This window comes from Agelaius phoeniceus, chromosome 1 (assembly GCF_051311805.1).
Source record: "Agelaius phoeniceus isolate bAgePho1 chromosome 1, bAgePho1.hap1, whole genome shotgun sequence".
Taxonomy (NCBI): Eukaryota; Metazoa; Chordata; class Aves; order Passeriformes; family Icteridae; genus Agelaius; species Agelaius phoeniceus.
Genome location: NC_135265.1, coordinates 54845816 through 55134173, shown reverse-complemented (window position 1 = coordinate 55134173; position 288358 = coordinate 54845816). Strand labels below are relative to the sequence as shown.

The following is a 288358-nucleotide window of genomic DNA, read 5'->3' as shown; positions in this document are numbered from 1 at the left end:
CCATTGTCTTTTTATTTTTTCTTTTTCTTATTCCAGTTTATGGCTCACTGATTTCATAAGTTGCACCAAGACCTCAGGTTCAGCCTCAGGCCATGGACATCTAGAAAGCTGAAATAGGGATGTCGGCATGAAAAGAAAGTGGAGATGATGTGGCTTAATCTGCCAGTCCACAAATAACTTGGTCAACAGAGTTTCTGGCCATGAAATCTGAGGGCCATTTTAAAAATAAGAAATTTAATTCATTCCCAATTTACTTTTGCTTCTCTGGATAGAAATTAGAATACAGGGTGGTGCTGGCAAAGCAATATACGGAGCAAAAAATATCATAATGACCTTGCAAGCTGTTTTTCTTGGGATCTTATAGCTAACTAATTCAACCCTTAAGATGTTGATTAACATCTCTATGTCTGGAGACCGAGGTGATTTATTCAGGGCATAATCCCAGAAAGCATCAGTCTTCTGTGATGCTCTTGATGCAACTTAAAGCTGTTCTTCCTTAGTGACATCCCTATGACACACTTCCTGTCTTCCTTAATTTAATGAATGTCCTAGTCAATTTGAAAGTGTCTCTGGGAAATAAAGTTTGCCCTTTGTGCTAGCAGGTTGATGTGAGCCATGCACTTCCAAACATCACGTTTGAAGCATATGCTAGCAAAACACAACAGATCTTAACTATCAGGAGTAAGTGAGCAGTGCAAGTTACAAGAAGGAATTTATAACTTTTAGATGTGAATTATAAGAAACAGTTCTTATTTCAGAGAGACACACATTTTATTATGTATTTTTTGCTCCCTAGGCATCGCACAAGAAATTTTGCAGCTGAATGTTTTATTTCCTGATACCTACTGCATAATAACATGTCAAAGTTCTTTGCAAAGTACCCTTTATTTTATGACTATGGCTTTCTCCTCCTTTACATAACAGCACTGGTTCACGTTATGAGTTCTTGCTATACTTACAAGTACAGTGACAATCTGTTCCTCTCTTCTATAGGTAGAGAATATTCCCATTGGCTTCACTGGTAAGCTTATCTGAGCCTCTCTTGGTCAGCTCTGAGCCCCATCCTGTGGCAGTTCTCTATCCCTTTCAAAGGTTTGCTTTCATTGCCCCCAGGGAAGTCTGGCTCTTTACCACAGAATTACACAGGCAGAACCACAGACTATTATTGGTGGGAATAATTTCTTCCCACATCCTGAAGTCTAGGGCCAGCTGTCCTCTAAGCTGTATGCCCCTCAAAGTAACAGAACCAGAATTTTATCCAGAATACTTTTAAAGCAGTAGGTATTTACTGAAACTTGTATAACTTCATTCCCTCTCTTCAATTCACAGCTACCTCATCCCTGAACTCCCAGCTTCAACAGCTTCAGCATCTTCAGCAGCTCCAGCATCAACAGCAGCAGCAGCAGCAAAGCCAGCAGCAGCAGCAAGCTCAGCAGGCACAGACTCCACAGCCAACCCAGCAGAGCCAGCAATCACAGCCACAGCCATCAGCACCACCACAGCAGAACCAAACACAGTCCCAGAGCCAGAGCCAGCCACCTCCAGCCTCACAGTCCTCCAGCTCCCCTCAGAAACCCAGCCAGTCACCAGGGCATGGCCTTCCATCTCCTCTTACTTCACCAAATCCATTGCAGGTAGGATGCCACATACAAATCCCTAGAGGTCTTAAAACAGCATGTGCATTCTCTCTCGCTGCAATGGGAAATGAAGCAAAGGCTACACCTTCTGACCACACAGGCTGAGAAATTCCACTTTGTATTACTCAATCCTTATGGGCATTCAGTTTATAACAGCTAAAATGCCTGATGAACCGTAAAACATACCTAATGATGGTTCTAGGATGCTGCTTCCTGAAGAGTGTCTTTTGCTTTTAAAGTCTCCTGTCGAAAAACCCATAGAAAACTTTTTAATTTTTTTCCACAGATTCATCATGTGACATTCACAAAAGACATTTGCCCAGCAGTCACCCTTTAGGATAGCTTAAGAGGGTAACAATATTAGCAGTTCATTAAGAGATAATCCTGAGTGTCAGCTTCTGCAGATGGACAAGTGCAAGGGGTGGATGCATCCTCTTGAAATCACAGTCCTAATTTTTATCCTGCTAATAATCAAATACTTCTGTTAAGGTTCTTAGTATAGGTTCCAAAGCTAAGAATGCCACTTAATGCCATTCATTGATACTCACTCCAATGACATGGTTATTTTTTAACAGATCAGCAGCTACCATATCCATACTGATGCACAGCTCTGCCCATCTTAGAAGTTCTGGGCAGAAACAGGAGAGCTCTGGTCCAGTGGTCCCATTTTCTTAGAGCTGGGTGTTCTTGCACTACATGTGTCATGCTACATTCACACTGTGCAAGAACAGCTTTGACTGTACCCATAAGTAGTGTGATTCTGAGCACCAGGGTAGTCTGTGAAGTGAATGAAGTCTTATTCACTAGGCAGTGAAACTGCACTTAGAAACCAGATAAGTCTCTATCAACTTTAGTCTTTAAATTTTGAGAAACCACTTAAAATATTTTATCCACACTGATGGATTTGGATCCATTTCCTGCAGAAATAAAATTGCATTAGCTTAATAATTAAGCAATCCTTTTTTAGACAATTAAGGGAAGTGGTTTACCAGAAGCTTTTCTTGCATGTGGCCAGTTAAACCTGCATTAATCTGAGCTTGAACTAAATTGCATCAAATCTGATTTTTTAAAATTGTTTAGATAATAGACTTAAAAGTCTGCAAGAGATGTGTCCTTGCTTGCTGAACTTTTTCTTAGAGTAGAGAATAATGCTTCTAAAGCTTCTTCTCTGTATTGTCGTAAGGACTACATATGCATCACTTAATGCCCCATCTATCATGTTAGTGAGTGCTTTGGGGCTTTTTTGTATGCAGATTATTGACATTCAGAGACACATATATTTTCAGGGGAGCTTCTGTTACATTTTATTGCCTTGGTACAGCTGTAATGTATGCACACTAACTGTACACATGATATTTTGCTAAAACTACCTGCTAAATATTGTGTTTCAAAAGTCATTAAGTTCTACAAACAAAGCAAATGCACACATAAATTAGAGTTGGGAAGAAGTTGGATTATCTCAGACAACATACCTCGAGAGGGTTGTACTGAATCTGAGGTCTTAAGGCTTATATAGCCTTTGATCCCAATGGAAATCTCAGATGAATGTTAGTATTTTCAGTCCCATCTGTGATCTTCCAGGTGCTTTCAACTGTTAGCTTCCCTGGGTCACTTCTCAATTTCAGAAGTACAATAAAAGTAAGTAAAAGCTTTCCTGTTAGATGCTAATGACAATACTTCCACATAGATACCTTGGCATATCTCTCTCTTTAGCATCCTCATGCTCACAACTACCTATCTGAGGGCAGTTTGGAAGTGGCAGACAACAGAAGTGAAAGAAGGGAACCAAGTACTCTGAGGTGTTTTTAGTTCAAATACTATCCCTTGAATGTTTCAGGAATTGGGATTAAACTTAATTAAATACACCAGTGTGAGATCTGGCATTTCCCCTGGGGTGAGCTCAGCCAGTGCTGCCAAGCCAGTTGCATGTCTGGTTCACTTTCAGAACAGTAATGAAGGAATTAGAAGTCATTAGGTGTTAGTTCTGGCTCAGCATTAAAAACTTGCTAATAAATTGTTGGATAAGTAGTTCTAATGGTCTTTCCTCTCTGATCCTCACCATTTAAATAGCCATGAAATCCCAAAGTTTGTTTGCAGATACAAATATGTTGTGTACTGACAATCACAAGAGAAGCCAGAATTGAGCACACTACTTTAGCCCTCACCTTGAGCCATGTGTGTAGGGTCATTACTTTGGTTTTCTAGCCATCTCTACAGCATTTCTACAGCAAGTTCAATACAGCTTAAGCTTCCCTAGAAGTAATTAAAACTTGAAGCATGCTCTGTCATATTACCAGGCATTCTGAGACACTTTTATATGCAAACAAGTGACCCTGAGAAATATTTCCAGAGGAACTGATGTTTTATTTTGTATATGGTTGTTTGGGTACTTTTCTAAATCAGAGCAGTGGTGACATCTCCTCTATGAAATTTGTCTTTCCATTCAAAATCCTGCAGAGAATGGCTGCCTTACCTTTGTACATCCATCTTGAGGATTGGATCTGAAATTATTTTCCTTCACATAGGCAGTTTAAAAAAAAGCAAACAAATGGAGGGAGCACATATTTGGCAGCAGTTCCACATAATAACTGCTTAGAATATGGATTTTTTTAATGTTCAATGCTCCAACGTAAAAATCAACCTGAAACAAAAGTCAGAGGTAGTATGTCCTCTAGGGTAATGTTCTTTATGAACTAGAGTGAGATGGATTTTGTTTGAAGAATATTAAGGGAATAAAGAACAACTAAGTTAAAGTTTGACAGCTAAAATTTCATTTCTGAATTCTTGACTTTTTTCATGTGGGCTTTATCCTCTTACATTATTCAGGACCTGTCTGAAAGATATTAGTTTAAAAAAATGCAACCTCAAAAAATTGTCATGGAAAGTCAGTAATTCAGGATGATTGTGTTTGTTTCAAAAAACTGAAGGATAACAGCAATTACATCTCAAAATGTACAGATGCTGTCATGTCCTTCAGAAGGTAAATTAAATGAAAGTGACTTGCTTAGGTATACTTGGGTGAGGTACTTTGCTAGGTGATCAGAAATTATTAATGCCAGCGCAGTGTATACCAGCTAAAAGTCTCGGAATTATTCTTGTCAGATTATTCTGTAATAATTTTATCACTATTCTTTAAAGGATTCAGTGGGCTGGACTGTAGTTACAAAACTACTTTTCATGGGGTCTTTTAATGATTGTGTAGAAAGATGTAAAATCTCCCTTTAGGTTCCAGGATATTAATTTTTTGCTAACAATTATGAAGATGCTCCAGATTTACACTGATAAAAGCCAAACACTGCAGAACCAGGGTGATTGTTGATTTGCAAGAGACAACCACCAGAGAAGAATTTTTAAAAGCTGAGCTCCCTTTCAGGAAGTGGTGGGTTAGGCAGCTGACATAAGACTTTCATACCTCCCTTCTAAAAATGGTGAAATCCCTCATAAAGATAATTACAGTCTGATGTTTATTTTCATTGTGTCAATTGATTGAGACAAAGGAATCCAGAGGCAAAAGACAACCTATCTCACATTGTAAGTTGAGGACTTCAAAACCTTTACTTCTGGGAAAATATACCTCTCCAAATATGCTTATCATGTGAATGTTTAGTGTTATTACATGAAAAACATATGGGTTCTTGGATGGTCAGCATGTTGCAACATCAAAGGATAGATATCACTTTAAGACAGAACATCTTACAGAGTTTCCATGCAATTAAAATTTTGGAGTCATAAGAACTTGATTATATGCAGTATAAAATCAGATGAGCTTAGTACTAAGTAACTAATTATTCTGCTTGACTACCAGAATAAGGCAGTTTCTACCAGCAAAATATATTTAGGTGGCTCCAAAAAAAATTGTTAGCTTCTGGTGCTGACTCTCACTGTATATTTTTGAGATATGGATAAGATGAATGTACACATAGCCAGACCTGCAAAGGGAGTGCTGCACTATAGGAATAGATGAATTCTCAATGATTTCTACTGTTCTGTTTGTGTGTGAATAGGAACAGACAAGCAGGAAATCCCCCAGAGATTTTCTTACTGTAAAATTATTCTGACCATTTTCAGAACTCTTTCCTGAAGAGTCTCTTTTGTCACAGAAGTCTACCTACAATAACGGCAGCTGATGGAAGATGATGAGTGAGAAAAAATAACAATAAAAATAAGGAAGAAGGGAAGTGAGGAGATGACAACAGCACAAAAATCTTCCAAGTAATAGCAAACTTTAGGATCCCAAAACCAGAACCTCCTTCAGATTAAATTTTCATACTAATCTTAAATAATGTATTTGGAAACTCAACACTTTTATAACAAAGGAACAAAGAAAAGCAAAAGGCTGAAATACTCAGCTGCAAATGAGGGAGAATATATACACAGATGTCTTAGGCTCCAATAGTCACACAAAAAAACTCCCCCTTCCCTTTCCACCTACCCTCATTCACTGGTTAGCTTCTCATTAAGGCAAAATCAGCTTTGAAGAAATCTCAATATTTTCTGAGACTTTGACATATATACATATCTTTAAGATACAGAAGTCACAAACAAGTCTGTCAGCTTGATAAAGGCCAGTTTTTCAAGGATTATGCTCATGGTCTGTCTTTATGACAGTGTTTGCATCCAAGACTTATTATATTTTTCTCAGATTTTTTGACTCCTGAGATTAGGAAAATTTGATTGAGATTATGACACCAGTAATCCCACTGAGTCTGGTGGGTTTCTTTGTTTTGCTAAAATTGTTCAACTTCCTCTGCATAAGATACTGTGCAATGTATGACTGATTGAATCTGTTCCCAAGTTGCTTAGTAATCAATTTGACAAAAAAGTATTTTATAAATGAGTAAATTCAGTGCTTCACATCCATCACCCAAAATCCCCTAATTTTTGGTATCAATAGGGAGTGAGATAACCCACATCACAAGGTGATACGTGACATAGACAAGAAGACATTTATTTGAGAAGGTTCATATCCATCACCTGATGAGAGTGGGCCAGTTGAAGTGCTGATCTTGGGTGGATCTCCAGGAGATACTGACAAGACCTAGGTCTCAGCTCTAAACTGATGGCGTGGAAAGTCCCCTGCAGTCAGCTAAATTGAGTTAAACTTGGTGATCTGTCGAAAATACTTTGCTTATTTCATCCGCTGTTCATTTCAAACTGAAAGATTTGAACACTTTGTTCTACTGACAGTTTTGGATTTCTGTGTAATCCTATAGTATTGTAAAGACTTTTGTGGGTTGATAAATGTGATTTCATGGGCAGAACAAGCAAGTACCTGTGTAAAAATTTCCACTAGCAAGGAAGTCATGGTACTCAGGTACCACACACACACATAGTTATTACCCACTGCAAATGCTGCTGTGATTCAGGCACTCTCCTTTTGATTTGGTGCTCCTCTTTTTGCCAGTGCACACAAACATTACTGTTAAGAAATTGAGCTTTTCTTGAGAAATTGTTTGGCTTGAGTTTCAGTGCCACCAGGGCCTCTTTCCTTCTTTCCTCTTACCTCTTCTGGTACTTCCATGGCCATACTCATCCTTTCTGCATCTTCCACCAGCTGGGCTGCTCTGATATGACAACATGGCACTTTATCCTGGCTGGACACTCAGGAGCCTCTGCACTGTGCTCTATCCTGGACCTAGGGCACAGTAAAGAGACATGCCAGCTGGTTTCCTGCTATAGCTAGATTGTTTGATGGCTTGTACTCATTCCAGATCTCTTTCTCCTCAACAGTCTTCCTTCTCCCAGTAGTTCAGTGCTTTTTGGGGTCTTTAAGGCATTGGGAGTTCCCCCTGTAAAGCTGTTTAGTACTGCATTTAAACAGACCAGAGATGTTTAAAAATCTCAAACAGACTTTATAAGCACATCTTCTCATTTCCTGAGGAAACTTTCTCTGAGATAGAGCACTGGCTGGCTGGTCCATCCAAATATATTCTGCAGCTGTTGCTATTTCAAAAGCACAAGGAGGATTGGTGTCTGACTCACATTCAAAGCCAAGGAAATTAATCTTTGAGCAAAACAACTGGCATTATTAGCACCCAAGGGGCAGATGCTGAGGCTAATAATGGAAACCATTTGCTAGAGAATTCTCTGAAGCAGAGGAGAGTGGAGCTGTTTGCCCAGCAAACAACTTGCTCTGGCTTCTGAAATGGGAGCATTTAATAAACTCCCTAAAGCAACTGAAGTATTTAATACATGGGAAAATAAATAAATAACATCCTCACAGAACAAATTTGGGAAAGGATACATATCCCATAAGGTCTTCTATTTACAAAGCCTTTCTAGGTAGAGAGCAGGACCCTTGGGGATCTTAAGGACAGAAAAAGTTGACACAGCCTCTCAGATACTCTTATAAATCAAGTTGATAGCATTGTTTAACTGTTAGCATTGATTTCTCTTTATTTTTTCAGTCATATTTCTAAAAATTTTTAAAGAAAGTAGAGAATGTTCTAAAGCATTACTTTATTTTCCCCTATTTTTCATATCCCCATCTTTGTATTAAAAAAATGCAAGTCATCACAGGTTTCTAGTCTTGCAGGAAAGTAATTTTTCTACTTGGAAGCAAGTGGACTGAGTGAACACTGAGAACCTGGTGGGCTTGGGTCTTATTGCATCTGAGGAGTAATATTTTGTAAGTGGTATAGCCCTGATGTTATATTATTAAGGCTCATTGTGCAAAAAAGCACCTAAAAGAGGTTGCTCAGCTCCTACATACTGCTAGGGAGAAAAAAAAAGCCACTCTAGACTGTGTTTTAAATTTTAATATTAAGCCTTTTTTTGGCAGTACTGTTGAGACCTATCCGAGTGTCCACTTCTGGATACTGTTGGTGGTTTTAGCAGATGCAGGTGTTTAAGAAGAGTAATACTTTTTCCCTTTTTATTGGTAGCCAGAATGTTTTGAGAGAGTAACTAAGCACAGGCCTGGAGATTATGAAATTTGCTTAAGTGTTAATGGGTTGATTGCTGAGTTACAGTCTGCCGTCTTTACTGGAAATTGATTGACTAGTGCTGCAGGTCTTCACACTTGACGCTCGGATTTGACTCGAAAATTCTGCCAAGTCTTTTACTCTGAAATTTATCTTAATTAGATCTGAAAGACCTGCCACAGCAGAATAGTCACACCGATTAAAATGAAAAACAGGAGAAATTACTGATCAAATTAATCATAATGTCGGGTTACAGCTGTAGGTCTGATGTAATTTGCCACTCCAGTGAGTTACATCGGCCCAGGCAGAGGAAAGAGAGCTGGTTTTATGCTGATCCGTAACACCAGGCAGCTTCAGGCAGCCCATCAGGATGCTTGTTCCTTTCATTCTCTTGGCTTATTCTGACCTTAGAGGTGCAACTAGAAACAATTTAGGCAAAAGAAAAAATAGCCTTTTATCGAAGGGGTTAGACTGGAAACATGAGCTTTCCAGTCCTTCATTTTTTGCCCTTCTCCACCAACCTTCTACTTTTGTTTGAAGTAATTAACAATTATGTGAAAACTGGAAAACTAATAAGTCAGAGGTCACCACCTCAGCCACAGTCAGAAAATGTGTCTAAGAAATCCTTGTGGGTTAGGACATGAGGAAATTAGGATCATTTAAACAAATGGGCATTTAGCCGTACATGTCCTTCTGTCATGGTTTGACACTGGCCAAACTCCAGACACCCACGAAAGCCACTCATTCACCCTACCCTGCCACAGATGGACAGAGGAGAAAAAAAAGTTCAACAAAGGGTTCATGAGATAAGGACTGGGAGGAAACACTGCATGGGCAAAGCAGGTTCAACTTAAAAGTACAAAGTGAATTTGTTACTAACAAAGTCAGAGATGGATAATAAAAAGTAAAATAAATCCTTAAAAACACCTTTTTCCACAGCCTCTCCCTCCTTCCCACCAACAGCACAGGGAGACAAGGGTGTGACAGTTTTGGTTAGTTTGTCACCTGAAGTTTTGTTCTGCTGCTCACGGAAAGGTGTAATTTCCCTGCTATGCCATGGGGTCTCTTCCCACAGGAGACAGCTCTCCATTCTCTTCTCCAATGTGGTTCCAATCTCGTGAGCAGCAGTCCTTCCAAAACTGCTGCAATGTGAGTGCCTCCCACAGGGAACAGTCCTCCCAAAACTGGTGCAGTATGGGTCACTCTTCCACGGGTTGCCGTCCTCCAAGGACAGGCTGCTCCAGCCTGGATGCAGGGGCCAACTCTCTCCACCGGGTCTCCCACTGGATCACAGCCTCCTTCAGGGCATCTACCCACTCCAGTGTGAGCACCTCCCCCATGGGGTGCAGGTGGATCTCTACACCCCCTATGGACCCCCATGGGCTGCAGGGGCACAGCTGCTTCACCATGGTCTTTACCACAGCCTGCAGAGGAATCTCAGCTCTGGTGCTTGGAGCACCTCCTGCCCCTCCTTCTCCACTGACCTTGGTGTCTCCATGTTGTTTCCCTCACATGTCCTCACCTCCCCCTCTTCTCTGGCTAGAAAAAATCTGCGCCCACTTTGTTTTGGTTTTCTTTTTAAATGTGTTATCACAGAGGCATTACCATCACCTGTCATTGGCCCAGCTTTGGCCAGCAGCATGTCCATCCTCAGAGCCACCAGGGATTGGCTCTGCTGGACATGGTGGAAGCTTCCAGCATCTTCTCACAGAAGCCACCTCCATGGCCCCTCACTACCAAAAGCTGGGCCATGCAAAACCAACACACCTTCTTAGCAAGTAGGAAATCAATAATGAGACTTGATAATTTGTAGATACAATGATCCTAAAATTTATTTTTAAACTTCATACTTATCATATTCTACTATGTATTATATTTTTTCTTTTTCGTATACAAATTACTAATTGAATGCATGTTGATAGGTGATGGGCTGTGGGTCGTAAGGGGCCAGCATAATATTTTCATATGGAAGAGATGCCTTCTACAATTCCTGCTGTTCCACCAGCAATGTTTGAAAGATTTTTAGGACAACTTTTCTTGTAGCACCACCGTATTTTTTTGCTGCTGATCCGGGACAAAGCCAAGAATTAAAAAATTTGCCACCAGCTGAGAAAGGAAATGAAGCAAAGGAAAGAGAGCAAGGAAGCATAGATGGGCACTATGAGTCTCAAGAAAAAAAAGAAGTCTAACCTCTGAAATACAAACCATTTTTGTTATGATACTGTAATATCTTAGACTACTCATGAAATTTCTAAGTGTTTTTTCTTTCCAACAATGATGCAATTCTATAAAGTTGGTTTCTCCCTTGCCCAAAATTTCCTTTTAATTTTCTATTTTAGGCCTTGTAAATTTGAAATAACTAAGTATACCTATTGTTTAAAATCAGCTTAATGGATTTATAAAAAAATATTATACTGAAGAGTCTAAAAAATATTGGCTTAGGAAAATAAGTTGAAAATAATTTAAATTCATAGTGATGATTTGAAATCTGCTAGAATACTTAATCATTTTCAAATGCAAGGGTTTTTTCATATATTCAATTTTCCCTCTTCATTTGCATCAGAAATTGCATGATAAATTAGGATAATTTCAGATAATTTCCCACAGGACAGAACTTGACTTATTTTGGATAGCTTAGACATGACCTAATATCCTGTGGGGATTCCAGTTGGAGAACCAAGTTAGGTTTTGTTTGTGAAAGAGACTGGAAGACAAAGCTGAACTCAGCTCCAGAAGACAAAAACTGACATATGGAAACAGCACTTCATATGTTGCTAGGATTCTCCTTTTACTAAAGGAATCATGATGGTGCATTCTGGTCTTAAAGGAGATGAGATTTTTTTAAAGCAGCAATCACCCCTGCAATGTCTTTGTCTAACTATTAAGAAATATTTACTGATTGTAAAAAGCATTGGGGAAGCACTCAGATTTGGGAGGATCCTAGTCTTTGAGCAAAAATACTGATGCTACAAAGAAAACCCTAAAATATAGGTATAGTCACATTACAGAAGGGTGCTCTTTACTAGAGATGGCCAGTAAATTGGTATCAAAAGATGAAGCTGAATTAATATGATAGTAAGTGATATAAAAATTGTTAGTTTTTAATACACTCATGATTTTCACCATAGTAACCCTGTAAATCTCTTTTCAGCCTTCTAGAGAGCCAAATCCAGCTGGAGTGCTGTCTTTTTCTCTTAATGCTCTTGTCCCACTTTGGGTATCCTTGTGGATTGGTGGCTCCAGCTGGAACAGGACTGAAAATGGTAGAGGGATGATCTCCTCTTGGTCTCTTCCCAGGAACTTGGGGACACCTCACAGAGTGACAAGTAGAGCTGCCTGTGAGGGTGCTCCATGGGCCATGGGGCAGATGATGAGAACTAGGGCTGTACTGGGATCATTATCTAGGAAGGGGCAAGTAAGGTGAAGTCAGTCTCATTCCCAGGATTCATCTGAAGGTGCAGTTTCCATCAGTGTATTCCTCAAGGACTGGGTCTGATCTCAGGGAAGAAAAGGAAAATGCTGGGAGGAGGAGAAGGGAGGGAAAAAAAGTCTTTGTTACTCACAGTGCCTTTATTCCTACTGGCCTATTATAGTGAGAAAGAGAGAGGAAAAAAAACATTGGTATTGGTATTGGTATTGGTATTGGTATTGGTATTGGTATTGGTATTGGTATTGTAAAAGACTGAAATTTTATCACTGATCACCATTCTGGAATAAGATGCTGTGTGCATTTTTTCCATCCTACCTCTGTGTCTGCAACTTTTTACTTTATAACAAGACGTAACTCCGCTATGAGGGAAGTAGGCAGAAGGTTTCTCACAGCACTCAAATGAGACAGGAGCAAGCTCAGCATGCTGTTATGGAGGTCTCCTACTCTTCTCCCTCCCCAGCTCTATAGAAATGCAGCTGCCTTGTTTGGGTTTTTTTAGCTGTCTTCTGACTCTGAAACATGTTCTCCATGCAATCAAAATGTGTTTGACAGAATTTTCAGTTCATGTGAAACAAATATAAAAATAAACAGATCTTGAGAAAACCAAGCCATTCTAAAAATCCTTGATGTTTTCCCCATAGACATTCAAAGACTATGTCTAGGGGGAAATCACTGGCACTTCAAATGTAAAAGCAGGTATAGAGATAACATGTCAGTCCTGTAGACCCAAACATGGCATTCCATGCTCTCATGAGTGAAAACTGCAGGAAAAGAAGAGCGAATTCTTTTACTGCCATATTAAATCTGCATATTTAGCTCTAATCTCATTATCAAATTATGCCTTTGCTTACTGAATTAATTTTTGACAAATAATTTGCATCAGGAAACAAAGTGATATAGTAAATAGTTGTTGGAGTCAGGAGCATGAAACTGCAATCCCAGGTCTGCCACTGTCTGGGATGTCACTTTGCTTTTCTGTTCCTTTGTTGATTCTCCCACCATTGTTTGATCACCACTTTATACTGGAAGCCTTTACAATTTTTGGTATAATGCAATGAGGCCTTGATCTTGCATTGGGCTTCTAAGTACTGCTGGAACACTGATCCCGCAAAAGCAAGGCATATTCAAGGGAAGAATAGCACAGCCCCCATCACTCTCTTGCTGAGTGGTGAATTCAGAGTAACATTGCTGTTCACTTCAAAGTACATAGAATTGGTATCCATTTTGTTTTCAAGTATATTGAATATTTTGAAGTTTCTGTCATCTGCTCAGTGTGCTGTCAAATGCACTAATGAAAGGTTTTCCTCAGGTTAATTTTCCTACTCGTAATACAATACCCAAATTTGCTTTAACACTTGAAAAAATCCATCCATACTAAAGAGAATCAGTTGCTTAATCCTAAAATTAAAGGTTATTGCATGCAAGAGAAAATAATTACATGCTCAAAGTATGGAAAAAAGAAAACTTTTTTAATATGTAGGTATTTGTATAATTAAAGACTAATCAAGCATGAAGGCTGCTGACTAAACCAGAAAATGAGATTGTTGGCAAGCAATATTGTAATGTAAATGCCATTTTTGTTTAAGTACTAAGGAGCTGGAGGAATGATATCCTGAACAGATTAAAAGCAAACAGCATTGATAATAAATATTTATCAGATTTCAAATGAAACACACAGAGATTTTTATATTTTACATGCAAAATATATTGGCATTGAAGTATTCAGTCACTTTTCAAAGGTTTGTTCACATCTTCTCTTTAAAATGTTGATAACAAGCACTCACTAGAGATAGAAACAGCTTTAAAACTCAGTCTTAATCTGTAGCAACATCACTAATGTGTAGGCAATGGAAAACAGCTAAGAGGTTCTTACACAGTTAACTACAGATGTATAAGGACAGCTCTTGGGGCTGGATAGTGAGAATTTGAGTAGCCTAGATGTGTTTTATTTGCTTTTTCTTTTTTCCAAAATGTTCACATTAATTTTTCAAAAAGAGAGGGAAGCTTCTGAAGCTTAAATCCATGTCATGAAACAAATATTTAGTAAAGTATTTATGGAGGGCTTTTGTATGTACATAAATTAACCCAATATAACCACCATTTTGTTGTAGAGGACTTATTTAATTAAAGATCTGTATCATCTTGAGGCAGTGTTTTGAGTTTGTGGTAAACTATTGCACTAGTTAAATATGCTCATCATACACCTTTGTGTTATGTCCTTGCAGCCTTAATCTTGTTTAGAAGTGGATATAAAAATGTTTGGATACAACGGGGTTCAGAAGAATGAGGAAATGCTAGGACACCGAATGTGTTCCTATTCCCATTAATTTTCTTTTCATTACAGTGTTCCCAAAGTCGGCACTACTCAGCATGCTGATTTCCAGCAGAAACCACCTCTTAATAAAGTCTGATCATACAACAGTTTAAGCTAATTTAAAAAATCCTTTGAAATCTGTGAAAAGAGGCTAAACCCAGTGGTTATGATAGCGAGCCAATGAATACCTTTGCTTTAGTACATGCGTTGTGGGCCATTGCGTCCTTTGTACTGATGTGTACCTCCTGTTGTTTCCTCACGAATTTACTTTTTGGAATTATCTTCATCTCACTTAATTATGACTGAGACATACAATAGTATGTCACTGACAGAGTTATTGAGGGAAAGTGACAAAAGGGATTTTTGAATGTAAGGCTGCCTACAACCTTATCTAATTTTTTGTATCCTGGTGTAATTATATTCTATTTGCCTTTGGACTAAAGGAGTGTAGACAAGTTAAAATTAAATAATACTGTCAAAAAGTCTAATGCTAGTCTCTTGAATAAGCATTGATCAAATTTTCAGAAGGGCTGTGTCACTACCACTGAGATGAACTGTGGAAATTATTATTTAGCTTTCAAAAGAATAAAGATACAGATTTCAACCTCTGCATTTCTTAGAAAGGCCTTGCTTGTGTCTATAGGTTTTATCACAGGAAACTGACAGTTTGCAAATGCCAAAATTCAGACTGAGATCAGCCCAAGCCAGCCTGGCTCATACAATATCCTGTGTTTATCTGAATTACTCATCTCTTAAATATATAACTTCACAGATAGGCATATTAATATATTGACATTAAGGAACTTTATAATAAGTACTTTGTAAGCCCTCTAAGCAATTCATATTTACATTAGTTTAATGATACAAAGGATTATGTTGGTAAAACCACACTAAGGAAAATAGTAGGAAAAGTACAAAACTTTGTGTGTAGACAGTCAGTCAACAGTGGTCCAACAAGAGGAAAGTAGCAGAGACAGTAAAGCACATTTAGATCAAAGCTACGCAACTGATGGTCTAGAAGCCAGGTCTGACCCATAGGAAGTTTCTATCAAGATACCAGGTGAGCAACTAAAAGAAAACTAAAATACTTTGAAGGCAATTGCACGTTTGCTTTACCCTGGTGTGTATCATTGCTTGTGGGTCATGAGAGCAGCCCAAATACCTGAGAGAGCTGGGCAGGTGAAAAATCTGCCTTTTGGTATTTGTTTGTTTGTTTGTTTTTCATAAATAGATGACTGAACAATAGTAGTAAATTTTAGCGTGCCTGTTAGCAAAAAGAGGCTGATTTTTTTCTTCTACAGAGGTATCTGTGTCTCCCAAAGATTAGTGATCCTGTCAAGCAGGTGGTAATTCCTTTTTTGTTTGTTTATTTTTAAATGTAGTATAGTATAAAGTGTAAGTTACAAGAACAGTTTACCTGTTGTTTCTAGAAGGGACATTTACCACAGTTTTCTGATGAAAACACAGAATGGTGTAAATTATTTAAAGGCTGAAACAGACACTTTCACAAATCATTAAACTACCTTGTGTCTTGGAACATGGAGAGGATATTCCTGGGATATTTATCTGAGGGCTCTTCAGGTTGAAAGGGGAATGCAGTTAGCAGGAAAAAAAAACAGTCCCATACAGAAAGAGCAATAATTCACAAAATAAAAATGAGGATAATGGTTAGAAATGTCAGCATATATATATTTGAAATGCCTTTGGTGTGGCTATTACTTATGAAAAAGTTATTACTGCCATTTTGCACTAAGTAGTTATTTCATTGTAACCACGACTCGTATAGCATTCATATATAGGGAAAACCTACAAAGAAACCTCAAACCACCTAGGGAAACGTAGCACGTCTCCCAGCTCTCTGGTTTTATATTCCTTGACAACCATCAACCTAAACAGGGCTTAAAAATGCTCAACACTAGTGTACATCATCTCCACTTACCTTCATGAAACTATAAGGACATGCAAGCCTCATCTTCAGTGTGTGGTTTTGAAAATCTTAATCTGATTCTGTAGACTAACAATATCTTTTACTCCAAGACGTAAAATGTAAGATCACAGTCCGGGGTACAGCCACACATGGAGGTCTGAAGGTCAACCAGATGCTGCTCTGGTTTCAAGGGCTGTCCGAAAAAGTTGCCTTCTTTTCAAAGAGAATCCGCATCTGAGCAACAGATACTGAAATTTTTGGATGTTTTTCTGGACATGCTTAATTTGATTTTGCAATTTTGTCCCAGGAGTAAGTCTTATTACAAAGATTAGGCAAAAAATCAGACCCAAGGATATTCCATCATCTCTATAAACACTTGACTTCAAACCAGAAAAAGAAAACAATAAAAACAGGGCAACTGAGAAAACTGCATGGATAAAATAAAACTGTTAAATCTGATTTCTTTCATTTTACTTTATCATATGCACATGAATCCCATGCGATTTGAGAAATTTGATTCAAAATGAAGCTCTTAAAACTGGGAAATTTCAGTCCTACCAAAACACTTTATTTGGGAACTTATGGAAGGATTCAGTTAATAACACAATCAAAGTACCTAAAAAGTTCCAATGGAAAGAATAATAGTGCAATAAATTTTTCCACCACATATTTTAAAGCCTGTTTGAAAAAAAAAAAAAAAAGTTGTAAGAAAATATTGGAAATTAATGCAAGTATCGATTATAAACTTCCCATTAGGGTGCTCTTTTTAAATTTCCATGGGGTGCTTCAGCACTTCAAGAAATGGCATAGTGTCCTGAGGAGGAGAAAGAAAAGATCAGTACACTTCCCACTTCTGACAGATAAGGGTTTTCACTATGAAATAAAGTCAGTCATACCAGTAAAATGGCCCAGAACTGAGGAAATGCAATTTACCTAAAGAACTGAGGTTTATAATTATCAAGAAAATAAGCACTCTAATTTTCCTATAACTTGTTCCTTTGCAAAATTCCTAGCCTTCTTTTAGTAGCTGGACAACTCAAGACCTCTTTTCATTATTTTTTGTTCAGAACTGTAGATTCACTGAAAAGCAAATCTATTCATGGCATCTAGTTAAATCATCTCATAAAATAGTATCTTAGCCTCAGGTTCCAGCTTTTCACCGCACCTCATTCAGATATGAGGATTCAACCAGGGTCTCCACATGCTTGTGAATGCCCTGATTTGGCAGAAAAATACATGCTTGAGGGCTTTTACTTTTCCATCTTGAAATATAAATAGTTCACTGTTCATCAGGCCAGAAAGAGAACTTATCCTCCTGTTTGTCCCAGTGTACATGGTAACTTTTACTAAGGAAACAATTCTAATGAATGGCAGAGAAATGTTACAAGACTGTAACTTACTATGTATAAGCACATCTTTTCTGTTTGAGAATTGTCTGCTGCAAATTTTAATGAAAAATTTCTCAAAGTGCTAGGCAAGCTCTAGAAGCTGTGTGAATACTCCAGATGAAAACTAATACTGGTTTGCCTTTGTTCTCTCTTGGGAGAAGTGGGACTGATTGTACAGGTTACAGGATATTTCATCAGCTCCTTGGATGGGAGAGTTGCCACTTTAGTATAAGATGAGCATTACTTTTCCTGTGATGACTGCCTGGTGTTTGGACTGTATCTGGCTGGTTTTCATTCTATAATCATGAAAACTGAAAAGATATTTCCTAAGCTACTTTAAAGGGGAAAGATGATTGATTCAGAAAAATAAGGTACATAGGAAGCATATGTATGATTCAGATTGATCAGATTTTTAGAAAAATAAATGGTATCACCCAAGCAAAAGAAATAATCTTCAATGTAAGTAATAAGTGACTTTCTATCACTCAACACTAATTCATATATAAGGAAATGTTGAAATTCTTCCAGAAAGTACAGCTAAAATAAATCGCTAAATAACAAAATGTTAGCTCCAGTAGGATTAAAAATTTATGAGCAAAATTTGACTTTTAATGATATTGGGTCAATACAGACCTTAAAATAAGAGGAATTACAGGTTCTGAAAATAAAGTTTTAGCTTATTGTTGGGATAAAGCTCTGTGACCCCTGGCCCTTTAAAAATTGAACTTAGGCTGTAAAAATATCACTTCTTATTGATCACATGGTTATTAAAGTCAGTCAGATGCTCAATTTATATGTCAAATACTTGTCAAATTTCCTGTAAATATTAGAACAAAAGAAGACCGTGATAATATTTTGTTCAGTTACATTAGATTTATTCACCTTTTCATCAGTAAGAAATAATAAAAGTGGCACTAAATAATGCATTAATATGCCAAGCATTAATCAAAGCTAAATTAATTTCCATCTGCATCATGTATGTGGTGTTTGCATGCAATACTTCATGTATATGAAGGCTGGAGCATACCCATCCATGTAACTGAGTGTGACTGTATAAACAGACCATGGGTTCTCACTCTCTCCTTTCAGTACACCTTCCTACTCCCTGCCACATCCTTGCAACCTTTGGAAGGTGTGGCTTACTTGTTGAACCTCAAGGAGAATGAGGAAACATGGTAAGTCAACAGATATTAATTAAATGTTCAAGGCAGGTTTTAAATTACCTTTAATATATGTTGCTTCTAATGACACTCAAGTGTGCTTAAAAGGGAGGTCAAGGGAGAGATCTTTAGATCCCCAAGGCTCTCCAAAGATACCTTTCCATAACCAAATGCTTTCATATGGGTAATCGAAAGAAACCTTTACTCAACCACTGGGGAGTCTTTACAGCCTGGCTTCGATTGGAGTCTGAGTGGAGGCCTGTGAGCAGGACGTGTTTGTAAGCATTTCTAATGGCATTTTGATGTACATGTACAAAATTGATGTCGGAAGGATCATTGTAAACTCCCAAACAGTGGAATATTGAGGACATTTTCAGGTGGCAGTCAGATTCTGGCTGGGTGAGCCCAGTATATTTTCTCATGTCACAGTTGATTAGGTTCACAGGGAAGTGGAAAGAGTAAAAAATTCTCTTATTACTGCCGCAATGCCATATCAGCCTCTTTTCCCTTTGAATGCAACATTAGTTTTTGTCCAGAACTCTAACTGCTTTCTACAGTTTGGGGAATTGTAAAGCAGAAACAATTTTCCCAGCTAGGCTGACCTTCACAGTAATGAGAAATGACTGGAATTTCTCTCTATTTCTCTAACATTTGGTGAGGGGGGATAGGAGGTATGTGTTTGTTTTACCTGATATTATGTTGTGGGCATCTATTTGGCACTTTGAGCCTAATTTTTTTCCATTCAGGAGATTACATGGACTGCTGCACCATCTGACCCAGTAGCCAGCTCTCAAGTGTATAGAGAAGTGACAGTAATGCACTTTAAACCTTCTGTTATCACAGCAGTGATGGCATTTTGTTTCAGACATTAAATGATTTTCTTTTTTCAATGGATGGCTATTTTCATTTACTCTTCACTACTTGTTCAGGTGATGAGCAATGATCTCAAGAAAATTTAAGATTCATTACCAGCCAGGTAGATAGGGAATTCTCAAAGTGAACCTACATCTGCTGAGTATTTTCATTGTGAGTCTGGTACTATAGCACTACAATGCTGATCATCTCTTGGGTATGGGATAAGAAAATTCTGCAGTTATGTGCAAAGTAAGTATATCTGAAGAGTTTTTAACAGCAGCACAATTTTCAAGAAATATGAGTTGCTTGTTGCTTCCTTGTTCTCTCCAGGTGTTTCAGAATAAACCTCTTTTCCCTGCAGAATCTGAGACCTCTAGCAATGCATGGTGGTCCAAGCTAGATCTGCCCTGCAGATGCAGAAGTAGAACTGCAGAGGTGTCAATATAACGAGGCAGGGATTCGTGAAGCAAGATTCATAGGCAGGAAGAGTGAAGGCACTGTGACAGGGCATTTAAAGCAATGAACAACTCAAGTAAACATGCAGGATCCCAGGCGCAGCTTACATTGAAGTCCATAATGCTGTATCCTCATGGTGGCATCAGCATGAACTAGATGGGCTTGGATAGGACTACACCTGCTCCTGATTACAGTGTAGACCTCTCCACCACTGGTATCTGTGCTAGTAAAATATCTAGAATTCCTGGAAATGGGCAGAGTGAGAGCATTTCAAGCAGAAGAAAAATTGAATCAAATCTCTGGCTGCAAATCATTCACATATGAAAGCTGAGTGGTAGTTTTGGGGAATTCATAAGTTTCAAGTGTTTTACCTTAATTCTGGCTTTATTATAGCTACAACAGGCTATGGAAATGTCAAAATGTCATGGAGGAGGCAGGTTTTCACCCCCTTTTACTGTGGAAGAATAAATGATTACATGGTGTTTCTAGAAGAATAAGATTGCATAATACTCTGTAAACTTTCAAGAGTTTGACTGTATTCTTCCACTCTTACTGTATCTGAAAGGCCTGAAATGTTGAACATATTCCATTAGGTTGGAGTGTCATGTTCCTAGGTAATATTTGTGTGTTATGGCCATGATGTTAGGACATTGCTTTGATTCCCTGTTAACAGCCCATAATATGGGGAGCGAAGTCAAGAAATATTACATTCCATGAACATGTTCTAACACTATGAGTGCAATATCTCATTGACTGCAATTATTGGGGCCAGCAGAGCCTTCAGTTGAATTTTTTTAAGCCATCAATATTAGTGGCATGCTAACAGGAGATTTTTTTCTGATCTGCTCCATCATTCAGAATTACCTATATATCTGCAGCTCATTGATTATGAATGACGTCAATAGGGAGGGAAACCCTTCAAATTGCAAAGAATATTTCCTTTGTATTGATACAGAGCATTGCAGTAATCCTAATTTAGATTTTTTTCCTAATTCTATATTAAACTATTTGGTATTTATGCTTGCCTTTCTCTTCTGATCTTTTAAGGCAGATATTTCTTTAAGGTCTCGACAGACTATTTCTTAGCCAGTGGCGCTTTCTCTGTGTATCCCCTCGGCTCTGTGCATTATTTTCATGAATAAGAAAGATTGGATTCATGTGGCTCCCAAAATGAACAGAAATAAACTAAAGCAAAATCAGAGTGGATCAAGACAGATCTGCTGTCTCTTACTTTCTAGGAAAGGAGAACACAGAGGAGGAAAGAGCAAAGTGTCAAGACTGTCTGTACACTTGGATTTAAGTTTTTTTCAGGAAACCCTCTTTCTCAGACTTCATATAAGACTGGACAAATAGTTTATATCCTAAGAACACTATAAGATCAACAATGAGGTGATAGAGTATTATGATAGAGAAAACCAGAGGTGTCAAACAGTGTTTGATAAAACAGAGCTCAGATAATGTCTTTGCTTAAATTAGTTGCTGGAAATAGATTGATAGTCTGAAACACTCCTTTCCTTTTGTGATAATTAGCAATGCCCTGCTTTGTTCACTATTTGCAGTGTCCTGATATTTGATTCATACTTCCATTTATACCTAACTTTTATAAAGGCCTGAGAAAAAGACAGCACTTTAATTAAATATGTTCAGTACTCATCAGTATTTATTTCAAAGTGATTGCAAACATTACATTTTCTACTGGTAACATTAGACATTTTTGTCTAGTCCAGAATCAAGCACTAAGTCTAATACATTGTGCTGGGGTAAATCAGGTCCTACTCAGTAGAATGTCATGTGCAATGCATAGTATGGAAGTGGTATAAATGAGATTGATCTTAGTGACTGGGAAGTTTGGGAAGTTTGTCTTCATAGCACAACTAGAACTTTATGACTGTGACTTGTTTTCATCCTTGAGTTTCCCTTAAACACTCTGCACATGAGAAACATCAGTGGAGCTCTTGGCACAGCATCATATTCAGAGCCTTCCCTGCTAGGTGACATTGAGAAGCCTTTCAAAGATTAAGGCAAGATTTGACCCTGGATATACAAAAGCTGCTTCCATGACTGGTAAATAGGTGTCTGCCACTGACAGGCCTCACTTAAAGAGGCACTCCCTCAAACAATTCTTATTTGACAGAGAAGGAAAGTGTATATTTGTATTAAATTGGGCACACAAGACAAGATACACTGCAACTCTAAAAATAGCATTAGTGTCTCCATACCAAGTGCTTTGGGACTTGGATTATACACTTGGCAGTTTTGTGTTTGTTTTTCTCTCCTAGGTAGCAGTGACAAATCACTGGGTGAACACACCCAAGTAAGAATGAAAGTTCTTCTACCTCCTGATGTCTCTCCCGTGTATTATGAAGGAACATTGGTACTTCTGTATGTAACAGTCTAAAAAACTGAAAACTGAAAACTGATCAGCCAGTCTCAAGGCAGTGGGCTTACAAAGAAAGGGAGAAAAGTATCTAAGATGTGTGGAGAAGTTGCCTGCAAGTACTAGGGTACATTAATTATCAATGTCACAGTCAACTTGAGGCCATCTTCTTCCAAATGGAAAAACTTATGGATGGGATGCTGTAATGAGAAGTGTGTATGTGGGGTCCCAAATGCATAAATGGCACAAAGGGGCAGTGGTTGTCCTGTCTGCCACTGGCAAGTGGTGGAAGCTGAATTTCACCAGGTGCCAAAATGAGGAGGAGTATTGTATCCTGCATCCCACTGGGCCCCACAGACTGAGTCCACACACTCCCTGTGGCTGTTAGGAATTAATTCAAATTCTAGAAATTGGCTGCAGGAGCAGTTAGTGACACTAAAACCAGTATCTAAATATAGGAGAAATAAAATAATTATATAAATATTGAATACAGTGCTCATTCCTGGTTCTAGCCTGCAGGAAGCTCTTGAGCGCTGCCACTAACTGTGAAGAGCCAGGACTTTGCTCCTTTTGCTCTAGATGTCTAGAGGAAACCTCAGCATAACCTTTATCATGTGATCTTATAAGTGCAAATGATGTTCATAACAATTTTTAAGATTTTTTTCTCCCTCTTACTGCTGCCCAGAATTAATGACAGCAGCAGAACAAGCAAGTACCACAGAGAAGTGCCCAGGCTTGTGTGCCACAGATGTAAGTGCCAGCTTGCACCTCCCCTTGCCATATTTTTGCAAGCAGAATGCCCTTATAGAGCTAAACCCGACCCCTCCCCTATTTGTTAAGAGTGCCCCATTCTTAGTACATTTCCTCCACCCCAATTTCCTTTACATCCACCCAAGCTGGATGGAGGTCCAGTCCTTCACCCTCTGGACTCTCACACTGGGCCCAGCTGCTATACCAGTAATTCTCTTTGCTTTTCCTTCATTAATTCCTTCCAGAGAGCCATGAAGCTCTTCATGAATTCCTTCCAGGAATTCTTCATTAATTCCTTCCAGGACCATAAAGCCACTGGGCCTGGGCAGCAAGAGGAGAGAAAGTCTTTCCAGAAAACATCAGGATACTGGTCTGCTGAAATGGGGATTTACAGGGTCCTTAGCTTTGGTGAAAAGGAGTAAAGTATAAAGCATGGGGTAGTATTACTTGCCACTGTTCATCAACAGCCAGACTTACTTTCAGTCCCCCACTCTACTTGTTGCGGCATTTGGAGATTTCTGAATCTCTAATGAAACCAGCAGAACTTATTCCTCTTCCAGCTGTCAAGGGAGCTTTATTGTTTGCTGCCTTTTCCATTCTGCTGTTAATTTAATATTTTTGAAATATGCATAGTTCCTTTTTACCAGAATAGACAACACTGAAAATAAAAATATACTAAATTAATCTATTAAGCATGACTTATTGCCCCAACTTGGCTGACTGTGCTTTCAAGTAATACTGATTAAAAAAAACTAAGTAAAGCACAGCTTTAAAAACTACCTTTGTGAAGGATGTTTCCTTATCCAGGCTTCTCTTACACCTTAGTCTGTATTTTAGCACAGTAATTTTGCCTACCCTCCATGACACAGTGCCTTACTGGAGTCTCAGAATCAAATCACAGTCGTCAGCAGTCAGACTGGCTGTTCACTTTTACCATTCTAGAGCAGTTCAGAGCTCCCTCTGCTCCTGCAAAACAAAGATGAAATTGATAAAAACATGCAGAGTAGGAGTGGGTGTTAGGAAAGGATCTAGAAGGACAGACTAAGGCCACTGGGCTGCATGAAGTATGAGCACAGTCTGTAACATTTCCTATTCCCAAACACATTGTCTTAGCAGACAAGCAAGACAAAGGAATTACGATTATCTCCCCTTCACAGATAGAGAAATGAGTTAGTAAGAGATTAACTAGCTTGTCCAGGGTCACTTAGAGAACCTGACAGGCACAGAACTAGGGCCAAGATTTTTTGACTTCCTAAGGAAGGATCAATCTCTCAGAAATAGTGTCCTAAGCTGTGTTTCTTAATAGAAGAATCTGTTATTAAAACATTACAAAAGTAAAAATGCAATTTCTTTACCTTTCAGTTTGATTAATGGATTTTTCACAACACTACAATAAAGTAAATTCCTTTTCTAATATAGAGTATTTGAATCTTTTTTCTTTTTTTTTTTTTTTTGGTAAGAAAGTAATGATGGGGGAAAAAATCCCCTTTTTGATTAATTGCAGGTGGTTGTTGTTTTGTCTTCTTTTCTGGCCAATAATTTCTAGCTATCTAACAGATATACTTTAAAGTGCTAGGATTTGGCACGATGATGAGCCAACTAGCAAGAGACCACCCTTTATAGCTAATATATTAGTTGAAAAAATTGAGTTTCTGACCTTAATCCACTAAGAAAAACTGAAACCTTAGGGAAAAACTTCCACTGTGTTACTCAGTTGGTTCATCCTATTTGTTTGCTGGGTAGTACATGAACCCTATTTTAGAAGTGATGTCATTTCTCTCTAAAAGAAGCTGTTTACAATGTTCTACAGGCTATTATGGTTCAAATGGTAGTTTCTAAAGTTCTTGAAAGGAGTCTACATTAAAGCAGCATTCAAAAGATTGTAGGATTATTTTGTATTCTCTCTGAAGTAGAATGTGATTTGATATCCATCAGCTGATTTATATGAATTATTTTTGGTTTGTTTTTGAGCATTTAATGAACTCACAGATTATTGACCTTTCTTTAAAAGTTTATATATATATATATATCATTATATATATTTACTATTTTGTTCATACGTAAAACTTAAACACAAAAGCAAAGTGAGTTAGGTGCTGTGCACATCAAGACTTTTTGTGACTTCCCTTGCAGTGTATTATTGCAAAGTAAAACAGTTGCAGAAAACAGGATGTTGTGATTTAACCCCAGCCCCACACAGCCCCTCACTTAAACCCAGCAGTGGAATGGGGGAAATCAATGAAGAGTACAGGTGAAAAAGCTTGTGGGTTGAAATAAAGACACTTTAATAGGTAAAGCAAAAGCTGTAAGCACAAGCAAAGGAAAAAACAATTATTCTCCAGCTTCCCATGGACAAGGAGGTGCTCAGCCATCCCCTGGAAAGCAGGAGTCCATCACATGTAACAGTGACTTGGGAAGACAAATGTCATCACTCTGAATGTCCCCTCTTCCTTCTTCTTCCTACAACTTTTATTGCTGAGCATGATGCCATAGGGCACTGGGATATCCCTTTGGTCAGCTGCAGTCCCAGCTGCGTGCGCCCCCAACTTCTTATGCACCCCCAGTCTCCTCCCTGGTGAGACAGTGTGAGACATACAAAACGCCTTTGCTATGTGAAAGCACTGCTCAGCAAAAACTAAAACATCCCTGTGTTATCAACACTGTTTTCAGCACAAATCCGAAACACAGTCCCACGCTATCTAGTGTGAAGAAAATTAACTTCACCCCAGACAAAACTCACAGACAGGATCCCAACCAACTGGGGATGCTCAGTGAAGAGTAATGACTAAGGAATAACCTAAGGGTCAATTTTTAATCATTTTTTAGAGGTTGGTAATTTTGTTAAAATTACTAGCACTTTCCTTATAAATTGTATTACTTTTGGGACAACACCTTTATTGTTCATGAGAAGTGAGCATGTGGTTAAAGGGAAGCATAATTTAAGCAGAACACCGCATTTTCTGTACCTTGGCTCTTGGTCTTTCCCTGTGTGATACAAAATTGTGTGGCAGTACTGAAGCTGGGGCAGAGGTCTGTGTTCCTTATTGCTGTACTCAGGATAATTAGAGTGAATTAAAACTAGGGAGAAGGGGAATACCATGTTAGCACAGGCAATCATTTTTGTAGCGGGGCAAGCATTTCTACATTGCAGCTCTTTGCAGTTTGCTTTCATTACAAGAAGTCAGTGTACATGCTCAGAGACTTGTCACAGGTTCCCAAAGATAAGAGCTGCAAGGTCCTGAATCTATCATTTTCCTTTAGATGCAGAGACGGTTATGCTGTCATTTGACTTAATGTCACTTCACTTAAAAGTGTCATTTGGGCCTTAGACTGTACAGTCCCATATAGTTAGCATCCTGAGGTAGGCCCTTAATGCAGGTTTCTTACCTCTCCACTCAAATCTAAATTCCTAAGTAATGCATACACATACCCAAAGACAGGCAGTGGGATTTGATGTGCAGTGTCCAAAAACTAGGAAAGCTGCAAAACTCCATTGGCAATGTGTCCTCATACGAGTTGCATGCCCTTGTTACCTGCCTTTGGTACGTGCCACCCAACCAAGCCACTTAGACATATGTTTAGATGCCTCCCATGGTCACTGAAAAAAGAGTCTTCACTGGAAGACAGCTCAGGAAAGGGTCTTCTCTTGTGAGATCTGGATTGCCCCCAAGACCATCTGTTTCCCATATAAATGATGAAGCTTTTGTAACTTCAGGGTCAGATTGTAGGTATTTGTGTATTCCCCAAACAGACAGGAAGACAAAAGTGTGGCTGCAGCATGGGCTAACTGTATTATGGCACCGGTTATTTTTACTGCTTTGTGTCAGAATATATTTGAGAGGAGCATTACTGCAAGTCTTATTCTCCTAAACTAAGTTGTATCAGAGTAGTTGTGACACTACTTTGTGAACTAAAAAGAACACTAGTCAAAAAGACTGCATGTTTTGAAGATCGTCACAAGCAGATTAAAGTCTCATCTCTCATGCAGTGACTTATATATGCCTATCATCTCTTCTCCTAGATCTTCTGCACAGCAGGACTGCTGTATAGGCTTCATGAGATGCAGAAAAGATGACAGAAATACATAAGTGTTTTGATTTACCTATAGCTTTCTCTCTTCTATTCCTAATCTAGAATTTAGTGGATTTATGATAAGTTTTATGTCATATGTCTGATTTAATATAATTATTTCAATAGTCATTCTTGTGATTCCAATTTTTATGTTTCAGAAATCTTGTGTTAATATATTAGGATTAGATTTTTCTTTTATTACCTCAATAGTGCTTTACTTCCATAAATAAAATTAAAGACCTTTAATTTTCTTTATCTTTGGAGAGATTAACCTCTATACACCTTTTTTAATAGTGTTCTGCTTGGGCAATGAGAACATTCCAAAATATATACATGGCATATTTCTGGTTTGGTTTTGATATAGCCTATCACCTTAATTAGTGGGTAGTAGTAGGATGCTATTTGTTCATTAAAATTCATGTAGCAATCTTGTGTTTCATGCATTTTCTCTTGCATAATTGTCATATGCAGCATATATTTCTATGTATACAGCATATACACACACTCAGAGTCACAGACTTCCAGGTCTCTGAAAAGCATAGTAAAGGCAACCAACTCACCTGTGATTGCTTTTCAGTCTCTTTTTTATATTCTTCTTCTATATTATTTGCTTTTATGCCTGTTTTCTTTTGTAATTTGACTTCAGGGAGGTTTTTCATATAGATTTGGCAAATACATATAGATTTTTTTTTTTCATATAGATTTGGCATTCAATGTATTATATTGCCATGGCATTCCTTTCTTTTCATTACTGCATTTTTGTTCTGTAATGCTGGAATGTGATTATTTGTCCATCTATTTTTACTTTAAGGGTCCAAATTTATAGTATTAGTGTTTGACTTCTATGTTTCTTATATTGATGTAAGCAAAGACAAGGCCTCTAGCTCTACCAGGTTTTTCCAAACTTTTACCTCCTTTTTGAGGTGAAGGGTAGCCCAAGAATAATTTGATTATGCACATTTTTTTCCCACCACCTTTGTTTTTACACATCCAATGCAGGACATTTTTAAAGCATACTAAGTGTAAGATAGTAAGATAGTAAGCAGTAGACATTAAGCTCAGCTGTGAGAGAAGATTCTTAACTTGAATTGCCCTTGTACCATCTGTTGAGTTCCCCTGAGTAAGGCACCACCTCCACTTTTGGTCCTGACTAAGCAATATATTTTGAAGATTCAAAGGCATTCTGTGATGCTCAGACTATGGGATAGTATGCAGTTGTATATACTTTCTATTGACTCTCTAGCTTCTTTCCCTGAGCAAAGAACAAGTTGTGGCAAGGAAACAAAACTAGATCTTGGGTAGGGAGAGTACCCTGAAGGGGTGTAGGATTGCAGATTGTAGTGTCTGCTCAGAAGACGCACAGAAAACCCTGCCAAAACCAAACCTCAAACAAGAAACAAATTAGACCAGTTAGGGCCATCCCTCCTGGGGCAAGAACCATCCCTACAACACTGCCAGTGATTTAGGGAGCTGGCTGCCATGGAGGCAGCTCCTACTGAAGGCAAAACCATGTGTGTCCCAAGTGAGATGCAGGACAAGAGCTCCATGGTGCTGCCCACCGTATCATCATCCTTTCTTTGTCACAACAGCAACAGATGAGTCGATGAGGCCTTGCATCCATGGCCCCTCCTCTCTAACCACCAACTGGGGCCAGTTAGTGCTCATCATAACCAGGGGGCCTGGAGCACTCCGTAGTACAGCTCTTGTAGTTCAACATACAGCTTTCTTTCCTGATTTTGTTATGTTTAACAGTTGCAGATAAGGTAATTTATACAAGTGAGTCATCTTTTCTGCTTAATGAGATAGACTGTGAGGTCTAGAGCTCGGGTCAGCATTATTTGAGTTATTGCCATTAATTTTAAAATAGGACTCGATAAAAACAAAGCATCATATGTGAAATTTATTACAAGAGTGTGAATCAATAGAAAACTAGAAGGAATGCTAGGATGCATTGGGAATTTCCCCACTACTGCAGTGTTAAGCTGTGTAATTGGTTTATCTTATAAAAAGTGTCTAGAACATTAATGATAAAATTAGTTTTCTAAATAATACATGTTATCAGATCACAACTTCAGAGCTAAGACAAGGCTTTATTTTATGCAGGATGCTCTGATAATGTAAAACAACAAGCTTTAACCAGTTAACTTATAAAGAGCAGTAAATTCAAACTTAGGTAGAATGCTCTTCTGGATTTACCATTTCCCTATGTAAAGTCAGTCTTCATTTTGAAATAGCCTCTTGTAGTTATTTATACCACCTGCCTGATTCTTAGCTAAAAACCTACATTTTTTGGACAGCTTTGCTAGTGACTTAGATGTTCATCCATTTCTGTACCTCAGAGGAATTTTTTTTTGGCCTCCATTAATATTACCTTGATATATATTATGGTAGTGGCTAAAAATACCAGGTAAATACAGAAAGCAATGCATACTGTGTAGTAAACAGAAAAATTTATTCCATATGCAGATTTAACCTGAAATAAGAAAATCTGTTTTATCTTTGATCTTGCTGTTGTTTGGTGTGTGTGCATATGTAATTCAGTCTTGATGGGCTTGCAGATGTATTATCTAATGAGAAAACAAGCAAACAATGAGAAAGAAAGAGAATTTTTTTATTTATTTTATTTTTCAGACAGGAAATTAAAGGAATGGAAATATATGGAAGAATTGGACCCCTGGTGAGGTTTTTAGATCTCTACCCAGTGACCCTAATCACAAGACTTCCTTCCTTCTCAGATATAATTATTACTATTTCCATCACGTATACTTTGGAAAGTTTTTCTTGTTTCCACATGAAATACTTATTTTCTAACCCTGAACTTTCCTTTTAAGCAAAATCAATGTAAAGCTATTGTTGGTTTTACAAATGCCAGGGAGAAATATTACCATTATGGGCAGCAATAAAAGATATCTTTGCCCTTGGTAGATTGTATTACTGAGAAATAACCATATAATTACTGTATAAAACACCCTGTTTTTACACTGTTTTTAATATCTATAGAGTTTCTGATTTATTTTTCACATGCTAGCATCAATGCACTAAATTGTGCATTATCTAAACTGGTGCAATTACACTGACTGCTGTGGGACTCCACCTGTTGCATTGACGGCTCTTAAGAGCAATGTTATTTTTGGATGAATATTAGGAACAAAGAGAGAGGGAGAGATCTGATTTCATGGGCATTGATTTAAATAAGGAATGTCATTTTCTTGGAATCAAAGGAAATATTTTGGTATGCTAGCTGTCTATCAGGTAAATCTGCTTTAAATAAGGTCTTTGTCAGACCAGTGGGGAAAATTAGCCTTCTGATATTCCTTAGTATGGGATTCACAACTGGAAATACCAGGGAAACCTTGAGTATAGATGAACATGGCAAATGGACCTTTGTCCCTCTCTCCGTGAAGATCTTAATTCAGATGTCTTAGCAACCTGCAATGCTCAGCAGTCCTGTAGTCTTCAGGAAAAAGAAAGGAAACCCCCTTTTAGCACACTCAGGTTGCTCTCTTGCTGCTACAACTGAAAAACTGGTTCCTTGACCCACACAAAAGTAGCAATTTCTGGTTTAGTTTAGACTATTGAGCTTGTTTGCCTCTTCCAGCTGGCTGATGATCACCAGGTCTTCTGCAGGTCATAGTCCTTGTCTGTCTCTCTGAGGTGAAACTAGGATTGTTACCTGCCTTCTAATTCCCATTGTTGAAAGAGGACGCAATTCAACACATAATAACTGCACTCTTGTTTTTTCTTCAGTTAATACATACTTAAAACTAGATCAAGCCTTTTCTCCCCATCTTTCTTCTCCTGACATGGTTTCTGATATGTGAGTGCCTTCTGTGAGATTTCTTTTTCAAGGGAATGTATTCAGCTTTAAGTTTGGAAAGCAAACAGCACATATATCTTAGAGGTAGAATTTGCTTTGTTACCTGTACAGGTACCACGAATGTGATAGGCACAATGAAAGAGTTCTGCCTTAATTACACTCAGGCTGAGTTCATCACAGTTTCTGACATGTTGGAGGTACATTAGAACAGCAGCACTGTCTGACTAGGTTTTCTGCAAAAACATTTCTGACCCTTGACTTATCCCTTTTACTGACGCTATTGCCAATAGTACCCTCCACTGCCAGTGACTGCAAAGAGGTCTGCATACTTCACCATTTTCAAAGGTATATTCTGGCAAATAGTTAGGTAGATGTATATTTTCCTCCCAACCCAAAATAAATGAGATCAAGAAAAGACATATAAGAATGATTTTTTGAAGTCAAATATTTCCACTCTCTATATATAACACCCATCTGTGAGGGTGATCCATTTTACATTTCCTTTCAAGAAACCATTTTGGTCTGAACTGAATGTTTCAAGTGACCTGAAATTTATTTATTTTCAATTTTTTCCCATTCCAGGTCTGCCTGGACTGTGTTTTGTTACTGGGGTTTTTTGCTTGTTTTTTTTTAAGGGAGTGAATAGGGTGTTTCAGGGAAATTTTTCAGTCCACAAACAGAAAAATTCATTAGTTTCACAGCTGTAGGTGTCAATGTTTTGACTTCTGACTTCAATGCTTCTCTAGATTACAGAGGCATAAATCCAAAAAACAAAAAACAAAAAACAAAAAAATAAAAAAACAAAACAACCCCCCAAAAAACCAATAAAAACACCCAAACAAACAAACAAAAAACCACAAAACTAAAAACAAACAAAAAACCCCACCCAGACCATTGGCGAGACTATATGATTTAAATAACATATCAGTGTCATTAGCTAACTCTAGTATTTCAAGTGAAAGAATCATTTCCCCTCCCCCTTACTGCAGATTTGAATCCCATAAAATATTGAAGGGACTGATTCTAACAATAGTTTTTCTGTTTTAACTAATTGCATCTCTGCTGACCTCATTAAAATTAGATCAGTTTTATATTCAGGCAGAGACAAATCAGAATCAGACCAAGAACTCAGGACATATGTTATTTTTAGCACCAAAATAATCCTTTGTTTTGTAAAGCACAAGAATTGCTACAGGGCCCATAAATATTTTGTGAATCTGGTCAACAGATAAAAGTAGAAAATACTTAGAACATGAAGAAATTCATCTGTCTGTCTATTGACAGTGCCTTATGGAAGAACAAGAGTCTAGGTACAATAAGGCAATAATGAATTTAATGAAAAAGCTACAGACATTCAGCTTGTAAGCTGAGCTGCTGTTGAAAGATAGTACATATTTTTGCCTGTATAGCAGAATTCTTTGGCTGAACGCCTATGAGTAGATTTCCATTGATAAAAAATATGGAGGAAATTATTTATTGTAAATGGTAATTAGACTTTCCCTAGGCTATGAATCCAGCCAGTAGCAGATATTGAGTAATAACATAGGCATTATTTTTGACATTCTGTCTCCATGCAAAAAAAAACAAAAAAAAAAAAAAGAGAGGATGATAGGAGCTAAACTTTTTTATGTCTTTTGTTTAAAGTACAGCAATATCACCATAGGCATAAATTACTATTGGTGTGTTATTTTATGTATAAGATAGAGTATAAGGTCACACCACAACTTTATCTATGAAATAGAAAAATGAGTCACAAAAAGACACTAGCGCAAACTCTCTCAAATTTACCCAGGACTGCATTAGGATTACATACAGGCTAACTAAGCAGTTTTTGTAGGATTTCAGCAGCAGATTTTAAGAAATTTGGAACTGATCCTAGGAGGAAAAAAAATTATACAGTTTATACTTGCAGTCATCACTCACATTCATCTGAGAGTTCTTCTGTTACCTCAAGCAATATGGAGCTATGCTTTTGTTATAAGAGGATCTCAGTTTCATATACCCTCTTGCCATCAAATTATAGTGCCTAGCACTGTGACAATTGCAAAGACCTCAGAAAAAATACATTTCTAGCCCATATGTTTTTAATTATTTTCAAGTTTCATTTGCTGTTGGCAACTTGAAGTTATTTTGATTTTGCTGAGGTGAAATATGAGTTTCAAATATGACTTTGAAATTGATTAGGAATTAATATGGCAGCATTACAGATACAGTAGATTTACTGCTTTTTTTGTGGTTCAGTGTGAACTCCCATGCGGAAAAACTATTGTGACCAGACTCAGAGTGGCATGAGCAAAGTAGCTGATACTGGAGATAAGAGATCAGAGAAAAGGAGTCAAATAGGTGAAAGCAGAAAGGGGTTCTAACACAGCAAAAAAATTGTATACCCTCTCCAAAAAGGAAAAACCCCAGAAGGAGTCACACGAAAGGTGAGACATGGATGGATTATGAAAACAATGAAAAAAAACCAAAAACCAAAAGCCAACCAAACAAATTAAAAAAGCCTTAAAGTCAGTTGGTACATTTAAAATATTATTTATATCTCTTATAAGAACATTAAAAAAATTAAATTTGAAATTGCCCAGCTGATGTTGAGCACAGCCGAGCCCCACACTGCAGGCATGTGCTGCTTCTGGGGCAGGACTTATATTTCATTTTTGGGCACAGGTTTCCTGATGACAGCAAATGGGACCGAAGGCCCTGGGAGGAGAGAATGTTCTCTGTTGAAAAGTTACACACATGGCTGCAAATGTAACATATGTTAGATATGTGGCTGCATATTAACCCTTCCTGCCTTTCTCCTTCTATAGGAGCTGCATTGAGGGCACAATTTTTGGCAAATTAAATACACAACTATTACCAACTTACATGTAACTTTATCTACAGAGCAGGACTGCTGGTGAAAAAGACATTACTGAGTATATGTATTATAAACAGGGGCTTTAAATTGCAGTAGTCAGTCTTGTGCTATCTAGTGTCTTCCACTATGTTTATCCTCAAAGTAAGCTATCTAAATATGAATGTGGCAGACAGGTGCTACCATCTGAGATGCAATATGCTCACATAGTGGTCATGCAAGGAGGCTCAGAGGTGTCTATTACTCTATCTTTAGAAAAGGAGTAGCAGCAGTAACCTTCCCATTGACAAGCAGAAAAGAGTCAAACAGTCCATGTCCAGTCCACCACCACTGGGCATTCAGAACTGTACTAAAGTAAAAAAAGAGTGCCCAGGGAAAATACTAACAGTATTCTGCTGAGGGATCCTCAACATCCTTTTCTCCATGCTTACTTCCCTTTTGTAGATTTTGACTCAGCTTACTTGTTCCAGTGGCTATCATTCACATCTCATACTTATTTGATTGGAAATGTTGTTTGACATCAAGGTTTTCAAACTGAATATTTTTTTCAACTTTATTCATATTTCCGAATATCATTTTATATACTGAAATTTCAGCAAAACTCAAATGTCTAATTAAAAATCAGAGTCACAACAGATTGTGTATCTCATATATTCTCCACAAAACCTGGAAAACAGAGAGAGCACTTCTCAAACACATTATATCAATTACAGTGTTTATGTCATTTTGACTTTGGGGTGAACTGCTGTAAACACAGAAAATTAAATCCTTCCAGCTTTCTAGATACTTGTACTAAGAACCAGATTCATATTTTGGACTGACTTTTATCTTTGACAGCAATCTTCCTTCTGCACTCAGGAGCCATTTGTATTGTCCTTCAACTTTGTATCATATATATCAGTGCATCAAGTAAGGTCCAGTTTGGACCTGAAAGTAGTTAAAGGAAAATATTCCACATAGTTACAGTTTTAGATCTGATCTTGTTCACATTCAAGTCAACAAAAATTCAAGGTAAGCACTTAGCTTATATGAAAACAAAACTGTTTGGTGATGCTATTACATTACAAATAAACCAGAGTATCCAGATGTATTTCCAGCTTCAAAAATTAGGATCTTTACAAAGCAGCTGACGCAGAATTTTAAAAGAAGCTTTATGTATATTCTCAGTTAACAATGTGTCCCTAAGTATTAAGCAGGATTTATTCTTCAAAGGGCAAAAGACAAGGTCTGTACCTTGAAGTTTGTTTTTTAATATGAATATTTGAATAAACAGTTCCAGGCATACATACAAAGACTGCATATTGTATTGTAGAGCAAGACTTTCAGAAATATTTTCTCAAATACTTAACATGAAGTGTCATATTAACATGGTGTGACCTCACATTGCATTTTTAACATTTATATATGCAAATGGTCATATTTACATGTGCACATGCCACTCACAAATTCAAATTAAAGGCAAATAAATGCTTTAGATTAAGGAGATTAATTTGGTGTGTCTCACGGTTGACACACTTTCTACAGAGATCACGGAGACCCAAGTGCTGGGCTGTTATCCGAAAAGACAGATGGCAATTTCCTTTTGATAAGAGTCCAGGTTTTTAGCAGTGAGGGAACCCTGAAGTAACCATTTTTCTTGTAGGGAAAGCATCTTTCAGAAGCCAGATAAATCATTCTAAAATAGACAAACACAGGAACCAAGAAACTAATCAATGTGAAATGAACTATGTTACAGCCCCTTTCAAAAAGTTTAGAGGGTACTTTTTTGCTTTCATTCTTGCAACACATGGGAGCTACTTCAGAAAACTAGAGAATACAGATAACTTTTTCAGTACTCATTCCTCTTTTATAAGTACGGATACAGTTTATGATTATTAGAGATGCCAAATTTAATTTAGATGTTGTTTGTTTAGAGTACATATGCATCATGCATGAAAGAAACAGTTTCAGATATTTTAAGAACTATGTAAACACAAAAGTAACTCAGAAAAAATCAGGTAAAACCAATTAAATCAGACAAAACCAAGATGCCTTTGTTTAACTGAAGTCTCATCCACTGGGTGCCATCTTAAATAGATCTGGAACATTTCAAACTTTTAAGTTATAAATGTGGACAGTCAGGAACCTACAAGACAGGAGTCTAGGGTCAGTCCATAAGTACTGACCTGCTGCTAAAGCGGTCAGTCATCTGCATTTTGTAGCTATTTGCATTGAAAGATATTGAATATATTTAAATATATTCACTCTTTCTTTTTATAAACATAAGTCCCAGCCTCAGACATGCTGACACCTTCAATTTAGTTTATGTTGTAGGATTAGGCCCAATGAGGATTGCTTTCTTCTAGTTTCCTCTCCTCTCTTTTTTATCTGTGACTAATAGAGAAGAAACTAAAGTGGCTAGGGTGGTGTCTGCTGACTCTTAGCCTGATGTGCTCTTCATTATTCATGTCTCCATTAGTTTGGTCTGAGAGACCTGGGAATGATGTCTGCTCTTTATTTGCTTTCTCTATAAGAAATATACCCTTTTAATTTTGCAAATCTTTGTTGTAGTTTTCAGACTGGTTCAAATTTGACCAGCAGCACCTTGTTTACAAAGATATTTCAGGAAATCTTGTTCATCCTCTTCTATCCATGTCATATCAAGGCTCACATGAGCACTGCATACTTCCAATCACCTCAGGTCGCGTCGCTTTGCATTGAATCAAGTCATGTCGCATCAGCGATACCACTATCAGTACTTATTTCTGATAGAAAATTCAGCATAGATTTAGACAGCAAATAGCTCAACCACAATAAATGCATATAATGAGCAGACTAAGTATCTGTGAGAACCAGATATTTTAAGTGTCTCTGTCAAGTCAGTGCTTTCCTTGTCTCTACACTGTATGCTGTACATAAATTTCTGATCCATGTGCATATACTGAAATGTCTGGGTAAGCAGCCTATTTAGAACTCTTACTATCTACAACCATTTGCAAATTTAGATCTTTGCAGTTTTGAAATAAGCAGTAAATTGTTGGATGGGTCTGGGTAGTATAACTAAATTGTACATTTTGGAGGTTGATCATATCACAACAGTGTACAAAAACTAAATGTTGACAGATTTAATTTTTTTTTCATAATTTGGGATTTGCCTGCTGGGTGTATTTTCAAATAGTTATGCATGATTAGGCTCTATGACAGCCATTTTATCAGACATTTTACCCTGATGTTTATTTACCAAAGTTAAATGCTGTAATTATCCTATTACGCAAACAAAAAAGGAGGGTGGGAGGGACGGAGGGAGGGAAAGATCAACATTAAAAAAAAATACAACTGATAAGTACAAAACCAGACAGTTTCCAAAATGTTTGCTCATGGCATCTGTTTGGATGAAATTAACATCTTTTGGTTTATGTTGCCTGTGTATTCTCTCTTGACTTTCTTGGGATTTGCATGTTCACAAGATCTTTCAAAATTTGACTTAATTTTACTTAAAATCCTAAAAATAAATTAAATTGACAGAGCTCACTCATCCACAATTCTATATAAATGCTAAGTGATGATCTTGTTGATTATTATGATCGATTTGTTTTGTACCTATTGCTGTCATATCTAGGTGCTTTCCAAGGATTGAATTGAAGCAGTCTTTCCAGTGTGTTTTTTTAAATTCCTTCAAGGACCATGAGATTTTATATAAGTTCAGGGAGTTATCAACTGATACCAGCTATATATACATATTGAAAACAATTAGGAATATATGCATTAACACTAGGTAAAGAATTTGCCCAAAGAGTTAATGGGGACTTTCAGGGCTCATTGCACTTCTGTCTCAATTAACTCATGTTTAGAAACCAAGCATAGGGGTATCTCGCTTGAAATGCTCTGCTTCTATGTCCTCAAGGTATTGAAAATACTTGAGTATTGTTGTTGCAAGATATGGTTTCCAGTTACTGCTGTGCAGTGGTGTGGAGGGTTACCAACGCCCATCCAGCCACTCACTTACTGCCTCAGTGGAGTGAGGGAGGAAGCAGGATGAGAAAGCTTCTGGGTCAGGATGGACTGCTTGCAAATCAGTGTTGAGGACAAAACAGATTCAACTTGAGGATAATCAACTTTAATATAGTGCCAATTAAATGAGGAACAAAGACAAGTATTAAAACGACTTTTCTCCCCACTTTCCTGGACTTCACTCTTTCACTCCTGACTTTTCTACCCACTCTCAATGGGGAGCTATAGTCAGTCCTTAATAGTTCCCCTCTTTTGCTCCTTTCTCTTCACATTTTCCCCCTGCTCCTTCACGGGTGCCCCAGGGATCACCGTTCTCACCAGGAAATATCCATATGCCTACTCCAGGGTCCTCCAAGGGCTACAGTGGGGACTCTTTCACTGCTGTGGGACAGCTCTTTCTCCTTTCTCTGACCTTGCTGTTCCCTTTGTTTTGTTCACTCTGGTTTTTTTATCCTCCTCCTCTGCAGTTGATCCACTACCAAAACCTTTCCATCTACACCCAATACAGATGATAATGCTAGTCACTGTAACAAAGAAGGTATCAGAATATCCTCAGGAGCCTGTGCTCAGTATGAAACAGTCTTTTCCCTAGTCTTTTCCCTTAAGGTCCAGTGCTACTGCCCTGGATTTGTCTCATGAGCCACTGAGGAAAAAATGGGAATAAATCCTACTATATTTTAACCTGTAATTCTTTCATCAGCTAAACACAATAAAATTCAGATAGATTCTTGTCTAAAAATTCCTACAAAAGCACATGCTATGCTGATAAAAAAAATTCATTTCTGTGAATAAAATTTTCACTCATTATGGGTAGAAAAGAAAAATGTCATGTGTTTCTGACTGAGCCATTGCTGAATTCTTCTCAACTGTTATATTTGTTTTCCCATGAAAAGCATTGGTTTAAGCAAATAATCTCAGCAGCTAATCTAGTAGTGTGATGCTCCCTACAGAAGAGTTTGTCAGAGAACATAAGAGACTGAGGATCTGTTGGTCCCTAATCAAATATTATACTTTTTTACACTAATTCCATCTCTAGGAGATATCCAGAAATGTGATTTTTAACAGTCTTTCTGAAAAACACTAATACTATTTTATAAAATGAAGTTATGCCTGAAGTTACTCTGCAATATGTCCTTCAAATTCTCCATTGCTGCATTCAGATAGCAGCCTCCTCCACAAGTGCTTTAGAAAACACACAAGATCTATATACTGGCATGGCATAAAATGACTTTACCTTTCAGGTTACTTGCCCATTTTTTCATGTGGTGCTCTGGCATCCTGAAATGTCTTGACTTTTCACTAGTAAAACTGTTTGCTTTTTTCTTTATATTTGTTGACTGAATTATATTGTAATGACTAAAACTGGCTCTTTGATTCCCAGACCAGGAGACTGAAAGTTCAGTGGGACATGCCTTTTATAAAGGAAAGTGCCTAACTACTGTGTAGGTTATCAAATCTGATCTTGTATTCAACAGTAGATGAATGCTTGGTCAGTTTCTCACAGCAACTCCAATGAAATACTAAGTTAAAAGAGGAAGATGGTATTATTTCAAAAGAAAAAAGTATTTGTGGCTTTCAAGAAAACTGCTTGCAGCATTGACTCTAACATACTTTTCTTCAAATTGTTTTTTTTGAAGACTATGTGTTAACCATAGAAACACTCACTTTGCATGGCACAGTTTTAGGATCTTGTTAGTGCCTCTTTCATTCACCAGAATTTTTCAGATTTGTTTTATTGTGAATTCTGTTTGCCACATTGGAATGTCTTCTGTATTTACTGACTTAAAGTAGAGAATTTTCATGTGCTTTACCTTTAATAATTCAGCTTTGGAAATTCAGAAAAATGTACTAAATCGACTCAATTATTGAAGATTCTTCCTTATAAAATTTGCTTCTTCATATAATCATGTTAGTAGCAGAAGTGTCATTAAGAGGGCTGGCCTGTCACTTTAAACAAAGATTACTATTATCTACTGTTATGGCTGGTGGTTTGAGTTGGAGAAGAGATTTGGGCACTGGAATCAACAGCTCCAAATATCTCAGCCTTCCAAATTAAATCATTATTTAAATACAGAAACAAAATAGGAAGAGCCCTTTGTGAGATTTTTCACAATATATTTCCAATATTTCCAATATGCATTCTTAGGGATCCAGCCTTCACTGAGAAATTGCATAAACCTCTCAAGTTAGAGATCTTATTTTTTGAATAAAAGAAAGATTCAATGTGTTATCTTGGTGTCCAGACATAATGAAATAGGATGTATTTCTTCATCCCCAGTTTGCACACAAGATAAAAGGGGTCAATTGAATAGAGCATAACTTGAAGTCAACAGCTTCCCAACGCACTCAAAGAAAAATGCATCCCCTCCTTTTTAATCAGACTTATGAATAGATAGGGCTGGTTTCATATGCACTTTGAAGTCTCTTACCCTGCGATTTGGCCCGTTCCCTGTATTTTTTCCTGGAGCATGGTACTATTCAGGGTACCTATGCATATCACAGCCTCTGCCATCATTTTTAATAAGTACCTTATCTCTGTGATGCAACTAAAAGCAATCCTGAGTGTCTCCAGGGTTTGTTGTAATTAAATTTTATTGTTGTATTTGAAAATGTACATTTTTTGAAAACTGGTGCAAGAAAAATGGAAAAGAGATTCTAGAAGGTGATAGTCTGATTTTTAGAAGGTTTTAACCCTTTGTAGTTTCCAGATTCACAAAGCTTATTTATGCTTCCCAAGCAGCTGTTCTTACATGCCTCTGAAGCCCTGAATATAACAGCTTAATGTAGTTTATTAGCTGATTTTGAGTAACTGTCAAAAGTTATCATGTATACCTGCAGTCAGATGCTCCAGGATCAGAGGTTCAGTAATTTGTGCGTTGCTAATAAGATTGTAGAAGGCCTTTTCTGAAAGTCTTATGGTCTTGCTGCTGCCCTTTTCTTCTCCAAGTATTTACAGCTATAAGAGAATTTCTTCAAGTCCCAGTACTGCCAACGCAGTGCTGTGAAAAAAAGGCAGAATTTGCTAACTTCTGATTTGGACAATAAAGAAATGGCACTGTTTTGAGCAGAGAACCAACCAGTTTACTTATATTGTTCTCTGACATTACACTGCCATGCTCAGGGACCACCACCCAAATGACTGAAGACTGCATCAGCTACCTTTGCACTCACACCTTTGTGCAGTCAGTGGAATTTCTTGCAGTCTGTATTCAGGGACTGAGCTTCACTTTGGTCATTGTACTGGTTCCAGTTCTCTTCACAGCTCAGCTCATCAGGACTGCTAACCAAGCACGCATTGCAGTTTTCCCCTTTTGTGCTTTATTCCTGCTTGATTTTCATGCCATGGGGTGCTGTGAAATGCTTTTAGAGATTCATATAACAATTTTTTCCAAATCAAAATATTTCCTCCAAACAATGTCATCTTTTCTGTCTGGCATTGCTACTAATCTTTATTTAGTTATTTACTTTACAATTTCTAGAGGGATTGGATATGCCCAAGGCACCCCTTTAAGCAACACTTTATATCAAGGTTGCATTTATAAATACTTCATGAGAGGCTAATGAATGATTAATAGATGTTTTAATGTATGAGCAATCAATTGTAGATTTTGCAATGTGCAACAGACAAGTAGGTTTCTTATAAGCATAGATTATAACCATATCTGACATCTTCTATTGATGGGCTTCTAAACGTCTATAACATACACACTACTCATATCTGTAACATGCTTAAAACATCTACTAATCACTGATTAATTTTTTATAACCTATTTTGAAGCAGAGCCTGTCTATGGAGTATATCCCTTACCACTGCTTGTGACTCTCCATTTCTAAAAGATAGATAATTTACTGGTCATCTTAGGACTTAGAACTCCTACCAATTTCAGCTCAAACATAAAGCTTTTCTGAGTTAACTCTAGCATTTTCATCTCAGTCTAAGAAAAAATGTCCCTAGACTATTATGTCCCTCAGACTTCTGGTTGCTCTACGCTGCTAATGCATATTTTGCAAGTTCTGCTATAATGCAGTGATTCTTAGGAGGCAAAGCCACTCTAAAATGTATTTTCAGCCTCTTAAACTCGGTTTGATTGTTCTCAAGACAGCTGCCTAAGTGATGGCTCCCAATGTTTTTGGTTTTTTTACTGTCATCCCTGTGTGCTTCGTTCAATGTTTGTCCTTTCTCAGGAAAGGATAAGAAAATAGAAACTTCCCAATAATCCAGTGGAAAAGCCATGTCCAAGACAACTTTTGATTCTGACAGAGGAGCACACATTTTGTATGCTTGATAAGCACAGGAATTTATAGGACTGCTCCTCCATGGGATTCCCCTAGTCTTTAAGGTGAAAGCCATGACCATGCTCTATGCTTTCTATGGTGCATTCAGGTAGAATTGACTAAAGCAGGCACTACAAATTATTTCCTGAAAATGTATGAGACCTGGAACTAATCATTCACATTTGAGAAGCAGCATGTTGCTCTAATATCGTATTTTGCAAATGAATTTTGAATTTTTAGTTGATATCTACTGACCTCACTTACAAGGTTGAGTCTTCTAATGTGATTTATCTAGATATTGAGACCAATTATTTAATAATAAAACTTAAAAGGATTTGCAGATTTTTCTTGGGTTTAGGGACATGAGTAAAATAGTTTCTGTTCTGAATATCCCCAAGTAAATATTCCACTCCCAGTCAAGTGCTAGTCTTTCACTGATTGCTCTTTACAGCCGTACTAAGCTGCTACACCTGTGGCATTAGCAACTTGAGCCTAAAGACACACATCAAGCATAACTTGATTTAAAAAAATAGGAGAGAGAATATAGGGTTAAAAAAGGGAATTTTATTCTTCAACATCAACATGGAATTTCCTCTTCCTTTTTTAAAACTAGTCATTTTCAAAGCCCCAGAAGTAAGAACCTCTCAAACTTGAGCTCTTGGAACAGACATTTTTTGCACACAATTAAGTGTGTAAAAAACATTAAAATAACATAAAAGTTATTGTGATACCACTTTTATATTATCCAGTTAGTATTATATGTTTATCATGGGTTTTATCATATTTTTATATTTTAATAAAATATCATATGTTTTATTTCTTTTTTTTCAGCTGGTTAATAATCCACTAGCAAGTCAAGCAGCAGCAGCTGCAGCAGCAGCAGCCATGGGCTCAATAGCAAACTCCCAGGCCTTTGGAAACGCCCTCTCCAGTCTTCAGGGGGTCACAGGCCAGCTCGTCACTAATGCACAAGGACAGGTGAGTAGAAGATGGAGCAAACAGTGAATTCTGATGGCAGGCTGATCTTGGGACAAAAATCAGTTCCGCCTGTATGACAGCAATTTAAAAGTGCACATGTTGAAGATAAATAAATATTGATTTGTGAGACAAGGTAAGAAATGGAAAGTCTGAGAAATAGGGGGAAGTTAGGCACTCTTTAAGAGTGTTTTCAAGCTAGAAAAGGCTAAGGGTTTGTTTTAGTTATCAACCCTTTATTTGTTTGTTTTATTTATCATCCCTTTAAAAATATCATAGTGCAATACCATGCACTACTATTTCACCATATTAAAATACCAGCAACCCTGTGATTTTTAACAAAGATACCATCTGCCTTCTTCCACTTATATATGCCTAATAACAGACACCTTTGCTGACGTGGTACAGTGCTTCACTTTTTTGCATTTCTGTGGCATTTTTGTATGGTGTCATTTCTTAAAAGGCATTAAATGTTTCTAGTAAAGGAAAATAAATTGTAATGAAGTATCAGGGATGGAGTTATCTGAGTGGCTTCCTCATTTATTTATTAACTATGTTAAGCAATTTGCAATTACTATGCCAGCCTGTAAATGCAAATAGGGGATAATCTATTTTGGTTTAAAGAAAATTTTCCAAACAGGAACTTGAATATTGTTTAAGAGTGTCTAAGAGAGAGATTGTGCATTACCTATGTTATGGAGCTGTTTATTTGTTAAAACTATTTCAGTTTCACTCTTAGTATGATGGAGAAACATATGCATCTGAATTCATATATACAAAAATAATTCCTTTGATACACCATATTTAAGTGGCTTTCAGATTGCGACCACTTTCATTCTTTATTGTATTTATTAGGACTAAAATTAACACAATGCCTTGTTTCTCTGCAATGGATCTGTCAATATAACTGGTAACTGAGTAATTTGAATGTCATTATTCTAAATGCTACAAATTGGGCATACAGTGATACCCACAGTGTTTTTGTGGATGTTAGGCCCTGAAAAACATTTATTGAAATGATGCAGCTTGGATGATATGTGAATCTAATATGTAGTTTCTACTCTTACTGTTTACTGGTGAGGAGGATAAAAAAGAAAGGGCAGCTCTTCTCCTGTCAATTTTCTGCTAGTTAATTGGAACAAGAGTGAGTTTTTTATTTTGGCCCATCAAAAAATAAAATTCAACACTTTATAGGACCTCCCCTGTTTTTTTGTTAAACAGGACACATAAACAAAGATGCTTCCTGAGCTTCACTAGCACCATCCAAGTCCCAGGGAAAAAAAATGCTGACCTTGTTATATTTACTGGGTGGGTGCAGAATTGTTCCATCACTACCCCGAGGGTTGAACGATGGAGCTTGTCAAAGTGAGGCCTTATCTAATGAATCATCTTATCGCAGGTGCACACCACACATATTAAAGGAGGATTGTATGAACAATGTGCCCTCTACAATAACCTTTCAATGTCTACTTTAACCCTTGTTTCAATCCCTTTTCATCAAAGGATCATTTTATGCAGCCAGCTTTAAATGGAGGCTCTCAAAAGCCTATTAAGATTTCTGGAGGGATGGGGTATTGGTTTGGGAGAAAAGTTGGTTATAATACCTATAACTCATAGTCAGATCAGCTCCAACATAGAGCCTGCTTGTTTCTATCTCCTCTGTGCTCCAGAAATGGTTCACAGTCACCACTTACATATGAAGCACTTGATACCAAAGATGTTCATCATAAGCGCTGAAGTTATGAATGTAGACTAATTTCTTTATAGCTTTTCCTTTACACATTCTCCACAGAAAACATAATCTATGTGTGACCATTCATTGTATCCTTAAAAGAACCCCACTACTAAGAAGATATCACTGAATGAAAGTTTTACTCATGCTGAGTCTGTTTATTCCAGACATAATGTAAAGTCCAATAATTCCACAGGTTGCAGAGAAAGAGAAAGGAAAGGAATAATCTTTCCAATTGTCAGAATAAAATTACAGCATCTAACTATCTGCCTAGGTCTTTTAAATAAAGGTTTTCTCTTTATTACTTGTTTTTGCAAATGTTCCTTAGTTTATAATCAGTACTGCAGACCTTGCCACAATATAGATAAATATTGATAGTAAGTGTGTAATATAGCATGCAGTTTTATAATATTCAGCATAAACTCATATTACTTAGAGACCACTTCTCAGGCTGCCTTAAAACAGGACTATTCAGTATAATAATCTACATTCCAGAAATTAAATTACATTCCCTTCAAATTAATAGAATTGTAGCACCTAACCAAGGGCTACAAGATGTTTCTTCAAAATTGGGGGCATAAAGGAATAGTAATTTGAAACGCTCCATTTCTGAATAATCTGATGAATAATCTGCTTGGAGTGACTAAAGAACCAGATTTGCACCACACTTTAAGAATTCTGCCCTTTGAAAATTGTCCCTTTCAAGGAATCACAAGCATGATACCGAAAACTCACTCCTGAAAATAAAAAGCTGAATGAGTTACTGGAATGTTGATATGTGCAATCTTTGTAATTACACGCTGTTTCTGTTACAGAAATTCAGGGCTTGTAAATGTCCATCTGTCTAGCTAAATATATGGTGATCAGTAATCCCTGGAGACATTAAGCTCTAGGTCAAATCCAAGATCCTATGCCAAATTTAAGGGAAATGATCCTTTAAATGACATATGGCATAGCCTTAATTCCCAATAGTCTAGTAGTTCTTACAATTACAGTAAAAAATCATTTATATTAACAATAATATATATTAAATATTTTTATTCAATTAATTATTGAATTCAAAGTTATGGCATGTTTATTTATTTTTCATCTTTTGCTTCAGATGGCAATATAAACTGTAACACCAGAGTTTCCCAAGACCAAACCAAGAGATCTAATCCATTGAAACAATATGATTAGATCACCTGATTAATTTGATATAGTACATGTAGAGGACTCTAAATCAAATTTTCATTTTCAGAGGCATATTATGAAGAGCTATTGGCCCATGTAACACTGCTTGCATTCTGTTTGCCCTCAGCACTTTCCAGGAAGTGTTTGCAGCACTGGGTTTTCATATCTTAAATTTAAAGGCCAGGGTAGCAGGTTTGCCAGATTGAAATCTACTGACAGTGTGCAAAGAGAAACTGTCTACCTATTCAGCTTCAGCCTGCCTTACAGTAGGACCCAAGTGCCATTGCTGCCCTTGGATTCTTCAGAGGTTTAACCCAATATATCTCTTTTTTATGCTGGTTTTGCAAATGAAATAAAAAATCAGGACTTTTGTGTTGGTTTTGCTATGTTTATTAAGTATGTGAAATGTGTGCTTTGGCAGTTGTCATAATATTTGTAAGGAAATGAGACACAGAAATATGAAAGCAATGTTGATGAAAATGGTTTCTTAATTATCATCAGTTGCATTCATATATGCCTCTTGACTTCAGTAGGATCAAATACTTTTTAACTGTGGGTACTGAGTAAATTTAGTTTCTCTTTTGAAAAGATGGGAGTTGTCTAACAGGAGAAAAATACCACTAAATTCAGCAGTTGCAAGATAACATTTTACCATAAAAGAGTAACATGATGAGAGTTGGCATGATGAACTGCCTTGTAGATAAAGAGGGCAATAGTCTGTTTCTTGGGAGATTAAAAGGAAAATCTAAGTATATATGGTGTAATTGTATTGTCCACACTTTAATTGAACAGGGAATTAATTGGGATTGTTTCATTATAATCTAAGAATGCCCCTGAAGTAACCCACACTTCATTGGGCCCATGCCTTGCTCTTTAGACATGAAAACCTTCTGTATAAGAAAAATCTTAAGCACATGTCCACCCTCATACTTAAGAAAAAAATAACTAATTTTTGAGTGTTGTAGTCCACAAGTAGCTCAGGAAAATAAATAGAGAGAGAGGCATTGTTGATCCAATTAGATAATAGGAGTACTTTGGTTCTCATTATTCAGATGAGAGGGTACACATTTGCTCTTTGAGCTTCTTGATGGTAAACGGTATTAATGAGGCCTGATGGATTCCCTGCTCCTAACAAGGCTCTCAGCAGTGCGAGTGATTACAATGGAGATAGATTTGATGGGATGCGCTCCCTTTTGTAGTGTCTCAGCTGCTGACACTCTGCGACATAATCAGGTCACAGAGCCGGTCACAGCCATCAGCAAAAGCCATAGCTCTATTCCTCATTATTAAAGTGCATTATTCAGTTCTGGGCCTTCACAATACTGCCAAGGGCCTTTTTTTCTTCCCCTTTTTTTGTTAAGCATCAGTTCTCAAATACAAGAGTTAATAAAATCATCAGCTAAAGAACTAGTAAATTAAAGAAATGGAAATAAAGTGCTCCCTTTCAAATTCATTGAAGGATCACAATTAAATAAGCAGGGAGTTTCTCATCACCACACACTGTACAGTACAATGTAATATGTCATGTGCAATAACAACAGGGATAGGATTTTAAAAAATAACGCTGTGCTCATTGTGGACTGGCTTGGAAAGTGCTGAAGTATCTTTTATGGTAAAGGAAATTTCTGTCTTCGCAACTATTACATGTCTACACGTAGATACTATTATTTACACTGTTTTCTGTAACTACTTTTTTTCTGAAGTGATAACAGTTATTTGCAAACTAAGTTCATGATTCTAAGCAGAGCAGCTGTCCTGTCTTAACTTAAGTGGCCAAGGCCACAATCTGGAAAATATTCAATAGGCCACAGTACTAGAACCTCTTTGTTCCCATAGACAAGGCCATTACCTTCTTTTGGGGAGTGAGGTAATTATAAAATTATGTTGTGGAAAAAGGTGTTTGTAGCATTTTCTTTCTATTCTGATGATGTTCAGTTGGGGCTATCCCCATTTCATGAGAAAATACTCTTTTAAAATCTGATGCAAGTTTTAATGCAGTTTAGTTAAACATGTGAGAAAAAAATAGTGGAAAGCTGGAATTAGTTAGTTAGTTAGTTAGTTAGTTAGTTAGTTAGTTAGTTAGTTAGTTAGTTAGTTAGTTAGTTAGTTAGTTAGTCAGTTACTTACTTACTTACTTACTAACTTTTTGTTTCAGCTAAATAGCAATAAGATATTCCAATACTGAAATGTATACCTTTACAGGGAATTAAATAATTTCTGTTGAATCCCTGTAGTATGTATTAAGTGACAATAGTATGATTTTGTGCATAGATAAAAGCAAAGGATCTAATACATTGGATGGGTTTTTTCTTGCTGTTGGGGGTTTTTTTGTTTGGTTTTTTGGGAGGTTTTTGCAGTTTTTATTCTGTTGGTCTTGTTCAACTCCATTTTTTCCTCTGTTTTCCTTTTGTTAGAATATGCTATGATGAGCAAATGAACATGTATACACAAAGTCACTTGTAAGACTTTCAGTTCTCTAGAACCACAGGTGTAAGAACTTTTCAATATCCACATTTCAAAGTTCAGAGCAATTAGCAGTCATCTCCAAGAAATGTGTAGAGACTGCTATGTGACCTAGTTTTCTTTTCAACACTAGCCAAGAAAATTGGCAGCTACCACTGGGACAGCAAATTGTAACTCCTCCTATACTCAAAAGGAGGATGTTGATTGTTTGTTGGGTTGGTTTTTTTTGTTGTTGTTTCTGTTTTTTTCATTCTTCCAGAAGTTCTAGGAGGCTCAAAGTCCTGTAATGTGTAAGAATTTTAGAGTCTTCCTGAACATGTGCAATTCATACTGTTCTTCAGGTGTTCAATGTCCATTAGCCTTTTCTCTTAACCTTCTTTTCTTTTTCTTGTTCTCGCTTTCTTTTTCAGCTATGCAGCTTTATACATGGTAACTACTAATATTTTAGCCCTCACAACATCCGAAAGTTCACTAAATTCTTAACAATAATTGTTTAAGTAGTGACTGCTAACAATATCTTCCTAGGACTAAGGCCTATAGAAATCTGAGAATGGCATATATTAAGGATATTTCATTAGAAGACTGAGACATTAAAAGAGACATATTTTGAAGGCAGTGCTAGAGGGAGGGATTGTAACAGTCTGATAATACTAGCATTTAAGAACATTCTTTGGAAAACCCTTTACCAGGAGAATCTGTTTTGACAGACCTTCGTATTAATGTATTGAATTTCTCCTGGGTGGAGTTTGACTCAATTTTCCCCCTCAAAGTTTCACTGTGCTGAATACATGCAAGTTTTGCCATTTGCAGGAAGAAAAGTGAAAAGAGAAAAGGTCAGTTGTAAGGGAAGATTTTTTTTTTTCCATTGGTTTCCCTCCCCTCAGCTAGACATGGAGGAGGGTGTTTGTTTAATTACCTCCCATGTGAATATGAATCAAAAGACAAATAATTCTTTTAACATATTTTTGCTGACTGTGTCTTTATTTTGCTGTACTATTTCTCTAATATCAGTTATAGCCACAGTGGCATAAATGTAAAAATGCATGGACCAAGCTCTCCGGTCATGCAAATTGGTAGTTTCATGAAGCAGAAATAGACTAAGGCAGAATGAGTCTAACTTCAACCAAGAGCTGACTAGCCTTTTTTATCTATTTTAGGCAGTGATCACTGAAAAATGGAAAGGATAATTGTTTAATGAAACTTCTATCAGGCTTGGAAATTATCCACATCTATCCAGAAGAGCCACTGAAATTTATTTTATCTAACTTGCAAGAAATCTTACTTTTGCTACTTAAGTTTAGGCTTGAGATTGTAGCCTCTTTCCTGGATTTCTGCCTAAGGTACTGTGTCTTGGACATAGGTCTTTTCAGAGGTGCCCAAGTCTTATTTTCAAAAGCAACTTTCATACCTGTAAAAGCCTGAGTTTCCTTCAATCAGAGTTATAAGACTGAGTGCTTGAAGGCATGTCTATGCACTGTAACAGAGCATTGCAAGCAAATTGCCAGAGACAGTTCATTTATATGTGCATGTCTCAGTGCTGTACTAGCACAGATTGAAGAAGCCAAAAATCTCAGTAGTATGTTGTTATGGCTGGACTAATTAATTCTGCTTCTCAACAAGGTGACACAGGATCTAGTTCATTAGTTGTTAGCTCTGGGGTCCTGCTAACACACTGTATTATGTGGAGTAAATACACTTTGAAGAGACCCTTAAAAGCCTGTAGCATTTAGGCACTTTTGAAAATGTTACTATTCTACATTAATTATTTCAAGTCAGAAGTACTGGACATAACTGTCCTTTTGTCATTGCCTTCTTAATTACTTCTGCATGGAGGAGAAAACCAAACCTACTACTAGTTCAACCCTAATACTATTTTCATGAAATCTAAACCAATAAAAAAAGAAGAACCTACCATTCCTATAATCTGTTCATCTTAGCATCATGAGGTGGTTATAAGCATGAAAAATTTTCGTTGTTATCACCAGTGACATACATCACAGTCAATGAAATCTTTCTGCTCTACAGAGGTTCTTACACCGCTCTCCTTATCATCATATCTTATCACCTTCCAGTAAAGCATTAAGAAACATGACTAGTGATAGTCACAAATTGGTCTTCCTCTCAGCAGAAACTTGTTGAACAGCACATTGCATGTTTGGTAAGGGCATTTGGCTTTGTCTGTCTTTGATAGGAATTTTTTTTTGTTTTACTTTTAAAGTTTTGGTTTTGTTTGGATTTTAAAATCTTTATGAAAGGATTTCTTAGAGATGCATATTGCTTATATTTGCATCAGAGCAAGGAAGACAACAAAAAATGTATTAGCTTTTGAAGCAGAATGTGGTGAAGCCAAAGACAATAAACACAGGAATATTTCTCAATTGCTGTTGAAATCCATTCCAAGTCTTTGACCTTCCCCTTAGAGCAAACTTTACTGTGCACAGAGAAGGTTTGACTCTTGTTATCCTGAAAGACTGAATTTGGTAATTATGGATTTCATCCACGAGCTTTAGCTAGCCATTTAGATTCCTGGGAAGCAGACCACAGAAGAACTTCAAGGCGAAGACTTGAGTTTTGCTAAGTATATTGAAAACTCTTTAACATGATGTAAGCAAAGCAGTGGACAAAGTTGATTCATGTAGGTGGTACCAAGAAAAGGGCTTTCTATGTTACTGATGTTTCCCAAACAGTGGAAGTGCTTGGGAATATTGCATCAGTTCAGGAGTTGACAAAGCTGAGAAAAAAATTGAGGCCACATCATTGTCTGAACAGCAATGATGGAAATCCTCCTGTATGAGACTTGTATCAGAGTGGAATCTAAGACTATTCTTCATTCTGGACTTCTTCTTATGAGGGAGCGCTGTGCAGGGTGGATTATAGAGAGACTGTAGGTGAGCAGAGGCAATAATGGACCAAATCTGAGAGTCTGAGTTATCTTTCTAAATGTGCCTCATTATTTCTGAAAAAACTCAGATCATGGTTCTTTGTGTAACATGGTGCTTAGTCTTATTTAGATTTTATCTAACTTATCCTGTATATTGTATATGCTTTATCCTTGTGTCAGAATTTTACAATCTCCTGAATTGGCACTGATAATCAGAATAAACAAAACCAAAAGTGCTTTTTTGGGCAAAGGGAAGAAGAAGGCAGATCACTCTGTCAAAAGTGCAATTAATGCAAAATGCTAAACATTTTTGGTCTTTGATTCACTGATAGAGCACTCCTGCTCTTTTGGTGAGGTTTGGAATTTCTTAAAAGTTACAAGTCTTCATGCATAAATGAAGGCCATTGTCTTTCTTATTGAGCTTCAGTCTTGACAGTTGGATGTGTATGTCTTAGAGATAGAGGTGAGGAAAGATTTGGCATCCCCATGTTTGCTGCGCAATCAGTATTTGTTTGAAATCTGGAAAGATGAGGAGTCCATCCACTGAAATGTATTCATGCAGCATTCATAGTAATAACCAGCCAGATGGAGACCCAAAACTTCTGCATGCAGATCCACAAGCTTCCAAACAGCACAATGAGCTGGAATTGTCCTGTAAGAGGAAGTGTTTTCTGTCTTCTGATTTGCATCTAGATTATTGCAAAGAACTGTGTGTATGCCATCTTCTATGGGTTGATCTGTGAACAGTTACAGGGAAAGTTCCAGCAGAAAAAAAATTGATCTATTTTTCCCAAAGTATATCTCAGTTTGTCATTTTTTTCAGATGCCGACAGTGGTAGGCTTCAGTGTGTGTACATGCAAATGGCCCAGATATCAAAAGGAAAAAAAAAGAGACTTTGAAATATCTATGCCAATGTATTAAAATATATATGACTTTAAAAGTACATTTTTCACTTAAACTTCCTTCTTTGCACATTAATTAAATATTATCTCTAGGATAAGTATCTCTCATAGAAGACTAATGTATTATTGTCACATAATAATGGACGAGAATGACAGAATCTCTTTCCTTAAGTGCAAAGAAGGATTTATTAATATAAAGAAAACACTCATAGCCCTTGAGCAACTCTTTTTCTGCTTCATAGAGAGCCTTTGCTAGACTCCCCCCACATCTAGCTTCATGCCAGAGATTCAAGGAAGCAATACATATATCCTGCCAGTTTAAAAATCAATCCTCTTTTCAGGGGATAATTTAATATCAAGACATGATGTACCCAATATCCAAATATACATTCATTTTCATGTTTGACGCATCAAATGCTCTGACATAGCCAAGTTTCAAAATAAATGGTTTGTTTTAGAGGTTGGATATGTCATATTAGCATTCACCCAGCAGATAGAGAGATAGATCAGAGAGTGATCAGGACATCAGGGAGACAGTTTAGAGAGAGATGAGAGAGGCCAGGTACACCTTGCAATGTTAAAAAAAGCTAGCTAGCTAGCAAGAAAGAAATTGTATAAATAGGTCACTGCAGCCCAACTGAAAAGAAGTTGAATTTTAACTTGTTAGTCATCATCTCCAGAGGCCTAATCCACTCCCTTCTTTGAGGGCTGTTCATTTAGCTATGTCTTATTTGATAGCACAAATAGACAGACTCAAAGAAAAAAAACATGGTATCAGACTCATGCAGTGTACTAGCTTTGAGGGGGAAGCAGCACCACTTGCCATGCTAAAATTTCCTTCTTCTTTCCTTCTCAATTCTTCTTATTAGCCTTAATTTGTTCTCATTTGTCTTGTTTTGTTCTCCTGGTTTCTACCATAAGGAAGCATAAAGAGTACAGGTAAACAGGTGTCTGGTGACAATGTCAGAGACACACCCTCAGACAGCCCAAGGTATTCAGCTTTCTAGTTTTTGTTCTACTTCCTCTACCATTTTCTTTTCCTGACAATTTCGTTGTCTCACTGTGTATCTGGGATTCAGTTAGTTAAACATAGGTCTTTAGTCCCATTTCAGACATAGCACAAAACTTCTCTAAGTATCCCATGGCTGATCCAGAAAAATGTTCTTCTCTGTGCCTTATTGCCATATTCTGACAAAATCCTAAAACATTTCAAATAGAGCAGATGTCAACATTCTTTTCAACTGAATTGCTTCCCACTTATGTGAACACGTATATGTATGCTTACCTGGAAATTTATGCTCATCTCCTCAGAAGAGACACAAGATACATTTCCTGTAGGGAAATGAGATTATAAATATTTTAATTACCTCTTGAGTCATGCTTCTGTCTTTGGAGTCATTTGACTCTTTATTCTGGTGACAAATGAAAATAAACTAAACCTTCTCCTCTTGGCATGGAAGACAATGTGCTGCTCTTTTTTAGCTCAGATCTGTCTCAAGTGTAATTTTAGATGTGTGTAATTATGACTGTACACACAGAGGCCATAATTGTTTGCATTCTATTAATTTAACCCCCATTTTAATATATGAGGAGCAAAACTAGGCCTGTATTTTTCTAGGGGTTTGATTTGCCACAAAAAATGTAAGTACTCTTGAATGACTGGAGAGTGGTATTTCCCAGCATACCCCCACAGGATGGCATGGTCTGCATGTTCCACGACGTTTATCTTGTTGATGAATATTGCCTCCAGAGACCCCTCCAAAGTGCTGGGAGGTGGCTTCCATTTTTAGGTATTTAAATTACACCTTCTGGGATCTGCACTATATATCTCTTAATTTTAATTGTACAGATACTGATGTATGGGTTTTGTATTTACAGTCTCTTAAAATTGATATTAGCAACTACAGTGCAGCACTCCGTATGTTTAAATCTATATGTTGCTCTCTTGGTTGGTCTATTTGTACCCAGGAGAATGTGTCTTATTTCTCTGATGCACCAAAATGTCCCAGCTGTTGCACCTATTTTTCAGGTACAGACACCTGTAGGAGACAGTCACCTATCTTTGATGTCAAGTAGATCCATGAATTTGAAAACAGTTGTTGTTTATGTTCATTGTTGAAACACACTCCTTTAGCTAAAGCAGAAGGTTTAAGAACCAATGCACAGAGAGGTTAGATAAATCACAATGTCATCACCTTTGAATAAAATTAATATGTAATTGATATTAGCAAAAAAGCACCCCATTCTTCTCTACCACATCTGAGAATTTTTGCTACAACAGCCAAGACAAAAATCTGCCTAGAGACTAAGATTAAATATTTAATGATTGCTTAGAAAAATAATTTTGAATAAGTTTTGAATTTAATTTTTTGTTCACAAGGGTCCAAAGAGACCTACTGGTTCTCAGTTCACCAGATACAGAAAGAAATAGGAAGCCATGATGCTCATCTCTGAAGTCTAAGAGGTGATTGAATATGTTCTGAAATTGCAATCACAAACTACGTTTTTGTAAGAGTATAAGGGAGGTTTTGGAAATGAGTATAAAACAAATCTTGACAAGCTTTTTGCCAACTTCTCAGGGTAACTATTTTAAATATTAATATTAGACTACTGACCTAAAAATACTGTTAGTAATATACAGAAGCGTTTGTGTATTCAAACAGGTTCATGCTTCTGTATATACAATGATGGACACTTAGAGCTCTGCTTACATGGAAGTCCTTAACCAACAATGATGTATGATGAGAAACACCCTGTATGATGAGAAAAAAATATCACAAGTAAATATGCTACAACAAAAGACTTCTTTTCTGAATACAAATAAAAACGTATGTGTTAACTAGTACTAAGTCAAACTCAAATTCTCATAGCCTGATCCATCAATGGAAAGGGCCACTCCTAAGGAGCACTTAATGCAGCAAGCTGTACCCTTGCCTTTTATTTCTCCTTAAAATCATATGCAGTGAAAAGAGGGAACAAACATGAATGATGCATTCCTGATTCAGTAAATCACTGTGGTCTCTGGCAAGAGCACAAATGTAAAAATGTTTAGATCGGCCTCATACTACCAAACAAATGATGCAAAAGGAGACCTCAAAGAACACAGAGTGAGGGGAGATAAATGAGTACCATGTCAAGAAAGCAATTTCTCACCGAGTTTGCACAGAATGGAAATTTTACTTCCAAGAGATGGTTAGGGAATCTTTCTAATAAATCTTCAGTCCACAGTCATTGCTGTGTCTTTTTTTTTAAACTTACTTTTTAAGAGTGGTATAAGTTATACCCTCCCCAGTGAAATGTATCAAGATATTACCAGTCAAGTTGAAGGAATTTAAGTGAATCATCTCTATCTCTGTGTTTATATTTGTAATAGACAAGGATGGTCAAACAGATTTCATTTTGTGCATGTGTTGAACATCTTTTCAACCAGGGTGAGGTCTTCTTAAAGCCTTTTATTTTAATAGTAGCTCACCAAAGAAAAAAAAATGAAGAAAAGTTGAGTCTTATTCCCAGAAAAAGTGTCAATGATTTCATTTTAATTTTAGGGATTTTTAAAAAATTATGTTACCCTCCTTTTATCTACAGCTGAGATTGAGATGATCTGTAAAAAGGCAACTTGTTTTCCAAATAACCTAGAGACTGGAGGTCAATTTTAGAATTGAATGCTTCGCAGAGTACTCTGTTTAGACTCCTGATTTGAATTCCTTTTCCCTATTTTTGACCACATGAAAGGCAACTTAGGCTAGTCAACAATCTAAGCTAGTTGTTTTGTGTTTTCTGTCATCATTGAAACAAATAGATGCTCTCAAAAAATAAAACATAGGACCAATCTAAGGCAGGTGTTTTAAGCATCAATGAATTATTTTGCAGGGATTTTTCACTCTCTACAGTGAATAGAGAGAGTCATGAATGACAGTCTACAACCAGATTTCTAATGCTAGGTGTCAAATATTATATCAATTCCATGCTTACAACATCACACAGTAGTTACTTTTAATGATACTTGAGTCCTTTTGGTAATGTTATCCTTAAGCTCACCATTGCAGTCACAGTAGTTTTAACTCAGATCCTGGGAGCAGCTGAGGATGGACATGCAGAACTTACTACTGGCTGACCTAACTTATTTTTTTAATTACTCTGGGGGAATTATTCTTTTTTTTTTCCCTGTTTTGCTTGCCTGCTTCTTTGTGTTTCCCAGATAAATAGAGACCAAGGTAATGGTATGTCTCTGAATTATTTAAGGCATACTTAACTTTACAGATACTTCAACTAAGTGATGGTTTGCAATGTGAAGGGGAGGATCTTTCTGTTGAGTATCTTTTCTTTCAAGTAAGATCAAGTATTCCATCTGCAGGATGATGTTTTTTAAAAATCAGTTGTGCATAAAGGAAGATATTACATCTCTGAGGTTCTCCTAGTTTTACAAAAACCCCTTTGAATCTCTAGAAGCGGGGAAGATGTCTCTCCTTTTGACAGATTTCTTTTTACATTTTTCTGGCCATTTACCCTGCTGTTTTGGTTAGTACAGAAAAGGGATACACAAAATCTTCAGACCACAGACCAACATGAATGTATTTCCAGCACAGCTCCAGCCATTAGATATCACAAATACCGTGAAAGAGTCTTATCATCTAAGAATTTCTATCCTAAAGTAATCTAAACTACACCATCATAATTATTGCCAGTTTTACCAAAATACTTGGTTTTACTCCTAGATATTATGTGTGCTTAGAAGGGGGGCATATCTTCTAACTTGAATTCAAATGTACCATTTGTTTAGAGACGCAACTGGAATGATTTTCATGGAATTCTCCTGATTTGTTACCATCAAAGAGCATGCATTATTCTATATTATGGATGGGGTCTTTACTACCAAAGAAACCCCATAAGAAACAAGTGTCCTTTCTACTCAGGACTTGACCCACTGCACTTCAATAGGACTTGCACTGAGTCCTATGGGACACAATATAAGTTATTTGCTACAGTGCCACTTTAAAAGCAACTCAGAGAAAGAAGTGTCCTCTTCTCCAGCCACTGTTTTGCATTACAGCTGTAGCATGTTGTCAATTAACCCTCTTAATTGGTTTCTGTTTCTTCTCTATGACCAGGTCTTGCCTGCTACAGAACACCTTATTCAAAGCACTGGGTTTATATGAACTTTCTAGCAAAATCATCCCCTTGGAAGGGAAGATATGTGATAAGGAGTTTCAATATTTGAGCTTTTTTTTTTTGTTATCTCTTGTGGCTCACAGTAAATCCTGAATCATCATAAAATTGCACTGTAAGTTTGTGTTTTGTATGATGAACTTCTTTAAAAGAAGAAAAACAGACCAGACCACTCTCTTTTTAAGATACCTGACTGTATCTTTAAAAAAAAATTGAAAACAAACAAACAAACAAAAACAAAAACAAAAAACCCCAACAACCCAAAAACCATGGTTATCAGGGATAAAAATGAACTGTTCATCTCTTTAAAAAAAGGTGGTGCAACTTTTTTAGGTATAAACTCATCAACATAATTCTAAAGCATAATGCTAAAGTCTTTGTTGTGAGAAATAAGAAATCCTGTGGTCTACCCCTAAAGAACATTAAAAAAACATTACTGACAGGAAATTGAAAAAGTAATATATATCTGAATGAATATGACAACTTTTTTCTGATAGAGCAGATAGATAAATGTCACATACAAGTTTCAAAATGCATTTAATTTTGCCACCACAATGGATATTCTCTTCATAAAATATATATGAATAAGGTTTGAATCATAAAACTTGACTGTGATAAACAAATGCATATTTGATAACTTTTTTTTGAGATGCTAATTCCTTTTTTGAGGTTATTTGTTGTTTACACATCTTTACATTTTCATTTCTGGGTGAAGCAGCCTGGTTGACAAATCGTGTGCACATTCAGCCTGGATAAACTTTCTTTTGAATCTGAGAAATGAATTTGGGGTTTAGGTTTTTTTGTTTTGTTTGGTGGGGGATGATGGGATTTGTTCAGTTGGGTTTGGGTTTTTTGATGTGGGGTGGTTTTTTGGTTTTTTTTGTTTATTTTTTGTTATTGTGATTTGGTTTGGATTGGATTGGATTGGATTGGATTGGATTGGATTGGATTGGATTGGATTTTTTGTGAGGTGATGGCAGGGAGGGGGATATAAGGGAAGAAGGAGAAGCTAGTAGATGCACCAACTCAACTATCATCACAGAATCAGAGAATATGCTGAGTTGGATGGGACCCACAAATACTGATATTGTTTCAAGGGCAGTTAATATGCTCAATTCTGTCTCAGAAATGAGCACAATTCTTTGACTTGTAAATTTAAAAATCTGTGATTACCTGCAATTAAACTATCCCATATATTAATTGTAGTATGGCATTTTCTCTTCACTTATCTCTTCATTCTTCTGCTGTAATTCCCATATGCCAGGAAATCTTCTCCACTATTGCTCCAAGATTAAACAAGAAGTTGTTTTGGAGGTTTCACATTACTGAAACTGAGTTGCTTTTTTTAAAAAATGTATTACAAGAACATTTGTAACTACAGTATGCATTTTGACAATGTTTAAAACTAAGTTTCATTTTGCTGTTGCTTTTTTCTCTTGTTCACATCTACTTTGTTCTCCTCTTGGAAGATTCCACCACTTTTAATTCTATTTATATATCTTTCTCTTCGGATTTTTAACAGGGAGACTACTTAAATTAAGGTAAAGCCTGAATGAAGGAAGCAACATCTGATGATCCTTACACTTTCATATGCTAAACATATCAGTGGTTAGATTATCTGGTTCTTTGAAGCACTGAGTATAGTACATCACTCCATGAGGAACCTTCTTGTTTCATTTCAATCTTTTCCACATTAAAGCATTACATACCAGAAGAGAGAGGTTGAATTAGGCTGGCGGACTGGGCAGTGTTAGGTTTATGGCTGGATTTGATGATCTCAAAGGTCTTTCCCAACCAGTATGATTCTGTGACTTTAAGCATTGATTGTCAAAGCCAAGCTGAGTAATTGCTCAGAATGATCCTATGGAGGAACAGCTTTGGTTCCTACAGTAGGGCTGTAGCTGTAACTGTGAATGATGTCTTCTGAACTTGCTAAGGATCTCTTTATTCAGTGCAAGTTATTGAGGTCCACTGACTTCCCAGCAGCCACAACTGCAAGAGTAATGTGGGAAACACTAGCTCTAGGGAAACATTTAAAATAAATTGTAAACATAAGAGTCAGTTCTAGACTATCACTGCATTTTTCCCCAGCTTTTGGCTATGGTTTTCAACATTTTACACCATGTTTAAAATGGCATTAATGTATTTTCCTTATGTAAAGGAAGCATTTCAGTACTGATGAAGTTAAAGTAGCACCCCCTTTGTTCTTCTCTCAGGAACCTGTAATCCAGTAAAAATTATCAGAAAGTACAGCAGTAGCATCCCACTTGAAAGTCTTGATAGAGTGCATCACAGTCTTCAGTCATCTTAACTAAGGAAATGTGAGACTATTATGTAATATAACAATTTATTTCTTTGACAACAAATAGGATTGTTGTTACTTTTTTGTCTACGGAACCCCCATAATGATGAATGGAATACATAATCACACTGGAACACTGTGCTAAGGTCTTATTCTAACATACCAAAAGAAACAATGGCCTGCCCAAAATAACTGAAAATGTAAGTATAAGACATGTGACAGCTACACAGATGGAGAAGGGATTGTGGAAATAACTAATTTTCTATCCTTACCATTCCCTTTCTCTAGAGTCAAAAAAGTAAAGAAGCCCCTCACCTTTGGTGCCCTGCAGATGACGGTTGAAAAGGAAATATTTTTAGAGAACAGAGAACATGTGCAAGAATAGAAAATTGTCATCTGCCTTCCACAGAACAGGCCTCAGGAATATGGGCTCTGCTGACAGCAGAAGGGAAATACAAAGTAGTTTGAATTAATATAAAAATACAGAAACAAATTTCAATTTGTCTGTCTGTATCAGGAACATGTTGCTTCCACAGAATAGCAGTGTAGGAGCTGAAGATGGGATTACCTCCAGCCCACTGCTTCTTTTAATAAGAAAATCATAGTTATTTAACTCTTCCTTAAGCAGACCTATGGACCAGGCTTGAATGAAACTGGTAATTAAGCTGCATGTTCTCCTCACAGATTCATAAACACAGTCTCTTGCTACGTCTTCCCTAATTTTGAGAATCATTTCAAGATGAGTGGCTTTTTATCTTCAACATAAAAATACCCTACTTTTTTCATATCTTGTCTTTCTAACTCATAGGTAGCCCTACAAAAATTACTTAAAACTCGTATGAATACTGGCAGGGAAGTAAATAGTATTTATACTAACATATTACACGTGAATGAACGGAGACCTGGAATTTAACAAACTTTTCAAAGGTAAACTGATTGACAGAGCAGTGTTCTCAACCAGGGGCTGGAACAAATTTTTCAAGGTAAGAAGGACTAAGGCCTGGCTTATATTTGGTTGGCAAATTTTCATTGGTACTAAAAAGAGCAATCAATTCTGTGATGAATGCATGACAAAAGGAAGTTATATTTGATCTCAGGAAGGATTTTTATTCCTAGACATTCAGATCTAGAAACTTGGAGTCATGACCATTTTCCATTCAAGAATTTACATGCAATCCATCTAAGCCTTCTTTCAGTGAAATGAATTTTTTCTCCTTGTCTTCAACTCCCACAAAATTGTGGTACTTTATAGCAAAATTCCACTTCATAGGTTGGAATATTGGTTTCCACAGTGATATCCACTATAGTAGAGAGATAATCCAGGATGCTTTGTTCCATCATAATCATGCTGTGCTAAGCATTGTGCCTTGCTCTCAGTAGGCAGAAAAGTCATTTGTGGAAGAAATGCATGTCCTGCAAAACTGGTAAGTGTTTCAGTGGTACATTTGTGTACTGCTTCACAGTTACTCATCTCAGCCTTGCCCTGAGCTTTCATACACTATCACAGTAAAAGTTACAACTCTTAATTAGTAAGACCAACAGTTTATATTTTATTTAGCTAAAATCTAGATGATCTAAAATTGTAGAAACATCACCTAAGTAGGGCATGACTTTGTATTTAGACAGATGTCATCTTGTACAGGTGCTGTGTTGAATTTATGGATTGAGAGACAGCTACCATATCATCCACAGTCATGGCATCTGTGCAGCAAGCTCAGGATTTGTAGTAGTATTTGGAAAAATGTGATTGTCTAACAACAATGCTGAGTATCACTGCTACTGATTGATTACAATATATATTAACCTTCTTGCAAGGAATTTTGGCTAAATCTGAGATGATTGAATGAATCAACATGCACAATTAATTTTACCTTTAAGAATTACAGGCAGAAATCTGTGATCTCTGATAAATATTTTGTATAGTGTAGGTAATCTGATAGTCAGAAGATATGAGAGGTTTCTTTGAGAATATATTGATGGCCTAGAAATTCTTTGACCTATAGTCTAATTAAACAACTCTGGTCCTAAAGATTACATCTGAAGATTATTTGATAGTTAGTGATTTCAATCCAGTTTCTCATGGAGTACCTGAGAAAACATCCATTGGTATTCTAAACAGACAGTCAAGGACAGAATAAAATACCATTAAGTTTTCAAAGTAAGGTTCCCAAAATTTACTTTTGTTTCCTCAGAAAATTTCATTCTCATCACAGATTCATAAACAATGAAAAAAAAAAAGAAAATTAAAAAGTCTTTGAGGTAGCCACATTTGGCATGCATTTGCAAGACCATAATACTTCTAGTGGAATAACTTTTTGGGAATGGTGTCACAAGATAAACCGGTGACAGTGGTGACCACCTGCTGAAGTCAGTGCCATCTTCTTAATTGTCTATGCAAAAACAAGTTTAAAGGAACAATCAAGGGAAAGAAATAAAAGTATAATACCAGAAATAGTCCTGCTCATCCACAGGCATTGCCAGTAGTGTGCCACATCCCTTTAAAAAAAAGAGTAAGATTACAATTTGAAAAATTAAACCCACACTATTTCAGTGAGACCTGTTTGGCAGTGGAAGATATTATCTTGTTCATATCTGTGCATGGCTGTGTCTCAATTTTAGCTCTTATTTAAAAACCACAGGATCACAGAGCAATTACTAAACCCTGCCTCATTCTGGCTCCTCACCTCTCGATAGCATCTCTGTAGTGGGCCAGTACAGTGCAACACAGCACCAGGTAGCAAAGGTAGTTCCAAACAAGCTGATAATGTCACCATAGCATGGAGGCAAGCTAATCACATTGGCACACATTGTGCTGGGCCTAGTTAGGCATGGTTAGAAATGGGAACTTGTTTCCCAAGCTCTCCTTGAATGGCTCAGTATGGCACATAGTACAAAGTGTAGGGATGCCTACATTTTCTTGTGCTGTGTGTCCAGTTTGTTAGATTCTGATGTGGCTGGAAGCAAGCCCACTCCTTATGCTCTGAGAGAGACGTAGTAGGAAATAATGTCATTGCTCAAAAGAGATGATCTTTGTTCTAAAGGAATCTAAATCCACTTTGTAGTCTAAAGATACAAATTGATGTTTGGGTTAGCAGCTGCAGCCCAAATATAAAGCTTGAAAAGGTTGAGAAATTTTATTTCAGAGCAGGGATTTCTTGTCTCTGAGATGTTTGATACTTAGTTGGTGTTGAAGTCTTCAGAGAAGCCAAACAACAGTAATAATTTTGTAGGCGTCTATGAAAATTGCAGCTTGCATGAAAAGAAAGTAGGGATGAATGAATATTTACAAAAATGTTTTCATTGTAATTAATTCTAGAAATTCACATTTCTGGCCCAGTTGCTATGTATTTAATTCCTGAGAAAATTAATACTATTACTTTTGATTATCAAAAGGATTTACCAAAAAAACCCCAAAACCCCATATACAGAAATGTGTTTGCTTGTAAACACCCTAAAAGGATCTGCACAGCAATCAGAAAAGCTGTTTGTAGCTTGGGAGGCAAGCAGTAAATTGCTAAAAAACAGTTAGCTGTAAATTCTTTTAGTGATCATCAAATATTATTAGAAATTCTGTCTGTTTTTTCCATAACAAATATGATAGTATCGGCTGTCCTGTCATAACATATCGTGGATCTGTTGTCATAACAAACAAAAATATTTCTAAAATATTTTATACTAGACATCCATCAAATAATTTTAAATAATAAATATTTTCATAAGAATCTCACTAGCTGGTTTTCAGAAATACTTAGGACCTGCAAATCTAATTAACATCAACAGCTGCTTTGCTCAACTCAGAGAACTATGACCTCTAAGGCTCGTGATGCCTGATTTAATTCTTGTTTTTAAAAGGAAGTTAAATCCTAAACAGATTGCTTAAAAGGAACAATTCAGCAGACACTCAACATAATTTTTAGTCTTTAATTTGAAATTACATATATTTAGAATTTTCTAATTAGAAAATGTTGTGTTATTTAAAATGTTTGATAAAATAGACATTCTTTTTTATGACAGTACATACGCTCCTACTACAAGAATGTAATTGTATTTGTTTGAGAAAAATAGAAAAATTTCACCACATAATTCCTACAGTGATAACAAATAAATTCCTGTGTATATTGATGTTAATATACAAACATTATTTTCTAAAAAAAAAACCACTGAGAAAATCAGGCAGAATGTTGGACTCAATGCTCCATTATGATGCTTACAAGCAATAATCTTTCCAATATGTTGAATGATATAAGAACAATACTTAACCTGCATATTACAATTCCTTACCTTAAATTGTGACACGGGAGTACAGTTTCTTAGGTGCCTATTTCCAGTATCACTATTTGATTTATTTTCCCAAAGTAGCAATTTGTTGTGCCGTCTTTTTGACTTGTCATTAGGAAATACAATGCAGAAAAGAAAATTTGCAAGCTTTGCATTAATTAGTACTACTTTTAATTTGAAAGACACAGGCAGCCTTAATTTCATCCTGTATGAGGTTCAAGAATCATATTGTCATTAGTCCAAAGAATGAGGTAGACTAGCATTACTTTCAAAAGAAATCTGCAAATTGTATTCCTTGTATTCATGATTCCAGTTTTTCAGTGTGTATACTGGAAGTGGATTGCATGTGTGTGGTATGGTGCATATAAATAGCTGGGGTTATTGATATTGGTAGAAAATAAGTTATATATATTTTTTAAAATAGCTGTGTCTATGTGTTTATAATTTATATGGATACTGTATATATATAGATATACATGTATGTGGTTAAGAAAGGGGCAGCTGCACAGAGGCTAAAGAAGCCTGTGCAGATTCACATCAGTGTATCTTTTCCTCAGTCATTTTCTCCTTAGATTGTCTCCTTAAATAACTCATGCTAATAAAGTGCCCATGCAACATATCTCTGAACAGATGCAGCTTCTGAATAAAGTTTGCAAGACTGTACAAAATCATAGAATGATCTAGCTTGGAGGAGAGCTTAAAGATCATCTAGTTCCAACCCCCTGCCATGGTAGGGACTGCTCTCACTAGACCAGATTTCTCAGAGACCCATCCAGCCTGGCCTTGAACACTTCCTGGGATGGGGCATCCACAGCTCCCCTGGGTGACCTGTTCTCACCACCCTCATGGTAAAAAATTTCTTCCTAACATCTCATCTAAACCTCCCCTCCCTAGTTTGAAGCCACTACCTCTTGTCCTGTCATGGATCTCTCGTCCTACATGCTCTTATAAAACAGTCCCTATCCAGTGTTTAGGCTCCCTTTATGTACTGGGAGGCTGCTGTAAATTCTTCCCAGAACATTGTTTTTTCCAGACTGAACAACCCCAACTCTTTCAGCCTGCCTTCATGGGAGAGATGCTCCAGCCCTCTGATCATCTTTTTGGTCTCCTCTGGACCTGTGAGGTCCCTGTCTTTCTTGTGCTGAAGATTACAGAGCTGGAGGCAGCACTCCATGTGGGCTTGGTGAAGGCAGAGTAGAGGGAGACATACACTCACCCTGAAATCTTCTGATACAGCTCAGGATACACTTGGCCTTCGGGGCTGCAAGAACACATTGCCAAGTCTCATCCACCAATACCCTTGTGTCTATGTGTATATGGTGGTATGTCTCATTTTGCTGAACAATTTTTCTGTTGCTTCTTTCACTTTTCCCCATTTTTCTGTTTTCTTTTTATGTTGTTCTTCTGTTGTTCAAAATTGAATAATTAACTTTCAATATTTAAAGAGTTGTAACATTGATCAAATTGAAGAGATGTTTATTTTGATGATACTACTAAAAATACTTAATATTTCATTTTTATAGTTGAAGACATTTTTAGATGAAATGTCACCATTTCCTTTATGTAAGTCCTGGCTGGCAGTAGAAACAAACTAGTGAAGTTGGTCTTCGATTTTACTTACACTTCAGAGCAGAAACAAAGGCAGCTGTTGAACCACCCATTTGGCCACAGTTTGTAGTGTTCCTTTGGTTGTGTTGGCTTGAGTTAAGTAGTGTTAGGACATTACCCTGCCATGGGGGGGTAATATTCAGAGAAATTATTGCTATACTGAGGATTTGGGATTTTTCCCCTCCATGGTCAGCTCCATTACTTGGGATTTCACCTTCACTTTAAATGTGTGCTATTCTTTCATTGCTGTTTGCAGGACTATGTAGGCAAAGACCATCAGGCCCACACCTGGTATGAAGGTGCAGGCTGACAAATTAATTTCATGTGCAAGCCAAGGCCTACAATTTTATTGCAGAAGTCATCTTGATAATGGTAGGTTCAAGTTGTAAGATCTGAGAGATCCAATGTCAGATCTCTTGAAATCCTAGGGTGCTAAAATCACACTGATAGATTAATCAGTAGAAAATATTCAGATACTGTTAAAAATCACCCCAGATTTTTTTTAAAATTAGAAACAAGCAACTGACTTTTAAAATTTAGCTAATATTGGGAAGCAAAAAAATAATAAATTAATTTCTGCAAAAACTCTTGTCTAAGCAGCTTGATACAATTGATGTATCTATTAATCCATGAACAAAAAGGAAAGAAACATACTGAATACTTGAAGTGATAATCTGACTCCACCAAGGATTCTGGCAACGCTCTGTTGCTTGAAGAGGGCCAGAATTGCAGTCTCTGTGATTAGTAAAGGAGGACAAAACCCCTTTCTCTATAAAAGAAGTTGAAGTCTGAATTTACATTAAATATCTCAGTACAGTTTCTCAGTACCTGCACTGCATTTTGTACCTATATGAGGAACCTGTACCTCATAAAGATACAATCTGGTGTAATTTATTTTAATCAACAGTGCTATGCAGATTACTGTGCCGAACTCCCTTAGAGAAGTAATGATAAGGGGATCCCTTGAATTAACCCTTGGGCTTTCAAAACTGTCTTATTGCTGTTTTGCACATGACACCTGTTTTGCAGCTCCTTTGTGAAGAGTGCTTGCTTTCAGTTGTATGATGTATAAAAGGAACTGTAAAAGACATGCAAAAAATTCTCCAAACATATAAAATTATACTTTTGTAGCATGAGAACTTTTAGGGATGTGGGATTTTTTTCTTCAAGAACATCTTTGACAAGCAGGATTGTTTAAGAATTTGAGTCCAAGCATTGCCAGAGTAAGAAGCCTATTCTGCTTTGTCTCAGAGAAGACATAGCATTGTGGAATGTGTTCTCACTGTGGAAGTGTTGGATGGGGCTTAGAGCAAAGTGGTCTAGTGAAATACATCACTGCCCATGGCTGGGGAATTAAACTAGATGGTCTTTAAGAGGCCCTTTCCAACTCAAACCATTCAGTGTGACTCTGTAAGTATCTTTTGGGATCAGTCCCTGTCACATGTTATTCCTGAACCATCTTTGAATATAATCTGAAGTAGCAGCATTTCCTAGAAAGGAGCAATGCCTCCTGACTAGGGAAATCACTGGCAATTAAATAGTCTGTACTGTGGCACGCCAGTGCTTCAAGCCTGTGGCATTGCCTTGCTTTATTTCTTGACAAAATTCAAATGTATCAAAACCGTAAATTGTCTTCAACTTGTACAATAATTTAAGAGGACAGATTAGCAAGGCCCAGGGTGAAATTTCATACCAAAATTAGAGGGAAGAGGGATGTGGTTCAGCGTCACGTCAGTCACACAAGGTTTAAGGAAGAGATCCAGTTGTAGTACTCCTTATGTGTGAATCAGTGAGCAATTAGGATATTTAGGAGAGGGTATTTGGACAAGGGAAAACTGGAAAGGGGAAACCTGAATCCAGTTTTAGTCATCTCAAAGCTGCATGCAATAATGAGTAGCCCTGTTGTTTAAGTAGAGACAAGTGGATATCTTTTTCTTAACCCGACAAGAATTTACTTTGGTAAAAAAAGAAATAAAATCTTCTTAAACCTCAGTAAGTTTCTGTTTTCAATTAAGATTTACCCTTGGGTCCTATGGTAACACCCCTGAGGACATTTGCTCATTTGCCCTTCTGAAACACTTCTTCCATCTGTGTTTTTCCTGCTCCATTTCTGTCTGTGTGCATGGACAGCACGCCATGTACAGTATGGTGTGTGACACACATTAATACATATAGATAGCCTTCTGCTTCTGACCTTACAAACTGTCCACTTCAGCATTGTCATTCTATGAAATGTCCAACTGTAGTCCAAGAAATGCATTTTAAATGTGAATGCAAACATTTCTATTACTGATAACACCAACACAGCATTTTTTGCTTTGCTGGGATTAGGACCTTGATAGTTAAAGTTACATTGGAGTAATGACAGTCCAAGGTTGCGTCCTTTACAGACATGGCAAAGGAAGGGGAGGCCTTTGATATGTCTCTGCTGATAAAATTAAGAAGGATTATTTCTTGTGCTTGGTGAGATTATATTAAAAGTGAAAGAATATATTTGTTACTCATAAATATGTTAGGTCACAAAAATGGGGAGATATTTATGTGTTGCACTGCACTGCAGTTGTATTTCATTCATGCTGAAAGTCTGATTTTAGAAAACAATTTGAAATCTGATAATGATGTAAATAAATGCCTCTCCCCTCAGTGAAAATAGCCATTTTCTCACATGAACAGGAAAGCAGTTGCCTTTCAGCTAGGGACATTAAAATAAAATAAAATAAAATAAAATAAAATAAAATAAAATAAAATAAAATAAAATAAAATAAAATAAAATAATAAAAGCATTGTGATCTGAAAAGAGAAACTCTCAGGAAATTTCAGCTTAGAAGGCTGACTCTGAATATGCTTCACCGTGCTTCACTTTCATGCTCCATAAAATGGGGGTAATAATCTTTATTGATCTGTCTACCTTTTAGCAATGCATTAAGAACTTAAATTGTATCTTTACAGTCTTTTCAACAGTCTTGATATATGCAGCTCTTACAATACAGCTTAGTAGCTGGGCTTGCCATTTTATCAGATTCTCCCACAGGAGAGCTGCCCTGCTTTACTTTATGGTTTTCTGGTCTTCCCATGCTAAGGCCTTCTAACTGGGCAAGTTTGGTAAATTGATGACAACTACTGCTTGTTTCCTGAGCTGCCATAGCCAACAGTGCACTCTTCTTGCTCCAGGTGTCAGTGTAGGTTGTCACCTGGTACTTCATGGTTGAGCCTACCTAGAGGCACATCACTGGGTGTGACTGCTGAAGGAACAGTCACTCATTAGGAGCCTGTCACTCAGTGGAGTCATATCTTAGCCTAATAATGGGAGAGAGTGATGACAGCCACCTGTCCCTCCAGCTATGCCTGAATTACTTGGATATCTTTGCATGGTGCTTTTTTAAGAATGGATTTTTTGGGGTTGTTGTATGTCACCTCTGGTGATTTCAGTAGGCAGAGGTCTTCACATATCTTTGTTACTCTTTACCATGCATTTCACACCTGTATTCATTTTATATCCACAGCAAGAGATTCAGTGGTGTTTACTTTTGTACTCTCATAAAGCAACTTAGTGGTCTGCCCAAAAAGCTAACTGATGTTTTCACTAAACAGTTATTTTAGACCTAATTTTACACTGTATTGGATGGGTTCCATTAATATAATATATAAATTAATTGTTGAAATTAGTAAGAATGTTATATGTTTTGTTTTATACATTTGTTTGGGAAATAAACTTGCTTTTGAGTTTCATTAGGAATACTTCAGCCTATTTTCATGAGAAAGCTTCTCTAAGTGTCTAGTGCTATGTATACATCTCTTTCTCTTTCCATCCATTCAGCTCTCCATACCTACTTAACGGTTTGTGAATCAGCTGATTAATTTCTATAAAATTTGTCAGAAACAAAGAGATCTAAAAAGATAACTAAGCTCCCAAGTGGAATGAGAACCAGCAGACAGACTGTGGAAAATTACAATATTTTTATCTCCACTGAGGAAAAAAATGGAATTGTACTAGTGGGAGTCAAAATGGACAACGTAGTGTTGTGAATGCTGAGGATAAAGAGGAAGAAGCCAGTTTTCTGTAAAGGGCAGACTGGAAGTCTTAGGATGGAGTAGGTGTTTTCAGCGAGGCTACGATTAAGAAAGAGGAGAAGATGAAGGAAATAGAGATGTGATGTGCTTTTTTTTATTTTTCCTGTTCCAACAATCCTATGACTCCAGCTTCGTAGGTTGCTGTTTGGAAAATAAAAGAAAAAGTTTGGGTTTATGCCCAAGTTTCATCAGAAGTTCATTTCAGATTCTCTAATACCTGTAAAAAGAATCTTGCAACAGCATAACTTTTTCCAGCCTAGCAGCTTATTGACTGACAAGCTTTCTTACGACATCTGTTTGACATCTCATCCTAATATTACTTTTACAGGCACATTCACATTTTAGGAAATCACTGTATTCTCAAGTCTGAGATGTCACAAGTGTCTCTTTCTGCAACTACTTGCCCCAGAAATGTTAGCTAATATATTTTATCTAACATCAGCCCTCCTGTTGTGTTGTACTTCATAGCTGTCATCCAAAACCAGCTGCATTTTTATGAACGTATCTTAATAAGGCATGCCGTGAAAGGTACCAGTATCCCTTTGTGTCTTCCTTAGATCACATGGGAGTAAAAGGTGGTCATCTAGAGTGCCAGGTATTGGAAAATCAAGTAAAATTACATAAGCCCCACTAGTAACCCATTAAATGGATGATGTAGAAAGCAAGACAAAAAGACTGATACTTTTATCTATCTCACTCTGTGTTAAAATTAATAGTGGAAAGAAACCATAATCCAAGGCCCAGAGTGTGGCCCACAATTTGTTTTATACACTCTTAAACCACAGCAGATTTGCTGCAGGTGACAGTGGACAGTGGTAAAATGTATAGGTGATATGTGATGTGACAAATGAATTGGAAAGTCCTCATCACCCCAGTGAAGGAATGACTGTTTCCCACCCTCAGCCTGTCTTACCAGTCTCTCTGTGCTTTTATCACCTGAGTTTGATTCAACATGAAGAATATAAGGAATTACGTGTGGCAAGTATATGTGGCATGCGTACATTCTCCCTGTGTTGTTTCTTCCAGATTATTGGAACAATCCCACTGATGCCTAATCCAGTCCCGTCCAGCCAGGCGGCAGGTGGAGCTCAGGGACTTCAGGTGCAACCGATAACTCCACAGTTATTGACCAATGCCCAGGGTCAGATCATCGCCACTGTCATCGGCAACCAGATACTCCCAGTGATCAATACCCAGGGAATAACACTATCGCCGCTCAAACCAGGCCAGCAGGTAAATTGTCTGTCGCCTGAATGATTATCAAAACAGACACACACAAATTTTCTGCTCCTCATGGACACTCTCATGGCCTCTCTAAAAACTCCCACTTCTTTAACATCTTTAATAAAAAAAATTAATTCTGTCCTGCATAGTGCATTACTGCATACTGTATATGTAGTAATTAATAATGTCCTATTATATAATTTATTTATACATTCAAGAATTATCTATTTATTCTTTTTCTTTTCTTTTCAAGGTCAGTATAGGACCAACTGAGATGTTTTCTGCAATGAAAAGGCAGTAGGAATATGAGACAGAGGAGATCCATCTGGCTCATCTGGCCTATAAAGTTCAGTTCCTTAGTTAGTGGTGACCTAGTAGATTGGGGCTTGAAGTTATTTGGAACATGCAGGGAAAACAAGGGAAAATATAAAATCTTATTAGATTTCCTCACTGTAAAATCAGATATAGTTATGTATAATTGCATAGACAGAAAGTATTCTGTAGAAATTATTACTCAGTGTAAGGTTGCAGGTAGTTGACAGACTTAAGGATGGATCCAGTGACCACACTGAAGTCCAAAAACACTTCTGTAGCTCTTCTTATAGCACTCTAGAGTCAAATCCATTAGTTTTGCCTACATCTGTAGAGCAAGGAATTGTAGTCCTATCTTTTATCTCAGAAAGAGGGGAAATTGAGGACAGAAAACACATCAAATGTGATTACCAAAGAGGTACTTACAAAAATGTCCCTCACTTAAATATTCCGCTTAGCATTCCTACTGCTGGTCGTGTTTGTTTGCCATTCCTGCTGACACCTCTAGGCACAGGGAGCAGCTTCTTGTATGCTGCTGAGTATCCCAGGCCACCTGAATTCCAAACTGATGATTTATTCTTTTCTTTTTTTTTTTCCAAATTTAGGAGTAGAGAACCTATGGATCTCTAACGTCACTTTTTTGTTTGTTCTGAAAACATTTTACATCCCATTGGTTACCTGCTTTTTCCCCATCCTATCCTCTGTAGTATGTAGCATGGGCATTTTTCAAAGCACTTATCATTTATCTAACTCTGTTTTCTTTAAGGGGAGTGTACTTGCACTACTGGCAAATGCTTTTGCAATGGTTACATAAACATGGTTTCAAACAAAGCTGAATGGATCTGAGGGCAGGCTCCATGTTCTCCACCACAGGAAAGCCTGACAATGAAATATGAAACTCAGCAGTTCACATTTGGTTTCCTGGGGATGCGTGGGATGGGTGTTTTTGAGCCAGTCCCCTGAAGGGATTAGATCTTTTCCTCTGTTATGGGGGAAGCACTCAAAAATCATAGCAATCCTGAGATACCATTTGAGACTTATGAAATTTAAGTGTAAATAGGAGGATAAAGGATGTGTATTATTGCCTGAGACATTCTCACATGCAGGGCAACTCACCTTCTGAGTTCTGCAGCAAAGCAACTTTCTCCAGGCAATGTCTGCCAGTAGTGTCAGTGGGCAGAGAGGATACAGAGGTGTAACATTTTCTGCACAGCTCGTGGCACTGGGCTCACATAAAGGGATGAACTGTGAAAGCTGAAGCTTCCTGAATGAGCAGGGGTGCAAAGCAGAGAGCGCTGTTTAGCCACATCATACTGTACTGTACTTGTTTGCCCAACCTGTGTGCTCATGTGCAGGGATCAGCTGGCAAAAATATCAGTCAGCAGAGATCAGATTATGTTCCAGAGCCAAAGATGATCCCCATTAAGCTGATCTGCCCAGCAGTGCTATGGAGGTAGAAAACATTATTTTGCCAATACTGTTTTCACAGGGTTCAGCCCCTGCCTCTTTTTCACATGGAGTCCTGAGGTGCCAGGGGTTGCAAGAAGGGCCACCAAACAACACATTCTCCTAACCTTGAATCAGCTTTTCTTGAAGTCTAATCAAGACAGTATTTTTGATCAGGGAGGGAAAACAATGTAGTGTAAATACTATATGAAAAAATATATCGGTTTAGGTTATTGTTTTTATAGGAACCACAGAAAATTATTTCAATGTATTTGTGCTCCCTCTACTGGCTCTTCTGGTTTTACTGAAAGAAGTCAGAGAAAATTGTCATGAATTTCAGTGATAGCACAAAAGGTGCATGAGAGCTAGAATCCTCATAGAAATAATGCTGATGGACAGTGAAAAACAATTGAGCTGGTACTATACAAACTGTTGTATCATTTGGAAAGTGAATAGATTTGCTCGAAGTTTAAGGAGATCCTGGGTTCATTTTTTTGCCTGTGTAGAGATTTAGACTAACTGTAGTGTTTGGCCAATGACAGCATATTAAGTCATAAGGTTTAAAATATCATTTTCAAAAGAACTCAATGAGTGCTTCAAATCAGAGGGCTCAGCAGGAATTCAAAATATTTTTGAAAATGGTGTCACACAGTATTTGGTGTCTTCTAACTTGATGAAGGAAGCTTCAGCAGGGGGAAAGATTACAACACAAGTTTGGGGAAAGTTTTTAGCATGTCTTGAAGAAATAAATGCAGGAAATAAATAATGTAGTAAAAATGTTCTAGTTACAGATAGTCCTAGTTTAGCTTTCAACTTGTCACTTCCATGGAATCTTAGATACTGAAGGAGAAAAAGAGCAATGGTACTGAGCTGCAGCTTGTTAGCTGAGTCACAATAATTGAGCCTTTGTAAACTGTTCCAGTTGCTAAGTAATGCATGCTAGTACTTACCTTTTCCCTGATGACTGAAGACTTAAATGCCTCAGATATTGTTAGTCAGCTTTACTTAGGTAGACTATATGTGTTATTTATTCATACAACTTTTTCAGACTTGACAGACTAAAACCAGAATGTCTCCTAATGGAAATGAGTTCATAGAATACTCACATGCAGTGTAAAGCTGTGCTTCTTTTTCTGCACTGTAAATAGGTTGCTTTTCAATGTACACTAGCAAGTCTGATGTAGTCCTATTCTTTCTGTATTTAAGTATAAATAGATGGGTTTGATTTATGTTCTTTAAACTACCCACAGTAGGTATCGTTCCTCTTCAAATTACACCAAGTAGGTAAAACTTCAGATATTTTACTATTTCCAACATTTTGCTAATCTAAGGAGCACCAAGAATTCTCCTAGAAATTGCAATGGCTTTCTAAAGCAGGCAGTTGCTTGCACTCCTGTTTTATTCAGTATCCTTTTTATCTCTGTTCATAAACAAGGGGTTTTTTCCCTTTAATAATTTTTGCTTAGCCATTTCCACACTCTTCAAGATTTTTTGATCAGAACTGAATGCCATGGTCACAGGGAGGATGCATCCCTGTTTTACATAACATGATATTATTTTCAGCATTATTTTCTTTCGTTATCTCAGTACAGCCTTACTTCTTGCTTTTTTCTATCTCTGTTCATGGAACAGTTTTACTTAATGAGCAGATGTATCCATCATTATATATCTTTGCTTCCCTGATTATTTTCATGTGTATCACTAAAATGGTTCCTTTTGATGCGAATCACTTTGCACTGATCCCCTACCTGTCAAAAATGCTCTCCTGGCATGCTCCAAACAGGATTTGTAAGTTTTTCATGGTATTCTGTACTAACTGAAGAAATTCATGTGTTCTTCCTGCAGATACCACTTTACCATTATTCACCATATTTCCTTGCTGGCTGCTAAAATATTTCAAAAATTTGGTGTAAATCCATTGTTTTCTACTTGTAGTCTTCTTTCTTGAAAAAGAAATAATAAAATTCTCTAATTTTATGCTTCTTGCTTTATAAGCTCTTCATGTCCCATAATAGAAGACTATCTGATAAGTTTAATTTCTGTACGTCCTCCATGCTTCTCAAGAGGAATTTTGTCAAAATATAGGTTGCATGGCTAAGGGTGCATTGTTTATGAGAAAAGATGAATTTGTTGTAAAAATTTGTTTGCATTGTCATTCGTTATCAGATTTGAGAAATTTGTTTCAAGGTGTTCTTTCATATCACTAACAACAAAACCTTAACACCAGCACAGCTGAACTTGAAGCATGAACTGCCATCTTATAAAATTTAGGAAAGTGTGCACCTTGCTTAACTTAGTCATAAGGAGTTAGGTATCTGGTGTAAGCTAGTTAACTGGATTTCCTGCATAGACATAGACAAGGAAGACATATGCATGTCCAGTGGAAAACTCAAGATACCAAAATAGAGAAGTTTTTGGATAGGTTGGATCTCTAATAGGTATCTTAGGATATCCATTGTTACCATTGACATGAGAGAGGGCTAGGGTAGCTATTTGAAGATTTTCAAATAATTCTATGGTAAGCAAAATTGACTGAGAAAAATCCAGCTGCTAATGATCATTGGGGTTCAAACACATTCTTGCTTATGAATTTCCTAAACAGCTTTCTTAATAATTGATGTTTTCATAACTATTTTCTTTCCCATACAGAAGCAACTTCTGGACATTCTGTTGTTCTCTGGTGTACCACATAAAGTGGGTTCCCATCTCACTTTTTCCTGGCTCTTTCTTTCTACATACTAGATTCATTAAATCAGGACTGTAGTCCCAGTTGTCCTCAGTCTTGTTGTATCCACAATGCCTGACAGAATTTTTCATACTTCATCGTGTCTTACAGCACAACCAGCTTTGGGCTTCTGCCAATTCTAACACAGTAAAATGAGCTAGTAGGTAGTATTTTCCTACATTTTCAGTTCCCCATCTTTGTTGTCATTGGCCATCATGCTCCAGATTAACTGTTGAAAAGACATAGATGCCTCTCAGATGGGTCTGTGGTGATTCTTGTACATCTGCTTGCCAAATTTCACGTTAGATGTTCCCTTTCTGCAGTCTCAACCTGCCACAAACTCCCTATCATCCTGTTATCACAACTCCATGCAATCCCTTGTTATTCTCTCCTGTTTAAATCTAACCAGCTCTCAATCATTTCCTCTCTGCAATGCTCCTATAGCTTTGATGCTGTCTTGTTTTATGAGAAATGCACTCTTTTTTCTCTGTTTCAATATAGTCACTAAACTGTGTTGTCTCAATTCAATTTTGCTTTTCTTTTGCTTCTTATATGACTTTCAGTGATGAGGGTGACAATTTTTCTTGCTTCTTTCTCTTTTCCTTTACCATCATCATTGCATAACTCTATTTCATCTATGGATAAATTGCTAGAATTTTGAAAGTCAAGATTACTAGACTACTTACTACTACAAGGGACTATATCAGACTTTCCATGCCACGGCATGACATTGACTTGTAGCTTCCATCTTTTCCTGACCAGTTTTCTTTGTGGCATCAGCACTTGTAGGAGAAGGATATCTCAAAAACAATTGATATAACTGCACCAAACCATTGGGAATAGTATGATGTCACTACATTAGCTGTCATTCTAAGCAACTGAGGCACAGAAAGCATGCAGTGCTGTTCACTGTAGGAAAAGGAGGGTTACCTTTGAATTATGCACTTGCACATTTAAAACCGTTATTATAAATAATACTATTGTAATATTCACATTATTAATTAACATTATTAAGTGATAAGTAATTTATAATCAGTGCTTAGTGTATTTTCAATAATATTGTTGTTATATTGACATTATATACTTCCTGATGGGATAAAAAACTATTTATGCACCTCATTTGCATATAAAATTAAATCTTTTACACAAGTCCAGCTATATTCCCAAACTCATTTAACAATTTGAAAGACTTTCAATTACAGTGTGCTTTGTAGTTGTGATTCAATAGAAAGGCTTTGAAAGAACTTCAGCAGATGATGTCAAAGTCCTGCCCCCAGTTATGTCCAGAACAGTCTTCATTTTGGGCGGAGTATGTACACAGCCAGGGTGAACCTAAGGATATTTTCTATATTAGTTTCCAAATGTAGCTATTTTGTCAGTCTAAGCAGTATGTACAAACACCTTTTATACTATATTGTACTATACTGGGAGAGAGGATGCTTATTAGGTATCAAGTATCTTTCGTATTCAGTTTCATATACGCAGTTACTTGAATTTATTTGAGTAACCTAAATTAGGGTGAGGGGGTACAGTATTTGTAACATACTCTGGCACAGCTGACTGTGAAAGGGATTTGGCATGAAGGATGGGGACATGTGTATTAACTTGTTCTTTCCAATTGCTAGAAGATTTAAGGAAACACCTTTGAAGCCCATGCCTGCTCATGCAGTCTGTTTAAAAACAGACTTCATCTGCCATTGTGCTCTTGAATCATGCAGTGTCCTCAGCATGCCATTACTCTTTCTCAAAATCAAATGTATTTTAGGAAATGTTTACAGAGCAGAGGACTCCATTTACAAGAAAATAGAAGCATGAAACACCTAAACTACTACTACTATAAGGCATTATCCTGCAATTTTGAAGTGTTTTGGAATGTCTTTTTTATATCAAGATACTTGTTTTTCAAACCTTCCATGGACTTTAGTCTTTGCAAGAGTTAATGTCCACATTTCCCATCAGAAAAAATTGAAAATCATTAACATAAAGGGGATTACTTAAGATGTATTTCTTGCTCTTTGTACCACTCAGTTTCATTTCTTCTGCCCTTCTTCTAATAGCTGTCTATTTCGCCTGTGTCTTCTCTAATTTGTTGTGTTTCCTTATCTCTTAGATTCCCTTTTCAAGAATCATAGAAAAATAGCACTTGAAAGGACATGAAGAGGTCATGTACTTTGTCTCCGCCCACTAGGCAGGATCAGTTGTCCCTGTATCATTCTTGACAGATGTTCGTCTAGCTTGTTCTTTAAAATCTTCAGTGATGGAGGCTCCCTAGGCAATCTAGGCACCTCTACTTAGTGCTCTAAATGTCTTCTTGATGCCTGACCCTAGCTTTCCTTACTGAAATTTAAGTTCTTTATTTTCTTCTGCTTTCCATTAAGTCCATATTTCACCCTTGCTGTTTGTCCAGACTCTCCGTAAAACCAAGTAGCAACTCTGTTCTGATACAGGGCAATGTTCCATCAAAAATTTTCTAGATTTCCACTTAGTTTCTTTATCTTTCCTTATTTTATGCTAAATACCTTGTTACCCTATCACTTTTATGCAGCTTTCTGGATGCAGAAAACAACATCCCTGATCTCATAAGCCCTTTAACTCAGAACTCCAGTCAACCATCCCAAGCATAGGGATATCCTAGATAATTTAAGAACAAAATTCAGTCTTACAGGCCTAACTAATTCTTTACCTCTGCATTTATCAGTCAATACTAACTTCACTGTTGAAAGCAATATGTAAAGCTTGTATAAAAGAAATACAAATAAGGCCCTTCGCAGTTTTCAGTTTATTCTTATAAAGTATTATGAAGCACTTTTCCCTTCTCATATTCACTTCATCCCACTAGCTGTAGTGTGCATACACATATTCCTGCCAGATACAGATCACAGTTCCATACAGTCATCATTCTGGCAAGTCTCCTATATCCACTTACAAAGAAAGGCACTTACAGCAAGTGTTTCTGTAATTTCTGTGCCTCCTTCTGTCTTTGGATGGAAAATGCACAACAGTCATAAATATAATTCATATCATACATACGTGTCCAAAATTGAGAAAAGCCAGCTATTGCAATTACAAATTGATTCTGTCATCTAGAATCTAATTCATAATCTAATCGTTGTCTCTCCTTAAGGCTAGTTCTGGAGTGGAAATTATACTGGATGAAAATAGAGAGTATTTTGATGCAATTTCATGCCATAGATAACAATCACTGTTTTTTAAGCAGGACATTTACAGCTTAACATAATCTACTGTAAAGCAGAGGGTATGCTGGAAATAATGTAGGGAGTTAAAGATGGAATCCTCCCTCAGTCTTTGGTCAGGTCTTAAGGTGATTCTTCAGCCTCTTCGACCCCATTGCTCACTTCTCCCTCACAAGCAGTGTGTTAGAATCCAACCTCTAAATATCCCTTATATATTGCTGTTACCTTACTTAAGGTAACTATTAATCCAAACTTCACTAGCCATATTCCTTTATGCCCAACTTAATTATGAGAATTTCTTACATTTGTTTAAATATTTCTGGACCTTTAACAAGAAAGTTGCCAAGCTTCTGAGTATTCCAGTTACTTTAAAAATATATGCATAGTACAAAACATGTGCAGAGACTCAAACACTTTCTAGACTCAGCCATCATATTATGCACATGCTACATAGTGACTCTGACTTTGTGCATGCCTTTCATGCAGAGCTGAAAAATGCAGAGTGCCCTCTCATTCTAGAGCTTCCTGGAGGCTTCAGTTTCACTGTGGAGGTGCTCAGTAGTTGAACTGTTCAGTGACTATGTTGTAACATAGCTGGAAATTGTTGGATTTGCTTTCTCCCTGAGAAATAGATGGGAAATGGTGTAGAATAAAAAAAAATTATGGGTGGAAGATCATGGTTCAAGAGATTATCCAGTCCAACCTGGAGTAACTATTCCAGTTTTTAGTTAATTTGGTCCTAACTACATTCATAGAAACGCACAGATTCCACCAATAATCTATGCCAGTGTTTCACTACCATGTTAGATAGCTTTTCCCAACATCTAATTTGAACCTTCCAAATAACTAGGCCCATTATAAAATGAATAAAGGACAGAATAATTATGTCCTCTTTTCATTAGCTATATTCAAAGCAGGCATCATATCCCACTTGGTCTTCCCTCCTTTAGATTAAACATGACCAGTTCATTACAGGTGCCTTCATAAGCCTCAGTTAACTCCCAGGCCTTTAGCCATTCTAATTATTTAACTCTAGTTGGTTTAGATTTTAATGCAGTCTAGCACCTAGCTGTGGACATGGCATCCTCCTCTGCAGAGGTCTTTCCAGGGCTCAGTAGAAAAGATGCATTTCACATGCACTGCAGACATCACTCCCACTAACATGTCTTGGTATGGGACCTGCCTTTACTTCACTTTTGCAACACCAGAAGTTTGCAGCCAGTATGTTCAAAGCACAGAAACATTTTGATTCCTAATCTTTAATCCAGCCTGTCAAAATTTCCTCCCAGCATGTCATCAACATGTAAATTTAATAAAGGTGTTCTCTGCTCCGTCGTCCAGGTCATTAAGAAAATATTGAGTAGTGTTGAATGAGGACAGACTTCTGTGAAGCACCATGCATACCCATTTTTTTCTCCACAGATACTTACTTCATCCTCAGTTTTGCTTTCCAAATATTTTGGCATTCAATCTGCAGCAATTTCACCTAAACTATGCTTCCTTAGATTATAAAGAATGTCACATGAGGGAGTATCAAGACACTTGTAAAGTCAAACCACCTACTGCTTTTTCCTGGTCCACAAAGCCAATTACCCTGTCTTAGAGGGAGATCAGATTGGTTTGACACAGTTTGTTTCTGCAATCCAAGTTGTCTGTTGCTACCTTGTTTTCTTGCAAGTGCTTACAAATTGTTTGATTATTTTCTTCAGTAGTTTACTGTGGTTGAAACTTAGTTGACTGGCCTATAATTTTGCAGATCTTTCTCTTTAAAGGTAGCTGCTGCATTTGTTCTTGTGTCCTCACAGATAAGCACTAACATCTTTTAGACTGTTCCACATAGTGTGAAAGCATCTAACTCATCTAAATACAGTACTTATCTTCCTTTGCCTGTGCTGAAATCTTTAGTTTTGCCAGAGATTCCCTCAGACAACAGACCCAGACACCAAACACCTGCCTGTTTCTGAAAGCTGCAGTCTGGATGTGATGTGGATATAATGCATGGGCAGACAGTCCACTTCTTCAGTGTTCAAAAGAGGCCAGCCCTTAGAGTGGTATGTTTCCTTAAGAGAAGATATTATAAAAGTACTATCTGAGTTGGGAATTCTCTGTAGATAAAATCCAGCTGTTAGAGAATTTTTTAAGATGCTTACTCCTTGCATGAGTCTGAAAACTGGAAGCCTTTTAATCAGCTTCTCAACTGTTATCCCCTTGATAAAGTTCCAGTTATATTTTGTTAATGTACTTGAGAAAAAAAATCCTACATATAACAAAATGCCTTTTTTATTAATCCACAAGGAAGTCAGAATACACTAAAACTGGCCAGATAAATAATTAGACTTAATTATATAAATTATAAGTAAAAAATAATTATACTGAATTATATAACTTTAATATTTATTAAAGGTTAAATCAAAGTTTCTTCCTTCATTTTCTGTTATATTATTCCATGTAGAAGGTGGAAAAAGAGATTGAAGTTTTTCCATTCTTAACAGACTCTAACAGGAATATTGTCATTAAAATAGTTCATATATATTCCACAGAAAGTGTCATCTTGAATGTGAACAGATACCTTTATCTACAGTTTTATACAATTTGTTGTCTACTTAGCATCAGACATTTCTATGTGTGCTGGGAGGATAATACATATAATTTGAGTGTCACTAATGAATGTAGCTCCTTTTCTAAAGTCATTTTTTCAGTTAGATATCAAAAGAGAAAACCTCATACTCCTTAGCATTCAAGAAATAGATTTTAATTACTGACTTCAAGCAAGGCCACATAGGCCTTTATCTTTTTCCTTGTAGAAAATGCAGATAACAGCTGCAGTGAAGTGAAGCCTTTTTAGAATATTTTTATGATCTTTTTTGATCAATATCAAGAATAACATAAAATAAAGGTATAATAAGCAGCAGTCACTAGAGTGTATCAGACCTGTATTACGGTATTCTTATGCTCTGAAAAGATTGTACTGGACTACTAGAATTCAATTGAAAACTGTAAAGTCCATTGTGTGCCTTCATTTTGTAGAGAGACTGCCCTTCAAATTTTCTGAGAGTTTTATGTGAAAATCAGTACCAGAGAATGTTCCTAGATTTCAATGCCACATGAAAATATATTATAGGCAGAATGGATTGCTGTATTCCCCTAGTAAACAAACAAAGACTACAGTCTTGTAATATTTGTTTAAAAAATTTAGAAAGTCAATTCATGTATCATTTGCATCTACCACACTTACTAAACTTTTCACATATGTCATACTGGATGTAGTCTTGATGTGGATAGAGCTCAGAAATTTTTGTGTGTGTTTTAGTCAAAGACAACTTATCTGTTCCCATGATTTTTGTTTGTTTGGCAGCTATGATGTCATAAAACAAATCACTGATTCCTGTAGGAAAGGGATTTTTGCTCAGTTTATATTCTCTTTCCCATTCCCATTCTTCTTGGCCCTGGTCCTGTAATATGAAAGGACCTCTGTGAAACAATCCTGATTTCTATAAGAATCCATGTAGGGAATAAAAGTTTGGTTTCATGAGTCAGAAAACAGGTAAGGATATGTATTTAATAAATCAGAATCCTTATGTAATGTCATAGGTCTCTTATCACCCATTACAAAAAAAGTATTTACCTTCTAATTAGAAAATATTCTAAGCAGCTCAGATTTCTCCTGCAACATTGTCACTTGGATAAAGCCCATGGTGTTTAATGTTCCTATGTGATTTGTTCCCCAGAAGTAGATGGGTGAGATGGTGCATTGCAAGTTTCCTATTATTGCTTCACTTTCTAAATACCTATTTTTACATTTTAACATGTAGCTCCATCAGCCTTCCCAGACGCAAGTGGGACAAGCAGCTTCACAATCCAATCTCCTGCATTTGGCTCACAGTCAAGCATCTATGTCTCAAAGCCCAGTGCGTCAGGCTTCCTCTTCTTCCTCCTCATCCTCCTCCTCTTCAGCTTTGAGTGTTGGCCAGTTAGTCAGCAGTAAGTATTGCTCCCTGGCTCTCCTGAATTCTCCCTTCTGTTTGTTCTCCTCACTGCTGAGTTTTCGAATCTGCTTTCCCTCCTTTTGGTTTTTTTGAATATAGTAGATTGTATATTGCAAAATAGTCGACTCTCACCAGTGAGAATTACTAAGTGTTAGCATGGATGGGGCTTAAGGTAAACATGCCTTGAGAAATTTAATCAGTGTTGAAAATGGTCATAAAAATGGTAGTAGCCATTAATTGACTCATGAGGACAATTGTTATAACTGAAAAGTAGTTTATGTTTTTTGGAAGTTAGAAGCTTTTGAATCAGTCAATATAATGAAATACATTTCTCAGAATTTGGTTGGCAAACAGGTACTCCTACTTTTGGTTAAGCTGCTTGTTTCTTTGCTTGGTTGATATAGCAAACCATTTTACAAACCCTAATAGTGCACAAATCCAGAGTGAGAGATTTTCTTGCCAGAAAAAGCTCTCAACACTTAAACAAGAACAAACTGGAACACACTGGGGAGAAGGGAGAAGCACACTGCAGTGAAATAACTGAGTTCCAGTGTTAGAATTAGAACAGCTGACCTGAACAGCACTTTCTTCCAGATTGCACTGTTGAGAGTCTTTGCTATTACCTATCAGCATTAACTTGGTCTTTACATAGCAAAAACCACAGGTTGACAGTATGCATAAGAAGCACTAACAGTTTCTGCAAAAATCCAATTGATTGTATGACCTTGTTCTATGATACTCCATGTACATATTCTAAGTAATCAAACACTATAGCTTGTGCCATATTGGTAGTGAAAAATATGTGACTGATACAAGCTTATGAAGGGCTTGGAGAAACTGTTATGCAAGGGAAGATGTGAAAAAATCATGGTTGGATTATTTCAGAGATCATTTACATGGGGAAATTACTAGTAGAGCTATAGTGGTAAAATTATGCTGATGTAACTCCCAGTGGGAATACTTTTGTTCTGGAATGAAAATATCTGCATATAGATACAGATATAATTATAATGCTATTGCATTGTCACTAGTAAATTTTCTCACATAGACATGCTTGTAGAAGGAAGACAAAGAAGAGGTTTTACACTACAAATACATTGAATTTACCTCTAGTCCATGTGGGCAAATTGAGTAAAATAGCTGATGCAGAGTTATTTTTCAATAGCTAGTCTAGAATAGCTCCTCTTTTGGACATTCTTATTTAAAATAAATGCAACATGGAAGAAGCCCTCTTAAGATTACAGGATAAATCCATCCAAAGTTAGAAAATACTTGAAAAACAGCTGTTTGTTCAACTGTAGGCAATTCCTCTTAGAATATGTATTTAATTATAACAATATATTGTTGTGATTAAAATCATGCAACCATCTTTTTTTTTTCTCATCCTTCTTTCAGTGCATTCCGAGTAGAATTGTCCTAGGGATGTATCAGAATTACTAACACAACAGGTGGGCTTTTGTCCCAGGGTTTACCTGATTCACTAATCTGTTCCTCAGTTTGCATAACATTTGAGGTAGGAAGCTATAGAGGAGTGAAGGATGGTCTTGCCTGAGGCAATAGAGGACTGAGGAGCTGAAGCCTTCTGTCTGCTGTGTAATTCCAGTGCAAGGCAGGCAAATCACTTAAAAGAGATTTTTCACAAGTGTTCCCTCAATATCCAGCTTGAGACTCCGGACTTTAATTTACAGAAGAACCCGGTACTCATAGTTGCAATTTTAAGTGCACTTTCATCCTGTATCAAGAACCATTTACAGACAGTCTAAAAAATCATTTCCTACTTGACCTAGTCTGGGTAGCCAAAACTGCTTCTTCTCTCAATATCTGTCCACTTCTCTGTGAATGAGAAGGGGAAGACCCTCACCTTGTAGAAACACAAGAAAATAAATTAAGATTTTAAAGAAACCAGAAGAGCTCAAGAGGAGATGTCTTTAGTGAAGAGCTTTAATAGAGGTCTGGGGCCACACACTGAACAAGTAAAAAGGCAATACATCAATCAGTTCATCTGTAATGAAGGACAGTTCATCCTGTGCACTGAACGAGGCACATGAAAAAGAACTGATAATCCAGGGCTCAAAGACTATGGTTCATTGTGTTGTGGACTCCTGTAACTCCAGCACTTTGTAACTTCTGAGTGTTAATTTGTGCAGCTCTAAGGACATTCTTTTAGCTTCATTTTTTGCATAGATAAATTTCAAGGTTGTTTCAAAAGCAGAATAGTAACATAAATCAGTCATATGGTGACATAATCTTTATGTTCATAGTTGGAAATAGGAGATGTGTTGAATGAATGGAAAAGCTGATAGTTCTGTTATCATCTTGTTGGTTCAGCTCTGAAATAAGCATGCTGTGCTTATGGATTTGGCTGAGAGTAGAGTATGAGGCACAAGAATATCAATTTGGGCACAACTGGGAGATACATTAATGAACATAGAACTTTTACTTGATCCTCTCAGGCTTGAGTCCATCCACTACTTGTCTTGTTCTAGTCTCATTAATTCTTTACACTGTTCTCCACACAACCTACTCTCCCTTTGCCTCCATGCTATTGTTCTTCTAGTTTTCTCCCTGCAGTCCTTTCCTCACAGTCCCAACTTCTCTTCCCTTTCATTTCCCACTCAGTCACTGTCTCCAGACTGTATCTGTACCCTTTTACCAACCTTTTTATTAGGTAGTTTCTGTCCTCCTTTATATTGTTTTATCACTAGTGCCACCTCTTTTTCCTTTTCTCTTTTCCTCTATCACAGTGAGTAGTACTCAGCACAGTCAGGCCCTTTCTCCCTCCAGTCCAAATTCTAATCCCTGCTCTTCAATAATCTTCAAGTCAATTTTTTTTCTTCCACATTATTTTTTTCTTTAGACTAAAGGTTAATTTTTGCCCCCTCTGCATCCAAATCCTGCTGATGCCACTCCACCTTCCCTAGCAGCCATCAGAAGACAGTGAAAAGTGATCACAAAGAAGAGCATCAAGTCAGTCTTCATGTCTTTACTGTGGTCTATCAAAAAGAGCCACAGGCATAGGAAACTTTTCATACAATTAGACTGATTGTTGAAGGAGTTGCACTTGGAACTCAAATTTTCCAAAAGAAAATATTACTGATAGGGATCTCCTGAAAAAAACTCCACGTTAACATAAATAAAAAACTTGCGGAGCTGTTTTGAGTTTATGCTTCCAGCTTCATTCAGTCTCTGCTGTTCAAGACTAAAAGAATGAATAGCATAAGGGGCAGATCAACTCGCTTCTGCCATTTACATAGTAACCTTACACAGATAGAATCTCAATTATCCCTAAAGGCTGTCCAGCATACTCCTGAGAGCATGTAGCCACCACAAACTGGAGCTAGCACTTCATGCCTAAGCCTGCTTGAGCTGCCACATCAGGGATGGTGTTACAGGGCACAAGAGAGCTACCTATTCTCTTCTAGTATAATGTGGAAAGAGCCTACAAGAAAGTGGAGAATATGGTCAGTTCAGTAAGGAAAGATCAAACCATCTGTGTAATGAAACATGAAAAATCAGATGGGATCCTTTACAGCTTTTCTTTCACAGTGATAAACCAGTGATTGATACTGTTTGGACAAATAGTATTAAATGACCTTCATGAGTTTGAAAATTGTTTCATGTGACTGAAAAGCCATTTACATAAAACCGTGGCTGTACATCTGAATGTAGATAGAAAGTCATCCTTGTTTCACTTCTTTACAGAATCTGTTCAGTTTCCAGATGCAGATTACTGAAAGGCAGGACCACCTCTCTGTCATGCCTGTGGCCTTCTTAGACTCCCAGCTCCCACGCTGGCTGCAAAGCTTTGTATGAAAGGCTTACAATTGAAATTCAGTGTCTGAAAGTCTATTTAAAGTCTTTTAGTGGGATGAGACAGGCAATGGGTCAGTGTTTCTGAGAGAAGTCATTACTCATGAGGGCAGCAAGAAACAACTTGTGGCCTCCTGAATTGAATTTTGATTTCTATATTCCTCCTGAGGTAGGAATATTGCTCTCTTTTCCTAATTCCTTATGAAACTGTAGTCCAGACCTCTGGCAGAGGTCCTGGAGCTGAGTACCTTGGCAGAGGTTTGCTGTATTCCAGAAATAATTGCTAAATATAGCAAAGTTCATGTAAAACTAGTCACATTTAGCCACTTGTTCTGTGAATCGAATTGCATAGAGCATCCAAACTTCAGCAAATAATTATTTGGAGCAAGCTTCTGCACACTGACTGCAAAGAGAGTAACTCTTTCACAAGATGTTGCTTCACATCAGAGAAATTATTGAAGTACAAGGAGAAATTCATAAGAACTCTATTAACTATAGTGTTCCATGTTCCTTTGGTTTATTACTTTTACTTTTCATTCTAGTAATATTTTCTGTATGATTTTGCTTTTTTTTTTCTTTAAGGTTCCTTAATTTCAAAGAAGTGTCCTTACCTTTTGTTTTTAATTTCTCTTTCTTTTTTTATTTCTTGTCCCTTTTTTTCCCTTTATGTTGTTGTCTTCTTCATAGCTTTTCCCTTTTCTCTCATCATCACCCCTTCATCCTTAACTGGCAACAAGTGATAATTATTTTGGAGACAAAGCATAACAGTTATTTCCAAATAAAAAAATATTTTAAAATAAGTTCTGTCTAAGCAAGGACTGCAAGATTCATCTCTACTCTTTCTGTCCCTTCTGTATGATTGCTTTGTGTTGTCTAATCCTATTTGTATTCTCTTTTGTCTTCTTTATTTTCTCTTCATTCAATTCTATATCTTTATTCCTCCCTTTTTTCCATTTCATTTTCCTCTTCTGAAATGCATCCCTCTGCTCATTTCTTTAACTTTTCCACCATATGTTCTCTTTGTGGAAATCACTGGTTTCCCCTTGTGCTCTGAGACTTGTGTTTCCATGAAGTTCCTTTCTTCCTCCCAAATTCATTTTACTGTCATCTGTTACTGTGAAATTAAAATGCCTCCCATAAACAAATTATTATTCTTTTTTTCCCCCTGAGCTCTACTCCATTTTCCATTATCAATGTTTTGTCCTGCCTTTCTTATCCAATTTACTTTCCATTGGACCTCCTCAGCCAGCTATTTCTCCTCCTCTCTGACTGGGGAAATCATCCCCCTGTAATCCCTCCCATGGCAGAACTCTGTGCAACAGAAATTTGGTTTCTCCTTAAGGGTGCACTGATTTCTCTGTAGCAGCTCTTTCCCCAAACTATTAAAGTCACAGCATATTTTCACTCAACAACAAACTCATGCAGGATTTTCAGAAGAATTCAAAGGTGGGAGAAGTATTCCCTTCAGCAGGAAAAACAGATTTCTGTGCAGGAGAGCCTGTGAATTTAATTTCTTCCATACTGCTCATCTGTCTTCCCCATCCACCAGGATGGCTGGTGGAATTTTAGCTGTCTTCCTTTTTGTTATATGCACCCATATCCTCTGAAATGGTCCAAGACAACCTTGTGACCTTTCTCCAGCACCCAGTAGTTTCATAGGCAGCCACTGTTTTCTCAGGCAATAATGTAAACATGGGAGTCTTGAAATCCATTACTGTAGATCCCAAACACTCAATGGGTTTGGCATTCTCTATTTACCTGTTGTCACTGGGCAGCCTTCCCTGGGATATCCACATAATTGGAAAAGAGCCAGTTTATTTACTCTCTTCAATAAGCTACTCTTCCTAAAATGTGAAGGGCGCTATATGTTCAACTGTTTTGAAAGCTCAGAACATGTTAAAACAAAGTCTATAATCTCCTTGAATATGTTTATGAATATGCATATTTAGACCACACAGTCTAAGACTGTATTGATGGCAGTTAAATGCAATAGTGTAAAACAGACAAATGATGGTGCCAATAGAATGATCTTCCTAGCTCTATTTGTGTTTTAGGGAGATGACAGAAGACAAGATCCATGGATTTCAAAGGGCTTTGAATCACGCCCAAAGTAGAAGTGGTTCCAATTTCACACAAATGCTATTTTCCCTAGAGTTCAAGATAAAACATTTCAGTGTTTCAGTCCATCTGTTAGTACTTTCCTGTTGCCAAAGATGCTATGAAAGAATGAAGCCTTTTTCTCAACAGATATTCCACTGTATACTATATTCTACTCCCATATTACTGAAGGGCATCACAGATTTTTTCTCATCTCAAGGAGAGCTCAGCCTAATACTACCCTCATCCAAGTGCCGCAGGCAGGAACAGTCTTTCCATGATGCTCACTGTTGCAACAATGCCAGATCATTCTAGATGCAGCAGAACTTGGCAGAATTTCTCTATAATTTCTCTATAATTTCTCTACAATTCATTTTCTCACTTCCCTTTTTATTTCTAACAGGAGTTGGGGAGGATTACAGGTGCCATAGTTTGCTACTTTGGAAGTTCTCTGGCAACACCTGAATTGTCCTTTTTTACATTCCTAACAGCCTTAGTCAGAGGCCTTAAATTAACAGAAGGAAAGAGGTGAGGAAAGTCACCATTTTAGTGTACTTTGCTCAGGGGAGTTTTTGAGGCCAGTATCATTTATGATATTTAGTATAGAGACCTAAAGTCAGATAAGTCTGCAGCTCCATTCTGTGTCTCTGAAATTCAGAACTGATATGCTAGGTAGACGAGATGGTGTAAGCAGGAAAATTCCATGCTTCTTTATAATATATTAAAAAAATTCCATGCAATTACTTTATAAACTTCAGTGGCCACTGTCGCAGCATTTACTCCTAAATCAAACAATATGCACCCTAGCTTTGTACTGACTGAGTGCATGGGTGTGCAGGTGACCACTAGTACAGCAGTGAGAAGAGCAGAGATGATTCTGAGTGTGGAGTATCGTTGAAACAAGGCTCGGCCTATGTGCATGTTTATCTGTATGCATAGTTCATGTGGTCCCTGGTTGCACAGAATTTTAAAAAGATTTTTGCCATTTGTGCTTCTTACACTCAAGCAACAGAGTAAATTTATATGCCAGAAAACCCTTTTCCCTCTGTCTATTACTGGACAAAAGGATTTTTCATAGGATGTTTCCATCACTAGGAAATTTTACACCAGGTTTATAAACCCCTGAAAATAAAAGCTTTGCTACTGCAATGCTGATAAGCCCTCAATAGAGCCATACTAGCAGGAGCCATTCTCATAAAAGGTTCAGAATGGTAATGTAGTCTAGCACTGTCCTTGGACAACTGCTTGCATTTACAGAAATTGAGGGGTTATTGTACTGCAAACTTTTCACCTCGGAGTCTGAGGAATGAGGTGGAGAACAATAGAGATGTCTCACTGGGAGAATGGCTTCACTACATGCAGGATTGCACAACACTTTGAAATCTTCTACCATCCCAGTCCCATGCTGTCTCTGACTTGGCAAACACTTTCATTTAGTCAGGGATCAGTAGCTTGGGAGGGGGTGGGGGGTGGAAGTTCCATTCTCCAGCTGTTGTGTCATTTCCCTTGATAAGTCCTAAATTGACCGAGTTATCCAGCTCCAAAGGAGCTTTTCTGTGGTAGACATGCTTTATTATGTGCCCTTTCAGGGACAAAGGCTTCTGTGTCAGTAAACTGCTATAGAAAGGAAGGACATATTTATTCTCACAGCATCATAAGCATTATCTTCTGAGGGGCTAATGTAAAAGTGAAAAAACTGTGCAGCATTACCATCCAAAACCAGTGTTGCTGCTCCTTGATTATCAACCTGATGGGAGGCAGAAAAAAATGCTTGAAAGGCTGCTTCTCAGAAGGGCATATTTTAAAAGACAATTAATAAATTAGGGAGGTTTTCAAGGCAGAATTATTTTAGACTTGTTCACTTGCTGGGTTATTTTGGACATTCATGCAGCAGTTTAGGTTGGGTATTGTGTAAAAGGGAAGAAATAGTTGTGAATCTTCTTATTTGGCATTAACTTTAGATAAACTACAAAGACTTGATTTCAAGTTAAAAATCCAAGCAGCTCATAGTATATATAGCCCTCCCCACAGACTGGAACTAAATTTACTAACACCAGCCATCAAGCTATGTGATAAAAAGGGAAAACGGGGAATGTGACTCCTCAGTCCAGAGAAGACTTTGCAAGGCATAAGTGGTAGCAAGGAATCCAGGCATACTCTCCCTCAAAGGTGAGCTGGCCTTTGTCAGGAGTTCAGCAAAGGCATATCTTTGGAAGTCTTCCACCTGCAGACAACTGCAGCCCAGTCGGCATCTTAGCAATCTGAACACACCTGACAAGGCAAGTCTGCTTCTGTTTGGGGAAGAAGAGAAAGGGATAGTATTAAAAAAATTGAACTTGAAAGTTTTGGCAATGAAAATGGCTGTAAGCCTGTCCCACTGATATGTGATGCAAAGAACTGACATGATTAAAAAATATCTCAACAGATCCTCAGACAGCCACTGGAGAAGTGGATGGGGTAAATCTGGAAGAAATACGAGAATTTGCCAAAGCTTTTAAAATCCGGCGCCTGTCCCTTGGCCTGACACAGACTCAAGTTGGCCAAGCCCTGAGCGCCACCGAAGGCCCAGCCTATAGCCAGTCTGCCATCTGCAGGTAACAAGTTACATCATAGCTCCTCTTCTTTCTTTGTCCTTAATAATGATCCAGCTTATTGTGAGGAGCATGCTTGTGTTTGAGTCTCATAACGTTAGAGTGTATTATTTAACCTGATATTTAAATGTTGTTATCTGACATATAAATTGTTCTTACTGTGTCTATTTAGAGTGATTTTGGTCACTTTTTTCCCTCATTTTCTAAACAAGTGAGAAACAATGTTCCTGGCATAGAGACTTAATTCCATAGATGAGTTGGAGATCCTGCTGATGCTCAATAAGCACCAGCTGACCCTCTTCATACTGTGCCATTTTCTACAGATAGGGTTACTGAACAAATATTTCATGGCTGCATCCCTGCTAAGTTAAACCTGTATTACTGTGGTTAGCACTTCACATAGAGGATGTTAATGATGATTTACCTAGGCAACACAGAAGGGGAAAAAATAGCTTTCCTGCTATCTTGCAAACCAGCAGCTATTCATCTTTTACCACCCAAATATTTACTGAAAAAAACTAAGACAAACCCATGTATGCAAAGCAGAAATTTGTCCTAATCATAAGAAATAATAATACAGTCTTGACAGAGTTAAAGTAGAAGCAAACACCTTATATGCATGTATGTCTATTACAGTAATCCTATGTTTATGCATGAGGTAACAAACACACTTAGGTAACAGCTTTTTCCTCTTGGGCAATGCCTTATAGTCCTCCATCAGTGAAAGCCAAGAAACCAACTCTAAGCTTATTTAAGTGGATTTTGTTCTTGGTGATCCATGAAATGCTCTGTCTTTTTATCTGCTCTTTATACTTTTAATGTATTCCCCATAGAATGGAAGTGTACTTTTCCTGCAGTTAAAGACTAAGGTTATAAATGACATCAGTATGGGGTAGTGTGCTTGCAGCTCACATTTTGCTCAATGATTTTCCATAAAACCCATTGATTGTTGTTAAATACAAAAAGCTCCATAGGATCCTCTCACTTCTATGGTCTCCCCTACTGTTTTTTCTTATAAGATACCTCCCTGTTGAAAATAACCTTTATTCAGTCTATACAAGGATACTACTGCTGGGAAATTTGTTTCAAGACTTGTATGTCGTTATACCAAACATGTCCTGCAGTAACAACGCTAACAAACAATGCCAATGATATGAATGCTATTGCTCCCTATTGCTAAGGATTAATTTTGATTTTGTTTTGTTTTGTTTTTTATTTCTTTGTGGTCAGTTGGTAAAGAATGCCTAAAATTGGTGGAGTTTTTAGCAACTGGAATTTTTTTGTAGTCTTAAGTTGCTGTTTAGCATGGTATACTTTGAAGGAACACATTGCTGTTTCCTTTACTTTTACCTAGTTTACTGTCTTCTCATTTTCTCCATCTATCTGACACTTTGAGAAAGCACTGGGCATGGTGAGACCTTTTAAAGAGGGCTCCTTGGAGGAGCAAGTTGCTCAGAACTTGAGATTGGGTGCGAGAGCTTGTCCCAAATACTTGCAAGGTTACAGACATTTTTTAATTTCCTTTGCCCGCCTTAGATGGACACCATTTTGGGGTGTAATTACATGCTATGACTGTGCATTTTTCGTTAACCTGCTTCAGTAGCACCATGTATTCCTCAGAAATAGTAGATTTCAATTTTTTTTCAGTTGTAACAAAGGAGTTTCAGTATGAACTCCAGGTCAGTGGAAGGGGCAATAAGGCAACCAGTTTGAACAACCAGCTCGAAGAGAAAAGTAGAATCTTCTGGTGGCCTATGCAGGTCATAAGAGCAATATACCACCTTGATATGTTCTGCATGCAAATAGCAGTATTTCCTTTAATTTAAGACAATACATTCTAAAATATATTCTTCAGCCTGAAATATCACCAGATACCAAGGAATGACACCTTGCAGTCAATATCACATTAAAATGTCAGGCACCAGTTACAAAGTCTTTGGAGTACCATTATCTGAAATTATTCTTTGTCTTATTCTTTGTTTGTGAGAAGTGCTTTGTTTCATGCTGGAATATTTTTTGCTGCCTCCATGTGCTGAATGGAGACACTAAAAATGTCCAGCTCCAGCCATCAAGTTTCTTGGCATAAAGGGATTGATTCAGTTCCTCTAATCTCCAGAGCACTCTGTGGTTAGTGGTGGTGGTGGTGCTGAAGCACCTGGGCTGGAGAGCACAGCAGCGACATCCAGTAATTGTTGCCTTTCTGCAGCATTAAATACCTCAACATGCAGAGTGGACAGAGCAAAGTGGGAAAATACAAATGGATTGCACCAAAGAAATTGGGTTAAGACTTTTTTAATAGCAAAAGAGGATAAATTCCCTAAATGAAAGAAACAAATACTTATAGGACTTGAAACATGAACTCTGCTCTTCTGCTTGTTTTTGAAAGGATTAAAGCTTTGTGTGGCTGCTTTTCCAGATGTTTTATAATACTTGTAAAATCTGGTTTGGCAAAAGACTTTTGATGGCAAAATGATATATAGAAGACCTCATTTACAGGAAATGATATCATTCTGGTACAGTTTGCAGAAATCCCACAATAAACTCAGCTTGGTGCCACAGCATATTAGTGGACTGTTATGCTGGATTTCATCTGGAAAACATGAGTCTGTCTTTGCACATTGTGGGGACAGCAAGATAATTGCAAAGTGTCCAGCTGTTTCAGCTGAACACCACCATGGCTATGGGAATTTTTTTTCCAACCCAGAAAAGGGATATAGCATTAACTTACAAACAGTGAAAATTGCTGAAAAATGGAAAGGAAACCTGATATTCAGAGATGAGTATTTGCCATTGGTTTTCTTATTAAAGCTGTGGTGTTTGGATAACATGGGATGGGAGAGATAACAAAAGGATTAAGCACAAAAACAAGATGATAAAAGCAATGCCTTTGATATCATTTCCTGTAATTAGACTTAGTCTCAAGGGTTTTGAAGATTATCAGAAATATGAAAATGTGATTCTTAACCTGTATTATTTAGTGTACTTAGAATTTTGTTGTAGTGCTCATTTTGTGTTAGCTTAAATCTCTAGCTATATATATCTATCTATATCTATGTATAGATATACCTATCTGACAGTTTTCATAATCTACTGTAAATTACCTCTGCCAGTCAATTAGTCAGGCAGGCAGGAAGTCCCACCCTGGCAGAGCATCAGTGTAAGACTCTTCTTTCTCAATTTTCCCTCAGACACACCATCCTGAGAAGCCACTTTTTCCTACCACAGGAAGCCCAAGAGAACACTATAGCTAGCAGTCTGACAGCCAAACTGAACCCTGGCCTTTTGTATCCTGCCAGGTTTGAAAAGCTGGACATCACCCCTAAAAGTGCCCAGAAGATAAAGCCGGTGCTTGAGCGGTGGATGGCTGAGGCTGAGGCCCGCCATCGAGCAGGGATGCAGAACCTTACCGAGTTTATTGGGAGCGAACCATCCAAAAAGCGCAAGCGGCGTACCTCATTCACGCCACAAGCCCTTGAAATCTTGAATGCCCACTTTGAGAAGAACACGCATCCCTCTGGGCAGGAAATGACAGAGATTGCAGAGAAACTGAACTATGACCGGGAAGTAGTTAGAGTTTGGTTCTGCAATAAGAGGCAAGCACTGAAGAACACAATTAAACGTTTGAAACAACACGAGCCTGCAACAGCAGTTCCTATGGAGCCTTTAACAGACTCTCTGGAAGAAAACTCCTAAGAGCAAAACAAAAAAAGCCAAATCACACAGAAAAAAAAAAAAACACACCAAGTGAAATGTGTCCATTTCAACTTTGTGAAAATACCTATTCATCACCCTTGTAAGTAAAAGACTGAGAAAACTACAAGAAGGACAGAACAGTTTATAAATGTCCGTGGGTTTTCCTATTTAAAAAAAAAAACTTTAAACAAAAAAAAAATACACAACACTTAGAGTGTATGTGGTAGAATTAGTTCCCCAAAAAACCGAAAAAGCCAGTTTTTTTAAATGGACTTAAAGTAAACCAAATAACTACTTAATTTTTTCTGTATATTATGAAAATATTAACACATTTTAAGGAAAAACAAAACAAACAGCAACAAAAAAAAAACCAAAAAACCACAAGGAAAGAAAAAAAAAAAAAAAAAAAACAAACTATTATCTGTTTAAAAGAGAATACAAGCCTGCCACCTGGAGGAGTGATTGTAACCTTTCAGGTATCAAGTGCTAATTCACTATGAAATCTATTAACCAAAGTCAGAAACATGGCATTGCAAACTAGATTGTTAGTCTACTCTTTTATGAGCGTAAAATTGTGTTACAAATTTTTACATTTGTATTTTGCAAAGAGGAATACAGGATTAATTTCTCTCATCCTTGTTTGTACCCCCTGCAGGTGTGTACAAAGCCATTCCATAGTAGTCACCTCACTTTCTTTTCTTTTAGTCAACAGTTTTGCAATCTCCTAATGTTTGGGTGCCAAAAATAAGTACTTTTTATTGTGATTTGTGGGGTTTGGTATTTCTCCTCTGAGAGTGTATGTCTTGATTTGCATTTATTTTTCTGGTTTTTTTCCTGATTCTATTTGCTGCCTCCTCCCTTCCAGCTCATTCCCCACCCCTTCCCCAAGCCACCCAAACCCAGTACTGTTTGAAGAATTTTAAAAAGAAAAGTGAAATCTGAACACTTTTATATGATGGAATGCAATGAGGACAAAGAAGGATTAGGATTATATCTGACAGACTTTCAAGCCCACACTAAACATTGTGCTTTTTGTTGAATGTGTAGCTTGAGATTTCTCTGTCCTTTGGCCGTGAACCTGGAGAGGTTACCAAAACTAATTTTGTAGTATAAATATAAACTGCACACTTGGTACAGTACTGCATCTATATTATGGTTCCATTTGAAGCAATTTCTCTCCAAAGCCTGCTAGCCAAAGAAATTTCTTGAGGTTCTGATGAAAACAAATGGACAGGCTGAGAAGTGATGAGGATGTTTTGATCATTACATCACTATGGACAATTTTGATGGTAGTGTTTTGTTCCTTCTGGCTTTTTTTAATGCCATATTTATGCTTGCCCTGTTGACTTCTTTAATAGGAGGATGTGCTTCTGCAGGTGCTTGCAGTGGCCACTGGCTAGACTAAGTAATTGGGACATGGAGAAAAAACACTGAATGTCTTTTGATAATATAAGGTAGATCACCTGCAGTATGATTCAGGTGAACTGATTTTTCTTTAAAGACAGTTTATCTCTGTGACTTCCTTTCTGATTAGACAAGCATCTACTAAAATACTGTGGTCATTGGACCTACAAGCATACCAAGGCTCAGAGGCAGAGAAAGGTGTTGCAGGTTCTTGATGGGGTGTGGTCAGTCCTGTGAAGGTCGTCTGCAATCTTCATCTTCTGCTCAGTTATGCTCAAGCCTTTGTGATTCAGTCTACCATTAGGGTAGAAGCTGCATCTTGATCAGGTCTTCCCAAAAGATAACATCAGATAATTGGTTCAGCTCACTGTAGAGATGGTAAAATTCTGCTGGTATAACTCCTGATAGCATTCCTTGACCTCAGAATGGTTGTGCTGGATTTTTGGTGGTCTGCCTAGGATGTGGAAAGAAGTTTCTGAAGTGCTGGAGTCTTCAAATTACACCTCTATTACTAAAGAGTTTTCAAAAACTCCAGGCTATATCCAAAACCTAGTGAAAGAAATAGACTTTCATTGATTTCACTATGCTTTGAATCTGGCCCTCTGTATTTTAATAATGGAATTTGCCTTGTAAAGTGGGGTATTTGTTGCATGGTTGGTGGAGCTTTAAGATTTCAGAGACCATCATCTGGGCCAGAAGCTGCTTCTAAATGTGAGCACTCTCAGAGGTCAGTGTTGGAGCACACTGAGGATCCAGTACTCCAGGATGAACTCATGTCCAGCAAATGTATTTTAGACTTTATGCTTCAGGAGGGTATGTTTAGGATATTTTCAGTCTTGCTTTTATGAGGAGGAGAGTGACAATTGTTATCAACTCTTTTTCAACTGTTGATATAAAAATAACTGCTGGAGAAAAAACACCTCAGTAACCACTGGGAAATTGAGAGGGACAAAATAGATGCTTTATCCAAGATGAGCATGTAAATTAGAGAGTCTCACAGCAACATCTGCCCCTCTAGGTTTTTTTTATACCCTCTCTCTCCATAGATACCTATATCCTCAGAAACATCTGTGTAGTCTATACCAAACAGCTCTGAAATTGCCACCACGGTTCAATCTACATAACGATCAGACCACCATCCAGAAGCCAACAGGAAAGCAAGGATGAATAAATCATATTTGGAAGCAGTTACTCCTGAAATCCTACCCATGTCTCCTGAACACTCCTAATTGCCCAGTCATTAATGCCACGTACACAACTACATGTTCAGTCATCCTTAAGGCCATACCCTCCCCCACTCCATCCCCACCATCAACAGCCTGGGAACAAAACCATCAGCCATTCATTGCCTCAAAACTAAATTTCTAATTCTCCCAGGGACTGCTCTAAATTCTGTGAAGAAAAATGCTCCAAGAAAAAAAAAGTTAACTAAACACTGTATGAAAGATACTAAATGTTTAAAAATATGCTGGCAGCAGTTATATAAGCTCTTTTCTGTTCCAAAGTACATATCGGAAGGATATAACTAGGACAGTGAAAATGTAAAATAAATATAAATTGCCAGCATGGAAGAAAAAATAATATTCATCCCACAGTCTTAAAATCATTCATGTGCAGTGATTTTTTTTACAGTTTTCTAATTTTGTATTATGTTTTGTAAATTATTTATAAAGTGTTGTAATGCTTCTCATATTAATTTTTTTATACACAAATTTTTGCTATGAGGCATAAATGGTGCCTGAACAGATTCTTAGGAAGATAAATTATATGTAAATCATACATCTTTGAGAGGGCCGTAAGTATTTTGTTTTTTTATGTTACTGGCAACATTTCTGGTTCCCATTTGTAAACAATTTTCATGTATTGATAACATTTGAATACCTTTTAATTTTGCATGTGACTAAAAGATAGGTTGCTACCAGCAAATGAAACAAGAGTCTCTTTGGTCATATGTTAAGGTTTAATGGTTTTCCACTTTGTTGATAATTCATTTTTTTAAAATACATATATATATATAAATATATATATAATATTATTTGAATAATGAACCAAGGGTTCACTTACTCTTCTAATTTTGTCTTTTTATGTTTTTCACTAAAAAGCTATTTTGGACAGTTGAAGAAATCAAATGCATTCAAATGGTTCCAATTTCTTTACATTATTACTGAAAAAAATTTTAAAAAAGCCAAAAAATAAAAAAAAAAGAGGAAAAAAAAGAAAAAAGAGAGAAAACAAGGAAGCAAAAAGGAGCTAGGAAGGAACAAGTAGAGGCGTATCAAAGAACTCAAGCTATAACCAAAAAGAAATATGTAAAATGCCTTTGCTCGTCTTCTCAATGCTGGACCAAAGCTCAATGTTTGTAGGTATATGCACATTGTATAGATATGGCTAAATGTTGCTGACAATCTCGCAATACTAAACTGTTACTATTTTAAAAAATACAAAAATAAAACTGTTCATCAGTGTTTTACCTCAGCACTCTACTTGTACCCAGTTATTGACCAACATTCAAATAAGAAGATAAGAGAGGAAATTGATTTCCATGTCAATATTTGACTGTAAAATCTGTTTGGAAGACATTTTGTAATGAGCTTTTTGTCATGTGGTTTGCTTGTTTCCAACTTGAGACTATGTGGGGCACATTTGTTTATTTATTGTTAAAAAGTGATATTATTACTATTATTATTATTAATTATTATTATTACTATTATTATTATTTTTGTCCTATGTGCTATAATCTACAGAATGGTCACCAGGGTCACTTACGAAGCACTGCAAAGAGATCTGTTTTTCCATGCATGGAGCATGCAGGGGGAAAGATGGCAGTACAAAATGGACTGTGTTGTGTTGTTTAAAACTATGAATAAATAAAAAAGGAGTGGATATGGTGGACTTGTGACCAAGAAAACAAACTGGATATTTAAAAGCTCCTTACTACTCTGACTTTGAAACCAAAGCTGATTTATCTGCACAGGTTGCTTAACATGAAAAAAATAAAAAATAAAAAACTGACAAAAACTGTACTTAATCTAGAGCAATATCTGTATGGTCAGTAAAGCTGCACTTTGTGTATTTCTTAACAGCTTCAGATCTGTCACTTTTAATTTGTACCATAAAAAAATAAAGACTTGTTTGACATGAAAAATAAGCTCCTTTCATGTGTTTGTCTTAAATCTCATGCATTATTCACATTATCCAAGCTCATGTAATTTCACATCAGTTCAATATAAAAATAGTTAAATGCTTGAAAAAAGGAAGAGAGAAAATCCACTTGCACTGTGGAGCATAACTTTATCTGCAAAACTAAACACTGTTTCTGTACCCAGAGTGGGTGCATGCATTGGCCATGTCTTATTTTCTCTACAGGTATTGCAGAGTAGAGGCTCTCCCTCAGGAGTACTCTGGAACCCCCCAGGTGAGTGTGTGTTATCCCCAGGCAAAAGGGAGCAAAGTACAGATGGACATGAAGGCCAGTGTACCCCCCATGGTTCCATCCACACTCCCATAACAAAGCCCTGGTAAGTGATAGGAGTGTGTTAGAGGGGCGGGGTCAGCCATTTTAATGATTTCTCTTGCATTTTTGCAGAGCCCATGGGGTTCATTATTCTGTATTCTTTCTGTAATTATGATATTAGGTCACAGAAATGCCTGGTTTTCAGGCCACTTCTCTTGAGTCATATTGAGTTCTGTCAAAATACAGGATTCTCAAATGTCAGCAAATTTGAGAAACTATTTACTTGTATTATAAAGATTATTAAAAGTATTCTGGTTTTTTTTGGAAAAAAACAGCCTTGAAATAAAAGCTCTGACAATCTTAGAATATTATGTTTCAGTCTTGGGAACAAAATTTTTGCAAAGACTTTTTTCTTTGATTTTTTTTAATATTGTTTTACTTTTCCAATATCACGTGTTAAACATCAAAACTAAAAGAAAGTATTTATTTGCATAGAGAAACAGAGAGCATTTGGAATATTTATTTATTGTGATTTTTTTTTTAGATCAGAATTTCCCTTTTACATGCAATTTTTCTCTCTTTTATGAGGTACATAAGAAAGAGAACAAAGAAGGTAGCTTTTTTTGTAGACATAATGATAGAAGCTTCATAAACAAGGCAAAGATTACATCAGGTCCTCTAGGCATCATGTCTCCATACCATGGTCTAACAGCCACTTCAAGCACATGTCATTCATCTACTTATACAATACAAGAGTGTGGAGTACGACCCTTTGTGCTTTCATATCAACTACTAGAACTTGAACACGTATTTTTTCATTCCATTGTGATAAAGCAGCAAGCAAACATTGATTAGAGCCTTTTTCCTCCAAGTCTATTTAAAAATGCAAAACTTCTTTTCATCATACTCTAGGTATTTCAGCTGGCTCATAGACATATGATCCTACCTAGCCGTTACAGTCCAAATAATCTGGATCTATCAAGTTGCAAGAAACAGTGACTTTACAAATTTAATCAATTAAGGTCCTATTGATCACTGAATCTCAAAATAGATCCAACCTTAAAGCTACTGAATACTGACTATAAGACTTCACACTCCTTACAGACCGCTTAAAAATCAAATTTCTAGAAATTTAATATGACAGGACAGAGCTCCTTAAGTGTGTCTCATAGGACAAGGAGTTTTAGAAGCACATTGCTTTCCATACTTCTTTTTTGTACTTCCAGAAAAAAAAAAAAAAAGAAAAAAGACAACAAAACCCCTAAAACACAAAAACCCCAACATATTTGCAATACTCTTGATAAACAAGGAGCTATGTCTGTGTCCTGTATTTCCTTAAGACAGATGTGATGGGAGGTAAGTTGGCAGTAAGGTGTAGAACACATGTTTTTATACAATCTCTTCCCCTATGTACCTGCTTTAGCACTGATCACAGCCTAAATCTATACCTGTTAAAAAACCTTTTAGTACTAGCAGGGCTATGATAAGCAAAGATTCTCTTCCACTGGCCTAAATTTCAATCAGACAAGCACTCAGGAAGCAAAACAGGCTTATCAAGAAGGAAGGTTCCAAGACAGTTTGTTTTTAATCTGAGAATCCAGATCAGTGTTAATCAGTCCCATACAAGATAGTGAAGTTCTTGAAAATATTTGAGAGCTAAAGACTTGAAAGATTTTTTTTTTCCTTCTCTCTCCATCTGGTCTACAGACCTGGATGTTTGTTTTTTCTCTCACTCACTAAATAGTCCTTTACTATTGCATTTCGCCACACTATGGACAGAAAACAGTGGTCAGGACTGAGAAAAGTCATCAGGTAGCCCACCAGCCATTACTGTGATCTTCAATCCAGACCCCAATAGCACTGGTTTCTCTAAAACACTGGCAACAGCCTTGAATAATCTACCACAGCAGCTGCAGGGAGGGCATGTAGCAGCTCAAGTAGTAACAAGTCTTTTATTTTATTGGACACTGAACTTCTTGTATAATCAGTGGCCTCATGTCAAAAGTATCTCAGACCAAGAGCTGTGGGTGTGATTACAGGCACACTCAGCATGGGCAGGTCTTGGGTCAGGCCTGAGATTCACACACAAATTAAGGGTTAGCAAAAGATGGCTTTGGTGGTAAAACTGTGGTAAGGACAACATGAGTGGGCCAGTCCTAAAAGACCCCAAGATTCTGGTTTTGTGGTGTGGCTTAAAATCCAGCCTCTACCATCACAGCACCAATCAGTTTGTCAGGGATGGAGTCGCTCCCTTCTTTTCAGACATCACATAATGTTGGTGTTCAGTTAATGAGATCCTGGCTTTCAATGAAGAAAGATCCATGCTCCATCCAATTTATCCATCAATACCACCAACAGGAAGATATCCAGCCCTGTATGTTCTCTGTCATTGATGGCCCCAGAAAAGTTCCTCAAATGGTCCCAGAATACTGAAGGTCTTAGAAGACAGTAAGATGGTGGCACTGCACAAATCTGAATTGTGTAACAATTTGCAATTGATCCTGGTGGAGCCAGAATTGTCCCAGAAGCATGAATTTCCTGGAGGCAGCATGTAACCTCTGTCTCACTTGTTTTTAAAATTCACTGAAGAACTTGTGCTTACATTCAGTCATTTTGGTCAGGTTTAATCATAGAATCATAGAATGGTTTGAGTTGTAAGAGACCTTAAAGTTCATCTAGTTCCAGCTCCTTGCCATAGGAAGGACACATTCCACTACACCAGATTGCTCAGAGCCTCCTCCAATCTGGATCTTGTGCACTTCCGGGGACGTGGCATCCACAGCTTCTCTGGGCTCTTTGTTCCAGTACCTTACTGTCCTCACAGGAAAGAGTTTCTTTCTAATACCTAATTTAACCCGACTCTCTTTCAATTTAAATTCATTCTCCCTTGCTCTGTCACCACATACTCTTGTAAAAGGTACCGCTCCATCTTTTTTAGGCTCCTTTCAAGTTCTGGAAGGGAGCAATTAAGTCACCCCAAAGCCTTCTCTTCTCCAGGCTGAACAACCCCAGTTCTCTCAGCCTCCCCTCATAGGAGAGGTGCTCCATCCATCCCTCTGATCGGCTTGGCCTATTGGCCTCCTCTGGACTTGCTCCAACAGGTTGATGTCCTTTCTGTGCTAGGGACCCCAGAGCTGGATGCAGCACTCCAAGTGGGGTCTCACCAGAGCAGAGCAGAGGGGCAGAACCACCTGCTTTGACCTCCTGGCCACGCCGCTTTTTATGGTTGGCTCTCTGGGCTGTAAGTGCACATGGCTGGGTCATGTCCAGCCTCTCATCCACCAGCACTCCCAGGGCCTTCTCCCCAGGGCTGCTCTTGATCTGTCCATCGCCCAGCCTGTGTTGATACCAGGGGTTGCCCTGACCCAGATGCATCACTTTGCACTTGGTCTTGTTAAACCTCATTAGATTTCCATGGGTCCACTTGAGCTTGCCCAGGTTCCTCTGGATGGCATCCCATCCTTCAAGTATGGGAGCTGCACTACTCAGCCTGGTGTAATCTGCAAATTTGTTGAAGGTGCTCTTGATCCCTTTGTCCATGTGATTAATGAAGATATCAAATAACACAGGTCCCAATACTCACTGAAGGACACCACTTCTCACTGATGTCCATTGGGATCTGAGCCACTGACCACTACCCTTTGGATGCGACCATCCAAACATTTTCTTATCCATATAACTGTCCACTCATCAAACCCATCTCTCTCCAATTTAGGGTGAAGAATGTTGAGACTGTGTCAAAGGCTTTATAGAAGTCCAAATAGATCTATTTGGATCCCAAATTCCAAATTTCTTTACTGATCCATTAGTCACTCCATTGGAGAAGGCCACTAGGTTGGTCAGGCAGGACTTGCCCTTGGTGGAGCTGTGCTGGCTGTCCTGAATCACCTCCCTGTCCTCCAAGCTTTAACACAGCTTCCAGGAAGATCTGTTCCATGATCTTGCCAGGCACAGAGGTAAGGCTGTCAGGTTGGATATTCCCAGGGTCATACTTTCTACCCTTTTCAAAAATAGGTAAAATGTTTCCCCTTTTCCAGTCACCTGGGATTTCCCTGACTGCCATGACTTTTCAAATATCATGGAGAATGGCTTGGGAACTACATCAGCCAATTCCAAGTAATGCTATTAATTTTTAACAGCTTGTGTCCTCGTAAACTCTTGCTACCTTTCTCTAAAATATATTAATTTGTCTTTTAACTATTAACTGAAAGAAAAGAACACAAAACTCTGAAGATCCTTTAATTTCTTTTTGCAAAGAAGGCACTATGGTGTTTTTTTACCATTTTGCCTTTGTCCTTTTGACATTTTCAGACCAATTATATGTTCTTAAACAGAGGAGCATGAAACTTTCTCCAAAATTACCCTTCAATTCATTCAAGTTGAAAGCAGCTGAAAAGAAGTGGCTATCTTTTGAAAAGCAGTAGCTATTTTCAGTTACTAGCTGTGCAATCTAAAGAAACTGATCTTGCAAGTTCATAATGTGCATAACTTTATTTGCCCAGCTAGTGTTAGTGATGCTGTGATGCTACCTTCATAGATACATTTAGTGACATGTGTAAGTCTTCACAGGATTGGACCTACCCTCAGCATATGTGAATCAATTCTCTTTTTTATCACTTTTTCTCGCTCATTCATCAGTAAATCTTGATGTGCCCTTTATTATTTTTGAAACACAAACAACTCAGAAGGGAGCGTATCTCAACAGGAAAGGTATGAACATGTCTCTTCTAAAATTCATACAGTTCTTTCTAGCTCAGCAGTTGACTGCCAAAAACAGTGCTGCAGATAATCTGGAGAGTAACATGAGGGAAATATTGAGGGGAACATTGAGAGGAATAAATGCATGAGCATGAGCCATTACTTATTTTTTAAATACTCTCTATTGTTTCATTTAATTTAAGATCCCTCCTTCTGAAGGTACCCTAACAAATTTCCATACTGACCACTAATAATGAGAACTTACAGCAGCACCATTTTGTGTCTGTGGTAAAACTAATCCCAAGCATATGCACCAGCAACCTGACCCTAAGAGTTATCAGCTCATCTGGGGATCAAAACTCGCCAGGTGGTTTGTATATCCAGAGTGAGGAACACAAAGAGCAGGGATCCAAAATCCACATTGGCATAAGCACTTTACAGCTCATGATACATTCATAGAAATTATTCAATAGGCAATATGTAATAAAAACCACATCTGAAAAGGAAAGAAACAAAATTAATTAATTTTAAAGCAAACAAACAAAAACAAAAACAAAAAAATTTAAAAACACACAAAAAAAAAAACCAAGAAGAAAAGGCAGAACTGAAGAACTGACAGACCATGTCTCTTCCTAAGATGTGTTGGAACAGCCATACACTACAGTAAAAGCCTGTCAATCGCTTGGTATCAGCTGAGCATACACTCACTGTACATCAAGGTTCTGAGAAGTCTGTATTATTTACAACACACTTTCCTCTGCTGTGGCTAAAACTGTGATATCAAAAGCAGTCGTGTGGCCCCAGATATCAGCTGAAGATGAGAATTTGACATATTACTTCTATGTCTGGAAATGGGTTGAATTTCACACTGAAATGGAAACCTGTATGTCCTGAACAAGTTAATTTTTTTTAAAACATAAATACTGAGCCTAAGATTATTTTACTGGAGTAATAGGAATAATATCCTTAAGGCTAATTTTAAATATTCTTTAATATGCAATCATTCCCAGATTTTAGAGGGCGGGAAGGTAATGCCGATTTTCAAAGAACCACATAGCATAGTTATTTATTGTTTATGCGCAGATTTGGTTTTTTCCTGTTTTAATTATATTACTCAGTTAATGAATTTAATACATAATTATTTAATATATAAAAATGAATGTGCTTATATGCAAAGCCAGCATCTCTTGTTTACTTCAATCATGTATCAGCAAGCCAGATGTATTAAAATATTTACACAGCCATGTCAGCTTGGTATTATAAAGAAACAACTCATGCATGCTTCTTTCTTTATCTGCTCAGATTTCATACAATCTTAACCTCGATGCTTTAAAAGATTGGCCAGTTTCAAACAAATCTGAGATAAAGGAGATAGATAACTACAAGTTTAATGAAAATAGCCTAGAGAAAAAAGAGGTAGCTCTGTCTCCCAGGTGAGAAAAAGTACTTGTAAGTAAGCTCCCCTCCAGATTATCTTCAGCTGTGTTTTTGGCAGTCAACTGCCAAGCCAGAAATAGATATATTAATTTTAGAAGAAACAGTATATACCTTTCCTGTTGAGATACACTCCCTTCTGAGTTGTTTGTGTTTCAAAAATAATAAAGGGTACATCAAGATTTACTGATGAATGGGTGAGAAAAAGTGATAAAAAAGAGAATTGATTCACATATGCTGAGGGTAGGTCCAATCCTGTGAAGACTTACACATGTCACTAAATGTATCTATGAAGGTAGCATCACAGCATCACTAACACTAGCTGGGCAAATAAAGTTGTGAACCTTATGAACTTGAGGAAGTAAACCTTACTGAACAGCTGAGAGAATAGACTTGGACAAGTATAAAAATAGTCCTTCTAAAAACCCCAGCTGTAGGAAGAAATATCACTGAGCTCACAAGTCACCAGGAGATGCATATTGTGGGAAAATAGATTTCATTTGTTTTGGTGCTTAAAGTTCTTCATAATTTTAATGTGATTCACAAGACCAGCTGCTGACGTCTTGAAACAGGCATAGCAAAAAGGACCAGTGTTGCTCTCACATCCTTCCTTTCACAAAGTTATCTCCTAAACTTTTCAGAGAAGTTAACTTTTCAGGGATACGTTGAAATTATAATAAATGGGTTCAAAGCTTTTCCCAGCACAACATGTATATAGGCCTTCACTTAGTGTAAAACTGTTCCTTACCGTGGAGAGGTATTGTCTTTAAAAGAAAGCAGTCTGTCACTTCAATGTCCAATATAGCAGATATATTATTATAATTTAGGATGAAGAAAATCTCTAGCCAAAAAAAGCACTCCATTCCTCTGGCACGGGAAGATGATTAAAAGGAAGGGGGAGAGGAAAATAGCATCCCTGTAGATACTGGTTATAAAGTATTGTATTAGAAATTCTATTCTTGTGATTCAGGTATTACACAATAAAATAGGCTACCTTTTGAACACAGGAGAGAAATAAACACAAGTTTTCACTCATTAACAAAATCTGTAGCACATTTAAGGCTAGTTGTGTTTGCTATTATCATCAAGCAGCATATTTAAAGTGGGGGAGATGTGCAAATGTACAAGAGTATAGGTTTGCCTTAAGTAGCTTTGTTGCTTCCCTGATGGAGTTGTTGATTCCAGAAGTGTATAGGATTTGGACTTTTTTTCAACATTTTTTTTTTCAAATGCTCATCTGCTTTCAAAGAAGCTCTGAGGCTCACTGCAGCACCTGTTCCATAAAATGGGTTAGAGGAATCCAGAAAAGTCTACACCCAGTTAAGTTTGTTAGATTGAAGGTTGCTTATGTTTGGCAGTGAGGCTTATTTCTCTCAGAAAACACCCCTCCAAGGAGAAGAAGACATGTCCTGCTACAAAGCACTGTGAAGGCCAGACATTCTGCAAGGCTAAATCACACCAAGCTTAGAGCCATCTCTCTTCTCTGGGCTTGCATCTTCAGGGGCTGTCTGGTGATGAATCCTGTGGCTGGGTAATGCAGTAGACCCTGCAATGCATGTGCCTAAAGCATGTGGCTCCTGGCTCCTGAGGCCTAAGGACCCTTCCTGACCACCCTTATCCTTCAGGACCCTTCAGAATGCCACCATGGGACATATCAATTAGGAAGCAAAATCATTGCTCAGCCACAGACACTGAGGAGCTGGAAAGTGAAGCATAGGTGACCAACCAGTCTTCAAAATGGAAAAACTGATGAAATAGAGAGTTTAGCAAGTAATACAGCTAATTGGGCAAAAATGTATTCCTGAAGACCTTTTCTTACGTAAAGCAATTTTTAAGTATATTCCAGATAATCAACATGTATTTATTTTTCCCTTTCTTTGGTCAGTCCTAATAACTTTCCTTGAGGCTTTCCAGTGTTTCAACCATTGCTTTTCTTCACCTCTGATGTTTAAAGCACAATCAGAACAGAGTTAAGGACTATAAACATAATTGTCAGGTGCAATTTACAGTCTTCCCCAAAATCCTCATATCCATATCCACTAGGCAGCACATTTCAGAAGATGATCATCCATTATTTTCTCTTGGCATAGGCAAATGTGCTCTGCAAACAGCAAGATTGTCTGCTATGCCCCTTTCTCACCCCTCCCAACCCACAAAGGCTGAAAAATGTATCTTCATATCTTCCAGCAGATAATCTCTTCTTATAATTATCTCATTTTAGTTGGGACAACCTTAAGAAACACATAATTTTTAAACTTTTTAAGCCAACTCACTTCTCTATGAGCACAACTAGTTGAAAGGCAATTGCACAAGTTGCTTCAATGGCAAAGGTGCAAGAAGAATGGAACAAGGAAAAGGCTGAGCAAAGAAATATCAGGTATGAGCACAGGTGTATCCAAAACCCCACCCCATCCACATCCACAACAAGCAGATAACTTTTCACTGCCTCAAAGTTTCATCAGGTCCTTTAGAGAGGGACCTTATGATTGTGCTTTGAATTTTTGGCTTGCTCACATCATCTCAGTAATATTTAATATTTTTCCCTCCTTTAGCAACATGAAGAATATACCATATCTGTTCAGAAGGAAAACTGGTTTTTTGACTTGCTGGAAATATCTGTATTTTTGTTAATGAACCTGAGAGAATTTCCCTTAGATAAGGAATTCTGTGAGGAAAAAAGGAACTGAAACATGGTCTTTTTTTTTTCATATAAGAATTGAAGTAGTTTAGGCTTTCTCTTTATTATTTTTTAACATTTTTATATGATCAAATCCCTTCTTTGTCTCTCAATCTCTTAAATTCCAATTTAAGCTGCCATTGGGATGAAGAAGAAAAATTAAAATTAATAATTCTTACTTCATAAGGTAAGGTGGTCCTAGATATAAGCATGGCTGAGTAAAGAGCCAACTGCTGACCACCTAGCACACTCCCTGCTCCCATGCTGGGAAGTTTTTTGCATGTGAGAAGTATCAGACTGGTGGAAAAATCTAGACCCATCTTTCTCATTGATGCAGTATAGCACATGTAACAAGAGAGGGGAAAAAAAAATCAAGCTCTATACCCTTACCTAGACCTTGTACATCCTCTCGAGACTCCTGACAGAGTCAAGACAGAGTGTAAGTTACTAGTGATGTAACAGCAATTTTCCTGTGACAGGTACTACTCTGCTTTGTGCCTGATTCATCATCAACAATTCACCTCACACAGGACACCAAATGGCGTCCCTCATGTGAAAACAACTTGTAAACTAATAATAAGAGGAAGAGATATTTAATAATTGATAATGAAATGGAGTAAAATCAGTGACCTTGGCAGGAAATATTCTATGTCTTATTAGCAATTGCCAGAGCCAGTCATCCATCCCCCTTAAATCCATTTCCTGAATGTATTGCATCTCTTGAATTTCTACTGCTCTGGCATGAAACCATGAACATCACATTTCTGCAGTTTATTCTCTTGCAGTCTAAATCAAGCAGATTTTGCTCCTCCGACCAACAATAGCCTCTTTTTTTCCTGCATATAGATATATATGCTTCTCTAACTTTTCACAGAACTATAGCTGTAGAAATATTTGTGGGTTGAATGATTTTATTGGTCTTGGTGGCCTCAGATTGCACAGTGCCTTAGCACAACTGGAGTTTATGGACTACTGGCATGAGGTATATATTTTAGAGTTCTCCTTAGAAGCTAGAGAAAAAATGAGAGCCATATTATTCCTTCTACAGGTTTTATGGTAGAAAAAAGTGCATTGTAGACAATGATTACACAGTATGTTGCACAAAAATCATTGCCAGGCACCAAAAAATCACCTCCTATACAATGTTGCTGGCAGCACAACAAACATTCTACACCAGGCTTTTTATAAGCAATATTAATCTTTCCTGCTGGAGTTACCCACTGTTAATGCACTCTCATAGTAAGGCTGTATGTTTAAGTCATTCAGGAGTCCTCACATTTTCAATAAACTATTTTTTCAAGTATATTCTGACCAAACCAAATGCAAGTATATTTCCTTTCTGCATCTTCTAGAGCCTTTTGGAAGAGATGCAAGATTAACCACATTTACCATGTATGTTCATGTGAATACATAGTCATACAAATGCTAATGTTTATGTGAAAACGTATTTCTGTACTATATATGCACACACAAATGTGTCATAGATATGGAGACAGATGCATAAAACTCTTCATCTGCAGCTATTGCAGATGCATTTGAAACCATTGCTGAATGAATGCTTGACCCATTTAATCTTCGTCTAAAGAAATGCCTTGCTATGCTATTTTTGGTTTCAGTTGCATTTTAAAGCACTCACTCCAAAATTAGAACTGGGGAGGTTTCAGGCTTCATAAAAAGGCTAGCGTTTACTTGTCTCCAGAACAAGAGCAGCCTGTACCCCAAACTAAACGTTCCTATTTTCTTAATGCGCCTGGGTATTGTAAGGGCTCAGCAGCAGCAGTAGTAGCCACAGCAGCAGGAGAAAAAATCAAGTATTTTTGATGATTCCATTCCTTATACCACACAGCTAATTATTTTGGAAGAGGTTTTTTTGCCTTTTCATCTTTTCATTCCACACAAATATGGATTGATTTTTTTTCTGCCAGTGCCTGCAGCAAAGTGAAATGCACACATAAAATAACCATAAAAAAAGTGTCCAACAACTTTTTTCAAAGTGTTTTCTTACACATCCTCATGGAAGAAAAATCACAGAGATTTGTTGTCAGGGGTGTGTGGAATGTTGAAAGAGGAGAGGGGATAGGGTATTTGTACACCTGCCTAGATTCAGAAGGGTTTTAAATTAATAAAATTTCTCGTGTTTTGTGAAAAAAAAGTAAGTAATTTCAATGGTAAGAAACAATTAATGGGACTTGAATGAAAACTAGGAAAAAATGTTTCTTTGCATATGTATTGGAACTCATTAGTGAATTTTGTTTAGTGACCTTTCTGTGTTTGCTTTCTAAAGACATTTGGGGATTTTTGCCATAGTGCTGTCTTTATTGTCCAAGTCTAAAACTCAATTACTCACACTAAGTCTTCAGTGGCAGATGCACTATCTTCACTAGTTACTTTGAGAGATTTTACATAAAGCACAAATAAGATAATTAGTGGAAGCATCTTTCTGGAACGTAAAAGAAGCCAGATGCATATTCAGACTTTGAATTCAAAAGGGGTCTGGGTTCCTTTCAGATATAGTGGAAGAGTCCAGTTCAGTAGTGAACTGCAAGTTATGATATGGAATGGGTAAAATTCAGACATAAATTATCCTGTCAAGACAGTCTGTAACTGCTGGAAATGACTCAAAGAAATCTGCACTGGTTCTGAATGATACAGACTGATGGCTATTTTCCACTACCCAGTACAATCTAAAACAATAGAGCTATTTACATGAAAGTACGTAAATTACTTAGCTCTAGGAACATCGACATTTTTCATCCAAACAGCCACTTGGAAGGTTGTACAGAAGCATTAGAACTCTTTTTGTTTGCATTTTGGCAGGGCACTCCTGAAAAGAAAGCCCATGTACCTGCTCTGCCTTTACTTCCCAGAAGGGCAGATTGCCCTGCTATCTTTCCCCGAAAACTTTTACAAGAGCTTCCTTGCCACCTGTCTGAACAGGCCAGTACGGGGCACGCCCCTGCACCACTCACACACCAATCTCCACCCAGTGACTGCAGCCCCCTGAGATCACCTTGAGGCATTTACAGTTTCCCCCCTCTCTTCCCAAGGGCAGAAGTGTCCTGGGGGGACTTTATGATGCTCATATCCCTGTCCATCTGTTTAGCCCAGAAATAAGTTTTGCACATTTAAGACTAGGTCTGAGAGTGAAGGGGGAGAGAAGAAGCGTGCAGTTTGTTTTCAGACATTGCACTCACTCCTTCACATTCCTGCTCCTGGACTGTGTTGTCTGTGGATGGAAAAACAGCTGGACCGAGCTCTTCTCTGCTTTTAGATCGTTTTAGCTAACTGAGGCAGAGAAGTTCCCTGGACTCTGGGTTTTCTTTTTCTTGGACCTGTTTAAACCTGTTCTGGACTGAACACCCAGAAGAGCACCAGCAGCTCACACCTGTGGCCCACCGGGCTGGGCCTGGGCCCCGGCATTTCCAGTGCTGGAGGGACTGATAAGAGACTGAGTGAGCCAAGCTACAGCCCACAAAGGGGACTTTCTGAGTTTGTCATCTCCTTCGGAGCAGCAAGATGTTTTATTGTTTAATATTGTTCATTTTTGTGCTGGTGAATGCTTTGCCTGGTAAATAAATAGGTTTTTTCCACTTTTCTCCTAGGAAATCTTATCCTGAACTGGCTGGGGGAGGGGCCACTTCAGAGGTTTTTTCCCAAATTTGCCCTAAACCAGGACAAGAAGTCACTATAATCTTGGGCCAGATGGTTCCTCTTGGCACCATGAATAATATTCAGATGAACACAAAGAGAGCTGAAACAGGTCTTCAGGGGCTGAATATCTGACAAACCAAAGCATGCATCTACTGATTGTCTTTGTCAGCTCTCAGTAGACAATGTTTTAACATTTACAGGTAACTGAATGCTGCCATTTCCAATACATTTACAGTAAGAATCTCTCTCATCATTAATTCTACAGACTTCTATAGATGTTAAAATGGTGCTGACATTTAAAGCATGACAACTCTAATACATGCAACCAACATAGATGTCTACATAGTAGAAAATTAAGTTCCACACTGCTGACAATTACTCTGATATGTTGCAATTAGCATTTGCCTAGGTAAGTAACATGTGGTAAGTAACATCTGTGCACACACAGAAAACTGAAGAACCAATTTTAAAGTCACTTTGCTGCAATTTCTGAGCAACAAAGAGTTTTGAAAACTAGTAGCGGTCTCGGGAGGTGCAGGTGGAGCAAGAATGAACCATCCTGGAGAAAATCTAAAGGGTTGGCAAGATGGCAGATGGGGTTCAGGCATCACTGGACTTTCTTCCTTCAAGGGGGATAAATTCTGACAATGTTTTCAGAGTTTATCAGTTTGATTTGGGGGGTATTTTCTCAAGGATGTGGACTTGTGCAGACCAGTATAGTTAATGCCCCAAAGGCACCAACAGACCCTACTGTCCCTGCTCCTGCCTACAAGCCCATTTCAGCCCAGCCAGGGCCATCAGTCCCTGTCTCAGGAGTGCTGACATCCAGCTCCCCACAGTCCTGCCTGGCACTGAGCTGCCCAATGTCCTGGCATGGCCTCATATCTCTTATCCTTATGAACCTGACAGACAACCTGGTATAAACCCAGCTTCCCAGCCTCCCTAAGCCTGCCCTGCTCACACCTCCCAGGGATGATGGCACCAGTTCCTGGACAGCAAATTCCCCTTCCAGTCTCTTAAGGACCTGCTACGGCTGCCCCCTGACAGGTGCTACGTAATGTTAGCTTTGCTTTGCAAGCTTTGGTTTATTTCTCTCCCTTGGAGAGAAGCAGTCTGCCGATGTTTCACCTGGATCTTGTAGACTGAAACCACCTGAATGCTCTGAGGTGCTCATTTTACAGTCAGAGCAAGAAACCTTTACTTTCACAGGCTTGTCATGTCTGTATACTTCAATACACCTGTATTGTTACACTCAGGATCAGGACTGAGCAAGAAGGCCTTAATAAGTCACACACACTGACATAAGGGTAACTTTGGAGTGCATATTCCCAGTCTACTGAAAATATGAAATCAAGATCATTAGCACAGCCCTCTGTTGTGGAGCTCACGGGCAGACCCCCAGCAGAAAGAATTGCAGCAGCTTAAGATCTTGATTGCCCAAGAGCTGATTCACACCACCTTTTTGCTTGCTTTCTCTTTTGTGTTGCACCCACCACACCATCACCAAAGGAAAGAAAAATATGTTTCAGCAGTCACATAGCCCATGACTCTGGGTTTAAGTGGATGGTAAGGCAATACAAGCTGAGCACATCTGAGAGCTTACAGCTTCTAAAAAGGGCTCACTTCTGCTCCCACCTATACTGCCTCCAGTACCTTTCCCTGGCTGTTCAGTCCTTCACTCTGTTACCAGCTCTGATCTAACTGCACTCCAAACTCACCCAGCTCATTGATCCAGGAGAAAATAGAATGGATCGAGGGTACCTCAGTCAGTTTTCCACTGAATTAGTAAATTGGATTTGGCTAACTATGCTACCAGGGAAGTATCACAGCCAAAACAAAGCACAGGGAAATGGGACTACTCTTTCTTTGTAGCTGCAAACTTCTGGATAAGCTATATATAAGCTGTCTAATTACACATTTAGGTGCCAGACCTACCACTGATATGACTTAGGTGTAAGTTCATATTATCAACTTAGTTCTAAGGACCTCTAACATAGGAGATGGAAAATAGGCATCTTGGTGCAATTAACTATTAAAATATCCCAACTAACTTCATGAGATTTTAGTGTACTCTGACCTTTCAATCATGCTAGGATGAAGCTAGTGTGTTTTATTCCACCTTTGCTACAAACTCAATGCCAGTCCCAAGTCAGCAGTGCTGATGACATACAAGGATTTGTATCTGCACTCCTGAGCCCACAGCTGTGGCGTATAAGTCATGAGAAACAACAGTTCTTACTCTGCAGAAAGGAGTTCTCAAGACAAGGGAATGACAATGAACTGGGTAAATAAAAGAATGAAATGGAAGGTAGAAAGAGACTAGCAGGAGAAGTGAAAAGAGAGAGTAAATATTTGGAGCTACTTGGCAGCTTTTTTTTTAAACTCTTTCTTTTGCCTACACTGTGAGGACTTAAGTTACAGGTTAGTAATGTTAATTAGCAATCAGAATTACTAATAAGTTAGTATTGCTAGAGTATAGGATAGACTATAGGATATAATCCTATAGATAGAGTACAGGATAGAGTAATCCTATAGATAGAGAATAGGATAAATTGTAAGGTAATTGTAGACTTAGGTCACACCACACTTTTACTAAACTGATCATGACCACTTCATCTTTCCACAATATTTTCAATACTTTACATGTATCATGTCATTAATTATTCCATTGCAACTATTTCTTTCAGATATTATATCATGCCACAATTCTTACTGCCTTTCAGCTGTAAACTCATTAAATAGATAGTACTCTAAATAAATTACTCATTTATGAGTGTGTGACACAAAGTAAGAAAAAAAATTGAAAAGATGCATACAAGATAGTGTACTCTATTTTTCTGATCTTTTCTTTTCCCTAACTGCCTACTGTATGGAATATGTCACATGGTATATCTAATGCTCTTTGTATCCCAATCTAGGGGTGATTGATAATAAATTAATAATACAGTTTTTCAAGTAGAGCACTTTAAATTAAGCTCTGAAGTCCAAAAGTAGGTGTCTTACTGTGGCTTCTATGTGAAAGTGGAAAACAGTTGGTCCTTCACTACTCATTTCAAAAGGAGTTGTTGGGGACTCAACCTGCTTTTAAATCAAAGTAAGGGTCCTAAATGTGATATAATTTTTTACCAACACCTTGCTCCCCTTTATCATAAAGATTGGTGCTAGTTGAACGTTCCAGGTGCTGTGTGCAATACCCTGAATAAACACATGGCTGCTTGAAGTAAAGAATATTAGACTACTGACTCTGAAGTGTCTGATTTTTTTCCAAAGTGTCTGTACTCTGCACAGATACATTTCTACACTCAAATCTGAAAACAAGTAAGAACTCTTCACGGAATACCTAATCATGCCCACACTTCAAAGTGCAGCAACAGAAGGCTAAGAAATTTACAGAGATAGTCATTCTGATGAACAAGAAATTTATTTTTCCTGTTAAGCTCTGTTAATTTTAAAGGGTTAGAGAAGAGCTTGCCTTCTATTGATGGTGTAAAGGTCAAGGAATTATTATCAGTAGTCATATTTTGAGAAATGGGAGACCTCAGTTTTGATAGTATCTCTGCCTGTACCTGCAAAATCCCTTCTCTGTCAGCGACATAGACCCTCATAGTGTTGCTTCCAAGTTTATGTGGAGATTTTGTCCACATGGAAGCATCCATACACCATTAAGGCCATAGTACAGGCCTACTGTGGAAATTACATCAGAGGATCGTGTATAACATGGTGCTCTGTGAAGGCTTCAAGCATTATTGCTGCCCTTGTCAATCAAAGTGAGACAATAACTAGAATATGTTCGTACTACATGGCTAGAGTCCTGACACAGGTCTCTAAGCAAATGATAATACAAATAAATAATAGTGGACAGGAGTCTTCTGAAAAAGAAGACTCACCCTTTAAGGGACAAGAAACCCAAAGAAAACAGGAAGTCAAGTCCTGGACAGATATTTAAAATTTTATTAGTATTTTTATGGTTGGGGATATGATTTTTGATTTTATTTGTCCTCTTTCCATTGGCTTTTTATCAAAATGAAATCTAATCACAGTCAGTTACCAGAGCTCGGCTGACAGATGGTAACTTGTTAAGGCATGGTTATGTGATTGTGTTCATCATTTGCCCCAGTCTGTACCAGAGCCAGTAGCCCTCATCTGGTCTCAAAAGTTTTATTAATGTAACTCAATTTGTCTCAGAAATCACTTTGGACACTTCTTTACCTCCACGGTGAGACATCATCTTCTTTCAGGTTAAGTTAATAACTGACCAACTAAATAGCACTCCTTAAGCCATTTAAGTTTTGTTTTGAAGGATGAAAGATAAATTGGTTTAGAAATAGTTTTGTTACACTGACACTAAGCAAATCACTACACTTTTCTGTGTATATAAAGTTTAAGTACTCTTGAAGAACTGTCAAGTTATAGTGGTTCAAAATTGTGTTGTCCTTCAATCAAGCCACAGCAACAGGCTGAGTGCATGCTCCTGTAAAATACAACAGTTTAAATCTCCCTTTGCTAATTAACCTACAGATTAAACTGTTTCATAAAAATGTAAACCACTATGTGGTACCTTGAAGTCAGATTGACCTAAAACTGTTTGCGGTCAGTTGGCACTTCTCAGCTGATAGGGATAATTGGTTAAACCCCTCAGTCTTTCAAAGGGGCTTCACATGCTAAGTGCATTAACCATTTCCATATTTTAACCACTTGAAGGTTGAAAGGCATTTCAATTTGAAAACTTCTCATGGTTCTAAAAAGCTTGATTCTTTTTCAGTCTGTCTAAAAGCACTAGAATTCACCCTTTGGAAGAGATGCACAAATGGATGTGTCTTTGATGTGTTTAGAGCTACAAAAGTTTGATATTTTCAATTAAAACAAGTGCTATTTACTTCTATACTTACGGATAATAGAGCACTTTTGACTTTTACAAAGTGCATGTTATTAAAGCACTTCGCTAATGTACAAAGGCACTTTCATAAAACAAGGAAGAAAAGAAGCAGGCCTCTTTCAAAATGTCTCTGGAAAATGAGATGAAAGTAGAAAAAAAACTTGCAAGAAGAGAGGTCTTTAACAATAAGAGAGCTATCTTCAACTGTTCCTCTGTATGATTTCAGTCATCATCTTTATGCCTAGAAGCACTTTTATAAACATTTGTAACAATTTAAACATATTCTATCACTCAAAACTTTTCACACAAGGGTTCTTCACCCTAACCTTTTTGATGAGGCCAGAAAACACTCATCTTGTGGTTTCCAAGGTATTCCTGAAATAGTACAATGGAGAAATATTATGCTATTGTTAGTGTTCAGGAACAATGATTACTGATTTATTGCTTAATATAATTATTGAAATTGCATATGGACCTCTTATTTCTGTGTACCTCAGTTTATTTATTTTCCACAAACATTTCCTGTACTATCCTCTGGAACCGCAGTTTTCAGGAATTTAGGTCCTGATTCAGTCAGGCACTGTCTCTTCTGAAGATATTCTCTTCTTCTACACTTTTTGTTCTCTTTTGAATTTAGAACTGACAATGACAGAGATCCATCAATCAGAAATTTGCACAGTCATATCTGCAACAGATTACTATCTGGAATGAAATGTCTAAAAATGCAATTATTATATTATGGTTTTGATAGCCAAACTGAAGGGAGAACTAGTGGGGTTTTTTCCAAACCTTTTCCCGTTAGGCCAAGAAAGGTTTTTATATTTCTTTTATTCCAAGTAAAGCTGAAAGGTTATTTTATAGAGGGAAGAAATTATTTCCAACAAAATACCTCTCAAATTGTGATTGTCTCTGAAATGGCAAAGAAAAGTATTATTTTTCAGGTCATATAGCAATGTTTTCAGTAATGAAGCATTTCTAATGGAGAAATCATCAGCAGAGATGTTATTTTTCTGTAAAGATCTTTGTGCAAGATGCTTAAAATCTCTTCCATTTCAGTCTCAGAATAAGGCAAAAGGATGGGCATCTTATACACTATTTCTTAAATATATGTATTGCTTCTCATCTCTGAGAAAGAAGTCTTAACCTGGGAATGATGATTACACTGCATTATTTCACTTCTGCAGTGTACCTTCAAAAACAAAAATGGTCCATCTTTGTTTTCTGTTAAAAAACAGCATCTTACAGCTTCTTCACTGTTTGTCCCATCAATCCTCCTGTTTCTAAATGATTTCTCACTTTTCACTGGCTTGTGTATTACTGTTTCATAATGATACATTTTTCTTTTTTTTTTTTCTTGTAGGTGTACATAGTCAAATAAATAGAACAAACAGCTAGAACAGGGTTTAGTACAGAGCATGTAGAGAAGCAGTTACAAAGAAGTTTGTCCTGCAGGAGAACTAAACAGCAAAGCTTAGCCATTGGCAGCTGGATTTCTGAGGCCAGAGTCAAAAACCACCTTTAAGGTAAAGGATGCATTTTTATGCTTCTATGTGCGCAAGCTTTTCTTTTTTTTGTTGTTGTTTTTTTGTACAGTAAAATGTCAACTCATAAGAGCATCAGGTGCAACTAGAGATGCTATTATGGTTTTTGTGTTATTAGCATCCAAGAGTGCTGGGGGTGAGGAAAAGGTGCAAGAGCAGCAGGGGACTGTTGCCATAAACAGGATTTCACAGAGTCATGCGTCTTTCAGAGACATCTCCACTTACATTACTTCTAAAGTTAGCATTATTTCTCCATTCAAAATAATCAGAAATAAAACATCAGACAGTAAACACTTCCCCAGTGACTAACTGTGTTGTTTGGGTCTTTTCTTTCCTCCACTCCTCACTCCCCCCACCCTCCACTACTTTGCAGAAAGAAAAGACACTAAAAGTTCCTTCTGTGAGTTGCCAAGGTGCTCCCAGCCCATTGTGCAGAATCATTGTCAGGTTAAATTAGGGAGTACAGACTCCATGAGTGTAAAAAAATCAATACTTGATGGAAGATTGCTCCCCGGAAAATCTGTTTTGATTCCAGAATTAATTCGCGACCAAAGGCTTCTGCAAAATGACATGCCATTAGTCAGAAAATGAACACATTCTACCCTTGAAATTGGATGGAAATATGTCAGGTGATTGACCTATTCATTCTCTTCGCTCTCTGGGCAGAGAGAGTAGGTGTGGTAGCTGTGAATTAGGCCCCCAAACCAGGTCCATTTTCAAGCACTAAAAAAAAAAAAAAGAGAAAAAATAGTCCAATGTGAATTGCAAGTATTCTCTAGGCCATTGTTGTAAAGCTATTGCAAATGCATTCCGTCAAGGTAAATGCATTTGTCTGGAAGGCCTGACTCTCTTGTGTTTTCTAAATCTCAGAATAAACCACACTAAAAATCTTAAAATAAAGCAGGGATTTTTTTCTTCTGAAAAAAAGGCTTGCAATATTAATGACGCTGTAAATTGTTTGCCATATAGAAAGTAACATTCCACCCCCTTTTCCTTTGCTTAGCACTTTCTTCCACAAAAACTTTCATGAGGCAAACCCAGCACTTGAGTCACACTACCTGATCTGTGCTCAGGCCTCTTGAAGAGTCCCAGTGGCAATCACAGCATTCAGCCAGGGGCCCTGGCAGTGGCCCTTGCTCTGTCTTCCTGGTGCTGTGCAGCCAGTGTGCTTCCTTGTCTCACAAGGTGCCAAGATCGAGGACAAAAGGGCATTTTAATTTTTGTATTTATACATTCTGAGCCTGAACTGTGTCTGCTTATACTGTTAAAACATGCTGAATATGAGGAACAGAAAGGTCACGACAGGAGATATTGTATTTATTTATCTTGTGTGGGATTGCCAAGGTGAATCTAACCTCTTGATAGAGAGGGGGTTTCCAGTGGAGAAAGAAGTTATGGGTAGCATTGTTAGACTTTGTACTTGGAGTGTGGGGAGGCACTGTATCACTCTTAGCGACCTGACTGGAGTGCACTGAGATTGGAGAAGTTGCTCCCAAACATATTGATGACTGCAAAATGATTGCCATGGAGATGCAGCCATTTCAGAAAGAAGTCACCACTAGAGTTTTATTTTTGTAACTACTCAAAAAAATATTACCAGCATGTACATCATACTAGGATTCAAATGATCTGGAGTTTTGCTTGAAAATCTAGAGAACCATTTATTAGGAGAAAATGCATGCCTGAGTAGAACAGAAGCAACAAACAAAATAACCAAAAGATATGTTATCACTGACTGAATACTCATTAGCAGCCTAATCCATCAAACTTCTTACTGCTGACATACCAGAGAACTCATTCTCTAAAATTTGAACATTCTTTGTCTGTAATTTCCCATCAAAAATGGCTCTAAAGTAATTTTTGAGAATTTTGGACTTGAAATTCTGCACCTACTATATTCTCTTTTAATTGTGAATCAGTATCTTTTGACTTTCTCATAAAGATCTCACAATAAGGGTTGAACTTAGAAAAAGCTGAAATCCTTCTGTTCAGTTCCAGTGTTTCTTTCATTCAAACCTTGAATATAACATGTTGTGTAAATAGAAAGTCATTGATGGTCCATGTGTGATTACCTGGAGTTAGTGAGTAGGTAATTCTTCTATATGAGGCCAATCTAAGATTTTCAACATGGCCATTTATATCTACAGGGGAAAAAGCTCCTTTCCAAATAGTGCCACAGGAGTGGCTAGGGATGATGATACCCGGAATGACCAACTAATCTTTATTTCTCTAATGATTTCACAGTATAAGTGTCTTCAAAGAAAACCATTTAGAATTCCCAAACTGAGTTTAAAATCAGCAGAGGACATTTCTCTCCCCAGTTTACAATGATCCTCATTTTTGTATTATAATGTGCACCAGACTAATACTGTAACCTTCTGGTCAAGCATAGAGGATCCTGTCAGATATGTTACACAGAATTAATTATTATTTCTGTTTGGTGGGAACCCTGGAGATCTAAAACCATCAAAACAACAAAAGGGAATGATGACTTATGCTAATATTACAGACCAATTGTTTCCCCCAGAATGTGTCCCAATCACACAAGGAGAGTCTTGTCTTTAATCCAAAAAGCCAATGCAGACAATATTTCATTTGAAGAAATAATAGAATCTGATTTTTTAGCCTTTTTCTTATTTAAAAGCAAGGTATCATGTTTCCTTGTCTCAGGGAGATAGCAACCTCACAGATTTATACCAGGCTAAGACAGGAACAGTGAATTATTCTCCAAAGTTCCCTTCCTCTGCCTATTAGTTTTAGAAGGGATCTTACAAGATTATCTTAGTCCAGATGCCAAAGTGCTAATACCAGATAAAATTAATCCCATTCTTCAAGCCCGTTTCCATACACCTGCAGAAGAAATATCAAAATGACCATCTCTTAGATAAAATATTGAGAGGTTTTCATAATTAAAGACAGTGTCTTGTTCTCAGCATCAAAACTGATTTCAATGGAAACAGGAGCAATCCGTGAAGTGCTTTGAGGCCAGTGGATGCAGGTTGAAAGTGCCTTGGAGGAAATTTGGTAACAGACTTAACCTGTAGCAAACAGATTAGACTGGATGTTATGGGAAAAAACTTTCAAGGCGAGGCACATGGACATCCTTGAATAAGAGCCTACCTAAGCAATCAGGAATTATTTCATTGCATATCATCTTGTTTCCAAACAAGAACTGAATTTTTTATAATTCTGTCACAGTTTTGATACTCTCTCTTGCTCATTGGGGGAATGGGGGTGTCATCTAAAAATTTATCATTGCAGAAGATACATTATTGTAGGCATAGAAGGTGTGCAAGATGATTACAAGTTTCAGTCACACAAGCTGCCAGACTTTACAAAGGAAAAAAAAAAAGCATAACTTTTGGGATGCTTGTGCATTGTGCAATCAATGCACATTTCCAGACATTTGCTTGTACTCCAGGCTCTTAATTACTACGCTCTTCTTTTCTCTAAAGCCATTTTTTGCTTTCTCACTCATTTCCAACTCTCAGTTCTCTCATCTGACTGTTATTGCCTGAATGTTTTACTGATTTTGTATTTTGGACACTTTGGGCATCTAGTTTCAACTCTAAGGCCATCTGATAAAGGCTGGCAATCAACTAATCCTCATAAACTATTATGTGAATAAAAGATTGCAGGAATGAGGGGCTTTGCCCAAACACTTTCAAATTATTTTGAACTATTCTTCAGTGGGCAAAATTCAAGCCCAATGAGCTAAGGTTTTCTTTTTTTTTTTATGAGAAGGGGACTGTGACTAGATTGTACATGAAATAAAAAGGGAATGAAAGGCATTTATATACATATGCAGTTCTGTATCGCCTATATTCATATGCAGTGTTAATGTGTCAGTAGAGCAGCTCCTCCTACTTTCAACTGTTGTTAGCCAAGTTTCAGACTTAATGGATCTAGACCTTGAGATAAATTGACAAATTATTCTAAGGTTGTTGGTGTAGCTTGTCCTTCAAACTAAGAATAAAAATTGCTCCTGAGAGCATGGAAAAATACATTCAAACTATGAGTCTAAACTGGCCTGGATTTATTATTGAATTGATACAGCAAATTCTATAAATAAAGCCCTGTAGGTCTCCTAGACATTTAAGAAACATACTAAATCCTAAAAAAAATATTATAAAATCCTAAACATTTAAGAACATACTCTAAAGAACTCTGAAGTACCTCATTTTCCCATGCACCCTAAATGTTGGTAATGGCTTGTGGTCTATTTTTTGATCATTGCTATACATGGGCATAGCTATACACTCATAAGTGCAGTAATCAACCCAAATTTTGTGCTGTACTGTCATGCTTTCGGAATGGTACTCCCCAATTAAGTGCTCATACTGAGACTCTTCAAACCATGTTCCAACCCGTGGAAGACTCCCTTTCTCCCACCCTGGCAACGGTAAGGTAGTGTAGAATAAGCTTTGTGCCCTAGCCAGGCCCATTCTGGCTACTGCAAAAATCAACCCTGTCTTGGCCAGAACCAAGATATGTACAAATTCAAAGGAATGCTCCTGTTCTTCCACTGTGAACACCTTTGATTCTTGTTCTCATCTGCATCTGGCATCTTTTCCACAACACATGAATAACCTTCCCTTAGGACTATCCCTGTCCATGTGAGAGATGTGGTAATCACCTGCATTCAGTCCAAAACACAAACTCATCCCCACCAGGCACTGAGCAGCCCTTCCATCTTCCTCTGCCTGTGTGTCTGCCTTGTGCCTGATCATGAAGCCTTGACTTCTCTGGACAAGTACAGGTGAATATGTAACACAATGATCTTTCAGTCACAGGAAATTTAGGGGGAAAGAAATTAAACTTTTCTAATGAATATGGCTAAAAAGGGACGTAAAGTTAGATTGAACCTGTCTAGATATAACCTTATTAAAATACTGTTAAAGATGCAGAGATTTCTTCCAAAAGACTAAAAATGATCAGCAGATGATCAGCAGAACAGCAAAAATCCTGTAAAGCCAGAAAATTCAATGTATGTTGCAATCAAGTTTCTTTGTGATGCTCTAAATGCTTTCTTAGAAAAATTCCTATATATTAGTGACTTTAAAAGAAAATCTAGAAGAAGCTGAACTCTTGGTATGGCTTCCAATCACAGTTTGCACATATAGTTCATAACAGTTAATGACATTTTTCTTCTCTTCAATTTCACATAAAAAGATAAAAAGGAAAGCTGTGAGAATTTGTCTATAACATGATGACTGTGGTCAATATCTTACTATTTGTTCTGTCAATGCCATCAAAATATTGTTTAATAATTTAGAAGCAACCATGTAATTTTCTTCCCCAGTAGTAGCAAATTAGGCACTTACTAAATAATTGGCAAAAATACTTAATTCTAGGGAAGCTTTGAAGAACATACTATTAGCTGACAGATTTTAAAACTTTTCCTTGCATTAGTAATTATATTTTTAATTATTTTCACTTTAATTCTTACCAGTGTAGGAAACAGCATAGCTAGATAGCTCAACCTTCTCATTTTTAATAACTAACAACACTCTCTGACAAAAATAGAGAGGGAATCATGCAGGGAATTAATGAAATAGGGGTAGAATTCTCACAGGTGGGGGTATGCACTTTCAGGTTTCATATCACAATGCATTGAGTTTACACGCCTATTTCTATGGAGATATTGCAAAAATTAGAATTTGAAACAGAAATTACAACAGTTTAAAATAACTACAAGTACAGTTTTCCAAGCAGCTTGGAAAAAAAGCTGTTTTAAATAACAGTTTTAAATAATGCAGCAAATGATACTTTTTAAAATATTTATGGGAAAAGCATGTCCATTGTTCATAGAGCTACCTTCTTCAGACAAAGAAGCTGAAATAGTTGTATCAAAATGCATTAAAAACACCTGTAATATGGGAATGTAAGTTCCACATTCTCAAAAAACCAAAGGAGGAATTCCATTATGAAGCAATATCTGATAATTAAGTGAGAGTGGTTCATGTGTGATTCTTCTTTAGGAAGGAAAAACATAACATTTAGATCAATTCAGCTGGGTCCCACTGACAATACTGAGGGATTACCACTGCATTTCATTTTGGGTGACTGTTCATTCTGAGCAAACAGCAAGGGAAATTGTATACCCTTGTTTAATTGCACCAATGGTAGGCATTTCAGTGAAAAGACTTGTGTAAATGAGTTAGGCAGATTTGCTCAGAAGTAGAAGGCTCATCAGGTATGGTGGACAGATGTTTCATATTTTGCCCTTACTTATTTTTGCAATAACCTCTAGGAAGAGAACTGAAGCAGAGACTATGAGCACTTTAACCAAGGTCTCTGTAACTGAGTTGATGATTCCAGTAAGTCTATATCTCTTTCTCCAGGGAAGGAGATGCAGCCGAAGTATTTATTATATGGGCTCCAAGGACTGCCAAGAAGAGCAGCTCCAGTGCTGGCATAATCTGCAATGAAACACTCCTGTGTGGTGCACAGGACAGGCTCCCAAACTAGGGAAAACTCAGGAGAAGATGAGAAAGCCACAGGAGCCCACAGCTTGCATGACAGCAACAGAAATTACTGGAGTGGGGCCAGGAGCAACAGCAGCCAAGCCATCACACAGCTCAACCAGGGAGCCCTGCTATCCACCCAGCAGAAAGCCATGGTCTCTCTAAGCTCAGCATCCACCACAGCTGACCCAGCTTCCCAGACAGACCTCAGTGAGAACATGCTGCCACTTTGACAGCAGTACTGGCCAGCAACGGTGAGCACCTCTGTGGAACAGGTAGAGGGACTCCTTCACTTAGTGCAAGAGCTCTGAGAGGAGGTCAGTAAATTGAAGATTATCTGAGAATGATAGAGAGACAGACCACTCAAATTACACCCTACCTTCACTGAGACAGGCTTGACAACAGACAGGATGCATGACACAGGTCCTCTTTCCACCTGGCTGAACACAGTGACAGAAGGTAGACAGGCAATGGCAACAAGCTCCTGCCCAGCACAGCAGGCACATCTCGGAATGCCCCACCATCCCAGGTGCCCTGGCATAACAGGCAAGAGGCTCTGCAAGTGCAACCAAACAATAACAAGGAGGATGACTCACCTGGCATGGAGGTGTCAATGAGGTTAAACTGGACTATGTCCTGCCTCAAGCTTGCTTCAGTAAAGAAAAACAGCTCGGTCACAGTCATAGTAGATGCCCTTCTGAAGGGATGAGGATGCTCAACATGCAGAGCAGACTTTTTAGGGGAGTCTGTTGTCTCCCCAGGGACCCAGGGTTAAAGATGCAAAGAGAAAGTTCCCCACTTTGGTACAACATTCAGGTTATTACTCATTATTGACTTTTCAGGTAGGCAGCAATGAAGTTGCAACAAGAAACCCAAGGCAAATCAAGAGAGGTTTCAGGGCCTTGGGACATCTGGTTAAGGAATCAGGATCACGAGTAACATTCTCAGTTTCATGGTATGATGAGGGAAGAAATAGGATTAATAGATCAATTCCTGGCTCTGAGCGTGATGTCACCGACAGAATTCTGGGGTTTTGGATCATGGGTCAGTCTACACAACACCAGGGCCTGCTGATGACAGATGAATTTCAATGGGGAAAAAGGATCTTTGTGAAGGAGTTAGCAGAACTCACTGAAAAAGCTTTTAATGGATCTGAAGGGGAAAAGGGGTAAATCCAGGCTCAATAGAGATAACCCTGTGAGCAGCACACCAAAGTTTGAAGGATGGTATGCTAGTGAGATCCTTCAGTCCTCTGTATCAGTGGAGGTTGGGTGTGGTGATTCATGTAATAGCAAAGTCACAAGGTTTGTTGATGTATTAGAAACCACAGAAATGCATCTGAATTGTCACGCAGGAATTAGAGTTTCTCTCACATAAAAGGCAGTGAGCTCAATAGCCCAACTGGACTGTATCTACAAAAATGCATGGAGGACAGACAAAATCCAGGAGATGGAAGTGCAGCAGGAAAACTTTGTGCAGCGATGCAGTTGATTCACCTTCCCTGGAGGTATTTAAAAGACGTGTGTACAGTGCTTAGAGACATAGTTTAGTGGTGGATTTGGCAGTGCTGGGTTAATGACTGGACTCAATGATCTTAAAGGTTTTGCCCAACCTAAATGATTCTATGATTCTATGATTGAACCATTCATTTGGAAATTATTCATTTTTATTCTCATCATTCCATATCTTCTGTTTCATTTTGTTTAGTACACATACTTTTTTTTTCTGGTCAATGAACCTGTTTTACTAGAAACTAGTGAGTACATGAGAAATTAACGCCGTAGTTAAAGCCTTTCGGTCTCTGGCTTCAAGTTCAAATGCTGAAAAATATTTAAGGCAACTTTCCTCATAAAATTTAGCACTCAAGTGCCTTTGAGCATCTTGACCAGACATACTAATTATTTTTCCTAGTGATTGTTTCTAGGCAATCTCTGAAAAAAACTGGTTATCTACTCTGCAGAGACACTGTGAGAAACGACTAATCACTTTTTAAAATTCTATAAACTTTAACAAAAACTACTACAAAAGGACTAAATAAGGAAAAATTACAGCACTTGAAGCCCCCATGACTACCAGCCATGTGGTCTTCTTCAAAATGGATGCTCTGCCTTTTATACCTCTAGCCCCTCCTAAAGTCTTGTCAGCCGACACCTTTCTTGCCGTCCAGTGGTGGAGATCACTTTCTTATAGTAACAAGCCAACCCTTCCCAACTGCCCCAACTACCAAGGTCATCCTGTGATAACCATGCAAGGGGGAAGGCATGTTACAGTAACATAACCATACATCTACGAAACTTCTCTTAACATATACATAATGTTCATCCATTAATTGTGAGAGCCAGCCATCTCATTACTCATCCATGACAACACTAATAGGAAATTCAAAGAATTAGTACTTGCTCAGAGTGGGAAAGAATAGAGCAAGAACTCAGTTCCTTCCTGCTCTCAATTTCACCAGATTTTTTTTCCCAATGTAATGCAATTGATTTTAATACCACAGTGTTGTGGTTGAACCCCAGCCATCAGCCAAGCCTCGCTCACTCACTTCCCACCATTAGGATAAGGGAGAGAATTGGAAGGGTAAAAGCTGGAAAACTCATGGGTTGAGATAAAGACAGTTTAATAGGGAAAGCAAAAGCTGTGCACACAAACAAACCAAAACCAGGAATTATTTCACTGCATGCAGGTGTTCAGTCACCTCCAGGAAAGCAGGACCTCTCACATGCAACAGCTACTTTGGAAGACAAGTGCAATCACTCCAAGCATTCCTCCTTCTTCCATCTTGCTCCCAGTTTATATACTGCAAATTATGTCATATGGTCTGGAATATCCCTTTTGTCATTTGTGGTCACCTGTCCCAGCTGTGTCTCCTCCCAGCCTCCCATGCACCCCCAACTTCCTCACCAGTATGGCAGTAAGATAAGCAGAAAAGACCTTGGCTTTGTGTAAGCCCTGGCCAGCAATAACCAAAACATCTCTATATTATCAACCTTGTGTTCAGCACAAATCCAAAACACAGTGCCACACTAGCCACTGTGAAGAAAATTAACTCTACCCCAGCCCAAACCAGTACACACAGAAATGAAATTACTTTTCTACTCACGTCACAGAGCTGAGTCCTGCCTACATACTGTATGGAAATCCAGGTAACCTGTGAAGCTCCACTGTTGAAAGCTCAGATATTTGTATTTCTTCTATTCATGGCTTTAGCTGTTCTGACCACTGTCATAGAAGTGAAGATGTGTTAGATGTTACTATGTTTTTTAAAAAGAAAAAAATTCCCTAGGCTTAAAAGCAATAGTATCTAAGTGGTACAAATTACCATCCTGGCCATTCACACCTTACCAAGGTAATGAAGTGGAACCAAAGTTGCCATCTGCTACCGTTTGGCTCCAGACAGTTTTCTGCATGACTAATTTAACTGGTCCACAGCACATCTGTTTTTCCTGTGATCTGTGATGCCTGTAATTGTCCACTGCAAAAATATAAAAGCATTATTTTAAGATGACAATTGAGATTTTGCAGCAGATTACTGGAGTCAGTGGAAGCTGGCAGGGCATCTCTGAGATGACAACAATTTCCTGGCTGGCATCTTGGAAGAACTGAGTGTCCATGTTTCAATAAGACACTGTGGTCTCAGCCTTATAGGCTGGAGAATTAAAATTTGTAGTGATTCTAGAGCTTAACATATTCCTTAGGTTCGTGTTTTTCCAATGGACTAATGTTTGTCACAGCAGAGTTCAGTTTTAATAGTGTGCTAATAGCAACTCATTATCATAAAACACTCTCAGGAAGAAGTCAGAACTATTAGTAAGATTTAGATATCTAAGCAGAGTCAGGAGGAATTTTAATTCATCAGCTTTTAATGTTTTTTTTTTAAGAAAAGGTTTTACCTTATTAATAAAGGATATTTTCATGTTATGTTTCAAAACCCCTCCCTGCTGTAAAAAAATTTCTGTGGCTATAATAGGGAATTCCTTTTGATATGGGATTGGTTTTGGAGGGAATGTTTGATTTTGTTTGCTTGTTTTACCAATATGGATGCTGGGAGGGGTGAGGTGGTGGTAGTGGTGGTGTGGAATACAGAGAATGAGAGGTTTAAAGTAGTGGATTTGCAGGGATTTATGAGGTCCTCTTAGAGGAGAGGTATTGCCTTTCACACTTACAGATTTATTTTTTTCCAAAGATAGGAAATGATCTTTCTTTTCACAGGCAAAATATATTTCCAGGAATCTCAGCAATAGCCTGATTTGCACAGATAAAGCTGAATCTATGAGAAAAATCACATTGACAACACATCTTTGCCCATCTACATATGTTAGGCATCCACTTTAATAAAAAAAAATAAAATTTGGACCAAAGCTGAGAATTAATGATTTCAGTATGGCTGTATTACTAAAGAAAACATCATATAATAAATAAAATATTTGGTCTTGTTCACTGCAGAAAGTACATGCTATATTATACAGGTGTCTGTGACTAATTCACTTCTCTCAGATAAATATATAGGCAATGAGGCAATGTTTGTCTTATTCACTGTAACGAGGGAGAACCAAGTAAGTTTGAAAATGGAAATAACTATAGCCATTCCCTTAGATGAGTTTCTTGTAGCAATGTAAAATGGGTAACATGTAAGTTTCTTTTTCATGTACATGCATGAAAATTGCTAAGGGAAGTTAAACTGAGGGGATCAAATCTTAGTAATTTTTTATGTCTGCTTTAGACTGGTTTTCACAGGATAGGTCCAGTGGGGTGTAAATTTCATCTGTCTTTTAACTGGTGGAAATCAGAAATGTTAGATCATTGTTAGTATGGGAAACAGAGTATCTGTGAGGAGGCCCTGCTTAGAACACTGAAAGAATAGCGCAGAACTATTTTCTGTCAAATAAATTGTTTGGGTGTTTTGGTTTAGGGTAAATTTGGGAGAAAATTTTTAGACGGATTTTTTAGAAAGTAAATTTAAGTGGCTTTTTTTAAGTTGATCTAGGAAAAGATTTTTTGGAGAAAAGTGGAAAAAATTGGTTATTTAATAGGTATTTATGAGTATAAAACATTAGTAACATAATAAAACTTTTGGCTGCTTTGAAGAGATAATAATTGTAGAAAACTTATTTCCTGGTTTCTATTTTGGCTTATTTAGTTTTTATTAGGTTTTTGGGGTTGGAAATGTTGTGGCCCAGGCCTGGCCAGGTGGGTCATAGATGTGAGTTGTTGGTGTTTTTTTGGGTTTTTAGTTTAGAGTAGGTTTAAATAGTTCTAAGAAAAGAAAAAATATAGTTTAGGGAATTTTTTGTTATAACTAGTTAAAAATTAATTAAAAGTAAAGGAGAACTTTGTTTTGTTTTTTGTTTGTTTGTAGATAATAGTTTAGGAGTAAGAATGTGGAGGAGTGAGTGTAGCATTTGAAAATAAATTGTGTACTTTTTTTCTTTTCTTTTTGCTTTTAGAACTAATTTTAAAGGTGTAAAATTTATTTTTGAGTTACATAGATGAATGGGGATATAATTTATTATTATAAAATTATTTTTGGCGATTTCATTTTTATTTTTATATTGTTATCTTATTATTAAAATTATTATATATTTAATTTCATAAATATATATATGTTGTATATAGTTATATATAGATAATGACAGTAATATTTAGTAAATAGTGAAATTTATATACAGTTTAATTTAATTAGATTTTTTTTAGGTATGTATTGTTTTGGGATTTTTTGTATTCTTTATTATGTGTAATTTTGTTTTTAAGTAAAGATAATTTTGTGGATGGGTTCATTTGTATTTGAGTTAGAATTGATTTAGATTTTTTTTTAGTACATTTTTATATGCACTATTGGGATTTTGTTTTTATTTATTGTATGTAGGGGTTTAGATTGGGTAGGGTTTGTTTGGTTGGTGGAGCCTTGGGTGTTAACTAACTAGGTGTCTTTTGTTAGATGTTGGTTTTAATTTTTGAAAGATTTTTTATTTAGGTGGTTTTTCATAGTTTATTGGGTTTTTTACTTCATTAGTAGTTGGCGTATGTAGGGGATATGGTACACTTATTTAATGTTATTTTTTTTAGCTTAGGTGTTGATAAGGCTGTTTTTGAAATGAGTCTTATTTTTTGATTTAATTTTTTTAGGAGCATTATGCTTCTAAAGGATTTGGTTTTTTAGGCTTAGGATGGTGTTATGGGCCATAGCATGAGGTATAGAGTAGGTTTTTAGTTATTTAGTGGTGGTTTTTATTATTGTGAGTATGTAGTATTTGCTTTGGTGGGTTTGAGGCAGTGTGATGTAGTTAATTTGTTAGGCTTTTTTATATTTATATTTTGATTATTCTTTGTTATATGGGTTTTAATTGCTTGGCTTGTTTGATGTTATTGTATGTTTTATGTATCCTACATTTATACCACATTTATACTGCATACATTTTATTTATGGACGATTTAAGAAATATTGTTTATTGTTACATTTACTTTTTGGGTTTGTCCTTATTTATAGGTGGTATTTTTACTTTGATGATTTGAGGTATTATGGGCTTATTGAGCTAGGAAACCCCAGTACTCCCTACCAAAAGTAGTGAAAATATTTTAGAGGAAAAAGTAGACAAAAGTTCTGGGATTTGGCCACAAGGAAAACCTGAGTGACCATTAGGAAGAACTAGCTCCAATTGAGTGCTGGGCTCACAATTAAAAAGACAGTAGTGAGATGAAAAATGGGAAAAATATCGAGGATTTAAGTGACTGATTAAAGAGGAAGGGTTGTCTGAACAATGCTTGCAAAAACATTGTATACTTTTAGGAAAGGAAAAACATTCATTTGTGAGATAGCTTCTGTACCAGAGTAGGCGAGCCAGCTGTCTTATTTTCCAGCACTAGCTTCTATGGCTCAAAGTAGAGTTTGCAGTACAGGAATTGAATAGAAACCCCAAATTAAAGCAGGTGTTAAATGACAAGGGAACAAAACACTTCTGAGGATTATTTAAAACTTATGTAGAACATATATTGTATCATATATTTTACAAATAGGCTTGCATGAATACCACAGCAGGATTTGTTTGACCACAAAAAGGAGAAACAGCACACCTAATTTCCAAGCAGATACTGGTAGCTTCAGAAGCTATATAGAGGACATCATCTTGTTACAATATAAATCTTTGCCCCCCACCCACTGATGCTCCTTGTTCCAGTAATCATTTGTAGTGAAATTCCAGGGAGAACAACTAATAGAGTCACAGCAGTACACCTGCATTATAACAGGAGGGGACTGCGATTACTGGAGGAGAATTTAAACAACTCAGGATTATGTGGTAACCTAGCTGCTCTAGTTCACAGAAAGACCTCAGTGGACTTAGGTAATTTTTTTAAATCACCCACCACCCACAGCATTCTTCAGTTCTCTGTGTAGAATAATGCACTGTTGGCTCATGAAAAAAAGGAAAATGACTGATACTCCCCCAATTAGAGGGTATGACTGTCACTTTTTCCATCCACTGATATCCAGTATAACAAGAATATCAATATGACTTCAATTGAACTATCACACTGTGTATGTGGGCAGATTAAGCAGTAATAAGAAACACTGGATGACATTAGGTAGGGTTTGTTCTGCCTATGTTATGGAATATTGGAAGGGGGCAGCTGTTCAATCAATACTTGTTTTTTGCAGAACCTGTTGACTGGGAAAGATGCAAGAGGCATTTTTAAAGATATAAAATGTAGGGGAGCAAGTCTATACTTGCTAGTCTTAATGTCATGTTATCCATAGTTAAAGCTGGACTAATAGTGCTGCATATAAATGGATGTTTCCACCTCTTCTCATGAATGCAAACATAGGTTATCTCAGTAGGCTACAACTAAAAATTCCTCTTTTCACCTCTCCAAAAAAAAAAAAGAAAGACCTCATTGGAATAGATGATGAGCAGACTAATGTACCTGACTTGAACACAGACATTAATAGGCATGTTCTCAGTACATTTCCTACAAGATCTGGTGAAATTTTTGTGAAAAATCAAAAATTAAAACTATATTGCAGATATTCTTTTAACTGAAGCACTATCACCTGCTAATATGAGGTAAAATTGACGTATGGCTGATTCTATACTTCAGCTTTATTCTTGAGTTCTTAAGTGCATATAAATGGAAAGATCATGACCTAATGCTGATCAATATATATATAAATTGACTCATGTCTAATGCAAGTCTAATGCAGTCTAAAAATCAAGGTTGGAAGGCAAAAAATGTTTTTTTAGGGGCAGAATGCAGAAGCTTAAATTTGTCATAGATAGAGCTAAGTCATTTGAAAAATGTACCTATAAAGGAATGTGAGCAGAACAATGAGATAGAATTTAGAACAGACAATAGAAGCATACCTTTATTTTCCTTTTAGATTTGATATTGAAATGAATGGATGGCATAATAAGCAAATTCTTGTCATGTCTAACTAGATATACAACTGTGTCATGCAAATTTTCATAACAAGGTCTTATCCAGAGTAAGGCAAAGCTGGATTTCTGACTGCTCATTTGGTAGCCATGAAAGGCCTTGACAGATTTCAGTTCTTTCTGAGACAGTTTTCTATCAAAAAAAAAAAACTGATAAAGGAAAAAAAGCCCTCTGATTCTACTTACCAAGCCTCATAATTTCTCCATACATGTAAGACTTTCCAACTCAATGGCTTTATAATTTCTACAATGTCAAGGATATATCAGAACACTGTATATACCCTGGTATTTTCTTCTTCCACAGTAGCCTATCAAGAGCTACTGAAAGATAATGAACCATTTCTATGTTGAGCTAGGAACAAAACATATAGAGGTGCTATGGCTTTCCACATTCTTGAATCTTTCTGTAGGGCTGTCAGATGAAAGAAAATTTGAAATCACAGCCCTTAAAAGGCTTTTCTAAAGTATTTATTATTATTATTATTATTATTATTATTATTATTATTATTATTCCTGAATTCTTAGAGATTTCCTGCCATTCCCAAAATTTAACATTGTCATTCCTTAAGCAATATTGTTGTCAGCAGAGATTTGGATCCAAAGAAAATCAGAAGCAAAAATAATATCAAGGTTTTCTTCAGGTCAGTCTTCTAGATGATCAAAGGAAATTATTATGTGGTAAATAAGCGTGAAAGCCACCATTCAAGAAGAGACTATTTGGCAGCTTAAGACTGAATTAGATGTTTATGTTTATAGAGAGGTTGATAAAAACCATCCTGGAACTGTTCCCTAGCTATTTTCCTACCCTTGCTCCTTTGTATCTGTTTATGAAGTTATGTGATAGCATTACACATATTAAATGTGTTTTAGTTTACCATTGACATGATGACAACCAAGAGCTCTTCTCTGATTAGCAAGATGGATTGGGGATGCACTCATGTGGCTTCTCTGTGCTGAAAGTCACAATCTCATCTTGCAGAATCTCTTTATGAGCTGCTGCTGAATTCATCTTTCCAACCCTTATTTAGGGCTCTGTGTATCTTGCAGATTAGATGCAATTCTCTCTCCATAATTCAGAATTTCAAGGAATCTTTGCACCATCTTTTTTATCTCTCAGAGAGAGATGTTAGTGATACCTTCAGCTTTATTGTGATCTACATGTACATTTCTTCCACCATACAGGATTTAAGTTTCCTTTAGTTTAGTTCTGATTCTCTCTGTGCCTCCAGCTATGTTCAGCTAGTGTTTTTCCCAGATCAAAACGTCATTCCATTAAACCTTCATGCCTTCCATCCCATCAAAATATTGATGAATTTTCCCAGAAAACACCCTGGGAGCTGAACACATGCCAGTTCCACTTGCTGTTTTTGCTGGACCAAACTTTGAGCTCTGCATAACTTTCTGCCTCAGGTGACTCTTAGTGATTTAGATTTTCTTATGTCTTCAAGTTCAGAGCACTGACCATCCTCCATAGTATTATTGTGGACTGGTTGAATTTCTTTTCCTGGTGAGCTCAAAATATTTCATGAGGATTTAATTCTGATTTTTTTCTGTAGTAGCTCCCAGAATTTTTTATTCCACTCACAGACTCACCTCCTGCTGGGAACATATCTAGTCCTTAAAAATTGCTCTTAGGTCTCAGTTCTGGTTTCATCTCTCTGGTTTCATCTTCAGTTTTTATTTTTCATTGTTTGCAGCTATCTGGTACCATACTCTTCAAATTTCCTTATAACAGTTGTAGGATTTCTTTCCTTTTGTCTAAATTACATTGAAATTATTAGGCACATAGAGGACTTCAAAGACAACTATTCTAGAAATAGGGCAACCTTCTAAATCATTTTCTCTGTTGCTGGCATCCTAATACAGATGCTTGCAAGCACAGCGTGACAGGCTATTTAAAACTTCCTGTGAGTTTTCCAAATCTCCTGAGAGTTTTGGCTCCAATGAAGCTTTTAGTTACTTTAATCTTTCACTCCAGCTCTTTTCTTGTTCCATTTTACAAAGACCAGGAGGTGATCAGCAACCATTCAGAGCCTACCATTCCCACTAGAGTTCTCCTTTATTTGATTGTTCTTGCCCGCTGCTTTGTGGACAGTCAGAGGGAGAAAAGAAGCAAGTACTCTTACCATATGCCATGAAGGAACACACAACTGCCAGTGTGAAGGAAGAGGTGACAAAACTTACTGTGAACTCTGAAAAGAAGCAGGCAAGGAATCGCAGCTCTCAGTGGGTGAGGGAAAGGGCAGGTGCTCAGCCCTGGCTCTGACACATGCCCTCAAATCACTAAAGCATGCAGATCTTGGTGTCTCTTGTTTCATGTACATCAGATAATTTCTTATCTGAAAGACACAAGATTTGCAGGCTGTGCTCTCGTCAATCCTAAAAGAGCCAGATAGTTAGCTGCTACCAGCAGGGTCCTGTGGGTTCTAATAGCCCTGATCAGCTGCTCTCCACAGCCTTGGACCATTGGTCCAGCAGCCTTAGCTCAGTTCAGCTCATCACACCCACTTGTAGCATAGGCTGAGTCACAGGAGTGCCTGTCTCTAACCTTGAGTCTGGCCTTGTTTCCTGGTTGAAGCTAGGATGTGTGTTGTAGGTAGCTGCCATCTAGTCCCATGTTCTGGGTGAACTTGAGACCCTCAGTGCAGCCTTGTTTACAGCCCTTCTCCAGTCAGACCCTGGACATGGCCGATTTCCTCACTATGCCACAGGCTGTTGATAGACCCTGTATCAAACCTCCAGCTTTGCTCCTTTAGTTTGAGCCCTGTGGGATGGTACCCTGTCGGCGAGATGCTGTCCTGCTCTGGGGTCAGCCATTGCTCCTGGCTTGGCTCCTGTCATGGTGTAGCCCTGTTCATGTTGTTCCCCAACAGGTACAATCTCTTCTCTCCCTGCAGAGAAGAGTAGCCTTACAACATTAAGGCTCTCGTTCATGTTGTAAGGCTACTCTTACAACATGAGTTGTACAAATTGTACAGATAAGTCAATGCAAGTTTTATCTCTTATTACATGACTTTACTTATCCTGGATCTATGCAGGTGCCATACAATGCAAATTTTCAACTGTGCTTTTTCCATAAAAAGATCTAAACTTGCCACATTAAGTGACCCATAGCCAGACTGGCTGGTCTATACTTTCTCACCATTATATTGGAGGGGAATATGTCCTAAACATGTTCAGCTCAAACACTTCTCAGATGACGAGCATCGAGCTGAGATATAACAAAAATCAAACTAGCAGAGGGCTTAGTCAAAGGAATCAGGAAGGCAGGAAAAGTTCTGTGACAACTTTCTCCAATCCAAAACTGTATTCTGAAGTCCCTAGAGAAGACTGTCAAACCTCACTCCACAAGCACGGAAAGGGATGAAAGCAAGCCGCTGTCCCTAATGTAACAGCATCTGCAGAAACAATGCTAACAGTTGAGAACAGCTGAGAGGAAAGACAAATAATATGTAACAGTTTCTTCTAAATGTAGTGGGGAATGATGTTGCAGTACACAGACTTCACCTATAACAATGTCCCAGGTAAGACTCCTGCTGGCATGGGTGTTTGCCCAGCAGGGAGAAGTCACAAGCAGTTAAAAAGCTGTGCAAAAAAGGGAAGAAAATTACACTTCTCATTTCAAATATCATGTCTGAACATTTAGTTACAGAGCTACCAGAAATAACAGTACACATAGTGTACTGTTTCCATAGCAGTGGAATTCTGCATTTAAACACATGATTGTCTGCTAATAGGTGTCTACAAGGAAGTTTCCTATGACATGTAATTAAAAGCAGTCAGCCAGGTAGACTGCTCTTCCAATTAAGAAATTTTACACGAGGTTTACTTCAAAGCCATGCGAAAAACTTCAGTGAATGCCAAAGGAATTCATAAATATTTTCCAGTTTGTTTCTAATGTAAGAATGTATGACTGATTACCTCCAATATTGTTGCATCAACATAAGGCACAGGAATTTTCAGTTGATGATAAAATGTGTTAATATTTCTCTAAATCATTGGTTGATTCAGTATTTTATCATAAACAACAAAACTTGATCAAAGAATGATATTGGTAGTTTTAGTTTGTGATATTTCCCTGTGTGTTTGTTCTCTAGTTGAGAAGTTTGTGAAATTCAAACTTTTCTGTTTCCTCTTTAAGTTAATACTCACCTGAAAGAAAGTTTTAATTCTTACTTTGTAAAATAGACATTGAATTTTCTGTGAGTGATTTTGTTTAGGAGCAGAATTATAAACAGTTCTGTTTTAGGGCAAAAGTACTGAAAATGTTGCTGTACCTCTGTTTTGATTTATTTTTTAAATGCAGATAAAAACAGACAAAACACCCCAATCACCACTAATGCAATCTATGTATTACTTTTGTTGGAGTCAATAGATGTTAAATAATTGTAATCTATTAGCACTGTTAATAGATCAGTCTGTATTTTACAGTTCTGCTCTTACAGGCAAATAAATGGAAGATAAAGCATTGTAACTGTTGCACTGACTGAATGCATTTCTGAATTATTCAAGTTAAACTCAAGGTTTCATGCCTTTCCTTGTCACTGCCTATGTCAATGATCTATTGAGTACTACTAGAAAAGAGGAAAACTATTAATTTTTAATTGACTTATTTATTTTAAGTTACTATGAAACAACATTGGCTGATTGGGTGGTTTTGTCCCCTCCACTAGTTTTCTTTATAAAGACTCTCATCCTAATGTTTTGGATATAAATACCCCAATTTTAGTATATAAAGGTATTTTTATGCATGTCTACATGGCATAACATTTTTAGCAGTTACTAAAAGCTGCATTTTTTGCTGCTGAGGTTTTTCTACACTGTAGTCCACAGAAATAATCTCTGTCTCTTAAATTGTAACACATTATTCTACCCCATGTAAAGGCTGAGAGCTAGCTTAATTCCATGGGAACTCAGTGAAGAGCTCAACATAGGGTCCTCTAAAGTGCAAATTAAAACCTGATTTTTAATGTGGTCACACAAATTAAAAATCAAAGTGTTACATTGTTTTGTGAAACTGAGTAAAGAGCAAAACTATACTTTGTATTACACTAGAGATCAGGTGCCTGAAGAGACAGCAAATAAGCACTGTGCTAATAGGGGTGAAACAGCAATACTTTTATAATTGATATGATTGATTTGTTATTCTCCTATGTACCATGGAAACAGACAGAAGAACATGTGTGTAAGTGCAAGAGACATGGAGACGAAAATTCCCCTTTTTTTTACCAGATTTGAAGGCAAGAAACTTCTAATTCTTGTCCACTTTTTTTTTTTTTGCTTGTTTGTTTTGTTTCTTCTTTTTTTTCACAGGTAAAAATTCACATTGAGACTGAGATTACTATTTTTCTCATAATATCTCCCAGATGAAGTTTTAACACAAGACCAAAATTAGGGAACAGAGAGGCCTTCTTTGAATTGTTCTGACCCTGTTAACACATTTTTCTGGGATATAAAATACATACATAAATTACTGGTATAAAATAGCTTAGCATTTCTTCCAGTTTCTGAGTGCAACCATTTTAGTCTGAAATTATATATTATTATGTTATTATCTATTATATATATTATATCAGGTCTATAATCTGAAAGTATAGACCTTTCTTACACAGAGAAGAGGAAAATCTCAGTGTGTTTTCCTCACTCTTCAGCAGCAATTGCAGAGAACTGGAGTCCAGACAGAGCATAATCCCAAGTCCTATAGCATCACCTGCTGTTCATAATATAGATATCAAAAAAATAAATTCTGTTTAGTTTAGTTTAGTAGGGGAAAAAAGCCCATACTTAAGGCCTGTATGAACAGGAGTCTGCATTATTGTGAGGCTGGAGTGCAGAAAGTTTGACACTTTGAAAGTCCAGGGTTTTGTAGGCTAGACTTCCAGCCATGGCTTGGGTAAGGCTGATGCACTGTGTAAATAAAAGTTCTTCATCCCTGAGCTGAAGGAACTGTAGTATCTGGTCTGCTCTCTGCCTCCTCCACCATGTTATTGTGAGGAATGATCACTTTGGGATCTTTCTGTCCACAAAGTATTCAGTGGTAGAAGCAGTAGTCTAAGTCTCAATGTCTTGTGGATTCTACTTGCCGTGGCTGACAGTCCTCATGATCTAGATAAAAAGCTTTGTTTCTTTTGTGTTCTCTTCTCTGTAAAATGTAAAGTAGGCAATGCTTGGACTTGGAAGATCTACAGTTCCAAGCTCCATCATTTACCAGCTGCTTAATTTTGGGCACTGTCTAGTTCCCCAGTTTTCTATCTGTAGGACAAGACCAACAGTTTCTACTTTGCTAAGAATAATTCAGCTATGCATTGGCCCTTTGCTAACTCTCTGGAAGTTATGACATGTCAAAAAGACTGAGATGCTTAGGTAGCCAGGTGCTGAAGAAATCTACCTGCATTTGATTGAAGAATCTATACAGTTGGATACATTTCAGCTTTGTCACTGCAGAAATCCCTCCCTACACCCGGGATACATGAAAGGCCTCAGACTACATTATGTTCAGTAGCAGTTGAGGACAATGAACCCATGAGATGAGTGAGAAAGACCTAACCTAATGAACACTGTTGTATTGCACCACAGAGATTCTGTGAAAAAATGTTAAATGCAATGGTTCTTATAATGTAATGAATTAATGTGTGTACTTGAGTAAATTTTCTCTTTTTAAGAGACATGTAGGATAAATTTAGACAAATAAGATGCTACATTTCTGCTTTCAAAGACATTCCTTGCACTCTTACATGAATTGCTGTATTTCACTAGGTTTCATTTCTTCGCGGCACATTGACAGTGATCTTCCCATTAGTATTGCCTGTTCAGTGGTTTTAAAATGAAAATAAGAGTCTTTTCATTTATTGTTGCTGTTATGCCACTAACTAGTGGTTAAACTACAAAATTAAATATTCTTGCTGGATCCTGCTAGTTAGTATCAAAAGACCTTAATGTTTTTAGTCTGTAGGTGCTACCTGATGTCAGTACTCCACAGTCAACACCCAGGAACAGTTGTACAGAATCAAAGTTATGATGTCATCCATTTCCATATGATGTCAGTAGTCCTGCTGTTAGCTACAGTAAGAGATGCTGGAAGCATCTTTGTGTACCAAAGAATCTGTGAAGTCACTGTCTCTAATATTGCATACTTGTATTTTATGATGGTGCTGGAGGTCAGGTAAATGGTGGCAGAACAACATACAGTATTACTGATTTGAGGAGGTGGGCCCAAGATAACCTAAGCTATCAAATATTAGGCCTCTGTGGGGCATTAAAATATTAAAGTAAAAAAAAGATTAATCAATGATAGATTCAAGCATCTTAGTTATCTTGGTGATCTTCATTATACTATTATACTTTATTATACTATCACTATGGTGATCTTTATTATACTATTTCTGAAGTAATATTCTGCTTTCATGAACACTGAAGGTATCAAACAAGATTATTTTTTAGCCATGGCTATTTTAGTCAAAGGGGATTCACTTGAAAAGCTTCTTCACAGTGATTTTTCTTAAGGCCAGCTTAGGAAATCCCACAGCTGGGCTGTTTGGGGTTTTTTTGTTGAACCCTTAAATTTTCATCTTAATACTGCATTTGCTACCATACAAATACAGTTATGTAAATCTTTTCTTGGGTCTCTAAGTCCTTCATTGTACACTCAAATTGTCAAAGAGCTTAGCACTCTGTCATTGTCCCATGTCCTCATTTTTGATTATCTTTAGTGCACTTGTATTACATTGTTAAAACACAGGGCAGTTACTACAGGTATAATGAAGGAGTGTGGAAAAAGAAAAAAAAATTAATAATCTTACAGCAAATATATTTGGGCTCATGATAAACATTATGTATTTTGGGTATTCTGCTGGGAAAAGGGATCCCCTGAGCAGTGTTAATCCAGGCCACTCTCCTCTGCATGGCAGGCCAGGGATAGGCCCCTGAGGCCAGGACCCTGGGCAATGTAAAGCCACAGAGCTGCAGGTCCCTCCAGGCTACACAGATGAGCCCCATTTAGATCCTCTGGGGGGATAGAATTCCTGCCATTTGGTGACCTGCAACCAGAGGTCAGCCATTGCCTTAATATCAGTCCAAGTCCATTTTAGCAGGATTTAACCTGAACCATGAAAACATAATTCATTTCTTTCAGCTTCACAGGCTCTCTGGCATTGTGTCCATGTACCTATTACTATTTTCTAAGTCATTAAAACAATCTTTGTTTCTTAAATGACAGCAGGAGACTTTGATTCTCTCCTTCCACCTGTGAACATAAAAGAACACAAAATAGGCATGATTCTCTTCCTTTACTGAAAATCATGATCTACAGACAATCACTCTTCAGTCATTCCCCACTCTTAATACAGCACTTGTCTTTATACAATCCAGCACCTGATCCCCAGCAGTACAGGATGCAATTTCATATTCCAAACAGATTTCTTCCACTCTGCAAGTACACGTGCAGCACACACATATGGCTCACTGGCGTTTTCATATCAGGAATCTTCTCTTTCTTCAGCAGTAATGGGTTCAAGCAAGCTCCTACATCCAAATAACACAAGGTTCTCCTTTTGTCCTCATGAATTTCAACTAGTGTGTGTTGCTTTGAACTTGAATAAAGAAACAGGGAAAACAGAGCTACAGACCAGCATACCTAAAACAGACCTGTCCTTTTGCACCTAAAACAAAAAAACTTTATTAGAACCTGTCAGATATAGACAGACAGATTCAGGAGATTACAGCTTCATAGGTCAGTAGGAGGGAGCAGCAGTAATAAAAAAGACAGATGACCTGTGGTACTCCTGATAGTTGCTGCTATATCAACAGAGGTGCAAGTGTTTGCACCACATCTGGGCAGCTGATACCATTGTTCTGGAGGCATTGCCTGAATGATGAGTGACACCTCCCTAGACAATGCACTGTGGGGTGTATGTGGGGACAAATGTTGCTCCCCATAAAGTCTCCCTCTCACACAGGGCTGCCTTATCCTTTGTGGTCCAGCAGGGACCTTTTTGCTGCTATAACCCTACATGTAAAAAAACTTGTTACAGCAAACATTATGCAGTCTCTTACTGATAAGACCAGTCTCTTTCATGCTCAGTTAGAGCATTTTTGTTATGCCAAGAGCTCTGAGAGACACACTGTAATCAAAGAGTCTTGATGGAAACTTCTCCTTTAATAATGATCTTGCTTCCTTTTTTCTGCTCTCCTACAATGAAAGAAGTGACATTTTTCCTTAATAAGAAGGACTGGAGGCACTGAATACCACAGTACACTGCTGCTGTTTCAGTGCAAGCTTTGTCTCATTGACAGTTGCTGTCACAAGCATCAATAATTTAAAGCCACAGACACTGTGAAATTGTAAATAATTTAAAAATGTAATTCATGTCCATTCTTATTGGTGCAGCTCAGTCAAGATCCAAACATTTTTATACCTGTGTTTATACTAAGGAGCAGACACAATAAGCAGCCTGTAGCAGTTCCCTCAAAACAGCTCCCATTATTTAGTTAACATTTAAATATTATGTACTTGAGAGCAGAAGCTCCAAGATACTGTAGCATATTGAAACAGCAGGTTCTGAAGCTCATTCAGTCAAAGGTTCCCCAGAAAAATGGGAATATTACTAACTCATAGAAAACCCCTAAATAAATACTAATTTTACACACACATGCCAAAAACCCCACAATAAAAGCAAGCAAGAAAAAAAAAAAAACAAAAACAAAGAAAGAAACAAACCAAAACAAACCCCCAAATCTAGAGTTCTCACTGCTTGCCAAAATGTTATACAAAAATATACCAAGTCAAAGGATGATTGAGGTGTGCTGCACCCAATAATTCTTCCTCAAAGGAACATTAAAATAAGCAAAACCTAAAAAATACCCAACAAAACCCCAACCCACAAACAACAACAATAAAAAATAATTCTAAAGTTACCAGCTCTCTTGAAAAAGCTACACAGGTTTTTTTTCCTCTCCACAGAATTAAGAAATATCGGTTGCAAAGACACTTTGTAAAGTTCTGCTTAAGGAAAACTTCCTGACGAGGACTCTTTTGAACAAATTTCGATTCCTTTCCTGATGTGAAGCATTCATTAATTAGATTCTAATTACTTATCAGGGTTAAAAGTGATGGAGCTAGGCAAGTCTCCTAAGTGACATGTGCCTCAGAACCACAGGCATTACAGTATTATTGAGATTTTTGAGGGGTTACGTCTTATTTGTAAAAGGAAACATCAAGAATAAGTGCAGTTAACGCTCATGAGAATATTTCTGTCACCAATGTAATTTGCATGCATTAATATTTTTGCCCTTACATGTAAAGTTACTGAGTAAGGTTGTTGAACTCGTTACTCAATTACATTAGTTTTCGAATTAAAATTATGGAAGTCTTCTAATGTGAGCCTCATATAGGGTTTGGGCTTGTTTATTGTTTTGGTTTTTGTTTTTCTTGTCTTTCATTAAAGGAAGAAAAAGTTGTGAATTTGTCTAAATGTTGATTCTATTGCTTTAATTAACTGTCCTGGGGAGTGGGAAACCTTGTCTCTGGCAGAATGTCTTTGGTGCATCTCTCTTTAGCAGCAACAGTTAAGTTACTGTGTCTGCAAAAATAAATGTGACTCATATGCTGACTAGCTATGAAAAAGGTAAAACAGTTACAAGGGCACAAGAAATACCTAGATTCAGAGAGAAATAAAAAGTCTTCACAGTTTCTAAAGAAGAAAAGAAAATATTCAAGATATTCAATATTCTTTGTTTTCTACAAACTTTATCCAAGCTCTTTTCATTCCACTTGTTCTCCCAGCACCTTATGAAGAAAGCTTTCTCTTTTCATCAGTAACATCTCAATCCTAAAGAAGAGCTTCCCTAAAGCCAACTTAGGAGGGTCTAGTTAGATAATGGGGATGTTTTTCATCCTGATATAACTGACTGGTTTTCTTACAATTTTTAAGCAATCTGTCCTTGGTTGCTCTTACTGCAATTTAATCTGTTGCCTGGCCTATTCTAACCAGGCTGTTGTCATTCTGGCAGAAGTCAGTTATAATTTTAAGCACACAAACATACAGTAAGATTACCATCATCCAACTTCATTTTTTTATCCATTCAGACTTCCCTGAAGTAAATGTTCCTAGCTATTTCATTGCTTGTGCCTAGACTTTTTTGTTCAGTTTATGTGAGCAAATGCAGGTTTACCTCTGAGTTGATAACCTTGAGCACCTTTAGAGTCATGGAGAAAAAATAGACACAATTTTGAAACATATATCTGTGTCAAAAATCATGCCTTTAAAGTGTCTTATTTATACCCAATATCTATAAGGGGAGCAAAGTATGACTTCTTCAGATGTGTAAATAACTATACAGAAGAAACATAAAGTTGTATGTTGTAAGCCATATCATACCCCTGCCACTCTGAAAAACATGGAGATCTTCCCTGGGGCAGAATAAGAACCATGCCTTAGATGTGGCCTTTAAACATAGGCAGAGCCCAATATGATTCCCAATGCCACTCATACTTCTAGTTTAGCCAGAGTGAAACTTTGCATAACAAAGTTAAACACATTTCTACAGCAGATCGACAGCTTGGCTGGTGTCCAGCTTTTCATCCACCAGAACCCCAAGTCCTTCTCATCATAGTTGCTCTCACCAAGTCCTTCTCCTAGTCTGGACTCATGTCTGGGATTGCCCTAAGCCAGATGTAGCACTTTGCATTTGGATTTGTTGAACTAAATGAAATTCCTATGGGCCCACTTCTCAAGTTCATCCACGTCCCATGGATGGCATCCCATCCTTCTGTTGTGACAACGACACTGCTCAGCTTCATGGATCCTTAACTTGTTGAGGGTGCACTCGATCTCACTATTTCATTGATAAAAATATTAAAGAGCACCATCCCAAGACAGAGCTCTGACGGACCACTCACCACTGACATCTTCCTGGGCATAGAGCCATTGACTCCAACTCTCTGGTCACATCCATTCCTTATCCACTGAAAAGTCCATCCATCAAATCCATGTCTCTCCAATTAGGAGATAAGGATGTCTTGTGCCACAATGTCAAACGCCTTACAGAAATCTTGATAGATGACATCTGTTGGTCTTCTGTTGTTGACTGTTGACATCACTCCATCATAGGATTGGTCCTGACCACCATACTGGTCAGGCAACTTTTCCTAGCATTCACTGGTGCTTCATCCTGTGCCTTTAATACACCTAAAGTCCAACACTCTATGCCTAGAATAGAAACATGCTGCTCCTTAATATTTTCAGTCACTTCTCTGGGTCTTATCTGACTTAGATATTAAGAAGCAAGGGTGAAAGATAAATGGACAAAGAGCAGGATCAAGACAGGCAAGTTCAGAGCTGGAGGCATCAGGTTAAGAATCCTGAGAAAAATGTTTTTTTACCTGAGAAACATGAGAAACTTTATCTTCATAGGTAGAGAATGTGCAGTGAAATCCATTATATTTTATGCTTGTTTACGTACTAGAGTAATTTTTCCACTTCCAAAACTTCAATAAATAACAGTACTTACCTAACAAGAACATTGCTTTTCAGAAAGTTATTTCAAGTAAGCAGACAAATATTTATCTTTTTCATACATATTGTGACTATGACACCTACAGGCCAGAGGCGAGCTGTGCAAGAGAGTGAAAGTTATTTTTAGAAGAAAAAAAATTGTTGCCCACTCCAACACAAGAAAAAATATTTATGATGAAGTATATACCACTCCTGTTATTGAGCTAATAACAGTGCTGAATTCATATGCTTTTATTTCTTTTAATTTGAAGTCGAGCAAACAACTGCTTTCCTAAATCTCTCCAAGGATATCTCTAATAACATTGCTGTAGATTAGTGAGAAAGAACTTTACAATAGGGTTGTGTAATTCCTGAAAAGTATACATTGTTCCATATAAGAAAGCACAGAACATCAAATATAGTGCTTTTCACTAATGGCTAAGTGAAAGGTTACTGCCCAAAGAGAACTGGGACAGTTTTTATCTTCAAACTAAAGAGGCCAGGAAAAAAAGAGTTTTAACAGGGTCAGGGATGCTGTAATTTATGTTTTCCACTGGGTCCCACAAAAAACAATGAATTTAAGTTGCCTTGGGCTGGTGAGGCATGGTGTTCAACCCAGCTGTGATTACAGCTTTGGTAGTGACTCTACAAAATGAAAATTTGTTCAGGAGAACTTGACCATATGGGGACAGAGGCAAAGTGTCAAAACAAAGAAATAGAAAAGGCATGATAAAATTTTTATCTGCTGAGGGACAGAAAGTTCACCAGTCTTTTTTTTCCCCTGTGATCTCCTTAAACATGTCACATTACTGGGGAAACTGCTTGGATGATACATTACATCCAAAATATTAACTTGAGTTAACACCAGTCACTAATATATATGGCTCTTTATAATGTACAGTACAGACACAACAGTCTTAATCAGGCATCTGAGCTGCTGCCCAACACTTTTGCTCTTTTTGTTGTGCATGGCAATTATCTGGTGTCTGTTTTCAGGGTTTCCAAATCTTCCAGTCTTTGTTTTGTCCTCCTCTTCTTCCTTTCATAGAACAATTTCTGATTCTTCTTAGGTACCCCTCAATACTTCCCAATGGTAAAAACCATATCCTGACAGAGAAAATAGGAAGTTTATTTCAATCTACTCTGGGAAAGAAGTGGAGACTACAGTCAAGACTATTTATTATAGTGAGAGACTTCTAACCATGACAGCTATTAATATTGCCATTACCAAAGACAGATTGAATGATTGGATATCTTTCGCCATCAACTTCATCTACGATCTTCTCTGGTTACTCTGGATTTAATTTGGCCTACCAGAAAACAATTTTCCTCTTCTAGTCTACACCAAGTAATTGGTACCACAGCCCCCTTTTATTCATTGTTAAACTTTAACAAATTGCTATATATAGATATAACTAATTCTTGTTTGTATTGTGTCTTTTGAGACAATGGTCCATGGCCTCAAACTCAATTTACTTTAGCTTTCCTTCAGCATCTTTTCTTGAGACTTACAGATTCACAGTTGAAGAAAAATAATTCAGTTAGCTTTAAGACAGAAATAAAGGACTTTTTGAGCTAGTATTTTTGTCTTCCAGGTTTACTAAGGTTATTATTTGTTTTTATTCTCACTATATATAGTTATGTAGCTGTGTTAATTATATTTTGGGTTGACTTTGCATGAAGGGCATATCTTGATTATTAGCTGAATTTTGCAAGATTAACAGACCCAGGAATTCATTTCTACATCTGTACATGGAAGGATTATAATTTCTAGCAAGGTGTCCTTTCGCTGGAAATTTGTCAAAAGCTCTTCCAGTATCCTCTGTGGGAAAAATCTTTTTGAGGACATATGACCCAGCTTCTGATAATAAAGCTTCAGCCACTAAAGATTGAGAAGGACTACTCCATTATCTGAAATTATGAAAGATTTCTCACATGGATTCCAAAATTTTTGTGTGTCTTTACTATTCCAGGAAGTGATTGGAAAAGGAAGGGGGAGGAGGTGGGATGGAAGGATCAGTATTGCCAGGGGAAACAATACTATAATGTCAGTGTCCCCTCCTGTAAATGAAGGGGTGAAATTTGTTTCTCATACAAGAAGCCACCTTGCTTCAACCAGTTCTCACCTCAATATTGAGGGTTGAGCCTTGGCTCAGTGGATTTAATACAAATTAGTCTTCTCTTCTGAGGTGGAGAGACTGAAAGAATTAGGCAGATATTGCTTCTTATACAGTTCCTGTATTATGCTTATAATCCAAAGTTAGGTACTTAGGGCATTTCTGCGTAAATTTCTCAGGCAATGAGATTTTAAAGACCTGTGAAGAAGAAAAGAAGTCTTGCTACTAAAAAAATCTTAGAAAAGGATCTACTTTAGCTTCTTTCCTAACTTTAAATCCCCAAATTCAACTCTAGGAACACACTAAGATACACATTTTGCTTGAAAATCTTATCCCTAGAGCCAAAATTCAGATCAGTTCAGGTTTTTCTCTTACACTACTATTTACAATCATAATGTGCTTTCTTTATGCTTAGCAATCAATTGTCTGTGATGTTTAATATTGCTCAGTTTCTTCTTTCACATCTTCATCATACAGACACTCAAATCTGAGATAGAAAAAGAAATTCCTAAGAAATACTATGACAAATGAAGACCATCTGGTAGGCATAAACATAAATGAGATGCAAACCAAAAATCTCATTAAACATTGAATCAATCCAGTACACATGCAAAGTCTCAAGACAACAGAATTATTTTGCAGTGAGTCATGCGTACCAGTGGGGTACTATGCAGAGTGTGATTAATTTTCACAGTCTAATGAATTTCCCCACAAAAAAAGAGTCGGTCCAAATTTATTTTGCAGTATCAGTCTTAAATTTCATTCATTTATTTACTCTAAAGTACATTTGTTGTGATTTTTATTAATGACACTATACTGGGAAATATGTTTCATAAGCCTAAACATATTCTCATTATTTTAGTTTCAGAATCTGAAAAGTTACTTGCTTTCTGTTACAGAGTGGGAAAATGCATACAGCAAGAAGAGAGTAACATATTTAAGTTAAGGCCACTACTTCCGATCCAGCAAATTGGCCAACTGTCCAACATCAATTGCCCATAAAATTGGACAGAAGGTTCTTTTTGATGAAGACATAAAATGCTACTGAACATTTTAACAGTTCACACCTTAACATCGAGGACTACCCTGTGTCTAGTGTTTGGCTGGGGCACATGGGTTGAAATCCTGCATACTGAGTCAAGTGTTCAATCAATGTCAGCAAAGTTGCATCCAAGGCCCATGTCTCAGTACTATACCTTGCAGCTTGAAAACAGGGCAGGAGAGGTAGCAAAGGGATGGCTGGACTTTTTGCAAGTCTGCTAAGAGCCAGGGGAAGGGAGAACCTCATATGTAAATAAGGTTTAGCAAGCAGCAGCTAATCTGTCAAATAAAGGGTTTATTCTCACTTTAAAGAATTTTTCTGACTTCCACTCCTGATATTCATTCAAATTATGGACCATCCACTGATCTTCCATTTTCTCTTAATCGGCATGAATAAAACTTTTCAAATCAAGAGTTTAAACCAAAGAAAGCCCATAAAACTCCCCTTACAGAAAAAACAAAACCAAACCAAAACCAAACCAAAACCAAAAACAAAAAACACAAAAACAGGAACAAAACCAAAAACAAAAGCAAAAACATAAACAAAAACAAAAACAAACCACCTCAGCAGAATGGATTTAATTTCAGGAGCATGCCAAATTACACAAAATTTTAAATTATTTATTGATATTTAATGAATGAGGGACACACACTATTACATAATTTAGTAGCAGAGTGTTCTTTTGCATGACTTTAGATTCTGTAGATAGTACCTCTACTTTTCTCCTCCCCCCCCCCGCCCCCCCCAAAATACTTAGGAAATGTCCACTGAATGGAGTAGAAACAGAACATCTATGAACTCCCTCATTTTTTGATTCAGGGTTCAGCTACTTTGAATCTACTAAGTTCTAGCCATATGGCAACATGGGATCCAAGCCCTCAGTGGTTCTTGAGACTGTCTTTCCTCTCAGCTAGTGGTAATGTGGGGGATTAGGCCTTTTCTAAGTTCTCAGCTACAGAAGTCACAATGAATGTTTCATCTTACAAATAGTTCTCTCACCATGCTCAATAGCATCTGTCAAAATCTGTCAAAGCCACATCATATACATAGCACCTGCTGTGAAAACCTCCTAGCTTTTACCAGGTTTTTGATGCATTTTAGAAATGTGGTAAACTGTAAGTGTGGAATAAATTACCGGTTTCTTAGTGTTTATGCTAGAGTTCATAATTGTCTAATTCGACAATACCATCTCTACCTCAGCTGAGCTCTAAGGCTTTGTGGTCCTCACAATTACTATCTCATAAATATCAAGGAGCGCTAAAGAAGAGGATGTGTCCTGTGAACAGGAGAGAGATACAAAAATGCTAGGTTTTGGGGGTCCATTTTCCCACACAGTCTGCACTATGCTAAAAAGAGCATTCAGTTGTGTGTTCACTATTAAAACTACCACCTGTACGACAGGAAAATATTACCACATCCTTCTCCTAACACTTTTCCCCATAAAATTGCATTTATCTGGTGGCTACATTCCATGTTCTGTGCCCTCCCATATAATTCATTGTATTCTCTACACATAATATTTGCTTTTATTTTCCCACGTGAAGCAAGATTTTTCCCAGTCTGCCCTCTTTCTCTCTTTATTTTATGCCACATCAGTTCTTCTGTACTAATTCCAAACACTCTTTGGTCCCCATTCCTATGGAAGGATCAATGGGTACCAGTGGCCCTTCATCACTTTCATTGTTTCCCGGTCTCTGGTTAGAGCTCATTGCATGATTCTTGCAAATGATGCATTACAGGAATTCTCATCTTTTAGTACTAAAATAAATTATTCATGTTCTTTATAAAAAGAGCATTTTTATTGCTGCTGATTAAATAATATGCCAAAAATATATAGTCTGCAATATATTTTGCCCATCAATCATTCCATGAATTATTAAGAAATACTTATATTAGGATGTCTCTGGAACTGGTTCTTTGGAGTCAGAGAGATAGATAAATATCCTTTTAACATAGAATCTTGGACTGAGAGATGTGGGAGGTGGTGTTGGTTCCTTGCAGTAGGTATTATGGAAAATACCGAAGAGCTAAAAAAAAAAGAAAATATGCTTTTCTTGTAATTACAGGGTGATTTCTTCTTTCCCCTTCCTTTCAGAGAGGGAAGGCACTGCAGTTCAGTAATGAATTTGTTGTACACTGAATCCAGACTGAATCTCCAGGAGAGGGAGACAATGAATAGGCCAGTAGAAAGGATTGAATGCTGATGTCAATTAGACTGAAACCATGAAATAAATGAGGGGCTTCAGTAGTTGTTCTTCATAGCCACTTCAGTTTAGTATGCAAGGGAATGCTTCTGTTTTATTGCAATAGTAAATTTCAGAGCCCGGAGAAAGAGAGAATATTGGCGTTTCAATCAGGGCAGCTTCACACACATGCAGCCCACTCAACTCAGTGTTGAAAGCTTTATGAAGGCGAGCCTGTAGGATGTCCAAGAGATTACTTACAAGATTCTAAAGGATGGATTTTTACAAAATCCTTATAACACTGCCTGGTGCCCTTGTTGAAGTGAATTTGAAATACACTCGTGAGCTCCTCAGAGTCTGCAGACAATACTCATAAGTATCAGTGTATACATGCCTACCTACATTTAATACAACAAACAGACAAATGCTTGTTTCAAATACAGTGATAAGGTGTCAATATCTGAGATTTTTTTAAAAATCTATGGTGCTTGTAAGGGCTACTAATAATTTTCATTACCCCATCAATCAATCAGGAAGCGAGCTTTGTCTCTGTTGTTTTAGCTTCTGAAAGGAAGCTGGAAGCATTACACAGGAATATGGCAGTAGCAACCACAAACAAGACAAGGTTTTATGGTCTCAAGGAATCACAGACTACACCATCTTATGTCTTAATATATTCTGAGGACCTACTTGAGAAGCTAATATTGCATGAGGAGACAATGTAACCCTCAGCACTATATACTCATTCATGCTAGAAAAAAAAAGGAAACTATTCCACCTGTGCTAAAATGATTCTCAGAGGACATGAAGATTTTCCTTGGCCAAATTATTAAATAACGATCTCTTTAATAAACTGTAAATTACTTTGCCAAACATTGTGATAAAGGGTGCTCCTCAACAGAATCCGATAATAGACACACACAAAAAAATTTTAATTAGTTACTTAATTCAGAAAAATATTCCAAATGTGAAATTTTTATAGAGTCCTGGGAACAGGAGTGACAGTTAATTTAAGTTTATACCATGTTTATAAATAACAAGAATGGACCTTGATATTAATATTCCGCAGAAAGGTAATATTTATAAACCTAACAATATACAATGTGATCAGTTTGCAACTGCTACATCATTAAAATTATAGCACAGTTCCCATTTTTCACCTGAGTTATGTATCTGAACAAAGCTTCTTCGAGAGATTGATGCCTGTAAGTGAGTTAGAAAGAGAAATTACTGGAATCTGGATGCAGGAAGGAATAAAATTAAGTAACCCATTTCTATAGAGAGCTTTTTGTCATCTCTGAGCACAAATTGCCTCAAATCAGTTTCCCTTATATTTCATCTCCTGTAACTTGGAGTTCCTGACATGTTACAATGGAATTTGATTTCTTGCCTTCACATGGTGCTGAATTCATTCTGGTTATTCTGGTTTTGCTTATGTAATTGCTGCATTATTTGTAAAATTGTTTAGTTGAAATTAGTCAGCTGATGCACTGAGTCAGTAGTAAAATGCAATCCAATTTTGCAGATATAACCTCATTTATTTCACAAAAAACAAGTATAGTTCATAACTCTTTTTTCTAGTTCTTTGAAGAACTTTGAAGTTCTTTATTGCTATTTAAAATATAAGCCAGGCCTGCATGGTGTGCCTCACTGAGCCACTCATTGCTGCTTTTGGATGAGCAAAAAAAGGCAGCTTCAGGCTTTGAATGTATCTCACGTTTACTCTAAAGTTGGGCCTGAGCTTGCAACATGAGCAATGACATTTCAGTTTTCTTAAAGAACTAGCAAGTCTTCCTCTGCAGAAGATTTGATCAGAAAGTTCACCTTCTCTGTGATTCTGCACACTGAGAACTGTGTTACCCTGAGTGTAAACCCACAGAAATCAGTAACTACCTCACTAGCCTCAATGTTTTTCTAGCCTCAACTAGATTTTCTCAGTGTAAGTCGGGGTGACAGAAACTGACTACAACAATTCAATGAAAAAAAAAGTACCTAATGTTACTTGTTTACATGGCAGTTAATTGTTGGGTCAAATTAACTGCATTTGCTTGTTCCTGAGCAAGATACTGTGGCAAAGTTTGGGCAGGTAACTGCATGTAAATTTACATAGTTAAGTTCTGTGAAATAAATCTAGAGTAGATGTGAGAAACCTTGCTCAGTCTCTTCCAGATTAGTGAGTAATGCTCAAGACATGTCCATGGAACATTTCATCTTGTTTAAATGACAAAGACCTTGTCCATTTGGCTGCATGGCACCTGCACTTGCTCTTCAAGATAGCACCTTCCACTGACACCAATGGTAATTGTAAAAGAGGAGCACTGTACTCACAGATCTGAGAAAATAACCCATGGAAGTGATAAAATCCCATTCAAGGGAAGGCAGGAGAATAAATCCCTATTTAGCTACTATCTGAATGCTATCACCTTCAGGTAGTTGAGCATAACTCAGAGCCAGAAGCATACTTGCTCTTCCAGCACTGGTTAAGAGGATAGGACTAAGAATGGGAGAAGAAAAGGAGCTAAGAGAAGGGAAAGTCACAGCCCAATTGCCCTGCCAGGGATGGTGCAGTAATGTCAAACACGTCATTTTGCTGTGGCAGCAGTTTTAAGGTAAAAATGGACAAAAGGGGCATAAACATTTTTCCATGCCCAGCATTATACTCTTCTGGACAATTGTTTTTGTCTCAGCTAGCAGGGCCATCATCTGGGACCTTAGGTAGCCATTTACAGGTGACAATGGCTCTGCAAGAGACTGTAGCTCCCTGTAGAAGGGAGTCCCAAGAGGCCCAGCAATGCCAGCTCACTTTCTTCCTTAGCTGAGGTATAAGTTGCCCAGCAGCCTTTGTTCAAGCACAGTCAGCCAACCAATTATATGCTGCAGATATGGCATACATGCTGTTCTGGAATTGCTCACAATCCACATGTAACTCAAAAGTCACCATTTAACCACCCTTGTCATAACCTCAACCTTTCTGAAACGGTGCATTGCCACTGAAACAATTGTTTTCTCCTGGTTTCAGGTGCCAAGAAAATCAGTGCACTCCACAAGTTTTATGACTTCTAGCAGTTCTATTCACTTCAGACAATTGGATCAGCATTGTACAGCTGCTATTCCTGCAGTTTGTCAGCATTTGCCTGAGTTTATACAAGCGATAACAGAGAGAGCAATTTGTCTCTTTGCCAAAAGAAAAGAGCTGGCATTTCTCTCCTGTGGAAGAAATGAAGTGTGACAAAAATTCTGCGAAATTTGAATAGAGATGCAATTCGCTGGGGAAATCCATAAGCGGAATACAGCATTCTTCTTGGACCAATTTCATTTACAGTAAACATTTGCATATTATGATCAAGTATTATACAAACAAAAAAGGCAGCTCTGCATAAAAAAAAAATCTTACTTAAGGATATCTGAGTCAGAAAGCTTTGGAGTCCTGATTTATTATGATCCAAACCCAGTGAGACTCATCTCTAATATTACAATTTCAGTAGATACATGATTCAGTTACACAACTAAAATGTAGAACTTATTTCATTTTCTTGCCCTCACTGACATAACCTTTTTCTGTTCATGGGGAATTTCACACTGTAAAAAGCTCATTGTCAACAGATTGAAGACAATTAGGAATATTCCTTCCTTATTTCTCTGTTGTGTATTCTAAAAATAATAGTGTAGTCCCATACTACACTCTGTTCTGTCAACATTAATTTTGAGCTGTGATGTGTATACAGCTCATTTTTATCTCAGTTATACTATCTTTTTTGTAGTGTTAGTGTTGTTATCAAAACTCCAGAATTAAAATATGGGGTACTTCTAGGGACAAGAAATTTTTCTTATTTGAGGAGCAAACTATGGAAAATGACAGAAGAGAATTGTTTTGGTGCTAATAAAGTGTACCTTTTGCTCTGCTTAGTATGCAGCAGTGCAGAGTACAGTTTTCCAGACTGCAAGCCCTGAGGACATTCAAAGAAGTCTGGGGAAAGCAGGGGAGACAAAAATACTCCTTTGCTTTGCCACTTCCACTTACAATTGAGCTTAAGCCCAACTGCTGGCAGTTCATGAAATAGACAGGAAAGGTTTCTTTGTGAGGATCTGAAATGGTAATGATTCTGCAAATAAGAAAACTGTCCTGTTGTAATATTTAACTATCAAAATTCTGTTGCTTTGGTTATACTGGTGAAGTAAGAGGTAGAAAAAGTATCTTCTCCCTTGAAAATACTTGTGTAAGAAGTAATGGCAAAAGAGCTACTAAGACTCCTGTGGTGCTTGGAAGTAAATGTTAGACATTCACCTTTGATACATTCTTTTCCATATTCTTCCATTTTCTTCTCACGTTAAATGTGACATTTTGACCCAAAGAGTTGTTGTTGCAATATTATTGTATACTATTAAAGAAGAGAGAAGTGATTTCACAAAAGCAGAGAAGTAATTCATATGTATTAGTTACCTTCATCAGAAGAGGGTGACAGGGATTCACTAGTAAATTGTATTAATACCCTGCATGAGAGGTATTACAGGAAAATACAGAAGTGTAGGTTTATTACCATGCCCTGGTAATACTCATTGATCCTAGAAGTTTATTTTAATCCTCTTCTTCAATTTAGGGGCATTATAGTCTCCTATGCTGTGAGCTGCAATATTTAAAACCTCATTAAGCCTATGACCTTGCATTTAACCTGTTTGCTCACTGTTTCATTCTCTGTGGTAGCAAAGTATGTGCTGTAGGTCACTGTATTATTATTGAAATTTAGCCAGCAGTGCACAACCCCATGAATGGAGAAAAGATGCACAGATCCAAGATCAGGACAGAGACGTGAGTATGTCTTTCTTGATGCTGTTGTAGGCAGTCCTACCAATGCCCTCTTATCATGATATTAATAGAAAAGAGCCTAGAATTTGACTAGGCAGTAGAGACAGATACCTGGAAAAGACTACAGACCTGACCATAGAATATGCACACATTTTGGGAGAGACTTATGGTTTAAGGCTCTTCAGAAACATTGTGTAATGTTTGGTGACAACGCATATACCATCTTTATTAAATATTGACAGTTTCCATTTTCCTTACATTTTGATAGCTTGTTCTTTTTCATTATGTTTTTATCTTGTTTACTATAGAAGACAAGTAAACATTTAAATGTTTAAATGATTTAAATGTTGGTGAAATTTATCCAAATACCATTTAAGAACTGTGATTTCTTAAAATAATTATATTACTCCCAAAGTTGGGGTCAATGAAACATGGCTCTGTCAGTCCATAAGCAGTGCATGACTGAAGAACAATTTACAGTATAAATAGTCCTCTGCCTTGGGTCTTTTCACAAGGCTTTATTCAATTCTGCCAGAGACAACATCACACAGCAACAGAAGTTGCTGTAGTGAGAATGAAAGGAACCTGCCCCACAGAGTGGCCCATATACAAGTCCTGGCCAAGGTAATCAACCACCCTTCAAAAAAGCTTGAATTCTTGAGGCATCTGCATTATGACAAAATCTAATGGATGCTCCCACCCATTTCTGTTTGAGAGACAAAGCTGTATAATAATGATCTGAATAGGAGCAATGCTTTATCTGAAGTATTATATACAGTAAAAATGGCGCAAAGGTGCAAAGGTGCAAAAACCACCCTATGACAATATGCTAATATGGTTCACTTTTGGGGATCACTCGGGGCTGATTGCTTAATGGCAAACCATACTGCTAAGATGAAGCTGGCAGAATTCCTGTGTAATGATCTCCTGAAATCTCTTGTTACTACTAAGCTCTGACTGTGTACTGACCCCTCTAGAAGCTCTCCCATCACACCAGGAAAGCAGGAAGTAACTGCTGAGACATGCATGTTCATGTTCCAGAAGTACCTTTGGTACATCAGATACCCTAAGCCTAAAATTAGCCCAGTTTTAAACTTAGATATGGCACTGGCAAACCTTACAATGGGTCACAAGTCAACTACTTTGCTTTTCACAATTTCAGGCAACTTTATTGTGCAAAAATATCAGAACTGGCTTTTAGCCAGTGAAATATGGCTCTCCTGTTTTGATCTTCTGTTATATATCTTGACAGTGTCACCATAAAACACAGACACTGTCCCATTTAGAACACACATAAGTGTGGAAAACATCCACACCCCGAGACATCACACCTCACCCTCAATCCCAGCACTCCTGTCCAGGCCACCATCAACATAGAATCAATTGTCTTCAAGTTGCAACTGTACTTCATATCCCAACAATGTTGCTCTATATATACAATGATCCACCTAATTACTCAGCCACAACTAATAACAGAAAGATTTCTTTTTTTTTTTCCCCTCACAATTATAATGACTCATTCTTAAACATCTGTGTGGGATGATCAACTTTGTTAAATTTAAGACATTTAAACTGATAATGTGAATATGGGAAACTCATAGCTTCCCTGAGCCATGACCTGTGTATCTTTTCCAGAAGAGCAAGAGGCTGATGAGACAGAGCAGAAGATGATAGGCAAAGGGTTAACCCAAGTTTAACAGTGCTGTTGCCAGATGAAGAATTGTTTCCACCTGGTGAATTTTTGCTAAGTGTCAATGTGACCAGTTAAAGTTTTTGTTGCCAGAAGGGATTTATAGATTTATAGTTATGTTGTACCCCCTCATGTGGTTATCAAGGGACAGCTAGAATTGGGACATCTGGGAGGGCTGGCATGTCACTATGGCAACATCTGACCTTCAATCAGGATTTGAGGAAGAGATCTCTACCACTGGACAGTGAAGAAGGGGTTGATGGACAGAACTTTAGGAGGGGTTAAAGGGTTAAAAAGGAAAAAACCTCCATTGTAAGGGGAGCTGAGCACATGGCAGAGAAAATATTTTGCTCCCAGTGCCATAACCTTTTTTCTTTATTCAGTCATCTGTTGTATTTTTGATAAGGTTTAATAAACCTTCCTAAACTATGAAAAGTGAGTAGCTATTTCTCACAGTGGGCCAGGAAATCAGCAATCATTGACATGTGTAGTAACTGCTGAGGAACAGATAGGCAGTTGTGGCCATCCAGAAGCACCGGTGTCATTTTGACACCTGACACACAAATTTCTAGACATATTTGGTTACTTGGCCACTCCTACCTCAGCATTGAACCATCAGCGAGCATCCAAGATGGGCCAGAAGCAGGAGGACAGGCTCTCTGCAGAGCAGAAGGGCTGAGGGAATGGGGGTGCAGCGGCTGCACAGTTTGCAGTGCACGCTCGTGCGTCTCCCTGCAGAGCTCAGACAGGCCCTGCTGCTGTCCGTGCAGCGTCCCAAGCCCAGCTGTAAGGAATGTCACCAGCCACTCCTGGGACAGGAAACGGGACCCCCAACACGTGTGGCTGTGGGGAGTGTGGTCCCACGGGGAATTGGGGAATCGGGGAGTCAGCCTCTCGGATGTTCCGGCTGCCAGGGGCCCGCAGGGCACTCAGCGCACGGCGGCGTTTACTGAACAGTCTCTGGCAATTTGGACAAGCAGGCAGCTTGAATTCAAGCTTGATGTATTGTGTCTTCATGAAGATTAATCAGCTTTAAACTTATGCTCATAAGCCAAATGCAGCATGCACCAACATTATTGTACTTATGTTTCATTTATGTCAACAGGATATTCCTGTTTTCTCTAGTCAAAGTCAGCAATGATACACTTGACTCCTGCTGGCATCTTTCATATTAAAAAGGATTTCTCATTGTACTACCTGGGTCTTATACAGTATAGCTTAAGGCCATGCTTCACATAAAGTGCTTGACGATTCTGAAGTCAACAAGGCAGATTTTTTTTCTAAAGTCCACCGTTTATAACTGAAAAGACGATGAAACCTTTGTGCCCCGAGGAATGCGTTGACCTAGGGTTGTCCGGCGGTCACTGTGGGAGGCCGAGGCAGCCACATGCCGCTCCCTCCTGAGAACGCCGGTGATGTTGGAATAAGAGCATCCCGACTGCGGCAGCAGCTCCCGCCCCGTTGCCGCCTGGCGGCCCCGGGCAGGACCGGGCAGGGCAGGGCTGAACCACTGGAGGGAGCTGCGCCCTCACTCAAGATGGCGCCTCCAGTGTCTCCGACGGGCTCTGACGTCATGGCTGTCGCTGCCCAATTACTTCCGCCGGTCTCTTTTTGCCCTCAGTGTAGATGGCCGAGCGCGGCGCGGGGTGCCGGCGGCTGCGCTGAGGGTCAGTGTGCGGGGCCGGGCTGGCGGCGGTGGCTGTGCGAGCAGCGCGGAACGGCGAGGCGAGGGGAGGCAGCGTCTGAGGCCGGGCGGGGCAGAAGGAAGGCTCCTCGGAGCGCGGCCTCTTCTGGCCAGCTGGGCACATGCGCGGCCGTGAAATGGCGGCCGGGCCCGGCCCTGCCTGCGGCCCGGGCCGGCTGTGGGGTTGGGCGATGCCCCGCTTGCCCACCGCAGGCTGCAGGACCCCAGCCGGTTGTGTCCCAGAGCCCTGGGTTCTCTGAGAGCCGCCGGTGTCTCCGCAACGAAGTATCGGTGTGTTCTAACAATTTAGAGGCAAATGAATTAGTTGTAGGACGCTTCTCAAAGTTTTCGTCATAGGGAAAGATTAAATAACCCAAAAATTTCGCCTTTCCACTGCAGCAGCACTTGCTAATTCTTTATTCAAAATAGAAAGGACTGCTTCTGTTTTATAAGAAAGTTAAGTATTTGGCATAATCAGAAAACTGTAAATCAAAGGTGAAAGTACTTCCCAGTTATTAACTGCAAATATTAACCTGCGTGCAGTAAATTGTGTACACAGTGCAAATACACAAAGTTGTGTGTATACATACAGCTTGTTTTAGGGCACCACGTGGCGGCTGTATGGGACTGTTTGTCAGCCGCTGTTGGAAGTCATAAGGTCGTTTCTGCCATCTGTCCTTGTACTGGCAGTATTCATAAATGCTGCGTTGGCATCCATATGTGTGTCAGTGCCGTAAGATGGGGAGGAACTATCATAAGTTGCCCTAATATATCTCAGAAGTTACTTTACGAACTATGATCTGACTTCCTTTTCTTGACAGATGCACCCCAATGGCACACAGCACCGAGTTCCCATGTACAGCTTGAATAATCAGCTCCATATCTGGCTTCTCTTCAGAGCTCACAGTTTTTTGCCAACTTCTAATCTGACACTTCACCAGAAGCACTTCTGAGAGTTTCTAAGTGGTTTTTTACCACATAAACAGGGGTCATAGGGCACTGCTATTATGTCCTGGGTACAAGTAGCAGTCAGCCAATCCAGTGAGGATATATTTGATGAAGATGCAGATGAAATGTATCTACTACAGAAGGAATGGAACAGCACTATGACAAAGAGATTGAAGGTATTTTTTTAAAAATTATTTAATACACTTTTTAGTATTTTAGATTTACTGACATTTAACTTAATATACATGTGAATGACTTAATGGGAAAAGTAAAACTAGCTGTTTAAAAGTTATTGTGGTGTACTTTCTTCTGAATATCAAGAAAATATGGCAGAAATGTACATAAACACTACTTAGTAGTCACCAGAGGAAAGTACTGTTCTGCCTAAAGACATTGACTCCTTCTGCACAACCATGTGCATTTATAAAAGGCAGTACTGAATTGTGATGCAAGCTACTTGCTTTGTACTTGTAGGTATACCCCTATTAAATGTAGGCCAACAGAGCTGAACAGTGCTAATAAAGAAATGTGAGACGTTTGGGGTTTTGAGTAGAGTTGCTTCTCAGTCAGAATGTTGGATGTGTGTCCCCACGTGCAACCACACTTGGGCGTTGTGGTCTGTGTAGATCTTTGTTTGATGTATTCTCCAAGTGAAATACCCATTTTCTGAAAGCTGGTTTCCACAGCCCTTGCCGTTCTGCAGGGAACAAAGCAAGTTCATAAACAGATGAGTTTGACAGATACTGTGTCATGCAGAGTGGGCCTCCTCGGCTCACAATTGAGCAGCATTTGGCTGAAGAGCATGGATGGAAACAGTTGTGTAGGCAGTTGATGAGGAATGGTATTACAGCAGACCCAGTGTAGTTTCCTTCATCTGAGTTCCATGAAATGACTGGTTTTCTTAAGGAACTGTTTAGTGTTCTTACAGAAATCCCTCTGGTATTTTTGAGTAGATACTGCAAAATTACGAGGTGTTATTGAAGTTAAGAGTTGTATGTTGGGCAAAATAAATTTTTGTGTTCCAGACCGCTTTTCTAGCAAGCCCACCATGAGCAAATAGGAGTTTTCACTTTTGTAGCTTGTAATTTTGATATAAAAAAAGTTAGGAATTATTCTATTACTCTTGTAATGTTGTTATAATATAAAGAAAGTAATTTGCATTACAATCATTAGCTGTTTACTTAAAGAAAGCAGTCCCCATGTTAAGTGTATTTATATATGACTCAGTCGATCACCAATCACCGTCTCTTTTTCTGGTATAACTCTTGAATGGAGTGAGGTCCAGCAAATAAAGGAGCAATGCTCAGCAGTTAATTTTGTGAAAATAAATGGATTCCATGTAGATGGATTACAGATAGAAGAGTACCTCTGCTAAAGGGGAAGATTGGCAGCCTGCATATCTTTTTAGACAGAAGTACCACATACACTTCTTTTTTTTAAGTCCATTTCTCACAAAGCAGTTGATAATCATTAAAAGCAAACATGGGTGGTTTTTTTGATCTTTCTAAAAGAAGTTTCCCTCTTTTCTCACTTTCTGGGAATCCTTTTGGGAAAAGTAAAAAACTGCATCTTACAGGTCAGTAAATCATAGTATATTGCAACAAGCATGTTTTGGTTTGGCAGTGGGGGTGTAGCAGTGAAGGATGTTCAGATATAGAAGCTGTAACTTAGGAGATGTGATACTTGTTTAAACTTTTTTTATTATTATCGTTATGTATTTGTTGGAGGTCCATTTTGTCATGTTGTGACATTGAGCAACCTTTTTCACTGCTTTTGTTACAGGAAGGCTATAGGGATGGAATTGAGGCTGGGAAAGAACTTGCACTCCAGACAGGCTTTAATCAAGGTTACAGACACGGTGCCGAGCTGATGATTAAATGTGGCCAGTTCAAAGGAACCCTGAAGTAGGTTACAAACTCCTTAAGGTCAAGTATATGTGGAGGGTATGTAGCAGGGGAACACACATACAGGTTTTTGTTTGTTTTAATTAAAAAACAAAACCAACCAAACAAAAAACAAACAAACCCCCCCCCCCCCAAAAAAAACCCACATTTTGAAACTGTCCGAAGTGAGCAGCCTGAGAATTCCCACATCTTGAGAACAGGGAATGCCTGCCTGGGTGTAGAAGTATAATTTCTAAAAATTCTCTTTCAGTTATTCTTCCAAAATTGTCTGAATCTATGTATTTAAGCTTAATACTTAGTTCTACTGCCTGAATTTTCCATAAATCGTGAATTATACATAAATGTATTTATGATGCATAGATATCTTGTCACATTGCTGTCTATCTACCTCCACCAAGCGGAGATCTACGTAGATAAATATAATCACTTTTGTTGTTGTTCACTTTTCAGTGCTCTGTTATCCTGGTGTCATTTTAATGGACATGATTCTGCTCTAAGTATGATAAATAATCTTCTTGATATGGTTGGAAAGCATGAAGATGATGTGCTTAAGTATCTGAATTCTACTGAAGAACAGCCACATCTTGGACACATTTTAGACTCGGTTCAGGACATGGACCTTAATCACACAGCTGGGACAGAGTACAGGGAAGTTAAAGATGGAAAACACAATGACTGTAGCAGCTCCTGTGAAAACATTTGTAGGAATAATGGTGAGGTTGGTTCCTTGCAGTCTGAGTGCAGCAAGGCAAACCTCTGCACAGATCCTGAAAAGTCAACCCTTGCTTGGGTTAAAATGCAGACTGTTTGGTTAGTAGAGCAACTGGGCTTATCACTGGATGTACTCCATCATGTCCAGCAACTGGAACATTAGTTTTTCTGTCTCATGGTACTTAAAACTATCACAGTGGATTTTGATTCTTAGTTTGTGGGCCATGTACAGGCTGATGCATCACTTTTGCTTTAGGAAAATCTAATTTGGATGCTTTATAGTAGAAGTCATTTTTGTAAATCCTCGCCATGATTTTGGCTCTGGGCAGAACCCTTCACTTCCAACTTTAAAAGTAACATTCACAGAAAGGGACAGTGACCTTAAAGCTTTACAAAGAGTTGCTAAACGTGTTTCTGTTTTGTGTCAGGAGGTCCCATTTCACCCTCATTTTTTTCTTGGCAGTAGCTTGGAAATGAGGCGGGTCCATTAAATAGCCCCTCTAAATTGGTCCCCTGCAATATCAAAAGAATAACTGCTCAGTGCTCTGGAAATGGTCAGTGTTTTTGCAAAATAAGCTGCTGATGATGATACGCTGTGTGCAAAATAGAACATGATATGCTGCTGATTCCTAGAGTTCTGTGACTCTCTAGTCATGTTTTGTCAAATTCTATGTGTTATCTTTTCTACCCATGATGCAATGCACTTTCATGGTTAAAAACTATTTTTCCCTCCTTGTATAGTTATATTTGTCACTTTTGCTGAAAACATTCCATTTTCCTCAAATACAGAATTGCTGACAATTCACTGTTTTACTTTTAGACATCTACTCTTACCATGTCAGACCACACTAAACATGCTTCCAGTCTAATGAATATCCTTTTGTTATTTTTGTATTTATTTTGTCAGTCCATCTAGCCTGAACTCTTTCCCGCATTCCAATAATGTTTTTCTCAAACTCTTCAAGGAAGCCAAGCTTATTCACTACCTCTTAGAAACACATCAGCCACACATGCCTATTTCTGATCATTTTGTATTTCAGTAACTATTCTATATTTGACTTGCTTTCCCATTGCTTCTCTTCACTGTAGCTGTAAATTGCTCTGTTCAGGAAGTTTTTTCTTTGTAAATGCCTCTGTTTTACATTAATTAAACTGATTTATAGTAAGTTCCCAGCTTACTTGTTGGAAGTTTCCTGTAACTTGTTCATATTGGAGACAAAGGAAGTCCAGACCTAGGCAAAGTAAGATTTTGAACAGTAAACTGTAATTAAAAAAAAAAAAAAAAAAACACACAAAGCCATTTCATACTTAAAGGCAGAAAAAATCTAAGGCAAAAATTCTTCTTTTTCAGAGCCTGAGTTTATACAACATTCTTACTAAAGACTCCATTACCCTGTTAGAGTTAACAGACTGTAATTTTGGTTTCCTTTCTGTACCGCTTCTTCTGTAGTGGTAATCAGAACTGCAGTTCAGAGTCTTAGATTGAATGCATTTATGAAATAGTGGACAAAGGGGTGTCTGCATTAATTGTGTATATACAAAAATCGTTCAAGTAACTTTTTTCAATTTATTTAGCATAATATTGACAGGGATAAACATTACTTTTCTTCAAATGCCTGCATTGTGTTATAGACTGTATCATGTAAAACACAGATTTCTTCCATATTCTGGTAGAATATGGTGCAAAAAGTGTTGGAATATATATATAATTTTCCTATCTAATTTTTAATTAGTTGTTTTATCTAATTGTAAGCAGTGCCCACTTTTAGCCAACACCAGTTAAGTTTCTTCACAGACCTACTTTGATCATTAAATCACTGAAACCTTGAGTTTGTTAAAACTAAGCCTGACTATCTTCAATGAACAAAGCAAAGGAATTTGAAGATTGGGCATCTGGGATCTTAAATTTATGGCCCTTCAAGGACATTAGAGTAACCAGAAGATACGGAGGAGATTAAGGCCTGGAAAGTTGGAGAAAAAGATTAAAGAAGGAATAAAGGATGTGGACCAGATTAGCATGAAGAGAAAGAAATAAATAACTAATAGGGGGTAGAATACTAATTCATGAAGAGAATTATGTAAATTAAACCAATGAACATTAATGTCTTAGTTCACAAAAAATGCATAAATAAGCAAAAAAGTTTTGTATTGGGATCAGCATTGAAGCTGGAACTTTGTCAGGAACACATATCTCTTGACCAAGAATAAAGTAATGCCTTACCTTCTAACAATAAAAAAGACAGTGTTAGAGGGAATCTTGTTTACCACTACAATTTTTTAGGCTTTCAGTAACAAGACAAAATAGAAGCTAATAGAACAGTGTTAGACTTTACAGATTTGGATGTTTTAAAATGCAGATTCAAGGGAATTACTTTCCCATATTTAAAAGTTTGCAAAGAGGAGATACCATTCACAAATTACTAAGTAGGCTTCATTTTTGTTTATAAAACCATCAGGTTTTTTGTTTGTTACATCAGCTTCTGTACTAGCTATGGAATTACTTTTCTCCACAAGGTTTCAGTGCATAGTGAGGGGTTACTTTTTTTCCATGTTATCACCTAGAGTTTCCGGTTTGGCTGTAGAGAGATTTTCTTCTGTACTCTCTGTATCATTTGGCTTATCTTTCACTGCCCAGTCTTGCTGACTAGCACCAGAAGGGCTTTCTTTGAGACTGTCAGAGTCTGTAGTTTGCTCCAGTTGTGGTCCAGGTTGTTCTGTGTCCATATCTTGTGTTTCACTGTCAGCTTTCACCTTGGCAGCGTTCCTGAAAACAGCTCTCATGACAACTGGGACTGACATGCAACTGAAGAAGGAAATGACATATTAGTCACAACTACAGACATTATACGATGTTCTTTAAAGTACTTCTGTTTTTTTAAACTGTGGCTGACACCTGAATGAAAACCAGCATTAACTCCATTCTGGTTTTGTCTTGTACAACCTGGTGTTACTTTGTAACCATAATACAAACTACATGTGCTGTACCAGAAATATATTCATAACACTGAAATTTAGTGCTGAGTCTTTGAAGTTAGGTGTGCACAGAAGCTTTGACTGAAATGTGGGAGGTCTTTCAGTCTGGTCAATCTGGTAAACAAAAAAAGTCATAAGGGTACTTCTAGTGAAAACCAAAACTAAGAATATTGAAATATATTAATTCTTCTTGAGTTTTGTAATTGTAACCTTCATGTTTTGTGTAACACAGGTACAGAAGGTGTCCTTTCTAAAACACTGTCTATACTGGAGGTATTTTCCCACTCTTAACCTGGTTCCAAAAATAGTACCTTATTTAAATTCAGGTTCAAAATCCAACCTGCATTGGTTTTGTTGTCATCAAACAGATAATAGATGTGTACTAGCTTATGCCAAATCACTTAGTGCTCTTAGCCTGTTCTGAATCAGTTTGTCTAGCCTATGTTCATGTATTACAACAACTCACTCTCTTGGAATTTGTTCAGAAAACAAGCCAGAGTCAGTGTTGTAGACATGCCATATATAACTCACTTTCTGAAGAGAAGCACTGATTGCTGTTAGGTAGATGTGTAAAAAGACCTTTCCATGCTATTCGAAGTTACACTAGTCATGAGACTGTCATCAGCTAGAGTCTTCAGAAAAGCGTCTTCATAAAAAGTAAAACTCTTTACTCAATAGTCTTTCCTTGCTTCCACATGCTTTCTACTAGAAATATTTCATCACTGTTAATGTTTAAAATTTTTGAAAGAGATACTTAAGACACTGAAATAACTTATTCCCATTATTGTATTACAGCATTTTACTAAAGTGAAGTTTTCCAGTTGCTGCGTTCATGGCATTATGAATGCACATGATATTTCCATTTGATGGACATCTGTTAGGAAATAAAAGTACTTACCGTTTCACAGCTCTTGCTATGAAGTCATCAGTAGAATTTAGAGTTGGATCTTGAGGATTTAAATGAAGGTGACATTGGACTTCTCTAGAGCTTATAACATCAATTACCACTAAGGAGGAACAGAACAAGAAAAATCTTTGGTTTGAAATACTTACAAACATCAAAAAACATCCTTTCATTTTGATGCTTGAAGAGATGTAAGACTGAAGACAGTGGAAAGAGGTTTGCAGCAATATATTTGCATGAGTTGCTTTTCCTTAATAGACTTAAATCTATTAATAGACTTAAATCTAGAAATAGTGGAAATTACAATTTATTAATTAAATGCAGGCCAAGACAAAACAGGACTTTAATATTTGCATTTACTTTCTGTATTGTTCTGAGTACAAAACACCTTCTAGTAAGCAGTTTATACACAAGTGCATGCACTTGGTGTTTTTCCTGGGCTGAACGCTGTTGAGTGGCCCTTAGACTGTTTGTAACTGAGAAACATAGTGCAAGAGCCTAGGTAAAACCAAGTCCCCTGTCAGCTCAGTAAAGAGGACAGTAGCAATTATTCCATACATACCACAGGCTAAATTCTCTTTCACAGGATGAAGGAAAAAGACAGAAAAGCTGGTGTTCTTGTGTGGTACCACTTCAAAGTAAAGCAGTTCTGAATCATCTAAAAATAAAAATACTGTTTAGTGATATCCACCACTGAAGCTGGGTTCTTTTTGGCTGAATTACATGCCAGAATTTTAAAAATACTGATACAATAGTCTAATTTTTCATGACTTTGACAACTTAATTTATGTACATAGAATGAGCATAGAATATTTGTAAAAATCAATACAGTGTTAAGAATTTTTTATCATTTACTGTACTCCACAAGTAATGACAGTTTTGGCAAGGGAGTAGTAAAATCTGTCAACACCCAATTTAGAAACTAGTTTGTCTCTAATACTGTGCCATCACTTCCAGCCACACAATTTACCTTCATTTATATGCTTCTCAGAGACACAGCTGCTAATAAGAGTGTTATATGCCACTTGATGTCGAAGAATCTCTATTACACCAGGCACACACTTTGGATGGCTAAATGGGATTTTACTGACCAAGGCTCCTGCTAAAACTGATTTTTCTGAGCCCTTGTTTATGAAGTAACAGTGCTTTGGATGATCTGGAAGAGACTAAGCAACAAATAATGGTGATGTTTCAAGGACTGAAAACAGGAAAGTAAAGCTTGATGTTATCAGGGAATTGTACAATCTACAACAAAAATATTTTTGAAAGATACATTTCTAGCATGTCCATGGTACCTATGCATTTCTAGTACAATCCTTAGTGGAAGCTAAATGAGATCCACTCTCCCTCCCAAATACATCCAAATTAGGCAAATATACCCAGAGCCAAGTGGTCAGGAGTTCAAGTGTCATCAGTTCTTCCAAATACTTTTCAGAGCCCTATAGGCTATAAAAATGTTAGTGACCAAAATAATAATATCAGTAATGCTGCTTGACAGTGGCTTAAACAGGATAGCAGTTTTGCTGCAAATCTCTTCTGGACATCAGATGTTGTTCCAACCTCCATCACTACTACTTTTTCTTTGGAGAGATATGTTTGGCTGGAATACCTCCTGATGATTCACTTGAAGATGAGGAGGAAATAGTAAGAAAAATTTACCACCTGTCCATGTTAACAGTGATTCTATGACAAAATTAGAAATTGAGTATGGTATTATCTACTTCAGGATGCCAAATGGAATGTCCCCTTAAGAACAGGGCAGGGCAGTTAATGAGGAGGACCTACATTAACAAAGGCTAAAGAGCTTTTCCTTGTGTGTTCATGGATCAAACATATTTTCCCTACACCCATTTCAAGGTTAGAATGCAATTTAGTAATTCTAGAAATAAAATCTTAAAATTCAGAAGCAAAACCTCCCACCAAGTACAAATATTTTAGGGAATTGTTGAAAAGTTACAGAGCCTTTCATGTGCATCTAATAGAATTGAAAGATTAATTCCATCTTACAGAAGAAAAGAGCTATGCCAAACATTATTTTAGCATGGTGCAAATTTACTACTACCTTCTGTACCACCACCTCAAGGTCCAAGAACTAAGCAGGCAATGAGCTCTACAAACACTAGTAGTAGAACAGAAAAAAAGTACCCTCTTCTTTTGCTGCCATGAATTGCAAAATTAATGTTTCCTAGCAAATAAAAAAGTAGATCTTTGAAGCTTGTCGTGTAGTTGCCCTGTACATAAATCTGGCAGAACCATCTTAGCCGCAGCTTTCTGTTCTAAAACTTTACATCCAATGCAGCCTAAGCAACTGTATTTCAATAATGCAGTAATTAAAAGGAAAGGTTTCTTGAAACAACCTTGTCTCTAGATAGCAGTTGGCATCACTGTTGTAACACTTTATATTTTTCTTCCTGCTAGTCCCTTTAAGAGAAATCAATAGTCCCACTGTTACCTAATTAAGAAACCCCTTTTGTTAAAACAGTGTGACATGCAGCATGATAAAGATCTTCAAAAATCTAGGTAAGTATCTTCTTGGGACTTGCTCCTCACACCAGTCAACAAGTTTCTTTTTTTAAGGCATTAATGATAAAGTTCTGAGCAATTTTTAGAAGAGTAAATATTTGGGTTACACAGACAAATTAGCATGACTTCAGCAGCCAAGCACACAGTGTTTTATTAATGAGCATGAGAAGCTCACTTACATGAAAGGCTCTAATACTGCTTCGTAAATTGAGCTATTTCCTAAAGAGCACTTTTGTTGGGATTCTGGGAAACCTACATTGTTTGCTTATGGGAAAATGGTAATTCAGTATATATATCTTGCACAACAGCACAGTGTGTATCACATGCACACTATACTTACCACAAAGAAACAAGATTTATTTGTAGACAAGTCTTCACTGCATTTTTCTTTAAGAGTAGACTGAACAATTAGCTCATACAGTGGAGCTAGTTTCAAGCCAGAAATCTGAATTCCTGAAACCAGGTCATTATTTTATTAGCAATTAGGTTAAGACAGTAGGTTATGAAAGCTACTATTAAAAACAAACCAAATATTTTGAAAAGACAAAAATACTGATTTGCTTTCTTATTCCCCTTTTTTGCTACTGGGAATTTGAGGTAGAGTGTTTAACTTTGCCTTTGTCACATCTTTCTTAGAATTTTTCTGTTTTGCACTGGTTGTTACACTTGGACTGGTAGAACAGAATATGTTCTGCCCAAGAAGCAAATTCTTCTTGCAACTTTAACATGGGGAAGCAAAAAGCAAATAAGCAATGCATACTCACAGAAGTACTTAGTGTTAAAAAACAATTATAACATGCCTGTGAGCTTCTGTATCTCTTCAATACTGGATGAAGACATTGGAACAGGCTGATGAAACTTCAGAACAAAATGAGCTGGCAAATCCATGCTGAGTTCATCAGTCAGTTGCAAAAAAACAGGGTTGCTAGGAAAAAAATTGTCAGAATGAAAGGCTTTTTACAGAAATTGCCATAACAAGGACTCTAAATGCAAGGCCACTGTTAGGTCCCTATAAGTTTATTACGTTCCATACATTTTCTGACTTGAGAAGTGTTTTGCTTTATAAATGCAACTTTATTAGTTTAAAACATGGCTAATGTGAAAACTGACAGAAAGGAAAAGTGAGACCCAGAAACTGAGTGGTATTTTTTACAAATAATTTTAAAGTATTTTAGTTTGGAAAGTTACTTCAGACTTCCCCTCCAGACAACACTGAGGTAGAGAGAGATGAGGTGTCAGTTCCCATAGTGGGATGACAAACTATTTTGTGTATTTTAGGTGTAATATCTTTCAGCATATGCTTTCTTTACTGTGAATCTATGAAGGACTTGCTTGTTGAATACTAGGAAGTTCAGTAATACTATTCCAGTGCCTCTTTCTGGCCTCAAATTTATGAATAAATTCATAGTTCAATGCAACTGACACAACACAATACCTTTGAAGTCCATTTGGGAAAACCCTAAAAGCCACAGATTATAGATGGTGTAGCTGTGGAGCACAAAGCCATAAATAAAACAGAACTTCTGTTTCAGCAGAGGCTAAATATAAGTTATGTGGAAGTCAGTGGCAGGGACTTGTAAATCCATTTCTGTATTGACAAGTGTCCAGAGCCTCACCTGTCCTCTCCAGCTTGAGGATCTATAATTAATGGAGAAAGAGGCAGTTTGTGGAGTGTATCTGTGCCTTCAACAGTTACAACTGTTTTTGTGCCACATACCTGGGAACCTTAGGGAGAAATAGAATGGCATTATTTTCCTTAATTTAGTGTATATTAATCCTATGCATACAAAATATACAATGTCAAGGACTTGGAAGGTCAGGTCAAGCTGACAGTCACAGTGGTGTGGGCAGTGAAGAGAAGCCTACATTGACCACACCCAAAAGGCCAAAGTTGCCCAAAGATGATAGCAGCAATAGCTGAATCAACAACCAAGACATGGAAAGTAGTTTCCTGATGGACATTAAAACTGTGCTGAAATGCATCACATTTAGTTCTACTAAACTAGAATTTTAAATTTTAATTCTGAGTTTTCATTAATTAACTTTGCTTAATGAAACAGGTAGCATTGAAAAACTCTTGTTAGCTATTTCTGCTGAAACAGCAGAATAGCTGAAATAGCTTTACCATTATTTAGTTCTTCTTCCAAAACTTGATAGGGAGAAATGTAAAATTCAATGTTCATTGGGGTTCCTGAGGAATAAAAAAATAATGGTTACTACACAGGTCAGTAGAGGAAATATGTTGGGTGCCTTGACACAAAGATGAAAAAACCAACACTGTAGATGGGCAGAGGGGATTCCTTGTAAGAGTACATCTCTACTTACAATATCTGTTCAATATATGTTCTGTATATCTGTATGTTATCTGAGATTACAGGTACAGTAAATCCCTACAGCAGATTTTATTTATAGCAGAGGATCTTTCCTGTACATAAAGATCAACTCAGTAGTGTGTTTTGATTACAATTCTTTAAATTCAGACCCAGGAAAAGAAAAAAAAAAAAGGCGGGGGGGGGAGAAAATGAAAATGGGGGGGGAAAAGGGAAAAAAAAGGAAAAAAAATCACCTCCAGTTCTTGGCACCAGGTGTCCTACTTTTCCATTAAGTACTTCAGTAATTCTGTTTAGATCCTGTGTTCTATTTCAAAACACATCTTAATTAGTGTTTCCTGCATTGCAGTGCTAGCTAGGCTAATGTAATTTCTAATTTGTATCCTTAATCAAAAGAAGACAATGTTTTCTTGGAAGTAGATTGTATGTCCAGCTTCCAAAAGACCACAACTCCACACATGCATTACTTCTGGGACTTGGGCTTTCACTTTCCCTGTATCTGAGCTCTTTCATGTTGCACTTTGGTGTGCTATTTACCAGAAATAAAGGGGGTCAAAAATATTAGAGTGGCAACTGGTTGAGCAAAGAATGAAGAAATAGCCTGGTTAACTAACTTGGACAGAACCATTCTCTGACTTAAAGTGTGTTCATATAGGTAAATATATACAGCCATACATTTACATAGCTGTGTACTAACTCTGCATAGATGGGACAAGTAATCAGTTTAACTTATAAATAATATTTACTGAGATATCTGTGACCAGTGGGGATATAGTACATTAGTTCATAGTGTTATTATGCTTCATAAGGGAAAACTGCAAAAATAATCCAAGAGGGTGTTTCAAGTTACAGGAGGCCATACCTGCCAAGGTATGTGTGTATGTAACTTAATAGGCAAGGTATCAGAGAAGATATATCAAAAATCCAGAAGGAAAGCACTGCCCTCAACTCTTATTTATTGAAAACAATGAAAATCCTTGTACAATTACCAGAAGGTTTAGGAAACTGTTCCCTATCTATCTGTAATCCTACTCTATGAAAGAACAAATGAGAAAAGGAAGGAGAAAAGCTGGCATCCACACCTCCTGATCTTAAACCTGAGGACAAAATGAGACCCAAACAGCAGAACTCCAAAAAGTCTATTTTACTTCTGCCACGGGGAGATCTAAACATGACTGCTGACTTTCAGACACACTGTTTGCTCCCAGTGGGTGGTCATGTGCACACACCCTCAAGCTTTGTAACCAACCAGTTTCCCAGGAAGTCCCTGAGATAAAGCACAGGAGTTCAACAGATTAACTAGTTTGCTCGTCTGGGGTTGACAAAGGCTTCAGGCTTCCCAGTGAGAGAAAACTCATTAGCCTTCCACATCCTGCTCTATAATTAGATCAGTTAACTTGTTCTTTAGTGAAATGAAGGGGTGTGGGTAGAGGCAAAGGGACAAAGACATAGACTGTAAGTTACCTGTGAAGAAGTGACATTAAATAAAGGTCTTTTTCAAGGGCCTGCAAAGCAAGATATCCCTTAGCTTTCATTTCACTGGGAGAGAGAAAAGACAATTTATTATTTTTGTAAGTAAACAAAAGTTAGGCTATGAATTTCAAAAGTTTTTGAGTAAAAAATAACTGCAACCTGTTTCCTGGAATTTGATACATATTTGACAGGTCTTCTAGAATCTTGCCAAAGGCATCATAGTTCTTCATCCTAAAAAAAATGAAATAATGACTATCACTAGTAAATGAGATAGAAAATAACTCTTTTATACACAACTTAATAGAAAAGGCACCATTTCAGAGTGACAGTGGCCCCCTCTTTGTCAGATCAAGTAGTAGTACTGATTTAAATTTTCTTAGAAGATACCAGAAAATGTGAACCTTTGGTTTTGTTGCAAGCACTGTAATTATAGCTGAAACTGGCACTGAAGTAGGCACTACTGAAAGCAATAATTGTACGTGAAACACAAATATGACAGCTCATCAGCTGCAAAACACTTTTCCTGATGTTCCAATAAAGCTAATCATGTAGTACTACCTCCCTAAGACCTTGCATGCATACATTGATCTTAAAATATCAAAATTGTATTAATGCCGCACTTCACAGCACCATGTGAGAGAGACAGACCTTAAATATAACTGATAGATACATCAGTCAAAAAAAAAGAAAAGGAAAAAAAAAAAGGGACAAGTGCCTTGGTTTGTAAATGAATGGTTCAGACTGCTCAAACCAGAACTGCTGTGGATTTCAACTTGGTGAGGCAGTGTGGAGCAGTGTTCAGACTAACCCACCTGTGCTTAAGTAGATTTTATGTGAGTTTTATAAGCCTTACTAGACTCTGGTGCTGCAGTCACACAGACAGCTCTGTGACTGCAGTGTGAAAGATGTGACCCATCTTTCCTATGCAGATGTGGCAGTAGTGTGGATCAGCAGAGACAAAATAAGCCTGCCTGAACTTTTACACTGGGACAAACTCTTTCAAACCTGGAACCTAAACAAGTCACTCAGCTCTCCTCTGTCTCTTTCCAGCTAGACTAATGCGGAAGCAGGGAAAAAGGAGGGAAGCAGGCATGTGTGGTACAGGAACAGACACAGTACTAGCCTATGCATTAGCTGGCTGGTTCTTAAAATCTTAATTTTATAGTTACTTTGAGACTCATGGGAAATATTACACATATAACAAACTGCCTTACAACCAAATAAAATACTACACCCAGAGGTGTAGAAGGGATACCCATGCTTTGCAACAAATCTTAACAAAGCCAGGAAGGCAGAAAAGTAGCACCCACAGTACCAATGGTAACTCAAGAGCCAAACTGCTGGCATTAACATCACTGGAAGTCAAAAACCTAGGAAAATGTAAGTTCAAGTTTTAAGTCATAGCTGTTTACACTCATAAAGCTAATATAACTTCATTTCTGAGGAAGAAAGGGGGCTGAAAAAACTGATGATGAATAATACAAAAGAGAGATTAAACACTGTCCTGGTTTGAGAGGAAGTGAGTTTTTTGGGATGCTGTGATCAAACCAATAGATACTCAGATTTGAATATTGGCACCTGGTGTGGCCACTGAGGACATGGATACGCCTCTGAGAACACAGGGGGTTAAAAGCAGAGAACTCTCAGGAAAACTTTCTCTCTCATAGAAGCACTGACGTTGCGCCAGCATCAAACTGTGACAGGTGCTGTCCGTGAAAGAGGTCAGACCTCCTCTACCCGGCTGCGGGCTGGGCAGGGGAGGGGAAGCCATGCGGCTGGGTGAGGTAGGCCAGGCCCTGAGGATGGAAGGGTGGAGGAGCACCAAGAGGCGGTGTCTGTGCTTGTGCCACTTTGAAACTTGATAGCATGGCCAGCCGAGAAGGAGAAGGGGGGGTGTGGCGAGAAGGTGCCTGGCAGGGCAGCCATGGGAGTTCTGGACAGGCAGCGCCTGAGATTTTTAACCCTTTCCTTGGATGATGGAAACCTTACAAATGCTGATCCTCCTGGAGTTTGAATGAGAAGAGAGATAGAGATGAGATAAGAGGAAATGGGCCACAAGAGAAGTGGTGAAGAATCTTGGGTGGGCGGAGGTGATGGAGTGGCCTTTGGCTGCACTTTTCTTGTATAGCTGTGGACAGAACCATTTTTCCAGTGACACAGAGACTGCATTTAGGGGGTGGCAATGGCTCGGAGCCAAGAGAGTGCAGTGATGTTATGTGAAGGAGTGCGTGAACAGAGATGACCGGTGAGGAGGGTGGTGGTGCCCTCAATCTTCAGGGAAAAAGAAGAAGATCTCTGTTCTTGAGACCCCTCGGCCCCAGGGGGTGAATTTGGGGGGGACAGGTGTCCTGAAAGTGAGAGACTGTGCTTTTTTTGGAACTGGGCAAAGCACCCTTAAGAGGAGAACCCTAGAAGCAGCTCTGGTTCATGCGCAGTGGTGAGAGCACTGGGCATGGAAAGAAGATGTCACGATGGCAAATGATCTCCAGGCGGTGCCATGTGTGACATGGAAACACAAGAGGTCTCAACTGTGTTTCCAGGGGAAATCTATGACACAACAGGGACTCCTCACTCCTTGATGAACTGAGAATTGATTATCTAAAGGGTGGTGATGGACTGAGAGTTGGTGATCTGAGGGATGGATGTATTGGAAATTTGGTGGGGGGAGGACGAATGCTTTTGGAAGGTTTTCATCCTTTCTGTGTGTTTCTTTTTACATATAGTTGTAGGTTAATAAAGTTTTCTCTTCTTTATTCCTAAGTTGGAGCCTGCGTTGTGCTATTCCTGGTCACATCTCACAGCAGACACCAAGGAGAATGTATTTTCATGGGGGCACTGGTATTGCGCCAGCGTCAAACCGTGACAAACACTAAAGGTCAATGATTATACTTTCTCTTTTTACCTTCCCTATCTACTATTTGGCCACAGGATTAAAGAATCCAATTTCCTAAATATACTCATTATTATTAAAATCTGGAACCTTGATCACATCCACTGAAGAACCTGTAAAATAGACTTTTAAAGTGGTGGCCTGACCTGGAACAGCAACTATTCAAACAGAACAAAAATTGGTAATAATAAATATATATATATAGTGCCCTACTGCTACATGATAAAATTAGGGTCACATCTCCCCCTATGTATTTGCAAAGAAACTCAGGCCATGTGATACCATCTTGCTTTCATTGCTTTGAGAGAAGCCTGAAGGACATGCAGTTAAAGTATTTGCATAAGGACAATACGAGGGCTATTTAGTATTTGATGGAAGGAGGACAGGAAAAGTAATGCCTAGTTTGTATGTGTAAATCTGCCAGTTCTGAATTGTCATCATCAGTCCATTACCAAAACTATGGGTCCAAGTAGCTCTATAATTCTTACAATCAAGACAGAGGGCAGTATTCCAAGGCTGTGTTTGACTGGCAGCTAGAACCAACATCTTGGGGATTACTCTTTACCCTTGCTCCATTGAAGCAGATGCATTCGATGGAATAACTTGAGAATAAATAATGCCTGGAGTATCTTTACAAAATTATATTTGCTGCAGTTTTAGCCTGAATTTACAAATTCAAAGCAGATAATAATAGTTACAAAGACAACCAACTTCCAATATGGAGGATTGGAACCAACTTCCCACAAAAAATGGAATCCAAAACAGTGTCAGTTCTATTGTCTTCTGGATTCATGTTATTGTACCCTGATCCTTTTTCCTTTTTCTTTTTTTTTTTTTCCCCTCTTCAGTTTTTACCCTGGAATGGTTCTAGCATGAGGAATTCCTTTCCATTCAACATGAAACCCTATATGTGATTCTTTACCTTAGAAGCTGGACCAAATCATCACAAACCTACAGGAATAAGAGACAGGAGTTTCATCTTTCTTGCAATTTGTCACATGTTCTATAAGCACTTCATTAGTAATTATAAGCTTGATCCCCATTACTTTTAAGTAGCTGTATGGTTAGCATAAAAAAAATCCCCAACACTCAAAACCAAGACAGTGCAACAGTTAAAAAATATTACTATAATAATTGGAAGAACAAAAGCTCTGTGAAAGAGGATAAAATTAACAGAAATATTTTGTTGATAACTCTTTCAGAAAAAAATGCATCTTGGCCAGTTTTTCTTTTACTGGTTGTGTTTTCTTTTACTAGAATTCTCTGAATGTGCATTTTCATTCTAATGATATTGTCCAGCACTCACTGATCAACAGACCTGTGCAGGTTAAATGAACAAATTGAAATTTCAGGGCTGATTTCAACTAAAAATAATGGACAAAATTAACTCCAAAGTAATAATTGTAATAATGTAATCATTTGGATACTTAGTGACAAAAAACAGAGTTTATGTTCCCCAACTCCCCCGCAACAGCTTGTTGTTATATCTTGGACCTGAAGGGTTGTCTGTAATTCTGTAACAACTGCAGAACATGATATATGAACTTCAGGTTGATATTCTGTAAATAATTTAATAGAAATTTTGCCCGAAAAACATCCCCACTAGTAGAAATACATATACTCCTAAAGAAGGCAGAATGAAAAACAGAATAGCTCAAACACATCCACTGAGTATATATATTGCACTACACCTTGGTAGGAAAATATTTTAAGCCCCTGTTATTTACTGTATACTGGTAACATTGAAGCATGAAAATAAAAATATTTATGCATGATACCACAAAATTCTTGGAAGGTGAGTCTGTCAGCTGACTTTTACTGTAATACTTAGCACTAGAGTATTTAGTATCTGTAACTGAGTTGTAAGTTTAGGTGAGAGATTCAGATGCCTAAAGAGGTAGCTAGTGTCATGAACAGGCTTGCATGTGTGACAAGACCAAAAGGAAGTCAAAACCTTTCTGACATGACAGCTGGAAGCCAGGTGGGAGACTACAGGGTCATAAGAGACAGAGAAAATTAATTTTACCACAGGAGCTTCTTCAAAGTGAGCCAGCTTTACATCCATCACATCTCCATCCTTCTCCAGCTGAACTTCTACATAAAACATCATTGATGTTATGTAGCAGGTGGTCCCACTGGGGCTAACATGAACAGTAAGTCTGAGAAGGATGAGAAAAAGAAAAAAAAGCTTGTATATATAAAAATTCTGTCACTTAAAAAAGGAAATAAGTATAGTTCACTTGGTCATGGGAAGAGACACCAGGGATGCTTCAAAAATAACTCTTCCTTGGCTCAGCTTCTGAAAACTATCCAACCAGGCATGTACTTGTGCTCTGCTGTTTGCATTATCATGTTGGTCAGCTCAAAACTATTAACCTTGGTCTGTAGCTTTGGGACGTCGGCATTTATACCCTCTCTTTACCCAAAAACCTTCTCCACAAAGGGCTAATCAAAATAGGCAAATACACTCCTTTAGAACACTGAGCTAAAAAATAACATTGTTGACAAGCCATCCAGATGGCATTCCTCTCTGGACTTGAGGCCATGCCTGCTCATTTGCATTTATTCATAAACAAACTTACCCTTTTTGTCTGGATAAACGTTCCAACACGTTCATCACAGAAAACATGGATTTAGCTGCAAAAACCAGAAAGGCAATTTAATCAAACTGCAATGATCAAGAAGTAGAACCAGTATTTTCTTGCTTTAAAGAGTATGATTTAGGTAATAAGAAAATAGTACCTCTTGAATGACTTGTTATTAATGACAACTATTATGACTAATAAGTGCTGTGCTGTGTAGAAAATATTCTCAGGCTTTAAGACTACTATAGCCTGAAGGCTTAGCCCAAAGATGAGTTGCAAGTCTCTTGTCTCTTATCCATCTCCGTGTTTGTACATTTGACCTCTTTGTGAAGAACATCAGTAGAGAAGGATTGGTAGATTCCACACAATATTTTTAAAAATGTACTTTGAGTTATCCAACAGCTCATTACCATTTAGTGTCCTCTCTATCTTCTCCATGCATGAAAGCAATAGACCGTCTGGAGCATTACTGACAGGCTTTCGCAGTGGGTTCTCCTAGCACATTTGTGAAAACAAGAGACAAAGAAAGATTCCTTAAATTACTAGCTAAGAGACAGAGTACACAGATGCCCCATACAACAAACTTCTGTTTATTTGTTTTTGTGAAACACAGAGGTTACCTATGATTGGAGCTATCTCTGAAATGCCTGCACTGAATGGATTTGTCAAGATATTATTGTGCAGTAATTACATACCAGATGCCTTTGGAGCAAGGACTGGCTTTCCATTCCCCTGTCTTTTGAGCTGGTCACTAGATGTGTCAGCTAATTTCATTGTGAAGCTAGAGATAAACTAAGAAAATACTTCTGGTTTTATTTTAGAAAAAATCTGCCTGAGTGAATAGAAGAGATCAGTAAGTGCCACAGGAGTACTTGGTTAGATTAGAATACAAGTTTCAGCTTGTGAAGCCATTCACTTCAGTAGCAAGCAAACTCTCCCAGGTTCTCTTCAAGCTCTTGCCTGAAAACTTCTCAAATTCCACATTTCAAATAACAAAGAACACTTACCGATTAAGAGTTTTCACTTTGTTCAAATTCAGGACATTGTTTTCAGAGTAAGGCTTGAGTTAAGCATTAAGAAGCATGGAAACAAATGGAAATTTTTATACTGAGCTCACAGCAGTTGTGCTAATCTGCTCTTTACGACGATCATTCTTAAATTAGCTACTGGAAGGGCAGGAAGCATGAAATGGTATATTACAGCAGCAGAAAGTCTAGATAGCAGATATCAGACCAGTTTCTAAAATACAATATTTTCTCCCAGTCCTATAGGCAATAAATTCTCTTTACATACTATGAATATGGTAATGATAGTTATTGTAACCTCAGCTGGTAGACAATCAGTACTAACTCCTGAATAGTTAAAACAATGTTAAAACAAGTTAAAACAATGCAAGAAACAACCCCTAAAGTGTTAAAATTATACAGGAAACTTTGTAAACCATTGTCTTAAGAAAAATGGGGAGCCAGGCTATACTAGGCACCAGGTTTTTCTGAGCATTATCTTTTGGTTGGTTTTGGATTGCATGGGGTTTTTTGGTTGGTTGGTTTTGCTTGTTTTTGAAAGTCAAGCAAATTTTTAACTACCTTGGAAAAATATTCTTATATCACATATCCTTCTCTCACCTAACCTGTGATTCTTACCATGCAAAAATAAACAAGTTTCAGAGTTTCAGTCCACGGCCTTTGTTGGTATTTTAAACGCAACTGTTCCATTAAAGCATTTGTAGAAATAGCTGTCACAACACCTGAAAAACATGTCAAAATGTTCTAAATATAATGGCAACCAGAAATGCTGGAGGAGGACAAATGTAAAACCTTGCTAAGGTCATAGATGTTATGCTTCAAAGAAGGAATTAAAAAATGTTTTACTTGAATTTTGCACATACAGACATTAATTTTTGTAAGACTTTGACAGAAAAAGAGCAGGGGGAGATTTGTATAGGCAAGTATTCTCAATATTAAATACAGATATGCAGCCAAATCTTCAGTTTGTTAAACCATTAGGCTTTCTTTACCTATGCACAATTTCTTATTTGTATTCTTTATAAATACCAAGGCTTTGCCCAGACTTGAGATATCCAGATACACCCACCTAGAGCTCATTAAAGCTCACTTTAATTAGAGATAAAAAATAAGAGATAATTTTTTATGATGAGGGTGTTAAGACATTGGAACAAGTTGCTCAAATAAGTGGTGCATGCCCCCTCCCTGCAAACATTCAGGGTCAGATTGGACAGGGCTCTGAACAACCTGATCTAGTTGAAGATGTCCCTGCTTATTGCAGGAGGGTTGGAGTAGATGGTCTTTAAGGGTCCCTTCCAACCCAAATTATCCTGCACTTTTGCAGAGGATAATCTCAATGAAGTGGTGAAACTTTGTTTTGTTTTTGGGGATGGCAAGGAATGAGAATGGGGCTGGGAGAAGGAATATATTCAGTCCATCATCTATCTCCCTATAAATATTCTTTCTGGCCTAACACAGAATCCAGATGTACAAAGAAAGTTTTTTGCTGAGGTGTGATACTTCCATAACCATTACCTCCATCAGGAGAAAAACAGGAGTGAATTTCCTAATACATCAGTCTGAGACAGGTAGGAAGACTCCAATGTTATTATTAAGAAGAAATTGAGTCCTGCAAGATGCCACCCACTTTGCTTTGCCCCAGAGCCAAAAGAAATATTACAAAGGGCTTCTTTGACTTAGTGGGCACAACAGCTGCAGAGATCTGGCCCCTTTGAGCCAGAGGCACTACATGGGAAAAGACAGATGGACTAGGAGAGGGATGGCCTTTTGCATACACCAAGGAGGGATAGTGAGAAGGGACTGGCAGCTTCTTCCTCCTTCAGGGAGGATGACAGAGCAGCAAAATCAGGCCACTTCATCCAGCTGGAGGAAGAGGGAGCAGTGAACCCCAACCAGCTCTTGCAAGCACACTTGCTGGGAACATGCCCCCACTCTCCCATGCCTTCATGCTGATAAAAGGGCTGCAACCCACCCACCCTGTATCTCCATTCACACTGCAAGAAACCAAGGCTCCTATTTGTAGCAGCTGCAACACAGCACCCATAGGTGCTGTGCAAGGCAAAAGTCTTGCTCCTTCAAAAAACTGGTCCCCAGGGATTTGTGTTTGAATTTGAGGCTTGATAAGCACAGCAACATCACCTCTGCTACTTTTTACAAGAGGTATCCTGTTAGCCATGTTCTTCCATATCTAAAGCATAATGTCTATCCCCATCTTTTAAGAAGGTGTAGTGTTCTCAGAGACTGAACTTAACTGGGAACAAAAGCAGGGGGAGGTATGATAGTAAAAATCACTCAGCAAAACAGGAAAGCACTCCAAAAGGGGGCGTTTGTCTTGCTTTTTAGTGGAGGGAGTTAAAAAAACAGCATCAATAATGTTTTCATTGTATTTCTACAAAAATGTGTATATTTTGTGGCCATTTCAGGTTGCAGTCTGCTTGTACATAGGAATCAGTGCACAATGGCGATGCGAGGTTCAAGGGTTAATCCTGGACCTTTGCACAGGCACTAGCTCGAAATGTGGTTACTTGGGAATGTCCAGGTCTACAGCAAGAAGAGCATATCTCCTACATAACCCCTGGGTGGCACTGTTTCAGGATACCTTACAGCAAACCCTCTGCTTCCCGCTATTATCCGTCATGCTGCAGTACTTGAAGTAGTCTCATACCACATAAAATAGAGTATTTTTGACTTGTATGTAGGAACCTGAGTAGAAACTGCATATTTCATTGGCCTCAATAAGATTACAGAAAAAAAATAGCATGGGCCTAGGATTCCAGGAGAAGTATATGTCAAAAAGTGGTATTTGTCTCCAGACAGGTGTCAAGCATACTAATTAGAGAAAGTCAATGCAGCTGAGTGAGTTAAATATATTTGCACTTCAGCTTTTACAAAGGAGGTGAAATGTGATGAAGTAAATGGATAATGTAATTCCACACTTGTGGTAAATCACACTTCGGTAAAATTATTCGTTTGGTGTATGGTATTAAATACTAATTTACTTTTTAACCTGACATTAGCAGTCAACACAGGTATAATCATAGCTATAATAATAAGCTTTACCTGTTAATTGGTGCATGAATTTAAAAACATGTTTTCAGCATTTCTAGGGAGTCATTTTAGCTTAGGTTTGTTTGAACAACCTATTGAAATGTTTTCTGCTGAGCAAGAACATGTAGGTTGCCTCAGTCCAGATCACAGGAATGGGTATGTGCAAATATGACATACCACAGCTTGGTACTGCTTAATACTTTTATGGCATTTTTCATAAATGTTTGTCCAGAGCTCTTTGGAGTCTCTGTGATCTTGATACTAACTCCAGTGGTTTGATCATGTCCTGAATAAGCAGAAAAGTAAATTATTTGCTGATTATCTTGAAGAGAACACTTCCAAAATAACAGAAGGGAACATGCCACGGCTTACCTGATCTGCATAATAGCTGCTTTGCAAATAAACAGAGGACTTCAAGTTTAGTTAGCCACAGTACAGTATGGCTGATAGGCCTAAAATACACTTTAACTTTTAAACAAAAAAAGCCATTTCCATTGTGCTCAAATGTATGTATTTAGGTAAATGAATTTGTACCATTTTTCCAGGATAGAAATAGTGCCAGATTTTCATAACAAGACAAATATTCCAAGACAATTATTAGTCTTCACATAAAATTGCAGGACTGGAAAAAATCACATATGAGAAACAGAAGCTTAAGTATTGTCAGAAAGTTCCTCACAACAAGGTGCTGTTACAGTATTCAGAACTGTCGTATTGAATTACTGCACTCGAGAGAAGAGTTAAGAGTGATTAATAATTAAAAATGGTCTAATTATAGCTTCTCAGGCATATTAAATACACAAACGTTTAACTGGGTCAGTTCGTGAAATAAAAAAAAAACCCAACAACTGGACATGCATTATCATGAGTATAGAAAATAATCGGAATTACCGCATGAATCCTACATGCCCACCTGCTCTGGATTACTCTCTCTGACTGTTCATCAAAAGGTGCTTCTGAAAGAATCTTTCATGTGCTTAAGTTACTTAATAAGTTTTCCCCAGATTAAACCTTCTTTTGCTCTCAAATAATTGCAGGTTATCTTATTCCCTTTTAAAGGGTAAAACAGGTATGCTTCTTCAGGCACCTTTTGAGAAATTAGTTATTATTACTACTTGGTTGATTTTTGTCATGGTTGTCTGCATCTTGCTAAATTCCTGACTCTTTAATATGCTTCACAATGCATGGCCTGGGCACATTGTGATTCATATGAAAATGGCATTTTGTAATTTCATAGTTCTAACATTTCTGAAAATTTTTCCATTTCTTTGAATGGTAATTTTTTTGAGAAAGAATCAACGTATTGCTCATTCATATTCTTGCATTAATTCAATTATTTTTTTCAGTGAAGATACTCTAGATTTATTATAGAACATAAGAAACCTTGGCTTACTTTTTATGTAATGGATGCATTTTAGTGACATCATTTCAGAAAATATTCCAGTATTCCATAATCAGTGCATTATTGGTGGGGTTTTTTGTTTCTGGTTTCTTTTGGCACACTGGGAGTTGCTTTTTTTCTATTATTCCTATATTCAGTCTTGATTCTTTTTCATTTAAAGCATAAAATCAAAATAAATCACCAGCAATACATCTTCATGGGCCTGCATCCAGCATTTTATTGGAATTGCATCTTTCCAGAAGCCCTCAGCAGAACTGCTGACCAGAGAAAACAGCAGCTACATAACAGCCCACAGTAAGTCTAAATACAGAACTGGGGCCTTGGGCACTCAGTGAAAACCAGTGGTTCCAGTTAGAACTGCATGATGTGTAAGAGATGTTGCTGTAATAATGAGGTCAGAGCTAAAACTGTGTTTTTTCACAAAGTGCCATGGGATTTTAGAGTGATCAGCAGTGACAGCTATAAAATGGGAACATGAATCAGTGTTTACAAAAAATGATGAGCATTCAAATAATTCCTTTATCTATCCTAGGTGCTCTTCCATCTAAGGCAGGATGGAAGTGTTGCTTAGCTTTTATGACCTATAGTTTAGTGTGATATGGTCTATAGTTTATGGCTTTACAACCCATAAAAACTACAGTATGCTTTGCCATCTTTCATTCAGTCTCTACATCCTCTCCTCAGTTACACAGTGTGAATATTTAGCTCCTAAGAGTAACATCAGAATGTTAGTGGCTGCATTTTATTTCACTACAGCCATATAGACTGGGCCAGTTTTACTTGACAACACTGAATAGCACCTCTGGCACTTAGTCTGAGACACTTAATATTGGCAGCATTTGACTGTTCCCTGCTTCTTCACTGAAAGTGATTAAAATTCTTCAAAGCCAAAGGCTGTATAAACAAACATCAGAAAAATAGGTTCATAGCAAATTACTGTGGATATAGAAACATATTGACACAGACAGGGCATATCTTTTCCTCATAGTCAAGATATGGCAAACATTTGATTTGTGCTTGACATTAGCATTTTGATCTCCAAGTAGTTATTGTATAAATCTTTTTCCAATGGCCCTAGATCCATGTAACCACAATTTAAATAACCTCATGAAAGAACATGTGAGGACTGCCTTCACGTGTGTGCATTTGCCCTTTACAGGGTTTCATAGGACACCATGATTGCTATTCATAAATGAACATTTTTGCTTTTTCTACATCTCTTATATTCTCAAGAGTCTTGTGATCATTTTTATAACTAAAATCAGGTGTTGCACCATCATTCATGTTCTTTACTGACATCAGTCAGCATGAAATCAATGGAACTAATCACTTGAGAGCTGCCACAGCTCTCCCTGAAGAGAGAGATAAAGTGAATGTAGCTGGCACATAATCTGCACAAAATGGCAAAATTAGTAATACCCATACTATGCTGAAGGACTACATTGAAAATGTTACTGGTAGATGAGGATGGAGGAGGAGGGAAGGAGAAGTGGGAGCTAAGAATTAGTTGAGGAGCTGAAAATAGTGATGAGCACTGGGGAGATCACTGAGGTAGAGAAGAGGTGTAGTACAGAAAGACAATAATTCTACTTAAAGGAGCTTTCCACCAGCATGCCTCAAAGCTAACCACACAGGAGCCAGCTTATTATCTTGTTTTTCCATACTGGGATGCAGAGAGATGCGGAGAGGAAGTGACTCCTGAAACACTGGCCACAGAACTAGAAACCAGACTGCAATTTACCTGACTCTATTCTAGCACATCCTTAGCACACAGAAGAAAGAAGGAAACTAGCAATGAAAGAAAGAGGTGGAGAAAGGGACTAGAAAATCACAAGAAAAAGGCATGAAAAGAAACATGATATAAGTATGAAGCCATATAAAGTATGAAAACCAGAATTAATAGAAAAAGGATATGAAAAGCAGAAAATACATAAGAAGGAAAATATTAAATAATTATATAGACAACACCAAAATCTGAAAACGATACAAAATTTTGTGTTATTTTAATAACAGAAAAGTGAGATGAGTTTAGGTTTACTTTAAGCTATTTTAAACCAATATTCGTTTGGAGACGATTGTTCAGCTTAAGGGTTCTGATTGAATATATACAAGGATATGGATTATATAACATGCAGACTAAAAAAGAAACAGCGCTCAGTGGCAAATACTGATTTCAATAAAATAGCATGTGGGAAGGACTCATTTTTCAGGAAAGGCAATACCATAAAGGAGCTCAACCCCAACAAATGCCAATTGAAGATATTACAGTGGTGCCATGCAGACAGGAACTCCATATAAAGTACACATTTTACGTCATTCTATGTTGGTTAAACAATTTGACACTGTTTTTCATATCTTATGTTTTAAAATTGAAACTAATTAAACTATGAAGGCTTGTTATAAATACATGCAATACACATTCAATTATGCATTTTAATGCTTTTATATTTTTAGACACTTGCTAATCCCTTAATTACATTCTTAAAAATGTTTAGTCCATTCTTATGTATTATGAACCAACTTTGCTGTAACCCTCAACTCTCAGATTTCCAGATTCCTAGTCATCTACTAGAATGATATAATTTGTCTTAGCTCTGTTGAACGACAAGATGAATGACTGCAAACTCATCATTACTCATTAATTCCTTGTTATTCAAGTCACTTAACCTCATAGGGATGATGCATTTGGGGATGAACCTTTTGAAATTGATAAGAAAGCTGTAGGTGTTAAGAACCATGACTAGCTCAGATGGAGTACTGAGAATATTGTCATTTGGACAGGTAATAGAGCGAAGGAAATACAAGAATCTTATTGCCCAAAATCTTATTACAGTCATACCACTATGTTTTTTTTAGGGTGTATATATTTGTTCGCAAGTGTAGGGATACACATGTGACAGATTTGGAGTCAGCCACAGATGATGTGAAGCTTCTGGGAAGCTGATAGATTATGTCCTTGCACTGGGCAAGGAACAAATGTCCACAAAATGTCCACACAGCCTCTGTGTGTGTTGATTTATAGCATTCAAAATCTGTACTGCATTGCATATTTATTTATATACACACATCACAAAAACATTCCCCAGGCTGTATGTGCTGAAAAAAGCACAAAGAAAGGTTGTGCATTTCTGAAAATTTTGTGTAATTTTCAGAAAGACTGTGTCTACAGAGCTTGACCTCTAATTGTAAAAGGCAGATAAAAGCTGGGATGGGAAATGGAGGGACTGGCCAAGATCAGAGCAAATTAGCGACACTGTGAGGGTATGCTCTGGTTTAACACCAGCTGGCAAGTAAGTATCTTGCAGCCCCTCACTCACTCCCCTGCAGTAGGGGGTGGGGGGGAGGGCAGGGAGACCCAGAAGGTGAGAAGGCTCCAGGGTTGAGATAAAGACAGTTTAATAGGGAAAGCAAGAGCCACGCGCTGCGAGCAAAGGAAAACAAGGAATTAATTCACCACTTCCCATGGGCAGGCAGGTGTTCAGCCACCTCCAGAACAGCAGAGCTCCACCATGTGTTACTTGGGAAGAGAAATGCCATCACTCCAAATACCCCCACTCTTCCTTCTTCTTCTCCCACTTTTTATGGCTGAGCATGACACTATAAGGTATAGGTCATACTGCATATCTCTTTGGACAGTTGTGGCCAGCTGTCCCAGCTGTGTCCCCTCCCAGCTTCTTGTGTGCCCCCGGTCTCCTCCCTGGTGAGACAGTGTGAGAAAAGGCCTTGAGGCTGTATAAGCACTGCTCAGCAGTAACTAAAACATCCCAGTGTTATCAACAGTGTTTCCAGCATAAATCCCAAGCATAGCCCCACACTATCTACTGCAAAGCAAATCAACTCTACCCCAGCCAAAACCAGCACAGAGTAGAACTAGGATTATATGAATTCCAATCCAGTCTGTCATTTAAGACCTGGAGTTGTACTAACAGCAGGCACCAAAATAAAATTTGTAATATCAGATTTTCCTGCTAGTTTTCAGAGAGAAACAGGCCCACTCAGAGGGAGATCTAACCACCCCCCAACCAGTAGATGCACCACTGCCTCAAGGCAGCCATCACTCAGTTGTGTAAAGTGGGAGCCATATCCCAAATCTGTCCTTACGCGTGCCAGTTATATACCTCAAGAGTATATGTCCTTAAAACCTGACTATTCCTTACAGAACAGCACAGAAAAGCACACAGTTACAAACTTGAGAAGTATGAGTATGTTAATAACTAGTCAAGTAATTGTTTAGCATATTCTTCACACATTGTTACTTATGTTTTCCCACAGCTTATGTGTTTTTTTTATGTTACTTATGTTTTCCCACAGCTAGTACAAACTGAAGGTGGATGAAAGCTTCTAGCACTTTCCTTTTTTTGGGGGTTGATTCTGGTCAGAATACATGTGGATTTGGGCTAGGTGATTTCTTTTCAGCTGGCCTGCTACTTAGAAACTCCATTGATTCACAAATACATTTTATGCATCTTTACACACTGGTAATAAAACGTTGTCTAATAAATTTTAATTTCTTCTCTCTAAAAGAGAAGAAATTAACCATAATACCAGAAAATCCTACCTCCATGTATTGATTTGAGTTCAGCAATACTTCACAACACAAAAGCCCATACACCCACAGACTCAGCAGATGCCAACGTAATCAATTCTGGGCTGTAATAGGAGGGTGCCCTCAAGAACCAGTAAGTGGTTTTGTTCATTTACTCTTTTGTCCCTTCGAAAAATTAAGTCTCTTTCACCCTGGAAGATTTATTGAGCACTTGAAGGAAGAATGGATGTTTTATGCATGATAAGATGGTTTTCCAAAGAATGTGGTTCATTTATTCATGTCAACAGAAATCTAAGATAAAATTACAGTGTTAAATTATGCATAGTTTATATATAAATTGTGTGCTACTAAATGTGTGCTAACGGGAACAAGTACTTTTTGCTCTGTGGGAATGGAAGTTGCACATCAATGTTTTTCCCAAAGCTTCAGACATGTTTTGTCTGACATGTCCACTGTATCTTTAGCTTTTTAAGATAAATGAAATATTTGTCAGTTGATTTCTTCATTGTATTAAGGTACATAATGCAAGTACTACTAGCACACAATTAATTACATCTCTACTTAATTATTCTTCATCATTTTTCCCTTCAAGAATTTTATGTGCAGCACTGAAATAGCACATATGCTAATACATAACAAAGGACATTCATTATCTACACCTTTTATAACCACATTGCAAATATCTACTACACAACCTGTATGGTTTTAGGTACCTGTTGTAGCATTTGAACACCAGAGAGCAATTCAAACCTCTTGTTGCCTTGGGCTGTGTCTTGTACAGACAATGGAGTGAAGTAGCTGCAATACCTACTCTCCTCTGACCAGTTGCTCCCTTACACGGATGAGCCACAGTCATGCCGTAAAATATTCCAGGTGCACCAGAGATGCTCTCACTATGGTCACTTGTTAGCAACTGAATAGGAATTATTAATGTAGTGCATTTTCATATAAATACTTCTTTTAATTTTGGGTTAAAGAGTTTATTTTTTCCACTTGGTTTACGTAAGTTGCCATAGGACAGATCCAAGCAAAAATTGGAAGGTGTACTATAAACTGTTTTTTTCACTGAAAAGTGAAGAGCAGGTTCAAGACCACCTGATGAAACTGAATAGCCACAAGTCTGTGGGGCTTGATGAGATGCATCCCAGGGTCCTGAGGGGAGTGATTGATGCTATTAAGACATATTTGGAAAACCCTGGCAGTCAGGTGAAGTGCTCAGTGACTGGAAAAAGAGAAACATGATTCCTATTTAAAAAAGGGGAGAAAGGACAACCCAGGGAAGAACATACCAGAGACCTTCCCCTTCCTGGAAAGACTGTGGAGCAGATATTCATGGAAAAATGTTAAGCACATACAATACAAGGAGATGACCCAAGACAGCCAATATGGCTTCACTGAGGGCAAATCATGCCTGACCAATGTGGTGGCCTTCCATGATGGAGTGACAGTAACAGTTGACAAACAAAGATTGACAGATGTCAATTACCTAGACTCCCATAAGCTGGTCCCACATGACATCCTTATCTCCAAACTGAAAACATAGATTTGACGTATAGAATATTCAGTGCATAAGGAATTGGCTGGATGGATGCAGCCAGAGTTGTAGTAAGTGCTCTTATGTCCAGGTGGACGCTGGTGATGAGTTGTGTCCCTCAGGAGCCTGTCTTGGTACCAGGGCCCTTTAATACCTTTATCAATGACACTGTCAGTGGGATTGAGTGCACCCCAACAAGTCTGCAGAACCCGTGAAGCTGAATGGTGCAGTTGGCACAACAGAAAGAAGAGATCATATCCAGGTGGGCAAACTTGAGAAGTGAGCCCATAGGAACCTCAAGTTCAACAAATCCAGGTGCAAAGTGCTGCACCTGGGTCAAGGCAATGCCAGATGTGAGTCCAGACTGGGAGAAGAATTTTTTGAGAACAACTGAGCTGAGAAGGACTTAGAGAGTTCACTTGCAGCCCAGAAGGCAAATGGTATCCTGGGCTGTATTAAAAGAGGGGTAGCCAGCAAATCAAGGCAGGTGATTATCCCCCTGCACTCTGCCCTCATGGGACCCAAAGTGGAGCGCTGTGTTCAGGTATACAGTCTTAGCATAAGAAAGATGTGGACCTGTCAGATAGAGTCCATGAAAATGGTCAGAGGACTGAAGCATCTCTCCTACAAAGGCTGAGAGAACTCAGGTTGTTCAGCCTGGAGAAGAGAAGGTTCTGGCAAGAGCTCATTGAGGCCTTCCAATACCTAAAGGGTAAAAAGAGCAATGTCTTGTATGAGCATATTAGGGATAGGACACGTAGTAAATGGTTGTAAACTAAAAAATTAGATTTAGATTAGAGCTTAGGAAGAAATTCTTTATTTTGAGGGTGGTCAGGCACTGGAACAGGTTGCCCAAAGATACTGTGTATGCCCCATCCCTGGAAGTGTTAAAGGCCAGCCTAGATGGGGCTCTGAGCAATGTGATCTAGTGGGTGTCATCTTGCCCTTGACAGGGAGTTTGGAATTAGATGATCTCTTCCAACCCAAACCATTCTATGCAAAGGGGCATTTCCAGAGAGTGAAACAGCTGTTACCAACATCTGGGTAAGTACACTAGATGTCTTACAGGGCAAAGGTTATTTTGGACTAGCTCTAATATTGAAGGAATGGCTGCAGACATCAGTATTAATGAGACCTTAACTAAGACTCACCCACTCTTTTGCAACAGAGGCATTCTGGAATAAGTATGAAAAAGTAATACAGCACAGAGATACTCAAAGGGCTGCAGAAGTTGAGCCAGGATTTCTTGAGGACTCCTGAATCATTATTTGTACAGGATCATGCAAAGACTCTTCCAATCTTTTTGTGGTCTCATGAAAAGTCTAATCATAGATACCATGAAAACTTTTCCATTTCATGAAATATCAAAAATGTTCTATTTTGGACATTTGGTTGACTCAGTGTTACTAGCTTTCCTTTACTCTCCTCCTTTTTTCCCTGCCCTCTCCATTTAACAGAATCCAATAATTCTTTGTGTAAATGGACGTACTTTGATATTTTAATCAGAATTAATTGCATCTGGATTGCTATCAGTTTCTCAAACTCTCAGGAATTTGCAAAAATTAGCTTATGTTGAAATGTGAGACCAACAAAATGATATTCTAGAGGAATATGGACTAAACACTGGCTAAATTATGTCAAAATGTCAAGATGTCAAAAGTTTCAGAAAACAGAGCACAGAGAACAATGAAGATTTCAAAGTGCACCTGCTTTGCAAGCAAAGTGCAATGGCTCCATGAGGTGAACACCAAGGTCAAAATTTTCATCTGAGGTGATAAAATCTGGAATTTCCAGACTTGGAAACTACCTTCAGCCAAACACTTATGTGGAGGAGGGGATGCTTCAAAACAATTTGTATTGTCTGTGAATGGTTATAGTGTGAAAAACAAAGACACACACTGAGCCGTCAGTTTTGATATAAGCATATTATGTTTAGGTTTCATTACATCATTTACACCATGAGTTTAAATCATGTTGTGTTTGCTCAAAGCTCCTCTTGATGTCCACAATTTTGCAGTAAAAGATACAGTTATTAAGGCACTCTTGTTATTATTATTTGAATGATTGCAGTTAACATGGAAATGCTTGTATCTCCCTGTTCTGTTTGGCATCTATAAAATCCTCCATGCATGGAATAGTCCATTACTATATAAAAGAAAAACTCTTAAGAGGTTCACTGCTTCATGTTCTCTTCTGCCAGTGACCGTTTTCCTTAAACTCAGTATATTAAATGCTTTCTCAACTTACACTTGTGCCCTGAGGAAAGCTCCACTAAAAATAATTGTGTTTATAAACCTAGTGACAGATGTCGGGAATTTATCTCCTTACCATGGCAGGACACGCCCCCTCTATTCTCCAGATGGGGGATTAGCTGGGAAGAAGGAGGGACAGACATCGAGCTACAATGTTTTCTCACTATCTCCCTTAAGAGTTTCGGCTGAAACAAAGGAGGAGATGCAGAAAAGGACAGCAGCTCTGCCGTTTGAGGCTCGGAGTTACGGTGCCGCGGGACAAGGGGGACCGTAGGGACAAGGGACGACTCCACACCGGAATGACCCGCCCGGGGAAGGCGCCAGCGCCGGCCCGCCCGTTACCCGCCCCCGCCGCGCCCCGCCCGGCCCGGCCCCGCACGCGCCTCAGACGGAAGCAGCCGCCCCTTTCCGGGAACCGGGCCCGGCCGTGGCCCCCCCACCCCGCCCCGCTCCGCTCCGCTCCGCCGGCACTGCGCCTGCGCACCTCGGCGCCTGACAGCGCCCTCCGCCCTCGGGGCGGGGACGGCGGGGCCGCACCCGGTGACGACGCTGCGGCCCCTGCGGCGGCGCTCCCGGCCCCGCCCCACCCCGGGCGGGCCCGCCCTCCGCCCCGGGCCGCGCGCGCGCCGCCGGCCGTGCGCGCGGAGGCGGCGCCAGGGCCTCACCTCGCGCGCTCCGCCCCTCCCCGCGCGCTCCTCGAGCGGGCAGCGGTGCGCGCGCCGCCGGCAGCACCGCCGCAGGTGAGATGGGGGCGCGCGGCCGGGCCGGACCGGGCCAGACCAGACCAGATCAGACCAGACCAGGGTGAAGCCGCCGCCACTGCGGCCGCCGGGGCTGGGGCCGGGGGGACCGCAAGGACCCGGCTCCGCCCGCGTCGGGGGAGCTCTCCGGTGTGGGGGAAGCTGCCGTGCGGGCGGGGGCTTCCGGCGGCTCCTTACTCGCCGCTCTGCGCCTCCCGGGAATTAGCGTCGGGGTGCGGCTGCCGCCTCGCCGTCCCCGGCTGGCGGTGTGCGCCTGGCGGCCCCACCCCGGGGTATTGGGGACGGGCGGGCGGCGCCCCGAACCTCCTGCAGGGGCCTGGTGGCCGCTCCCTGAAGGTTACGGGCGTCGACCTTGGCGACCTCCGGCCGCAGCCCGCCCGGGCGCGGGAACAGCGGGGAGGGGGCGGTGGGGCCGCGGCGGGGTCCGGCCGCCTGTTGCGGCGGGGGGCGGGTGCGGCTTCCCGGGGCTGCGGGGCGCCGGCGGGCGCCGCCCGTACCTGCGGAGGGCGGGGCGCGGCCGCACCCTGAACAAAAGGGCCGCGCCCCGGGGCTGGCGGGGAAGGGGTTCGGGGCGCTCGCCCGGCTGGACCGGGCGGCGGCGATTTCTGCCCCGGCTGGGTGCCGGAGACCCTGTGCGTGTGTGTGGCCGCTGCGGTTTCTAGGGTGAGTAAGAACAGGGCTTCTGTAACATTTAATAGCTACCCGCTTTCATGTGCTGGGCTTTTCTGTAGTCACTGATAACTAGATCTTGTGTTTGCTTGTGACACAAGGAAGAAGTACGAAGTATGCTATTAAGTTCCCCAAATGAAAGAGCCTTTCGATGCTCACCTATTTGGTTAGGCATGCGATTTGGTGTTTGCTGTTGGGTTTCTTTTAAATGGAAGTTAATAGCTTCAGCTCCTCCTTAATTGAGTCTTTAAAATGAAAATGTTAAGTGGGCCATAGGTATCCCGAGAGCCACCTGAAGAGCGATCTGTGTGTTTGTTTTGTAGCATCCCCAAACGGTCCTGGCAGGAAGACTGCCAAAATGTTTTTATTTCATACTCAAAATGACCCTGATATTTTGTTTCATGCTTGCATTTCCAGTTCTTATTGGAAAGAGACTTGCATTCTGCACTGCAAAACACTACACTTCCGTAAGTCCAAGCAATATGTGCCTCTGCTTGGCATTTCAGTTCACATACAGTTTTATGTTCAGATCTCTCCATAACCTATCAGTTGTTCTTTGTCTTTTCCACTGAAAGTTAAACTGAAAAGAGAGGAGCTCCTGAGAGAGGGGCTGCACTGGGAGAAGATCCTGCTCTTCTGTTAGTTTTAAGAGTAATTAGTAGTGATTATACCTGGATTTTTAATTAAAAATCCACTTCTTTTTGGCTGATTTGTTAATCTAATAGCATGTACCTCAACATTTAAGTCCTGAGAAACTGTGAGTATTCTTAATAGAGTGAAGAATAATTGCTTGATATGTCAATCTCTGATGTAGATTTAAATCCTTCACTCTGTGCTTGCATGACAGTTTGTCAAATGTTTTTTTGTGGAAGCCTCTAAATGGTGGAAATTTGAGAAATTGATAGTGCTAGTCATGTTTACCCTTTATTCTTTTCTACAGAAATAGGAGAATATGACATAGTGTTGCACAAAAATATCAAAAAAAGCCTTCAGTCCACTGCATGAGAAGTCAGATGTGAGGTTAAATAAGCTGTGTTGCTGGATAGTGAGTATACTACTCCACTATTGCAAATTCCTTGATCTCAGTCTTTCCTTTTTAGTGCTCTTTCGAATTTGAGTGAGGGAAAGATTACAGACATCCTAAGGTGAAGTATTTTGAGTTGAGTGTTCTTTGACATTGTTGTAATAATGTTGTCTTTTTTTTTTTTTTGGACCTTAAGGAATCTTTAGCAATGAAAGTGAAAACTGGAATGTGTCCTAGCTGTGTGTCCTTTGTAAACTCTGTCACCTGTGGTCACGTACTCTTAGATAAATAACCCATAGAAATAGTAGCCTAGTGAGGGGAAGGGATGGGCTTGGGGAAGTGGGGCAGGGAGAGATGTGGCTGTGAGGATAAGGCAGTGCTGGATAAAGGTGACCAAGGAGGAGCACAAGACTGTTAAATAAGTGTAGTTGGAGAACTTGCAGTGGTCCATATGTGTTCTGTATTCAGACTGACTTCTAGTTCCCATAAGAACAGTTGTGTTCTTAGCCTCAGTTACTACTAAGTCATGCACCAATATCCCTGTATCTACTTTTTCTGAGGGATTACCCTGAAACAAAGGTGTTCCATCTAAGAAGTGGTTTTGCTCCTGTTAAATTTCAAGTGTATCTGATTTGGAAGAAGATAATTGATGAGGCAAAAGATGCTGCTGTCTTAGAAACTGATATATGGCAGTCTCAGATATCAAAGGATACTGTAGATACAGTGTCTTATGTGAAAAGTTGTTTAGGCACTTCATTTCAGCCAACTGACAACAGCATTTTTTTTGCTGCAGTTTTACAACTGAAGAAGAAATAATTATATGAGAAAAATCTTTTAACTTTGTGATTAGATTTGGCTGCTTTGCTGTCCTAGCAAGTAGTATAGGATGTAGTGGTCCTGGGAATCAGTGGCTGATGTCTTCTAGACAGGGAACACCCCACTCCCTTGAAAGTGCTTATAGCCAGCTTCCAGTAAACTTCTAATGGCTCCAAGCTATGGAAATTACTTTGCATCTAAATTGAAATCTGTTTTATGTGAACAAGGTAGTTTGGTAGGCTAGTGACAGCATTCTTGTGAACATATTGTAGGCTGCCTGCCTCAAACACACAATTACAGGACAACTGTGTTAAGCTTCCTTTCTACCTTAGGAAGAATTTATGTGAGGAACCAAGTAAATAGAACAGTTCGTATTATGTATGTCCACTAAATGTTCTGCAAATTTTGCATTTTATAACTTGCTAAGTAGGGAAGAAACTGTTACATTTTATTAGTCTGTTGCAGTACTTAAAATCAGCTCTCAGGGTAGTTATAAAAAGTTATTTTTAAGGCTTACTGTCTGCAGAATCTGAAAATGGTCATAGTCATTGTGGATATAAATAACTTAGAGTTGCTTTATAGCAAATGTACCTTGCAGACCAGGGGACTATTGAATCCTGTTTTGCTACTCGTCCTGTTTTCTTAACTATTGTGAGTCAGAGCACCTAAAGCCCAAGGATTTATCAGTGGTTACAACTGCTTGTTGAATCCCTATGGTAGTTGTGCAAATCATAATCATCAGGTTAGGCTTATAGGTTAGAGCTTTAGGGACTCTTTACAGCAGAAAAAAAAAATCTGTGGTTCCCGTAGAAAAAACAGTATGAGATTGAAAGGTAGGAATAAGTTGGAAAGAAATGTAGTGTAGATTAGGTAATGCTGCCTTAGAATGAACCAGTGAGAGAATGCATCGCCTTTGCCCAGAGGAGGGGCTTAGTATTTACTAGTCATATTTTGTTTGGGATTCAGTTTGTCTCTGTCAAAATTTCCAACACCTTTGGGACAATAGATTGGCAACACTGAAGTGTCCAGGCTTTGCACAGAGGGGTGATAATGGAGAAAGGTGTGTTGAAGATGTTAAATGACATGGGCAGTTACTACAGAGAATTCAAAGTAAGCTATGCTGTAATCAGTTTGTAACGGAGAGGAGCCAAGAACGTAAAGAAGGTAGAACAAACAAGAGATGTAGAATTGGTTGCATGGTAACTCAGCAGTTGTTACTTTAGTGGAATTGATGATGCTTATTTTGTGATGTTGGCTCCTTAGTTGAAGTAATTATAATGTACATTGAATTCCTACCAGTAAAGTTCACGCATCGTATATATGCATAATGCATTGTATTTTTCTCTATAATAGTGTGTTTACATCATTTGATGCAAGAGTGTGGAAATGTCTGTTGCAGTGGCCCACAAGGTTTCATTAAAAATTGGCATGTAAATATACTGTACCAGCAAACAAGTATTTCTGCAAATTATGGAAAATGCTATTTATGAAGGTGCTTTACACCTGTGCTTAGTAGGTAGGCAGTAGGGATCAGCCATGCATTCAGGCCTTGGTACCTGTTTCATCTTATGGTCTGAAACACTAATTTAATAGCCTTCTGTACTACTGTAAGACTTGATCTTTAACTCCGATCCTTGTTTCTGAGAGTCTGAGAATGCTGTATGCATAGCACCTACATACAGGCAGCCAGAAATGTTTTTGTCAACATGAAATAGATTGCAGTAAACATGGAAGTCTTGCAAAAATGAAACATCTGTGAAGAAAGTAAAAAGCCAACTATGTGTGGAACAGTCCATCTCTTTACTAGTACTCCCATTCAAGCCCGTCAGGCAGTGTAGAGTAAAGGAGGTTTGTCATTTCAAGATGTAGCAGAGTAGTCCTGTTGGTATAGCTGAGTGTCCTGACAAGGCTTTTAACACAGAAGTAGTTAATGCCAGCAACACTTTGCCCTCTGGGATTTATTTCAGATCTCAAAATAGAAGAAATTATACAGACAGGAAAACAATGTTAATGTGCCAGACATTAACATCTGTGGGCATGCTGTGTCAGTCACAAAACCCACACTTGATGGGTGAGGTCATGCAATATGAGATGTTTGAGTAGATGGACCCGAAGGCCTTACTCAAAGCAACTCATCATTAACCATCTGTCCCTGTTACCTTTGGAGATCAAAGTAAGCAAAATCAGTGAATCCAGTCACTGAATCCAAGTGTCTGTGTGTGAAAGAGCTATTTTGGGATGACGCCTCTAAATCATAAAGTTCTTGCACACTTAAACACCTGAATTAATTTTACCTATGTAGTGTAACATGCACATAAGCTTCGTTCCAATCCTCAGAACACTTGTATTTTAAGAAATAACACTGCACACTCATGAGAACTGATTTTTGTAAGGTCAAAATGTATAATGTCCAAATTAAGAGTTCATTGCCATGCTTCAGTGACTGGTCAGTAGAGTCATGACTGGTAGCCTAGTGCAGTTTATCGCAACTTGAGGTCTCTGATTTTTTAATAAATTAACATTTTTTAAGTTGTTACTGATTTGAAAATGAATGTGAAATTTATTTTGCATGATGTAGTTTACATATTGAAGTCAATGATACAGCATGGGCCTTTATGAGTGTGATTTATTAAAGCATCTTTCTTTACTGGTCCAGATTGCATATTTTTTGTCTGTTGCTGATTAGACCTGATGGCTTTGAGGTTCCAGGCTTCATATTCAGTAGAAGGAAAGTATATAATAAATCAGGGAAACTTAACCTAGAAAGAAAGCACTGTGTTCGGGATCCCTTCTCTATACAGTCCAGTATTATCACTCAGAATTTAAGGAGCAGATGCATTAGACTAAGTATCAGAAACTGCTTTCAGTTCAGCAAGTTTACCATCTAAAATGTTACTAAATGGTTAGTATTGTAAGGAAGAAAATATAGCTACAGGTAATATTCATCATTAATTCCAGGTCTTCTGGAACATCTCAGAGTACTCTGTAGGAAGAGACTCACTAATTTGAGATGTGTGAAATGAATGGGAGTACTTGATTGTTTTTCCCTATTTAATGAAGACTGTGTTAAGAAAAATAATGAAAAGTTAAGGTACTGATGAAGAACAAGAAGGCTGCTCATCTGAATTATTAATTTGGTTTACATCAGTTTTTGCACTCAATTTTTTTTAGTGTATAGTGTAACATGAAGGACTTTTAGAAAAAAATCATGATAATAACTTGGATCTTAAGTCATGATTTAAACTTTTTATCCTTGTTCTTCTGCTTTTAGGGGAAAATACTCAGTTTGGACCGCTATATATTCCATATCTTAAATGCCTCTGTGCTTTGGTAAGAAATCCCATCGCAGGCATTGCCAACTGGTTTTTCTTGAGTTGAGAGCATGGGAAGTCATAATTTATAGGTTGATGATGTTGGAGAGGTCAGTAGCTGATTCACAAAATATTTTAGGAAGGCGTGTGTGTGTATACCCATGTAACTGTCTCCCTGTGGATCACTAATTTTGGCCATGTAGTTACTAGTTTACTGATGGGCTTAAAGTGACAATTACATTTAAAGATTGTATAGTGGAGCCACTCACAAAAATGCTGGAATTTCTCGGCTCTTCTTTGCCCCAGAACCAGAGTGAGATATGAAACGTTTCGGTTTGGAATAATTCTGAAACCTTAGGAGGTCTGGAGTTTTGAGAAACTTCTTCACTGTCCTGCCTCTTTAATGTTGTTCATTGGATCTTAATGAGAAAGTTGTTTCTTTTTAGGTAACTTTGTTGAACTTCAGTACATGTTGAACTTCAGTAGAAGAGCATCTTTTTCTAAAAGTTACGTGAAAGTTAAGCTGTATCTGTTGTATTTGCTGTCTTGAGAAGTTTGAATTCTATAGCTCTTGCAGTCAAAGCAGATAGAGGAATGAAGTAAACTAACATAAATATTCTCTGCAAGATGTACGAGTTAGAACTGAGACCATGTTTATAACAAGCAGAGTTTGTGATTTTTTTCAGATTGGAGTATTTTGAAGAGCATTGTAAAAGCAGCCTTAAGATCTAATGATCTTAAGAGTAGCTTGGAAAATATGAGGAAAACAGTCTGTTATTTGAGGAGTAAAGTTAGTGTAATCTTTCTAATAAGTTTTACTACAGTTTTAGGAGAGAAGAGTTTTTTTTACGAGTATGGGGAAAAATATGTTTCTCTGAGGGAAAACTGAAACAGAAACAATCTTGTAGCCAAGTACTAGGACTTCTTTTAAGATAGTATGAACAATGAAGTACAATATGATTAAATATTGAAACCTAACCCAGTCAGAATGTCATAGATGGTCAGGGGTTTGAAGGAGATATTAAAACTGGAACGTAATTCCAGTTTTACTACAAACTAAGACAATTCATACTATCATCTATGAACAACAGGAATGGGTTTTAATAATGCTAAGTTTTCCAGACTTTATGCAGGACTCTGACTGCATGTGCATTAAGGTAAAAGAAATAAACCCCTCAAGGAGAAAAGCAGTAAAATTAGCTTCTGACTCTGTGGTGAACTGATGCTAATACAAGTACTGCCACTGGATTGAAAGCTTGCAAGTGACCAGCTGAAAAGAAGATGTTTTCATAAGTCAGAGGTAGTAAAGGTTTCTTAGGCCAGAGAAAGCCATGCAACATTGAAAAGGTATTAGATCACATACTTCTCACAAGAATTTGAAAGGTTCTGTGTACAGAAAGGAAAGCAGTTCACACTTGGTACTGTTTAACATTGCAACATGTGTTAAATTAGAATTAAATTAGTTAAATGTTGATAAAGATACTGGATTTCACTGTAGACAGACTTCTATAGTAGTTTTTCTGTGGAGAGACTGGCCTTTAAAATAACCTGAGTTTGACCACTGCTGGAATGCCTTTAGCTTTTGCATTCCATGTTAGGTCAGAGGAAGAGAGACTCATTTGAGACCCATCCACCTTAATGGTGCCTTTTCTGAGAGTCTTTGCCTTTGGAGTATGATTAAAAAACTAATTTTTGTTTATCAGAAGTTTTTGATAGCTGCTTCACTTGGTTCCCCAGATAGACAGAAATGAATGTTATGCTTGCTCCTGTGTTCTGAAATTGATCTATGATTTTAGCATATGTTGCTTTGGAAAGAACGTTTTTTAGATAGCCTGTTCTGCTAAAACTTGGAACTTATGCACATTCTTGTAAAGTCATTTAACAGTTCCAAGTTACTTTGTGCATTGTAAGAGCTGTAAGAATTGAAACAGGAGCAAAAAGCAATTTTTAAGTTTGTGAACATTCAGTTTGAAAATCCCTTCAGTGGTACTGCAAGAAAAGTGTGATCAGTATTTTAAGCAGGAAATGATGAAAACCACCTTGCACTGGCACTTGATGTGAAAATTGTTAAATTGACATGAATGTTAATAATTTCATATTAATTTAATGAACTGAATGCCCTCTGTTTCTAGCCATTGCAAGTTTAATTCCCATAATATATGAAATAGCCATGAAAGTCTAACGTGTATCGTGATTTGCAAGCATATATTGAACTAAAAGACAATTCGTTGCCCAACTGGGTCCTTTGGGTCTATTAGATTAACTTTATCAATTTATCAAATCATATATCTAAGAATTTTAGGATAAATGGCATCTAAAAATGGGGAGAGATCCACCTTACAGTGTTTCAGCTTTATGTGTATTGTATTACTGTGCAATATCAGATCTATAACCACTTGTGTTCTTGAATCACCTACTCAAAAGGTTTTTGTGTATTTGCAAACCAGTCTCATTCAGTGAGTTGTGCCTATGAAATCATTTTTCTCTGAATAAAACAGAAAAATTATGATTTTAGGAGGAGAAATTTGTGCTGCATAGGATATAAACAGGAGACATTACTGGAACAAAATATGGCTGCAAAAGTAATGCTCTTGCAATAATACTACAAAAAAAACCCCACTTGTGCATTTCTAATTAGATGGTAAAACAGATGGCAAAGTCATAAAATGAATGAAGTAACTTATTTTGCTAAGTCAGATTTCACTGAAGAAATTTGCTGCAGCTGCATGGTTCCTTAGAGGAATAAAAGGAAAATTTTGAAGTGCAAAATCCAACATGCTCGTATTTCATTAGGTTCCATTTGGCTGGTGTATTGGTGCAGTCTGCCTGTGGGAGAGAGAATGCTTGCTTGTATTTGTGAAGAAGAGACAGAGAACTTGGTAGTACCTGCTTCTTGCTGTCTCTCGTTAATGCCCTGCATTCAGTCCTGTGTGCTTGTACCATTTGTGCTGTGGCCTTTGATGTAAACGTGCTTGTGCCTGCTGGAGCACTCGTTTCCTGCATCCTTCATTATTAGAAGCTGTTTTATTAGCCTGAGATGTGAAAGATAATGTATTGCAGTATTCCTACTCAGTTTTTGCTGAAACTTCATTCACCTAGGCACTGACTTATGGAAGAAGGCAGTGCCTGCCTTGAAAATGCATTATTTGAAAGCTTAGACTTTTTCTTTGTCAAGAATTTCATAGGAGTGTTACTCAAACAAGGCTCCTGTGTTTGTTCTGTCTGTACTAATACTTGAAAGAATTTAAGGGTGTTCATGTGAGTTTTCACCATAGTACTGTTATGACTGGCTAACAAGGAAAAGTAGTTGTTTGAGCAGGATAAATTCCCTGAGCTATCAGCATCAGAACTTTTCTTGGTGTGACAAGAGAAGCCTGCAAAACAACAAGGCTGCTTCTACCAGATGAAGTCCTAACCTATAGAAGGGATGCTGTCTGCATCCCTTCTATAGATTCCATAAGATTGTTAGGTGCAGTCTGCCATGAGCCTGACGACTATTTTGCTTTGCAGATACCATTTGTTTCTAGATTTCTCTGTCAAGAGTTAGCTTTCCTGCCTGTAGAGCAGTGAAACTGTCTGGGCGCAGTTTTATGTTTAGTCAATATGGATCTTGATTGTCATTCATTCTGGCTGTAAAAATGACCATGCAAATATATGCTGTTTCTAGAAAATGCACATCTGACATTCTGAACTTCTAAAGGAAGACTAGGGTTTTTAACAGTTAAAAAGATAGATGGGTTAGAGGAAAACCTATTTTTTGCAAGAATGTCTTGGAAAGCTACCTTCAGACATTTCTTAAAGAATTTACTTCATCAAGCCAAGTCAACATTTAAATCTTCCTAAAATTTCTATAGTCTATATCAAAGTGTAAATGTACAGGGGCAAAAAGGACACACTAATGTGATTGAGATTGCTTTTGAAATACGATTGACCAAAAACCCCTGAATTTTTGATACTGAATATGCTGTGGACAAGTTTTGAATGCAGTGCTCTTGAACTGCTTTTAGAAGTGCACTGCTGAAGCTCATGCTGCAAGCTCTCAAGCTCTGGCATAGAGCCTTCAAGGAAACTGCATTCTTGTTGCTTTCTAGAACAGCTGGAAGCAGCAGCCCTGTGCAAGTGTCAGCGAAGCCTAGCTTATCATGAATCAAAAGTTAGCTTCCAGATGTGCTTTCTTGTACTTGAAACATAGGATAAAAATGGCTGTATCTTGTATATCTTAGGTGACACTAACTTAAATGTGTCCTTGAAATGTTTCACCGAGTTCTTATTGGAACAGCACTAGTTAAGAACCTGAGCTGTTGATTCTGCATTACTAAAATTCATCCTTGTAGGCTCTATGTTGACTCTTACATTTTGGAGGGGATGGGGGTTGGGAAGAGTGTCTTTGTTCTATATTAAATGCATCTCCCATGAATGTAAATTGACTTTTGATTATGGATAACTGATGTGAGAGGCTCTTCCACAGATGTCCCTCTCATCTGCTTCAGCCTTTCATGGTAAAAAATCAGCTGTAGTACCTTAGTACCTGTTTGTCTGCCTTCCCTCTGAATCCATACAAGTCTGTGGATAGCTTTGACAGGCTAGTGGTCTGTAGTTGTAATTGTTCATTATTCTGTTGTGTCTGCTGCGGCTGTTAATTCTTTCCTCATGGTGTATAATCTTAAAACAATACAAAACAAATGTCTTCTGTTAATATGCTAGATTACAGATCTTCATGTTTATAAATTGAATATGGAAGAAGACATGACCCTTACCCTTTGGGTTAAAGCACTTCAGCACTGTCAGCCTCAGAAAGCTAAGTGCCCTCAATGATTACAATAGCCTGAGAGAGGGCACCAGCCACGTACTGAACTTGTAGAAGCAGACACAGTATTCTAGACTCTTATGTAAATGTGTATATTATCAAAATTATTTCACAGCGTAACTTTAGTCTGTTGAACTATGAAAGCAACCTTTAACCTCGTGTTAACCTTGGTGGTGGGCTTGAGTTTGCTGCTCTTCCTACTCATATTTGGATCAGTCCAGATATGTGGATATGACAGTCTGGTCAGAGAGAGAGAAAGCTAAATAAGCTTTCCCATGAATTGGTCTGGGAAGCTTAAGGGACCTGGAGAGAAAGAATGATAATCAAATGATAAACAATCTGCAGGTGGTGTTTTTAACAAGTTGTTTTTCTCATAAAGAGGGTGTCTTCTTAATTAGCCAATCATGTGACATGTGTTGATTAAATGACCAATCAGGTCCACCTGTGGCAAACCAGTGTATGAAAGAGGAGGTCTGAATAAATGTGGGGCTTCTAGCCTCTTAGCTTTCTGATCTGAATCTCTGTCATCTATTCCTGATTTGGTGGTGACACAGATCTAGATACATTGCAAGTATCTAGAATTCTTCCCAGTGTTTTGTAATAGCCATCACATAACTTGAAAAAAGTGAGATATCTTTAACAGGTGCTGGGCTATGGTTGAGGAGCCCTGGAACACTTGCATTGTTTTGCCACAGTGTTTATAGGCTGGAAGTGTTGTAGTTTTGCTCTCCCTCTGCTCAGCTATGTGTTGTTCTGGGCTGTCTTTGGTACCAGAAGACTTGATTGGGTAACGTATCTGTTCAAAAAACAGTGTAGATTAGTTTTTGTCTGGAGCAATTTCTTAAGTGGTTTATCACCTAATAGTTGCACCAGTGCTATTGGGAGAAAGGACGTGGGAATATCAGACAGAGTGTTGGAGGTTCAGTTTGTATCAGCGTTGCAGGTACACACACTTGGGCTCAAGGGCTGTATGTTTTGTCAGCTGTTTATGTGGACAGTGATGTAGCTGCTTCGTTTTCTTTTCAGTACACTACAGGGTTTGAAATCTTAAGACTTTCATTTTGTTTTAGACTGTTTCTGTTGTTCAGTTTGTCAGGGTTTTCATGTGCTGCTCCATGTGGGTTTCAAGAAATTTTCTTATGAAAGTACTTCCCCAGAAGTCATCTTGCAGGAAGCTGAAGAGGCCTTTTAGTAAGAAAATGCTGAAATGATTACTTAAAGCATAAGAAGTACCTATCTGTTCTCACTTCAGAAAGTGCAGTCTAGTTCATGGTCATGCCCAGAAGTTGGCACTAAGGCCCTGTGGAGCCTCTGGGAGACTCTTGGAAGTCTGTGAACTTGTTTCTTGTGTTTTAGTGACTTCTTGTTGGAGAAATTGCAATTCTTCTGATGACGTCTTAGGACTCTAAAGCTGTGGGCATGTGGGAACTAGTATTCTTTATAACAACACAATGGAATTTATGGGATGGATGGGCCTCTGTTACTGGGTGAAGAGCTCACTGATTGACTTTTCCAGTTTAAGTGCCTGGGTATGGTTATGATTTGAAGTACTTGTCTCAAGGAGCTGGGAAATTCGGGCCTTTTGCCTGAGGAAATTTGCTTCTGCTGAGAGATAGAACTGAAGTCAGTCTTCTACCCTTTACTTTTGTTAGTTTATGTGTAGTCAGTCACCATAGTAAATATGTTCTGTGGGTGTGGGAGGCATAAGCACCTGCTAAGGTGTGCCCTAGAAAGCTTTGGAAAGAAGGATTCTTACGAAACCTTGAATGCAATTTAGGTGCTTGTTAAACTCATGGGAAGCTTCAAAGCTTAATTCCTAGTTCAACGTGTTTATGTCAAAGGATTATTTTCAAGACATAGGGAAATACTTGCTGTGAAAGTTTCTAACTTGTTATGAGGCTGAGTTTCAGGAGGCCTGTTTTGTTATCTAATGAGATTACTCATTACTAAGATAGGTTTGAACATTTGGATTCCTTCTTCTCTTTCTCTAGTCTACTACTTAAAGTTTGTAGTGATTATTTAACATTTGAAATACTTGTTTTACCTGAATAAAATACTGATATTACTGTGTGCAGAGTTTGGATATTGTGCATTGAAACTGTAATAAAACACCATCAGACTTGATGACACAACAATAATGCTGATCTAACTTTTAAAACTTCCTTATTCTCTAGTTCTTAAAGCAGCTGGTATCGTGTTCCATCTGTGTCCTCACATATCCTATCAATCTCTGGGTCATGGAGTGTTTCTGCTGATCTGGTTTGAATGTTGTAATTGGAACCAGATGCTGGGAGGGTTAGATTCTGCTTGCCTGGAGTTGCTTCCCTCCTTTTCCAGGAATGCTTTTGCTGCAGAAATATCTGAATCATTTGTGAGGAGTCTTCCAGATATTTGGCACTTAGTATGCTTGTGCTATTTTCAAACAATGCATTCTCAAGTATACTTTTGCTCTTGTTAACCAAACTGAAACTATGGGACTCAATAAACAATTAAGTAACTGGTTGAATTTGTGATATTTTCACAACAGATAAGATTATATTGCTTCATGGTCCTTGGATGTGAAATATGTTGCCACTTTTCAAAATTCTTGTTCCTGTGCTTTTTCTTAGAAAATTGAATTTGGAACTTGTAGGTCACATAAGGCAACAGAGTTTTGATACACTTCAGGAAATTACAAAACTTTGGAGAATTTTTTAACTCACTTTAGCAAATAATTACCATAGATTTTCACTTCAGTGAAATAAGTTGTGGATTGTGTTTCTAGAGGTGATAAATACTAAGTGTAAAGTGCAGAGTTGTGCAGGCATTAATTTCTTCAAGTAAAAAAAGTTATTTGTTTAGAGCATATGAGTTTCCACTGTAAAATTTTCTTTAATTATTCAGTAAGTAATTGATAATTTTTACCTCTCTGGAAGTATTTTGGTCAAAGCATATTAAGTAGTTCTTAATATTGTGCAGGCAGCTCACATACTGCAGTTAAATTATTCCTGTTCCTTCAAATGTATCAAGTTCTAGCTCTGTTGAACAGAGTAAAGGCGGGTGCAATAATGTATCAGCTAGCAGTTGTAATTGATGCTTATTATATAAAGCAGTCTTCAGGGAAGAAACTTACTCATCTTAAAAGTGAGTGGGTAATGAGGTTAATATGACAGACTTTCAAATCTTTATGTAATCTTCTCTTAAAGGAAAGGAAATGAACTAGGATTTAGTTTTGATGTATTAGTTTTATGTAGGCTATAAAGTTGACAATAAATTGTTTTGCAATTGATGAAAGGCACCAGTATCTCCACTTATTAACTAGAACCAACTATGCTAACTGTACCAGCTATCTGTAAATACAAGCTATGTTTAACTAGACCCCTTCAAACAAATGTCTGCAGCAAATCAAAGTCCGCCTGTTAAGGACAACTGCATATTCACAAGGCCTGCATTCAGCTTTATGCATAGTAGTGAAGAAGATGCCAGCTGAACTTGTGCCTGTAATGATGCGACTTTGGTGTAATGCTTTTCTTTTCCTGGTCTGTTCTCATTTACATTGCATTTACAAGACTCCAAGGAATTAAAATGAAGGGAATAGCTTCTAGACTTCTTTTGGTCACCTTGTCTAAGACAATGAGACTGATCATATGCTCTGTTCTTTGTTAGCTTTTGGCCTCTTGGCCAGTTTTGGGTACATTTTGACAGAGATGTAGGTATCTTGGATATGATTGTTTCTGTACATTTCTTCAGTATTTGGTGCTGGCTAAATATGGGGAATTCTGTACCCTGTGATCCACAGTGAAGGAAAGAAAGCAATCTAAATTGGTTGTCTTTTGGCCTTTTTGGATGGTATGCAGCTGTTCTGTTGGCCACTTTTTTGCTCTCCTTTAGTGTATGAACCTTGGGATTATTGTACTGGGGAGGAATGTAGAGGACAAATGGAATGGATATTAAGGAAACATGCTTTGATTGGTTTGGAGCAAGTTATTCTGTAAGAAAAAGCCAACTGAAGAATAGGACAGCTTAAGAAGAGTCATCTCAGTTGAGTAAGGGATAAAACACATAAGATTTTTTTGCCCATAAGTATATTTTTATCTCCATTCATTTGGCTGAAATAGTAAATAGGAGGACAAAATAAAGACTAATAAAGAGAGACCAAGGATTCCTGCTTTTTGTTTTTTTTCTTTCCTAACTTGTATTTGCAAAATTTTCTCCCTGAAAATATTATCCCTGGAGATCAAAACTGCTTTTTGACCTGGCACCTGATTATCTCTCTTACTCTTCTGGAGCTGGAGGTAACCATTCTGTGTTTGAAGACTTTATGCAGAAGTTAACACAATACTGTGTCTAAATTGCATTACACTATCCAGTTTGCTCCTCTAGTGGGTGGAGCTGCATGTTGTGTTTAAATCCATGGGGGACTAAAGGTAACATTGTAATTTTTGTGCAGACGACCTGTGCGGGCTGTGATATATAAAAGTTTCCGAGAAGTATTGATACAGGTAGAAGCCAATCACTCAAGACAAGCAGCAGCTTTACAACTCCAGGTGGAAGTTCCTTGATGATCTTAATAATGTAAAAATAACTTTAAAAGTTATTTTGCTACCTACTCTTATTTCCTTTGATCAGATTTCTGGACTGTTGGACAAAACACTGTCTTGTCCAATATCACTGATGCTAACATGAATTATAGTTCCTACTCCTGCAGTTCTTAGTTAATCTAATTGCTTGCTAGCCTGACTCAAAAAAAAAAAAAAAATCCTAGCTCCAATTGGAAAACTGCCATTAAATGGAGCACAGAATCATGGGTGTGTTTATCTGCAAGCAGGCAATAAAACAGCTGTAGGAGCTTTGAGAACTGCTTACTTTGTCTGAGCAGTCAGAGATTCATTTGTTTGTGTCTTTATCTGCTCAAATATGTTGGAAAAGGGCAGCTTCCTAGGAGTTTATCTGCAGTAGAGGTGAGGACTGATCCATAGCATGGTGGTTAGACAATGTTCTTGCCCTTCTGAATGAAGACACTGCAATACATTGCTGAGCCAGTTAAGCTTTTGCTTCCATTCCAACTTATTGAACCACATGAAGAACTGTTTAAGAATAAACTTTTGTATGTTACCATCTGAATTGATGTGCTGGGATTTCCAATGGGTGTGGTAAAAAGCTGACTTGTATAAATGGATAATGTAGCTGTTGACAACACTGTGCTTGGCTCTTTGTGAACATCTTTCTTCTGTAGGTGACGTAGGATTTGACTGTAGGATAATCCTGTGTTTATCTTCTGACCTGCAAGTAATTTTGCACTTATTAAGCAAAATTAAGCAATGCCATGGTATGCTTTTTTGAGCTTCATACAGCAGGGTTCTTGCCATAGTCTCTGTCTTTTTTATCGTAATTATAAAGTAGGACAGTTCGGTAACTAGATATGACCCAAATTGAAACTTCTTATAAAAATAAGTCAGGCTACATAAATTACAGGCAGAAAGTCTTTGCATGAAACTTTATCTCAGGTGCTTTACTGTTAAAATTGGAATCTAGGTTCTTCTTTGTTTTTCAAAGCACACTGAAACAGGTAGAATTGTGCCAATAGCTTAGAACTTATCCGTTTCAAGGTCTTTCTTCTCTCTGGCACAATATTTGCTCTGAAGCAGTCTCTTTGGATTAAGTGTTGTTTGCACAGTATCATATTGTATTGTACTTGCATTGCTTGTAACTTATTTCTCTCTCTTTCCACATTGTCTACTACTCAACAGACCTAAGTTTTTGCCATCATTCTATCTTTATTGGCTTGTGAAGAACTTGGAAGTAAACTGACATCCCTGAGCCACTCTCCTTCTCCAAAATGTGGCATAGTTTTTATGACAAGCTTATCTTGAAGATTTCAAGTCTGTGGTAGTGTGAAGTTTTCCTATTTTCAGTATCTTAATGGAATGTCTTTTACTGACAATTATTTGTCAGGATCAAATTGGAAATGGAAATGTTTTGGGTTTTTTATGGGTCAGCTATTGCAGAGAGTACAAAAGTGGTAACTGGTTTGTCACACTGGGACACTACTTGTTAAATTGTAAGTGGAAGTAAAATATGAATTTTCACATTGCTCAATCTACTTAAAGACTGGAGATTAATTTGCAACAAATATTACAGTGAAATATTGCTACTGTGCATTTAAATTTTTTTCAGACTGTAGTATTGTTAGCCCAAACTCACCTGAGTGAGGTCCTGCTGGGTTCATTTGGACTTGTTCCAGTATTGGAGTACTTACTGAAGAATAGTATATTTTCATGCTTGGTAAGCTTAGAGTAGGTCACATCCAGGTGGATATTGTAATTTAGCATTTGCAAACTGAGCTGTTGTCCGTTGATAGTGGAATTCAGATGAATTTTCTTTCTTACTTGTCTGACATACATACTAAGAAGCATGATTTTCAGGATGTCGTTTTCCTTTTAAGAGAAAAGTGCACAAAGAAAAACAATGTAGTAGGTTGAAAGCGTGACTTGGAACTATTTATTTATATATGTTCTTGTACTCCCTCTTGAGTAAAAAGAAAGAAATGGTTCTTTTTAAGCCAAAACAGAAATGTTTGCTGTTTTCCATCTCCTTTTAAAAAGAACTTGTACCATGATACTAGTTGTATTTCTCTGCTATATCTCAGTACTGAGTATAGCACCTTACTTATGCTTATTTTGCTTAGATAATCTTTCCAGGGAAAATAATTTGACTTACTTTTCAGTTGCATTTTCAGAATTCTTTGACAGTGGAATGGGTAGCGGTGCTGATGTGATCTCAAGAGTTTTTCATATAGTTTGGATTTAGCTTGGTAGGCAGATTAGTCCCACTGCTTGCTCACTCCCCCTGCCACTGGTGGGAGGGGGGAGAGAATTGAAAGGGTAAAAGAAAGAAAACTTGTGGGTTGAAATAATGATAACTTAGTAAATATCTTTTAAAAAGGAAAACAAACCCAAGAAAAGTTATTGAAAGAAAATTTGCTTACTGCTAGCTGACCAACGCCCAGCAGTTCCTGAGCAATGGCAGTGTTGACAAACTTCAAACCTCTCTGACAACTTTTATTGCTAGGCTGTGGCATGGTGATATCCCTTTGGTGGTCCAGCCATAGCTCTCCTAGCTGCTTGCTCATCCCCAGCCTGCTTGTTGGCATGGCAGTGTGAGAACCTTGATGGTGTGTATTTATTTTACTTCCATGAAGGATTGGCTTCATCTCCAATGAAGCTTTAGTCATGGTGCTTTTATACTACCTGCATCACTGCTAACAGAGCCTTAGTGCATGGCCTCAAATAGGGTTTTTGATACAAGTTTGAAGAAAGTTGTCGTGCTTCACATTCTGATTGTTTAGGCTGCACAGAAGGGTAATTCATTATGCAGTAGGATGTAATTTTAGTGTGACGTTATCAAATAATCATGATGGCTAAAGGTAACAAGGTAATCATGATAAGTTACTATGCTGCATTATTATCTGGTAGTTATGTAACTGAGCCATGTGAATGTGCTGGTTTTGAGTTTTTAATTAAAACATGAAAATTACATTTGGTTTTCCATTGCTACCATAAAACTTCCTTGTATTTATATATGTAATCTAGGTGTCATTGTCTCTTTTGGAGTTCAGACCTTGTTTTGACCTGAAGTCTGTGGATGAGAGCACATTCTGTCACTGTAGGGGGACTTCCCTGTGTTTTAAGAACTGTGCAAGCATTCACAAATACAGTTTTATTACTATTGAGATAGGCAGAGAATGAAACAAAAGTGTGGGGAAAATAAAGATCCACTAAAACTATAGCACACATGATTTTTTTTAAAGTTAATGGAGTTGCTACTTTTTGTGCTTGTGGTATTCTCATACATTAAACTATCTGAATTAGCTGTCATAGAGCCCCTTGGTGTTGGTGAGATGCAGAGATTTGTGTTTAAACAAGCAGTCACAGGACTGAGACAACTACTCCAAATTTACCAAATAATTACATTTGTAGGCAAGTTGAATCTTTCCACTCTGTCTAAACTAGATTGTTATTTTGGTTTCTGACTTACTGAAACTGGGTATTTTTAGATCTTAAGTTTGCTTGCTTTTCCTGTAAAAGTACTCTAGCTAATCCTTGCTGCTGTATGTTAATGCTTGCCATTTAAACTGGAAATCCCTTCAAAAGTCAGTTTCCTTCCCCTCCAGCTGTCAAATCATGTTTTCTTATATGGTGTTGATTCACTGTGGCTTCCTTTTTCAATTCTTATAGTAAACTATCAAGAATTCTTGACACCTACTGTACGACTAAAAGAAAAGACTGCATACTAAAATGCTGCTTCCAAATGGTGAACGATTTCTTTGCTTAATTAAAAAAAAAAAAAAGAGATGAGCTCAATATAACTTGTGGAATGGTTTCCAGTGAAAGAGCAGGTAGCTTTCACTAAAGCAGAACTGAAATTAAATCATTAAATATGTAGGAATTTGAAAAAAAATCCATTTTATCAGTTCATGTGGGAGAAGGAAAAGAAAACTAACAAAGAAATATTTTTCTTCTAGATTTTTCCATTTGATACCTGTGAATTTTCTGCAATCCAAAGATGGCAGCAAATAAACCTAAAGGACAGAATTCGTTGGCTTTGCACAAAGTCATCATGGTGGGAAGTGGTGGTGTAGGAAAATCTGCTTTAACACTACAGTTTATGTATGATGAGGTAAGAGTCTGTCATAGAAATTATCTCAGGAGGTACCTGCTACATAGTGTTGTTTAAGTTACATTTGTAGAATTATTTTCTGAAAGGGTCTAAATGTAAGTGATGTGGTATGAAATTCAGCAGTGAAGTGTGACAAAAACGTGTTTTGAGATTACTGATTTGCTCTCTAAAGGTACCTGTGAAGGTAAAATTTGGCATTTTTCAGACTTCTCACCTGTTAGATACTCTGTCATATTATTGGAATATTTTTGCATTGATCACTAGACTTAGAACTTGGTTATTATAGCTCAAAGCTTCTTCACTTAGGTGAGTTGCATGACACCTGAAACAGCCAGTTTCTTCCATGTTTTTTGTGCTGGTGTTGAGGACAGGAAAGAAAATCAGTTTCTCTTTTCCTTTTTTTCCAGTGGAAGTCATCCCTTTTTGTTAAAAGTCCGAAGCTAAGCATTCAGTGTACTTTAAAAGTAGATACTAAATTTATCTAAAGTCAAGATTACCTGATTTCATAATAGAATGCAGATAGATGTTGTGCTTGAACCAGAAGAAGTTTGGGCGATGCAAACACTGATGTTTTTGAAATTACCTCTACATTTCCTTGTAATGGCTGAGGAAAGCAAAAACCTAAAAACTGTTTGGGCTGATGAAGAGTCTGCTTTAACTATGAGTTGCTTGAGTACTTCACAGGCCTAAATGCACAATGCTTAGTTATTAGTCACAGTTCTCGTTTCATGTTTGCTATATCCAGATGCACAAACAGAAGCAAGTTTCTTATACAGGCATGATTTTACATCATGAAGGGGTTTTTTTTCTAGTTTGTTGAAGACTATGAGCCCACCAAAGCAGATAGCTACAGGAAAAAGGTGGTTCTGGATGGGGAAGAAGTCCAAATTGATATATTGGATACAGCAGGGCAGGAGGACTATGCTGCAATTAGAGACAACTACTTCCGAAGTGGAGAAGGTTTTCTTTGCGTCTTCTCTATTACAGAGCTGGAATCCTTTGCAGCAACTGCAGACTTCAGGTAAGTTACAAGGCAAGAGAATCACTCTAATTACACTGAGATGATAGAAAGTGATTTTTTTGTGTGTGTGTTTTGTAATTTCCTTTTGGTGGTCCAGACTGGATTGCAGCTCTTACTGTTGTCACATAATGTTTTGAACAGATGCCTTGCCAGGCCTTTGCTATCTGTAGAACTTTAGATGTCTTAGCTGCTGTGTTTTGGAATACCAGAAAGGCTATTGCCACAGAACAGACACACAGCAACATTCAGAAGATAGCTGCCTCACCATGGTCTCAACCACAGACTGCATCATATTAAAACTCTTATGATAGTTATAGAATATTATACGGGTAGGAGTATATTGCAGGTGTTTAATTCCAATTGAGAGAGAAAGCATTTCAATAACTCATTACTGTATTTTTAAAAAAGACAAAAGATAATAGAAAACAGTTTTACCAGTTCAAAGTGTAGTGAAATAGGAAATATTTAAAATAAAATTAAGGAAATAAATATAAAAAGGAGTTATCTGCATCCCATTGAAATTAGTCTTCTTGGAGATGCTCTCACAGTGCAAGTTAGATGCTCTAACTTAATTAGCATTAAGTAGCAGCATATGTTTAATATTTAAGGGAGGAGGAAGAGGTATGGAGAGGGGAGAAAATAAATTTTTCATCTTCTGGTGGTTTTAATTTGTGTTTCTATATATCTGTATTTCTATATTTTGAGAGAGCGAAGAGCAGGTCTTTTTTGTTTGCAGGCTAATGCTGAGTACTGTCAGTCATGGAGGACAGTTTAGTACAGTTCAGTTCCCCTAGAGTGCAAAATAACATATTCAACTGTGTTTAAATCATGACAATGCTTCAAAGTATATAATCTTTGGCCTTAGAAAATGACAATACTGCAATGACAATAGTTTTAAATACTTGAAAACTTGTTTGTTAAAATTTGGGCTTGCTTTCAGTAGAATTGTTCTGGCTCTCATAATGTGGATTTTTTTAAAGTTCTCAATTTCAAACTGGCACCTCATTAATTAGATATTTCTTGTCTAGCCTTCAGAAGGAGCTCAAAGGACAATATGAATATCATCATCTGAATTGCTGTTAGGTTAACTTTTTACGTTTTTGTAAAAATGTAAAAGTTTGTTTGGCATCTGTGGTGGTCTATCCCAGGTACCCACCAAAGCCCCTCTATATCTTCCATGCTCAGCTGGACAGGGAAGAGAAAATACAATGAAAGGCTGATGAGTTTAGGACAGGAAGAGTTCACTTACTGATTGCCATCACAGGTAAAACAGACACTGCTTGGGGAAAGGAATTGAATTTATTGCCAATCAAAATCAGAGCAGAAGAATGAGAAGCAAAACTAGCCTTAAAAATGCCTTCCACTCCACCCCTCCCTCCTTGCTGGGCTCTATCTTCTCCTTCCCAGTGGTGCAGAGAGACAGGAAATGGAGGTTACAATCAGTCCATCACACATTGTTCCTGTGGTTTCATCTTCCTCAGGGAGAGGAGTCCTTCTCTTGCTCCAGTGGAGAGTCTCTCCCATGGGAGACAATTCTCCATCAACTTTTCCACTGTGAGTCCTTCCCACAAGCTGCAGCTCATTAACTACTCTAGCATGGGTGGTTTTCTATGGGCTGCAGTACTTCAGGAACAGACTGCTCCAGTATAAGTCCCCCACAATTCCCGCCTGTAAACCTACTTTAGCATGGATCCCTCTCTTCAGGGCCCCAAAGATCCTTGCCAGGAGCATACCCCAGCATAGGTGTCCTCCATGGACTGCAGAGGAATCCCACCTCTGATGCCTGGAGCACTTCCTCCCCCTTCTCACTGAGCTTAGTATCTACGTAGCTGTTCCTCTCACATATTCTCACTCCTTTCCTCTCTGAGTGCAATTGTATCTGTGCAGTATTACTTTTAAATAAGTTACTTCAGAGGTGTTACTACCTACCATTGGCTTGATCTTGGCCAGCAGTGGGTCTCTCCCAGAGCCAGCTGGCATTGGCTCTGCCAGTAATGGACATTGGGGAAGCTTCTGGCAGCTTCTCACAGAAGCCACATCTGTAGACCCACCACTAACAAAACCTTGTCACGCTAACCCAGTATAGCATTGCCTGGATAACTAGTGTTAAAAGATACTAGTTTTTACCAGAAGTCTTATTTACACAGGTACTGCCATGATGCACTGAGTTTTCATCTGGTCACCTTCCTGATCCCCTGGCTATTCAAACTACTTTTGGATAGCTGCAGACTCTGTTTAAACATTTGCACTGGTATTTGTGTGGAAGGGGAGAAATGTTGCTTTTTAATTATACCTCATACTAAATGTGGTGTCACAGTCTGCCTCAAGTGCACAGTTAAAAAAAAAATTACGGACTAACTACAATTTCTCAGCTCTGTGAGTAGGCTTCCTGCACAAGACTGCATGCTATTCAGAGCCTTTTGTAATGTGGGCATCCTGCTGTATACCAAATCAAGGCCCATTAGAATATTGATTACTTAACTGTCTTCAACTTCTCTCCCTTCAACTTTAAATTTGGTCTCACCTCAGCCATCAAAAGATATTTATTTCTCTGTGCTTTTTGTCAGTCTTTCAGGAATTGCTCTGTGATAAAGGGCTACATTTCACAACTAACTTTATACTCCTTTTTTCATAGACAAAATACAGAATGTTCTTCTGAGACAACTCTTCTTCCTGATAGTATTAATGCATTTTCAATTAGAAGAAAATTTTCATTATTTTTTTAAGTGTTGAAGGCTTGAGTACCAAACTATTTGTAGTATTGAGTTTTATTTATAGTTTTAAACTTGTAATCTTAGCAGTTAAAAAGGTAGCAGGTTGTCCTTAAAAATCTAATGTATATACAGTTGTGTCTGTACACAGGTACGTGTACAGACATACCTGTATATATTCAAATTAAGATGTCTGGAGAAATTGAATATAATTGACTTGAGAAAGATTCCTGAAAGGAAGAGATTTTCTCTTGATGTGCTATGGACCATTTCATCAGCTTTAAAATGACACATTTTGTTAGGAAAGAATCAGCTGTTAATCTGAAGCTTGGATAGCTTAAAAATGACCATCAAAAACAGTAACGTAATGGTAGATGCTCGCAAATAACACTGTTCATGGAAATTAATTATTAATACAAATTATCACCTAAACCAGTCCTGTTCTATTTTTTTCATTTTCTACTGACTCAACTGCTTTCTTCCTCAAGGACTAGCTGTCTGTCTCTGTCTTCATTCTGTAAAATGTCATAATGAGGTTTAAGACTTTCCTGTTATATAAACTACATAATAGGAATAAGTGGCTTTTCACTGTAAGATATGAAAGTATTTAGTCTGAGTTCTTCTTTATGTGTTCTAAGAATGGTACTCTATGCAAAGCTTAATTTTTTTCCTTTTTTTTTTCTTCTTCTCCAGGGAGCAAATCTTAAGAGTAAAAGAAGATGAGAATGTTCCTTTTTTGCTAGTTGGTAATAAATCAGATTTGGAAGATAAAAGGCAAGTTTCTGTAGAGGAAGCAAAAAACAGAGCTGATCAGTGGAATGTTAATTATGTGGAAACTTCTGCAAAAACACGAGCTAACGTTGACAAGGTAATAACTGGCCTCTTAATCTGTTCATCAGTTTTTATTTTATCCTTCTTTTTCATGCATCATACTCCTTATGTTCTTAATTTTAGCAATAATTTTGTGGAATTTTAATCAAATACTTCTCTTCCTTAGCTTGCCAGGAGTGCATGACTAGGTGACTCCTTGTAGAACAGTGAAAATGTTAGGCGTAACACATTTATCCCATTCTAAACTGCAAGGAATCATTATTATCCAAGACATATAAGACATTATAAAATTTTCTTGGGTCAGCTCTTCTGGCCCAGACTTCATACTGCATTTTCTGTAACTAGAGGAGAGTCTGCTTCTGAACAGTGAAGAATACTTCCTGATCCTCATTATAAAAGCTAATAAGGGGGAGGGATTTGAGCCTTCCCCTACCCTCATTTAACCATCTGCCTCTTTGTATGTTGTTTTGATGAAGACTGGATGAACCCAAAAAGCTATGAAAAGCCCAAAAATGCCTCATGAGTTTTCAGAGATAAAACCTGGTTCAGAACCTCATAAGTTAAAAAGAATACTTTTCTCCAAGAAAAGAAAATCCTGCTTAGTTGCAAGAGCTTCAGCAAGAATGCAAGGTCTTGCAATTCAGAATAACTGTCAGCCTTGCAGACTGTAAGAGTCACAGTTGTGTGGCAAAAGAAATAAGTAGGTTTAATGCAATGTGCCAGCCTTTCAGAGCTGTTGACAAAGTTGATCCCCCCTTGAATCACAGGTTTGTGCTGGAAGGAACCTTAAAGATAATCTAGTTCCAACTGCCCTGCCATGGGCAGGGATACCAACCATTTGATCGGGTTACTGAAGGCCCCATCCAACCAGGCCTTGAACAATTCCAGAGTTAGGGCATCCACAACTTCTCTGGGCAACCCTTTCCAGTGCCTCACTGCCCTCACAGTAAAGAATTTTTTTACAATTAATCATTTAAATCTCTCCCCTTTTAGTTCAAAATTGTTCCCACAAGGGTCTTACCACAAGCTGCCCACATGAAAAGATGCTTTCTGTCTTTTTTTATACACCTTCTTTAAGAACTGAAAGGCTGCAGTAAGGTCTTCCTGGAGCATTCTCTTCTTCAGTATGAACAACACCAGCTTTCTTAGCTTGTCTTCATAGCAGAGCTGCTCCAGCCCACTGAGCATCTTTGTGGCCTCCTCTGGACCCACTCCAAGAGATTCATGTTTTTTCTTGTGCTGAGGACCCCAGACCTGAGCACAGCACTGCAGGTGGGGTCTCATGAGAGAGTAGAAGGGGACAATCACCTACCTTGACCTGTTGGCCAATCCTCTTTTACTGCAACCCAGGATACCGCTGGGCTGTGAGTGCACATTGCCAGGTCATGACCAGCTTTTTATCCATGAAAGCCCACAAGTCCTTGTCTATAAGGCTACTCTCAACAAGTTCATCTCCCAGTCTGTACTGATGTCTGGGTTTGCCCTGATCCAGATGTGCATCTTGAATTTGGTGAAAAATTCTCTAATGTAAATCCATATATATGAGCTGTCAATTGCAGCAGGAGAGCTGTAATGCAAATTCTCTTTTGCAATAACTGTTGGTTGTGTCCTGTCAGTTATCTTACTGAAGAAACTGATTTTTCAGTACTATAGTGATTTACCCTACAGAACAGCAAAGAGTTCTTAATCAAGTACAGCAGAACTCATCCTCATTGTTGAATAAAGCCCTAATTTTTTTGTTGTTATAAAAACTAACACATCTTTTAGTTTTGGTATATAACTGCAGTTAACAGCCATCTATTACAGTTGTAAAAATCCAGTTCTTCAAATCCACTTCATTATAGTTTAGCAGCTGGGGAAAAAAAGTGCATATAATATATATTTTCAGTAGCTCTTGGATCAATAGCCTTTGCACATACATGGAGCTGATGGCATAATGGATCCACATATTAGCATGTGTAATATAGATTTGTGGTTTGGCAGGCCATAAATGAGACCTTTTTGGCACCAGTGAATACTGTGTATTCTTAGTTGCTTGAAGCATATGAAGTTTTGGAGTTTGCTACACAAGCTTGGGGTTACTATTGTAATCTGGTCTCTCTGAATTCCAGAATAATGATTTTACTCACTTGAAAAAACACAGCCAGCCTCCACTCATTTTGGCAAAGGTGACCCACTAAACATTTTCTCAGAAGGTTATGTATCCCAGACAGCTAAATAGTGTTGTACAGTTATCAGTACTTAAGCAAGCTGACAGTTGCATCTTGCCATTAGCACAGATTTAAATACAAGCAACTTAGCACACATTTAAAAATCTAAAGGCAATCTCATTTCTTGATGGAAATGTTTAGTTCCATTGATTTTCTTTGGATTTGATGTGATGAAGGTTGATTCTTTTCCTGCAGTGTAATAAAAACCTACTGAGCTCTGTAGAGGAGCTTTTCAGCCCATGCGCTGTCCATGTTTCACAGAAATGGATCAAATCCCTTGACATAGATGTATTGCTTAGTTCAAATTTCAAAGTATCACAGACTATTCCGAGTTGGAAGGGACCCACAAGAATCATTGAGTCCAACCCTTAGATGAATGACCCATATATGGATCAAACCCATGACCTTGGTGTTATTAACATCATGCTCTGACCAACTGAGTTCATCTCAGGGCTGAAAAGGGAACCCTAGAGCATTTGGTATTCCCAGGTAGTCTCCCATTCAAGTACTAGCCAGGCCTGATCCTGTGTAGCTTCCAAGTCAGATGAGATTCAGCATTCTCAGGCTGATAGGGTATCTAAAGACTCTCTCCTGAGAGAAAAGTTTCTGAATTGCTTAGCTGATTTCCTACAGTAAAATTATAAAGATGTATACATACTGTTTGCTGTAACATTCTGTAAATCAAGTAAGGATCTGCTGTTGAAATTAGTAAAGTAGCTTTAAGTAGTCCTATCATAAAGCTTTAACTGTCTGTCAGTAGAATCTCTCTTACCTGAGTCAGTGGTGTATCTCCAACTTTGTCCTAAACCATTTGATGAAAGTGAACTTTGTGTACTTTAAGATTGTAATATGGTAGCTGCAGCTGAGATTCTGATGTAAGAAATTGTATTGGTATTACAAATATTTCCGGGCAGGACGTGCCTTGGCTTGTCTGGCCCCAGCGGCTGAACCAAATAGCGGCAACTGTGGTGTTTCATCCCAGAGACATTTTTGGCTACCTGTAGGTTGCAGCTGGGCACGTGGAGACTAATCCAGACATGCCGGGGCTCCAGTGGCGGTGGGGTGGAGCTTCCTCTCAGGTTTCCCTCTGCCAGAGAAGCTTTAAGGGTGGTAGTGAATGAAAGGAGTTGGTTCTGCTGGAGGGTTTTGATCCAGAGCTTTTATTCTGGCCCACAGGCCTCTGAATCCAGCAACGCCTCCAACCAAACTCCCGGACCGGACCATGTGGTCGCTCACCCTTTTACCCAGGGGAGGGGGGAGGAGGGAAGGGATAGGAAGCCCACTAACCAGGTACAGGAGAGGAGGTCTCAAGGGACAAAGGACATCTGGATGGCCCAATGCTTCCCCAGGGGTAGAGGGCATATTTTGAATCTGCCCAACTACTCTGTGCCCTTCTGGAATTCCAGGTTTGACAGACAGTGCTCGACAGGGGTCAGGGTGGGGAAAGGAGAGGTGATTGACACACCTGGGAGGGAATCTTCAGGGGAGAAACTGGGGTTCTGGGGTAAACCATGAAATCACACTGCAACAAAATTGTTTATGTAGTTGTATATTTGAAGACTTTGCTTTAAAGGAAATGCTGGGTTTGTTTTTTTTCTCTAGTCACTTTGTGCTTAGACTTGCATTATGGAACATACCATACAACATACATGCATTTCAGTCTATGCTACTACTCCATTAATAAGTTTCTAAAATTGGATGTTGAACTTTTCAGCCTTTGCAGCTGATGACTTAAAATATTCAAAAGGTAAACTGATTTCCTTAAGTTTCCTCAGTAATATGTACATACAATGTCTGCAAATCTTGGCTGGTGATGAGACCCTTCTTTCAATTCTTGTTTAAAATTGCCTGAAGGATTCATAAGTGAATATCAGAAGACAAGGGAACATTATGGTGCTGTGAAAAACAAGCAGGATTGCATCATATCAACTTGACCTTCAAAACCTGTGACAGATTTTTTGAATTAATATTTGTTTGGTCAGCCTGATTGCATGTAATTGATTCTATTCACAACAACTGAAGTGGATGTCAGTGATAGCTTAAATTAACACATGTCTGTCATTTGTTTTTGCATTTATCGTTTTATATCTTTTTTCAGGTGTTTTTTGATTTAATGAGAGAAATTAGAGCCAGAAAAATGGAAGACAGCAAAGAAAAGAACGGGAAGAAGAAAAGAAAAAGCCTAGCTAAGAGAATCAGAGAAAGATGTTGCATTTTATAATCAAAAGCTTGGATTCCTTTCCTACCCTGACCATACTAATAAAAACCATAATTTATAAGCATGCCATTGAAGGCTGAAGTGACTGAAATTACCCTAACATGTTGGAAAATGTAATGTACCACTAAAAGCATGATTTGGAGCGGCACTGAAAGTCAAATTCACTGAAAAAAAATTATGTGGCTTCAAGAGAAGCAAAGTTCAGTCCATTTCATATTTGCCTACCTTCTCACCTTTCTTCTGAATGTAGTGTTTCATAGGTAGTCTTTTCTTTAATAGTGAACAAGAGGGGCAAAGTATTACTTTGTGGTTTCTTATAAAGCATACTTTTTTATCACTGGTATTTGTCAATTCATCTTGTCTTTTGTTGCCTTGAAAATTACAATTGTGAACATGATACCTAACAAAGCAGTATGCAGCTGTTTTGCCATGGAGTTATGCAAATTAAAAAAGAATAATGTATATGTGAACAGCTATGTTGAGGAAATCTATATGTGGTTCTGCATTACCTGATTAACTTAGAAGAGCGATGTAATCTTTTACATTGAAACATTTGAATATGCCTTAATTTTAAAACCCAAACATAGCAGGTTGCTTAATCAAGGGTGTATTTTCAACTCTGTTGCATGGAGACTGTCCCTATGCATCAGTGCAAGACTGCCCTCTCTGTGGAGCGCAGTTACTTGGATGATTTCACTCACTAGCTGTCTGCTAGCAGTGTTTGTTCTTTAAATGTGTGCCATACTCTGGTAATGTGAATAATACAGAGCATATTCTATCATCTGTGACTTGGTAGACAATATGGTATCTTAAAACTAAAAGGTCAGAATACACATAAGACTGAAGTCATAAGCCTATGGCACATAAAAGCCTGGAATTGTTGTTTAAAATTTAACATGCTGGTACCTTGAAACTTCCCTTTTGCACATAGATTTTTGTCTAGATGTTCCTTGGGTTTTAACTCCCTGGAATTGGGTGGAGTGGGGCTGATCTAGTAGCGCTTACATGTTTTGAGTTAAGATGTTGTCTGGGAAATTCTGGTTAATTTCTTTTATGTTCCTAATACTTAGCTATTGGAACATGGTGTGTTATGCTGAAGCTCTTTGCAGGTTTTGTACCGTTTAGTCTATGTTGATTTTCAAATGGGGAACAGTGTAGCTACTTTTTCTACTTAATGTTGATATCAAACAATCAAATGTGCTTTGCAATACAGAAACCTTTAACATGCACATCCAAAATCCCCAAACAAAACATACTGCCTCAGTTGCTTCAGAACAAGAAGAATACTAGCACATGGTCAGTGTGCTACATCTTAACTAAAAATATACCAGAATGTTTGAGGGTTTTGGACTCGTCTGGGGTGAGACAGCCTAGATCAATTCCACAAACTGTTATACTTTTTATACATGTATAAGCCTATAACTGACAGTTTAAAATGTGCTCAAGAAAACTAGGTAACAAATATTTAACTTTAATGCTAACAGATGTTTTAGGGACTCAAGTCTTAGGAGTTACATTTGTCATGTTCAATATTTATCAGTAGGAATTTTGTATGTGCATTTAGTAGACTGCCAAGTGCAGAATAAAAGTTACTCATGTAACTGGCAAATATAAGCCAGTCTTCATCTTACTGTGTACTCATTTGGGTCTATCTAGCCAGGGAGTCTAACCACTAACATTGTGACTTTGCTTTGGAACCTGTATACTGGGAACTGAGGTGTTATGAAGCCACTGGACACACAAAACTTGTCTTGGCTGATGCCTTATCCTGTCCTTTTATTTGCTATTTGAGCCATTGAAAGATGAATAAACTTCCATTTTTCTAAAATACTTGTGCAGTGTTAATTGATAACTGTATTACTCATAAACATTGCTACGTCTAATACCAATTGTTGAGCAGTTAAACCTAAGTACCCTAGAAGACTGGTTTATGTGCATGAAGAAAATTGTACATTAAACTAAATTAGCCTGGTAAAAAGCCACTTTTTAAAAGCTATGTATGTGCTGCCTTCTCTCCATAGGTAATTTGCTTAGATGCTACAAGACTACCTGAAAATGGGCAACAAACTGAGGTAAGCTTGTTCCAAAATTACTTTTAGAAAAGAATGGAAAGCGAGATTTTAAAAAAATAACAAACAACAGCAACAACTAAAAACCCCGAACAAACAAAACCCTAAATAAAAAAAATGGACAACCTACATAACTTCTAATAAAATAAAAATGCCTTCCGAGTAATTTTCTTTTGGCACACTCAAGGAGAACCGAAGTGAGCTTCCTCAACCTGCAGGGAATACAGCTTGCATCATGTATTACAGGATTTGGGTATATCTTGAAAGAGTCATCCAAAGTGAGTGTTACATTTGCATCATAGGAGGAGTGTTTTGTTTAGCCTACTTGAGTGACTGAAATTCCTAGGTCTAGCTGCTCTGAGTCCTTCTGTGCCTGAGGGCACTTTTTATCCCCTATTTCTTCAAGAAGCTGAGGACACTCTCTTCTCTGGCAAGATCAAAGCTTGCCATGGTAGTTCCCTCCAAGTTAGCCTAATGCTGGCAGTACTGCCGCTCACTTTTGTGAAATGCAATGTTTGGTAAATCTGCAGCACAGAGAGAGATGCCTTAATTTGTAAAATGCTATAAAGTTGAGTCTTCTGTTATGAATGAAACCAATGCTGAATTTTTATGCTGACTTTATTTTATTCTGTAGCTTCTCATAGCTTTAGAAACTCAATTGACTTTCAAAAATGTTGGCCAAGAAATCTGTGGTGTATTTGGTAATTTCTGTAGCCTCCCACTGACTATATAGTAGCTTAACAATAGCGGAGTCTAGCAGTTTTCTTTGACTGTTTCGCAATAGCGTGAAGATGTTTGCAGGCAGTCCCTTCCATTCATAGAGACCTTGTTAACATCACAGTAGCCTGCAGAATGATGTCACCATGATATTTTCTGAAAAATCCCTTTGCCAGGATTTCTTCTTCTGGGAAGCTGGGAAGCTTCAGCTTCTCCATGTTTTGCTGCTCTGGAATGTGGTCTGGAGATTGATTATCCAAACATGTGAATTGTTTTTAATTAATGACCAATCACCATCAGCTGTGTCGGACTCTGAGGAGTCAGTCACAAGCTTTCTTTATCATTCTTGTTATGCCTTCTGATCTCTTTCTTTAGTATAGTTTTAGTAGAGCATTCTTTTAATATATCATAATAAAGCAGCCTTCTAAAACCATGGAGTCAAATTCTCATCTCTCCCCTCACCCTGAGGACCCTCACAAACACCACACTATGACCCTACTGGCAATTCCAGTGGCAACCATAATGCAGTAAAATACAATTCATATCTGAGACTTGTGCTCACTGTAGTCGTAGGTAGGAACCAAATCTTTTATCTATTTATATGTGAAATGGGCTTGCTGAAAATCCTGGGCTCTGTTTTGGGACACCAAGGTTTTCAGTGCCCCTATGAAACTACAGAATCAGATTATTCTGAGTTGGAAAAGGACTCACAAGGATCATTGACTCCAACTCCTGGCCTTGCACAGGACATCCCAAGTCACATTATGTGCATGAGAGCGTTGTCCAAACATGTCTTGAACTCTGCTGGGCTTGGTGCTGTGGCCATTTCCCTGGGGAGCCTGTTCCAGTGCCCAAACACTCTCTCCATGAAGAGGCTTTTACTAATATCCAAGCTACACCTCCCCGGCACAACTTCATGCCATTTCCTCAGGTCCGGTCACTGATCATGAGAGAAGAAACACTGCCTCCCCTCTGCTTTCCCTTGTGAGGATGGTGAAGAGTGCAATGAGGTCTTCCTTCAGAGGGGAGGTGTCCTCTACTTGATTATTGTTCAATGCAAAATGTGGAGCAGCAGAGCAGTGGCTGGTATCACATGAGTGCATACAATACATTTAGTTGTGTCAGAACTGGATGAGCCTACGACAACTGAGAATTGAAGAGGATAAACTAATAGCACACCTTCATTTCTAAACTTTCTCATTGTTAGACATGTTGGCTCTTACATCCATGTGGATGTACAGTTAGTCGTGTGCATAAAATATTTCTTTCCAAATTCACTCCTACCAATTTTTGGCTGTAATTATTTTAAATAAATGGGTATGTTTTAAATAACTAAATTATGTGAGAAACTTCTTGTATATTTTTGTAGTAACTTCAGCTTGTTACTAAAATTGAGTGGTAGGAAATGTGCCAGTGTTGCTATTACTGAAGCAGGTGTTAATCTTTGAACTAAAATACGTGGAGCAGACTGGGATATCTTGGTTAAAGCTTCATTGTCAAAAAAATGCTGAAATGCATACCACTTGAGATCTGCCTAGAATGGGACATATGCCAAGGCTCTTCCCATTTTCAAGAGACCCTGAGTAGATCTGACCATCTGTTTAACTGGTACAATCCATTTTGGATATAACTTGGTTTGTGTGTGCTCTAAGGTATTTTGTTTTATTCAGCTTGTCCTGGGCAACCCAAAAAATGTATATTGTATTCCATTTTTCCTTGCCATCAATCCATGCAGTTTGTGTTAATATCCCTTTAAGACCTGAGGGCCAGAAATGGACCTGGAATGTTTTAGCATGGAGGGGTAGGTTCTGTCAGGGGTGGGAGGTTCAAAGGATCCTTTTAAGAGACTGGAAACAGGCACACAGAGTCCTCTCTTGTTTCTTGCTCAATGCCAGTGAAGTGGCCTGGCATAGGTCTCCAAGAAACTGCATTTTTTTCAATCCAAAACTATTTCAGAGGGAATTTCACAATACACAGCTGCAGTGCTGAACTGGAGCTGTTGGGGCCAGGGCTGTGGGTTCGGTGCCCAGTGAGTTGGTTTTCTTCAACAAGCAGCACTCAAAACTGAAGTGACCAAACCAACTGGGTTTGGCCAGCCAAAAAGAAGCAGAGGAACTGACACTGCAGGTGTCAGCTGCCCCAGGCAGTGCCAGTCCCAAGGAACTGGCACTACCGGGGGAAGGCTGAGCCAAGTGGGGCTTCTCTGCCATCTGTCTTTGTCCCCTGGGCCATGTGGTCTTCTTTGGAGGCTGCCATATTGGGATAGGGCTTCTCCACCATCTCATTTTCTTTGTTCCTGGGGAGTCCACAAGATTCAGTACCTTTGTACCTTGTGATTATTACTGTTACCTAAGCTGTGGCTATTTTGCTTTTTAGTAAACTTATTTTTTTTACTTACACCTTCTCCCATTTGTCTCTCCTTATTGGTGAAAGTTGAGCAGTTAAAACCAAAGGGGAGGTAGCTCATTTCTCAGGCTCCACCCCATAGTTTATCTTAAACTAAAACATGCTGTGCAGAATGTTGATTTAAAAATATGCATCGATTCACTTAATTAACTAGGTAGCAATTACATTTTTTTCTAGTTCATTTCTATTTGATTTGGCCATATTTTTTGCAGAAGAGCAAGGGGAGGAGGGGGAATCTGATTTCTGCATGATCTGATAGCAAGTGGCCATCATCTGTGAGCAGCTGTGGAAGCACAGGGTGGGCAAAGGGAGAAATCAGGAAGTGTACAGAACTCAGATTAAAGTTCAGTGGGTCTTTGCAACACTTTGAGAGGTAAGGTGAGGATCAGGAACTAAAACTGTGTGCATCAGGGATAGGCACAAAGCACTGGCATTCTCCTGGTGCCAAAAGCAAGGCGGAAAAACAGCCAGTGAGGCCCATGAGGCTTACACTGCCAAACTGCAAACTGGATACGTGCCTTCTTTTTGCTTCCTCTTCCTGGCAGCATCAGTACTGATTTTCAGGTATTTTCTTGTTACCTGAGTAACGGGTGAGATAGCACCTGCAGCAGTGTTGGACCTAAATTTGCTCTACCCCTCTGCTGTCCTCTTCAGACCTCACTCTCATTCCTCTCAGAAAGGGAGTTGGCAGTAAATGGTTATAGTGTGTGAGCCACTGATCTGGCTAATGTTGCTTCCTGTGCTTGTGCTGTGAGCATAGAGCAAAAAGAGGTTGAAGGCAGGTAGGAGGAAGCTTTGTCCACAGACTCACTGCAGCCATGACCATAGCTGTGACAGCACCCTTGCACTCTTTTTCCATGGAAAGTCGGAAGGAGGATCTGGGACCTTGAGGTAGCGTAGTGTTATTCTTCTCTCTGTGCTTCCTATGGGTTGTGCATTTTCCACCCTTTTGTTCTTTATTGATGCTGTTACAGCTTACTGTTTGTCAGTATCCTAGGCACAAAGGAGAGGATCTGGTAAGATTGAGCTTGTGCTTCATGGATGTCCTGGCTAAAAGTGGAGGCATGATGATAATCAGCAGTTTAAATGCTGAATTTTAGACTCTGTCCTGAAAGTAATGATTTGAGGTTTTCCTTCGACTGAACTCAGCATGCTTGGTATACTTCTGTTAGAGTTCTTTTTCCTTTTTGCTTCTTCTATGAAGGAAATCTTATTAGGTAGGGTTGGGGTTTCTTCAGTACAACAAAGCAGACCTGTTAGCTAAAATGCTGCCAGACTAATATGTTAAATATTAGTCATCTCTAAAGCATGTGTCTAAAACAGTAATCCTTCTGTTTTATTTGATAACTGCCAAAATGCCTACTGAAATAGATGGGGGAAGTGTCAAAAGAGGGATTAAAAATAATGTACTGTGTCTACAGATAGCACTTTACTATGGGTGGTTGTAAATCCTGTGAGTGTCAGAGCTGGCTTGAGGAGGTAGGTGCTAGATAGTGTGTAGTTTAGGAGCACATCCTGCATCAGACTGAGGGCTTGATCTTTTAGTCTTGATAATGTCAGAGGTGTGGGGGTTTGTTGTCCTGTGGAAACCCAGCAAAACTGGACAAACCCAGCAAAATTTTAAACAATACTTTTTGCAAATTTGTGCAGATGGTTGCATTATCTTGAGATGATCCACAGTTCTTGCCCCCCTCAGAAGGTACACGCCTTCTTCGCACAAAGTGACAGAGCCAATGCCTAGACTGGGAGATGTTTATGAGTATTTAGTGCCTTGTGCCAGTCCAGAGCTGGGAAGATATGTCATCAGGGGAAATTTCTCCATTTGTACTCCTCTCCAATTTCTTGACATGGTGGCCTTCCAAAAGTTTCACAAAGAGGACCAGTATTGAGAAAATAAAACATGGAGAAAAGACCCTTTTTTTCAGTAGACATCAGATGTGGGAGCCCAGGAGTCATAGAGGCTCAGCCAGGGACCTACAATGGTAAAGCCAAAAAGCACAGATAAACCCACAAAGGCAGGAATAGGCATGACTTGGTTCCCCTTTCTCTGGGAAATGCAGTCTACAAGGAATTGTTTATGGCCCAGAAGAGAGAGCTAGTGCTGGCATTGGTGATGGGCTCCCTCTGGTACCTCATCCCCATGGAGAATAATGCCCTTAGAGACCCAAGCATAGAATACTGCCTGGTGCCAAGTGGCAGAACTTGCTGGGGGGTCCTGGGGAGCTGCCACAGAGTTCTTTCTAAACCCTGCACAGCACAATCCCTGGCCATCCCTTGCTATTGAACTGGACTGATTTAGAACAGTGTTGAGTGTTGGAAAAGATGGGGAGGATTGACTGGTATGGCCACTTTTGGGGCCCATCTAGGAAGTCTGGAAAGCTTCTTCCCCCAAGATGTGGGCCACAAAGGCTGCTTTGTGGAGCATGAGCAGCAGTACCTAGGCAAAATGGCCCAAAGAAGATTCTCTCCCTTCTCTCCCAAGCTGCAGGACATGAGAGGCCATCTTCATGCAGCATGAGCAGCAGGCAGCAACCCAGGCAAAAGAGACTGAAGAAGCACTAAGCAGTGGTCATGCTCAGTGCAGCAGAGGAAGGTAAAATAACCTCAGGTACCATTATCAATCTGTCCCAGAAGAAAATTCCTTCCTGACCTCAGTGCTGGCAACCATCTATTCCCTGAGCACTTGAGTGAGACCTTTCATCTCCTTGTCACATATGGTGCTAAACTGCTCAGGAGATGTCCAAGACATATTCTGACTCAACATCTCAGAGGTTTGTGAGAGTAGCCCCACATGCCCCCAGCCTAATGGATCTTGGAAACAACATTCCTTTCCATGTCTGGCAGGACACCAATGGGTGCTCCAAAGCACTGGAATCCCTTGTGACACCTCTGCACCCTATACCTTACAGCTGCTGCCCCATCTCTGCAGGGCATGAGAACAGAAAGCTCTGCAGTGATGTTCCTGAAGGGATCCTCTTGGTCTTGCCAGTGCTCTCCAGCAGATAAGGGCTTGAGAGCCTTGGGCACCTCCTCATGTTCTAGATCTTTGCACTGCCAGCAGCCCCACTTAGCCCCTTTTACCTTCCCTTCCCCTCCCCCTTCCGTTACTCCAAGTCTTATCTCTAGCTCAGGTGTCCCTGCTGATTTTCTGTGCCTCCCTGACAGCCTTCCGAGGAGCGAGGGTGCCCTGGCTGACGAGAAAGCAGAGCAGAAAAGTGGCAGTGAACACGTGGACAGGGAGGAGAGCAGGGTGCAGGCTGAGGCCGCGGCTCTTCTGATAAAGCAGCTGTCCCTGGTGCCCGCTCCGCCCGCAGCTGCAGCGGGATTTGTTGCAGGAGAAGATGCCGCGGATACAGCCTTGCGGCTCCAGAGGCCCATGGCCGTGCCCGAAAGTCCAAAAGCAGGCAGTTGCCACGCACAGTGGGATGTGAGGGGAGAGGGGAAAGACAACAGGAGAAAGGGGAGAAAGCAACCCTCAGAGACTGTGTCAAACAAACAACAATTTATTTCCTTTTTCTACTATCAAGGGTTCCTTGGCTTGCGCCGCCCCCGCCGGGACGGCCTCTTCGGGGGCTGGGGAGAGTCCTGAGGGCCAGAGGCCCTCCTCTTTGCTGGGCGCCGGGGCCCCTCGGGCTCGCAGACCCTGTCCCGGCCAGGAGCGGAAGGGCTGCGGCTGCGGCCCTGGGCAGAGGGGCCTGCTGCTGCTGCTGCTGCTGCTGCTGCCCCACTGCCGGGCTCCTCCTGGGGTTGCCCCCGCTCTGCAGGGCCGGGCGCGGATAGAGAGCGCCTGGGCCCCTCGCGGAGGGTGGCTTCCATCGTTCCAACGTCTGCTTCCACATTGGAGACTACAGGGCTGCAGGAGGAGGCCAGGGTGGGGGTGGGAGTCCCCTGGCGGGATGCAGAGGGGCCAGGGAGGGCTGTGAAACCCTCCTCCTCCTCCTCCTCCTCCTCATGGGAGTTCAGGAGGTTCATCTGCCGCAGGATCTCATCACTGCACCTGTCAGCGGCAATGTCGATGAGCCGGCGCACAAATGCCACCGTCTGCTCCTGCAGCAGGGGGTGCAGCTCCCGGACCAGGGCCTCCTCACTCAGCCCATAGCGGCACAAATTGGCTATGATGGCACTCTGTGCCAGAGCCACCTCCCACCAGCGGGTCCTGAGCAGCTCGGATAGCTCCTGGTTCAGCCAGGGCAGCAGGGGCTTGAGGATTTCTGAGCAGTCCTGGAAAAAACCTGCCCAGACCTCAGGTGGGTAGCCAGCTACATAAGCCCTGGGCATCGGCTCTGCAGCCCCCTGCTCATCCTGGTGGTGAGCAGCTGATGAATCCAAGGGGCTTGGAAGAACTATCTCCAGAAAGTCTTCCTCTGACCGAACAGAGTAGATGATGCTGTTGATAGCCTCCCTGCACAGGGGGCACGATGGTTTCGTCTTGGCCCACCGCACAATGCAGCCCAGGCAGAACAGGTGGACACAGGGTGTTACAGAAGCGATTTCACCTGGAATGTCACGGCAGATGGGGCAGTTCCACTCTGTCTCCATGGCCATGTTTGCATGTTGCAGCAGAGCTGGGGAGATCCGCTGCTCCCTCCTGTTAGCGTGACACACTGAAAAATGGTCACTTTCTGTCCCAGGGAGATGAGCAGGTAGAAGAAATGCCCAGGCCCCTCAAGAAGGACACACTCACAGCTCCCCAGACACCATTGCCCACCCCAGGGCCACCCTGTAGGCATGTTTCCTGCACCGCTCACCTGCAACTGCTGCAAGCACCACCCACAGTACTCTGCTTCCCGAACCAGATAGGGCTAAAGAAACAGGCGAAGTCTTGTGAATGAGAACTGAGAGTTGCTGACAGCAGCTCCCAATGACCTCACGCTTCCAGTCCTCCCAGGCACACTTGCCAGGAGTCCAGGCTCGAGTGAGTCTGAACCAGGCTCTGCCCGTGCCCAAATATAAGTAGTGAGGGACGTGAGGTCACAGTGCATTGCTCACCTAGGTTGCCATCCATGGAGTCTGTGGAATGCTGATGTCACAGTTCGGTGTTCTCTACTGGCAACCTTGACTGCCTTCCAAATCTGCCATAGCAGGCCTTTCTCCCCTGCAGGTACATGGCACCAGGGGAAAAAATGGGGTGTGTGGGCCATGCTGTGCCATTATTTGTTTGTGCCTCTGACTTTTACAATAATTTGAAGTCATTGGTCCAAGCACTTCTCCTTTAGAAGCACATTACCTGCCAGTTTTACGTTTTTTGTGATGGGAGGGTGCTGTGTTCGTCAGGCACATGGGCTGGCCTATTTAAATCTAGTGAGATGACAGCCCGTATTCTCTATTCTCAATGCTGCTTGCCTGCACTACTCGGAGAGGTAAGCACATCCTGACATTTCATGCCAGTCTCTGCACAAACTTCTTGCCATATTGTTTTTAAATTCAGATTTTTTTTCTTCTCTACAGCCCCATTGGATTGGGGTTGATGGGCACAATGGTGTGGTCATTAGCTCAGTGACCATTAAAACCCTCTGTTGCTCTCATCACATTCAAAAATAAAGTTGAAAATGGATAGATAACTGAAAAATAAGCATCAAGCACAATATTGGGCAAACTAGTGAAAAATATGGAGAAAATCTATACTTCCCTGAGTTTTAATCTCTCTCCCTTGTGGTAGGGCTTGCCACAGACTGGGCCACCCAAGCAAGGGCAGGTCTGCCTGTTCTTGCCTTGCTTCCCAAGCTGCTTTGCCTGCAGCTTTCAGGGAGCTGTAAATCACTCCAGCCAGGCTTGCAGCTGGGCATTTTCCTTCTCCTTAGGATGTTTTACTAAAACTACTGGGAAATGATCAAGTGAGTTACAGCTTGAAACCAGCCTGGCAGAGAAGAGGATTTTTAGAGGAGTTTTCCTGCCTCATCTTCTCAGGAATATCTTCTGGTGAAAATGCCCTAGGCACACCACAGGATCATCCCTACCATCTTGAACCCTAAAAATACATAACCTCAATCAGTGCCAGCGGAGCAGGAGTTTAGTTCATGTTCAGTGTGAAGTAAGACTTCTAAAAGCCAAATTCCTGCTCCTTTGATGAATGAACCCAGTATCCAGGGCTCCCTGTTGGAGGAAGGCGGATGTGACTGTCGATCTGAGCTCTTCCTTGGCTCTTTCCCTGCACTGACTCCCTTCAGTGGTGAGAGCAGCACCAGACTCTTACTTGGGCCCTCCCTGTGCCCTGGCTGTCATCATTTTTAAGGGCAGGATCTTTTAAAAATCCCTTGAAGAGCTTTGGTTTATTATGAGAGGGAAAGAGTAAAAAAACCAACCAATGATTTATTTCTTTGGATCAGGGATTTACCTGAGCATCCTTGAAGACTCTATCTATTGTGCCACTGGCACTTGGTGTGGCTGACCCTGGGTTGTCCTGTCCAACTGTCTCTGGTTAACAAGCAGGATGGGATGTGGTTCTCTAAGGAGACTTGTGTTTCCACTGGGTCCATTAATTCCAGAGTCCATTTTCAGGATGGCCAATCAGTAGCACTGGGGTCAAGAAGGAATCTTCCTCCAGGGCAGACTGGCACTGGTTCCCAGGGAGTTTTGCCTTCCTCTGTAGCACTGAGCATGACCACTGTTCAGTGCTCCTTCAGTCCCTTTTGGCTTGGTTGCTGCCTGCTGCTCATGCCCCATGAAGATGGCCTGTTATGCCCTGCAGCTGTGGGCAAGAAGCTTTCCAGACTCTCAGGGTGGGCCCCAAGGCTGGCCTGGGGGTTGCTTCTTGTCCTCCTGTAGCACTGGGCACAGCTCCTCTGGGCCCCTGTGAGTCCATTCTTGCCTGCTGCCCTCACACCTCCAAGGTACCACTTGTGCCCTGGCTCTCTCTGGCTCTCTTGCCCCTTGCAAGCTTGGAGTGGGGCTGAGCTCTGCTCTTCCCTTCGCTCCATTTCCTGTGGGATTCTTGCATCTATCCAGAGCTGCCACTTCTCAGTTCTCCTGCCTGCAAGTGCAGGACAGACACAGGAGTTCTTTTCATGCATTCTTGGCCTGGGAGCACAGCAATGAAACAAATCTTGGAAGGCAAAAAGTGTGTTTGTCATTGATATGTGTTACACTTTGGAACATGCCCAAGATAGTACACACCTCTTGGGTTGTTGCTTCTGATTCTCATTCTTCATGTTCTCAACCTTCAGGGAATAGGACCTGCTGGGCCTGTATCCCTGCTGCTACATTCTGTAACTCTGTCACTTGCCTTTGCCATACTACAGAGGATTTTTTCAAGCTAAACTGAAGAACACAGCCTGCTCCTGGCTACACATGCACACTGTGGTAATGGTTGTGAGCATCAGCTCTGAAACTGATTCAGACAAACAAAAATTAAAATAATATCCTATTTCCAGTTGTAACCTGTGTGTCATGTGTTCTTGAATGGGTTTTTGGATCAGAAACTCCCTGGAACTTCACACAAATAACAGTCTCACTATCATTTGACTCAAGGTGAGTGCAGGACAGAGCAGTTGTGCCTTGTTAAACTCAGAGCTCTGCATGACAAGGCCCGACCCAGGTCTGAGGGCTCCACCCCCGAGAGCAGCTCTGCAGTGCAGGTCCCAGGCCCACCCAGGAGACAGGGGCAGAGATGGGCACACACACAGCAGGGCTCAGCCAGGGACTGAAGGTCTCAGGCAAAGCTGGGACACATCCCTGGGCCCTTGGCAGGAGGTGGTGGGGCTGGGGGTCCCAGGGCAGGCCAGCCCCAGCCACTGAGGCCTGTGATCACCATCAGGACCCTGTCAGGACTAAACTTCAGTGCTCCTGTGCTCTTCTTCAGACACTGGTGGTGGGACACTTTGGAGACAGAGTATAGGGCCAGATGGAAATGCCATGCTGTGAAAACCTATCTCAGTTGAACACTGATGAGTTTAAAAAAAAACACATGACACTTGCCTTTTGCAAATTTGTGCAGATGGTTATGGGTATTCAGTCCCTTCTGCTAGTGCAGGGCTGGAAAGAATTGTCTTCAGAGATTTCCCCCAGTGTATACTGGTAGGGAAAGATGAGACACAGAAAAGAAAGAGGAAGAGGGAAGGTTCCGGAAGGGAAGGGAAGGTTCCGGAAGGGAAGGGAAGGGAAGGGAAGGGAAGGGAAGGGAAGGGAAGGGAAGGGAAGGGAAGGGAAGGGGTATTGTTTTGTTTGTTTTTTAATGGCTCCTGCTCATGTGAAAAAATATGTGAAAAATTATTGGAAAAACAGAGATAAAGCAGTGAGTTGTACATCATACAGGCTGTCTGCTCTGAATGTTTGACACTTCTGAAAAGTTTACCTCCATAATTTCTGAGGCAGAATTCTCTACTTTAGATCTAGGGTTATGGTATCATCTTCCCAGAGATGATACCATGCTCAAAAATTTTAATTTACTTTTAGAGTTAACAGCTGCCCAAAGAGCAGCAGCTATGAGGGCAGCTGGGACATGACAGATTTCTTGCAGTAGAAGCAGTGTGAATTCAGTTTCTGGTTTCATCTTCTTTGGTATGCTGACCTCTAGGGAAACTTTTCTGCAAAACGGTTTGCCAGAGCATTTGTGTAGGGTGCTATTGTGGCTTCAATCAAGTCACAGACCTTTTTCTAGGGACCAGGCATTTGGTGTCAAATCCAAAGTAGGCTCTCACATGAAGCTGCTCCCTAAGGTGGTTCAGCATGCTTGTGTGAGTAAAGGTCTTGGTACACTTAAGTAGGGCTCAGTCAGCAGAGGAAATGCATACTGAGTTAAGAAACAAGGTGATTGTTCTGAATCTTTGTGAACTTGGTAGTTAAAAATCTGGAAAGTCCTCTGTGCTCTGAGTTTTTGCAGGACTGCATACACCTTTCCGTCCATGGCTAAAACTGCTTCAGCAATGGATCAAATTGCTAAACAATTCAACCACTTAAATTCTAGCCTGATGGCTTTGGGAAGCATAAATAGATTGCTTCCCCAAATGAATTGGAGTGAGTGGCAACTGTCTCTCATCAACAGGCAATTAACCTGTTTCAAAAGAGACTGGGCTTAAAAGCCAAAAAGCTTTGATTGACTGTTTGTAACTGCCTGCATGAGCTCTGTCTCTTAGGGCAAATAGTCCTTCCTTCTAGGTATTTATTTCCTTTCATAGAATCACAGGATGGCCTGGCTTGGAAGGAAGCTTAAAGATCACGTAGCTCCAGCCTGCCCACCATGGGCAGGGACACCTTTCCTAGCCTCTAACTAAATTCATAGAGCACTGTGATTTCCTGTCTGTGTTACACTAGACAAGTCATGCTCTGCCAGTCTACTCTGAAACAGAGATTTCTGTTCACTGATGATCTTTATAGCTTTTTCTGCTCCTGTTGTGAATTCATTTTTCTCTGAATAAGAATGATCACAACAGACAGAGACTCAATGGTCTAACAGTGACTTAAAGACAGCATTAATCTTTCTCAGCTCTTTAAGTGTATGGGTTGTATTTGACATTTCACTGGTAAGTCCACTTGTGTCCTGACCAGCCAATACACAAGTCTTTATCCTTCTCTGGTCTTTTTCCAACAGCTGAGTTCCCAGATCATTGCAACATTCTTCTTGTTGAGAAGAACAAACATGGATATAGTTATTTAGTCAGTTTTTCCACAGGGCCTTGGGAAACATGAATTATTGTACTCTAGTCAATAATCTTAGGACAAGATTCAAATACAGTTGCAGCAAAGAAATAGCAGAGGTAGTATCAAAAACTACAGCAGACTACACAAGACAGTATATGTAGACATCAGACTGTTTTTCTAAAATGGTTAGAAGACATGTGAAAGCATACAGTCTTCTAAGACTTCCATATTTATCAAAAAAACCAACCAAACAACAGCAAAAGAAAAAAACAAGCTAGAAATTTGAATTCCTCTGTGGCTTGGGAGAAATTGCTCTTGCAGGATAAAAAAATTTGCAGGTTGATGCTGGAAGATTGAAAACAAAACTTCAAAGAACTCTAGGTACCTGTTACTGCTTGGGAGAAGGAGGAAACCAGACACCTTCCCCCCTCAAAAAAAAACAAACCAAAACCAAACCAAACCAACCAACCAAACAAACAACAACAAAGAAAAAAAAAACACAAACAAAAAACCACACCAAAACCCCCCCTGAGTCAGCCAAAACCATCCTTAAGGAGAAATGCCTACCAAGTCAACAAACAAGCCCCGAGGAATTCTGCTGAAAATGATCTTCAAACTACTGAAGACTTTACCTATCTCTTTTTATTTTGATGGGTTGACAGTTTGTTCTGCATAAGAAGAATATTGCTAAGGTCTTATTACACATGGTGGCACAGACAGAACACAGAAACATTTTTAAAAAAGAAGGAAGTACAACAAAAGTCTTAACAAAAAAAGAAGTGGTACCATTGTCTGTGACATGTAGCACAGCCTCCTCCTTACCTGGGACCAGCTCAGCATCTATTTGTACCAATTGTGTTACACTAAGGATGGTGAACAGGTGGGAACAGAACAGAACAGTCAGAACAGACTTAATGTGCTTAATGTGCAGATACAGCAAAATATTTGAATGAAAAATAGAATATGAGTTGAGGGGTTTTTTTTCCTTAAATAAAATTAAATTACCTAAATGCTAGTCTAAGTTTCCTCCATGGGATGGTTGGTAGGGAAGTGCTTTTCCAAAGACTCAGTTTCTAGAACTGGCATGAAAATACTTTTGGAGATGATAGTATTTTGGCTGCAACTTTCCAGGTGTGTTTTTCTGTAGTGTTTAGCAATGTTTTCACCTGCTAACCATATAGTAATACCTTGCAAGATATGAGATCCCTGCAACCAATATTCCTATGGCACAAGGTTTCAGTTTGTGTGGAACAACCATCTTTAGAGAGTACTGGTTCTCACACCCTTGCAGGTGCCACTGCCAAAACCTAATCTGGAGCTCCTCTCCCTACTATTTGCTCTTCCACACTAAGCCTTGTGGAAATAAGCTGTAATGCATCTTGAATTTTCTGGCTCTTTGTGAATCCAACAATTGACACTATGCCATCAATGTCTTCAATGCTTCTGAAAGATTTTATTCTCTGTAAGGAATCTGTTCCAGGTCTGCTTTATTATGTCAGGAATATATGGATAGGTTTCCACTGTCAATTCCTATGCTGCCATCACCTGTCAGCTGACATGATTGCTGTTGGCACATCCCCCTACAACCTGGTGTAGCTCATTTCCAGGCAGAGCAAACTTGCTGTCATTTGCAGCTTAGCTTCTAGTTAAGCTACTCTGACAAGTCATGAGGCTTGCTCCAGATGCAGAAACAACAGCACTCTACTGCTAATGACACAGCTCTTTCAAATAACATATCCCTCATCCAGAAATGCCAGGTAATGCTTGGGAATAAATTAGAAATTGCTTCCTGTGTTTCTTTGTCCAGATCTGCCCTGGGTAATTATCCTCAGTCTCTACAGCTGCTCTGTGATGTAGGGTGTTTGGCTTTCTGGGTTTTGTTTTTGTTTTTTCCCAGAGTGCCAGAGGGCTGACGGCACATTGGCTTTGCTGAGTGTGCTGCAGCAGCCCTGGAGAACCTTCTCATGGTTGCTGAATATTCACATACAAGGCAAGCAGAAAAGGACGTCAGGAAAGCTGAGAGCAGCCTCCAGACCACTAGGGAAAGATAAGTTATTCCCCAACAGCACAGTACTTCCATAGGGCACAGCATGCTGATAAAACACCCCAATTTCACAAAGTGTGAATGCAGTCACTGCCTACGTTAGAGTAACCCTTCTTGGACAGGGACCTTCTCTCCTGAAATGGCAGGTGGGCCAGCACATCAGGCTTTTTCCTTCACATTCCTATGGCACATCGTTAGAAAATAGAAAACAAACAACTTGGTTGTTCTCCAAGTAATTCACACCTTAAGAGGAAGCCTGAAGGAAAGTGCAGGTGCCTCCGTGTATGTGTGTGTACAACTAGAGAAATATGCCATGAATGCTTTGATGACGTTTGGAAGAAATGTGAGTTGGAACAGAGAGGTAAAGGGTGAATTACTAAACACACTTGTGAAAGAAGATTTGCTGGGTAGCAGATGACACCCGGGACTTGGACAGGCAAAATATTTTTGCTTGGGTTTAGAAAAGGGGAGGAAAGAGTGATTTTAAGGAGCTGAAATACAACAGTGAAAAACAGGTGGGTTCCTTTGTTTTGGTCTTTTTTTGTGTGTTTTACAAACAAATGTAACCAGTACGTATATAAGCTAGCTAGCTAACAGCAGTCAGATAGCAAGGTGGCCAGAAAGGAAAGACAATATATTCTGTTTTTAAAGTGCTCACAACGTTCAAGATGGTATAGCAGATGTGCCTAATAGAAGAGAGCCTGAGAAGCCAAATTGAGGCACTCAGCAGTTGCAGCTCCAGTCATGAAATTCAATAAAACCATGAAAAGGCAACTGGGCAGAGTAGGCAGGAAAAAGGAAAAAAAAAATCTGAGTCTTTCATTAGCGCATGAAATCAGAAAGCTTGGAGGAAACTTAAAATAGCCTAAGTTTCCTTAGTTGTACTTAGTTTCAGTAGCGCAGAACAGCAAAAAAAAAAAAAAAAGAAAAGAGAAAAAAAAAGTACTTTCATGAAGCAGAGAAGTGGCTTCACTGTTTCAGAGTAACGCAAGTGTTTTATCTGAAGAGGTTTTCTCTCACGCCCCCAGTCGATAACCAAGGTCTACGTACAATAAAAGCAGGGAAAACCGTATGGGGACCGGCGATTTTCGTACACCACCTCCCAGAGCCTGAGGCGGCGCCCGCACTGCTTCAGCTCACAGAAAGGGCGAGGTGGGCAGCTGCTACGGGGGGTCATCTGGTCCATCCTCCTCGCCCAAGCGGGGTCATCCTAGAGCACACTACACAGGAATGCGTCCAGACGGCTTTGGAGCACCTCCAGTGAGGGACACTCCACACCCTCTCTGGGCAGCCTATTTAGGTGCTCGGTCACCCACACAGTAAAAAACTTCTTCCTCGTATTCAGGTGGAACTTCCTAGGCATCAGTTTCTGCCCGTTGCCTCCAGAGAGCACAGGGAGAGAGACAAGGCGGGTGCCCGGCGGGCCAAGAACCTCGAGGTCGGGCCTCGCTCACGCTCCCCGCACCGCGCCGGGCGCCATCTTTGGTCCCCTGACGCGGAACAGCCACTGCCTGCGGGACCCGCGGCGCAGTTACTGCGAGAGGGGCAGTTACCGCGAGAGGCACGGGGACGAAGGGAAGGGCCGATGAAGTCTCGCGAGAGCGGGGCGACTCTCGGGCATGCGGGCGAAGGCGGCAGCGCCGCGCCCGATTGGCGGGGCGCGTTCCCCCTCCCCCGCCCGCTTTCGGCGTTGCGCATGCGCCGCGCGCCGCCGGGCCGTGTCCGTGTCCCCCCCCGGTGCGTGTGTCACCCGCGCGCGGCGGCGCTGAGGCCGCGAGAGCGCTCCTGGGCACCGGCGGCGCGGGAGCGGCCCCGATACGTGCGGACCCGCCGGGCAGGAGAACCGGGATCGGAGCCGCGGAGGGCCCCGGATACTTCGCCCGGAGGCGGCCCGGCCTGGCCTGACCCAGCCTCCCTGCCAGGAGCGGCTGAGGGAAGAAGTGGAGGAGGCCCGCGCCCCATGCCCGTGTCCCTGCGCGGCGGCGCCCGCGGCCCAGAATGAAGTGAGGAGGAGCCGCCGCCGCTAGGAGACACTTCCGTTTTGCGGGAGAGGCCGCGCCGGCCTGTGGGACGCTGCCGGTGCCGCTCCGCCGCCGCCGCATCGGGCAGCGCCCCCAGCCCCGGCCTCAGCCCGACCCCGTATGTATTGGTGCGGCCCCATGTGAGGCGGGCGGTGCGGGAGCGAGCGAGGCCCCGGCGCGGCCCGCGGGTGTCCGTCCCGGTAGGTGTGCGCGGCGCCGCCGGGTCCCCATGGCGCCCTGAGCGCGACGGTGGCGGCGGGTTCCCTGGGCCGCGCCCTCGGCCGTGAGCGAGCTCGATGCCGAGCACCTCGGACGCGGCGGCCGGCGGGAGCGGGGGCAGCCGGGGCTGGGGCAGCGGCGGTGGCGGCAGCACGGCGGTGGAGGCGGCGGCCGACAAGAAGCGGCTGCACCACCGGAGACGGAAGCGCTTCGCGGCCCAGCCGCAGCCGCCGCCGCCGGCCCCGCACCCGCTGCTGTTCCCGTTGCTGCAGCCGCCGCTTCTGCAGCCCCCGCTGCTGCAGCCGCCGCTGCCGCCACAGTCCCTGCTCTTCCTGGCGGCCACCGGCGCCTCCTCCTGTTGCGGGGACGGCGGGGAGCGGAAGCGGCCGCGAGGCAAGCGGCGCTCGGGCTCCCGGCACAAGCGGCGGCGGGGCCGCGGCGGCGGCGGCGGGGGCACCCAGGAAGCGGAGAAGCGGCGCGGTAGCGGCGGGTTGAGCACGCTGGTGGAGGAATACGACGACGTGAGCTCTCAGTCCGAGGGACTGTTGGGCAGCGGCGCGGCCGGCGGGGGCAGCGGCGGGGGCAGCCCGGGCTCCTCCTCGGGCGGTGGGACCCAGCGGCAGCGGGGCGAGGCGGAGCGAAGCGGCCGGTCCCGTCGGGAGCACCGCGGCAGCAGCGGGCGCTCCAAGGAGCGGCACCGAGAGCATCGCCGGCGAGGAGAGGAAAAGACGCAGCAGGAGGGGACGGCGGCACCGGGCCGCGGGGCATCCGAGCCCTCTTCGTCCTCCAAATCCCGCAGCCGCCACAACCACACTGGGAGCCAAGACCGGGAGGGACTCAAGAGCAGCAGCGGCGGTGGCAGCGACAGCCGCAGAAAGGGCTCCCTCCCCTCGCCCAGCAGCAGCAGGAAAGACCGGGAGAGCAAATCGCACCGGAGCCGGACTAAAGCGGCTAAAGAGCCACCGTCGGCGTACAAGGACCCTCCGAAAGCTTACCGGGACGACAAGCTCGAGCCCAAGGCGTACCGGCGGCAGCGCTCGTCGCCCAGCCCCGGCCGGGATGACAGCCCTCCTCTGCACCGCTCCTCGCAGAGCCAGCGCAGCCGCAAGTCGCTCAGCCCGGTGGGCGCCCGCTCGCCACTCAGCCCCTACAGCCGACGCCGATCCCCCAGCTACAGCCGGCACAGCTCGTACGAGCGCGGCGGGGATGTGTCGCCCAGCCCCTACAGCAGCTGGCGCCGGTCGCGAAGCCCCTACAGCCCCGTTATCCGGTAAGTCCGGGCCCGGGGGCGAAGGCGGGATGGGTTGGGGGCCCGCTGTGTGGAGGAGGGGAGTAATGACTGGGGCAGGAATGCAGGAGAGGCCAGAGAGGTTTGCATCCAGCAGCAATCCCTCTCTCTTGTCCTTTTGCTGCCAGAAAGCTGGGGTGAGGGGTAGGGGAGAGGGAGAAGTACAAAGATCTTCCCGTCCTGTCTCTCGGGGAGAAAGGGAGACGCGAGTGCCTGTTACACTTCATGGCTGGTTTCTCTTCGTGGGAGACCACCTGGCTGGAAAAAGGCTTTTACATGTTAAAAGATATGAGAACATTTTCAAATGAGAGTGACTGAAAGAAGATGGTCCTTTGAGGACAGGTTTTCTAAAAGACCAATTTTGATTTTTAAATCTTTGCTTACAAAGTACAGACGTTCTGGTACATTTGTATGTGTTCTGTTCTTGGGTAAAATAGGATGCATATTGAATATATCTGGGTTTGGTTTAATTTCTGCTAATCTAAAGAGAAAATCAGCTGACAGGCAACTTGTGTTTACAAGTGTTTTCTTGCTCTTTTTAGAGGTCTATAGAAGGATTTGGGGTGTCTGTTTTGCTAGAAAATTGAGTCAGTCTCACGTTTTGATAAATTGTCTTGAACTTTGCATAAGCTATGAAAAATATAAGCTCTTTACCTGGTAAGGTTATGCATGTGTATATAATTAATGCATGCTTGCAGAGAATTTTTCTTCAGTTTTAGTGGGAACTCAGGGTGTAAAGATCAGCATTGCATGAGATCTTGAATTTTATGTGGAGAGGAAGTGTGGGCTGTATTTTCTCATCAGATGCAAACCATGTTGTGGAATTAAAGCTCTTCAGAATATTTTAACCTGCAGAAAAGTGCACTGGAACTTTAAAAGTATTTGCTTAGTATGTGTTTATAACTGAAGATTTTTATTTCCTGTATTGGAATCTTACTATTGCCTTGTTGTTTGTAGAGCTGCTTAAATTCATGTCTGGATTTCAGTTTTAAAGGTATCCAGCAATGTGTTGTTCCACTGGCAAGAATTTTGTTTACAATTTTTGTTTACCTGGTGGTTTGTCTGAGAACTGTTCTCTGGTGTTTTTGATAAGCACTTTGTGTTGATCACCATTTGGGGTGTCCTGTGGGGTATCCAGGGAACATGATAAAGCTGTTCCGTGTTTCATTGAGCTCTTGGTAGAGTCTGCTGTCCTGGGTGTGCATTAAATGCTGTTTAAAGAGCAAAGTAACAAAGCTGTGTCCTACTTTGTTCAGAGAGACAGAGCCAAAGCACTGTGGGGTAAGAATAGTGATTGTCTAAAGGTGTGGTTGTATGGAATAATTTTGTAAGCAGTAGGGTGTTCCAAGAAGAAAACACTGTAATTGCTCTGAAAACATCATGCTGTTCTTCTGTGAGATTCTGTTACAATTGGTTAAAATACACTTTCAAAATTATTTGCCTAATAGCACAACAGCAATATTATATGCATGCCCTAGGAATCAGATTATTTTCTGTAGTTGCTTATATCCTGGAATAAGAAAGCTAATAATGATGCACAGAATTATGCATTTGAGGTTTGCATTTAGGACTAACCAGATTGACAGCCCAGTTAAGTTCAGGGTTCTGTATGCACTGACTAATTGGGCTGTAGTAGAGTTTTGTAGGAGTGTTCTTTTTCTGTTGGTAGTGAGCCTGTGATTTGAAGCACAAAAGTTTGAATCTCCTGATTTTGGTATTCACTCTGCAGTGAGGAAGGCTTTCTTGAGCCTGCAGATCTGTTTCTAGAAGTTAGCTTTGTGACTTCTCGCCTTTCTTCCTCCCTCCAGTTGAATTGTAATTTGCGTTCAGTTTGTAACTGCTTACAGACAAATGCAGACTGTCAGGTGTTCAGGAGAGGAATTGGAATGGCTGAGTGAAAAGGAGAGGTTTCTATATGTAGAAAGGACTGTCCTAATGGGGCATTCATTACAAAAATGTCACAGAAAACAAAGAGACCTTAAAGTGTGACGATAAATTGTTAATAATGTTTACCTGTTGTGGAGAAATGAAAGCCAGTGGTTTTTCCTTCCACACAGCTATCGATCATAATGTATATTGCAATGGCAGTGGGGGAATAGAAAGGTAGAGGTTTATACTTTTTTTTTTAACCATTCAAAACTATGTCATAATCACATTTTGCTTGACTGTGTAGTACTACAGCCAAAATGCTGAACATTTTGCTGTCCTGTTTGATAATGAGACAGTGGCTTTAGACTTGAGAGAGTATTACAGTTTCATGAAGGCAATGCCTTCTTACAGCACCTGTGTCCTTCATGTGGATGACTTAAAGGCTTAATTCTGGGCTTGTATCCAGCTGTAATGATGTCCAGATAGCAGGGACTTTTTATGTGACTATTTCAGCCTGCAAGTCTTTTTGCTCTTTTTGTTTTATGTCTCATCTATGTGTCTTCTCTAATGTTATGTAAATTACCCTGTTATTTTGGTTTGTAGAAAATTATTACAAAGCAGTTCTAGCATGCTTGGAAAGCCTGTGTGTTTAATGGTGATTTTTTAAATCTAGGTGTCTGAGCTGCTTAGGGAGAAACTTCTAGTAAACAGCTGAAGGGAAACGAGTGAAGTCAACTTTGCTAGTTTGAAGCAGCAAAGTTGTTGTGAGGTTTGAATTGCAGTACTGACTTAGCTGGTTTTAGGTGATGTTGTTTGGCTGTGGGTTCTAAGGAGAAGCAAAGACACTGGATATGTGTTCCATACTTGGTGATTACTCTTTAAATGATAGACTAATTACTTTTTCCATTGTAATAGCTGGGAAAGTTTGTGTTTTGAATAAACTGATTGAGCTGTATTCACTTGTTGGACAAAATTTCTTTACTTGCTGCTGGTGGATTTGTATTACTCTTATTTTCTTGTGGATGGGGTAACACAACAGTTCTAAAGTAGCACGTGCATATTTTCAAAATGGAATTTTTTCCAAAAGTATGAGGTATTTATTTCTCTACTGGTAAAATGACTGGATTAAATGAAAAATTTTCAACCAAACCCCATGGTTGACAAAAGAAGCAGACACAGTCTCTTGCTTCGTACAATTTCATGCTAAACTAGTTTCCAGAGAACTTTTTTGTAACTTGAGTCTGGTCATATGTTATGTGATCACACATTTAAATCAGTTAGCAGTATAGATGAGTAATTGCATTTTTCCAAATTTGGATACACCTACCCATCTGCTTAGATAAAAGTAAGTGGGTGGGGCACTACTAGATAGTGCTACTATGTGCATAGATGTTGCTTATAGAAAAGATACAAGATTTATTTTTATTTTGGTACTGGAGTAATCTCAGTCTGTATTGGTTACCTAGTCTGTAGTAGTGAGGCTCTGCAGAATATGGGTCATTTATGTGCAAAATCACAAGTGTAGGGAAAACAGTAAAATACATATTCAGCTAGTAAATGGAGAAGCTGCAGTGCCATACAATGATAGGAAAATGACTTCAGTTCCAGTAATTCTACTACTTTTGAATTTAAAGGATTAAGAGAGTTTGACCCCCCCCTTGATTAGTAAAGATATATTAAAAAAAAAAAAGAGTTAAAGCTCTCTAATTTTGGTTAGTAAAACTGTATTTTGCAGAATTTAAAATGGACCACTCTAGGTTTTCACTGTTTTGAGTAGCTATTTTTTCCAGTGTGCATTGCTGCCTTTGCCTTTTGCTCATGTGCCTTTCCTTTTTCCTTGTTGCTGGTGCTTCTTTCCTTAATTGAAAAAAAAATTTAATTTGAAAAATTTAACTTCAAATGTGCTTGAACACAGATTTTGAGTTGACTTGACCTTTTGCTGGTTGATTTCTTTGTAGACCAAGTTCTCATGTGATAATAGAGGGGTTTAAAGCAGGCTCAAGAAACAAATAAAAGCCTAGCTCAGAGTTTTCCAGTATATATTAGAGACCCTTTTAAAGACTTACTTTTAGTTTGAATCAGTAAGGCAGGTTATGTAGTCTTCATGTACAAAGCAGCTGAGTAGGAGGTTGGTTGCAGAGCTGCATATAATGTAACCTTGAACTAGGGGCTAGAGAAAATAAAATTAATGAATAAGGTATCAAGTGAAAGAATACTATTACTGTAATGGCTTAAAGAAATGAACTATATGTTTGCCTGCTAGACCAACATGGAAAAGCTATAGTATGAGCTAAAGTGTTTTGTCAAGGTGGTTTATGTTACCAAGGGGTTGTAAATGTCTTGGAAGGTCTGTTGTGAAGCCAGTTGATTAAATTTAGGTCTCTCTTCTCAAATACACTTGCTGTGCAGGAAAGGATGGCAGTGCTTAGTCAGTAGTCCAGCATTACCTGTGGGTTAAAGAAAGACCTGGGCTACAGTGGTTGTTTTAACCTCCTTTGGACTGTTAGGTTTCTTCGTTTTGCCTTTATATTCTCATAAATCCCTTTGTGTTATGCATTGTTAAAAGTTACTGACAAAGTTAGTTCCCTTGTTCAGCTCACAGACCCTTACAAAATTGTTTGCACTTAGGTAACATGTAGCTGGCCACCAGCATGATGGATTAAGCTTGCTCTTAAAGCAGTTAAGAAGAAAAGAGGTTTTCAAGTTTAGAACATGAGAAGATAAGACATGATTGTACTGATTTGTCAATAAAATGTAACTTTTTCTTGTATTGAGAGGGTACTGAAAGGGACGGAAAGAAACACCTAAAAATGTAGCATGGCAAGAAAAACCATGTAAGCTGAATGAATGAAATGTATTCCTGGAAATCTGACGTAGGTAACAGTTTTCTTTCCTCTCGGGTTTTAAATACCAAGACAGTAAAAGATAGTACTCTAAGCTACTATTTGGAATTCTTTCATTTTCTGCTTGAGAATGTAAGTGGTATTATATCAGTAGACTTTTTTTCTTTGTTAAATTAATCAGTAAATTTATTAGTGATCCAGTGAAGTGCAATAAAATGTTGCCTGTCAGGAAGGAAAAACATTGTAACAGTTTTGAAACCTGTAATTCAAAACGTTTTGATCTCTTAAGCAGTTTTTTCTAAAGCGGCTAAGTGCATTGTATGAAGCAAAGAAACAATGAGTACCTGTTTGTTTTATGAAATGTTGGGTACTAGGCAAAACCAAAATATTGAAAGACAGAACCGTGATACCTAAACCAACCTTTGTTTTTTTTCCCTTTCATCTTTGAGGGCACTATTTTTCTTGGCCTGAAAAATGGAGTTTTGGTTTCAGGGTGGCTTCCTTACTAGTGCTTTCTTCCTCTATGGCTTTCTTTAAATATGTCTCTTCTCCTATATGGTTTGCAGAGAATATCTTAATGTTTTTGCTTGTTTGTTTGTTTTGCCTTTTATTTTATAGCTATAGCTAAAATGTAATTTCTTCCATGTCCCTTTGCAGCTAGTCTAGTTGTGCAAACTTATAGTCTCCAGGCACATAAGTTTTCTATTTTCTTTTTGTCATCACCCTCTATATATAAAAACACACTGACATCTGTATATGGCTCAGAAAGGATTTTACAAGTGTCATGAAGTGTGGCAGTTGTCCTCTCTGTAGGGATCTACACTTGTGCGAAGTGAATTCAAGATGCTGAAAGAAGATTATTAATGGCTTAAGTGGCAAAGGTACCCTAAAATGGGGCAGAACTTGGGGGTGCAAACAGGGAGAAGCATCGAAGGAAAGTTACCTTCTTAATAACTTAGGCTTCTTATTAGCCTCTCCCCTTGTGTGTTAACAACACACGCTGGTGCTTCAGTTTAAGAGAGTGAAATGTGGCCTTTAGGTTTAGTAAACTTCCTGATCTCTCCTTACTTCAGGAAGAGAAATTTGAATTGCATTGTTCAATGTATTTGCTTTTTGCATTGCAGGTCTGTGCTGTTGCAGCCATTGTTCTTTTGCTCCTTTTTACTGTATTAAAAACAGGCTGCTGACTACATCTGAATCAGTTGGTGTCGAATAAGGCATTTTACATGTATGTGTATGCATGCACACACATTTAATAGAGACCTGCTGGAAGATTTAGACTGTACTTCAGATGTCTCTCCTGGTGTGTTTTCAGGGTCTCACTAGGTAGTCAGTGTCCCATTAACTGGCAGACACTGGCTGTTGTGCAAGTGCATTTCTATGCTTCTGTGACTTCATCTTTTATGTCAAATGTTAGGTCTGAACAGAGTGAGCTGGCTGGTTTTATTATGTATTAGGCAATATTTTTCCACTCTGAGTGCTGTATAAGTTTTAAGGAAAAGCTTGTAAATGTGTCCATATTTTTGGACACATTTTTATAGGTGAAACCTAGTACATAACTTGTTTAGTCTTTTGGGACTTCTGAACTACACAGATGAAAGAAAGTGATAGTTGAGTGTTTAGAAAGACCATTAAGCTTATGAAAACAGCAGGTGTTATCATTGTAACTTGAATAACTAGCACTTAGACAAATATGCTTTTTACTTAAAATTCAGGATTTGTCAGTTTGGTTGAAAATGCTTTTGCATTAATAATTAATGCTTTTGCTGTATTCTCTAGGGTCTACCTCAGTGGTTCAGGTACAGCAAGGGATTCTTGCTAAGGTTTCTGGGCTGCTAAAGGTACCATATATAGGTAATATAATAGTTTTTCTGACATAAATAATGAAAAGTTTTTGGAAAATTTAAACCAGTGCAGTGTTATAACCGCTGTTATAATCAGTCAACATATTTCATAACTAGACTGCTATCATTTTGATCCACTATTAAGGGCTGTAATAGGTACTGGGACTGAAGGTTAACTATTTGTGTGCATGCACATCTGCTGTCTCCCACATGAATGCAGTTCTGACATGGAAAAGTTGTGTAGTTGTCATGTGGAGTGTGAAACCCATGATGGATGATGGTTGGGTTTGTTTTTTTTTCAGCTGAGCTTGCATAAATTCATGTCCATGGCCCAAACTCTCTTGACTAGTATTGGTAAAGTACACACATCAATCCACTGTCAATTCTTACTTGTTTTTGAAATACAGAAGTGTAGGTTATTTTTGCCCTACGTTTTCAAAACTGCCACTTCCTCACTGAGTTATGGTAGCTGAATCAGATGATGAAATTAGTTGTCATTGATTTGAACAGATTTTTTTTCATTTTATCCTTAGTAGTGAGCTAAACAAACCTGGTTTTTTTTTGGTGCCAAAGTGGAACAGAACCAGTCTTAGAATCAGGCACAGTATCTCACCAACTGTGTTGTTTTAGGCTGCTACTTCTCTTTTCTAGTGCATGTGAAATTATGTCTGTATTTATTAGTTACATGATTACTTTCTTTGTTAGGTATCAATCAAAATGAACAAGAAACCCCACATCATCCTTACAAAAGAAGGAGGGCTCATTTTGAGACCTTTAGGGCGTGTTTTAAATTTAGTACAGGTTGCAATGATGTACTTGGGATGGAGGTTATGTTCTACAGGTAATTGGAGAGAGTCACTCTGAAATAGCTGATTTATAAACAAGATGTGCAAGGAAATTTTTTCCAAGACAGGTCAGTGACATCCTTGCAAATGATGCACCATTTATAGAAGTCAGTTTAGGACTAACAGGGACTCTTAGCTTGTGCTTGATGCTGGAGAAATGCAATGATACTGATTCCAGGGCGGGTGCAAATCTGCAGCAGTAACACCTCTGTTTGAGATCTACAGTAATTCCTCTCCAAAAGTGAGACAGCAGCGTGAAGAGAGCTCTGGTATAGCATTTGAAGTGCGTGTATTTTTTATACCCTTTTTCTTCCTGCTACATTGTTTTAACTCTGTATAATGGAACTTTGTACCTTTTTAGTCTTACTCCTGTTTGGCCAAGCCTCTGAAAATATTCTGTGGGATTTAGCACTTAGATCTTCAAAATAATGAGAAAAATTACTTCAGCAGCAGGATTCATACTGAAGAAAGCGTTTTCAGTGGAATTTTTTTGCCCAATATTATTATTTTATTTGGTGTTTATTAGACATGAACATTAATATCTCTTTACTGAGTAAACCAAACGTTAGATTTTGGTTGAAAATTGTTAGAAGAGAATTGTGAGGCTTTTTTCAATTAAAGTGTAAAAAACTTTTAGGATTATTATTGCTATCTGTTATTGTGACCCTGCTGTGCCAGAAAATCCTATAAAACCTGCTTCCTGGTGTATAATTGAACTGTGCTAGTTTCCAAGAGTTATCTTCATCTGGGATTTTTTTTTTTTTTTTTTTTTTCATTCATGAGTCTCTAGCCCTTTGGATCAATTTCACCTGTAGAATTTTGAAGCTTGTGCTATACTATATAGTGTGCATACACATTGTTTCAGTCACTTTTTGATTTATCTGAGTGACTTTTTATTGGGTAAGAGTTCCTGCATTATAAAAGGACGAGAGTGTAAATTTAGAAATTAGTCAATATTGCACACAAAAGAAACGTTATTGTACTAGATTAAATATTTGTTTAGTTGAAGCATTGTGATGTAATTTCGTGTGTTGATAATTAAAACTGAATTGATTTAATTGTCAGTAAAATTAAATTTGGTGTGGGATGGGTAGTCCTGATCATAGGGATTGTAGCTGGCATTCTTTTGGTTTATTTATTGGGTTACTTTTTTTTTGTTGGTTTGGTCTGGGTTTGTTGTTTCCTTTTCTTTTAGCAACCTCCATACATTGGTGTGTTATCTTTTGAACTCTGAAATTCTTGTATCTTCAGTAAGTTTTATTTTTGCTATTTCTTGATACTTTTTTCTTTGTTCACCTGATGAAGACTGGGTGTTTTTAATCCTGAGTATGCTTTTTCCTCCAAATAAGGAAAATAGATTTCCATCAAACTTTAATCAAGAAAATACTTGTAAATCTGATGAATATCCTTGTTATTCTTGGTATGGTAAAATGGATGAAAACCCCTACATTTAATTTACTTTATTTCATAACATTGCTATGTGGTTGCTTTGATTTTTTTCTTTTTTCTTCTTTCTGTTAGTGTCTGCATTCAGATGCAGTTATAGCATAGTCCCATTTGTGGGTTATGTTTGCTTGTCAATAGCTGTAACAAATGTTGGGTACTTGGGCTTTTTGGGAGCTGGGGAGGTTGTTTGTTTTGGTTCTTTTTGAAGTTGTACAATTAGATTTCAGAAAAGGAAAGTTGTCTTTCAGTTGGCTACATTGCAGCCTTTAGTATTCAATTTTTTTCTTTAGTGTTCCGTTTTTTTCTCAGTTCATGAATTTTGATATTTATGGAAGTGAAAATTCAGACATTCCTACAATTAAAAACAGTGTTGCTTAGATTTCTCTTGTCCTGTGTAATTTTAATTTAATTTTGTTGAGTCTGACTATGTATTCAGTTGAATTTTTCTCAAGTACTGTATATATTAAAGGTGTTTGTACAAGTTGCATACATTAAGATTTTCTTTAAGGAGAAAAATGTCTCTTAAGTAGTGAGGCGAGCAGAACATTTCTTGCCTTGTATAAGTATTGTATTTTGCAGTTCTGTGAGATGAGAAACTACGTATGAGAATTTTCATGTCTTCTAACAGGAGGGTGTAGAATCTTGATTGGTTAACTATAGAATTTTTTTTTAATGCATGGTCTTTCCGACTTCATAGATTTCTGTTTATTCTATTATCATGGTGATAAGAGTTGATTTAAAAAATGTAATTTGTCAAAAAAGTAGATGTGCTGGGAAAACAGCTAGACTTCTTTTTACCTGGGTAAATCTTTACTTTTTTGAAACAGGAGATCAGCAAAATCTCGAAGCAGAAGTCCATATTCATCAAGGCACTCCAGGTCTCGTAGCAGACACAGATTGTCTAGATCCAGAAGTCGTCATTCAAGTATTTCTCCTAGTACATTGACTCTGAAGAGTAGCCTGGCTGCTGAGCTGAACAAAAACAAGAAAGCAAGAGCTGCTGAGGCAGCCAAAGCTAGTGCAAAAGCTTCCAATACTTCAACACCTACTAAGGGAAACACTGATGCTGCTGTAAGTGCACCTCAGGTGAACAATGTTAAAGACCTGAAGAAAATCAAAACGGAGCATACACCTTCTCCTACCAGTAGTGCAAATCTGAAAAACGACAAGGCAAAAACAAAGGTCTCACTTCCTGAAACAAAAGCAGAAAATAATTTAATTGCAGACAAAACTACCAAACAGAAGCCTGCAGCAGTAAAAGAGAATAAATTGACTGTTGTGAAGCAGCAACCGGTCCCCGTAAAAGAGAAAAGCAAACCAAGTACACCAAGTGTAGTAGCCAAGGAGAAGGATCGAATTGTTGCACTACCGACCTCCACACTACCACCCTTGCCTTTGCCTCCCACACTGCCTGAAGATAAAGAAACTGATAGGTGAGTTGTGACAGAGATCTGCTTTTGGGATTGTTTGTTCCTTTTTATAATGGTTGTTGTTGTTTCCTTTGGAAAATAAATATAAAACTATATGCCAGGTCAGGCTAATGCATTATTTAATTTGTTCTTGCTCTTCAGCTGTTTGACTGGTGACTGTTAATGAACTGGAGGAATTTGATCTTAAAAATAACTCTAGTTCTAGTTGAAAAAAGAAGAGCTTGGTCTAAGAAGAATCTTTCTATAAAAAGCCTTGAAAGAATTCAGTAACAATATGAGAAAATTATTTAGCTGGGGTTCGAAGAAAAGATTCTCTTCCCTTTGCAAAGCAATTGTTTTATAGTAGGGTGTTATTTTAGTGTAATTTATTTCAAACATCAGTATTACTTTGAGTATGTATAATGGAAATGAGGTTCTTGGCTTGCCATTTGTGCTAATTTTGAAGTGTAAAAATTGGTCTGTAGTGAAGAAATTAATTTCTGTGTCCAAGTGTCATATGAATTTAGACTATGATGTCTGTTTGTAGTCCTAACAGAGAATCTCTGCTGTGATTTGTGGTTTTGTGGGTTTCTTTGGGGTTGTTTTGTTTTGTTTTGCTGAAGGTGCGACATGCCTCTCACATGTATGCAAGAAATCACTTCACAAGTAAGATGGAAATTTCTAGCTAGAGGTGAAAATGTTTCTCTTGTGTTTGCTAGTAATTTAAGTTTGTATTAAACATTAAGGCTGCATAGAAGCCTTGGGAAATAAATGCAACCTAACATAGTATTAGATAATTATATATTATTTTTTAGTTGTAAGAAAGAAATAGTTTCTTGCCCTTCAGCATTAAACTCTAGCATATGTAATAATGGTGTAGCGCATGTATGATTACATTTACATTTGTGACAAAGCCATCCTCTCCAGGTAAATGAGAATCTTGATACTGTGAGCAAGATTTACTGTTTTATCTAAAAACTAGTCTGTGTAGTTTAACTAAATATTGCTGACATTGGAATATTAATTGCAACAACATGAAATGAGATTTCATTTGAAGCTGGATGATAGCTTCTGATATTATTATTATTGTTATATTTTAATGGATTATCTGTTTTAAGTTAGCTAGGCTGAGGAGTTAAGCTACAATTGAGCAGTGGTTCTTTCATTCTCCTTTCAAAGTAGGCTCATTCTCCTTTCAAAACCAAAAGCTGCATTAGAAAGATTAATGAGAAGTAATTGAAAGTCTTTTATGCTTTGCTTAGTTTTGCCTATAGGATGTTATAAACTTTGGATCAGAAATTATAAGTAATGATAAAGTTTAAGTCATCTAAGGAAAAAGATCAATGTTTTTAATTGAACAGAGGCGGAGGAGGGCCAAGGTATTTACCTTGGGCTGTAGGTTACTGTGGGGAAATTGTGTCAACAAAGAAAGTTGGAGCTCGATGCTATGCAGAACTGTCTGGTTCCTTCAGTAAGAATCTCATAAACTCACAAATAAGCAACCTAAGGGAACATCAGTGTTGCTACCCTGCAGTGCAGGTTAGCTGAAAGGGAAAATTGCCCTGGTCATTAATGAAAAAGAAGCTGCTCTTGGCTGCCTCTATTTTCATGTGCTACTTTTAAAATCTGTGTCAGAATCTTTCATATGTTAGGCTTTCACTCATATTGAAAATTCTGGGGAAAAATTATGAGAGAAATACTATTATATAAACTTCAAAATAAGAGTTTTTTATTGCCATGACAGTTACATGCACTGCACTAAGGTGGTTTATTCTTTATAGCATGTTAACCATTATATTTGTGATGAGGGCAGTCTATGCTTCCTTGTGATGCTTCTTTAAATGGGGCAGTGGCAGTTTAGGAAGCGGTAAAAGGACATCAAAGGGTTCAGTTGTGACAGAGAAGCATAGACATATGCAATACACTGGAATTCTCTATTTGAATATATAAGGACTACTTATTGCAAGAAAAGTAAGAAAAAAATGTATGCATTCTGTATTGTGTGGGTTGGCAATATGTTTCCATTTATAGAAGTTCCTGCTTTATCTACAAAACTAAGCAGGTAAGAAGTTGTTGAAAAACTGTCACAGAGAAGGATGAATAGTGCCATTTGGCAAATGCAGCTAACTTGGTAAATGTCCCCTCAAAGCATGACTTAAGTTTTATTGATACAGTGATGGAAATTGAAAGAGTGAATACTGTGTGAGTGTCCCATAGGAGAGAAATAATTATGTAATTATAAAAAGTTTAGAGATGGTCATGGCTTTAAAATTACTGGATATGCAGCAGCTGAACAAATCTAGCTAAACTAAAAGAAGTTGTGGTAAAATTGAGCCATGTACTTAAGAAAAAAAAAAAATCCTGCAGCAGTTATGATTCCCCATTAGAATGGTAAGAGCATTTCTAAGATCACTGTGTAATTGTTAAAAGATGCTGTACATGTGTTTGGGGATTTTTCTCAAGACAGAGATGAGCAGTATCTGTTACCTAATTATGATTGGTTAAAAATCAGTCATATATCAGTAACCCATGTCAGAAAATCATTGTCATTATTTTCATCTGGTATTTTTTTTCTCACTTGATATGCATGCTGATACTAGACATGTGTTGAATCTGGGGTGTTTCAGCAGATGCATGCAATTACAATTTGTAAGTGAGGTGATGTGGACAGGCTTGTAATGCCCAGCAGTGTTAATGTGAGCATGAAGCTCATTAGCTGTGATGACCAATTTTAGAGACAACTGGGTTAGTCAGATCTTCTCTCTTATATGGGAAGTCAGAGTACAGATTTTACCACTGTACTTTTGATGTCTGGCAGCACCTGAGCTCTAAATATTTGTAATAGTCTAGGCCATAAGCTTGGAAAGAAGCTCACGTGGCAGAAGAGGTCTGGCCTGGTAAGGCTTATTGTGTCATCTTACCTCAGCTTTCACCAGGAAGGTCTGCTTTCACAGTTCTGTGGAATTGTGGTTGTTAACTGTGCATCTTCCAAAGAGCTATTTGAGTCATTTATCCAAGTCCTGAAAATTTTAAAAGCAGATTTCAAATGTTGGTGCATTCACAGTCTAGAATATATTATTTTTTGAAAAATAATTCTAATAAGTTTTGCCTTTATGCTAATATTCTACTATCTTCAACTTATTAGCAAAACAATGTTTTTTTTAATAGTTTGAGAGAAAATCTTTCAGTGAAGTCAGTTAAAGAAACAGAGAAGAAACTTCGCCATCTGCTTGCAGACTTGCCTCTTCCACCTGAGCTGCCTGGAGGAGCTGAGGTACCCAAAAGTCCTGAAGAAAAGAAACCAACAGTTCAGTTACATAGCAAGAGAAGACCAAAGTATGTTTATTAAACTTTTTTTAAAAAACTTATTAAGCAAGTAGAAATAATAATAGTTTCTTTAAAATTTGTTCTTGTCGAAAGAGTTCTGCTTTTTGACATTTTTAATATTAATGTGGCTTGACTCAAACTGCATGGTTTATTGCCACTTAATTAATAGTAATAAGACAGTTAACTAATAACGTCTCAATTAGTGTTGAGAGTGTCTTCAAAGTTAAGACAATGTATAGACACACTAGCTGTATCCTTAAAAATATTTTTGCTTTGTAGAATATGTGGACCACGACACGGTGAAACGAAAGAAAAAGAAATAGACTGGGGAAAGCGCTGTGTGGATAAATTTGATATAATCGGTATTATTGGTGAAGGCACTTATGGGCAAGTTTACAAAGCCAAAGATAAAGATACAGGTAAGTTCAAAAAAGATAAATGTAGTTTTACAATTTTAAGTGAATAGGATGGTTTTGGTTTTTGTTTTATATTGAGTAAAATTTGTGGTATTCTGTCCTCTTATGTTTTGAAGTTTTTTAGTTATTGGTGTGTTCAGTTTTAAGTTTAGCATTTGTCTAAATCAGAAATTATTGTTTGCTGCATTGGAAAATCATTTCTCTGCAAAGCTGTGGCTGAAATGTAGCTGAATAGTCCTAAATTCTGATTCTTAGTTTTTGAGTTTTGATGGTCTCGATAAAGTTGAACTAGTAAAGAAGAGAGGCTAAAGACAGGTTGGCAAACTGTAATGAAGTTTGTAAAGGGATGTAACTGTGAAAGAAGCTATGCATAAAATTGGGTCATGGTTGTTTGTACTCCAGTAGTCACTAGTTCATAGTAGGAAGAGAATCTGCTTCTGTGCAACACAGCCGTGAAGAGTTGCACAAGGGGTATTCTTGCAATATAACTGACTTTACAATAGTCACATTCTTTTTTAATTTCATATTAAAATATTGCTGAGATGAGTGAGCAGTCACCACTAGGATACATAATATTGTCACTACTTCTAAATAGATTATGCAAATTCCTTATATATGCTGTATGCTGTGTGATTGTTTTGTGATTAGTTAGTAGTTCTTTCCATGATTGCTTACCCTTCTGGCTTATTTGTGCATGCTTTCAATGCTGGACCATTTTCTACTTCAGCAGTAACTGGATCCCATTGGAGCGCATACCAGCCTCAGTTCCTTCTTTCTGATTGCCAGAAGAATAAGCAGTGTGATTATAATTCCTTCTTTATTCTTTACCTGTCCTTGTGTCAGTTCAGCTTTAGTTCTAACTGAACTGTCACAGATTTTTGCCTCTACCTTGAGAACTTTTGCAAATCATTGTTAGGATCTCCTGAGATACTCTTCCTTGCATATTTGCATTTTAGTCCTTTCATAACCATATTGCCTTTTTGGCAAACTTCAGGTTATTTGTGCGTCACAGTCATCTCTTAACCTCCCCTCCCATAGAAGTTGTCGCTTTCTGCATTGAAGGTGTCTGTACAGATACAGCAAGCAAATCTGTTAGCTTTGGATTCAAATCCTGTGTGGAGAGTGGCATTATGGCCTTTGAGATACCTTAGAAGAAGCTGTGTAATGGGCTTTCAGAGCAAGTGGATGTGGTGTCTTGCTGGAATATGATCTATTGTGAGTGTATCGTGTAACTTAGTGTAGGGTAAGTACTTTTTAGAACTAACACAGATACCTGGGCTGTCAGTAAGCTTCCCAGACACAGCAATAAATTTCAAGAACAAAACAATTGAACTAGCATGTATGGTCTGTAGACATACTCCATCATGAGTAGATCATGCTCCTGCCATTTTGTAGACTCCAGTTTGATCCACCCTGCAGTAAAATAGTTAGGGAAAATCTCCTCACTGTAAAAATGGTAGTGCCACTTGTGCTTGTAGAAAGTATACTGATGAATTTGAGGACTCTTTAGTCATCTGCCTCATACCTTGAGCTGCGTAGTATTTCTGGCTAGATACATGCATTCTGACCAGTGGTAATGCAGTATTAAGAAATCCACAGCAGTCACAGGCCTCTGTCTCTAAAGCTGCTGCTGATAATCGCTCTTTACTGGTTGACATGGTGTGGAATATTGGGATATGTGAGTGAGTAGTGCAGGAGGAAGGAGGATAGCCGTTATAGTGTGTGTAGCTGAAAATTCTCATTTGTAGTTTTGCTTCTGTATGTGATGCTGATTTCTGTTCAGCATAGTGTTTGATGCAAGCATCAGGGTTTTGAACAACAAACATACAAATCAATACTAAATCCCATGGTTTGGTTGCTAATCTTAATGGCTTTTATTTAAATTTTCTCTTAGGGGAAATGGTAGCACTGAAGAAAGTACGACTGGATAATGAAAAGGAAGGGTTTCCAATTACAGCTATTCGAGAGATTAAGATTCTTCGACAGCTTAATCATCAAAGCATTATCAACATGAAGGAAATAGTGACGGATAAAGAAGATGCTTTAGACTTCAAGAAGGACAAAGGTATGTATGCTAACAGGGCTTGCTCTTTCTGGACCTGTTCTTAATGTGATAGTCTGCTATGCTGGATTAAAAGTTATGATTCATTAAAAATATGTTTGCAAATTGTGATGCTTGATGAGGGATTTTAATTTTGATTTAAATACTATAAGAAGTTGCTTATTTATCTCAGCTATGCATTTTGCTTATAGAAACATTTTCTGCCAATATTTTGTGGGATAAAAAAATGTATTGCTTGATTGTGGTTTTGCTGTGAAGAACAGATGTTTGAGTCCTTGATACCCATGGATTAGGGAGGCCAGCAATAATAGGAAGCTCTTAATTGTGAGCTTTTCTTAACCTTTTATTTTTTTAGTACTTTCTTACACCATTTAGAGTATAGTAGGTTGAATGTTGAAGAGATGTTTTTAGTTTTAGGCCTCGGTTTTATATTCATTGTTATTCAGTTATTTTCTTGATGATTAGGCACATGTGTTTTGTGGGCTAGAAGAAGAGTAAATTAAAAGTATGAAAAGCAAGACTTGTACAGTGGTAGTGCTTTTCCCCAAAGAGAAGGCATGCGGACTTATACTCTTGGTTCCTTCAGTTTTAAGTCTGTCTTGTTTGAATTGTTTCAACCTCCTTAGTCTAGAGATTCAAGCAAACAGAGTGAAAATCATGCAGTGTTATTGCTTGGTACCTCTGATACCAGAGTGGTATTTTGCCCCTAGAGGCATTTCATTTTAGGTCTAAGTGTTACAAACCTATCATTTTGGACCTATTTTAGTGTCCTGTGGGCAATTTGTTACATAGTCTGGCTTAAAATGTTTGGAATGTGGTACCTGTCCTTCTTCCCTGCTCTCCCTCCCTGAGTCTCTATACAGCATGCCCAGCAGCAGTGCAGATAGAAAATGCTGTGTGTACTGCATGGCCAGCTGAAACAATACCAGGTGATATGATCATTCAGAAGGTGGATATGAAGCAGGAATTCGTTTGGGTTTTTTTCCTAGCATCTTTGGAGAGTATAATACCTTGAAGTAGGTACAGCACTGACATGCTTAAAAGTGGGAAGTATCTAGCAAGAGTTTCTCAAGAGTTGTGCAGGTTCAGCGGTCAGGCCCCACTCAAAATCCTGACAGTCTGCAACATCCAGTTTAGTCTTTGTATGAGAATCTTGCACTAAGTTTTAATTAGGTGTAACCTACTTGGGTAATGAGACCACACTGAGTATTGACTAAATACATAATGACTCATTAATGAATTTTCTTTCTTTCTGTTTAGTGTTGTGTTTAGAATTGAATAGTAAATTTCAATTTTTTTTTGTCCAAGTCTGTGTTTGTGCTTTTGATATTACTTCTGATTTAATTTCTTGGGTTTTTTTTAACAGTATATTACAAGTACATTTTCTGAAAATTTACAAGGGCAGGGGTTTCTCTGGAGAAGAATTCTGTTCTATTCTGCTAGAATAGAATTAATTTCTGATAGTTGACTAAGTTCTGATAGCTTCTTGAAAACATTAGCAGGACAATGAGACTGCTGTTAAAACTTCTCTGTGAAAATAAGGAAGTTGTGGGTTTTTTTCAGGCACTGTATTCCGTATTTCTCTAATGAGTAGTTCATTGTGAGATAGGGATTTATAGCTGAGTTGTGGCCAAATTGTAGTCTGTGCAAAGAATGAATGCAAGTGGGAGGAAGTTTGGTCATTTTCACAGTAAAGTGTTGCAAATACAAAAGTAGGTTGCTTAACAAGGAACCATTAGAAAAGTGGTAGTGATATCTTACAAGAGGCAGAGGTTAGAGTAAAAGCAGGGTGTTTTGCCTATATGATGAACATGCTTATGCTTAATGTATAATACGTGTTTACCATAGCTTTGAAATATGACTTGGAAAACCCTGCTGATACTGCGCTTAGAAGAGTAGGGAATAAGAACATTTTGCTATCACATGTTTTTGTAGTTATTATGAGTGAAGTTAATTTTGTTTCTAAGGCTGTGTATCATATCCTGACATAGTACTCATCTGCTTTTTCACTTAAGGGAGTGTGGGGGTTTTTTTTGGTTGGATCTCAGTAGTTTAATATACAGTACATTCAGTTTTCTGACAATAATGTAAGTGTTGGGCCCACTTTACAGTACTTGATTTAAGGATACTAAGATAGTAACGTTGCACTGCAAGCCAGCAATAGCTTGGCTTGTGCAACTTTTTCCTGATATTTTGAGCTGCCTTACATGTTTTTAAAAGTGGCATACTCAAAAGTCTGGAAGAGAGAGGATTACTTGTTCCCCATATTAAAGCTTGTCTCAATATTTTCAACAAAGAAAATGGAAGAAATTATATCTGTATTGTATCTTGGCCAGCTTGGACTATAAATTTAAAGACATGAACAGCTTTGATAGATAGTTTTGGGTTTATTCTTTCTCTACTAACTGTTTGCAAAAGAAGTGTAACACATTGGAGCAGTGTGTTACAAATTTTCTAAGTGCATTTCCCTCCATCAGTGGAAGTCAGCACCTTAGGCAGCATAATTGTTTGTATAAATTTGGTATATACAAAACAGAGTGGGTGATGCATGGGTCTGTCTGCTGAGGATCAGAAGTTGTTCACTTTGCAATCTTCATTATACGTGAGATGTGCTTGAGGATGAAGTTGGAGAATGGCATTACTGATTACTGGTTAGTAATGTAACATCTTGATTCTCAGGCACAATCCTGATAGATAAAACATATGTTAGGTGTGGCCACAAGGTGTATTCATTTTATATGTTACTTGTGTAGGCTTTTCTCACCTACCTATCATTCAGAGGCAGATAGGTGAACACCCAAACTTAATGATGGGAGCTTATGACTCTGAGGTTGTATTCAGTCTTTTGTGTGTTGAGCCACCTTATCAGTTATAAAATGAATTATTGAGAAAATGCTTTCTAAATTTGAGCTGTTGTCAGTTTTGGTATTTTTCCTTTGTGTGTGTATAATTTATATGACTTTGGTGTATGTCTTTTTACTTTGAGATGCTTCTTCAGTTCTCAGTTGCCTCTAACAGCTGGGAGATGTTTGTAAGTGCTCAACAGTCTAGCTATGGGATTGACATGATCTCTTTTTACTAAACAGATGGAAAATGCATGATTTAGTTTTTGTTGCTGTGAATGTAAACACAGTAAGTGTACAGCCTGACATACCTTCCTCCTTTTGACCTTTTGACTGGGATAGGTATGTTTGCTAATCTGAGGGAGGATGTAAAACTTTGCATGGAGACCAATAATAAAAGATCTGGTTAACATTGCAGCTTAAGGGTTTTTTTCTGGTTGGTTTTTTTTGTTTTTGTTTTTTTTTTTTTTTTTTGGTTTTTTTTTTTTTGTGTGTGCGTGAATTGCCTGTTTGTGTGTGTGTTTCTATAATTTTAAGATCTAAGTTTACTTTAGATTAAATTTTGAATTGATTTGCAGTACAAATCAGCAAACTTTTTGGGCATGAAATTGGTATTTATATTGACAGTACTGTAGTACAGGAGGACACCGACTCTGCAGTATGTTGTAAAATGACTGACAGGTTACTTTCTCACAGCTGTCAAGTAGTACTTATTCTGAAATCTTGTGGTTTGGAAGGAGTCTGTGACATCAGTCATGTGCTCAATGTTGCATGGTAGCTGGTTTTGTCTGTGTTTCCTAGGAAGTTGAGTAAAAGCAGAGGTGTGAATTTCAGAAACCTCTAATGCTCTACAGCTTGCCTTGCTGCTCCCAAAATAGCTGATAGAAACTTACCCTAAATAGTTTTCATGCTAGAGCTAAGTGATCAGGAATAGTGTGACTGCTTGAGTGGTGCTTCCTATTTATGTGTGCTGTACTGGGCTTTGGTCTGGAATAAGCGCAGACCTAATTGTGTGACTTTTTAACTTGTTCCATTTCAAAGGGAGAAAAATTTCAAATTTTTAATCAAAGATTTTTTTTTTTGGTCTGCTTTAAGTTTTTGGTTTTGGTTTAGTTGTTTGGGGTTTTTTCCTTATTTCCCTGTATTACGTGATAAAACAAGGAGAGTATTTACTCCCAGGGCTTCTTTATGTTCTTGGATACAAACTACAAATGTTTCAGAACATATGTGGAGTTCCTGCAAGAGGAAAATGCAGTTGAACTTGAAAGGGGAGAATAACACTGTCATTAAATAGAAACTTAATATTGTGTGAATATGTAAAAAAGTAGTATAGCAGCAATGTTTTCTTAAGTCTTAAGGGATTAATTCAGCAGCTATGGCTATATTTGTTGTTCTGGCAATTAGAAAATAGATTAATAAAACCTAAGTCGAATAAAAAGATAATTGTCTCTTGAAGGAACTTTAAGGAATTGGTAGCCAATTTCTTTAGTTTTCAGATTGTGGTTGATAAAATCCTGCATAAAACTCTTGGAATAGTATATCATGAGTACTGGAAGAGAAATGCTAAGGAAATAAAATAGATTATTCTTACAGTTGATTGATTAAATATAATAAGATTACATTTACTATGTATTGCATAGAAGAAGCTGGAGAAGGCTTTGTAGCAAAATTAAAACCTGCTGTAGTTTCATTTTGAAAACGGAGTATAGAACAAATGTTGAAAACATGTTTCACAACTCAGCATTGTACGTACTATGCATTGAACTAGGCAGGGATACTGGAGTTTCTTTAAAGCATTTCTGTATTTCAAGATACTATTGTAATGCATTTATACTAGAATGGAATTTAAATTTGCATGTAATAAGGCCTTTCTGGTCTCCTGGGTCCTCACATCTCTGTCTAATCAGACATTTTGAGAAACACTGAACACCTTTCCTCTGAATTACATTTGGAAAAAGCTTGTTTAAAAGACATAATCTATGGGGGCTTTTGGATCATTCTCCCCTGCACCACCACCCTCCCCTCCCAGTCTGAAGTACTTGTATCTTTGGAAACAAATGGTGTCCTGTTTTGTTGGATCTGTGTGATTTGAAGACACTCCAAAGAAATCCAGAGCCTGCCTGTGTCACAAAAATGCAAAGCATGTTTTGTTAGCATATTTTGGCCTCTCAGAAAATCCACTGTTTTTTGCAGATCATTAGTGCCATGTTTTGTTGAGCTAGCTTTCTTGTATGCAAACCTTTACTGCATTATACCTGAGCTTATTTTGTGTTAGGAAACTGCTTTTGTTAGATCTCCATGAACTGAAACACATGACCAAGAGGAGGAGATGTGTTAATCCTTTAATTAGTCTAAATTGATATCTCACTTGCTGAACCCCATCAGTCTTAACTGACAAAATGGTTAGAAAGGTGCATTTTTCCAAGGGCAATCAAAAGGAGTAAGGTGAGGATTATTTTCATCCATTTGTATCTCCTTTATTTATTGTGTACCTCCTTAATAGATTCAGCTGCTCTCTCTTATCCCATATTCAGAAATAGGGATGCTGACAGAGCTGCTGCTCTGTCAACATGTAGTAACATTAGGATTTCTGATTATCTCAGTAGATGAACTTCATGGTGTTAGTGAAAGAAATGGGCCACCCAGGACACAACCCTTCTGCACTTCTGTTAGTGCTTTGTTGCAGAGTGTGGAAATGGACTAGGCTTTCTCCCACCCCACAGGTGGGAAGTGCAGGTCTTTAACCCAAGAGCAGTAAGATGAGGAGCTTTAAAGTCAAGTAAGTAATGCTGAGTTCACTTGAATTGCATGCACTTTACTGTGAGAGTGCTTTAGGTGTTCTTATGGCACTACTTTCCAGAATGAGAACTGGGCAAAGCTAGCATCAAGCAAAAACCATCATTTTAAAATGTAACCTCCAAGTTATAAAATGTTTTGCCCTCATAAAAGAAGTAACTATTGGTTTTTTCTGCTGTGTTTTCCTTTTTTGAGAAATGGATATTTGTGTGGCATTTGTTTTGATAGAACTAAAGTATGCTGTGAACTTGAACTCAGACTAAGCTGTAGCAAGCAGACTTCTGCCTGTGCATAGTTCATTTGTGGTGTCTTCAATAACTATTCCTTCTTCCTAAATGACTAGCTGCTTTCCCTGTTATGGAGGATCAAATCCTCCCCCAGTGTGATGAAAAGCGATGAAAATTTGAAATTACCGGGTGGAATAATGTAAGGATTTTGTTGGCAGAAACTACAGATCTCTGTCAGAAAAGGGCACCATGTTTGTCTAGGAATAAATTAACAGGAGTTCCACTTCAGTTTGCTTGATAACTTGAATAATACTGAAAATCAGGCTTGAATGGTAAGATTGCCAAGATTAATAGACTGATTTTCATATTTTCTCATACTAAATGAAGATTTTACCAGTTTTTATTTTTAAAACAAATTTTAATAACATGTAGTTAGGAAATAGGCAAGAATGCACAAGTGTAATGAATCTCTACATTTGCTCTTGATATCATAAGGAAGGAATATGTAGCATTTATCTTGTTTTAGTGTATGTTTTCTTATAAGAATTGCAGAGAATGTAAATAATCAGGTGTCACCTTCCAGGTACTACTCTACATTGTTTATGAATCTTCTCTATTGTCAACTGTCCTTCTTGCATGAGGGTACCAATTGTGATTGCTGGTTATAGTGCATAAATAGCAGTGAAAAAATCCTGGGAGTTAGTGATGGAGCAGGAAGTTGCTCAAGGCATGGATCCTGCTTTGCATATAAACAAGAGGTCTCTGTTCAGCTGGTCTCACTAAACAGTTCTACAGTCAATCTTTCTCCTTGTCTTATACACACATGCAGCCAGCTGCCAGGGCAGAGTTAACTTTCCCTTGTACTCCAGAGCAAGAAGGTACCAAGATTCACTGGTGTTCATTCAGTTTTGTTGAGCCGACATCCTCTGAAGGGCACATCTAGGTTTTTCTTATACTGCAGTACTAATATCAGGTGTTTTGTTTTGAGGCATTTAAAAATATGTCATGGCTCATACTTCAGTCATCACTGAAGTAGATCTAACAGCAGATTGCCAGCTATCTATTTGAAAATACCAAGATTAGGAGCCTCTGTGCTTTTCCATATTAAACCGGTGAACTAGATTGGTGAACTCAGTTATGCAAATAGTAACACAGCAGACTTTCTATACTTTTATAGACTTTAATACTTCCCTTTCTCCTTGTGAAGTGAGTGGGATTGTGTTGCACCTGCTTGATTCACCTCCTGTTTCACCCCCTCTGCAGGGGTATTTTATAATGAGTATTTTTTTCTTCCTCTGTATAATATGCAACAGGACAAAAAGACCTAAGTCAAAAACAATGAGGTATGCAATGGCCTGTGCTTTAGCTGACATATGCTAATCATTGTTACAAGTTTAACCCTTAGCGTATGAGTAGTCTTCTTCCTGAATAGCAGATTTTCCCTTTTCAGCTACTAAACAAGAAAAGGAGTCAGTTCATTAGAATGTGGCTGTGTATGTGTACTGCTTCTATCAAGCTGAGTTCTCATTATTGATCCAAGACTTTCACTAGTTTCTGAGTTTAAACTTTTTTAGGAACAAGAACGTGTAATGAGTTCTTGTTCGGTAGAAACTATTTGTAGTGGAAGATTTATTTAAGGAGGTTTTGGAAATGCAAGGTAGACAGACCCACTTGAATCTGGTTTCTGCATTGCTTACTTCACTCTGCAGGGGCTATACTGTTCTGCGTGTCCCAGGGTGAAGAAGGGAAAGAATGAAGAACTAAAAGGTGGATTGTACTGGGAATGGTTGTATTGGAGATTGGTTATTGCTACTTCTGAGTCACTCAACACTTTTCCTCTTGAAGAGTGCTTATACATATCAAAGAGCCTTGGCTTTAATGGCTTTAGTGGTAGAATTATACAGGCCTATGTGAGATAAGACCAGATTCTCTTGTGCTGAATATATGCATGTGGCAACTTAAAATATGAAGTCTGTCTTTGCAGAGCTGCTGTAGGTTAGTTCTGCTTTCTCATTTTATCCTGTCTTATAGGTATTTCTAGTTTGAGAAGGGCCAGCTTATTTCTGACCCAGTTGCATGGAAATCTTTAAAAAATTTATTCACTGAGTCATGGCAGATGAACAATAATGCACAATAATGCTTGTACATATTTTGTTTCTAGATTTCCTCTCCAAACCTTCCATAGGTAATAATAACACAGTTAATTTTTCTTGAAATAAAATGGATGGAGATTGAGAGCTATAGGGAGAGCACGTGTTTATCTAGACTAAAGCACCATGTGGTAACATTATTTTTCTTTTCACAAATGTTTGACTAGTTTAACCGTTTATATCGAACAGCAATTTATTAAAAATTTTTAAAGTACTATATTTCATTGGACATGAGATACAGCTATAAATACTGCAGAAAATCTAAGTAGTTGTATGAAAAACGCTTCTGATTTCAAAAAGTAGTCAACAGCAATTATTTGGACTGCTGTTAAATCAGTTTTTCTGTCTGTTTCTCCTACCCTTTTCCTTTCTTTTTGTAGGTGCATTTTACCTGGTGTTTGAATATATGGACCATGACTTGATGGGACTGCTGGAATCTGGTTTGGTTCATTTTAATGAAAACCATATTAAATCTTTTATGAGACAGCTGATGGAGGGCTTGGCCTATTGCCACAAGAAGAACTTTTTGCACAGAGATATCAAATGTTCAAACATTCTACTAAATAATAGGTATGGATATTACTTAAAAGTATGTAACAAAAATTGTATGCTAACAACATCTTTAAATCGTTATTTCAGTCTTTGCAGTTCACCTGGTTGGAGTCATTAGCAAAACTTATTTTCCAAATTGCCTCGTTTCTTTAAAATCAGTTGCAAAATACTAATTCAGTAATGCTCCCGCTTAACTTGGGAACTTGCAGTTGTGCATTAAACTTAATCTGTGTTAAAAAAGATTCAATTTTAATCCTGCTAAGTCAGAGTATGGGGCAAAATCATCTGAGTTTAAATATATTAAAACAGAATTGTAGGATGTAAGTGTTTGAAATGTATTCTTTCTGCCATCTCATTTCAAGATCGCAGAGTGGCTAGGCTGGTTCTTCATGACAGTGCTGAGGTCCTCGTTGTCATCAGTCAGGATAATGCTTTAAAAGAGTATTTGATTAGGCATATTCAAACATGCCTTAACTTGCAGTTATTGCTATCATCAAACAGGAAGAATAATTTGTTTCTTACTACTTTAATACATGGTAATTACAAATCATATTACTAAGTGTGGTGTTTTCAGTGTGCAGCAGCAGTTACAAATAAAAAGCTAGTGTGAGAATAATGGATGACTTCATTGCCAACTGTTGTGCATCATAGCCTGGAGTACTAAATCCAGGGAGCAACATAAGAGCAAGGTTTATAACAGCAAAAAAAGGTATAGTTAAGAAAAAAGAGTAGGTAGTCAGCTTCTGGGATTTGTTGTCACAGGAAGTTTTCTGGGTAGTGTCAGGAGTCTCCAAAAAAGATGAGATACATTCAAGGATAAGATCATTAACACAGGCTGATGGGGCTGGACAGGGATCCCTGTTTTAGCATCCTTAACACAATGATTGTGGGTAGTGATTAGGTATGAGGAAGATGAGCCCCAAAGGGAATGAGTTCACATATTCTTCCTAAAAATCTACTGCTGCTGTTGGAGATGAAATACTGGGCAAATTTGATCAAGGGTCTATTTTGATAGGCCTAGTTTTCTCCCAGCTTTCTCCAAATTAAATTTGCTATTTCTTCCTCCCTTTTCTCTTAGAGTGAACTAACACTTGACTGCTTTCAAATCTGCATCCTACTGCAGCCTTGTCAGATTATGATACAGATTCTTAAACAGATGTACACGTTCCTCCCCATTACTCACTGTGCCCACACACTTAATCCTATTGTCTGCTGATCTCCATTAGTGTTTCTGTGTGCATCTTTGGGAACTCAGAAGCTGAAAGTGGAGAAGAGTGCCTTATGGTAGAGGAGGAACTTGTTATTTTACTGTGTTCTTCAATCCAGGTTGTATTGTTAGGTTTTCCCCCCTTAGAACAGCGTCTGAGCATCCTTAAGTTTTTCCACCAGCAGCAGAAAAACATGGTAGTAGATCTGAATGATTTTTTAAGCCAGTGTTTCAAAAATCCTCTTACTAGTTACAGCCTGAGTCCAAACATGTGGATTATGTATCTTTTACATAGGCAACTTCAACGAATTTTTGAGCAAATACAAATAATCTTCTACAAATACGTTCTCAGAAATAAGCATGTAAAAGGGGAACATTTCTTTGTTTATGGGTGTTTTCCAAGAAGTTAGAGTAAAGGTCTGAAGGTTTGAGGAGGAAAGTGGATGGAAACTATAACCTGTATATGGTATCATCACAAAATGGTCATGTATGTGCTGTTACCACAAAATTGTCATACCAGCAGCAAATCTTGCCATTATTTGATTAAATTGCATGTATTTGAAAGTGATGGCAGTTATTAAAGTTTATCAGTACAGAAAGGGAAAACCACATATAACAATCCAACATTCATTTAGAGAAGCTTGCAGATATCTTTCTGTTTAAATCATCCAAACGTTACAAGTAGTGGGAGTTTCTGGTCATAGAGCAGTGCCTTTTAGCTGTTGGAACTAGCAGGCAGGAGCTCTGTATCTTCTACTCTTCCCCTCATATGTGGAAAACCTCAGGAATGGGCTAGGGGTTATGTTATTCAGCAAGTTGGTTGCTGATAAAATATCTGGTCAGTCACCCTGATATAAAGGCTGTATTTAAAATGTTCAAGCACAGAACAGGGCTTTGATGGCTTCCTAGAAGGAAGTATGACCGCTGATAATTGTTTGTTGTACAAGTGCTCATGCTAGCAATAAGGCCTGAGAAAATAGCAGTTTCTTCCCTCAGTTTTTTTGTGCAGAGTTACTGACTGGAATATTTTATGGTATAGACGTAAATTTTTACTATCATCCAGTAATGTAAATGCCATTTGATAAGCATACTCAATTTTGTTCACTTGTCTTTGCTATTCAGTGAGTTAGCATACTGTTTACTGAAGAGATGCAGAGATAGCAGAGCATTGCCTCTTCATTAATGTGGTTTGGTGAAGATCACAGCTGTTTCAGTCTTAAACTTTACCTGATTTTGGGGGAAGAAAGCTTAACAGGATTAACCACTAAATAATTCTTTGCTTTTTCCACCAGAGGGCAGATAAAGCTCGCTGATTTTGGGCTTGCTCGGCTGTACAACTCAGAAGAAAGGTAAGATACAATTACACTGTGAAAAAGCATTCAGAAGTTTAATCTTTTTGCTTAACTATTGTGAGGGACAGAAGACTGTTTGGTTTAGAGGAAATGTTACTGTACTGTAATACAAGTAATTGCTTAGGAAAGTGAAAGAAATACATGTTGTCTTATACAGCATAAAACCACAAAAGTCTCTTTGTGCAGGTGTATTGCTTTTCCAGGTGTTCTGGATAAATAATGGTAGAGACTGGCCATATATTGATTGGAAATTAACTTACACTCCTAAGTTTCTGGTCCTGTAAACCTGAGGTATATTTCTTCTGTTAGTATACCAAAGATGTTATTTAGGGAAATGTTTGTTTTTTTTTTTTTTTTTGGCCGGCACAAAGTATCATACAGCTCCTATTCAGTAAGCATTACTAAGCATTACTTTTGTGTAAGATTTGCCTTTACATTTCAAGAGGTTCATTGTATTCTTTAGGCAGTCAGTGCTGTTGAATCTGCTGGAAACAGAGATACAAGTTTAAATAAAAGTTATTCTGAAACTTCTTGTGACTTGTGCTTCTGTTGTTCTTGGCTTCATTATGCTCATACTCCAGGAAACAGGTGCACAGTTTTTTATGATTAGGAACTTCAATATTTACTTTGTAATGTAGTATTTGTCATGTGGAACTGACTTTTCAAAATCCAGGCTGAGTGTTCACTACAGTAATATGTCCATGAGGTGGTTAGATACAGAGATGTTTGGATACCTGACCTTACTTTGATTTCTGCATGTCTAATTTAAGAAATAATATCCATAACGTTACCTTTATGGGTTTGTTTTCTACACAGCTCTTATGTTGTTGATAAATGTGTTAGCATTAGTTTCACTGAGCTATTGTCTCAGAACTCTTATTTCAGAAAAATATGCTTAAGTACAGTTATGAAAACTGTTGAGTGTAATAGCAAAGTGAAATAATCTTAAGCATCTGCCACCTAATTATTTTTTTGTTTGGATGTACTTAATAATAAAAGGATGTTATCCTACCTTCTTGCTTTAACATGCATCAAACTGGCCTAATGGGGTTTTTTCCTCTGGTTTACTATGTTTTGCTTGGTTTTTTTTAATGTCTGTTTTTAAATTAATATAAATTTTCTTTGTAAAACTCACTGTTCATTAAGGATTAATGGTCCAGTGTCCTTATAATGCCAATAATCCATTTTACTGTACGTGAAACAGCAACATTATTATGCCATTATGCATAAATGACACCAAGATTAAGATTTAATTAAGCTAGCTAATAGAATTGCCCGTTGAACATAGGAGAATAATTAGAATCTCAGTAGATTTTCGGCAATTCTTTTGTCATTCGTTTTCCTTCTGACCTGCAGTAACAGATATAATAAATGTATATCACCAAGTGTATAATAGCTGCTGTTTTTTAATTCATGTACTTTGCATTTGGTTTACTGTTGTTTAGAGTTTAATACTGTTTGAAAGGGTACAGAACTTAGTAGGGGCATAATGGGGAGGAAATAAAAATTTAAGTTCATTCCTATTTGGTTGTTGTAGTTGGGCTCCTTTAAATGTTATTCTGGTAGATTTAACGTGTTTGGAGTAGGAGGTATGACAGATTGCATGACAAGAGAAGTGTTCAAATAAAAACCACCATATACTAATACATATGAGCAATGTATCTGTAGAGATAGTCCATACCATGTAAGTATTTCTCAGGGAATGTTTGCTTCAGAGATAAATATGATAAATGATGGAATTGTTTCCAAAAACATGCTACCTTTTAAAAAGGAATTGGAGTTATGTGCCTTAATGAAAAAGGACTTGGATGATTTTACAGAAGTGATACCTGTACTACTGAGAATGCTATAAGAGCTTGTTAGGCTTCATTCTGTGGTTGTTCATACTTATTGTTACTTTCTGTTTGGAGTTACCTCGTGTTGGTAACTGAAAAAAATGTTTCAGCTAGTGAAAAACTGAAGAAAACTGAAAGAATTCTGGAATCACTTTTAGAGCACCCTGGTTGAAATGAAACCAACATCAAACATCTTTTCTGCTTTCTATTTTGAACTGTTGATGCTGTAGTTCAGCCTGTGCACAAAAAAAAAAAAAAAGTGTGCCTGCATTAGTAGAAATCTTTGCTTTAGTGGGAGGATGGAAAGGATTATTCACAGTGACCAAAATTTCTGGTTAGAGCTGTGGAGAATTAAAGATGTTGTGAAATATAGGAAGATACTAGAAGCATTCCAAGCTTTGGAATCAAAACTGGAATGATGCAGTTATAGAAAGAGGCTTTTATCTCTGTTGTTCATACTTTAAGAGAGAAAAGCGATTTTCTCCTTCTTTTTAAAGTGCTTGTAGAGGTCCTATATTTAGTTTGGTAATAGCCAATAGGTGCATGAAAGTTACTGGTTTTATCTAAGTGAGTCCTGCTCCTGAAATGACTAGCAATGTAATAAATATACAGTATTACTTTCTGAATAATAATGGAGATACACTATTCACATAGCATCAACGTGGCTGTGTGATTATTATTATTTATATCTTCAGTCTGACTGTTTGTAGCCTTCATCAGGTAGTTGTGTTTCTTTTGTGCAGTTACAGCTTTGCTGGACTAAAAAGAGAGTGGAAGGTTGTACTGTTCTTGAACAGCATCACAGAAGTAAAGTCCTTAAGGTATCATTTTTTTAGAAGTGTGATTGTACTAAAATGATAGTTCTCTCTTTTTCCTCCTTCCAACAGCCGACCATATACCAACAAAGTTATTACATTATGGTATCGGCCTCCTGAACTTCTCCTTGGGGAAGAAAGATACACACCAGCTATTGATGTCTGGAGCTGTGGGTAAGAGTTTGGATAGAAGCCTAGCAAGGATAAAAACAAGCCAGAAATAAATTTTAAAGCTTCTGTCATTCTGTCCTGAAAGCCGTAATGATGGAATTTTGCAAAACTGTTTTACAGCTGTATCCTGGGTGAACTTTTTACAAAAAAGCCAATATTTCAAGCAAATCAAGAACTTGCTCAACTGGAACTCATAAGGTAACTAGCAAGCACGGCTACATAGATGCTTCATAAACTGACAGGTTTCTTTTCTTAGTGTTCTGAAATAATGCACTGCAAATACTTGCAAGTGGTCAGTTACTGCCCCGAGTGAGATGTTAGAGGTTTTGAGGGGCATTTAACACAAGTGACATTGGCACAGACATGAAGGATTTTTTGTGAGTGTTCTGTATTCTTAGCAATGTACCATTGACCAGTAAGATGGGATTTTGTAGAGTAGCTGGAGTTGCCTATTACTGAAATTGTAAAGAGAGAGTAATCAAAATGCCTGTAATTTTTAAGATGATGTTGCAACTTGCTTGCAGCAGATCAGAATGAGGACATGGACAATAATAAGGACAAGTGGGATTTGGGAGGAACAGGTTTTTGGCATGCTGCTGGCCATGAGTTCTTGTTTCAAGCCTACCATGTACACACCTTAGCTTTATTACTTTTGTGAGAATATTTCTGTTCCTTTAAAAACTGCCAGTCATTTGGTGGACATAAAAATTCTGTTTCTTTCTTTGTTCTCAATAAATCATAGAATGATAAGTATTTAACATAGTGGAACCAGAACATCTTTTTCTTTCCCTTTGTTCAGCAAGCAAAATCTGCTCTTGACTCTGATATCATAATTGACATTATAAATGAAGAGAGGTGATCTTCCTAGAAATAAGGGGAAAAGGGGGTGAGTCCTACAGAACTTACAGAAAGTGAACAGTAAATGGTCAAATTAACTTACTAAAAAATATTACAAAGTTATATACTGACATGTTTTTCAAAACAGATTGAACAGTAGCATGCTTCTGTGTAATGTGTTATTAGCTGGCCTGAATAAATTAAGGTTTTAGCTGGTGCAGAGCAGATCAGTGGTCAGTTTTGGCATAAGAAGAATTAAACTTATGAGTTTGGGAATTTTTGTTTTTTGAGCACTAGATGGCATTGAGGCACATGAGAATGAGTAATTCAAAGTTTTTTCTTTGTTTTACCTCTGGTACAAAACTAAAGCTTTGTGATGTCTTCCTGCTGGGAAGCTTCTATTTGTAGCTCATTTCTTGTCTTCACTGATGCTATGCATTTTTTGCTGTTTGAACATATCAGTTTTATGAACATCTCTGCTGTGATTGTGTTACAGCCAAAAATTCTACATTTATCTTTTCAAAATTTATCAAAGATAGAGGTGAAGTACATTCTGATAGTAGGAGATTCATTATTTTTATTCTCCCTCCTGAAAATTACATACACCAACCAGTGTAAAGTCAGATTGACTGGCATAGCACCTGGGGCATAAATCATTAGGTCTCTTACACTAACCATTTAAATCTTATGAAAAGGACGGCTGAACCAGGGAAAAGTATTTGCAAAATGTCCTTTTATGACTGTCTGCATGAGATTTTGAAACCTTGCATTTATGGAAACACCATATTAGTTCTTCTGCTCAGAAGTGTCGTGTTGATCAATTTGTACTTAGCTATTGGAAAAAAGTATGGGGATGGAATGTGGGGCATAAGAGTATTGGCAGCTCCATTTCTGGAGGTAGATGAGGCTTGAGGCATAAAACTCATAACTGAAGTAAAAAATACAGAAGTTTTCTCTGTATAGTGGTTTATGCCTTTAGGACTTACTTGATTATTTGGGTTTTTTTTCCTTATGTCTTCAGCATTAAATAAATTCTCAGTGAAAACTGCTTTTTCACCTATTTGGTATATCTTTCTTCTGTGGCATTGGGAGCTAAGGACATAAAAGTTACTCTAAATGTGGGCTATCCAGTTTTTCTAGTCAGATATCTGGAGAACTCTTCAGATGTAGTTGGTTACATTTTGGAAAACATTGGTGTAGAGGATATTTGGGCTGGACTGAGGCAGAAACAGTAAGTTTAGTCTGTGTGGGGTGATCACCATTTGTAGACAATTCACCATTATTTAATGGTGTTGGGCATTTGACAGTGGAGAAATTTTAGCTAAAAATAACCTGAACATGAAAATTGAAAATTGTTCTTGTTTTCACTGTACTTGCAAGAACAAAAATTACAGCTGTGCTCACTTTTGGCTTTGGATCTCATACCTTTTTTTCCTTTCTTTTTGGTACAGCCGAATTTGCGGAAGTCCTTGTCCAGCAGTGTGGCCTGATGTTATAAAATTAGCTTACTTCAACACAATGAAACCAAAGAAGCAGTATCGTCGAAAACTGAGGGAAGAGTTTGCTTTGTAAGGATGAAGAATTAGTTTAGTCAACTGTAATACCATTAAGTTTTCCCAGAGACTTTATGAACTTCAGTATTTTCCGGAGAACGAGCATAGATCAAGTGTAAAGAAAAATGGCTTTAGGTTCTTGTCCTTCCCATGATACCCACAGAGCTTGTATTAAACGTTATTTAATAGGAGCATCAAGAAGAGGAAAGAAGGCCCTAAAATTTCAACCACCTGTCAGCTTTCATCTAAGGAAATACTTGTTTGGTACACCTGCTTGTTGCCCTGTCCAGAAAACAGCTCAGAATACTTAATTGTTTTTTCTTGGTAAAACTGGCTACAGCTAAATATGTAGTCTGGTTAACGTTAGTCTTTTCTGTCATAAACTCATTCAACACAGAGGAGTTACCTGAACCATGTGTTCTAAAGTACTACCATTGGACTAGTTTTGTGCATATATCACAAGTGAAAGGTATGGAAAACAGCTGTTAGCTTATTTTAAGGGGGTTGTTCCCCTCCTTCAGGTGCAGTGGGTTTCAAGAGAAATGCATCATCCTGTTCATACTAATGAGACTAATACCTTTGAAGCAATAGAATTATTGTCTGTGAATCAGACAATGGTGGTAAATTTCAAAATTTAAAATTTTCAAAATTTAAAAATACAGTCTTAGCTTTAAAATGTGGGTGTATTTTTTTGTAAGTACAAGGTTTCAAGCGATGAAACAGCACAAGGCGAAGAAAACTTTGGTTATATAATAACACAGGTAGTAAAAGGTGAAGTGTATTTCTGCCTCTTGCTATCAAGCTCAGGTTGTGGGTGTGTTTTGTTAGTATTTAAATTACCTGAGGACTTACTGGTCATCTTGAAAGGGATGTGTTACTAAAATTTTTCACAGATGTGTGTGATAAAAAATAAAGATGTGACGCTTTCCTTTGTTTTGCACTTTTGTAGCATCCCACCAGCTGCATTAGATTTATTCGATTATATGCTTGCCCTGGATCCCAGCAAGCGCTGCACAGCTGAACAAGCTCTTCAGTGTGAGTTTCTGCGAGATGTGGAACCATCTAAAATGCCTCCTCCAGAGTAAGTAATTTCCACTGGTGTAATGGTACTGACCTCTAGGAAGTGTGAACATGCACCCGTTTCAATAAGTGCGTTGTGGTTCAGTAAAGGAGATGGTGGCATAAATGTACGTATACAGTTGTTGAAAGGTGATTCTGTCGTAAAATGCTTGTGTAGCTAAGTGACTCATACAATAGATAACAAAGTTGCTTTGTCATTCCTAGAACTAGTTATTGAGTTACTATCTTTAAAGAAAATACTCTTCTATGAATGTTTCTAATTTAAAAAGCGTAATTTCCCTGTTATCTCAGTTTATTAGTGTCTACTTTTTCCAGGGATTTTGAGATCCTCCATGAATCTGAATTGCTGTCTTTGATGATAGAATGACAGTGGGTATAGAGTTCTGCACAGGTATCTGAGAGTTAAAGTGAAATACAGTAAATTGTTTCATGAACCAGATGAGAGCCTTGGTTTTACAGGCAGGAAAAGTGAAATTATGCAGGGTGGTTCCTTCAGTTTCTCTAGAGGAAGTTATTACAATGTTCTGTAGGATTTTTGCAGTGACTTTGCAGTCATTTAATCAGTACAAATCATGATGGAGCATGTCCTAAGGAAAACAATGAAAAGGAACTAGAGAATCTGCAGGTCTCATTCTTTCCTCAGTATAGCTGTCAGAACCTAGAATCCATGATACTGTTTGAGTAAACTGAGCCTTCAAGGCAGCCTGTGCTGATTTCTTTTTATCTAGGGATTTTTTTATCTAAGGATTTTATTCAAATTCTTTCTAGACTTACCTGTTACATACACAAAATTGTTGTACAGGATCACAGAATGGGTGAGGTGGGCAGGGACCACAGTGGGTCATCTGGTCCAGTCTCTGTGCTCAAGCAGGGTTATTCCAGAGCACATGGATGGTATCCAGATTGTGGTGTTTGTTGTTTTGCTCTCTGGGCAAACGTTACTAATGTTCTGAAACATGAGCCAAAGAGGTTTCATTGCCTGAATATGACTATATCACTGTGTGAAAATCAGAAATCAGCAATCTCAAGCTGTTTGCTGAAGTTTCAAAACCACCTTTACAGCATGTTGCTTATGGGCATTTTAAAGTAAATGAATGGGAAGATCATCTTTTCTTCCCATGCATCCATCTAGAATGGATGTGGTAATGCATCCATTCTAGAAGTTGATATATGGAAATTCAAAACAAACTAGTCACTGGTGTCCTTTTAAAAATTAGGAGGAACCACACTCATTTCTGGCACACCACCGTTCTCTTGAGAGACTGAAGTTCTGTTTTGGGAAGGAGCAGCTGTTCATCCAGAGAAAGTGACATGCAGATTGAAGGACCATAGGATACTTCTCACAATGAGTTCTTACTTCCAGTTGTCTTTCAGAAAATACTTGGCAGGTGGAGGGAGAGAATAAAGGAAGCAGTTGTCATAATTGCCTTTCCAGTGTCTCTTGTCATTTGTCAGCTAATTTTTCCATGTTTCTGGGTGACAGAACTGCTAAGACAGTTAATATGTAATAGGAAAACATAAACCATTTTTACTGCCTGTCTCAGTATTTCTGTGGGTCTTTGTGTTCCTTAGGAAATCAGAATTGAGATGCCTGCAGGGAGCTATAATGGAAGGACAGAATTGGTGGCAGATAAGTTTCTTAGGAGAACTTTGCCTCTGCATTCACATGTTTTATATAGGATATCCCCTTGTTCTTCTTGGTATCCCAGCTTTCGTAGTGTCAAGTGATATTTATTTGTGCAACTTATTTCTGCAACTTTTTCCTTTTTTCTCCCTACTTCCCTGGTTGCCTGAGCTATACACTATAAATACTAGATCGCCATGTCTGTTACTGTAGACAAATATGTGACCTAATGACTCAGCAGTACTTTTATAAGCAGACAGAAGGACCCTGAAAAAAATGCTTTCATATTGATAACTTAGTTATTTGGTAGTATGCAAGTTGTATATTTCATAGCAACTGTGCAGCATTGATTTTGAAGTTTTGCATTACACAAATAATTAGGAAAATAATTCTCATGTTAAGATACTTTTTCCTCTTTTCTGCCAGAAGGGCATATGCTTCTGAAAGAGGCACTCAGTAAATAGTTTTCAGCCAGAAAAAGCAGGTCTGAGAATTTGCTGGCTTTTGAATGTTTCCTGATGTATTTCTGGGTTTCAGAAGTTACATTATGTATAATTAAAGTGTTTTTACCAGTATGATTAAAAAAAATTAAAATAGGAAAAAAACCTGATTATCTTTAATCATTCTTTGCAGCCTTCCTTTGTGGCAGGATTGCCATGAGCTGTGGAGTAAGAAACGCAGAAGACAGAAGCAGATGGGCATGACTGATGACTCTACAGCAGCTAAAGTCCCTAGGAAGGATCTGTCTCTAGGCATGGATGAGAGCAGAACCAACACCCCACAAGGCATGCAAACTTCTTCCCAACTCAAAACTCAGGGCAGCTCTAGTGTAGCACTTGGTCAGTAATATTTTCAGTTCTTATAATTACCTACTACTTGGATTGCACCTCTAGAAATTTTAGATGTTATTTACAGAGTATTGGAGTCTCCTGGATTCTTGAGGGAGGAGCAGTATTGTAAGTTTAATCTTTGTTACAAAATATTTGCCTTTGCTTTTGGAAATGTAAGTGTTCCTTTCCAATTTTACCTAAGTTTTCAGCCTGGTCAGAGCAATAACTTGCTTGCTCTGTATTTTGAGGGGATTTTAGCTCTTGCTCATCTGTGATTCTTTGGTAATTCCACAAGCCAGTGGCTGTTCAAAGTTTCTCACAATCTCCATAGATTGGATGAGCTTTATTTGTATTGATAAACTGATCAGAAGGCAGAGTTTAGAGCAATTGTCATTTCAAATGGAACAGATTCCATCTGCATGTTATGTTAGTCTTGAGCTTTCCAGGGTGTTGGAGCTAAATCAAGTTGCAAAAAAAAAAAAAAAATAAAACAACAACAAAAAAACCCCCACCAAAACCACGCCCCCAGAAGCTGGTATAACATGAAGTATATATCTCTGTGAATTGCACTGCCAGTAATTCTGAAACTTTAACAAAGTATCTTGCTTGAGACAAGTTTTACAAATATAACAAAGTAGTAGTTTGTTATATTTGTAACGCTCATACGGAGAGCGTTGGAGAACTCAGCAGTTAAGTGATAGTTCTTAAAAATATGTAGAAATACGAAGAGTAACAAAACCAAATGGATACCTGTAAGTTAAATGTTAGACCGTTTTTGATTGTGCAAAGTAAGCCTAAATCCTATGGCACTGATAGAGGAGTTCAGCTAACATACACAGTTTATGCATTCTTAGCAGCTGACAATTCTGTATACTAACCATCTTGAATTAACTCTTAATTTAACAGTAGAGCAGGGCTCCAAATATTCTGTGCAAAGATACATTGAAAGTAGTTATTTTGATCATATTTTATTGCAGTTTATTGCCTCTTGCTCCCTTCGTTTGGTTTCTCACTGTAAACCAGCTGCAAGATTCTGCTAATCCATATGTTTAGGCTAAACTTTTGGTAGCATTTTCAAGAATGACTTTCTGTAACTTTTTCTCCCATTAATGAAACTATATTAGAAGTTTAAAGAGTCCAAAGGATAGTTAATTTCTTTGTGCTTTTATGACATAACAGCTTGATGAGAGACTACTCTTCATTAATACTGACTATGCAAAAAAAACCAAAGCAAATAGACGAGGAATCATTCTAACCTATATTGCATTTTACCCATATGTACACAGAAAAATATGTCTAGATAGAAAAGAAGACAATTTAATTTTCAGTGGTGCATAGAGGCATTTCCTATATTAAACAAAACACTTCTGAAAGTCATGATGCACCTTAGATAATATTATTAATAAGACACATTATATAACTCCATGACCAAATGCATACTTTAGCCAAAACGCTTGCATTTGTTTCTAAGCACCCCCAAAGGAGAGGTTAAAAAGACATTGCATCAATTGCTAATGTTCTGATTCACAAGTGGGACCCCTGGATATTGCATTTTGCAATTTAACAGGAGATGTTCAGACTCAATAATTTTGTTATGACAGATTTCCCAGAATACACTTTCCTGTCAGAATGAACTTAGAGCTAACCAAAGAGTATAGAATAGGTAGATTAGTTTCCCTGTTTGGCATTTTTCTGATGAATTTTCACTGAGGGTCTGAGAGAAGTTTTTAAATGTTGAGTATACTATCCTCAGATGTGACAAAATCTTCCATTAATCACAACATCTGAGTGAGAGTCAGCATAAGGCATAAGAAAATTGTGATTTATTTTTTTGTATTGCCAAATAGAAGAAAGATGATATTAATATAGATACAAAACAATTTTGAAGTCCGTGGATTCCTCTTAAGTCAGTTCCAAGTGCTTGGTGCACATCCACAAGTTCCAGTATCCTGGTGCACATCCACAAGTAGAGTTGTGGGTTGTGGGCTTTGCAGCATTTTCCAGCTGTGCTGTTCTTAAAACTTGCAAGGCATATACTTAATACTTTTGTGTGTCATGTATGGCTTCTAATTTGCCATGAATTAATATATTGCTAAGGTAGCACAATGGCAAGGATAGAAGAGGACTGAATGTGCTGACCTGGGTTAAGAAAAATTCAGAGCTCAGCCAGCCTGCTCACACACTCATTTTCTAATTTTTAACTGCTTTCTTCTCTAAATCATCTGCTCATAGGGCATGTTGCAATCCATGCTGTTTCACCACAATGGGTGTTTGAAGCTGAAAAACTTTGATATTCAAACTTCTTTATTTGTATTCCCCTGCATCATCGTAATCTGCTCTTACTTGTGGCAAACTCTATTTAATTGAATTAACTGTGTATTATCACATGTTTCTTGCTACTGAGTGATTGACTTCTTCTCCCTCAAAGTTAGCACTGCCTTTTTTGCACTTATACTGTGAGCTCCTAGGCCATGTAGAGCCAGGTGGGCAGGTGTTAAAACCCAGATACTGAATTAGAATGGGCTGGAATATGACTGGAAATGAATTTTGCAGATGGCTACTTTTTAACAAAAGGTTGTGATATGTCAAAGATAGGAAATTTTATGGGGATTGGAAGTCTAATAGCTGCCTAAAGCAGGTGGCCTTAATCCCCAACTTAGTTATATTGTGGAATATTGAGCTCTAGCTTGGTGTTTTTCCATCTGTTTAAGTGTGTGCGTGCACCTCATGGAAATCACTTTGGTTATGGTGAATCTTACTGTTCCATTTCCTATAGATACTCCCTAAAGACAGTTAATATGTAGAAGTATTCCATTTCTGTGTTGTCCAAACCCATGCTTTGCCAGTCATGTCAGCTATGCTAGATTAGTCTTCTTTTGAGTTTCTCAAATATGCCAGTTCTAAATAATACTTAAAAACACCTTTTTTGTCTTTAGCAAAAACAAGCACTGGACAGCAGTTAAACCAGAATGAAGTGGCAATCCTGCTAAACCTGCTACAGTCTAAAACAAGTGTTAGTTTGGCACAGTTTGCCCAAGTATTGAATATTAAGGTAAACCCGGAGACTCAACAGCAACTAAATAAAATAAATCTTCCTGCTGGAATTTTGTCAGCAGGTGAAAAACAGTCAGAACAGCAGCAGCAGCCGCCGCCACCTCCGCCACCACCTCCAGAGCAGGAGCCTCTAAAACAGCCGATGGTCACGCAGCCCCCTGTGCCACCTGCTCAGCTGGGTCAGCCTAAAGCGGAGACTGATGCTGCCCAGGCAGCTGTGCAGAGTGCATTTGCTGTTCTGTTGTCTCAGTTAATAAAGGCTCAGCAAACAAAACAAAAAGATTTTGTGTTGGAGGAGAAGGAAAATGGATCAGGAAATGAAATGTCATTACAACTCAGACAGCCTCCAGAGCCCGCCACTCCTGTGTCTGTCAGCCGGGAAGACGTGGAATCTCCGGCACCTGGCTACCCACATCTGATCAAGTCATTATATGTGTCTGCAGGTACTGAAGACCTTTATTGCTAACCAGCAAATACCTGGAGCACTGGAGATGTAATAGTTTGGGAGTAGAAAATTAACATGTTTGCCATATGAATCTGTGTGAGTATAGGAGATTAAATTGATTTGACATCTGGATCAGAGAATTTGTCTTTTAGTCTAACAGGTGCCATGCAGACAGAGCAAGCAATAGCTAACCTAAGAGGTACACAAGTATTAGTGATGAAACATTGATCATTATTGTAGGGGTTGGGGTTTTCTTAGTGGTGAGTGTGGTGGTGAAGACAGTCTTTTCTAGCAGATGCATAGATGTAATTTGCCAGTTTTGACTGTGTGTTTGGGTAAAACTTTATTTTGGGTTCTAATGCTGACTAGAGCAGTTCTTTAATGTCAAATTCAGTGGTTACCCTTAACTGTCACACACATGGCTAAAGGTTTCCATTGAGGTATAGTAGTGGCTTCTGTAGTCCTCTGACAGTTTAGAGCTCTGTTCATATTTTTGGCTTGCAAATTCAAGTTATTTTACATTGTTTTGTGGTGTTTGCAGCTGCTGAAAGAAATACTCTGAAGTGCTTTGGGGCTGTTCTTGGAGGATTTTGGGGGTTTTTTTGAGAGGTGTGCTTTTTTGTTTGTGTTTATTTAAGACCTTGAGTTTTGCTGTTCTTTGATAGGGTGGCCCTTTGTCCTGTGAGACTTCTATCCTTATCTGTGAATCTTGATCCTCCTTTGAATTTTCAGTGTTTGTGTTGTTGGCATTTTGTCCTGGTTGTTTGCTTTTGCTGTGGGTTTTTTTGAGGAACTTGTGCTGTTTTTCTTTAACTGACTGCTTGGTAATCTTTAAGGAGCAACCTGCATCATGCTCCTGAGCCAAATGAGCTGTTGCCAAATTTTGTCCAAAATAATCAATATAATTATTGACAAATTTAGCTAATAAATTCATTAGAATTGAAGTTAACAGACCTCTATGTTTTTCCAGGAAGGAGTCCTTTTCTTTCTGGTCCTATTATTTGTATACTTTTATTCCAGAGCTTTCTTTTTCATCTTCTTAGGTCAAGAGGATTTGGTTAGGCAATCTGAGATGAGGCTTCGGAACCGAACACCTGAGCAGGAGCGCCCTCGGATCTTGCCTCCAGACCAGCGTCCTCCCGAGCCACCGGAGCCTCCACCGCTCACTGATGAAGACCTTGATTATCGGACAGAGAATCAGCAGTTGCCTATAAGTAACTCTTCAGGAACTGATCCTCATGCGGGAGTGAAAGCAGCTCTTCTGCAGCTGCTGGCTCAGCATCAAGCTCAGGCGACAACGGAGGAGCCAGTACAAACGAGTGTGGATTATCAGGCTAGAGACTCCTATGTAACAGGCCCAGACTACAAGGATAACTTCGGATCATCGTCCTTCTCATCTGCCTGTTACAGCACTAGCGATGGAATAGGAAGTGGACCATCAGGAGTATTAGAAAGGAGGAGTTTCCTTGGAAACTCTGATATTCAGTCTTTGGATAACTACAGTACTGCTTCATCTCACTCTGGTGCTGCCCCTCCTCCATCAGCCTTTCCAGAATCCTTTCCCAGCTCAGTAACTGGTTACAGAGACATTTACCTCAATGCTGGCCCCATGCTGTTCAGTGGAGATAAAGACCATAGGTTTGAATACAGCCACGGCCCAATCCCGGTTTTGGGGAGCAGCAGTGATGCTTCCACAGGGCCAGAGAGTGCACACTCTTTGTCCACAAAGATGCACAACTATAGCTATGGAAGTAATTTACAGGAGAATCCCACTGGCATCAGCCACATGCATGGACAGACTTGGACTTCTCCTGCCCAAGGACCTGGCTATTCCCAAGGATTCAGGGGACACATTAGCACATCTGCAGTGAGAGGGCGAGGCAGAGGATTACCATATTGAGTATCTGTTTTTCCTCAGGCACATCATTTTTATCTGGAAAAACTTCTTTTTTCCCCTAGCTGCAATTTAAAGCAGCAATTCAACAGACTTGAATAATGTTAATTCAACAGCTTTATTTTTATGTGGAAAAGGGTCTTGCATACAGTAGAAAAAGTTAAAAAATGCTTACAACTCATGCTGTCTAAAAACTAGATGACTTGATTGTACATGTTCACAAACTCTAGTTCTGACTTTTATTTTGTATTTTGGCAGTTTTAAGTGGATGCTAAATTTAGGGACATCAGCTTTTTATGGCACTCTTTCAGATCTTCTGAACTATGCACATTTGTGCTTTTTTTGTAAGTTTGGACCAACTTTTATGTAAAAAGAATGAAATTTTACAACAATCAAAGCAGGGCACTGATTTATTTGGTATTTTTCTTTTTACAGAACTACTTTTAGTCAAAGGTCACTGTCAGTCTTTGCACTGCTTTCAGTGTTATTGTGGAAGGTGTACTTCGTGCTCATTTCAGATAATAAAACACAACCTTTCTCTTGATGCAAAATTTTATAAATATTTGGTCAACTTTTTTTTTTTCCAAAAAAAAGAAAAGGGTGTTCTGGTAAAATGTTCTCTCCATCTCCCACGCTTGTTTATATAAAAACTGTTTTACTTGAATGGTAAGTGCCTTAACATGTAAGCTTAAGGTCTGCAAAAATTTGGAAGTACTTCATAGGTTGCTATGAACATAATGCCTAAACCTAGGTAATTAAAAAGAGAATTCAGATAATAAGAAGAAACTCAAGCAGGTCAGAATCTTGTGGTGTTTATTTCACATGGGCCAGTTACTTAGAGACCTGATTTTACCTAGATAAAATTGTAATTTCCAAATTGAACTTCATGAGAAGCGTTGAAAGTGAGGAGAAGAATGAAGAGTGTAGTTTTTCCTCAGCTCCCTGTTGGAGTTGTATTAAGTGTTTTAGTTCCTCTGCCAAATGAACTATACTTTATATGTCCTTACCAAGTGATGAAATAGTTTTTTTCTCTTAAATGTCAACAGCAGTAATTTCTTTACTTTGTGTGAAAAGCTGACACTGTTTGTCTTTTTACCCCAAGTACTGCATTGTAGGAAGTAACCAAAGGAAAAATGACCAGTATTTAAAGCAATGGCAAAATGTCTGACACTAGTTGTAATTCGCTGTAAACTTGTGATTGTGCCAATTAATTGATTTTATATCTGCTATCCACAGAACATTTTAATATTGGAATTGAGTGTCTCGGAACAACTAGGATTATTATAGTTAAAACTCTTACCAAGAGCCACTCCTCATACTAATTATAACTTCCAGCATGTTTTTTTTTGTTGTTTCCTCTGACAACAAGTAGTCTCTCCTGCAGAGAGGAGGTATGGTTATGTTTTGCCTGTACGTAAAAGGATGTCTTGAAGCCCATATTGGAAACAATTTTCCAACTGATTATCCAGTTGACAAATCGGTACTTTATGTAACTGAGTGTTTAAAAACTACTTTTTAAAAAGTAAAATTTCTACTTACACTATTACAAATGTCTTGTCAATGACTTTTTGGATTTTAAGGATCAAAGCCAAAGCTGTTGGTGTTTAGTTTTAATTTAAAATCCTGACTCATATATGGCTAATTCCCACACTGTAGAGCATGGAGAAACTCCCTTCACTAACTCTGTATAGTGTTTGAGGATCTGCCAGATGAGGAATGGAGAGAGTCCTGCTGCTTACACTGTCCCCTAGTCTGGCAGTTGCATTCACTAGACACAGTAGAAAATCCTGCCATCTGAACTAAAAGTGGCCTGGATCAATTTTAAAGTGGCCAGGTCAGAAACAAAAACTTACAACCTGAATAGACTGTGCTTAAGAAAGGCAAAAGCGTAATGTTATTGACAGTGCACTGGACCATGTTTTTTCCTTGAGTAAGGACATCCCCATAGCATTTTTCTGCTAGTAAAATTTTAAAGACAAAAACCATTAGTGTCATTAGATAGGGACAGTGTTGGCTAAGGCTCTTTGTTTACTAATCTTTAAGAAACCCAGACTCACAAATATACACACAGATTGCTTTTTTTGGTTTGGTTTTTTTTGGTTTTTTTTTTTTTGGTGTTTTTTTTTGTTTGTTTGTTTGTTTTTTGTTTTGGTTTTTTTTTTTTTTTTTTCCCTAGAATCAAGCTTTCAAAGCTTAATGCACTTAGTTTCGCTAAAGATGTGCAGTCTGAGGTTACCCACCTACACTTGAAGTGTAACTGCAGGCAGTAGTTGGCTGAAAACACAGGTAAGTTCAAATGGAAAGTAGATCTCAGAGAACTAAATTAATTTACTTTCAATACAAAAATGCAAGGAAGAAGTGTCTCCTACCTTCCCTTTTGGACATAAATTTTCAAGTCATTTAGTTAGCTTCATTCAGTGTAGAGAAGTAGGTCCCCTCTGCATCTGTAAATGTGTGCAGTTTGCTTATGGGCTGGCAGTACTTTCAGACATTGTTCTACCAGAATGGATTTCAGTCTTTGGCTACAAAAAAACCCCAACAGCCCCAGCACAAGTAATCCTGACTCTGAGGAGAGAAGAGGTGCAAAAAGCAATTGACTTCCAGATGAATCAGAAACAAAACTCTGGCATGCTGTAAGCAGATAAATACTGTACAATGACATTTCCCCAGCTTCAGGATTTTTAACTTGTGACTTTGAACGCTGTATTTGCATGGGACAACAGTGTTGGGATAATTTGGAAAGAAAGTTAATATATTTCTATTTGTGATAACTCTAAAAAGATTGCCTTCTCTGCAATCCAGGGAATCTTAATCTTCTTGGCTCTTCTGCTCTTTCTCCTGGGCTGGTGCAGGTGTGGAGCTCTGCCCTTGAGGGTGTGGCAGGAGGATTGGTGCCTGCAGCCACACTCCCCTGGCCTGGAATTGTGTCTGGGCAGGTTAGCAGCTAGGGAACTGCCCAGATCTAAGGACAGTAGGCCCACATTCATTTGTACCGGACCTGTGTATTACCTGTCAACATTTCTTTTGAATTAAATCACATGGTGAGGTGCTTATGGCAGCATTTTACCCTTGTGCGTGAACTCCACTCAGCAGAGTCTGTACTAGTTGGGCATTTTTACATCATGTGGCTCTTGCATTTTTGATGCAGTAGCAGACATTCTGAAAACAGCGTTATTTTTCTGTGGAGCCATAGCTTTCGTTACTTTCTCCCTCATTCCATTGGGTTTATGTTTTCTGTGCTGCAATTCCAAAGTGAGCTATAGAGACCTGGATACCACATCGAAAAGTAAGTGTTGTGTGTTTGTATTTCTAAACAAACGTAGTGAAATACTGTAATAATGGACTATCAAATAGCAAGTACTTCATTATTTATATTAAGTCATCTTTAGCCATACCAAGAGGAAGAAAGTGAGCATGACTGAACTGCTAATGACCGTGACTTACAACACTTAAGACTATTATTATGCTTAAATTCAGCCAAAGGAAAAGGAAACCACTTTTATGGATCTCTAGTCATCATTATCCTGAACAGAATGAGCAGTGCTAGGGAAGAGATAGAAAAATACATGTCTCCTTAAATGCTATTTTAATTTCTTGGAAAAATAATTTTAAAATGGCAAACTTCGATATTTTCTTATGTTTCCATAAAATGTAGTCTCTCTTAAATTTTCTCCATCCCAAAGTAGTGTCAGGTGCTTTCTAGAAGCAGAGGCACTAAGTGCCACATTTTAAGTTCTTATGGTTTTGAGTGCTCTTCTTTTGCTTTCAGTTTTGGTGGAGGCAGTTTCAGTTTTGGTGAGGTTTACAGTTGGATGAGTTAAGTAGATAATTGTGTGGTAAAAACTGAAGTACTGAAGTAACACAGGATACCTCTTGTCTGCAGGCAAATTAGGTCTTGGACCATGAATTCTGTTTCCAAGAGAGAAAAATGTCAGACGTACTACTTGCATTCTTCTTTTCATCAATAAAACATGCAAGTGTTTTACATACAACATTTCTCCAGTCTGTTCTGTTATAGTGTTTTTTAGATGAGGAAATTTGGGCTATTACCCTTCTTGAGAGTTTTGGGATGTTCTGTATTTGCAGAGTGTGTCATGAAAATAAGGAATCACCAGAAAATTTATTTGAATTCTATATTTAAAAATAAAATTACCTTGGGTTGACTTAAAATCAAATTACCTTGCTTATCAGGGTGAAGAAACTTTATTGCAGGAGTTATTTCGAGACAACTTAATTTAAAATAAATTGTTATGCTTCAGCTTGCTTACTCTTTGTTATTTTAAGCCATTTGTATATAAAATGTATTGTGCGGCCTGTAAATAAAATACATGAAAATTGAAGTCTTTCCTTGTTTTCCCTCTCTGGTTGTCAAATGGCATTTCAAAAGAACAGTGGGTTAAACTGAGAATGTTTTCAGTGTATTGAAATTCTGCAATTTACTGCTGCAGTCCTGTTTCGAAGGAACCCTGCAGGGACTGGCACTGTGAGCCTTTGCTGGCAGCGTGGATGCTGTGGGAGCAAAGGTGCAGCAGAGCAGCCTTTCAAGCACTGATGGTGGCCCAAGAGCAGGCAGAGTGCTGGGATGTGGCTGTGGGACAGGGGCTTTGCCAACGCTGAGAAGCTTCAGCACCTGTCAGCTGCTCAGGATGGTGGGCAATGGACAACCTGACATTTTTTCTTTGCAGTGTCCAAGCAGACTGCAGAGGTGCAGTTATTATTCTACACTGCTCTCTTTAAAAAGGATGCTCTGCGTGTTAGAAGCAATGGGACACCAAACCTAAAGAGCCAGGTGTTTTCAGTGGCGAGTGAGACACTGTGAACTGAGTCTGGCCTAAGCAACTGTGCTTTGAATGCCTGAGGCTTTTCTTGGGTTTTTCCTACTGTATTAGTTATCTAGTGAAACCTTTTGAATCTTTCAATAAATGTTATACATCCATCCAAAAATATGGCACTTGCTGTTGTCTACAGTTCTCTTAAACTTGAGGCTGTGCAGTGCTGCTTCATCACTTGTCATTGGTGAAGTCAGTAGATGGGCAGTGAAAATGCAGTTGGAAGTTACAGGGGCCAGCAGCAGTTACATAGGTGTCATTTGACATTAGGCCGACAAG

The 288358-nt window shown here is 38.5% G+C and overlaps 5 protein-coding genes across 10 annotated transcripts in view; 4 read left to right on the top strand and 1 right to left on the bottom strand.

The window, feature by feature from the left end:
• Positions 1 to 95236, top strand: part of POU6F2 (POU class 6 homeobox 2) — a 308911-nt gene extending 213675 nt beyond the window's left edge. The window contains exons 5-10 of the mRNA XM_054644613.2: positions 1330 to 1634; positions 43059 to 43205; positions 70806 to 71012; positions 82493 to 82661; positions 90999 to 91167; positions 94353 to 95236. Of these exons, the coding sequence (XP_054500588.1) occupies positions 1330 to 1634; positions 43059 to 43205; positions 70806 to 71012; positions 82493 to 82661; positions 90999 to 91167; positions 94353 to 94857 (1502 nt within the window). The 3' untranslated portion in view covers positions 94858 to 95236. The remainder of the gene's footprint in view (positions 1 to 1329; positions 1635 to 43058; positions 43206 to 70805; positions 71013 to 82492; positions 82662 to 90998; positions 91168 to 94352) is intronic.
• A 64110-nt stretch (positions 95237 to 159346) lies between these two features.
• YAE1 (YAE1 maturation factor of ABCE1) lies at positions 159347 to 166072 on the top strand. Of its 2 annotated transcripts, none has more exons than XM_054640926.2 (4): positions 159347 to 159482; positions 160321 to 160623; positions 162230 to 162351; positions 162802 to 166072. In XM_054640926.2, the coding sequence occupies exons 2-4, from the start codon at positions 160507 to 160509 to the stop codon at positions 163223 to 163225; spliced, it is 663 nt and encodes a 220-aa protein (XP_054496901.2). In that variant the 5' UTR covers positions 159347 to 159482; positions 160321 to 160506; the 3' UTR covers positions 163226 to 166072. The 2 variants fall into 2 exon arrangements, with proteins under 2 accessions (XP_054496901.2, XP_054496891.2); XM_054640916.2 differs by lacking the exon at positions 159347 to 159482 and adding an exon at positions 159522 to 159790.
• LOC143694338 (mediator of RNA polymerase II transcription subunit 1-like) lies at positions 165598 to 192690 on the bottom strand. The gene is made up of 17 exons (XM_077180202.1): positions 192624 to 192690; positions 180384 to 180487; positions 179151 to 179235; positions 178738 to 178792; positions 178182 to 178314; positions 177078 to 177106; positions 173425 to 173496; positions 173257 to 173331; positions 172029 to 172099; positions 171588 to 171653; positions 171079 to 171187; positions 170263 to 170387; positions 169803 to 169915; positions 167910 to 168105; positions 167502 to 167597; positions 166934 to 167042; positions 165598 to 165865 (listed from the first exon to the last, which is right to left on the bottom strand). The coding sequence occupies exons 1-17, from the start codon at positions 192688 to 192690 to the stop codon at positions 165598 to 165600; spliced, it is 1773 nt and encodes a 590-aa protein (XP_077036317.1).
• A 442-nt stretch (positions 192691 to 193132) lies between these two features.
• Positions 193133 to 223414, top strand: RALA (RAS like proto-oncogene A). The gene is made up of 5 exons (XM_054637090.2): positions 193133 to 193287; positions 212439 to 212593; positions 213406 to 213614; positions 217019 to 217193; positions 221465 to 223414. The coding sequence occupies exons 2-5, from the start codon at positions 212480 to 212482 to the stop codon at positions 221585 to 221587; spliced, it is 621 nt and encodes a 206-aa protein (XP_054493065.1). The 5' UTR covers positions 193133 to 193287; positions 212439 to 212479; the 3' UTR covers positions 221588 to 223414.
• Positions 223415 to 240077: 16663 nt separating this feature from the next.
• CDK13 (cyclin dependent kinase 13) lies at positions 240078 to 287590 on the top strand. Of its 5 annotated transcripts, none has more exons than XM_054648531.2 (14): positions 240078 to 241906; positions 251599 to 252204; positions 255349 to 255516; positions 255787 to 255926; positions 257818 to 257988; positions 266382 to 266571; positions 269053 to 269109; positions 271835 to 271936; positions 272054 to 272131; positions 274222 to 274338; positions 275273 to 275404; positions 277661 to 277812; positions 280974 to 281354; positions 282400 to 287590. In XM_054648531.2, exons 1-14 carry the CDS (start codon positions 240714 to 240716, stop codon positions 283254 to 283256), a joined length of 4344 nt encoding a protein of 1447 aa, XP_054504506.2. In that variant the 5' UTR covers positions 240078 to 240713; the 3' UTR covers positions 283257 to 287590. The 5 variants fall into 5 exon arrangements, with proteins under 5 accessions (XP_054504506.2, XP_054504481.2, XP_054504500.2 ...); XM_054648506.2 differs by having other exon boundaries at positions 280794 to 281354; XM_054648525.2 differs by having other exon boundaries at positions 277661 to 277866.
• Positions 287591 to 288358: the final 768 nt, after the last annotated feature.

Excerpts from the sequence above, each read along its gene's own strand:
- YAE1 (XM_054640926.2), top strand. The coding sequence starts at position 160,507 with ATGTCCTGGGTACAAGTAGCAGTCAGCCAATCCAGTGAGGATATATTT. Across the intron at positions 160,624-162,229 it reads CTATGACAAAGAGATTGAAG|GAAGGCTATAGGGATGGAAT; the intron begins GTATTTTTTTAA and ends CTTTTGTTACAG. Across the intron at positions 162,352-162,801 it reads CAGTTCAAAGGAACCCTGAA|TGCTCTGTTATCCTGGTGTC; the intron begins GTAGGTTACAAA and ends TTCACTTTTCAG.
- LOC143694338 (XM_077180202.1), bottom strand. The coding sequence starts at position 192,690 with ATGTCTGTCCCTCCTTCTTCCCAGCTAATCCCCCATCTGGAGAATAGA. Across the intron at positions 171,188-171,587 it reads GGAAGAAGAACTAAATAATG|GTTCCCAGGTATGTGGCACA; the intron begins GTAAAGCTATTT and ends TTTCTCCCTAAG. Across the intron at positions 167,043-167,501 it reads GAAAGAGAATTTAGCCTGTG|TGGTAATTGATGTTATAAGC; the intron begins GTATGTATGGAA and ends GTTCCTCCTTAG.
- RALA (XM_054637090.2), top strand. The coding sequence starts at position 212,480 with ATGGCAGCAAATAAACCTAAAGGACAGAATTCGTTGGCTTTGCACAAA. Across the intron at positions 212,594-213,405 it reads TACAGTTTATGTATGATGAG|TTTGTTGAAGACTATGAGCC; the intron begins GTAAGAGTCTGT and ends TTTTTTTTCTAG. Across the intron at positions 213,615-217,018 it reads GCAGCAACTGCAGACTTCAG|GGAGCAAATCTTAAGAGTAA; the intron begins GTAAGTTACAAG and ends CTTCTTCTCCAG.
- CDK13 (XM_054648498.2), top strand. The coding sequence starts at position 240,714 with ATGCCGAGCACCTCGGACGCGGCGGCCGGCGGGAGCGGGGGCAGCCGG. Across the intron at positions 269,110-271,834 it reads CTGTACAACTCAGAAGAAAG|CCGACCATATACCAACAAAG; the intron begins GTAAGATACAAT and ends TCCTTCCAACAG. Across the intron at positions 274,339-275,272 it reads CTGAGGGAAGAGTTTGCTTT|CATCCCACCAGCTGCATTAG; the intron begins GTAAGGATGAAG and ends GCACTTTTGTAG.